The sequence below is a fragment of the Dama dama genome, chromosome 4, assembly GCF_033118175.1.
Source record: "Dama dama isolate Ldn47 chromosome 4, ASM3311817v1, whole genome shotgun sequence".
NCBI classification, from domain to species: domain Eukaryota; kingdom Metazoa; phylum Chordata; class Mammalia; order Artiodactyla; family Cervidae; genus Dama; species Dama dama.
Window position 1 is genome coordinate 37,868,579 of NC_083684.1, and position 288,358 is coordinate 38,156,936.

The following is a 288,358-nucleotide window of genomic DNA, read 5'->3' on the forward strand; positions in this document are numbered from 1 at the left end:
AAGTGACATGGAATTGTACAACTTTAAGCCTCAGGGGGGCAAAACAGAAAGAAAAAAGAGAGAGGGGTGGGAGTATAAACTGAATGTGTTTATAATATATTTAATCAGCCAATTACACTGTTAGCCCACAATAGCAAATTTCTCTCCAAGTACTGCTTAGCTGTTTCTCCATTCGTGGCATTAATTTTCTTCCAATTTGCTACTGTTTCATAAAGTTTTGTCAATCATAGGCATTTTTTTAGAAGATTGAAATGGCAAGTTAATGGTTTACTCTAAAAGAGACAAACACCGGGGAAAAAAACAGCTGCAGTATTTAAACATCGATAGAGAACAGCGAAGTAATGAAGGAGCAAGCTCACAATTAAAGGGAAGGAAGTGCTCTCTCAGAATGAAATCCTGAAGTGGGGAGTTCTCTAATTTGTAAATCTATTGAGGATTGTTTAAACATGTTCCCTTTGATCAGTGAAAATCCTGGTAGCCATTTGCATTCCCTATGAATGTCCCCAAACTGGTATCTGCAAGCTTAGCAGAGTTGAACACAAATGAAATCAAGGCAAACCCAAAACTCTCATGTGTGCATCGTTTCTGCAAAACTTTGAACTTGAGCAAACATGGTGTGAATCTTAAAAACAGTGAATTGAAAAAAATCAAAGAATGTTACAAGTGTCTTAGAGGGAAAAGAAAAAAAAAAATATATATATATATATATATATATATGTCTTAGAAGAATTCAAGTCCAGAATTCCCATATTGTCTTTTCTTTTCTTTCTTTCTTTGAAACCTGTAGAAGGATGAAGTGGGATATGAAAGCAGAACATCAGTGTTTAAGTCTCTGCATTAGGAAGCTGGGCATATCCTAAATAGATCTGGGGAGAAGGGTGTGTCTGCCACAGAGAGTTTGCCACAAAAGGCTTTCCTTGCACTTAACTCTTTATGTTTATTCTGTTTGCTTAAATTTGCCAAATCTGTTACTGACATCATCAGATAGAAACACTCTTCTGGTATGTGCTGCATATTTTTGTTTTAAGTGATTTCTCTTGGCTTAACCCACACAACATTTTCAAACCTTTCTCATACTTCCCCTCATTTGGTGGTGTGTGTGTGTTCTTTAATTTCCTCTCTTCTGCTATGGTCTCTTGCTGCACTTCCAGTCTATAAATTCCTGGGTTCCACTGTCATGAGCTGCCTTGGGTAAAAAACCTCGACCTTCTTTTGCTCCTGAAACCCAATGACTGGGGACATCCAGGGACCCCCTTATCACAAGTAGGAAGCAAAGGGAGAATGTGGTACCATTTGCCCCCAGAAACCTGGGACCTTCAGCTCTGTTCTCTGCTCATAGCAAGAGCAAATCTTACTCTCTGTGATGAGGGGTAGATGGGAAATCAGGACTATGGGTAATTTCTGTTTATTTGTTTTAAGAAGAAATTTTAAAAGTAAAGGATTATCAGATGAGCAAAATTTTCCATCAAAACTACAGATGAGTGAACGAAAAACTCTTACTTGTTGTTTCACAGCTGGGAAAACTGAGGAGAGATGCTCTAAATGACTAGGCTTCGACTACACTGTACATTATATACACACTCATCTATTATTAATGGACAGACAAAACCTTTTCCTTTTGAAGAAATACCCTATGCCAGTCCTTCTGCTAAGTGCCAGGATAGAGTGGTGGCCATGGCCCTCCAAGAGTTTACAGGTTAGTAGAGGAAGCACTCAGAAACTCACATAACAGGGGATTTGGTTTTGTTTTGGCCAGTGTGAGGAAAGCAGTTAATTGTGATGTTCAAATTTAAATAGTTAAATTATTTTTCTGATTGTGGAAAAATGCGTGCTCATTCATAAACGTGGCATCACACCATGTGTGCTGCTCCCTAAGCTGCTTGTAACACTGAGCAACTGAAAATGTTTTCTAACATCAAGATAGGCTTCCTCTATTTTTTGACGGGCTGCTCGGTAGTTCATTGCACAAGTGAACCATTTCCCCTAGTTTTCAATTCCTTCTCCCTAAATCATAATACTCCTGTTTGCATCAGACTGTAAATATAGTTCTGTGTGATTTTCCTGTGTGTTTTGGAAGCACATTAGACAAAATGTTTGAGAACATTTTATAAGCAATGAACACAATGCAAACTGTTATTTTTCTGTTTCTTTACTATTTCAAGAATAGACTAGTATTTTGCTTCACAGAAACGGTGACCGAATCCTGGTTCTACCAACCAAATGGGGATTTTTGTCTTGTTTTATTTTTCTCTCTCTCCAATATATGCTGCTCGTTTTTGAAATCAGTATACTCACATCTCGGGGTTCTCCCAAGGACTAGGGGTATCAGTTCAGGCTAAGTGCCTGGGATGTGAAACTCCTAATACATGTTATTGCTATCACTGCACCACTCTGGGCTCTTGTCACCTCTATACAATTTACTCCCACCTGGACTCTCTTTATCTAATCAGTCGCTCCACACTGCAGAAAGGCTTGAAATGCTCATAAATGCCTGTGTGCATGAATTCAACTAGTCTTCCAACAACCCATAGGAGGATACTATACCACAGAGGCAGAGAAATTAAGTAAATTGTCTAAGATCATTCTGTCTATAGGTAGTTCTCTACGGTGGTATACAAATTTGGAGAAGGGAAAAGTTAAAGTCGACACTAAAGAGATAGGCAGAAGCCGTAAGACAATAAGCCATTTTGTGCATTTCAATATAGAACATGAGTTCAAAGACCTCAGCTCCACTACAACTGCACATAATAGGATCCAAGTATAATAAATCATCACTGGGGGGCCAGCATGTTAAGCCTGAGGCTCACAGTCATGTCACCAAGGTTTGAACTGGCCTGACAACAGTGATAGTGTCACTTACTACTTATTAAGCATGTAATATACAAGTCACTGTCAGAACTGGAGAAGGAGTCAAGATCGAACACCAGGACTGCAGCGCTCACCACCTTTCCGAGTTATCCCTATGTGAATAGGACCACATTTATGATTCTAAAACAGAAATGTTCAGTGTGGTCTCATTGATTAGACATTCCAAGAAGAGAAGAAAACAAGCTCCTAGTCATTCCTGTTATCCACATTTTAGTTCATAGACACTTTCCAAAAAAAAAATAAAAGGGACAGAAATTATCTCCCAAAAGTATCCTTTGTCACAGAATTCTTTTAAGGACAACAGATGCTGATAGAATGCAGTCATATGTATCTGAGTAGCTTAATATGGAGTAAAGGGAAGACTATATATTATGACAGACAGCAGCATGTGGAGGAAAATTCCATTGCCACGTGATAACTTCTGCTTAGATAATACATTAAAACCCTACAAGAAGTCTCTAAGGAGTGTGGTCTGATGGGCTGGGGTAGAGGAAAGCCCAGCATAAATAGCCCTTTATGTATGAGATCATACACCAAAGAGTTGCTTTCACTAAGATTGAAGTGGCTAACCAGAACCCACCTGACAGCAGGATGGAGTAGACCCTCCATAATGCATGCGTGTGAGAAGGGCTGATATCTCAAGGGGACCCCCATAATAAAGATGCTGATGTCGTTTCCGAGAAGGGTGATACTACCTTATCCTGGAGGACGCCTGAGTTACAGAAATTCAGTGTTCCCACTTTACCCACACTCATTACCATCAAGAAATGCCCCCGTGTTTGATTGTGTTGAAAACTACTGGTTAGAGCTGGAATCAAATTTTATAAATTATTCTGATTTCTTACATGATGCATACAAGTTGGCAGAAAAGCATTCCATTAAGTCTGAAATCACTTACTTAAAAAAAGATTCTAAAACAAATCAAAAGGATAATTTTACTCTGGTGTGGAATGGAGTACCATGTAATTCTACACTCAGTTGTGTCCGACTCTTTGTGACCCCATGGACTACAGCATGCCAGGCTTCTCTGTCCACCATCTCCTGGAGCTTGCTCAAACTCATGTCCATTGAGTCGGTGATGCCATCCAACCATCTCATCCTCTCTCGTCCCCTTCTCCTCCTGCCCTCAATCTTTCCCAGCATTGCAGTCTTTTCTAATGAGTCAGCTCTTCACATCAGGTGGCCAAAGTATTGGAACTTCAGCTTCATTGTCAGTCCTTCCAATGAATATTCAGGATTGGTTTCCTTTAGGATGGACTGGTTGGATCTCCTTGCAGTCCAAGGGACTCTCAAGAGTTTGCTTCAATACCACAGTTCAAAAGCATCAATTCTTCAGCACTCAGCTTTCTTTATGATCCAAGTCTCACATCCATAATGACTACTGGTAAAACCATAGCTTTGACTAGACAGACCTTTGTTGGCAAAGTAATGTCTCTTCTTTTTAATAAGCTGTCTAGGTTGGTCATAACTTTTCTTCCAAGGAGCAAGTGTCTTCTAATTTCATGGCTGCATTCACCATCTATGGTGATTTTGGAGCCCCAAATCTGTCATTGTTTCCACTGTTTCCCCATCTATTTGCCATGAAATGATGGTACCAGATGCCATGATCTTAGTTTTCTGAATTTAGAGTCTCAAACCAACATTTTTACTCTCCTCTTTCACTTTCATCAAGAGGCTCTTTAGTTTCTTGTTGCTTTCTGCCATAAGGGTGGTGTCATCTGAATATCTGAGGTTACTAATATTTCTCCTGGCAATCTTGATTCCAGGTTGTGCTTCCTCCAGTCCAGCATTTGTCATGATGTACTCTGCGCATAAGTTAAATAAGCAGGGTGACAATATACAGCCTTGGCATACTCCTTTCCTGATTTGGAACCAGTCTGTTGTTCCATGTTCAGTTCTAACTGTTGCTTCTTGATCTGCATACAGATTTCTCAGGAGTCAGGTCAGGTGGTCTGGCGTTCCCAGCTCTAGAAGAATTCTTCACAGTCTGCTGTGATCCACACAGTCAAAGGCTTTGGCATAGTCAATAAAGCAGAAGTAGATGGTTTTCTGGAACTCTCTTGCTTTTTCGATGATCCAGTGGATGTTGGCAATTTGATCTCTGCTTCCTCTGCCTTTTCTAAATCCAGCTTGAACATCTGCAAGTTCATAGTTCATGAAAAGGAAAGACTCATGCAGTTGACAGTTATAATGCAGTGTGATTAGTTATATGATGTTTTTGTTTGTCCACACAATATGATAAGAATGATACAGTTTATCTTAAAGTGCAAAGGATAAAAGGAGATAAGATCACTCACAGGCCATGGAGCTCCTGAGACTTTGGCTAGAATGGACCAACTCCTGAAGGTCAAGATAAGGATATGCAAAGGAAGTGTTTATAGCACAGATATATCACAAAACAGCTAGCAATTTTGAGAATATTCTCTGCTCTAAAATATGTTGCTTCCTGAAAACAAAAAAAAAAACCTCACAAAAATAGCATTTACCTCTCAAGTTGTTGTAAAAATACAAGGAACATGTACAAGACCCAAGCAGTGTGCCTACTGTATAGTGTGTGACCACTATCACTTTTTCCACTGCTTGCCCAGAACCCCTCGAACCACTAGGCCATCTCTGACCATGCTGACACTAACCCTATAAATGTGGATCTTTATTCCGAGAGAGCTGAGCTCTTCAGTATCTTTCAACTCCTCTGACATTCTAAATATGTAAAAGCAAAATTCTATCAACAAGAATCCATTTTAACCTTGCAGTTTAGACCTAATTATGTCACCATGTCAACTTACCATGTCCACCACTAAGAATTACTGAGCTTCAAAAACTGGCTTTCCTAAATATGTGACTCCTTTCTACCTCTCTCTTTATGTCAGTTTCATAAGTTCAGTTTCTATGAAATAACACACCTCTCTACCCAACTCATAAAACCAGCAGACACTTCAGTTGAAAAAAAAAAAAAAAAAACTATCATTTGTGGCCTCTTGTGATAGTTACTATCTTAATAATTGATAGAAAATCAATACTTAAAGTCTGTTAATAAGTTTTAATTCTGGTTTGACCTAAGCTTTGAATCTGAATTAATGAACACTCATTAATAAAATGGAGTTAATATTAGTAATAACTATTGCTTCCAGCAGGTCAGTACTGATAGATGCCAACAGATCCTACAGTAATTTAACTAGATCCTTGAGACAGGCTCTATTGGCATTTATCTAACAGACTTCAAAGCCTGTACTCAAGCACTGTGTGGCCCTTAATCCCAAACGCTCCCCCGAGAACTTGCATGTTAATCTGGTTGTCTCCTCCCCATAGCATCCTGGACCTGTGTGAGATACTCATGACAACTGCTCTTGTATCACTTACTCAGGAGGATGATACAGTTTACCAAAGAGAGAAAGGGAAACAGACTGACAGAAACAGTGAGAAAAAGAAGTGGAGGGTAGGGGCACCCACAGATCTGAAGGTGTCCTCACTCTTTACTAGTATGCTGAGAATGCTGGCATTTCACTAGCAAAATTCCTCTCACAGTTAAGAACTCACTGATCACAAAAAGGAGGCAACTTACCTTTCTACTTAGAATAATACAGACACTGAAGTCTGCAGGAAACTTTTCCAAACCACTTGAAAAACATGAAGAATTAGGTATCCGACCCCATAGACCTACTTTTGGACTCCCTCTGAGAAATGGAAGAAAAAACAGTGTTCCACTCTATAGAAAAATCATATTCCCTAATGGTGCCCTTGGTCAAGCTTGTATGAAGATAACTACCATCATTGTAACAGATTTGAGACTAAAATATAGAATATTGATTCTAAAATATCATGGGGAGAAAGCTGGGAAATGGCAAAAGGAGAAGAAACCCCCAGCATCTTAGATTTTGAAGGGCCCTTGAAAATCACACAGCTCCCCACCATAACCTTGAATCCTCCATTGCTTTGAAGGCAATTATCCAACACTTTCTTAAAACCTCCAGATACAGGAAATTCCACTACCTGCCAAGATAGTGCATGTGGTTTGTTTCTAACATTGCTAGAAGTTCTTGCCCCTATTTAGATGAATTTTGCCTCTCCAGTTCCAACCACACCCAGAATGAGTGCTGTCCCTCTCGATCATGACACACATTAAATAAGACAAGAGGGCATCACCCCCCCTCCCCTAACCCCTTAAGTATTCTCTGAAGTGAAAAGGCTGGGTCTCAACTATTTCTGGGAGAAGAGATTCACTGCAGATTTAAGGTGGGAGAAGCTGTCAGGAAACAAACTGAAAAGGGTAGTACTTTATCACATCTTGAAGGAAGAGAAATACATCCCAGGTCTTTTGTGGTTTTTTGAATGCAAAAGCAGCTCTAGTTCCTAATATGATTTGTCAACCCAGGACTGATACTACATCAGGGTGATTTTCCTTACCGGCATGTAATAATGAGAGGAAACAGGCATTATTCATAGGAATCACTGTGCTTATATGGAATACTGTTCCTCCAACAAGCCCATGCATTTAAACTCTTTTCTTCCTGTGCCTGCCTTTCTTGTCTTCCACACATAAATGTTTAATTCTCCTTCTTGCCATCAATCAGCTCACTGCTTTGGGAAGGGTCTGTGGATAAAAGCCACTGGGTGAGGTCTGCCTGGACCTCCCAATGCATTCAAGGCACCGAGAGCTTCTAAAGAGCTGGTGTCAGGATGGGGCCCTTGATGAATGATTCCCTGGGACATTCTGACACCCCTGCAGGGATGGAGGAGATAAAAGACCAGACAAGATTGCCAGAAAGCCCTGCTTCAGAGGAGTGAGGTCAAGGTCAAAGACATCAGCAAGTCCACCACAAATCCAAGGCCAAAGTTTCCTCTGGAGCAGCAGTGTTTGCCTGCAAGGCCAGGAAGAGAGCAAAAGATCACATTATGGTACTCAGAGGCAAGCGGGAGATAAGACAGATGGAGTTAAAGGGGAGAGCAGAGACAAGAGGAAAACTCCACAAATAAGTGAGGCAGAAGGCGCCCGGGGATTTGCACTGGAATGTGTGATTCCATCTATCAGAGGAAGGACTGCTTTGTGTCACCAGCCTTTGGGTCTGTTCACTCGGGGGGAGGGGAGGTCATCTGCTCAAGGCAGGAACATCTCAAAGTATAGGACCTTATTTTAAATTGCAGCTCTAAATTTTTAAGAGCTGAGAACAATATTCTCCCTGGCATGTGTCCTTAACCAAGGAAGGTGGCTCTGGTCTCTCACTTTAAGAGAACATCTCAGGCCAGGAACAGCTGCTATCCAGACAAACTCATATGATCCACTCCCAGAAGAGGAGGAACAAAAATTTTGTCTCCTTGAGTTTATCCCCTGAATATTTAACCTCTGCTGCCCACACCCCATCCCACTCCTTCTCCCCATGTTGCTTGAACCTAGGGCTTTGTCCCTCTCAGTTTGGATTATCACAGGAGGCCTCTGGTTGGCTCCATGGCATGTGTCCTAGTATCCTCAAGTTAGTCTCTAATATCAGTGATCCACAGCAATTAGAACAGTGTGTGTGTGGTGGGAAGTGTGGTGTTTTGGGAGAAGGAGAGAAAGGTTATCATCTAGTGAGTACTCTTTAGGAGTGAACCTGTTTGAAAATATGTATGAGTGTGTATTGTTGTTGTTCAGTTGCTCAGTTGTGCCTGGCTCTTTGTGACCCCATGGACTGCAGCACACCAGGCCTCCTTGTCCTTCACCAACTCCCAGAGCTTGCTCGAACTCATGCCCATTGAGTCCGTGATGCCATCCAACCATCTCATCTTCTGATGTCACATTCTCCTCCTGCCTTCAATCTTTCCCAGCATCAGGGTCTTTTCCAATGAGTCAGTTCTTCACATCAGGTGGCCAAAGTATTGGAGCTTCAGCTTCAGCATCAGTCCTTCCAATGAATATTCAGGATCGATTTCCTTTAGGATTGACTAGTTTGATCTCCTTGCAGTCCAAGGGACCCTCAAGAGTCTTCTCCAGAACCACAGTTCAAAAGCATCTATTCTTGGGTGCTCAGTTTTCTTTATGGTCCAACTCTTACATCCATACATGACTACCAGAAAAACCATAGATTTGACTATATGGACTTTTAGCATTAGAGTAATGTCTCTTTTTTAAGATGCTGTCTAGGTCTGTTATAGCTTTTCTTCCAAGGAGTGTCTTTTAATTTCATGCCTGCAATACCATCTGCAGTGACTTTGGAGCCCAAAAACATAAATTCTGTCACTTTTTCCATTGTTTTCCCATCTATTTGCCATGAAGTGATGGGACTGGATGCCATGATCTTAGTTTTTTGCATGTTGAGTTTTAAGCCAGCTTTTTTACTCTCCTCTTTCACTTTCATCAAGAGGCTCTTTAGTTCTTCTTCACTTTCTGCCATAAGGGTGGTGTCATCTGCTTATCTGAGGTTTCTGATATTGCTTCTAGCAATCTTGATTCTAGCTTGTGCTTCATCCAGCCCAGCATTTCTCATGATATACTCTGCATATAAGTTAAATAAGCAGGGTGACAATATACAGCCTTGAAGTACTCCTTTCCCTATTTTAAACCAATCCATTGTTCTATATCTGGTTCTAACTGTTGCTTCTTGACCTGCATACAGGTTTCACAGGAGGTAGGTAAGGTGGTCTGGTATTCCCATGTCTTTAAGAATTTTCATGCATATGAACACATAGCTGACTATAAATATGTATGTATTTATTTATTTACTTATTTATTGATATAAATAAATAAATATGTGTTGATATAGACATATACCAAGGAGATCCAACCTGTCCATCCTAAAGAAATCAGTCCTAAATATTCATTGGAAGGGCTGATGCTGAAGCTGAAACTCCAATACTTTGGCCATATGTTGCAAAGAACTGACTCATTGGAAAAGACCCTGAAGCTGCAAAGATTAAAGGTGGGAGGAGAAGGGGATGAGAGAGGATGAGATGGTTGGAAGGCATCACCGACTCAATGGGCATGAGTTTGAGTAAACTTTGGGAGATAGTGATGAACAGGGAGGCCTGGTGTCCTGCAGCTCATGGGGTCGCAAAGAGTTCAACATGACTGAGTGACTGAACTGAACTGAACTGAACTGATAGACATATAGAGAATAGTATCTATCTGGCTGCCTAACTGTCACTTGAATGCACCCTGTGACTATGGCATAGACCCTTTATACTGTAATTCTTAGACATCTAGTGGAAAAATATGTCCTGATTATAGGATTTCTTAAAAGTCCCTCCTGGCTATAAATTTCTCTGGCATTTGTCTGTTTGAAATTATGTTACTTGTCAGAGGGAAAAAATGTTGACCCTGAACTTTATTGTCCGAGGACTATAACTTGAAGCCATGTCTGTCTAGTCATTCATTCATCATTCAGTAATTATTGAGGTACAGACTAGGCACTGTATGATAATCTGGAGTTAAAATGATCAGAAGAATTTAGTGTCTGCCCAAAAGGCTCAGACACTTCCTTGGACTTCCCTGGTGGCTCAGTCAGTAAAGCGTCTGTCTACAATGTGGGAGACCCGCGTTCAATCCCTGGGTCAGGAAGATCCCCTGGGGAAGGAAACAGCAACCCACTCCAGTACTCTTGCCTGGAAGATCCCATGGACAGAGGAGTCTGGTAGGCTGCAGTCCATGGGGTCGCTATGAGTTGGACACGACTGAGCTTCTTCACTTTCAAGTGGCTCAAAGTTTATAGGAAGAGATAGGCAAATAGAAGGACAGATTTCAGCACACTGATAATTTCGGTAGCAGAGGGGTGCTCAGAATATTTTTTATCCACCTCCTCAAACAGAACATATCTTCTTGTATATGCCAAATAAGATATGGAAATCAGAGACTGATATTAGGATGTGGCTTTGCTCAAACAAAAAAAAGGGGGGGCTTACAAAATTATAGCAACAGATAGTTTAAACCAAACAACTAAACATGTCTTGACCTTGCTTTTGAATAATTTTTTTTTTTTTTTTTTTGCCAAGTAGCCACTGTCTCAGCTGAGCCTCCCTCAGTGCTAGACAGTCCTGTGAAGGTAGCAAAGTCAGCTGCATTTTGAGTGTTTTGAGCTCCCTGATCAAAGACCAAGAGACAGTAAGAAGACACAAGGGGTAATGTAAAAGCTTAAGGGAACAAGTGTGTAATGTTTTACTGTCCCATGGAGCCCCACTGCATGGGAAGGTAGTGAGGGAACCTCTGATACATCCTAGGGGAGCAGCAGCACAGACCACAGCCATGTCATCCTGAGGTCCTCCTGCTTCTGGCTGAAGAAGAACCCTGGCTGCCACCTCCGTGGGGTGAAAGGGTGGCAGGCGAGGCAGGTGCTATTGCTCACATGAGAGGAAGACACCAATGAATCCCTCATGGAACTCTCAATCTGCTTGGACTGGAAAGAGAAGACGGTCAAAAGCCAAATGAAATCAGAATCATGATAAGAAGAAATAGCTGAAACTGAAGGTTTAGTTTCATCATCTGTAAATGGTGACAATAATACACACCTCTTGCCAACCAGGGGCAAAGGTGAAATGATGACTTTTATAAAGCCCAGTATCCCCTACTTCCTGCAAAGAATTAAAGTCTGATAACTGGTAGCCCAACATTCTCTCTGTGAGCATGCCCTTAGCCTGTCTGTCTTGAAGGATCTTGATGACATTCCCCCGCATTCATCTTCGGCGAGTCCTGGAGGCCCAGACTCCTTCCTTCTGACGCACGTTGTCTGACTGAAGCAGAAGATACCCCAGTTCTTTCCATCCCAGCCTCTCCTCCCCTAGATGTGGAAACCAGCCAAAAAACGGAGGAGCCCTGATCCCTGGGGAGTTCTGAGCAAAGATGAGCCAATACCCAGTCAGTTATCAGGCAGGAAGCACAGCAGACAAGCTTTCTTTTCCCAGGAGACCAAGGCTCACCAGCAAAAGGGATTCCAAGCAGGAAATGCAAAGCCTCGAATCAGACACTTGGCTGCCTCAGGCATCCTCACTGCCTTGCAGTGTACTTGGACACCTGTCACTCCTACCAAAAGTACAACTGAGAGCCTTCTGCTGTTGTTGTTATGAATAGAGAGTCTGAAGAGTCTGGGGGCAGTACAGCAATGGAAATGAGGAATTAAGACTCTGAAAAGCAACAGGGTATGGTTGGGAGAAGCACAGATACTCTGAACATGAAAGGAAAAAGCACATTGGACAATAAGCCTATAAATTAGTCTTAAGTTCAGTGTAATCAAGTGCATGAAAATTTAAAAGACATAATTTGACTATTAGTTTGACAAATTGAATGAATGAATGAATGAATAGGGACATAATACCCAGTACTGGAAAGTGTTTTGGAAACTAGAACCCTAATGCATTGTAGAGGACCAAAACCAGCACCACTTTACTTATTAATGACAGGCTTGACAAAATTTTAAACATGCTCTGTGCCCATTGGGCTTCCCAAGTGGCTCAGTGGGTAAAGAATCCATCTGCAATGCAGGAGACATAGTCAGATGTCGGTTTGATCCCTGGGTCAGGAAGATCCCCTGGAGGAGGGCATGGCAACCCACTCCAGTATTCTTGCCTGGAGTAATCACATGAACAGAGGAGCTTGGTGGACTACAGTCCATAGGATCACAAAAAAGTTGGACACAACTGAAGCTATCAAGCACTCATGTGTGCATGTGCCCATCAACCCTAGAAATTTATACTAAATGAATCATTGGATAAATATACTGAAGAAGAAATAACTATGTTTCTTCTTTACTCACATTCTACTTCCAGAATATTTCTGACACTGCTGGTCACCAAATACATAGTGGTGGATAGGGTAATTCCATACCAGATAATTCTCAGACATCAGCAGGGGCCTTACAATTTTATTCAAATCGGATACTATCTACCTGGAGATAGCCCCAGAACCCACAGGTCAAGGACTTGGTCCCACAAGATTGCCCCCACTTCCAGTCACTAGCCTAGGTTGTCAGCTATGCTTCTGACCAGCTGGCTATTATTCAGAGTTCCCCACAACCCCTTTTTTATTTTGATAATTTGCTAGTGTAACACACGACAGTCAGTAATAACAGTTTATTTACTAAATTGTGGGTTATTATAAAAGGATACAACTCAAGAACAACCAGAGGAAGAAATGCCTAGGGCAAAGTATGTAGGAAGGGATAGAGAGCGTCCATGCTTTCCCTGGATATGTCAGATTCCAAGTATCTTCACGTGTTCGTCAGCTTTCAAGCTCTCTGAACTTATAGCTAAGGGACTTATCTGAAGGTTTTATTGTGTACATATAATGTGAGTACCATTGGCTATGGGTGATTGACTGAATCAGTCTCCAGCCTCTTTCCCCTCTCAGAAGGTCTGGACTGGACTAAAACTTCCAACCCTTTAATCACCTGGTTCCTTTGGCAACAAGCCCCCATCTTATAGTTATCTAGGGGTGTTCCAAAAATCACCTCATTGACATAAATTCAGGTGTCATTGAAAGGGGATTGTTGTGAATAACAGAAAACACCCATTCCACCTTTCTAGATCTGAAGTTATTTCAGGAACCCACGAATAAAACCAAATCATAGAACAAAAGATACCCTTTCACTCTAATCACTTATTTACCTACTAACTAAATGACAGAGATTATTCTAAGGAATTTACATGCTTCATCTCATTTGAGCCTCACAACTTCTCCAAGGGCAGATATGATTAAATATTATTATTATAATTCATATACAAGTCAGTATACAAGACATATATACAAGACATATATACAAGACATATACAAGACAAGTATACAAGTCAGGCAACTTCATTATCTTTTCTCACACAATTAATTTTTTTAATTAAAAAATTTAGAGAGCAAACAATTAGAAGCATTTTAAATGATATCCTGGGATTTTTTTTATTAATATAGGAAAAATCAAAAATACAGAATTTGATAGAAAAACATACCATTAAAATTTTATACATAGTATAATCTTAACTGTAAAAAGTTCATGCAAACTCATGCATAAGGAGACTGGTGAAAAGAATGCAGCAAAAAATTTGTAGTTGTTTCTTTGAGCTATGACTTAAGATGATACTGAGTTTTATGTTCTTCCTTTAAAACTTCAACATGAACCTGAACTAATTTTATAATAACATTTTATAACCATAGGTCATATGTTCAGATAAAATACTAATTTTAAAAGAGTATAAACATAAGTATTTAAATAAATACATTAAATATGTAAGTAAATACACTAGTACACATTTTCTTTTACTCAGTTTTACTGAGGCCTGAGATAGTCTGGTCTTATTTCTATTCCTATTTAGGATAGAAAATGAAAAAGAAAACGAAAGAAGTACAAAACAATATATTCCTGGAGTGCTATAAGAGAACTGATGTTAAAATGCCTTCTTGACATCAAATCTTAATCTTGTGTCCACGTTATAATCACTTGGTGAACTTTAAAGGTTACAGAAGCCTGATCTTCAACACCAAGTAATTCTGATTTAATTGGTGGGGTATGGGACCCAGGAATCTGTGTTTTTTGTTTTCTTTTAAACCTTCCTAATTGCTACTGGAGCTTCTCTGGTAGCTCAGATAGTAAAGAATCTATCTTCAAGCAGTAGACCTGGTTCGATTCCTCAGCTAGGAAGATCCCCAGGAGAAGGGATAGGCTACCCACTCCAGTATTCTTGGGCTTCCCTAGTGTCTCAGACAGTAAAGAATCCTCCTGCAATGTTGCAGACCTGGGTTCAGTCCCTGGGTTGGAAAGATCCCTTGGAGGGACTGATTTATAGCCTTGGCTGAAAATCATTAGGTTGCATCCTTTAAATTCCAAAGGCTGTTTCCAAAGCCTGTGGCAAGCATTTCAGTGTAGGTGTTGGAAATATTGCCCCAGCCTCCCTCCATACACATACACTCAATGGCTTGACCTAAGCCTATTTCTGAACTGGACATTATTGCAAATTTTCTTCTATCTTCTCCTCCATTTTCCTTTTCAAGTTTCAGACAATGCTCCAAATGGTATCTTAAGATTTTAGATTTTTTTTAATCCTTTACAACATACTGTTTTTTTAATTTAGATATAATTGACACAGTGTCTAACTTGAAGTTGTGCAATGTTTAGGTTGGATACATTCATATATTGTAATATGATTAGCACAGTAGCCTTCAGTTCAGTTTAGTCACTCAGTCGTGTCTGGCTCTTTGTGACCCCATGGACTGCAGCACACCAGGCTTGCCTGTCCATCACCAACTACCAGAGCTTATTCAAACTCATGTTCATCAAGTCGGTGATGCCATCCAGCCATCTCATTCTTTGTCATCCCCTTCTCCTCCCACCTTCAATCTTTCCCAGCATCAGGGTCTTTTCCAATGAGTCAGTTCTTCACATCAGGTGGCCACAGTATTGGAGTTTCAGCTTTGCATCAATCCTTCCAATGAATATTCAGGACTGAATTTTGTTAGGATTGACTGGTTGGATCTCCTTGCAATCCAGAGGACTCTTAAGAGTCTTCTCCAACACCAAAGCTCAAAAGCATCAATTCTTTGGCACTCAGTTTTCTTTATAGTCCATCTCTCACATGCATCACATGCATGACTACTGGAAAAACCATAGCCTTGACTAGAATGGCCTTTGTTGGCAAAGTAATGTCTCTGCTTTTTAATACACTGTCTAGGTTGGTTATAACTTTTCTTCCAAGGAGTAAGTGTCTTTTAATTTCATGGCTGCAGTCACCATCTGCAGTGATTTTGAAGCCCAAGAAAATAAAGTCTCTCACTATTTTCATTGTTTCCCCATCTATTTGTCATGAAGTGATGGAACTGGATGCCATGATCTTAGTTTTCTGAATGTTGAGTTTTAAGTCAACTATTTCACTCTCCTCTTTCATTTTCATCAAGAGGCACTTTAGTTCTTCTTCACGTTCTGCCATAAGGGTGGTGTCATCTGCATATCTGCAGCTATTGATATTTCTCCCAGCAATCTGGATTCTAGCTTGTACTCATCCAGCCTGGCAATTCCAAGGCAAGCCATTCAATATCACAGTAATCCAAGTCAGCAATGCTGAAGGAACTGAAGTTGAACAGTTCTATGAAGACCTACAAGAACTTCTAGAACTAACAACAAAAAAAGATGTCCTTTTCAGTATGGGGACTGGAATGCAAAAGAAGGAAGTCAAGAGATAATTGGAGTAACAGGCAGATTTGGCCTTGGAGTACAAAATGAAACAGGTCAAAGGCTAACAGTTTTGCCAAGAGAACTCAGTGGTCATAGCAAACACCCTCTTCCAACAGCACAAGTGAATTCTCTACACATGGATATCACCAGATGGTCAATACTGAAATAGATTGATTATATTCTTTGCAGCCAAAGATAGAGAAGCTCTATACAGTCATCAAAAACAAGACCGGGAGCTGACTGTGGCTCAGATCATGAATTCCTTAATGACAAATTCAGACTTAAATTGAAGAAAGTAGGGAAAACCAGTAGATCATTCAGGTGTGACCTAAATCAAATCCCTTATGATTATACAGTGGAAATGAGAAATAGACTCAAGGGATTAGATCTGATAGAGTGCCTGAAAAACTATGGACTGAAGTTCGTGACATTGTTCAAGAAGCAGTGTCAAGACCATCCCCAAGAAAAATAAATGCAAAAAGGCAGAATGGTTGTCTGAGGAAGCCTTACAAATAGCTGAGAAAAGAAGAGGAGCTAAAGGCAAAGAAGAAGAGGAAAGATATAATCATTTGAATGCAGAGTTTCAAAGAATAGTAAGGAGAGATAAGAAAGCCTTCCTCAGTGATCCATGCAAAGAAATAGAGAAAAACAGTAGAATGGCAGAGACTAGAGATCTCTTCAAGAAAATTAGAGATACCAAGGGAACATTTTATGCAACAATGGGCTAAATAAAGGACAGAAACACTGTGGATCTAACAGAAGCAGAAGATATTAAGAGGTGGCAAGAATAAACAGAACTATACAAAAAAAGATCTTCATGACCCAGATAACCACAATTGTGTGATCACTCATCTATAGCCAGACATCCTGGAATGTGAAGTCAAGTGGGCCTTAGGAAGTGTCACTATGAACAAAGTTAGTGAAGGTGATGGAGTTTTAGGAATCAAATCCTAAAAGTCGATGCTGTGACAGTGCTGCACTCACTATGCCAGCAAGTTTGGAAAACTCAGCAGTGGCCACGGGACTGGAAAGGGTCAATTTTCATTCCAGTCCCAAAGAAAGGCAATGCCAAAGAATGTTCGAACTACCACACAATTGCACTCATCTCACACGTTAGTAAAGTAATACTCAAAATTCTCTGAACCAGGCTTCAAACAGTACATGAACCATGAACTTCCAGATGTTCAAGCTGGATTTAGAAAAAGCAGAGGAACCAGAGTTCAAATTTCCAACATCTGCTGGATCATCAAAAAAGCAACAGACTTCCAGAAAAACATCTACTTCTGCTTTCTTGACTATGCCAAAGCCTTTGACTGTGTGGATCACAACAAACTGTGGAAAATTCTGAAGGAGATGGGAGTACCAGACCACCTGACTTGCCTCCTGAGAAATTTGTATGCTGATCAAGAAGCAACAGTTAGAACTGGACATGGAAAAACAGACTGGTTCCAAATCAGGAAAGGAGTACCTCAAGGCTATATATTGTCACCATAGCCTTAGCTACTAGCTAACACCTCCATTATGTCACATGATTATCACTGCATTTTGTGGTGAGAACATTTAAGATCTAGTCTCTTAGCAACTTTGAAGTATATAAGACAGTACTGTTGACCATAATCACATCACAATGCTCTGCTTTAGATCTGTAGAACTTATTCATCTTCTGATTATATCTGTATACCCTTTGGTCAACATTTCCCCAGTCTTCCCACCCCGCAGCCCCTGGAAACTGCCTTTCTCTGTTTCTGCAAGTTTAGCTTCTTCAGATTCTGCTTATGTAGCATCTGATTGATTTATCTCACTTAGTATAATGTCCTCAGCATCTACCCATGTTGACATAAGTAGCAAGATTTCCATCTTTCTCATGGTTGAATAATATCCCATTCACATCTTCTTTGCTCTTTGATCCATTTAGGTAGTTTCTATATCCTGACTATTGTGAATAATTCTATAATCAAGATGGGGTGAAAATGTCTTTTTGATACTAATTTCATTACCTTTGAGATTACTGGATTACATGGTAATTCTACTTTTACTTTTTTGGGAAACCCCCATGCTATATTTCATGGTGTCTGAATTTCATAGTGCCTACATATCTCAGTTAGTAAAGAATCCACCTGCAATGTGGGAGACTTGGATCTGATCCCTGGGTTGGGAAGATTTCCTGCAGAAGGGAAAGGTTACCCGCTCCAGTATTCTGGCCTGGAGAATCCCACGAACTATACAGTCCATGGGATCTCAAAGCGTAGGACACAACTGAGAGACTTTAACTTTCACATTCCCACCAACAGGGCACAAGGATTTGTTTTTCTTCAAATCCTTGGCAACACTACTTATTAGTTCATGTCTTCTTGATAACATCCATTCTGACAGGTGTGAGGTTATAGTCATTGGGGTTTTGACGTGCGTTTTTTTATCATTAGCGATGTTGAGCATCATTTCATGTTCCAGTTGGCCGTTTATATGTCTCCTTTAGAAAAACATCCCTTCAGTTTCTGTGCTCATTTTTTAAGCAGATTGTCTTTCAATACGGAATTGTATGAGTTCTTTATATATTTTGGATATTAAACATTTATCAAGCACATTGTTTGCCATTGAATAACTTCCCTAATCCCCTGAAGGAGGAAATGGCAACCCACCCCAGTATTCTTGCCTGGAAAATCCCATGAACAGAAGAGCCTGGTGGGCTATAGTCCATGGGGTCACACAGAGTTGGACATGCCTGAGCGACCGAGCACATGCAACTTACATCATATTAATTCTTCGGTTAGCTCTTTTAACAAGCTTGAATATTTTCATGACTCTGGATATTTTGTATATTAAAGTCCAAAAAGGTTTCTGTCAATTTCCATGCCCTCCCATAGCATGAGTTTGCTAGTTCATCACAAGTAAATGCCAAATTAACCTGTTTTTCAGTTTTTTATTTTATAGCAAATGAAAACATTCATCTGTGTCCTCGTTTTTGACCATAGATTGTTCTTCCCTACTTGAGAATTTTTCTGTACCAATGTCTATTATGATCTGGGATTGATTTTATTATCAATATGTGTACATTCTATAGGTGTTTCAGATATCATCAACTTTACTGATGATTTAAAGCCTTTTTTTTTCTGAATCTGACTTAATGTTTTTGTTCCTTTTATTTTACAGTAGAGAACATTTTAATTTTATGAGAGATAGAACTGTGGATTTTTCCTTTAAGATTATATCACTTCAAAATGTATACATATTTTCTCATAAAGTGTCAATTTTATTTTCATTTTTTGTGCTCAGATTATCTATAAGTCCTTTATCCATTAAGAATTTATATTAGTATATAGATGTAAAGGATTTGTTGAAATTTTTATCCCCTCAAAAATTAACTAATTTTACAAATATCATTTATAACATGGCCCCTGCTCTCTAATTATATAATGCCATGTTGCAGTCATATGGGTACCTACACATACAGGTTTTCCCTTCTGTCTCATCAATTCATTTGTCTGATTTTGTACAAGCACCATGCTGTATTATGTTTTTGCTGCTGTATAATATAGTTTTATACTATAAAAGATCTAGTATTTGCCATTTCATTACGCCATTATTTGACATATGCCCCGATATACTTTATAATAATTTTATTTTGCTGCTGGCATTTCCTTTTCGTGTTTTATTTAGGATTAAATTAAATACATGCCTTAACTTATAAACTAAAGACATGTTAAGCAAATGGCTTTTTTGAACAGTCAGTGAAATTTTCTAATACTCACAGCCACCATCGGGAATCAAAGAAAAAGATGATTACTTTTTGTCTGCGTGCGTGCATGCTAAGTCACTTCAGTCACGTCCAACTCTTTGCAACGCTATGGACTGTAGCTGGCCAGGCACTTGGTGACTGCTGAGGACTTCATTTTGATACTGCTCCCTTGGAACTGAGTTTCTTACCTCCCAGAGGTCTGAGTGCTATGGAGAAAAATCACAAGATTTTCATTTCTACTTTCTGACAGAGACACTAAACAAACAGGGCAGTAACAAACCTATGAATGGCACTGGATTTAGATTTTGCCGGCAAACAAAGCATGCAGGGCCATGCTGAGCTTGGATGCGTAATCTTGCCTCATAAAAGAAAAGGCTCGAGGCAATTACACAGGGCAGTCACGCTAGGGTGCCAGCCTTTTTCCTTGCTCAATTCAAATATTACTGCTTTTAAATGTCAGCGTATCGCCATTGTAAGCATGTGTACTTATTAAAACTTCGTCCTGAGCCATTTCAGGTGGACACCTTGGAACATGATATGTGTTTAAAATGTTAATCACAACTCCAGGAACAGTGAAGCTTGGATTGGAGCCGAATTGTCTGGGAGATAATGAAATTTAATTAAGGTCCCGCCATAGGCATGCTCCAGCGTTAGGCTTGTTCAGTTCTCATGACGGCGGGATGTTTTTAAATTCCCATTCTACAGATGATGAAATTAAGTTTCAGACATTAGGAATTGAAGTGAGCCTCAAAGGACACCCAAGTCACTGCCCCAGCCATTCCTTGCTCATGGGCATTGTCAATATCTCACTAACATTGCAGAGAAGCCTTGTTAAATACACATTGTCTGTACACCTCTGAGGATATTAGCTCATGCCTCTTCCTCCAAAGCGAGCTCAGTCCATTCTGGTCTGACTGTTTAAAAACAAACAAACAGAACAACACTCTTGATACCAGACCGCAACTTGTTTCCTGACCCTTTCTGACCTGAGACTTTATTTGTGTCTACTATAGTCAAGGAAGAAAATTCTTCTCTCTATTCACATGTGACTCAGAGGCATCTCGGGGGCCAAGTCATTCCCACGGAGTGACAAACTCAGCGCTTGTGAGACGGAGAAACTGGCTCCTGTTCTGATGTCTGTTAGGAACTCACAGTGCCCTGTCTCGTTTTCGAAAGACCACCTCCTTCATCCTAGGGATATCAAGGACACCTGGTTCCCCCCCAGATGTCAAGACTCATCAAAAACCCCTGGACCTCACCTTGAGCCCAGGGAAGAAAAAAAAAAAAAAATGTGTCCTCAACATCCATTTCTGAGATCTCTGTGTTCTAAGAACAGGTAACCTTTCCTCTTCCTAGAAAGTGGAGGGAAACCAGAATTTTACACTATTGTTCTTTACTCCTTTGGAACCTCTCAGATGATAGCTTTTCAGTATCTTGTTTGATTCACCCTGGAGTCCCTCAGAGAATGTGTGGGTGACTTGGCCCCTGCCCGGTCTTCCTGAAATCTCATTTCTCTCTGCTCTGCTTCAGAGAGGAGATGGAGACCAGGCCATTTCAGGTTATGCCCTCTAATGAAGGCCTGGAGTAATAGCATCAGGGTAGGGGATTTGATGTCAGGAATGATCAACGTCCAATCAGTATGAAATTATTTTCTGACTCCAGCTGACCACGCACTTTTCTTTGCCGCTGCAACTTCATTAAATGGAGGAGTGAATTTCCAACAAGAAAAGGTCAACATTTCCATTCAGGCATTCAAACATCTCCAAGATGGGTTTGAGGCTTTAGTGTTCTATTGATTCAGCCATCCCCATGCTGAGCACAGAACTTTGCCTGGAATAGATGGGCTGTGTCAATCAAGGCCTACCAGTGGGGCTATTTATTTTCCCTTTAATTCACAGGGCTATCAAATATTGAAGTTGAAGGGGGCTGAGGTAATTCTGCTTTGGTATAAATGTGCAAATGGGGCTTTACTTTCACAACTGTTACATTACTGAAACTAAAATTCATGAAGAACACTATGAAATGGCAAGACTTTCTCCTGCAAGCATTTGATCTATGTTTAGCAAATATCCACTGAACATAAAAAACTCCAAAGCAGGGATCTCCAGAGGAGACAACTAAATCTGTCTAAAAGAAGCTATCATAATTAGATGACATAGAAGTATAAAGCACTTTTGATCAGGGAAGAGGCAATCGATAATTTAGAATATAACAGAGACTGGTGGCATTTGTATATATAGAGATGAAGGGTACTCTCCTGCTGGAAGAAATAGTAGTAGCTTACCTAAATGATATTAATACTCATAGCAACTTCTTTAATTTTATACTCTTTTTTGTGTACTTCTATGGTGTTTAGTTGCATCCTGTAATACTTTTATTTTAAAAAGCTATTTTTATATTACACTTGTAAGCTTCCTCTCTCAATATTGTAAGCCATATGATAGATGTTGCTTATCAATTATTTTTGTGAACCCTGTATTTGGGAGCTTTTTTTCAGGTTTTCTCCTTCTAAGCTCCATAAGATGAAATTTGCACTCTCGAGTGGGTTCATCCCCACTCCCCTGCCTCCAACACCCAACTCCCTCCCACACACACTTAAAAGATTCAGGTTTTCTGGAACCTTGGAAATTCTTTGTTTTCCAAGTTTGCTTCTGTCTTTCCATTCCCAATTAATTGGCTTTAATTTCAAGCATATTCAATTAGCAGTGAATATATCAAATCAACACTAAAGAAAATGATTCAATCACTGATGATCATACCCCTCTACCCAAAAGCTACTTATAAACCTTCAGAAAAAATGCCTGCCCCTTACTTCTTTAAGTGTGCCCACATCTCCAGCATCTTTACATCTCTAGCACTTGGCTAATTGATTTCATAGATTTTATATTTTACTCTTTTTTTTTTTTTTTTTTGGTTAAGAGAAGGATCAATTTCTCCCTCTTTATTATCTTCTCTTTTGAACTTTTCTTTAGAGATGTTCAAATTCTGACTTTCCTGAACCAGAATTTAATGCTTATGTTTAATATAAAATATATATGCCATCTCTTTAAAAAAAGTATGAATAACCGTTGACTCTAGAGGGTAGTTAGATATTACTAAGTCTCCATATGTGAAAGTCCTGTAGCAGGAGAAAAGCCCGCGCAGGGTAAGTCATATTACCCCTGTGGTGTTGCCGTGTGACATGAGTCACAAGGGCCACAGCTCCTTCTACCCTTTGTGTTTGGAAACTGGCTGTGCAGAATGCAATCATGAGCTCATCTTGACTGGTCCCCAAGGAGATGCTTCAGGTGTGCCTAGGAGCAGGTCTTCTGGCCTGCTCTGCACCTCCTCATCCAGCTGCCTTAACTCACTCTCTAGCAGTGGCCCTAAAGTCCCCATTTGTCTAGGAAACGCTGTGCGACGATGGTGACTGCACATGCCTCCACTCTGTGTTCCTCTACCTCCATGTCCTCTGGTCCTAGAAGAAACCCCTTCCCCGAGACTTACCTAAGGCTGCAGAGATATGGCCAGCAAGGCGCATGAAGGTTTTGCTGAAGATCTGCTTATAGCAGAGAGAAGGACAGACTATCCTGCTCCTCCTTGGAACACAGACCACACTGAATACCTCTACAGAAATCAGACTTTCTCATGCTGGTTCTTTTCCTAGTCAAGATATCTTCTTCCAATGGTGATTGACAGCTAGAGTCCCCATTCCCTTTAAGAAACACTCTTCCAACCCCATATGCCCAGCATTTGTTATAGGAGACCCCCTTGAGACCCCATCACAGTACACAGACACTTATTTCTGAGGATATGAGTTACTCAATCTCTCATATCGCCGTGTGTGAAATGACCTCAGTGTATGCCAGTTCTCTTTAGTCTCTCCTTCCTAAAGGCTTTAGAAAATCTTGATGCCAATAGTTTTCTCATCATGACCAAAGAAAGCACAGTCCTCGCACAATAAACCAGTTCACTCAATTCATCCTGTCTCTCCACAGTAATCTGAAGCTCATCTTTCTTCTTGATTCCATTCTTTTCATATCATCATGGACTTTGGAGATAGAGATTAAATTCAGCAAATATTGTGTGAGTACCTGTGTTGAACCTGAGCTTGAGTGAGCACTGTGGTTAGGATTAATTTTAAGAAGAGAGGTCAGAGGAAAGGTTCTGAATATTTGCGAGAAGAGTAGCCTGTTTTGACTGGAGTATGTGGGGGGATGTTGTGGAGGTAGTATCATAAGAGTTGGCTCTAGAATAAAGGTAATTATCCAAGAACAAGCACCCACTTATTATTCAGGTAGATGCCAGGAATATTCTCTATTTGTATATCATTGATATGGTGATATTTCCTTTCACTTGACACTACAAGTCTGATATCCAGCAGCTCATTCCATCAATTCTTACCTACAGATACTGGCATGCTTTCTCTGTGTCTTAATATTTATCTTTCTAAGAACTCCGATACACTGCATGGAAATGTAAATTGATGCGGAAGTCTCGCAAAGCAATTTGGCATTAATGGATCAAGAGTCTTAAAAATGTTCACAGAGGGTTATTATGAGCCAGCACTTCCAGAAACCCATCCAAATGAAATAACCTAAGACATAGGGGAAAATAAACATGTCTAAATATATTTGCAGAAATATATTTATCACACCATAGTTTCCCATCCTGTTGATATAATAAAAACCTTAAATAGATAATAAAAGAAATTATTAAATGATAACCCATCTGTATGATGGACTGTTATGCAGCCATTAAAATAGTGCTAATGAAAAATTGGTAACATAAAAAATACATGTGATATACTTTAGGAGAAAGATGTAAGGTGCAGTAATGTTCATGGAATTTGATCATGATCATGTAAAACTTGCATCTGAAACAGGCTAGCAGCAAATAAGAGTGGGGGAAAGGAAAAGCACTAAAATGTTCACAGCTGGATTCTGTATGGATTGTTCTCAACTTTTCTTTCTACCTTACTGAATATTCTCAGTACTCTTTTTTTTTTTTTTTTCCATTTATTTTTATTAGTTGGAGGCTAATTACTTTACAGTATTGTAGTGGGTTTTGTCATACATTGACATGAATCAGCCATGGATTTACATGTATCCTCCATCCTGATCCCCCCTTCCACCTCCCTCTCCATCCCATCCCTCTGGGTCTTCCCAGTGCACCAGGCCCGAGCACTTGTCTCATGCATCCAGCCTGGGCTGGAGATCTGTTTCACCCTAGATAATATAAATGTTTCGATGCTGTTCTCTCGAAACATCCCACCCTCGCCTTCTCCCACAGAGTCCAAAATTCTGTTCTGTACATCTGTGTCTCTTTTTCTGTTTTGCATATAGGGTTATCGTTACCATCTTTCTAAATTCCATATATATGCATTAGTATACTGTATTGGTCTTTATCTTTCTGCCTTACTTCACTCTGTATAATGAATGGACAGGCATCTTTTTTTTTTAAATGTATGTCTGCAGTCAATTTTTAAAAGGCACCTCTTCATCAAAAAGTTTCTCTTGTTCTTGCCAGGCTATGTTTTGTACATAGGCACACAGCCCAGATGTCTCCACTTGCCTCCCTTCATTATCAGGCTTGAGTGCTCATAAATTTCACATTTGAGGCTTCTCAGCCCACACACGCAACATCAGTCACTGGGGCCAACCCGCTCCCTCCCTGGTAGGGATCATTTCCACCCAGCCCACCCACAGAGCCCAGAGAGTCTGGCTACTTTAATATACAATAAACATACATATTTCTGTAGCTTGTCTGATGTCCCTGACCCCTGCATTGTAATAAAGAGAAAATTCTAACTTGTTTGATACAAACTTTGGTCTTGATTAAGCTCTTAGTCCTATCTGTCTCTCTACATTGTCATGAGTTTGGCATCCCACAAATGTCAATATCAGCTCTTTTGGGAAGGTCTCTGCACCCGACACTACAAGCCTTCAGTTATCTTAGCAAAGGTGCATAGGTGTTTTTTCCCATAAACACCTGAAATTCATGTTTAGCAAAGCCAGTGCATTCCTCCCACATCTGATGGACTCTTTCTCATGTTTTGTAATGACATGTTCATTGTGTCATGTCTTCCGCTGCCCATAGCTCTCATCTACCCCTGATCATCCAGCCTGAGATTTACTGCAAGTAAGGAAGTGAGACTGCTTAATAGCCTCCTCCACAGTTTGGTCTGCTGCTAAAACATACATTATCTGATGCTGGTCACTTTCTTGTCTCTTTCTCTCTACCTTTCTTTTTCTTCCTTCCTTCCAGAAGAACTACAGCATAGGCAGTTTTGCTGTGTGCAATTAATCAATAATCAATGCACTGAGGGCCTGCCATATGAAAAGTATAGTGCTGTCTCCATGGGAAAGTCAGAGAAAGAAAAATGGGTATCTGTACCTTCAGAGACTGAGCTGTCTAGTGAGGGAGAAAAGATAGGTTTGGTTAGCATGTAAACCTAAGGCATAACAGGTAAGTGATACAGAAGGAAGGAAAGAAAGAAGGAAGGAAACTAATGTTTATTAAGGCCCTTTCATATGCTAAGCCGGTAAAAATCCACTACAGAGAAATAAAGCCAAAAATTTGAAAGAACTCCATAAATATTCACAACTGTATTTATCTTCATAGAAAGAGCAGAAAGATAAATGCACACTCAATGTGTGGGGGGAGGGAAGAATTTGTAGCAGAGTTTCAAAAATCCAAGCTTAAGAGATAGAAGTTTGAATAGACAAAATTAAAGTGATAAAATAAGCAAATAGAGATGGCATGTGGACAAAACATTCACTCATTCCCTCATTTGGTATATTACACACTTGTTATGGGGGAAAAATAATTCTAGGACTTCTAAAATGGTAGAGTAAGGAGGCTGGTGGATAGTTTCCCCAGCAAAAGAATAATTTAACTCGTGGAAATTATAAAAAATAGATTGCTTAAGGTATCTGGAAATGGTCCCAAGGACATATTCAAATGAAGATATATGTATTTAAGAAAATTTACTAAGTTTCAGTATCAAAAACAAGAGTCCATAGCATCTGAGCTAGGACCTGCTCCCTTCCCTCCTAGCCCCGTGTCACAAAAACTCTACCCTGGGCACTCTACTCTGGAGTCAAGAAGAGAGAGTTTCCTTCCCTAGCTCATGATGTGGGGCTACTGGTCTACCCAGGATGGGCAGGCTACCTGTGGTTTTTATCCCACACCCCTATGTCACAGGGGCTCTATTCTCTATTTCAATTATCCCTCATTTCTCAGGGGAAAGAATACTTTTAGCCCCAGCCCTCCATCAATTCCTTCCCATCACCTCTGCCCTAGCTCATTCATAGAGAGGAGCGTCTATACTGAAGAGGCAACTGAGAAGACTGTGAACTTCTGCTTCCCCATAGTGCCCAATGATGAAGCATTGATATCACTCATGGAAGAGTGGGTTCCATCCCCAGTTCCATCCACATTTCCCCTGTGACCTGAAGAAAAACAGGTCACAGGACAAAGGCTCTACACTCTGCTTCCTTACCTATGAGTGCTGTGGTCTGAATGTGTTTCTCCCAAACTCACAGTTATAGTCCTGAACCTCAAAGATGATGATTTTACTGGGTGGGGCCTTTGGGAGGTATTTAAGTCACAAGGGTATAAAAGAGGCTCTAGAGAGACACCTTCCACCATATGAGAACACTATGAACCAGGAAGATAGTCTTCACCCAACCATGCTGGCACCCAGATCTTAGACTTTCAGCCTCCAGAACTGTAAGAAGTAAATGTTGTTGTTGATAAGACATCCAGTTGGTTTCATTATAGCTGCCCAAAAGGACTAAGACAATAGATGTTGTGGAGAACAAATGAGATCTTGGTGGAGAGTAGCTCTATTGTAGAAACAAAATGGCAGAATCTGTAGAAGTTTAATAGAGAGAACCAAGGAAACAGGGAAGAACATAAGCAAAACATTATTTGATATAATTCATAGCAACAGTTTCTTTAGTCAGCTTCCCAAAGCAAAAGAAAAGCAAAAAATAAACAAATAAACTTACAAGCTTTTGCACAGCAGAGGAAACCATAAATGAAACAAAAAGACAACCTACAGAATGAAATAAAATATTTGTGAATGATATGACCTAAAAGGGATTAATTTCCAAAATATGCAAACAGCTCAAAAAGCTCAATTTAAAAAAAAACAAAAAACAAAACTCAAGAACCCAATCAAAAAAATTGGGCAGAAGATCTAAATAGACATTTCTCCAAAGAAGACATACATATGATCAACAGGCACACGGAAAGATGCTCAACAATCCTGATTATTGGAGAAATGCAGATCAAAATTGTAATGAGGTATCACTTCACACCAGGCAGAAGGTCATCATTAAAAGCTCTACTAATAGTAAAGCTGGAGAGGATGTGGAGAAAAGGGAACCCTCCTACACTGTAAGATGGGAATGTAAATTGGTGCAGCCCCTATGGAAAACAGTATGGAAGTTACTTAAAAAACTAAAAATGGAGTCACCACGTGATCCAGAAATCCCACTCCTGGGCATATATCCAGAGAAAACCATAATTTGAAAAGATACATGCACCCCAATGTTCATAGCCACAGTGTTTACAATCCAAGATGTGGAAGCCACCTAAGACATCATCTGTTTAGCTAGAATACTCACTTGAATAATTTGTTTCATCACACAACTTTCTGAGTTCAGCTGGATCCTCTCCCCTGGAATTATTCAGTGTTGTTAAGGCTCTAAAAGTTCTGCTCTGGTCACAAAGCAAAGTCCCCAACCCTACCAGAAAAAATGTATTTTCTTAAATTTAAGTGAAGTAGCAACTAAGGTGTGAGAGCGCAGGCACTGGTTGGAAACCCTCCTTTCTGCCCACAGCAGGAACGAACAAGACTATTTGGGGCAAGTCTGCTAGCCTGGAGTGGAACTGCACAAAGAGATGATGGAAATACACTTACACAGCTGTATGAATAGACACAGGTGGCTTCCTGTACCCTCACAAATGCCAGATGGGCCTAGGAGTGACTAATAGAGATATACAAGGGAAATATCCCTTCTCATCCTCGAACTGAAGAAGATCTCTCTAACCACCAGAGGTTTGGCACCAACACCTCCAGCCATCCAATTCTCCTCTTTGAGCATTTGAGTGAATTCCTCTCCAAGAAGTGTTGGCCTATCTGTTGCTTAGACTACTAAGCAGATGGAGTGTAGTTTATAGTTCAATCAGGAATCCAAATTAAAGTCATTGGCTTGTTCTTAATGGGATTAATGGGAGTTGATGAATTCATCCTGGCAGCTTGAGAAGCTGCCTGGTTTTGGCATTAAGCCCACCCTGTGTTAAGTACACATAGGTATGCCAAGTGGCAAGATCCCCACCTTCTGGGATTTCAGATCTGGACCAAAAAGCCTGCTGGCAGGATGGCACAGGATGAAGATGCTTTTGTTTATTAAAGCCCCCAAATTTTGTATCCTAATACAATTATTTTTTCATTTATTTTACTTCGGTGTAAGTTATATGCAGTAAAATTCATACTCTAAAGAGCAGAGTTCTGCTAGTCTTGACAAATATAGACAGTCTCATAACTACCACCATAATTAAGATATAGAAGAAAATCCCTCCATTTTTCTTTACAGTTGACTTCTCTCCCACCCCCAACTCTTGGCAAACACTGGTCTACATACTGTTCCTACAGTTTTGTCTTCAAAAAAAGGTCTCAGAAATGGAAGCATGTAATATGTAACCTTTGAAGCTGGCTTCTTTCACTGAGCATAAATGCTTTTGAAATCCACCCGTGTCGTTAACCCTATCAACAGTTCATTCTTTTTATTTGATGTACCACGGTTTATCCATTCCCAGCCATTTTTATTTCACATGGTTAAATACTGAAGAGTAGGAGTGCTTCACTTTATGAAAAACTGCTGAAAGGTTTTCTAAATTGGTTGTAATATATTGCACACACCAGCAAGGTGTGAGAATTCCAGTTGGTCCATGTTCTCACCAACACTTGGTATAGTTGCTGTTCTCGTTGGTTTTATGTTAACCAATTCTGAGAGGTGTCTACTGGTAGTTTTCCTTGTGGCTTCAATTTGTATTTCTTCAGTTACTAATATATTAAGCACCTTTTCATGTGTTTATTTTCCATCCACACATTTCCCTTAGTTTAAAAGAAAAGCTAGATTTTCTTAAAATGGGCTATATCAAAATATTTATTGTAACATTCAGAATTATAGGTGTCTAGGTCTATAATACCCACACCCAACCCTAATATTCCTGGGATTTGGTAAGAGTATTTAGAAATGAAAAAAAAAAAATGAAGGACCTTTAGATTTTAGTCTAAATCCCTGAAAATCAATATATAAGCAATAACCCTAACCTGTAATTCTATAGTATCCATGTAAATACCACCAGTAATGGAAAGCTTATTTTCCAAAGACATATATTCCATAGTCCTTCTTTATGCTGAGAATAAAGTTTCTATTATTACTATTCCCACCCTGTATCCCACATGGAGGAAGCCTAGCCCCATCCCATAGGATAATCCCTGGGATTATTGTCAGTCCTAAACATCCAGACAGGTCTGTTTTGTAGACTAACAGGACTGTATCTTCGACCTTCATCCTTGTGAAGTGGTTTTAAGATCCTTTATCACTTAGATATCAATTTGTTAGTGCTTTATGGCAACTGGGATTTTCATATCTAGAAAAAATTCTGTAGTTGTGATGTGACCGGGGTAGACAGACATCTATCATTCCCCCCTTTATTCTGTTGAACAAATAAAGGACTGCACTTGGAATATAAAATGATTATTAAGGGAAGTTTTTGTTTTTTTTTTTTTTAGCTCTGCTGGTTCTTCATTGTGGTCCACAGGCTCTTTGTTACTGTGTGTGGACTTTCTCCAGTTGCAGCAAGTGGGAGCTACTCTCTGGTTGTGGTGTGTGGGCTACTCTTGGTAGTATGGTCTCTTGTTGCAGAGCATGGGCTCTAGAGTGCACGTTGAATAGTTGTGGTACACGAGCTTAGTTGTCCCGTGGCACGTGGGATCCTAGTTCTCAGACTGGGGATTGAACTGGTGTCCCCTGCATTGGCAGGCCGATTCTTATCCACTGCATAACCAGGGAGGTCCCAAGAGAAGGTAATTAATGCCATACTGAGTGGGTTGGCTAGGATAATACCTGCAGTAACTCTAGTCACACCTCTTGTCTGCTCAGCACACCTATTGTCCTCCTTCCTCTTGCATCACTTTTCTCCAAGAAATCTATTCTATATGGTACAATGGAGGCTGCCTTTTTTTCCCCATTCCCACTCTTGTTTAATATATCATAGCATTTACTGTGTCACCATGTTACCTAGACATTTTAATCACTTTTGATAGCTGTATATCAATCCATTGAGAGACTGTGTCATAATTCCTTAGCTCATATCACATGCTAGACATTTAATTTGCCTCTAATACCACTGATGACTCTTGTGAATACAGACATGCAGGCATTTTTTCTGTATTTGGGTGACATCCCTGGGTAGATTCTCAGAGGTAGAATGATTGCTCCTATGACATTTTGGGTTAGGGTCAGTTCAGTCACTCCATTGTATCTGACTCTTTATAGTTCCATGGACTGCAGCACACCAGGCTTCCCTGTCTATCACCAACTCCCAGAACTTGCACAAGCTCAAGGCCATTGAGTTGGTGATGCCATCCAACCATCTCATCCTCTGATGTCACCTTCTCCTCCTGCCTTCAATCTTTCCCAGCATCAGAGTCTTTTCCAATGAGTTAGTTATTCGCATCAGGTGGCCAAATTATCAGAGCTTCAACTTCAGCATCAGTCCTTCCAATGAGTATTCAGGACTAATTTCCTTTAGGATTGACTAGTTTGATCTCCTTGCAGTCCAAGGGACTCTCATGAGGCTTCTCCAACTCCATAGTTCAAAAGCATCAATTCTTGGTCACTGAGCTTTCTTTAAGGTCCAGCTTTCAAATCCATACATGACTACTGGAAAAACCATAGCTTTGACTATATGGACCTTTGTCAGTAAAGTAATGTCTCTGCTTTTTAATATGCTGTTTAGGTTTGTCATAGCTTTTCTTCCAAGGAGCAAGTGTCTTCTAATTTCATGGCTGCAGTCACTATCTGCAGTGATTTGGGTACCCAAGAAAATAACATCTGTTACTGTTTCCACTGTTTCCCCATCTATTTGCCATGAAACGATGGGGCCAGATGCCATGATCTTTGTTTTCTGAATGCTGAGTTTTAAGCTGGCTTTTTCATTCTCCTCTTTCACTTATATCAAGAGGCTCTTTGGTTCCTCTTTGCTTTCTGCCATAAGGGTGGTGCCATCTCCATCTCTGAGGCTATTGATATTTCTCCCACCAATCTTGATTCCAGCTTGTGATTCATCCATCCTGGCATTTTGCATGATGTACTCTGCATATAAGTTAAATAAGCAAGGTGATAGTATACAGACTTGACATACTCCATTCCTAATTTGGGTTAGGGTACAGATTGCCAAATTGATTTTCCAAAGTAGTATATTGATTTACACTTCTGTCATCAAAACACCAGTGTGTTTGTTTCTATGAATTCTTGCCAGGATAAGCACTATAATTTTAGTTGTTTTTATTTGTTTTTAATGTTGGTTTCATTGAAATAGAGTGGTTTAAATGCTACTTTAGTTAAGTATGTTTGTTTGATTACTTGTCGATGATGTTATATACATGATTTTCTTGGTTTATTGCTAGTAGGTGCAGTTTGCTCATAATCTGTACTCATTTATCTATTAGTACTTTACTGATTATTTGAGTCATCTGTATGTTAAAGATGGGATTCCTTTACCTGCTGTATTTCATGGAAATATTTTCCCTTCTCTCCCTTTGCCTTTCTAGCTCAGTTATCTTTGCTCTAGCTGTTCCCACTGCTTGAAATACTCTTACACCACATGTCTGTGTGATTAGCTATGCCTCCCCTTCACGGCTGTACTCAAATAACAGCTTCTCACTGAGAACTTCTCTGGTCAGACCATTTAAAATATGAATAACTTCTCTTCCACTTGACAATTCTTTTCCACTTTCACTGGCTTATTTTATTTCCTCCTTACCACTTTTTACTATACAGCTATATATAATTTTAATTATAGCTATATATAGATATAGATATAGTATTATGTGTTACTGATTTGTCATGCTTACTGTCTGCCCTCTCCCATTGCCAAAATGAAATAGTAGTATCTGTTCAGTTCAGTTTAGTCGCTCAGTCAAGACCGACTTTTTGTGACCCTGTGAATCATAGCACGCCAGGCCTCCCTGTCCATCACCAACTGCCGGAGTTTACCCAAACTCGTGTCCGTCGAGACGGTGATGCCATCCAGCCATCTCATCCTCTGTCGTCCCCTTCTCCTCCTGCCCCCAATCCCTCCCAGCATCAGGGTCTCTTCCAATGAGTCAGCTCTTCGCATGAGGTGGCCAAAGTATTGGAGTTTCAGCTTCAGCATCAGTCCTTCCAATGAACACCCAGGACTGATCTCCTTTAGGGTGGACTGGTTGGATCTCCTTGCAGTCCAAGGGACTCTCAAGAGTCTTCTCCAACACCACAGTTCAAAAGCATCAATTCTTTGGCACTCAGCATTCTTCACCATCCAACTCTCACATCCATACATGACTACTGGAAAAACCATAGCCTTGACCAGATGGACCTTTATTGGCAAAGTAATGTCTCTGCTTTTTAATATGTTATCTAGGTTGGTCATAACTTCCCTTCCAAGGAGTAAGCTTCTTTCAATTTCATGGCTGCAATCACAATCTGCAGTGATTTTGGAGCCCAGAAAAATAAAGTCTGACATGGTTTCCATTGTTTCCCCATCTATTTGCCATGAAGTGATGGGATCAGATGCCATGATCTTAGTTTTCTGAATGTTGAGCTTTTTTTCCCACTCTCCTCTTTCACTTTCATCAAGAGGCTTTTTAGTTCCTCTTCACTTTCTTCCATAAGGGTGGTGTCATCTGCTTATCTGAGGTCATTGATATTTCTCCTGGAAATCTTGATTCCAGCTTGTGCTTCTTCCAGCCCAGTGTTTCTCATGATGTACTCTGCATAGAAGTTAAATAAGCAGGGTGACAACATACATCCTTGATGTACTCCTTTTCCTATTTGGAACCAGTCTGTTGTTCCAAGTCCAGTTCTAACTGTTGCTTCCTGACCTGCATACAGATTTCTCAAGAGGCAGGTAAGGTGGTCTGGTATTCCCATCTCTTTTAGAATTTGCCACAGTTTATTGTGATCCACACAGTCAAAGGCTTTGGCATAGTCAATAAAGCAGAAATAGATGTTTTTTCTGGAACTCCCTTGCTTTTTTGATTATCCAGCAGATGTTGGCAATAGGATCTCTGGTTCCTCTGCCTTTTCTGAAACCAGCTTGAACATCTGGAAGTTCTTGGTTCACGTATTGCTGAAGCCTGGCTTGGAGAATTTTGAGCATTACTTTACTAGTGTGTGAGATGAGTGCAAATGTGTGGTAGTTTGAGCATTCTTTGGCATTGCCTTTCTTTGGGACTGGAATGAAAATGACCTTTTCCAGTCCTGTGGCCACTGCTGAGTTTTCCAAATTTGCTGCCATATTGAGTGCAACACTTTCACAGCATCATCTTTCAGGATTTGAAATAACTCAACTGGAATTCCATCACCTCCACTAGCTTTGTTCATAGTGATGCTTTCTAAGGCCCACTTGACTTCACATTCCAGGATGTCTGGCTTTAGGTGAGTGATCACACCATCATGATTATCTGGGTCATGAAGATCTTTTTTGTACAGTTCTTCTATGTATTCTTGCCACCTCTTCTTAATATCTTCTGCTTCTGTTAGGTCCATACCATTTCTGTCCTTTATCGAGCCCATCTTTGCATAAAATGTTCCCTTGGTATCTCTAATTTTTAATCAAACCTGATTCTCCTTATATTCTCCATCTCACTCTATTAAAAAGAAGAAAAAAAAAGCTGCCAAAATGTTTTGTGCCAAGAATACTGGAGTGAGCAGCCTATCCCTTCTCCAGGGGATCTTCCCAACCCAGGAACTGAACTGAGGTCTCCTGCATTTGAGGAAGATTCTTTACCAGCTGAGCTACCAGGGAAGCCCATGAAAGAGAAAAAAAAAAAAAAAATTGCCAGATTGTTTTGTACCTCTAGCCTCAAGGATATTTACCCTGGAGAAAGCAGACATAGCCTGAAGTCAAATAGCTTTTCAAACTGTTTTATGAAAGATTAAACCCAATGAGGAAATAATAACAGTGAGAGGAGAGACATTTAAGCTTTCACCTCTGGTCTCAAGTAAGACAAAAAGGTGTGATGCTCATCTGATGGGACTGACCCACAAGACCCACAGGTATCTGCTGAGCACTACACTGATGTGGAGATTACAGACTATACCTCCGTTTTTCAGAAGGTTTCCAGATTTGAGTGCAACCCCAAACAGAAAGTTGAGGGGCAATAAAGGCTGGGGTGGAATTCATCCAGTTTGGCAGATTGGACATGCCGCCATAGATTAAATAGACTTAAAAAAAATGGACAGTAGTATTCTTTGCAGTACCAAGGTTGCAGTCTGAGATCAAAAAAACCTATACAGTTTCCCAGTCAGAGTTGGTTGCAGCTCAACCCACTTTGAGCCACAGGCTTCAAAGCAAAGCAATAGAACGTATGTACTCCAGGTAGGATGTTTTGCCCACTGACCCCTGACCTGAGAGGGACTTTTTCAAACAACTGTGGCAGGCTTGTGGGGACCTGAAGCAAACATATTAACAGGATACAGAGTAAGACAGGAATTTGATGATGATTTTCAAGAAATTGGGTTTGAGGCCTCCTTTGGGCAGGATTGCTGTCATACCCTCGTAAGTAGTAACAGCAAGAGGACTCTCAGATCTATTGCTGCTTGTTTTTCCAATCTCTGTTTACTTAATATGAAATGACTCACCTCAGATAGTTTTGTCATTTTCGGTCACATCCTACAGGCTCCATTCCAGACCTGCTGAGTCAGTTTCCAACAGGATCCCAAGTTACTTCACATGCACATTCAATTCGTAGATGTGCAGGCCTAGATGGTGCCTGGTGAAGGCTCCTCTCTGTGTATCATTAGAGTTCAGGGATGAAGAATTCCCCCTGAGGCACTGGCCTTGGGTGGAGAATGTAAGAGAGCTCTGAAAATTCAATTCTCAAGATAAACACAATTCAAGGCAAACTTTTTTTTTTTTTTTTTAGTCAAAATTAGTCCAAAAAATACAAGATGAGGAAAATATCAACTTTCTAAATAAAGGCAGAATTGGTATTACTAATTTTTCTTTTTCCTTCTGGTTCCAATATTGCTAGATAAGGCACTGCTTAAAAAAATACCGATGTGTAAATACCATCCTATTCTAAAACAATTGGTCTGGTATGAGGGCAAGATATTAGTAGAGCAGGGAGAAATTTTCCTCTAACCCTTCCAGATTCTTCTGTCTGGTCTAAGACTCAAATTAATGTAAGACATATTAACAGAAGAAAATCAAACAAATGTTAATAACATGTATATGTGGAAAAGACACAGGAAAATGGAGAAATGTGTCAAAATGGCGGAAACCCTCATCCTTAAATACTATCTTTAGCTAAAAACAAAAGAGGATATCGGGGTCCTTCAAAGGGGAAGAATGCAATTCACCTGGAGATGAAATAGCAAATGTTTGGTAAAAGAAAGGTTTGCTGGGCTCTGTGGAGGCAGTGGGACACAGAGAAAAATTTTAACAAGCAGACTCTGCCCAGATCCCTCCTGTCTACACACCTTGTTCATAGTATAGTTATCTATCTATCTTCCTTCGTAAAACTTTCCTTTAGATGGTCAGGGAGAAGGCCAAAGTTTCTTCCTGAGTGTTTGAGGCCTTAAAAATAATCAGTATAAATTGATTCTCATGCCAGAGTGACACATTTTGAGATGGCAGGTTTTGCCCCCCAACATTATCAAGAATAGCAACAAGCAACAACAGTAAAGCCAGATGAACATTTTCTTTATTTTTTATTAGGGAAAATATAAAACAAAAGTAGAAAGAAGAGTATAGTGAGCCCACATGTACCTATCAGATAACTTCAGCAACTTCCCACACATGAGCTATCTTATTTCATCCACATACCTTACCGTTTCCCACCACATCCCAGCCCCAGTTCGTATGTGGGAAATTTTAGACATCATAATATATGTATGTATATATATAGCAAAAAGAAAAAACTTCAAAAATTGAATCACACTAGCAATAACATAATGAATAATATAATGTCAAATTATTATCAAATATTAAATGATATCAAATAGCCAGTGTCCAACTGACTTTGTGTGTGTATGTGTGTGTGTGTGTTTATTGAGCATTTTGTTTGCTTAAATAAAGATCCAATTAAGATTGAATAAGGACCCAACATGTTTTATTTGGTTGCTTTATAGCCCACATCTTATTTAATTTCTGAGTTCCTCCTCCATCATTTTTTGTTACAATTTGATAGTTGGAGAAATTCAGCCATTTGTCCTAACAATTTTCCTATCAAGTTATGTACCTGTGTCAATACTTCATTACCATCTGAATATCACCAGTAGAACTTGCTCCACATGAAGGCAGGCACTTGGTCTATTTTGCTGTTGTTTTCCCTGGGCAGTGATGAGTGTCCAGCTTATAGTAAGGTGTTTAATAAATATCTGCTAATTTAAGAGCATATAAGAGAGGACCCATCCACACAATATAATATTATTTAAGAAATTTAATATAATTTAAGCAAGTGTTAAAAAGACCTTTTGATGTTGGATACAGCCCATAGGTTAAGTGAAACATCAAACTGTACAATCAATATAAACCCAATATTCCTCTTTTTTTTTCCTTCAGTATTTCTATATCCTGAGAAAGAGGGTTGTTACTTTTAAAAAATCACTTTTAAAATTTAAGCCTGCAAAGAGGGAAGAAGAAGATATATAAGAGTATTTCTTCAACATTAATGAGATTGAGTCTCAAGTTTCTTTCTTTTTCTTTTCCTCCTATAGTAGATGAATCACCTTTCCATAGTTGTGGGAGAAGCCTCTATGGGTCACTGAAAACCTGCTACACTGTCAAGGTACTGTGGGATAAAATCATTGGCAGGATGACCATATTAACTATTATCCATAAAAGGCCATTTAAAAAATCTGCTCTAGAACCACAAACAAAAACTGAGACTGTCTCAGGGAGAACTAACATGCCCATGAGAAGTACCCTGCCCCTACTTGTTTCTGATAAACAAACAGGAGGTATGGCTATGGGATATTTGGATCTTCTGGACTTCAGTTATCTTGCTGGCAAGTTAAAAAAAAAAGTCCACATAGTGAGTGGTATCTAGAATATTTCATTCCATTTGGAGTTTTATCCATAATGCTGAACAATTGAAATAGAAAATTTCTGAATTTTATATGGGTCCAATTTCTAGAACAAAGCAGGCTGCCCATAAATTGGCCATTTGATTTTTGAGGGTGGGAATTATGTGCATTTTGCATACATTACAGGTAAGAGCAGGTGTTTAACATTTAGCAGAATAACTAGCAACTACCTTTATTCCTTCTCTGCCACTCCACCTGGATTTAATAACGCATCATAGTTTAAGCGAAAAATGTATCCCATTGACTAGAAACTCACTTCATGGCAAATCTCTTCACATCCTTGTGGGTAATTAGGATGGAGTATTGAAGCTTTCTTTCACTGAAACATTGGGTACCTAAGAAAATGTGGTCAGAAGACTGTGCACTCACAGAGGGCTGTAGTCACCTCCTGTAGAGTCTGTTCTTTACCACAGGGGATGCCTAGTTTTTGGTGCTTTTTCTAGATGATGGAAAAGCTAGAGGGAAAACTTCTCATAAGGAGTTAACAATTGCTGATCAATCACTGCTCTGAGTATCTGAAATGCCTGTATTGAAGGAGTGAATGCAGGTACACTGTATCTTCTCTGATCCTCATTTTGTTGACAGCATCATTGCTAATAATATTGGAACTGAAAGAAATAGTTGAATGAAGTCTCACTGGATTAAAACTGTAGGTTAAAAACCTAGGGTTGATAATGCTTATTGTTATTGATTAGTTCAACAATTACTTATTGAGCTTTTTATATGTCAGACACTGCTCTAGATTCTGTGCATATAGAGATGAACATCACAAAATTACAGTTTTCATGGAATTTTCATCACAGTAGGGCAGGGGACACAAACAATAAACAGTACATAGGTATCCTTTATAACGTCAGTTAGTGCTAATTGCAGTGAAACAAAAAAAAAAAAAAAATGAGATAACGGGCTTGGAAAGGAATGCAGAGAGAAGGAATATTTTATATAAGGTGGTCAATGTAGACCTTTCTGAGGTGACATTTGAGTAGATCAATTGTGGATATAAGGAGAAATCAGTGTATCTGGGCAGGAAAAAAACACCTGGCAGGAAAAAACGGACTCAATGGTTGGTAAATCTGAAGTTCAGTTTTCCTAGAACTGAAAGAAAGGTCATGAACAGAAGATCTGTGTTCTCTTTCCAGATTCCTCTTCTTGATCCTCTGATTTTTTTTTTTTTTTTTTTTTTTTTGCCTGCCTGGGTCTACATCGCAGCATGTGGGCTTTCTCTTGTAGTGGCACAGAGACTCTAGAGTGCATAGGCTCAGTAGTGCATAGGCTCAGAGTGCATGGGCTTAGCTGCCCCACGGCATGTGAGATTTTAGTTCCCTTACCAGGGATCAAACCCACATCCCCTGCGTTGGAAGGTGAAACCACTGAACCGCCAGTCCTCTGACACTTGAATCAAGATAACTTATGTTCTAGGACCTCAGTTCTGTTGCTGCTGCTGCTAAGTCACTTCAGTCATGTCCAACTCTGTGCAACCCCATAGACGGCAGCCCACCAGGCTCCCCCATCCCTGGGATTCTCCAGGAAAGAACACTGGAGTGGGTTGCCATTTCCTTCTCCAATGCATGAAAGTGAAAAGTGAAAGTGAAGCCGCTTAGTCATGTCTGACTCCTAGCAACCCCATGGACTGCAGCCCACCAGGCTCCTCCGTTCATGGGGTTTTCCAAGCAAGAGTACTGGGGTGGAGTGCCACTGCCTTCTCCATGAGCCACCAGGGAATACTGGAGTGTGTTGCCATCGCCTTCTCCGAGGGCCTCAGTTCTTTCATCCATAAATAGCCAGTGCTGCCCAGACTCTCAGGAGACCACTGAAACATCCCTTCTTTCCCCACCCTCTGCCCAGTCAACATATTTGAGTAATATGTATGATTTACATAACATACATTTATCTTTAAATAACACATTGTTTATCTAAACAGATGTAGTTTTAAAGGTTTATGCATCCAGATCCAGGGGGGAGGGAGTTGGAATTTCCTCACCAGCAAGTGATTACTGGATACAAACTGGATATCCTATAGTGTTAGTGTTAGTTGCTGTCATATCTGACTCTTTTTTGACCCCATGGACATGGTCTGCCAGGCTCCTTTGGCCATGGGATTCTCTAGACAAGAATACTGGAGTATAGAGTAAGTAGCCATTTCCTTCTCCAAGGGACCTTCTCAACCCAGGGACTGAACCCAGATCATTCACATTGCAGGCAGATTCTTTACTGTCTGAGCCACCAGGAGAGCCCAGATATCCTATAAGTCAGTTCACTTTTGACACTATTATGGAGGTGGTGTTTTTACCAAACCATGGGACTGAGGGAGGAAAAGAACAGGCTGAGCTGAGTGCATCTTGAAAAAGAAGGAAACTCCACCTTGCCCTTTCAACGAGCTTTGGACCATGTGCCTAGTAGCCATGGGGATAACATACCTAAGGCCGAACTGGCCTCCCAGATAAACACCAGACTCCTTACCAAGAGTTCCCATTGCCAAAAAGAATGTGATGACCCCCTATGTAGTCAATCACCTTTGTCATCTTTATGGCTCCCATTGGTGTAGGCTACAGTGTATAACCAGCTGACCTTCTGATTATGAATCATGGCTGTAACCTGATTGCATCTCCCTTTAACACTTTCCAGGCTAGGTTTAAGGAATTTGGGGATGTGTGCTTGAGCAGTATACTTAATGTATTTAAGGTTTTCACAAAAGCTGGTTGGGGTCCTTGGCTAAGAGGAGACTCTGCCTTGTGCCCACTGGTGTATTAAACTGCACTCCACTATCTGCATTGTCCTTCTGAGTGAGTTTGTTTCCCGGAACGGGTGGCTGAGCGTTCAGGCCTGCAAGACTACCACCCCTCCCCTGCCCTATTTCAGATGCCAGTCACAAGTCCAAATTGTCACTTGTGCTTACCCCTGATTGACTATAGATTGGTGGTTCCAACCACCCCTTCCTTGGGTTTGATTAATTCACTAGGGAAGCTCATGGAGCTCAGAGAAACATTTTAGTTACTAGAGAACTGGTTTATGATAAAAGGATTTAACTCAGGAACAATCAGATGGAAGAGTAGCAGAGGCCAATGAAAAGGGAATGGGCATGGGGCTTCCATGTTCTCCAGCACCACTCTCCTGGAATCTCGCATGTCCACCAACCTGGAAGCTCACAGAACCCTCTGCTTTTGAGTTTACAGAGACTTCATCACATAAATATGACTGATTAAGTCATTGGCAATTAAATCTGTTGTGGTTGACCTCTCTCCCCTCCCTGGATGGTCAGAAATCAGCCCCTAGAACCTTCAGTCAGTTCAGTTCAGTCACTCAGTTGTGTCCGACTCTTTGCGACCCCATGAATCACAGCACGCCAGGCCTCCCTGTCCATCACCAACTCCTGGAGTTTACTCAAACTCATGCCCATCGAGTCGGTGATGCCATCCAGCCATCTCATCCTCTGTCGTCCCCTTCTTCTCCTGCCCCCAATCCCTCCCAGCATCAGGGTCTTTTCCAATGAGTCAACTCTTCGCATGAGGTGGCTAAAGTATTGGAGTTTCATTTCAGCATCAGTCCTTCCAGTGAACACCCCACTCATGCCCATCGAGTTGGTGATGCCATCCAGCCATCTCATCCTCTGTCGTCCCCTTCTCCTCCTGCCCCCAATCCCTCCCAGCATCAGGGTCTTTTCCAATGAGTCAACTCTTCGCATGAGGTGGCTAAAGTATTGGAGTTTCATTTCAGCATCAGTCCTTCCAATGAACACCCAGGACTGATCTCCTTTAGGGTGGACTGGTTGGATCTCCTTGCAGTCCAAGGGACTCTCAAGAGTCTTCTACAACACCATGGTTCAAAAGCATCAATTTTTCGGCGCTCAGCTTTCTTCACCGTCCAACTCTCACATCCATACATGACCACTGGAGAAACCATAGCCTTGACCAGACGGACCTTTGTTGGCAAAGTAATGTCTCTGCTTTTGAATATGCTATCTAGGCTGGTCATAACTTTCCTCCCAAGGAGTAAGTGTCTTTTAATTTCATGGCTGCAGTCACCATCTGCAGTGATTTTGGAGCCCCCCAAAAAAATAAAGTCTGACCCTGTTTCCACTGTCTCCCCATCTATTTCCCATGAGGTGATGGGACCAGATGCCATGATCTTAGTTTTCTGAATGTTGAGCTTTAAGCCAACTTTTTCACTCTCCTCTTTCACTTTCATCCAGAGACTCTTTAGTCCCTCTTCATTTTCTGCCATAAGGGTGGTGTCATCTGCATATCTGAGGTTATTGATATTTCTCCTGGCAATCTTGATTCCAGCTGTGCTTCTTCCAGCCCAGCGTTTCTCATGATGTACTGTGCAGATAAGTTAAATAAGCAGGATGACAATATACAGCCTTGACATACTCCTTTTCCTATTTGGAACCAGTCTGTTGTTCCATGACCAGTTCTAATTGTTGCTTCCTGACCTGCATACAGGTTTCTCAAGAGGCAGGTCAGGTGGTCTGGTATGCCCATCTCTTTCAGAATTTTCCACAGTTTATTGTGAATCCACACAGTCAAAGGCTTTGGCGTAGTCAATAAAGCAGAAATAGATGTTTTTCTGGAACTCTCTTGCTTTTTCGATGATCCAGCAGATGTTGGCAATTTGATCTCTGGTTCCTCTGCCTTTTCTAAAACCAGCTTGAACATCTGGAAGTTCTTGGTTCACATATTGCTGAAGCCTGGCTTGGAGAATTTTGAGCATTACTTTACTAGCCTGTGAAATGAGTGCAATTGTGCAGTAGCTTGAGCATTCTTTGGAATTGCCTTTCTTAGGGATTGGAATGAAAACTGACTTAGGTGTGTTCAAAAAGTCACCTAATTAACACTACAAAAGACACTTCTCTCTCTCTACACTAAGGAGGTTCTAATGGTTTTAGGCATTCTTGGTGACTCAGAGATAAAAGAATTCACCTGCAATGCGGGAGACACCAGTTTTATCCCTGGGTGGGGAAGATGTCCTGGAAAAAGCAATGGCAACCCACTCCAATATTCTTGCCTGGGCAATCCCATGGACAGAGGTGCCTGGTGGGCTACAGTCCGTGGGGTCGAAAAAGAGTCAGACACGCCTGAGCAGTTAACACTACATTAATAGAAAGGGGGAAGTGGATTCCAATCAGAGGGAGAATTGTGTGTATTTTATCAGTTTACTATTTTAAAAGAAGATGCTATTCTCTTTAGTATTTCTAATAATGTGTAAATAAACTGTTTCTTCCAACCACCAGAGAAATGTAGAAATGCACATTCAAACTTGGAAAACAATGGACAAGGATGGACTATTCCTCATAGCCTCCAGGTGAAAATGAGTCCAGTTGACACTCTGCATTAGTGGGTCCTGCATCCGCAGATTCAACCACACAGATGGGATTTTTTTTTTAATTCCAGAAAGCTCTAAAATGTAAAATTTAATTTGCTGCAGGTCAGCAACTATTCACATAGCATTTACATTGTATTTACAACTATTTACATAACATTGACATTGAATTAGGTATTATAAATGATACAGAGATGATGTAAAGTAGACAGGAGGATGTGCTTGGGTTATAAGCAAATAGTCTGCCATTTTATATAAAGGACTTGAGTATCTGCAGCAAAATTGAGAGGAAAGTCTGGGAAAACCTGTGGGACCACAGTCCTTACACAGCAAAATGCAGTATCCATTTCTTAGAGGCAGTTTAAAGCCTACCCTAAGGCTACCGGATCAAAGTCTTCAAAAGAGAAACCAAATCTCTCTTGACTTCACTTTGGATCAGAGGTTACCTCTTGCAGATGCTAGAAAGATCAATTTATGGTAGAAAACAGCCCAAATAACAGCAGAAACAACAATAAAATCTCATTTGTGCAGCAAGTCATACATTTAGTTATTTTCCTATTCTAGGTCAATCATTCCTAGAATTCTTGGAGGAATGCCAGACAGAGACTACATATCCCCACTGTATTAAAAAAAAAATGAGACCCACAGATGTTAAGCAGAGTTCCAGGGCTAGGAGTCACATAGATTATCAGATAACACTTCAGTGAGCTGCTCAGTGCATCCAGGCCCAATTTGATCTGACTGTGTGCTGGGTAAATATCCAGTCATGTCAAATCTAAATCCAAAGCATTATTAATGGTACTATCAAAATGTGGAGGCGGAGCGTGAGGCAAAGTACCCAGAGGAATCCTCACATACACATTTCCAGTAGTTTAAAATGCTATGATACCTAGATCATAAAATTAAGAACTTATTTTCCTTTGCGCATTCATCCTTATATTCCTGCCCCAAACATTTACTCAGCACCTATTCTGGGCTAGGGATTCAAAGAGAGAGAGAGAGGTAAAAAAAAAAGGTGGGTTCCCCACTGATCTAGTTTGCTTGGTCACCATCATCAAACTAACCACCTCTTTATTAATTTATCAGAGAAAGCATTTTGAAAATTATATTTCCAAACATTATTATTTCATTCACATCTCAGTTAGTGTTTGGAGGAAAAAAAGGAAGAAAATTACCATAGCATGAAATAATTTCCAATTTCCTGAGTGCTAAATGAAGTAAAAATTGTGGTTAAATTAAACTCATCAGGATTGCTATTTTTAAAAAAAAGTATTCTAATAAAATTATATGTCTTCAAATCTAAATATTTTCAGAGTTATGTCTTTTAAAAAGGCTTCCAATTGTTTTAACAAATGAGCAAAGATATATCAAATATGAAATTCACTGTATTAAAAATGTCAAAGTTTGCGCAGTTCTTGACAACCTCATCCAAATTTCATGTATCACTTGATACATAGTTTCTACCCAATTAAACACAATTCATAATCATGTAAATTTATTTATTGTCTTCTAATGAGACATTTAAAGCCTATTTTACCTGGTGCTTTGCCAATATGCTATACACTGTAGTCAAACAGGTGAATTCATCGATCAAGTAATCAGCCTTATTATATATATATGTAAATATATAACATATACATGGACTGTATATATTATAATTAGCCTGGCCTGCTGCAGTCCATGGGGTCACAAAGAGTCAGACGTGACTAAGCAACTGAACAACAACAACAACTATATATATATATATATATATATATATATTTGGTGGTAGTAAACCCTGCCTATCCTAAGCTGTGGTATGCCAAGCTATGTTCTACTGTTGGCTCAGGCTAGAATGATGAGAGAGTACATTGATTTTGAAGAGGAAAAAGGAGGTATAAAGAAAGGAAATTCTTCCCTTACATTGTTCAGCAACCTGGAACTGGGAAAAGGATAGTCACCCTAATAATATAATTGCTACCTTATTTTAAGCATTTGCCCTGTCCTAGAATCTGAGTGGCTCTAGAAACATGAGCTCATTTATTTGTTACCACCACAGGCCATATTATTTGCATTGCATATTTGTAGAAAGCGGTATTCAGAGAGGTCAGGGTACCTGGCCAAAGTCACAAAGCTAGTAAGTGTTGGAGCCAGGCTTTACACACAGTGGTGCAATGAATGCCCACCCAACAAGGGTGGGTAGTATACAACTTTTACTCTTGAGCTGAAGATTTGAGGTTTGTGAGGTTCGAGCCTTAGACTTGTGTTGCCTCTGTGAGCCTGTGAGACATGACCATGTGCCGGCCATCAGCTGATTCAAGTGGCAAATAACTGTAAAATCACATGTAAAAAATATATCATGACACCTGGAATAAAGAATGCCCTGTGATCCTAAAAATGATCAGCTGAGTTAGTCTGCAAGATGAAAATTCAACTCTTCCTCTCAGTCTCCTGGGGCCTGACAAAGGCTCTAGACATTGACCTTTTCCCGCCAGCACAGTTTTATTGCAACAAAGAAGATGAAATATCAAACTTCTCTGTGAAACATATTACAAACAGCTATTACATGCCTTATCAGTTTCTTTTATATTTGATTATCAACAGCCATCTTGTAAAAAGACTTCAAACCCCAGCAGAAAGAATTCACAATCCTGTCTCATGAATCAGTTTGGACTTGGAAGGCAGGCTAGGCGTTCAGGGCTCTGTGGTGAATGGCAGCTCAAAGGACTGTCCATCCCAAGTTCTTACTGCCAAGCCTGAGCTAAGTCACCGATGATGAGGAATAGCTATCATGGTTAGCTCTTTAAAGGGTAAGCCCTTGACACCAGGTGGGAGAAACAGGATCTATTCCTATCCAGCTTTGACAATCATTTCCTGTGTATGTGTTGAAGAGATGCTTAGCCTCTCTGGTCTAGTAAGGTGAGGATCATAGCATATCCTTTGTCTCCTCACAGGAATCAGTGTAGTGTATCTAGTACACATTCTCCCACACAGTACAGGCTCAAAAAAAAAAAAACAAAAAGCCTCATTAATTGAAGAAAAAAAATAATGCATTGATTAATATCCCCTTCTTATTTTTCAAAGCATTTGACATACATGAATAAGGTTTATGCCTACTAATTATCCTTATTAATAAAACTAAAGCCAGCATTACTCTTCAACACCAGAGGGACTTACATTACCATCAAAACACTCCTTTAGAGTTTGGAGAGAGCAGTGAAACCCAATTAGACATACAGTCACTCCTGAGACTTCACCCCCTGATAAGGCTTACTCCACATGCCCAGCCCTACTTCTCTAGTGAGCTAAATGGCAAATCCATATTTCTCATTACCTAGTTCCACTTAGCTGCCACAGAAGCACCTGTGATTTACAAGTCCAACCCAAACTTAATTCAACTTCTTTGCCCCCACACCACTTCTCCTTTTAGATTCACAGTCTCAGATACCAAGGTCACAATCCACTCAATTTCTCAAGAAAGCTTAGTATCACACAGGCATTCTCTAGTCAGTCATCAAATCCCCATCAGTCTGCCTTATTGGGTACCATCATCCATTCAAGTATTGATTGCTGTGTTTCAGGCACAATGAAAAAGATTGGGCATACAATAGGAAGACAAAACCTCTACCCCCTTGAGGCTTACATTCTGGTGGGGCATTCAGACTCACAGACAAAAGAAAAGCCAATAAGCAAAATAAGTTTACAAAGTTGTAATCGATACCAAGGAGACCAACAGAGGATGAACCTCTATAGATGGAAAGGAGGGCACATTTTGTCTGTATGAAGAACTAATAGGTGGCCAGGGTGCTTGGATCACAGTGCACTGATAGGAGAATGGAGGAAGGTGAAGTTGGTGAGATTTGCAAGGCACTAGTCATGAAAAGCAATATTTAAGACTTTGGAAAGCCAGTGAAGAGGTTTAAGGTACGAAGTCAGGTGGTCTGAGTTGGGTGTTTGTATCCCTCTGGCTTCTTTGAGGAGAAGCTGGAGCAGGAGGTCAATTTAGGAGGCTATTTCCATCTTCCAGATCAGAGATGATGATGGGCTAGGCCAAGCTGACAGCAGTGCAGAAGCAGCAAAGCCTTGCCTCCTTTCCATCACCAATTTACTGAATTACTTTAGAATACTTATGTCACACTTTGACATTCATAAAAAGCCTCCTGACATGCCTCTAGCTTTATATGATCCTAAAGTGTCCACACTGCCTGCCAGGTAGATTTCAGTACTCTTCTCAGAGATCCCGGGTCACCCCTTGCTGTCCTCCAGAGGCTCTCAAAGAGATGAAGGACGTTGCATAATCACCCAGGAGCAATTTCAAATACTGTTGACCAGGTCCCATCTGATTCACAAGGCTATCCTCTCTGGGCAACCTGAGTGTATAATTTTTAATAAGGTCTCCAAGAAATGTAGATCATCTGCTCTCTTACTTTCCCCATCATGCCAGGAACATTGGTTTATAAAATGCAACTTAGCAAACACAAGATCTATCCAGAAAGGTCCTCCATTCACAGTTAGCATCTCATCGTCTTCTGTTACGCCTTTGATTTATTTCCTTCCCTCAACCCTTAAGGATAGGAAATAGCCAGATGCATTGTCTGGAGAGATAGGTGGGTACAGAGGTACATAGGTGATTAACGGGATAAGTATTTTGGAACAAGTTTGGAAAGACTAGAAGATATCAAGGAAGCTTCTTCATTCTGTATCTGAGAAACTACTACAGGGTTTACAAAATACATTTTGATGAGTGAATGAATGATGGATGGAGCAATATCTACTACTGAAGGACAAGAAGAATAAAGCCGTGCCCTTTCTTGAGCTGAATCCATGTCATAATGCAGTGATTACTTTATATTGAAATAAGGAAGGACCACTTAAACTAAAGCTTGCTTTTAAGGGAATATGTTCCAAATGAAAAAGGACTCCACTAGTCAGGAAAGACACTTTATTTGAGAGCTTCTAAAAGGGTTCTACAAACAATAGAGGCTTAAAGTAAAAAACAAGATAAAAAGGAAAAAAATGAAAAACAAGTATTTTAACTATTGAAAAAGTAAACAGCCTTTTAAAAAAAATTTAAACACAAAAATGTGAAAATGTAGTTGTCAAATCTAATCCAAATACATTCCTAGAAAAAAGGATCATCCACGGTGACGGGGTTACTTACAGCTGTATACTTGTTTAAGTGCTATTCATTTTCTTTTTGAATTATTTCTTCACTTCAAATTCAATTGGAGATCTGTGCAAACCTAGCAAAATATTCTTTGGATTACAAAAACTATATAAAAAATGAACAAAACTTGTCATTATGGAAGTATTGAGAGTGTGCAATCCTTCACTGAAATGAAAGATTCCAATGTGACATCGTCCACAGAATTTATTCCATTGAAGTGTTCAGACAATTTGATTCAAATGCAAAGGAATGTGGAAGTGAGCACTTCATCAAAACATTTCTCTTTGTATGATTTTGACTGAGTCATAAAAATAGTCTGTAGCAGGATATCAAGAAATTGCTTGAAACAAACTCCCACAATAAAGTTTAAAAAAAGAGAAGATAATCTAAAAATTATCTGCAATCCAAGAGAAAGCATGTGCCCTGTGTCTAGGGGAAAGAGAAAAAGCACTTACAGCACAGAATGACCTGTGTGTTCTTTCCCCAAGTATTGCTATGTTTTGACCTTTGGCCCTACAGAGCAGGTGAATCATCCCCCACAGAAGTCCCAACCACTAGGCAGCAAGATGGGACTGCAGGAGACTTCAGGCATACTCACAAATGGCATTGACCTCAGAGTTCCACCACGGTCCCTGCCCTCATTCTGAGCTTATGGCTCAAAGCATATTTTAAAACAAAGGTTCAGAAATGAATTGCTCTTTCTTTGATCAAACTTTGAAATGCCACATTGTTTTAAAAGGAGTTACAATTATAAAAAGAAAAAGAAGCAGTTTCAACTGTCAGAGTCATTATGATAGCCTGGCAAGATCAAAGTAAGGAAAACTAGAATAACATTGGAGGTCTGATCTTATAACTACAAGTTGCAAATGTATATTTTTCACTCTTCATCCCCACCAACCCCCAAATGCTCGGTATGGGGCAATAACATCCACATCTTGAACTTTAGAGTTCTAATAAATTCATTCCCACATGGATTCATTTCTCATAACCATCAAATTACTGATATACAAGATAAGTGCATATTATATAACAAGTATTGCAAAATCATAGACTGACCTAGATCTTTAGCATCCTTCTTTGATAGAAGATGTGTGTGAAGAAAAGCTAAGAAGCTAACACCAAGAATGTACAAAAAAGCTTTACACAATGTTACAGAATCTTGTCTGAAGAAAAAAAAAAATTTGTAAAACATATCCAATTTTAAATAAACAATAAAATCAGACTATAACATATCATAAATAGGGTTATGAAAAGATAACAAATATCTTAAATTAGAATTATAAATGGGTAATTAGAAATACTTAATTGTTTTCAATGTTAAGAATCAAACCCAGAATTAAAAAAGAATCTTTTTTATTTCAAAGGTTGCTTCTTATATTGAAGCTCATATTAAAGCAACAGTACAATGTTCATAAAATATAAGTGTGATGCCGTAACATTTCTTACATGTCAGAATACTGATATTCGTATGTATACTAAAATAAGAACTTTAAAATTGTACAAATAGATACATTAAAAATGACATAGAAATAGGGCGCCTCTCACTGAAACAAGACAGTTATATCTGGCACATATTAGTTTAAGATGAAAGTAGAAGCAAAAAGATTTACAAGAATCAGCAGTAACAAGATTGATGCTCAAGAGACATAATTGTACATTGTATTGTACATACATTGTATGGGTTTAAGCTGGCTGAATATTATATATTTCAAGTTTAAAAATGCACTACATATAGAGTGTCCATAGTTTAAGGCGAAATTACAGCTCAGAACTGTTGTCCTTTCTAATTTTGTGGAAGCATCTTTGACAAATTAAAACAAAAAGAAGAAAAACAAAAGAGTTCAATGTTCATGACACATAAACAATTTCCCTTCATTGTGAGTTCACCGTTAAGACTTCCCCTTCTCTTAAATATTTTGTATGCCAAGTGGTTTTTCTCTAGCCAAGTTGATAAACAACTTCAATATTTGCCTTTTTGTGAGAAAAGGTACTTCACAGTATTTACCACTTTGATGTCCTTGCAGTTTTATTAAATGTATCCTCTCTGTAAAACTTTGCTTGTTTTAAATGAGCCTTTCCTTGATTTAAAAAAATACCTGTTTACATATCTTCTAGATTCCTCAGAACGCCAGACACAGTTCTTAAGGCCAAATTTGTATCGTTATTGTTAAGAGTCGTCATCAAAAGTGTCTTTGGAACCGTACAAGTCCGCTAGTTTCTTAAACCGAGGGCCCCAGTTCTGTAGGTAGTCATAGTCCAAGTCTGAATCTGTGGTAGCCGACTCTAAGGAGCTCAGGGACCCAGCCACGGAGCCCCTGCCTTCATAACCATAGATTTGGATGGAGTCATAAGGAGGGGCAGTTGGGTCATTATCCGCCTCCTGTATTCTCGTGTTGATGAAGTCATCCACATCCACACTGTTGGGTGCTGGTCGGAGCCCAGGTCTAGGCATGTACTGATACTCAGGTTTGATGTCTTTGCGAGGGATAAATCCATTGATACCATCGGGGTTCTGGAGGGTGGCGATATCAAAGGCTTCTGTGTCTTCTTCCCCACCGCCCTCGTCATCATAGGTGATGATGTTCTCACGGACATCTTCCTCCTCGAAGACGATGAGTGGTTCTTTCTTTTGCCTTCTCAGGGTCACGAACAACACTACAATGACTACAGGGAAAGACAAAGAAAGGAAGCAAGGGTTAAGTCCAGTCTTCTGGGGTTCTTTTCCCAGGGGAACTCTGCTTACCTTAAAGCATGGAGTACACATGCTTCAGAACAGGGACCAGTCTATGAAATGAGTGCCTTACCTGGAATCCTCAAAGATGTGCAAAAGCTGCCCTCCACCTGTCTCTTCCTCTGCAAAAATGCTGCCAGGAAAATATTATTATCCAAACAAACTGGCAAGTTGCAACTATTGTGAGCTTTTTGCAAATCAATCTGATACTATTTGGAAGTCATCTTCCAAAGAATTAGGAAGATTCTAAATATGTCTGTCCGTCTGCAGCCTCTTAAATGTGGGTTATGCCTGTCTCTTTTTGCAAAGGAAAGCAGCTGCCTCTCCAAAGTTTACAAATGAAGACACGAGAGACTTGAGGTCCTGTCTAAAAGAGGTTGCAAGAGCTCTGAGGTGAGGCCAGCACTGAACCCACTACACCTTTATAAGAAACTGGATCATAAGCATAGCTAGACTCTCTTCAGACCACCATATAGAAGAGAGGTAGCTTATAAAGACCCCCAACAGACAAATGAAAAATCTCTATTTGTTTGAACAGAAAACTGTGTCAGCTGAAACTCCAGATGAAACCACTGTTATTGTCTCTTCTCTGAGAGAGGGGATTCCACTGAACTCAGGCCATCTAGGATAAGTGAGCAGAGTTGCTTACAAGGAAAGCTCAGCCACTGCTTCATTCCTCTGACAATCCCCCCACTTCCCCATAAGAGGCTTCTACAGTCTTTCGTTGGAACACATGGGCTTCTCTGGTGGCTCAGTGGTACCGAATCCACCTGCCAGTACAGGAGACATGGGTCGGGAAGATCCCTTGGAAAAAGAAATGGCAACCCACTCCAGTATTCTTGCCTGGAAAACCCCATAGACAGAGGAGATGGGCATGGGGTCACATGGTGTCCATGGGGTCATAAAAGAGTCAGACACCACTTGGTAACCAAACAACAGCAACCACATGCTCAGCAAGACTGCAGAAAATGTTTGTGACTGAATTTGGCAAGTGACCTTAGAGCCCCTCTGGATCCACCACCACTGTGAGATGCAGGACGAGGGTGTGCACCTGCCTAGACTCTGAATGGCTTCCAGTGCTCACTAGGCAGTGTTTTCCCCCTGTGCCTAGCTCCTAACAACACCTTCACCAGGACCACTCCTTTTCACTTTCTTTGCTTGGATGACTCTTTATCTTTCATCACAAAAATCCTTCCTGATATCCCATTCTGATACCAGACAGGACTACTGGTATCCGTTCTCTGCATCCACCTGGCCATCACCATGACACCTGTTACACTGTTCACACATCTGCCTCCCCCACTTGATTATGAACTTCTCAGAACATTTCTGTTTTCTGCCCCCTCTGCTTGGACTATCCATCCATCCCAGCCCCTTTTCCTCAGATGGAACACTCAGCATCTGATAGGTGTGTTACATCCTCCAGAAAGATATCTCTGACCTTCCCACTCAATGTCAGACACTTTCACCTCTTGGGCCCCCACTGCCTGTTATGTTCATATCCCCATCATAGTGCTCACCATGTGCCTCTGTATTTATCTGCTCATGCCTATTTTCCTCAATAGATGATGAACTTTTTGATCACTGAGATCTTGTATAATTCTTCTCTTTATCTCCCTGGGCTGAACACAGGGCCTGGTATCCTGAAAATACTCATTAACTATTTGTTGAATTCAACTCGTTGGCTCTTCCCTATGCATTGAGGATCCATGAATTCATTCAGTAGACAACTAACCATCATGGAACAAGTATAAATTGATGTCTGACATACTTAGGTTTGAATTCTGACTTTTTCATCATGCATGATTTCTGAGACTTTGGGACTACTGATGCAAGCTTCCTGAGGCTTTCCTGCTATTACAGAGTAAAACATAGACAGGATCATGTGCAGAAGAAGGGCACCAAACTCAGCCGGCAAGTGCAGGAAAAGCTTCTCCCAGGTCCCTCCGAGCTGAGGCATATACCCAGATATAACATATGACAATTGGGCTGGGAAACCAAGATCCAGCTTCAGCCAGGCCAATCTTCATCCAGTTCCTTGAGTCCTCCATAGACCGTCTTTGACATCACAATTACTCTTTCTACCTCTACCTCTTCTCATTCTTCTTGTAAGGCAAATGGTTGTTCATATACTAGGTCTCTGCCTAAATTCCTCTCCTGCAAAATATTCTGATGTTCTACTCGGTTCCCTGTTGATGCCCCCAGATGTATTCTGCTAGCAGTCCGGTGATGCCAGCATTTTGCTCATCACGAAGTTCCCCCAACTCTGCTCTAATGCTTGTTAAGTCACTTGCTCCCCACGTCCCATACCCTGAAATACATGAGCAGGCAGACACTTCTTTTTTGTCCCAACTTGCAACCACAGTATATAGCACATGTAACTTGAGAAATATACGTGTGTCAAGGATGGGCATCTGGTTGAAAGGCCCTTCCCACGGGTGGCCGGGGAGATCCCTTACCCAGGAGAATGACGATGCAGGCGAGGATGGCGATCAGCGCCCCGGTGCTCAGCCCGGCGTTCAGGATGTAGGCTTCCGCGTTGCAGGACAGCAGCGCCCCGTTCACGTCACACCCACAGACCTTGATGGTGAGGGTGTTGGTGCTGCTCATGGGAGGGATCCCGCCGTCACTGATCACGATGGGCAGGAGGTACAAGTCCTGCTTCTGCCGACTGAACCCTCCGCGCCGGGCATACACGCCCGCGGTATTATCTGTGGGAAGAGGGGAGAGAAGGCGCACTTGGAGAGCAAGGCCGGGGCGTCACAGCCTTCAGTCTGCTCCGTTCAGCTTGGCTGATCTGAGCGTGCTCTTCTCACCACCGAGGCTAACAACCAGAATCGCCCCACTCGTTCTCTAATCTAGATATCTACAGAAGCCGCTGCCATTTGGCATGACAAAGATCCCTGAGTTTTGTCCCATCTGGAAACAAAATTCAGAAATTGGCTCTATTTTGTCAATATGAATGCTTTCAGTGGTTGGGTAAGGACACCATTTTCTGTTTGAGTGTTTGTTCTTTTCCTCAAATAGAAGGACTTACGGGCTTCAACCACACCCTCTGTTAGTGAGGGATACAATTAAATAAGATAGGTGAGTGTGCACTTTCCCGACTTCATGACAAGCCTTTGGCCAGTTTTTGTTAGTTTTTTTGAGAGATTTCTAATCCACTCTCAAATCTTGCCCAAACTACGAACCCACTCATAAGTCATAAAGGGAGATGTTGTCTTTAAAATGAAAATATTTTATAAACCTAGCAGCAGGTTTACAGTTTCTCTGAAATTCAAGCAACATCAGCCACCCAGTTGAAAATCTCATTCCTGCTTAAAACAATGATATTTTCTCTGTTGCCCATGCAACACAGCCCACGTCTACACAGTGGATCACCAGATAGTTCCCTGATCTAGACTTTACCTTGCCTTCCAGGCTCATGCCTGCTGTTTCCCACACACCCAGTTCAGCCAGCTGTGCAGAACTTAGGACTGCTACTCAGCACACCATATTCTTTGTACGCCTTGACTTTGACCCTTTGCTTTAAAATGCCCTCCCACCCACCCAAAGTTCCTTTAATCATGACCAGTGAGTTTCTCAAGCCTCAAAACTGAATCCAAAGTCACCTTCAGGAAGCCCTTTTTAGACTCTTCCCCCCATCTCCACTGGGACCCAGCACACTGTACATTCCTATACAAATCAGTCTCCCACTCTTCTGTCATTATTTGTTGGCATAAAATACTTGGTTCTCTCCTAGACTGTGGACTTCTGGAAAACAGGGGCTTTTATCTGCTTCATCTCAGTCCCTCCAGTGCTGGACACACAGCAGACATTCAATAAATATTTGTTGAACAAATGTTGTAACCATGTTCTGGGAAAGGTTTCACTCAAGTTCCAGATGTTGGTTTTCATGTATTTCTCAATCTTTTGTAACCTATTCCGAAATGCTTCCTCATCATGTTTTCTGCATATCTCTACCCGCCAAAAAGATTTTTTTTCTAGACCATATGCTCTGCCTTGGAAAACACTGCTATTATAAAACAGTGGAAGTTTTTTGAATATGCTCCATCAAATTACACAGATGCAGACACACACACACACATATACACACACACTCAATATGGCATGCCTCATTTTGTGAGTTAGAAATCAGTAATTTATAACAAGGTTAGACCAAGATGATGGCCCATTGCTTTGAATGAATTGATAATACCATGAATTAGCTCTTGTGGTAGGAAAAATTATCCTAGAATCTAAAAGCTGAATTCATATTTTTAAGTTAAAGAAAATGTAACATATACTGTGTGAGATAAAAAAAAAAAAATCTATACCAGGTTCAGTCTCATTTAGGACTGAATAGATATTCTGAGTATTGCAGAAGCTAAGGTGTGGGTGCTGGCTGGTTTTTGGCAAGACTTATTAATGACATATCTTCTGCCCTCTGCTGCCAATCTCAATCAAAACAGGGCAGAACCGTCAGCCGTCATCTCTATATTTTCTGAAGTTTGTATAATTAGCATATATTGCTCTTATCACTGGAGAAAAATTATATGTACTATGAAAAATCATGAATTTTTTTTTTCAAGGTGGTCAAATAGAATATAAACTTAACATTCCATTTGCTGAGTGTTCTTTCCTATTGTAGGCTATACCATTGTTCTATGCTTAACAAATCCCAAAAAATTGACATATCTACATAAATTACTTCAAATGTTATTTTTTCCTTCTCATAATTTTATTTGAATTGAAGGCTTTCACAAATTAAATGTTAAAATATTTATTGTATTTTAATGATCTGAAATGTCAAAATGCCATACCATCATGAATAAAAATAAATATGAAAAAATTTATGAAGAAGATAAATTAATTAAATTGCTTCGTCAAATATACCTCTCTGATATGAATGACATCCCCAAGAGATGTCACCTATTGAGTCCCACCCTGTTACCCATGGTGCAGTTTGGTGGGAACATGACCTGAGTGTTTTTATTTTTTTTAAACCTGTGGCGGCCGTGGCTTAAAAATATACTCTTGAGTGTGCAATCCATGCAAAACTGTACCTCCAGATGCCAGCAGGCTGGCTTATACAGGAAGGTAACTGAAAACCAAACACTAGTGGAAAACATGTATCTGAGCAGGACACCAGCCTGTGAATTCAAGATGCTTCATATTCTGAACAGCTGAGTCCCCTCAGTCACACTGAAACTAGGAAATGAAAGCTCATCAAAGTGCCCAGCTGACTGAACCGTTTATTGTCTCTGCGTGATTCATCAGTAGAATCTCGAGAACTTTTAAAAAATGTTTCACATATGGCTTTTAAGATTAGTTTGAGAGGTGGAAAATAAACGGTCTGAAGGTCTGTTCCTGGGCATATTCCAAACACATGCTTTAGAATGAGTCATTTGTCCTGCCAGAGCCTTACTTGTTCATTTCTAAAATGAGGACACAAGTTGATACCAAGCATGCCTCATGGGGTTGCGATTAGGACCAAATAATAAAAACCTTTGGTTGTCCTCTGGGTTGTGCTTCCAGGGAGCTCAGGAATCCTTCTAACTGGAAAACTTAGCACCAGAATCCAGGTCCTCCAGAGCTGGTGAACTGGTGAGGGGTAGGTATAGTTAGACGAGAAGCATGTCTAACCAGACTAGCTTGGCACTTAGGTGGTTACTGTTGCTTGAATGCATATAATATCCCCCCTTTAGATCTAGACCTCAGCACCAATGGAAGGATGAGTTTTTCTGCAGGGAGGGCCATATCAGAGGAGACAGAACCATGTCCTGTGATGGTCTTTCTTGTTGTCCACTCTGGTCACTGATCCTTTACTAACAAAAAGGACCGTTATAAGCAGGGACTCCATGGAAAACAACTCTAGAAAAATAAATGGAAAATGAAACAAACTGACAACAATAATAAAACCTCTGTAGGAAATCATTTTTGTATCCTAGGTTTGGCTACAAATTCTCTCATTATTTTAATTAGCCAGCTACTCTATATCCATCTTTGAGAGGGTCCCCTCAATTTGGACATACACATTTCTGAGATGTATGGGTGATGCAAGAAAAAAAATAAGAGCTTTTGTAGGACATATTTTCAGGGAAGTGTCCAATTGTTTCCATGGTTAATAAGATGAGGCAGAAAATGACAACTGTTCTATCAATTTTTAAGTTTTCATCAAGAGATTTCTCAAATCCTTCTCCTTTATTGTTTTTGTTGTTGTTCAGTCACTAAGTCATGTCCAACTCTTTGCCACCCCATGGACTGCAGGCTCCTCCATCCTGCTCTGTCTCCTGGAGTTTGTCCATATTCATGTCCATTGAGTCAGTGATGCTATCTAAACATCCCCCCCATCTGCCACCCTCTTCTTTTGCCTTCAATCTTTTCTAATGAGTCAGCTCTTCACATCAGGTGGCCAAAGTATTCTTTATAAAGCTTCCAAAGAGCAAATCTCAGTGTTTGGGGTCAAACAGATCTGGGTTTGAATCATGACTATTCTACATGTTAATTGCATGACATCTAGACATATTAGGTAAGTGTCTTGAGTTGCTATATTCTCATCCAGGAAATTAATAGTTTTGAGGGTTAAATTTGATTCCATTCATACAGGCACTTTGCACAGTACCAGGCTGTTGCAGATGACCAGTAAATATCAATTATTTTCTGGAAGCTCTCCTCTTTGTGCAGTAGACTAATGAGGAAGAGAAACATATTGGCAAAGAGAGGAAAGTGAATTCTTAGAAATGTCATTGCAGCCTTAAATGCAATTGCCTACAGGGAAGGGTGCACCCTTCAGACGTAGGAAGGGTGCATCCTTCAGTTCTGGGTAAGGTATTTCCCATGGTAAGAAAATGTTTTTCAATCACCTTGGTCTTTCATCCTGACACCTTATATTCTTCTCCCTGTCCACAAACATGGATGCCTTTCCTTTTTCCCCCCACTTAGGTAAAAACTTGCAGACGAGGTCATTAATTACTAGTATATGTCTTGTACAAACTGTAGTATTTCTATTAATGGTAAATAAATTCAGGTTTCAAATTTTTATGTCTACAACCTAGACTCCTAACTGGATGCTATTTTTATCTGCATACTTTGTCATTACATTAACAAAATGTAAAAGTTCTTCATAATGATGGTCTCCATGGTACCAGTTTGGAGATGCAAATGTAAGGGCCATGATGATGATATCACCCAAGGGAGGGATATATACAAAGGATATTAAAATGGAAAATTATGACAGGGAAGCAGCCTTTTATACGTCAACTGTACTGGGTGCCAATCTTGTATTAGCCAAAAGAAAAACAACCAGGGCAAAATGGGCAATATATGGGCAAACTCAGTTGTGTCTGACTCTGCGACCCTATGGACTACAGCCTTTCAGACTCCTCTGTCCATGGGATTTTCCAGGCAAGAATAGTGAGTGGGTTGCCATTTCCTTCTCCAGGGGATCTTCCCGACCCAGGGATCGAACCTGGGTCTCCCACACTGCAGGCAGACTCTTTACCATCTGAGCCACCAGGGAAGCCATATATGGGTATAGCAATCTGAAAAGAGGAATCACTGCAGCAAAGGATTAGTACTTTCTGCTCTCATCATGATGTCAGCAGAGAGGCTTGGCTTAAAGTGAGAGAATAGTGCCCTAAAAAGCATCTTAAGACACTCTTCCTTACCACTTCTTTTCCTCTGTCCCTCTCTGCTCCAAAGCTAAAGATTCCCCTACTGATCAACTTGATCAGAGATATTAATACTTTAGCCTGTGAAGACAGACACTGTCTGCATCCTACTGGAGCCCATCTCTTGAGACTGTAAAAGATCTAGGCCAAGCCTTGCTCTTATTTAATTCACTTCTGACCTAAAGCTACCTAATTTATCCTTTCTGCTCAAACCTTAACAACAAACTAAATCCATCCACCCCATTAAAAGCTTCCACACACTTGAAGACAGTGATGCAGTCCCTAGCAGAATAAACATTATGTGATTATGTTCCTCTGGGTTTTCTCTACTTTCCTTAGATATGTGGCAATAGCTCTACCAGAATAATGAAAAAATATATATATATAAAGTGCATCCCAAAAGTATTAGTGAAGTTTCAAACTTTGAAAATTTCAGAAACACACATGCTACAGAATTATTGTACAAAAGACATCATTGAAAAGTCTAGTTATTTAGATTTTTTGGTGCTCATTTACATTTGTGATTTTTGAAAAAATAATTTTAATTTTTGATGGCACTATTTGTGACACCTTGAATCTGAGGGAGGGACTGAAATAACAGAAATTTCAAATAATGCTTTTGAAGTTTGTAGCATTAACTTTCTGAGATGACTAAAGCTTAAAGGTAAACTTGATATCTGCATCTTTTATTGTCTTTCTAAACACTGTACGAGCCACCTATCTACCTGTAGTCATTGCTCATATTGACTATTTCACAATCTATGGCAACTGTTTGAATGTGTGTTTTCTCCAATGGACAGTAACATCCCTGAAGGCAAGAACCTTGCTTACTCATCTTTGGTCAGCAGTGTTTTGTGAGCTAGAAAAGTAAACAGTTGAAGGAGGTTTCTTTCATTACATTCAGCATCCATCTGGCTTTTCCACACAGTCAGATTTTACTGACTTAATAGCTTGCCATCAATTTCCAGACTGCCTATCTTCTCCCACTTTGTACTTTTGAACCCCACTTGATCATCACTGCCTCTATCGATATTATAGATTTTGTTCCTGGAAAATATCGTCTCTATCTCATCATTTTTTTTTTGTTATTTTGGGTGAGTCAGATTTAATTAAGTAACATTTATTGAGCTGCTAATATGTGCAAACCTTATTCTTTGTCACTTCCACCTACTTAACCCCAAAGAATTTTTAAACTATGTTCAGAAAGTATAATTACCTTTATTTTATATGAAAAGAAATTCAGAAACAAAGAAGGAAGCAACTGATCACAGTAACAAAACTGGGATTCAAACTCCTCTAGGTTTCACTGTATTTTTACCAGTGCACAGCAGACCCTAGAATTCTGATATTATTGCATGCCACATTTGTTCCTTTTTTTTTTAAATACCAGATTTCTCCAGCATGGTTAGTTAATTATATGGACCCCCACCACAGCCTATAACTAAATCCTTACAGACTCAAGTCCCAGATGAAAGAACTGCTCTTAGAACGCTAAGAATTTTATGTCAGAGAGACCTACAAAGGATTTAGGGCACTTATTCAGCACTTCTCTTCCCATAGCATTTCCAGAAACACACACACCTTCAAAAACAAACCAGTATGCAAGACGTAAAAAGAAATCTATTATTTTCTTAATATTTTGGAATGATGGAAATGCTACAGTGAGGTAAATTCTGAGACTAGCCTTAAAATATTAATGCAGAAAATTGTTTGATCCAAGACTCAGATGGCTATCATGTTTCCCCTGTAAATGAAGGCCTGCATCCTACAGAGGAAGGGGGATTATGATCTTTTAATTATATCTCTGATACTGAGATTCAAAATTCAAAACACAACAAATAACACGGGAACAATTGCCCATGTGCATGTGTATATGCACATAGAATTGATGCTTTTGAACTGTGGTGTTGGAGAAGACTTTTGAGAGTCCCTTGGACAGCAAGGAGATCAAACCAGTCAATCCTAAAGGAAATCAGTCCTGAATATTCATTGGAAGGACTGATGCTGAAGCGCCAATTTTTTGGTCACCTGATGCAAAGAGCTGATTCATTTCAGAAGACCCTGATGCTGGGAAAGATTAAAGACAGGAGGAGAAGGGGATGACAGAGGATGAGATGGTTGGATGGCATCACTGACTCGATGGACACGAGTTTGAGCAAGGAGTTGGTGATGGACAGGGAAGCTTGGCATGCTGCAGTCCATGGGGTCACAAAGAGGTGGATACGACTGAACTGAACTGGACTGAACTGATGTGTATACAAGGCATCTAAGTGTGCACTCTTTGTTGGTATCAAAGACTTTTCAGGTTGTAGTTTATCACATTCCTTAGAGTCAACCCTCCTTCCACTTTCGTTAGAGGATAATTTTCTCTTGGTGATAGAGAGGGAGAAAGGAATGTATTTCCTGGTTTTAGAAAAGGAAAACTACCAGGGAATTCAGTGGGAGATAAACATTTAGGGTCTTTTAGTGAGTTGAGAAATCCCAACGGTTAAGTCAGTGACCAGAGCGAACCTTGAAAGAATAATCTGTCTAATTCACCAAAAAGACCTATTCCTCCTTCTGTTAGGTTGAGGAGGAGGTGGGTTTCCAGATAAACTGTGTTCTGTGTTGGAAAAACTGCAGCAGTGAATCTCAGGCAGAAAAGGAACATAATTATTTATACAGTGAAAATGGCAGGGCATTAAAAGCCATCTGCCATTTTGATCTGCCAACAGAGAATCTTCCATATTGAAGCAATTAAGGGGGGAAAAGTCCCACAGAAATCTGTTTGATTATCTTTAAATTATAAAAATGAAAAGCTGGAAGCATATTTGGATGCTTTTTGGTGCTGCTCGTCAGAAAAAGAATTGTCATTAGTTTAGACCAAAAAAAAAAAAAGAAGAAGAAGAAGAAAGAAAGAAAGATGTTTGCCAATTGGTCTAATCAGGATGAATCTGTCTTGGCTATCTTTCCTTACCCAGCCAAACCTGCTTTCCATACAAACTTTTTTTGTTCTATTTTTAAAAATATTTTTAATTAATTTATTTTTTATTGAAGGATAATTGCTTTACAGAATTTTGCTGTTTTTTGTCAAACCTCAACATGAATCACCCATAGGTATACACATATCCCCTCCCTTTTGAACCTCCCTCCCATCTCCCTCCCCATCCCACCCCTCTAGGCTGATGCAGAGCCCCTGTTTGAGTTGCCTGAGCCATGCAGCAAATTCTCGTTGGCTGTCTATTTTACATATGGTAATATAACTTTCCATGTTACTCTTTCCATATGTCTCACCCTCTCCTCCCTTCTTCCCATGTCCGTAAGTCTGTTCTCTATGTCTGTTTCTCCACTGTTGCCCTGTAAGTAAATTCTTCAGTACCATTTTTCTAGATTCCATATATATGTGTTAGAATATGGTATTTATCTTTCTCTTTCTGGCTCACTTCACTCTGTATAATAGGTTCTAGGTTCATCCACCTCATTGGAACTGACTCAAATGCATTCCTTTTTATGGCTGAGTAATATTCCATTGTGTATATATACCACAAATTCTTTATCCATTCATCTGTCGATGGACATCTAGGTTGCTTCCATGTTCTAGCTATTGTAAATAGTGCTGCAGTGAACAATGGGATACATGTGTCTCTTTCAATTTTGGTTTCCTCCGGGTACATGCCTAGGAGTGCGATTGCTGGGTCATATGGTGGTTTTATTCTTAGTTGTTCTATTTTTTTTTTAATTTGATTTAATTTGACGTTTTTTTTAGCAGTTCAAACTTAACTCTGAATATATCATGCATCAGAACTCATTTGATCTGCAACATGATGCATATTAGATAATATACTTACAAATTTAATACATTTGAAAGTCATCTCTTCCTGCATCCAGACCTTAGATGTCCAATATAACTTTGTGCAATAATATATGATGAAAGGATAAATGGATGGAAGGAGTGGGTGATCTGGTACTGACTCCTTCAGAAGATTCCAACATAGAAAGAAGGGTTGTCTTTTTAGCCTGAAGCTTATCTCATAACATAATCATCTTTCCACAATAATAACTAAGCCCCCAAATGACTGAAGCACATTACATGTCTTTCTATCTACTTTTTCCATTTTAATCCATGCATTTGGTCAACCCACTTTTTTTAAATTTTGGGATTCCAGAGCTCGTATTCTAATGGGAGACAGACAGAGAAATGTATGCTTGGAACGCAGAGTGATTAAAAAACACTAGAGGTTAGTGCAGTGTTCCTGGAGCACAGAAGAGGTAGCATCCAGGGATGGGCTGGGATGCCCAGCAAAGCTTCACCTAAGAGACTTCATTTACAATGCCACTTGAAAGAGGAGGTATAATAGTCAGGGATGGGGGTACATTTTCCACAGAACAAATGCCAAAAAGATAAAGACCAATACAGCATACTAACGCATATATATGGAATTTAAAAAGATGGTAACAATAACCCTATATGCAAAACAGAAAAGGAGACACAGATGTACAGAACAGACTTTTAGACTCTGTGGGAGAAGGTGAGGGTGGGATGTTCTGAGAGAACAGCATTGAAACAAGTATACTATCAAGGGTGAAACAGATCGCCAGCCCAGGTTGGATGCATGAGACAAGTGCTCAGGGCTGGTGCACTGGGAAGACCCAGAGGGATGGGATGGGGAGGGAGGCAGGAGGGGGGATCGGGATGGGGAGCACATGTAAATCCATGGCTGATTCATGTCAATGTATGGCAAAAACCACTACAATATTGTAAAGTAATTAGCCTCCAACTAATAAAAATAAATGGGAAAAAAAAGCATGGGCATGTGAGAACACAGCATATTTGGGAAAATAAAGATGGTTTGAAGCTTTTGGAGCACGGTTTACGGTAACAAGAGAAAGGAGATGATAGACGCAAAGTTTATGGGAAGGAGGTCATATCATTTCTTGCTCACTAGGCTATAAAGTTTCAGTTAAAGCCATAGGAAATGGAGAGTCATAGGAGAATTCTAAAAAGAAAGACATTATCAGTGGGGGCAAGTTAAGTTAAGTGGGGGCAAGACTAGGGTCAGACAGCCTGTTTGGAGGCCACCGTGATAGTTACAGCTCCTCTGCAGGTAGGTCAGGAACAGTCACTATCGAAATCACCTGTGCTTTCACAAAAGAGCTAATTTTGCTGCATGTGCTTTCAGGAATTTCCTGATACATGGGACTATGTCTCACTCACTGCTACAGCCAACATTTAATCTTTAACCCTTGCTCTTTGCATTTCATCATTATTTGGAATAGAGGTTTGGAAATTAGAAATGTGAAGTTCAAAATCAGGATATTTCAATTTAAAGTATCAATTAGGTCAGTGGTCAAAACCATACTGTCTTATTATTAGTATCCAAAAATTGTGCTAAAAACTGAACATCTGTTTTTTAAAATAAAATTAAAATGGAGAGGAAACTTCCTAAAATACACACACACAACACAAATCTTAATTTTAATATAACAATCAATATTATGCTTAACAATAAAACTCTAGAAATAATATCCCCATTAAATTAGTAAGTAAAGCCATTATTATTGCTATTGTTTAGCACATAAAGCACAAATCTATGCAGTTTGTCAAAAAACCCCAATTTTTTTTAAAAAAGATGAAGCAAATTGTCATTATTTAATTTTTATGTAGTTGTCTCCCTAGAAAACCTAGGAAAATAGCTGAGAAGTTATATTAATAACTTCTCAGTGTCCAATAATAAATGAACTAAGTAAAATAGCTATAGTTTATACTAAAAATTGTCACTTAGAAAATAATACATAATTTAAAAAATCTATCCTAGGACAGCATCCAAAATATAAAGTAGCTATTCATTATCTTAATAAGAAATATGAAGAACAAAAATGAAGAAAACTATAAAATATCCCTGATGGTAATTAAAAAGAGAACAGATTCAATGGGAACTCAGATCATGCTTCTGGATAGGAAGAATATTTTAAAATTGTTAGTTTTTAAATTAATCTGTAAATTTAAGGCAACCGAATAAAATTCATGAAGATACTTATCGAGTACCTAAAAAAATTCTAAATTATATCTGGAGGAACAAAGAAACCAAAATCTAAGAAAGAGTAATAAAAGGAAAACAATGTGGACAAAATACTTGTCAGATTTTAACATAATATGTGTGAAATCACTCATGAAAAATATGATGCTCTCATGAGAGTAAATAGAATAGGAAATGTTGATAGTCCATAAAATCTAGGAGTATGTAATGCAGGTGAAAATAAGGATGGTGTTATAAAGAAACTAGAAATGACTATTTCTTAAATGATAATTAAAAAATGGCCAACAAAGGGAGCTTGTGTATTTATCTCATAGGGATAAAAGGTTGGAATGGGAAATGTGATATATAAGAAAGCAGATAAGCTAAGTGAATATTGATGTCAATTTTTCATGAGGAAAATCTTGCTAAGAATAATATTACACAAAAAATGAAAGGTCATGTACACACTGCTATATTTAAAATGGATAGCCAACAAAAACCTATTGTGTAGCACATGGAACTCTGCTCAATATTATGTGCCAGCCTGGATGGAAGCGGGGTTTGGGGGAGAATGGATGCATGTATATGTATGGCTGAATCTTCATCGTTCACCTGTAGCTGTCACAACATTGTCAATTGGCTATACCCCAATACAAAATGTTTTTGGTCTTAAAGAAAAAATTAAAATGAAAAAAAAAAATTCTTTACTTTAAAACACAGCATAAACAGGACTGAAAGGACATTGAAACAGTGGGGAAATTATGCAGTAGGTATGATAAGACATGCTATCAAGGATAGCTCAAAATTCTTTATGCAGAGCTTCAGCAGTACGTGAACCAAGAACTTCCAGATGTACAAGCTGGGTTTAGAAAAGGCAAAGGAACCAGACACCAAATTGCCAATATTCCCTGAATCATGGAGAAAGCAAGGGAATTCCAGAAAAACATCTACTTCTGTTTCATTGACTATGTGAAAGTCTTTGACTGTGTGGATCACAACAAACTGTGGAAAATTATTAAAGAGATGGGAATATCAGACCACCTTGCTTGCCTCCTCTGAAACCTGTATGCAGGTCAAGAAGCAACGGTTAGAACTGGACATGGAACAACAGATTGGTTCAAAACTGGGAGAGGAGTGAGATAAGGCTGTATATTGTCACGCTGCTCACTTAATTTATATGAAGAGTACCTCATGTGAAATGCCAGGCTGGGTCAAGCACAAGCTGGAGTCAAGATTGCTGGGAGAAATATCAACAACCTCAGATGATGCCACTCTAATGTCAGAAAGTGAAGAGGAACTAAAGAGCCTCTTGATGAGGGTGAAAGAGGACAGTGAAAAAGCTGGCACAGCATCTGATCCCAACACTTCATGGCAAACAGAAGTGGAAAAAGTGGAAACAGTGACAGATTTTCTTTTCTTGGGCTCCAAAATCACTGTGGAGGATAACTGCAGTCATGAAATTAAAAGACACTTGCTCCTTGGAAGGAAAGCTATGACAAATGACAAACTTAGACAGCATATTATAAAGCAAAGACATCACTTTGACAGAGGGTGAGATGGTTGGATGACATCTCAATGGACATGAGTCTGAGCTAACTCCAGGAGATGGTGAAAGACAGGGAGGCCTGGCATGCTGCAGTCCATGGGGTCACAAAGAGTCGGACAGGACTGAGTGACTGAACAACAAAAGTGTGTGAAAAGAATGTGCTTAACCAACAATAGTCAACTGATACCATATACCCTTATAATGAAGTCAGGGGGTTATTTTGGAAAAAAATGTTGACATAAGTATAATGATGCTAAAAAATGCACATCATGTATTATTATGTAGGGAAAAAAGAGAACATTATTTTATGGTTGCCTTTTTTTAAAGATCAAAATATATGCCAAGAAAACAGCTAGAAGGCTATAAAAATTAGCAGTGATTATTTTTAGATTGTATATTACCAAGTTATTTTATTATTTCTAAGTTTATTTCTGCTTATTTGTATTTTCTAATTTTCCTACAAGGAATATGTATTAATTATGCAGTAGAATAAAATTATAAAATTTGTCCTTCACAAATATATTTTACTATAATTTCCATGGCTGATTAAAATTACAGTTTGTCCTTTTCTCTTCATACTTTCCTGGAATCCTAGATTGATGAATTGAATTTTAGATCTTTTTCTCTTCTAAATACTATTGTTATTTGATTATGGGGTTAACAAAGAGTTTTTAAGTAATAATTCCAAAATCAGAAATTAGAAAAGACACAAGCTCTATATTAATAATATACAGTATTCCTACACCTGACAGAACCCAGGAAACACACAAGCGTTCTAGGTCAATTTATTTATTGGCAGGGTGACCTTAGGTAAGTCTCTGAATCTTCTGACTTTTCATATTCCTTCCTCATCTAGGAAATGGGGACAAAAATATCCAAAATGCCTACTTTCTGGGGCTGCTTAGGAATTAAGTGCAACAAGGGCGATTAGAAAGCTTTAAAACCAATGCAGAGCTACATATACGAGAGGTGCGATTCTCAGTATTTTTTTTTCTTTGTGCTTTTCTTATTCATTACATGTTCCTCATGATTTTAAAAGATGCCATAAGTCTAGTATTTTCAAACTAAATGCATCTCAAAGCCTGGGTGGATCGGCTCTTCATCTCCCCAAACGGCACCACTCTTGATATTAATAGCCAAAGATGAACTCAGATGTCGAAGAGTTACCAGTGTTCTACTTCCCAGCTGCCTGCTGAGTTGTCTTTGAAGCTCCCGTGCTGTAGAATGGAGTAAGATAAAATATGAAATAAAACGTTTGTGTATATTAAGATGGCTTCCCCTCTTATATTTTTAAAGAGGCCGAATGCTTCCACAGAGTTTAGGCAAACACAATCCTGATTATTTACATGGCATAATGGAAGTAAACACTCAAGGAGAGAGAAAGCTGATGCTTTTACTCAGCATGCTATAAACCATTATCTCATGTTTTCTATGGAAAACAGTCTCAGCCGGGAAATTTGGTAACTCAGTAGGCTATTAATAGGATGTGGAATGTGATTACTCTTTTTGGATTACTTCAATATGTAATTACTTTTAGGAGCTGGTAGAAAGAAACTCTATTAAATGATAATTATAGGACTGTATTTGCTTTAAGGTTTTGTAATAGCTCTAAACATGGGAGTTTTCATTAACTGTTTGCCATAGTTAATAAAGGCATTTTTCTTTAAAAGTAGCAATTCCGTGCAAAAGTGGTGGCTCCACATAGAATTAGTTTCTTATAGGAAAGGGCAGGGGAAACTGATCATGCAGTAGGTTGGCTTCTCCATGGTAATATAATCTCCTTGAAAATATAGGTGGCATCCCCGAAGTATTGTGACAAAGTGAACTATTTATAACTCCCGAGAGAACAATAGGTCTTAGTATAATGCTTTCAGAGGGTTAATAGCAACTAAATATTAAAGAACACATAAAATGAAGACAAGGCAGGTGATGGCGGTGAAGTTGGCACAATAAGAAAAGCCTAGAAACACCAGCTGTTTCAGGAGGTGTCCAGTGATAAATAGGGATGTTGCCAGGAACACATCCAGGAGTGAGCCCTCAGATGTAAACTGGGAATTATATGAATACAGAGATATGAGGATCATCATGAAATGCTCAAATCAGCCCAAGAAGTAATAATGAAGTATGTTAGACCATATCCCTTCAAATCCAAGCAGCATGGGAAATACTTCTCTCCTTTAATAATTCACCCGGGAGGGCACAGTGGTTCAGGCTGTCACCTCTAGCCTTCTGAAAGTCCAGGTTTAAAATCTAGGCCTCGCTCTCATGTGGCTGACTTACCTAATGGCCTGTCCCTCATTTTCCTCATCTTCAAAATGGGAATGATAATAATTCTTACTGTTGAGAAAATTTAATAGAGTACAGGAAGGATCCTGCCATGGTGTTCAGAACATAGTTTGTTGTGGTGGTTGTTTAGTCACTAAGTCACGTTCGATTCGTCGCGACCCCATGGACTGTAGCCCACCAGGCCCCTTTGTCCATGGGACTTCCCAGGCAAGAATACTGGAGTGGGTTGCCCATCTCCCCATTCAGAGGATCTTCTCGACCCAGGGAACAAGCCTACATTTCCTGCATTACAGACAGATTCTTTACCACTGAGTCACTGGGGAAGCCTCTAGAATATACCAACTGGTATTTATAATATTGATAACACTGATAATGGTGATGGGGAAAGTAATAGTAATTAGTTTAATTTAAGAAGCTATAAGCCTGATCTCAGTCACCAAGAAATCAATACATAACCTCCCACATAGCTAGCATGTATCTAATGAAAACGTGTGAAGAAGGACCACCTTTTTCTCCTATATTGAATCATGGCATTTGTCTTCCTGTTTTTACAGACTTGCATTGTCACAGGCTTATAGGAGCAGGTGCAGACCAAAATAGTCTGGCCAGGGGTCAAGAAACTTATTTTTTGATCTTGGCTGTGCTGCCAGCTTTGTCTAGGGACTGAACTGTTTGGGCCTACACAACAACAACGAAAAACAACTACTGCAAATGATTTGCAAGTCTAGAATCTCCTTGACTAATGAAATAAGAAGTAGAAATCCCATCAAATTTTGCCATGTTGACAGCAGAGAGACTAATGCCCTTCAGGTAATAATTCTACAACCACCTTTAGGTATCAAGCTCTGTACCCAACCACACTACAATAAAACTGTGCTGGAAAGGGAGAGACAGCTGAAAGATTACATTGCCTTACAAAGCTGAACTAATCCCTTTTAATGCTTTTCTTGATATCAATATTCATAAAGCCATACTGTCCCCTAAGGGTTTATCAACCTCTTAAAAAAAATAAATGAAGTTGTTTGCATATTGACCCTGTAAGGGTCCCTATTTGGTTTCCCCAGCACTTCATGAATATCAAAGCCAACAACAACAACAACAAAACCAGGGAAATAAAAATAGACTCACTTATTCCTATGCACCAAATGAGCCCACGTCTCAAAATAAAGGTGGCATTATTATTTCTTGTTTGTTCTTCAACAGAAAGGCATTATTAAGATTAGGGGGGAAATACTTGTGCTCTGCAATACAAAAGCCATTTGTTTTCCATTTCTACTTCTCTGAACGCACAGGAACCTTGGTACGAACCTCTGTTGTCTCTGACTGTGAAATTTGGATTGTGAATGATTTCAGGGGGTAGACTGAAGATAAATCTTGGTCCATTGGCTGTGTCATCCTTGTCATCTGCACTAATTGTAACAATTGGCTGAAAGAGAAAGGTGGCCCATAAATAAATCATGCTAACATTGACACATCATTTATTCAAAAATTCCTGGCTGGCTAAGAAGCCTGATTTTAATTAGAGAACTTAGCTCCTGAACTAAACCAGGGCTCTGAAGCCTTCTTGGGCAGTTGGGAAGTTTCTCCAAGGGATGCTCTCAAAAGCAAACTCTGGTTCTAAATGATTGCTCCTAGCCAGGGCAGGGCAGCATTACCTGGTTGGAATGTGGCTTGGTCTGGTCACTCTCACAGATGAAGCCTTCATAAGGGGCAGCAAACTTGGGAGCATTGTCATTAATGTCAAGGACCCTAATGGCCACAGGGACTTTGGCTTCCTGATGCCGGTTGTCTGAAAGGAGAGAATTCAGATGGTAAACGTGTACAAGGGAAGGATCTATGTTGGTCCAAGGTTCCTCCCGGCAAAGAGTGAGCTCCAGCTTCACTCAGGCCCTGCAGGCAAATGCACTGTTAGCACAAAAGTCACCTAAAACCCGAAGCATGCCAAGTCCAGTGTGAGGGTGATGTCCTAGAATAAAGGCCAACATTAGACTGGTAAGAAATAAACCACTTTTCCCTTTCTGCTGAGGTTTAATCCCAAATGCTTGTAGTGTAGTGTGGCTCCCGAGACTGTAGTCTACAACAGCAGTTCTCAAAGGAGGGTTCCCAGGACAGCATCAAACAATTTGGGAATTTGTTAGAAATGAAAATTCTCAAACCCAACCCAAGACCTGAGTTAGAGGCTCTGAGGGTGTGGTCCAGATTTGTTACAACAAGCCTGTCGTGATAATCCACTGCATGATCAAGTGTGAGAATCTCTGGTCCTTGACTCTTTGCAACCCCATGAACTGTAGCCGCCAGGCTCCTTGTTCATGGAATTCTCAGGAAAGAATACTGGAGTGGGTTGCCATTCCCTTTTCCAGGGAATCTACCCGACCCAGGGACCGAACCTGGGTCTCCTGCACGGAAGACAGATTCTTTACAATCTGAGCCACCAGGGAAGCCCCTTATAGGTAAACAAAAACCCATAAATAAATCTTGGCTCTAAGGATTCTGCTGCTCTGGGTTTAAACAAAACTGAGGATAAAGTGGGGAATCTTTCAGTGGTGGTGAAGTGTTTCAAGCTGCAACAGGCTATCAGCTCATGTGCCAAGCCTGTATCCAGTTCTGCCAAAGAAAATGAAAACAACTCCATTTGCTTATATGTCTTTCTAGATAGATGACCAAAAATAAATTTTAAAGATTGAAAAATATGTTTAAGACTAAAAAAAAAAAATTGTTCTATCTCAGCTATCTGTTTTTTTCCAGAATATAGACAGTCTGAAGGAATAATATTTGGCAAAGTAGAATCAAAACCCTTAGGATAATACTTACGGATTTCTGCTGCAAAAACTGAGATGTTGAGCCAGGCAGTTTCTTCTCTATCCAAAGGTTTTGTAGTTTTAATAAAACCATCCTCTGGATTAATAGTGAAAAACCTGTCCAGGTCAGTGTGACGATCGATTGAATACCTAAGCAGAAAGCAAATGAAGCAATTAGACTGAGACATTCCAAGCAGCTTAATATTGGAATATTTTCTCCATGCTATATTTAAAGCAACTTTTTCAATGACTTGCTTGAGCTAGATTTTCTTTTTAATCAAATTTACTTTTCAAACTCCGTACATGAATCTTTTATAGAAATCATTTTGCCACATTGAAATTCTTTATTCAGGACAATGAATGAAAGAGCTGTTTAGCATATTTGATTGAGAAACAGAATAACATGCTGCATATTTGATTGAGAAATGGAATAACAGGCTGCATATTTCTTCATATTTACTACAATCATCCACCATCTGAATATTTATGAACTTGCATTTGGGAAGCGGGTTTACCTTGCTCCCAAACTACTCAGATAGTCACAAGTGTATGGAACTTTTGCCAGATTTCTGCATATGAAATATTAAATACTCTTAAGTTTACCTAAAGTTATCATCAAAGATCATTCACAGTCCAGAAAAAAATCAGTTTTCTTCATACTTAAAAGAAAGTGATAACTACAGTTTGAGTAAATTTATTCAATGTAATTGGTTTTAGCGGTTCTCAGGTAGCCTGGTTCTGAATTCCATTGTGAAATATGTAAAGCAGCCTTGGCCATTCATTTGTAGAGCATTCTCCCCACACTTTAATGACCCCCTGCTAAGCCTAACACCGTAGTTGGAAGGTTTCAGCTACTCCTGTCCACTAGAAAATTTGCTTTTTTCTAAAAAAAGACTGAGTAATTTCTAGAATATTACAGGACAAGGTGAGGAAGAATATGGGTCAAGAGAAATGGTCTTTACTGAGGTGTAGTAAGGTCAAATAACTTGCCCAGGATAATGTACTAGAGACATGGCTCTAATAAGTGTTGACAGTTGTCCATTGGTTTCCATGAGGGACTGGATCCAGGATCCCTGAGGATACTAAAACCCATGGATGCTCAAGTCTCTTATATAAAATGGTGTAGTATTTTCATATAACTTACACATATCCTCCTGTACACTTTCAATTATCTCTAGATTATTAAAATACTTAATGTAATGTAAATGTTATGTAAATAGTTGGTGGTGTTCCACAAATTCAAGTTATGCTTTTTGGAACTTTCTGGACTTTTTTCCCCCAAAATATTTTGGACCTGCAGTTGGTTGACTCCATCAATATGGAACCCATCAATGCAGAATCCATGGCTAGAGATGGCCAGCTGCACATATGTCTAAAGGCATTCACTGAGAGCCATAAACCAAAGAATATTAGAGATGGCAAAGACCCTGGGTGTCACAGAGTTTAATCTCTTTAATTTACAAATGATGGGGTTTGCAAATGATCTATCTCCTGGTTTCTGGGGAGCCAGTATTAGAACCCGGATCTTCCAGTTAGAGATCATGTTCTTTCCAACAAAGAGGAAATAAGTATGGTGCAGCACTTCATAAAGTATAAAACATGAGCTCATCCATGACACCATTGACTTCACAGCTCCCTATGGGAATGGAATGATGAGTCCCCTTCCCCAGTGATAAAACGGAAGATAAACTATCACACACCTCATAAATGTCAGTAGAGGCTCAGTGATTGAGCTGACTGAACCCTAAGCAGAGCTCTAGGTGAAAAAAAGAGAAAAAAATAATAGAATATATTTTCCCTGACACCAGGGAGTTTACTATCTACTTGACATGATAAGACAGGCTCATGAGAAGAAAGATAATTAACAAAAGTGTTATTCCATACAGTGGAGCATGTGGATTTTGGTTTTATAAAGTCCTAGGTACAAGTTCATGTCCCACTGTATATATATCAAGTGATACTGGAGAAGCCACTTAAGTTCTTTAAATCTCAGCTTACTTATCACTTAAACTAGATATTAATAGTACCCAGCTTTAAGGTATTCAGTGAGAATGACATGAAATAATAGATGTTGAAGATGTACAACCTACTGCCTCACATATAGCAAACAGAACAGCAAATATAGCTGCTATGATTTTTGCTGTTGTCACTGCTATCACACACTGGATAGATCATGGAAGTTCTCAAATGTCAGTCTACAGAGTATGATTTTCATCCTATAGCCAGTGAAAAAATCATGAAGGGCTTTCGATCAGAGGACAAACAGACTGAATCAGACCATCAGGATGATGAATACGATAGGGTGGGCAAGGTAGTCTGAGCTAGTGAGAGTGGGGGAAGGAGCAGAGGAAACTTAAGGAGTTGATGTAGTTTTTAAGGAATATGAGGTGATAAGAGAGTTAGATGTAGGAGTGACAGAGGGAATGAAAGACCATGTGATAAAGACAGAACCAGCAGGATTCAGTTGATATTTGGAGGTCTGTGGGAAGCTGGAAGAGTCCTAGAGAATTTTTAGCATGGGTGTCAGAGAGGGAGGCATTGGGAAATACAAAAACAAAGTCAACTTAGCAGGAAGGAGAGACTGAAATTCTACTAGGGCTATGCTGCTATGCCAGGAGAGAAAAGATTCAAGTCTATCATAGGTTTCACAAAGTCAGGAGTAGAGCTCATCATCTTCTTCTTCTTTTTAAAGTATGTCACAAGAAGTATAGGCTCAAATATATCTTTCTAATGAATGAGTGAGGAAAGGAAAAAGGAAGTGGGTAAAAATGCACAGCAGATAGCAGAAAAAGTACAGAATTAGAGTCAGGGAGAAAGATCAGTCTAGAGGCAGAAAATCTGGAGCATTAACTCAATTTAAACAGCAGAATGGAATGAAACTGTAAATAAGTGGACACAGGGAGAAAGAAAATCTGAGGCCAAAGGTTGAGTCTCAGGGAGTCCCCAGTGCCTGGGCTGGGATGGAAAACTAGCAAAGACACCATGTATGTCTGAGGCATGAAGAGGTTACTGGCAATGAAGCTAAGAGGAAACAATATTTCAGGAAGGCAATGGTGAAGAAAGGGTCTCTAATGCTACAGAGTCTGAGAAGAAAGATTTGCAAAAACTTCCAAACAGCTAAGAGTTTGGGTGACACTATAAGGCCCTACCTGTATGTCCAAGGATACAAATTCCCTTAAAGGTGAAGATAAGCACTCAGGAAAGTAGGTAGTCTGGCTAGAAAGCTTACTGAATAAAAAACTTTAAATGTTTTTCTATGAATTGTTTGGTAGTTCTAAGAACTAGGACCTGAGTGGGTGAGGGAAGTTGGTTCAAGGGCAGTAATGAGCATCTTTGGATAATTATAGACATGAAAAATGCCTTCACACACAAAATTGCTTCCATTGAAAATATGACCCAAATAACCAATCACAGATGTGGATCCCTGGAAATAATGAGGTGCCAAGGAAATGAGTGGTTGTTCCATGTGTTTTTACGTCACCACTTTTAAAACGCTGCTAATGTACCTCAAAATTCTAGGGCAAAGCTAATTCATTTAAAATTAACACCATGAAAATTTTTGAGTAGTTTAAAGGTGCTATCAAGCTCCTCAGTCGTAATGTATCTTCTTGCATACAGAGCACAGTACTCAAACTTTCCTGGGAAATCTTTCCATTAGTGCCTGCTCAGCCAGAGTAAACCACCCAAGGCAGATCCGGCTTAAAATCCAGTCTCCAATACTGACTGGTCATGTAACTTTGAGTAATTCACGCCAGCACTTTGAGCTCCAGTATTTCCATTTAATGGATCCTAAAGTGATCACTGTCTCAAGGTTGTCTGAGGATTAACTTATATAATTTAGTGCAGGGTTATCTGGAGCCAAGAAGATTGTCTTCCTTTCTCCCCAGAGGGGCAATGGTCAAAGACCTAAAGGCAACTGAACAACACTTACATTTGGGACTTCCTTCTGCCCCGTCAGCAATGTTTTTGGTATAAACACAAAAACTCCACTATCCATGATATTTTTTTTTCATATTCAGATATACTTACTTTTCTTCCCAGCTTTATTGAGGTATGATTAATAATAAAAAAAATCATCTGTATTTAATGTCTAACAACATGATGTTTCAAAATAAGTATACCTTGTGTAATGATTACCATGGTCAAACTAATTAACATATTCATTGCCTCCTCTCATAGTTACCATTCGTGTGTGTGTCTGTGTGTGTGTTTGTGTGTGGGGGTGGGGGCAAGAACACTTAAGATCTACTCTCTTTGTAAATGTCAAGTCCACAATACATTATTATTAACTAGAGTTACCATGCTGGTCAATATCCCCCCCATTTCCCCTACTCTCTAGATCCTGGCAACCACTGTTCTCCTCTCTATCAGTTAGACTTTTTTAGATTGCACATAGGAGTAACATGCTCTATATGTCTTTCTGAGTCCAGCTTATTTCATTTAGCAGTTGTTGTTGTTTAGTTGATAAATTGTGTTCAGTTCTTTGCTAACCCATGGACTGAAGCAGGCCAGGATTCCCTATCCTTCACTAACTCCTGGAGTTTGCTCACACGCATGTCCATTGAGTTAGTGATGCTATCTAACCATCTCATCCTCTGCCGCCTTCTCCTTTTGCCTTCCATCTTTCCCAGAATCAGGGTCTTTTCCAGTGAGTCATTTATTCACATCAGATGGCCAAATTATTGGAGCTTCAGCTTCAGCATCAGTCCTTCCAATGAATATTCAGGGTTGATTTCCTTTAGGATTGACTGGTTTGATCTTGCTGTCCAAGGGATTCTCAAGACTTCTCTGGCACCACAAGTAGAAAGCATCAATTCTTCAGCATTCAGCCTTCTTTACGGTCCTGCTCTCACATCCATACATGACTACTGGAAAAATCATAGCTTTGACTATATAGACCTTTATCACTTAGCATAGTATTCATCATTTAGCATTGTATCCTCCAAATACACATATGTTATCACCATTGGCAGAATTTTCTTTCTTCAGGCTAAATAATATTCTATTACATAGATATATCATGATTTCTTTGTCCATTCATCTGTCAATGGAAATTTAGACTACTTCCATAGCTTGTCTATCGTGAATAACACTGCAGTGAACATGGGAGTTCAGATACCTGTTCAAGATACAGCTGTTATGGAAAGCAGTATAGAGGTTTCTCAAAATGCAGATGGTGGCTTGTTCTGCAGACTGTAACTTATCAACCTGTGACCTAGACAGACATATCCCTGGCCCTCTTTGAGTATGCCAACGGCAACACCATGTAAGCTGTCACTGTGATGCAGCATGGTAACAGCTGTGAGGTAGAAGCTGCATCCAGTCTATCTCAGGGTCCCTGGGAGAACTCCTAGAGGACATGGCACCTAAATGCAGGTGGGAAAAATGAGTACCATGTTGCAGGCTGGAAAGGACAAGGGAGAGAGCTCCCACCAGAAGGAAGAATATACAAAGGCCAGGAACTAGAAAAGGACAGGAAATGGCCTAGTCTAGCTGCAACTGAGAGTCTGGTGAGAAGGGAGAGGAAGAAAGCAGAGAGACCAGCAGTGGCTGAGGGGTGGGGGTGGGGAGGGGCCTGAAGAAAAACTTAAGCCGAGTGAGAGACTTGAGATTATTTTGGACTATGAGACAATGAGAAACAATTTGATCGTTGACTTTTTTGTTGTTGTTGTTTAACTGAAGCATGATATGATGTTTGGATCAGTCTTGCTACAGGATGATGGAAAGGTAGGTGGTAGTCTGGGGGTAGGAAGACCATGAGGAGGCAGAGGAAGGAATCTAAGCAAGAACATAATTCGGGGAGTGGCCACGGACAGATAAACACCTGCTAGAATCCAGGGCAGGTTTCAGACAACTTTCCATTCCTGCCCTATATAGACATGCCTTGACTGTTTGACTCAAGCTTCCTTCTGGTCAGCTTCTTTCTCATCACCGTCTCATCTTCATCATCAGCCTCACTGGTTATTAGCTCAGGTTAGGGAGACAGGGAAGGCAGGGTTCCATTTTCTAGTTTTCTTTTCTAAGTCACAAAAATTTATTCATGATAAGAAAAGCACTCTAAATTTGAGGGTCACTTTATTTTCTCTTCAAAGTATTCAGCAGTTAGATAGACAGGGCTTGCTTTCTGAGCCCCCTGATCACTCTCTGGGTTCTTTGGTTAAGTCACTTTGTCCTGCAGAACCCCGTTTTTGTCTCAGCTTAAGGGATAATAATTCCTATAAAATAATATTGAGAGAATAAATTAGTTGATGTATCTGATTCCCCTTAGTGAAGTAACTGGAGCATAGAAAGGTATCCAATAAATTAGAATTACAGTTATTATTTCACAACCATCATTTATACTTCACCACAGTTCTCTGAGACAGCTGGGTGAAGATAAAGGTTATATCACCTAGTATAACCAGGAAATCTGCTCCAGAAATTATGGAGCTTGAATGAGCCTATCCAAATAACTGGAGTAGAATTTTCATGTCTCCTAAGTCTTCATCTTGTTTACATTGAATGATATCTTGGACCCTTCTTGAAACTGAAGGATGTGGTTCCTGTAGGGCTTTCCTAAAACCTTTTACCTCTAGAATTCCCCATCCAGACTTTAAAAATAAGTTTCTCTGTACCTTATCGGGCTGTTGGCAGCATCAGGGTCTTTGGCATGCACTCTCCCCACCACAGTGCCAGGGGCTGCATTTTCTTGCACTTCATGGATGTAACTTGGGGCCAAGAACATAGGGGGCTCGTCGGCATCTTCGACTGCAATCTTGACTGTCACGGTGTCCTTGAAAGGCCCGTTGCTGATGAACTTCGGGTCAATGTGCACATTGGCTGCCTCTACCTTCAAGTTGTATGCTCTTTTGATTTCAAAGTCTACAGGCTGGCAAAAAAGAAGAGAAGATTGACAACCAATTCCTTGAAAGAATAATGGAAAAGAAAGACCTGATTGTTTTTATAGGGCAGCGTGAATAGTTGTTCAAAGAGAGAAAATCAGTGTCTATTCAATATCCAATTACCTGAGCCATTTGGTCAGAAAATCAGACAAATCAATTGTTAAAACTTGGAATGTGTTTAATGGGTAATTCAAGGAGCATGGCAGACTCAGAAGGACCCCGTCATCTAAAATGAGCCACATTCTCTGAACACACTAAGGCTTCCCGATTCTGTCACTAAAATCACTTAAGGAAAGGAATTAAAACATTGCAAAAATAAATGTTATAGCCCATTCTGAAAAGTACTAAGAATCTTGGTAATAAAAATACTCAATGAATTTTAGTCAGAGAAAAAAGTGATGTCTTGTTAGATGACTCTCCCCTCTACCCATACACACTCTGGCTTAATCATATTAACAGTCTCATTTTTAAACTTTCTGACCACAGAGCATTTCTCAAAGTCAAGAAATCTTACCAGCAGTGGTCCATAATCTGACTTAATGTGGTTTATGGGTATTTGAGTGGGTGGGTTTTTTGAATGACATTATCCTAATTATTGATACTGTTATCCCTTTTCCAATTCTTCCATTCCCAAACATAGCAAGGACATCTCAGTACTAATTCTTACCTGTTATGCTTCCTAATCTCCCTTTTGAAAGACTATGATAGAACTCACTAGCTAGAATGGAATGACATTACTTTGTTTGGACTGAATTCATTTTTAGGTTACTTCCTATTTATGGCAAGTGATATAGAACAGTGTGAGTACTTCCTAGTTAAAAGAATGTATATTTGTACAAAATTCAATTGAAAGAAAAACAATTATAAATAATATAGATTTTACACAGATGTGAAAAAAATGAAGTAACATTTGAATGGCTGTCATTATTAAGAAACTGATGGTAAGCACTCCCACATTCTGAAGGAGGGGCGGTTCTGTGAATCAGTCGGCAACGGGTGAAAAGTAAAATCACAGAGGAGAAACAAGCCTTCCTGCCCGGAAACAGAACTTTCTAATTAGCACTCTGGATGATTCTGAACTCCCAAATGTTTGCAAAGAGTTGGGTCTTTTAAGGCTAGCATCTGCCTGCCATGTTGCTGTCATCTGCCTGGTATTATTTTGAATGGGCATATAATCATAGGGCTTAGTCCTAACCTAATTCTACAGAATTCTAACTGAGGATGGTTCCAGTTTCAGGAAGGTTAAAAGCATTCAACACCCTTGACACTTTTCTCCCCAGATTCAGAGAACACTCCCTTTTCTTGAAGCAAAATCTGTCCCCAGCTGTTCCATGTTCTCCAGCAGTCTCTTTGTCCTTCACTGGGTTACTGAACAGCAGAAAGGAATGGTATTTATAGGCTGAAGGTGTGAGACTGCTGCAATTCCTCAAAAATCTCTGTGATTATCAGACAAAATGAAAAACATGAATACAATAGTTCTGAGACCAGGCAAGAAGAAATTTTCTTCTCCCAGATAATCTGTTGATTCACCTGGTAACAGAATGTTTTGAACTTGACTTAGGTACATGCCTAAGGACCCAGAGCACTGTTTCCACTGGAAAGCCTTGTTAATGTTAAGGTTGGTAGAGTATAGTTTGACTGGTACTCGCTGAATCTAGAGCAGAGCTCCCCGGGTCTTTGCAAATGCTTGTCTGGAACACCCTCTCTAGTTTGGTGAGACTTTACTGTCTTCTGGTGGTCATCCCAGGCTTATTAAATCCTCTCTGTCTCCCCCAGACAGATTAGTCTGGCACCTTAATTGCACATCTGCAGTCCCTTGTCCCCCACCCCTCCTGAGTGAGGAGCATCCCAAAGAACTCTACAGAGTTGTACTCATCTTTGCTACCCTCTGCCTCCCCAGCACCCAGGAATGACTATACCAAATGATAGCGCGCACCAATCACTGTGATCGAAAGGAAAGCAGACTTGATGGACGGACAACATTTAAGCATCTGCCTCTAATTTATTCCCTGCCTCCTTCCAAAAGAGATTTAAGGTAGTTTCCCTATCTATGTTATGAGTAGTTGAAATAAAGCTATATGAAGCTACATACTACATAAACCATAAAAATCTCAATATTCCCGGGTTTACTAATCCCACCTCTAAAAATCCTGCCTGAGGGATTAATTCAACGGAAAACCAAAACAAACAGTATTCAAAAATGCATGATGCTGTTTAGACATAACTGATTAGACATTAGATATCTAATCCTGGGAAACATACACACAAAACACCAAACCCAACTGTGAGATTTTATTAAGGAAATAATGGTCCATCAATAGGATGGGATGTTATGTAGTCATTAAAAATGATTATGTATATTATATAACAGCATGTAAAACGTTTATGATGTGCTATTAAGTTAACACATCTGATCACTCTATGACTGCAACTGTGTTAAATGTTACACGTCCACATCTATATATATGTGGACAGAGAACTTAAAGAAATAATCAGGCATGCATGCATGCGTGCTAAGTCACTTCAGTTGTGTCTGACTCTGTGACCCCACAGACTGTAGCCTACCAGGCTCCTCTGGCCAGGGGATTCTCCAGGCAAGAATACTGGAGTGGGTTTCCATTCCTCCTCCAGGGGATCTTCCCAACCCAGGATCGAACTCACGTCTCCTGCAGCTCCTGCATTGTACGCAGTCTGGTTCTTTTTAACCACTGAGCCACTAGGGAAGCCATAATCAGGCATAAAAGTGGCTTTATTAAAATTGCTATTTTAAAAACACTTAAAATGCCTTCTAATGCTGCTCTGTCACTGCTTTACAAGGAGTTTATTTGTTTGAAAGTGAATACCTCAGAGACCATGAAGAGATCTCTCAGTAATAACTGGGAATCTCACTCAGTCAAAGCTGTTGCAGCATCGGATTTTCCTAAGTCCACCAAGCCACCTACAGATCTCATTTTTACTTTGCACTGGTTCTTCTTCAGGTAGTCACACAGAGATCATCTCAACATCCCGAAGGCAGCTCCTCCATCTCCCTCTCTCTCTCTCACGCGCTTATAAGCCTGACACTCACTGTGTCTGACACAGGGTATTCAAGAAATATTTATTACTTTCTAAGCTATTCAGTACAAGAAAGTGAAAGTGTTAGTCACTCAGTCATGTCCAGCTCTTTGCGATCCTGTAGGCTGCAGCCCTTCAGGATTCTTTTGTGTCCATGAAATTCTCCAGGCAAGAATACTGGAGTGGGTAGCCTTTCCCTTCTCTAGTGGACCTTCCCAACATAGCCATTGAACCCGGGTCTCCTGCATTGCAGGCAGATTCTTTACTATCTAAACCGCCAGGGAAGCCCATTCAATACATGAATAACTCCTAAGTAACTCTTTTTTTTTTTTTTTGGTAACGTCTTTTTTTTTTTTCCATTTATTTTTATTAGTTGGAGGCTAATTACTTTACAATATTGTAGTGGTTTTTGTCATACATTGACATGAATCAGCCATGGATTTACATGTATTCCCCATCCCGATCCCCCCTTCCACCTCCCTCTCCATCCCATCCCTCTGGGTCTTCCCAGTGCACCAGGCCGGAGCACTTGTCTCATGCATCCAACCTGGGCTGGTGATCTGTCTCACCCTAGATAATATACATGTCTCGATGTTAACTCTTGAATTCTTTACATTTATTTCTTCTGCTTTCTTCCAGTCTTTGTAATTTCTCTCTTGAATTCCAGCAAGAATTTTTCAACTGGTCCAACTGTATCCATCTCAAAATCCTCAAGACTGAACTCACTCAAGTTTCTTAAATGTGTCCTGTTTTCATCAAGACCAGCCCTTCATGCACTTGTTTTCTCTGACCCTCCTCTCCTTATCCATTTGATAAATTCCTACTCACCTATGAAGACTTAGCTCTAGAACTGCTCCCTGTAAGCAGTCATCCATGACCCATATTCATAGAGACTATCATGCACTATCACAGTTGCTTCTCAACCAGGAAGTGATTTTGCTGTACCTCACCCCAGGGAGTACTGGGCTTTGTCTGGAGCTCTATTTTATCATCACAGCTGGTGGGGCTGGGTGTGCGCTTTCTGACATCAAGTAAGGGGAGATCAGGAATGTTGCTGAACACCATACAATGCACAGAACTGCCCCCTACAACAGAGAAGTCTCTGTCCTGAAATGTTAACAATCTCAAGGGTCAGAAACAACCCCTCTGTTTTAATTGTCTTTTTTGCTTAACTGTCCTGTTAAATTCTGATCTCCCTGTGACCAGAACTCTGTTTCTTCCATTTTAGATGTCCAGCCTCTCACAAAGGGCCTGCCTGACAAATAATAAAAACTCAATCACACTTGGTAGAAAAATAAGTTGAATGAATTAAGAAAAAAGTGGGAAAAAAAAAACTATATTAGAGAATATTTTTAAAAGGCACAAATAATTTCATGGGTCTCTCTATATCTTTTTATATTATTAAATAATATATAATGCTTCCTATAAGGATCCATCATTTTACTCTATTAAATTCACCTCTCAATATTTTTTTTCCTCCTGGACAGTTAGAACTTCATGCTATAAGTTTAAGCAAATGTTCTTTTACAAATGAAAGAATATCCTACTCTGTTTTCAACCTAAACATCAGTGCTTTATGGAAGATTATTCTCTTGCCTGAAATAAACACATTGAATTGGGGGGAAATGTGCAAATTAATCATATGCAGAGAGCTCATTTGCGATGTGTTAGTCCCATGGGGTGATTTAAATGTTTCAGATTTTAGAGACACAGTGTGTGTTTATACCCTGAATACACTGAAAACAGGTGACAACCTTAGCATAACCAACTACCCAATTACTTGAACAGCCAAGGATGTGGGCAGGAATCATTGATGTCACTGCTCGTATGTCAGTGTCAGACAGAAGGGATAGTCATATTAATTAACAAAGCAAGTTGACAGCTCTATGCTACAGGCCAATTCACACAGCTACTTTCCCAGAGGAGAAACCAGAGGGAGTGATTATCCCAGCCCCTTGTGGCTGGTGATTAGGCTTTGGTGACTATACCATTCATCATCACTAATGTTGATTTTTCCATATATCCAAAGTTTACCACAATTTCCATACTCTTTTATGACAGAGTCACTCCTACTTTCTTTTTCTTTGTGTCCCCTCATACTTCTCCCAAACCCAACAACACTGCTTTTGTATGTTGTGAAAACTGGGCTTCTGAGAACCATCTCTTCCTGCTCCCTTTACTAAAAGATTCCTCCCAGGAATCTCCCTCCCATCTCACCCTTGCCTCCTCTCCAGCAGCTGAACTCTTTATTGATTCTTGAAATTAATTTTTTCATCAGTGTTCCAGTCCAATCTTTCCCATCATACCAAGGAGCTTAATATTCAGGCTACAAAACCAAGTTGAAAATGAATGTTTGATTAAAACCAAGGTAATTCCATCATCCAATTCAGATTTGATACTCCATATACTTTAATGATGTAGAGGTATTGATTTCTCAAGTGGTACATTGGGGGCCGGGTAATCATTTTATTAGAATATCCACTGAAAGCCAATCAAATCTGGCTCTCTTTCATAAAACCTTTTTGGTCCAGCTATTTCCAAAATGCCTTAAGTGGGAAGATGTTCCAGGATACACTAATTTTGAATTTCATGTCTTTAAATTGCTAGCTGTGATTACAACAGGATTAAATTATTTAACCTGTCTGAGCCCCAGCCTCCTCCTAACTAAACTAAGGTATCATTGCCCACTGGGATACTACCATCTACTTTATATGATTTTCATCATATAAAACAAACAAAGGTTACTATGAGTCACAGGCTGTCTCTGGCCAATAGTTAGAATTGAGTAAATGTTAGATAAAAAAAAAACAAATCAAGAATAAATAATAAGCTCGTCTTTGTAGTGAATTAATCCCAGGAACACATTTTTAGCAACAATTTAGCTGACTATGAGGGAAGATCCATTATTTTTGTTTCTCAGGCTCAGTTCTGAGAGAAAATTGAGCAGAGGATTTGGTTCACATTTCATAGAAGGCCCAACAATGTAACAGACCTTGGATGTTTGAGATGGGAAAAGTTCTGGAGAACCTATATTAATAGACTCAGCTTGGCAGATCCAACAAGGAAACGCCATGCATGCTGAGGGCTGCTTCTCCAAAATATAGGTTTATCTAAACATCTTTCTTTCCTTCAGGAAACTGTGCCAAGTCATACAAGAACTAATCAGTAATCTCAGGGCAAGTATTATCACCCCCTCTCTTTCTTCCAGTTTTACTGATATATAATTGACATATAGCACTGTATGAGCTGAAGATATACAGTATAAAATCTGACTTTCACACATCATGAAATCATTACCACAGTAAGATTAGCGAACATTCATCATCTCATATAGATACAGAAGAAAAAGCAAAAATTTCTTTTTGATGAAAACTCTTAAGGATTTACTCACTGAACAACTTTCATATATAACATACAGCAGTATAAATTATATCCCTAATACTTATTCATCTTATATACAGGAGTTTTTCCCTTTTGACTGTGTTCATCCAACTTCACCTTTCCCCATCCTCCACCTCTGATAACCACACATCTGATCTCTTTGTCCATGAGTCTGTTTTTTGGTTTGTTTTTGAAGAATAATTGACTTACAGTACCATGCTAGTTCTTGGTGCACAACATAGTAAGTTGATATTTCTATACATTTCGAAATGGTAAATTGATTTTCATCTGTAACAATAGCAAGATATTACATTATTGTTGACTATAGTCCCTAAGTTGTATAAAAACTAACTATAAATCTCAGGTAGGCATCATCAGTGCCTTCTGCCAGCTCCCTCTGGAATATAGTTCTGTTATCTCCCAAAAACTCAAAGCTCAACTGCAAAGTCTGAGGTCCAGCCCTCAGTTGTCCATATTCTCAGTTTTTAGCCTTCAACTCTTTGTCTCCTGCAGTCTTGTCCTGGCAAAGCAGGCCACATTGCTGCCACATCGGATTCCTCACCCTAACTCACCTTTTTCAGTTTCACCACGCCCTCCTGTGTTTCATAGTCCGTTGTGATTTCAAACAATTCCATCCCATCTCCATCAACAATATTGTACGTAACTAAGCCATTTTCTCCAATGTCTGGATCTTTAGCCTTCACTCTTCCCACTTCCTCCCCTGGGACAGCTGCTTCTGACACAGACATCTGGTATACGCCTAGAAGAAGAAGATATCTATTTTTATTTTCCCTTTTATTTGGCAGCTGTAAGACTTTAGATTTCATTGAATCCCAATAAATTTCTCAAAGGGTTTGACACTGAGCTTCCTATTGATTGAAAACATGAAAAGAAGTGAATGGATGCGAGGAAGATCCCACACAGCTTGCTTGTCAAAGAAATGTTTTCTGTAAAGAATGATGAAATAATATCAGGGTCCAGGGTGGTAGGGTGGGGGTACCTGCCACATGTGAGAAAGGAAAACAATGCCCAGTTACATTTCCCATCAGGAACTGATGGAGGGCCATGTATATCTTCACACATTCAAAAAAAAAAAAATCAAAACCTCTTTTCACATCTTTGGAATGGCCCAGAGTTAATTCTAAGGCTCACATATGGCACTCGCAGGTGCCCAGAAAGAGAATGTCTTCTCTGTTTAAAAGCCTTCTCTAGCTCCATATTTATTTTAAAGTCAAATGCAAATCTTGTCCTTCAAGGTCATGACCCTTCCAGCTCTATATTTGACTCTCTTCTTATTTTACCTCCTTCACCATTTGATGAATGGATATCTTATATGGAAGCTTTCTCACAGTGTGACATTTCCACATAGATTTTTTAAATATGTATTGGGAACCTACGATATGCTGAGCACTGTCCTAGCCTTTGGAAACTCAGTAGTAAATTAGAGTCAGGATTCTCCCCTCATTCTACAGAGAAAAAATAATCAGATGTATACATACTCTGATATCACTGCTAAGAAGGAGAAAAATACAGTAAGGGACAAAGGATAATGAAAGAGTATAAGTGTGACTGTGTGTAAGTGTATGATGTGTGTGAGTGTGTTCGTGTGAGTGTATGTGAATATCTCCTGAAAGGACTGGGCCAGATAAATCATGTGAATATCTGGGGATAAAAGTACAAACAAAGCAAACAGCAAACTGCAAAAACCCTAAAGTGAAAACAGTGAATATATACAGAACAGTAAGACCACAGGTGTGACTGCAGCCTTCTGGTAGGAAATAAGTATAAACAGGCTGGGGCCTAACTGCACAAAGGGCATTGCAGGAGATGGAAAGGATGTCAGATTTTCTTTAAAAATGTGTAGGAAGTCACTGAAAGGTTTCATTAAAGAAATAAGATGAGATCATCTTAATTGTATCATCAGAATTAAAAAAATATTCTCTGTGAAACACTGTGGAGAAGCAAGGGTCAGAAAACCTGGCCTCTATCACTGCCAAACCTAGTGGTTTGGGACAAGCTACTTAAGCAATTTAAGCTTTAGTTTCTCCTTATGTGGATTTTATCAATTTTAATACTCTGTGTACATTTATCTATATTGTTTGGCTGTGACTGCTTTCAGCTCAGACCCATATTGAACTTAAACACACCGTGTCCTTCATGATAAAGGACAAATCAGAGAAGGGAGTCTCTGTATATAATTACCAATTTACATGAAGGTTTAGCAAAACTTGCTCTCAGGTAATTTTCTCTAAATCTCATTCAAGTCCACAGCTATAAAACTGGTTATCTTCACAGTAGTGATGTAACTTCACTCTATGCTTGTAGGTGAGCAAGGACATTAATCACCGCCTGCTAATAGCCCTGCATGGTCCTTTCCATCCAGCATACCAGGCGGTTTTAGAGTGTGGATAATGGAGCATGCAGTTTCTTAGAGTGCTCTATGAGGCTTAAGCTTATTGGGGATACTGAACCTTGTGCTTGACCAAGCAAAGTAATCTTCATCTCTCTGGGGACTTTATGAGAACTGGCTGTCACCCTGTAATCCTCTACCTTAATGTCTCCCTTCCAGAGACTGTTGTCTTTGAATTCCTTTGAGTGACCATGGTGCCTATCTGGGGCCATACTTGGTGGCCTTCCCTATTTTCTCACTTGTAAAAAGTGCCATTTCTCTGGCAATAAACTCATAGGCTCTACCAGCTAATCTAATAAAGAAGCTTTCATGGTGAACTCCCCATGATCTATCAGCACCAGCATCATTATGATTATATTGTACCTCTGTCTGTACCTACACTGTATACATAATCAGATTTGTGTTCAAAATCTAGCTTTGCTGTAATCTTTTAGGCAACTTACAGCACCTTCCATGGAACCTGGTTTTATCTGTGAAAGAGAGGCTCTCATAGAGATTTGCAATAGTAGTAACTGTTCATTGAAGGGGTTATAGTTGTTGTAATTATGATTATTAATAATGACCTTTCAAATATTTTTTTCTTTTATTTCCTGCTGCAATCCTATTAATTTTGCAGGACCATAATCACCTAGATAATAATAATGGCTAACCTTTGTTGACAGCCTATGCCAGATATCATTGTAAGATTCTACAGTAGCTCATTTAGTTCTAACAATATCCTACTAATTAAAATTTTTTTAAAAAAATATTTATCTGTCTATTTCCCTGTGTTGGGTCTTAGCTGTGGCATGCAGGATCTCGGCACATGGACTCTCTAGCTGTGGTTCGGGCTCAGTAGTTGCAGCACGTGGGCCCAGTTCCCCCAGAGCATGTAGGATCCTAGTGCCCCGACTAGGGATTGAACCTATGTCTCCTGCATTGCAAGATGAATTCTTAATCACTGGACCACCAGGAGAGTCCCAACATCCTATTAACTGAGTCTTATGGAAGACTGTATTTTGCAAAAGTAGTCCAAACAGTATCTCCCAGCCCACATGCTTCTCTTTCAGAGACTTTAACAGTCCTTCCCTTGAAAGGTGGGGTCTATAAGAACTCCACTTAAATTTGGGCAGTCTTATGACTACAGTGGAAATGATGCTATGTGATTTGTGAAGCTTGGTTACAACAGGCTATATGGTTTCTAGTTGGTGTTCTTGGGGCTCTCCTCACTTTCAGAACCCATCCAAGCCACTCCTTGTAGAGGCTGACATGGACGGGAAGCAACAGCTGACATTAACTTGCCAGCCACGTGACTGAACCAGCTTGGAAGTGGATCTTCCAGCCTCAGTCAAACTCTGCCAATGGATGCTGTGAAACAGAAAAAAGCTGCCTCTTTCAGGTTTTGCCCAAATTTCAGACTCATGACAAAAATAAACAATTATTATTGCTTTAAAGCACAAGATTTGAAGTAGTTTGCTAGGTAGCAATAGATAACTGATCCAGCCACTATTACATATTCAGGTTAGAAATGAGAACACTGAAACAGAAAGGTTAATTAATTACTACATCGCATCATGAGTGCCTAGCAAAATGGATTTTTCTCTTCCCAGGGTTGTGAAATATTCTATGTCTCCACTTTCTCCCACTACCTCTCCTCCACTTAAGATTTCTGTTGTCATTACTGTTGTCTTGTGTATGTGTATGTGTGTGTGTGTGTGTGTGTTTCAAGAGTGTTATAAAGAGCCTCCATTACTCTAGATTCCTTCTGGAAAGTTGAGTATAGCAGGGATGGGTCATAGAAGAGAGTTGGCTGTGGCACCATTGGAAAGTGAAAACCAAGCCCACCGACTTACTCTGCGGAAACTTTGGTGGGTTGTCGTTGACATCGGTCAGTGTGATCGTCACTTTGGTTGTCCCTGAGAGTCCACCCATGTGTCCACCCATGTCCTTGGCCTGGATCACCACATGGTACTCCTCCTTGGCTTCCCTATCCATGTTGGGAAGGGCCGTTCTGATGATACCTGGACAGGTGAGCAGGGAACACCACAGATATTCATTAATTACATTGTAACAAAAAAGATCTAGGCACGGGGAAGCAAAGATGAATAAAACAGCACCTGTCTGCACAGAAGAGTCACTCCAACATATTTATCATCAAAAGTAGCCATACTTGGAGCATCATATAGATATATTTTCCAGTAAATTACCATCATTATTAATGTAGCATTAAAATTTTACGTTTTATATGTTGTACTGTAAATACAAGTAATAATCTCATCTGTCTCAGGTGTAACACTTAATTAAAGATGCTAAAGATTGATACATTTGAGGACCAACTACATGAGCATCCATAACATAAACCCATGCTTTTGGACTGTCAGCAGAATCCTCTGACTATCAATGCCTGCATCCAATTCTTAGAAACATTACTCTGGTCTGTTTTAAGTTAAAAGTAGATGGCAATATATTAAAATGTTAATATTAGCTTTTTAAGTGTATAACAAATGGGTTAGAAATATACACAAAGATTATGTCAACTCTAGTTGTTTACTATCACCTATCACTGACAAGGATACATTAATAATTGAATTCTACATGATCTCTGGATATTAATGCATTACTGGTGTGGAAACCATGTTCACTTAAAATCTTTTGGGAATGCATGCAAGCTTTTTTCTGTCTGTAGATTTAGCAACACTTACACTAGAAATCTAAGAGAGTGCCATGGAAGCTTTAAGTCCTTATCCTTTTCTGACCCTGATGTTTGTATGTTTCTCAGCAACATTCTTCAACTTGCTGAGCCTCGTTTTTCTTGTCTGTTAAATAATTTGGTAGGTTCAAATTGCTGCTTCCTAACATGTGTCCCTGAGATAACGAATATTGCAACTAGAGTCCCTCCAGCAATTTTAGTATCTCAAAAACTTACATGCAATTCCACATTTATCCTTGGCAAAATTAATTGGTAAATGCCTTTGATGAAATCATAGCAAGTAGCCCCTTAAATTGTGATCCAAAGAATAGTGTCTACAAATAAATGATCACTTAGGTAAGTGGAAATTATATTCAGTAAGTGGGCAAAATATCTGATTGGCAGGCTATGCAATATAATATTATACACACACACATACACATATACATGTATTTGATAAATTTCAACTGTATTAATATAAGTGCATTTTTTTGTAAATATCTTGCAAACATATGGGGGTATATTGTGGAAAAAAGAAGGGAGTTTGAGATATAATACTGTGGACTGACAGTTTCACAGGATTTTAGTGTTTATTCTAATAAAAGGATCCTAGAATCAAATTTGGGACACATGGAGTGAAACATCTTGGTGTGGGTTTTGACTGGTATATCTGTTCACTCTTTTGGTTTGCTATTTGTTTTCTGTAAGGATTTGCAGAACCTCCTTTTTGGATGTTAATGCCTGTTGGGAACCTAGAAGCTCAGCGGAGGAGATGGGGATGTGCCATCTCCCAGATATACCTGAGCCTCAACAGCTTCCACCCCCACAACCCCCAACCTTGCACAGCGGTCTTCAAGCTTTGAGAGCTGCCAGTCTTTACCAGTCCACGAGTCCTATGGTCTCTTAATTTGGATCCACAGTTGAATTGTATGATAAAACATATTTGAAGATAAGAACTGATATCACGAGGAAAGTTGCAGTCTAGGGTTATATTTATTGCTGTGACATGGTGCAGTACAAAGGAAAGCAGTCACAAGTATAATCCGTTGGGTGCTAACTACAGGCCAGGCAATGTGCAGTATTGTGACATGGTGCAATACAAATATAAGCAGTCATAAGTATAGTTCATTGAATGCTAACTATAGGCCAAGCAATGTGCAGTGTCTACACTGCACAATAGTCTTGTTAGGTGGCCCATTTTGTATTTTAGAAAACTGAGACTCAAAAAGGTTTCAGCCAGCAGACCTGGACTCCTTATTCACAATGTGTCACAAATCACAACGCCATTCCACGGTACCTGTTTGTGCTTCTACTGAAAAGTAGGGTTGTCCTTCCAGGATGCTGTACACTAACTTGGCACTGTTTCCATAGGTGGGGTCATCTGCATCTGAAGCTGTCACCTGGATCACTGACGTTCCTTAAAAGTGAAACATTCATTAGAGACAGTCCCTCCACTTTTCAAATTATATTATACTTTGCAAATTTTGTCTTAAGATTAAAAACTAACAAGAACCCCCAAATTATTAAATATGCTTTGATTTTCCAGGCTGAGATGCAAAAATAATTTCCCTCCCTCCTCCCACCCTTTTTAATCCCCATAGCTTAAAAATGAACTTTCTATATTCATAGTGCATCCTGCTATGCTTAGTAGTTAAAATAATAATGTGAACATTATTGCAAAAACATTCTAAGGCCCATACAACTGCAATGTTCAGTATATCAAATAATTAAATAAAGATCTTCCCAAAGAGTATAATAAAGGATAATTAATGATGAATTGCTTTTCATGAAAGGACAGAGTGCGGTCTTCCATCTGTAGCAGAGCAATAAATATATCATTTTATTGTTGCTTTGCATGTAATAAAATGGCTGCTAATACTACATTTTAATTAATTTATGGCCATAAATATTGTACAGAATGTTGTTCCCTACTGGCATGAAAATTGCATCTTCCCACCTCCAATGGGTCTGGTCGTCACACAACAGAAATCACCAGTAGACATCTGGTGAGATCTAAGGCCAGCAATTGCGAGCCACAGTGAAAGGAAACCAGGGAATTGAAAGAAGAGGGGATTCTGGTTTTTGTAGGAAAAACCTTTGTTCCTTGATGGTTCCCAATGGGGCAGGGGAGATGGTCGAGGGAGAGAGCTGGTAATTACAGAATTCCTCTGTGCCAAGCACTGATTGGGGGGCAAGTTCTAAGCATTCTGCCCCTCTGCTAGGTACTTTTCACGTTAATTGTGCCTATGAGTTACTGAGCATGACAGGCAGGAAGTTCTGCATTCTGTTTTGCAAAGTGGCTCACTGTCAGAGTCAGGATTCTAACCTCTACCCAGCAAACAACCAAGCCAAGGTTCTTTCCGTGACAGTTTCAACAGAGGAGCCAGGTTCTACATGAGAGGCAAGGCAGCCCATTTATACAGCCTCTGTCAGCCCTCTGATCTACAAATTTGCTGGTGATTTTCACACAGCGTAAGAACAAATTTGACTCTTTTTTAAAAAAAAATTCTGTAATTCCTTTTTTCGTACAAACAACATTTGGGGGAGGATTCTTCCCACAAAACTAGGCACTATTCTAAATCATGGAGATCTGTAATGGCATTAATAAGCTTTATTTTCTATTTTCATGGTAGAGCTTGGGAAAGTATTTTTTATGCTTAATTTTCTTCAAGAAATCCACTAAGTTCTTTATAACTCTTTGTATTTCACATCTATGTTTATTTAACCTTCATCAGAGTTTACGTTATCCTCATGGTATAGATGACAAAATGAAAGCTGAGAAAGATGTAAGATGCTTTCTGGGTTGACCTGGCAGCCATGATTCCAATACAGCACTGTCTGGCAGCAGACAACTCTCATAGGCCACGATGCAAAATCTGATATTAATCCTTAAGCACCAAGCTGCCCCAAGACATGGGGTCAATGAAAATTCCCCTGGAGCATCCTTTTTGATGACTGGCCTTTTTCCCCTGGCTCAGCTGCTGACACTGTTGTCCTCTATTTAATGATTTCTTTGATGTCTGCTGTTTCTCATTAAAAGTCCCCAGGTGACTACTGAGAAACTGAAGAATTGGGCAAGGCAAAGAGAAGGCAGAATAGGCCCAGTTGGGTTTTTATAAAGTATGAGAAGGGTTTCACGTTAGTTGGAGGAGAAGAAGAGGGCTATTTTATTTATTTTTTTCCCACCACAAGCTCTATATGCAAAGTGGAAGGAGTAGAGTTTTTTAAATCTTTATTTATTTCGCTGCCCCTGGTCTTAGGTACTTCATGCAGGATCTATCGTTGCAGTGTGCATACTCTCTGGTTGTGGCTCATAGGTTTAGTTGCTCCAAGGCATGTGGGATATGAGTTCCCTGACCAGGGATTAACCCCAAATCCCCTGCATTGAAAGACAGATTCTTAACCACTGGACCACCAGGGAAGTCCCAAGGAGTAGGGTTTTAGAGTCACTTCCGTATCTAACTTTCTTGGGCAAATTGATTCTCAGTCTCTGTGCTTGGTTTTCTCATCTGTAAAATGGGCAGTTTGGCCCTGATGATCCTTAAGCTCATTAGAACTTTAAATCTATGATTTCATAACCATACTTACTCCTTGATCAGAACAGCCCTGGTCACTGTCTGAAAAGCAAACCCTTCTTAATATGAGGCATGCTTCTCAAAAGCAAGCACAACTACCTGCATTCTATAAAGTCAAACAAGAAGTATTGCCAGGAGAATTGTCCACTAACAATGTTAGGTGTCTGTATGCATGATGAAAAACATAGCTGCTTCTGAATTATTCTAACAGATGGTGACATAGTGTCATGGTGAGGTGTATATCCTGGTTCCACTTAATAGCTCAGATGACCTTGAATAAATTATAATTAACTTGTTTCTACCTTTGGTTTCCCATTTGCAAAATATGTCAAATAGGACCTACCTCATTGCAAAAATGAGTCACTGCAAAGATTAAATGCAACAGGGCATGTAAATCATTAATGAGCACTGTGCCTACATGCTACAAACTCTGCTGCTATTACTTATTGAACACCAACATGCACTAGTGACCAGATATATATTATTTATAATCCTACATGACTAGAAACTTTTAGTCCCATTTTACAGAGGAGAAACTCAGGCTAAGAGAACAGATGGAACTGATTCCAAGTCACAAAGTTAACAAGCACCAGGGCCAGGATGGCCTGGGTTTGATTACATTTTTCCTATTCTTCTATGCCTCCTCGTATTTTGTAAGGTTACAGTTTAAAACCTCAGGGCAATTTAAAATATTTGAAACTTCAGCTATATACAAGAAAATTTTTTTTGTTATTTTGCCATAGAAGCTACAGCATAAAACCTACATCTCGGCTTGGGAGAATGGGCACCAGCCCACCCACCTGCAGAGAAACCACGCCTGCAGGTGGAGTAGGTCCGTCCTCCCCCTCCCTTACGTACCCACGTTGGACCTCTCGGGCACGTTGGCATGATAGGTCTCATGTAAGAACTCAGGAGGGTTGTCATTAATGTCCTGGACCTTGACAATGAATTCCGACGGTGGCTCCAGGGGCCGGTTGGTGTCCCTGTCCACCGCCTGAGCCATCAGCGTGTACTGGGCTCTCTCCTCTCGGTCCAATGTCTTGGTGGCGTGAATGTTCCCTGATTTGTCATCAATCACAAAAATGGTTCCGGCTCCTTCACCTGAGAGAATGTATTTAATGTTCCCATCACCAGAGTCAATATCGGAATGAAGCTAGGAAAAGAGAAATGGAGACTTGTAATTCCATGGCAGATGCTCTGGGGAGGTAGAGACACACTCACATGCTGCTTGCTACAATACACTGTTTACACGCAGACATACACACACTGAGAGGGAGACACTCTCACCCCATTTACAAATGAAGAAATGTAATCTTAGAGAAGATAATTGTCTTGGCTAAGGGTACATAGCTGGGGAGCAGTGAGGCCAGAGTCCAAACATATTACATATGCACACATATTACATACTACATGTGCACACATATGAAACATATATAATACACATTAGTAGAGTCATCTTGAAAGAAATATATGCATATTATAGAAAGTAAAAGACACACATTTGAGCAAGAAGTAAATCTTCTAAGTTCTGATTGCCATACCTTCATTTTCCCTGTGCAAAGACAGCTCTTGTTACCAGTGTCTTGTGAGTCCTCTAAGACATATTCTATGCACATGCCAGACTATCTATACAAATACATGTGCTCTGGTTTATTTTTACACAATAAAGTGCACAGCGCACACACCACTCCTCAACTCCGTTTTCCTACCACAGTAAATTCAGACGACCCTTCCAAACCGGTACAAATATATTGATCTCATCCACTGTATAGAGGTTATTATTTCAGTCTTCTTCCAAAGGACACTAAGGTTCCAAAGGACACCAGGCTTTTGTTACCACAAACAACTCACTGATCAGGATTTCTGGATGACCTGCTGAGTGGCACAGCAAGTATGAGGCTCTGGGGATGGACCCTGCCTGGAGGACCCGCCCCCGCTTCTCCTCATAAGCATGGAGTGCGTGGAGAGGGTGGATAGACATGCAGCTTCTTAGACTAAAGAAAGACCATCTCCTTGAGATTTTCCCCTCCTTTGACAAAGCCAGGCAAAATGATGGAACTCGCCTAAATCCACACTTGGCAGGGCCAAGAAATCATCGAGGTCACCTGACTACCCACTTGTGCCGTCTGCCTTCCTCTTTGTAACATGGAACTCCCCTAAAGACCACATCCAATTTTCCCATAGCAATAAAGTCGTTATTGTACTTTGTTGTCCAACCTAAATTTCTGCCGCTATCATCTTAATCTGAGTTCCTTTGCCCTCATTTTACCCTTTATGGGAAAAGGTAAGCATTACTTTCACTGTTCTCAGGGGCTTCAAGAATAGGCAGGTGGATAAAAAGCCCTTGGTTCTACCTACTACCTAAGAAAACCTAGTGTAAACTACACAGCTTTATTCTCAGGGAAGTAATAATGATAATAATACATATTACTTAAAATTATTATCTTAATGTTTATTATAGTGCCATTTTAATATTATTATTAATGTGATTTTAATTATTATTATTATTATCATGAAACCAAGACTTAGAAAGCTTGCCCAGAATCACAAAGCACGATAGAATATATTGCTTTTTAAAATTTTTTGTATTGTTTCAATTTTCCCCAAAATATCTAATGGGTTTGCATTGCCTCAGTGAAACACCAATTATTTCAGCTCAGAGGGATACCTGTAGGTACAAATTACATTTTTAGTCTATAGTGCTTCTTAGGGGGAAAAAAGCATACTTTCCTTCAGAACTTGTTATTCATAACAAGCTATGTGTTGTCATGAAATTATGGCTACACATTTCTTATGAATAACACAGTTTGTAATATACAAAGCTATCTGAATATATGGAAGCTCCAAAGGATGACTCAAATTGCCCCATTCTTCATACACGTTTCCACAGTGGGGGCAGACATTCCTCTGGCTGTCCTTCTAACCCCCAATAATTGTTTATATTTGTTTGTTTTCTCTGCCTCAGACTTGTCAAAAGTCAGGGGCTCAGCCATGACTGCGGAATGTGGAACAACAAAGTCAATGCAACACTTCCTTTAATGGGAGTCTAGACAAGGAATGTTTCTAGGAACCTTTATATATTACATGCGAATTTGGCAAGACTTGGGAATTAAATTTCATGATCAACCAAGTAACTGAAAAAATTTAAATATAGTGCTCATTATTTTTTATCTTGCTTTCAGAGTTCAAAGTTGGATATAAATTCCCTTTTGCCCCCTCTCCAACAACAATGAACCACACAACTAACAATGACATTTATTAGCTCCGACACAAAAAGCAGTTTGGAAATCCATTCAATCCTATCAAGGGATCAATTGCTGAGGCAGACACGGCCAATTCCTAACTCCCAAGACTGAGGCTATCCCCTAGGCAGAGCACAGCATGATGCAGACTCTGCTCCCTGCAGGTCTAAAAGTCCAAGGCTTGCCAAATTCCACATTTTCAGAACATCCTAAATCACTCAATCTCGAACGACACCAAATCAAGGTTTTTAGGGAACAAGTCGTCTCGTCTAATCCTCCTATTCATGGAGAACTAGAGATCAGCATTATCTCAAAAGGAAGTTCCATAGGATCTAACCACTTTCTTTTTCTTTCTCTCCCCATCCAATCTGACATCTGGCTCGTTCTCACATGCCTAGATTTTTCCCTCCTCTTGTGTCTGCTGCTGCGTTTTAGTAGACACAACAGCTGCTTGCTCCACAGAGATGCCTTCTAGGGCCTGTGTCTTTTGCCCTCCCCACCCTAACACACCCTGCTCCCCATGGAGAAAGTCCCTGTGGCACAAGTTCTATTTTCTCAGAACAATTCACACACACTCTCCACGTTGTTCAAGCCACACAGCTCCTGCCGTGGCTCAAGTCTCTTCTTCCTCTCTGTGCACAGAGCCTGTCTCGTTGATGGAAGGAATTCTATGTGCCGATTATTTCCCTGTGCTCCATTTCTCAAGGATACTTCTACTTTGGGTGTGATCTTTCCATTTTGGGTATAAATGATGAAACTGCTCTGGTACATCTCTTCAGAAAGACCCTTTTCCAACCCTGAACAATATTATCAGGACACTAATATGAACCTCCTCCAAAGATGTCAATTTCATAAGTATGGAATGGTAGTCTCATGTTAAGCAGCAACTAAGATAACTTCGTTGGAATCTAAGAGGCTCAGAAACGAGAACCCCACAGATCTGCTCTTGTCCCTCTCCCGCTTCAGTAGATAACTCCTGCTGATCTTTCAGGTCACAAGTTATTACCATCGTCTCCATGAAGCTTCCCTTCATGCCTCCTAAATTTTGCCACGTAAATTCATCATCACTTCTAGTGAATTTCTTTATTATCCTATTCCTTTAGTTTTTTTTTTTTTTTAATTGCTTAGGTAAGTGTCTCTTTTTCCACTAGTCCCTGAACTCTTTGAGGCTGGGGACTATTCTACTGCAGTTTACCATTTGCCTCCCTCTGGACCGTCACATAGCAAGCTTTCTGCTCTTATGTGTATGAACATCTATCTCCTTGCCATTAATGTCACTTGCATCTGAAAGATGGCTGTATGTTTTACCACAAGTGATAGGTGGCAGTCAGTTTTTCAAACATATTTTGTTTGTTTTTATTTTGGGGTTTGAAATTTGGCTGCATGGCTTGCAGGATCTCAGGTGGGGATTGAGCTAAATCCCCCATCAGGGGCTCCTCAGTGAAGGTGCCAAATCCTGACCACTAGATCACCAGGGAACATGCCCTCAAACATATTTTGGACTCTTTCTACTCTTGCACTTTTGGAGGGGGTACTCAGAGAATGCAGGATTTCTCAGTAGTACTAGGACTCTCAAGTCTTCTGAAATGGGTTTTGCCATCCCTGAGCCAAACTGGATAGAATCCCACCCATTCCCATGATGCATCCATTCATCTTGTCAAATATGCACAGAGGTGTCCCCAAAACTGGGCTTTGGTGTCAGAACCTGGGGATACAAAACTGAATCTGTTTCTCATGAAAGTAGCTCAGGGTCCAGTGAAGGAGACAGAGGGATACACAGACATGTGTACTACAGGAAAAAAGCTATGATGAAACTAGTACAGAGCATTGTAAGAACACAAAGGAAGGCATCCTAGCTGGGGTTTGGACGTGGTGGGGGAAATGCCCCCAATTGGAGAATGGTTAAATACATAATCATCATTTCTATTCAAAAGACTACTGGGCAGCCATTAAAAACAGAGTTTTTAGAGTATAATGTCAAGTGCAAACAGAAGTGTTCTTAACATGGATGTCTAGGAATTAGAAAAAATAAAATAAAGCTGGAAGGATGAATGAATAGGATTTGGCAGATTTTAGTGATGATCAGACCACTGCTACCTTCCCTCCTAGATTTTCGTTTGCCAGGACCCCAGTCCAGGGAGGGTGGGGAGTGAGAAGTGAGCATGCAGTTAGAGCAGCCTTACCCTGCCCACGAGCACGGGGTCGGGCCCCGTGTACTCCTCGATCACGAAGAACTGGTTCCAGACCCAGCCCCTCTTGGAGCGCTGCAACACCTGGCCCTCCTTGCCCTTCTCGTGGTGCCCGTGGAACGAGGGTCGCAGGTGGCTCCTCCGGTCCGTGGCGAAGGCCTGGCTGTGGCACAGCATGCCCAGGCACACCAGGGCGGCTTGTAAACAGTAGTTCTCCTTCATTTTTGGTTACGTGGTAGGCACAGGAGAATGTGGCTGTCACCCCGTCCGCCGACCGTGCGGCTGCCTGGCGGATGGCGGCCTCCCCAGACGCGTCACGCAGACCCCGCTCCGGCTGGAAGGTCTCTCCCCGCCGAGCACATCACGTCAGGGCTGCCCACGTCCCCGGTCGGCCTCTGCAGGGAGCAGGAAAGGGCAGATTAGTCACAGGTTCCATCCCCACTTCCATTCTATTCTGTACACTGACCCACGCTGGACCCCTGAGGGCTTTGCTCTGGTACTGAGGAGGCAGATGCCAGTGAGAAATAGTCTCCACGGTCCGGCCAGTTCGCCTCGCCGGATAAGATAAACATACGGGAAGAAACCCCTCAAAGTCTGTATGAGGATAAAACGTGTGTGCTGTGGAGTCCAGCTGCCCAAGTCTGAGAATCAGTTTTACCATTTACTTAGCTCTGAGTTTACATAGCTGAGGGGGATTGAGGATGAAGACGGCAGAGAGTGGGGACTGTTAAGGAAGACGTCCAGAAGGGTGGGATGGCAGGGCTCGACTGTCAGATGAGTTACTGTGATAAGAGTGGTATGGATAGGATGTCCAGGTAGAAGGAACACCATGCCCCAAAGCCCAGAGCTGTTCGCAAGCACAGTACTTCCCAAGACTGTTCAGCTTACTGGACGGCATTATGGAAAGAGGAAGCCAGCAATGACTCTTAAGATATGTGAGGTCAGGGCAGACCCTGAGATGGTCAGTGATGGCCACTAAAACATTTGTCATTGAAATAATGGGTCAAATTTGCATTGTTGGGTCAATATAGTGTCAATTCAATAAGCACGATTTACTTTTGTCCGGTCAAATGTCCAGCCAAGCAGATGAAAATCCTACCTTAACCTGACAGTTTTTCTAAGCACACTCTATAGGCTCCCTTCAACAAGGAAAAATAAAGTAAAACAGCATTCCCCACCAACTGGTCCAAAGGTCATGTTCCTGGCACTCAGCCATGACTCCGCTACTCATCAACAGTAAGGGTGAGCCACTAACACATTTCCAAGCCTCTGTGGTTTCTCCCCTACAGTCACTCTAGTCTTCTCTCCAGCACTCTGGTTCTTCTCTCTGATCTTTAACTCCTGCCTCAGGTTTCTCGGCTTCTTTATGGGGATGTCTTTCTGGTGCCGGAAACTTATTCTTTCCCAAGGAACTTCCAGTGCTCATTCTCCTGTCTTCGGATCCCACACTTTCTTCTGAACAATCATCATCTCCTCTTGGAACACCTCTCTGACACAAGTTGGAGCCCGAGTTCCCAGAACCAGATGGTCCTCACTACCACCCTTACTTGTAACATTAGGAGCTCTCAGAAAGTTGCTGGGCAGGGAGGCTGAAACTACATTTCAACACCTGTGGGTCTAAATGAAATTGGTGAGCTGCTGCTTCTTTTTTTTTTTTTTTTTTTAATTGAGAGGTATAGTTGATTTACAATTGTGTCAGTTTCAGGTGCATAGCAAAGCAATTCAGTTATATGTACCTGTGTGTGTATACATATTAATGTTCTTTTTCATATTATTTTCCCTCATAAGCTATTAAAAAAACACTGAATATAGTCCCCTGTGCTATACAGTAGGCCCTTGTTAGCTATCTGTTTTACATATAGTAGTGTGCATATGTTAATCCCAAACTCCTGATTTATCTCCCTCACTCCATTCCTTTTTAAGGGAACTCCATTTCCCCTAAAAGGGGAAGAAACGATAAATTTGTTTTCTGTGTCTGTGGTTGTATTTCTGTTTGGTAAATAAGTTCATTTGTATCATTTATTTTAGATTCCACATATAAGCAGTATCATGATATTTGTCTTTCTCTGTCTGGTTTATTTCACTTTGTATGAAAATCTCTAGGCCCAACCATGTTGCGGCAGAGGGTTTTATTTTATTCTTTTTAATGACCAAGTAGTATTCCATTTATACGCCACATCTTCTTTATTTCTCTGTCTCTGGATGTTTATTTAGGTTGCTTTCATGTCTTGGGTATTGTAAATAGTGCTACAATGAACATTGGGGTTCAGGTATCTTTTCGATGGTAGTTTTCTCCAGATATATGCCCAGGAATAGGATTGCAGGTAGTCTTATTTTTTGTTTTTTAAGGAACTTCCATACTCTTCTCCATAGTAGCTGTACCAGTGAAATTGGTAAGATTCTTGAACATTGTACAAATAAAAACCATCACCTAATTCTTTCCTATCTGATTTGGGTTGGATGGGGAGAGAGGTGAACAGAAAGGAGATAGTATGCATCTTGGCAGAATGGAGTATATCTAGATTTGGAGGTTGGGTTGACCTGAACTGAAATATCATTGTATATTTCAATCTGGGTGGCCTTGGGCACATCGGCCAGGCACTCTGAGGCTCCAAGGTCTAATCTGAACAATGGGGATGAAAAGAACTGGTGTACACATGCGGGGCTCAAGACAGCACTCACTCAGCAGAAGGAAGTGCTCTGATCTGCAGGTGGAGATGCCCTGAAGACAGGGGTGAAGTGCTTTCTCTAAGAGAGGAATTGAGGAATAAGAGTTACATGGAGATACCAGAGCCATCTGTCCTTAGAAGTCTCAGAAATAAGGGAACTGGTGGAATTCTACTTTGCTGGTGAACAACCCCTTTTCTTCTGAGGCTCTTTGATTTCACCAACCCAAGCTGTTCTGAGGCTTTGTAATATGGCAAAATGGTATCTGGGGAGGTCACACAAGTACAGTCACTCCAAGTATCCATCACTGCCCTCAATACTATTTTGTGATGTATTATGTAAGTCCCTTTTCAAGGAATAAGGACTTCAGTATTTGTTGTAGACAGACTCCAGGATATGTTAAAGGCTGTGTAGAAAAGAGAGAAAGATTCAGGAAGCAGTGTGGTCACTTAACGTCTTCACCCGAGACTTGGGCATATCAATACTACATCAAATGCTGCTTCTTGTAAGGCAAACCGACTGCATGGAAGGGACCAGGAGGAATTAAATCCTACAGTGAGGTAATGCGAAGTCATAGGAAGATGCCTGCATTTAAGTTAGAAAGCCAAAGTTACGGTTAAGAATCCGCCACTGAGCTTGTGGTGGGGCATGCCTCAGCTCCGAGAGTGGTAGCTGTGCCTCATTCTCTGTAAAGAGAAGCCAATGGGTGACGTTTTCTGCAGGTGGTTTCCAGGTTCACATTCTCGTTTGGATGAAAGAGTTTGGAGGTATTTCTGATTCATAACACCATCTCCTTACTAGACTGGTTGCTTCTTAATGGTTGGGATGATATCTTACTCACAACTGGGTGGCCAGTGCCTGAGCAGGACACCAGTAAAAGCTAAATATATGATTTGAACCCCATACTGCAAGTGCAAACTTGATAATGCCTCCATAGACTCTCGAGAGGAAGAAATAGAAAAGTAAAAGCATATGGTGCAGCAAGATCTCTGCCCATTTCACACCACACCAAGTATTAAGTGTTCATTCACACAGTGATAAATTATTCTTGCATATACTGTGAAGAGTATTTAAAAGAAAGGGTTTAATTAAAGTTGATATTTCTGCACCTCTTTCTTCTGGCTGCCATTTTGCTGTAAAGTGCAATTATTTCTGACACTAAATGTGTTGAAACTAGATGACAACTTTTTTTTTCTTTATAAAAAATTTTTAGATTGATACTAACGAATTTAAGTTTCCACATGACCAATAAACAATAAATTTTGCCCTTTGTTAAAAAGGTGATACATTTCACCCTTTGTTAAAAAGGTGAAATTATCTATTTTCTTCTGTTGGAAAGAATAACAAAATCAACTTGCTTTTAAAAGTAGTTCCTTGAAACCATTATTTATAAGTGCTTATATGACTGTGTGTATTATATAAACTTATTTTAATGATAAATCTCAGGTATGTTAAGATGAATTTTTAAGACATTGTTTTTTAATTCAATTTTGGAATGAAAATATACTGAGCAAAATCTCTTTCTAGCCATTGCTCTAAAATCTTTATAAATAGTAACTCATCTATTAATTTCTATAACAAACTTATGAATGGGAACTGTGAATATTCTTATTTTAAAGGATAGAAACTGAGATCTGGATAGATTAAGCAATTTATGCAAAGTTATGCTTCTGATAAATCACAGCACTGAGTCTGAGCCCATGACAGTTGGCTCTGGAGTCTGTCTTTAACCAGTGAGCAACACCAGCTGTCACTACTTGTTGGCTTCTGGGGTTCATAAGGGAATGGTATGGACACTGTGATAGAAATAGTAACCTAGATGCAGTGAACCAATAGGAGAACTAGGCTTATGCTCATAATATGATTATGATGAAAATGGTAATAACAGTTAACATTTGCCCAGGCTTATTGTTTGCCTGGGCTTCCCTGGTGGCACAGATGGTAAAGAATCTGCCTGCAAGGCAGGAGACCTGGATTCGATCCCTGGGTTGGGAAGATCCCCTGGAGAAGGGAATGGCAACCCACTCCAGTATTCCTGCCTGGAGAATCCCATGGACACAGGAGCTTGGAGGGCTACAGTCCATGGGGTCACAAAGAGTTGGCCATGACTGAGTGACTAACACTTTCACCTCTTTCATTGTTTGGCTATCATTCTTCCAAGTGCTTTCAATGAGTTGAGTCATAAATTTTCATAATAACTCTACACTGCAGTATTATTGTAATCCCCATTTTACAGATAGGTAGTCTGAGGCATACCAACGTGAAGTAAGTTGCTCATAGTTACAGAGACAGCAAGTGGAGGAGCTGAGATATGAATACTGGATAGTTAGTTCCAAGACCTGCATTGTTATCCCCCACAATGCACGTGATATTGCCTCTCTTAAGAGAAGACAGGAGGCCACATATGGATACATATTATAAAGACAACAGTCTCATGATGAAAATAATTTAAGTTTTGGTGGTAGGGGGTAATATGGTAACTAAAATGTTAAAACCAAACCAGAAAGAGGAAGATAAAACATTTTATAGCAGTGATCAAAGTGAAGATGAATAGGAGGTAATTATATCTGTTATCTGATTCTGTGTAGCAGTATATACCAATATAACCAGGTTATATAAACAGTTGGTCAGTTGACAGTTATAACCAGTTAACCAGTATACAGGTTATAACAAGTCCTTGAATAGTATAACCAGATTCTTGGACAGCACCAGTACCCAAAAGTAAACCTTTGACTTCTTAAACACAGTTTCAGAATTTTCCAATGTATAAGTTAAAAAGATCTGTTCAGAAAGATTATTATTAATATTATTTAGAAATGCTTCTAAAATCTAGAGATCTGGTTGATATATGCAGTGGTACAGAGTTTGCAGGATTCATGCATGAAAACAGGAGACTGCCCTCCTAAAAAGACCTTGACATTGGCAACAACTAGGGAAATATATCAATGTTCTAATTGGTTTTAATAAAGACCCACCCCCCCCTCCCGCCCCAAGGCAGTTCTTGAACAGTCCTTCCATTAAAGCACTTTCTAGAAGTATGCCAGAAATGTCTAAGCATTGAGGTTCTACGAAAACATATAGGAGGACTTTATGATGGAAGCATATTGCTTGGAAGGAAAAATAAATGTTGTTGAAAGTCACAGAAGTAATAACACGACAGGAAAATGAATTTGCAAAACCACCAGCTCTAAGTGGAAGGCTCGCCCCTCTATCTTGAGAGCAGATAGCCCATCACGAGCTACCGCGCCTTGAGCATAAGACTCTCTTGCTGTGCTCGCTTTTGTCTCCGTAAAAGAAAATGACATAGACGGGTGTTTAAGTATATTTGGACTCCTGCTGGAAATTGTTATCGGGTAGAGAAAGAAAGACAAAAGCGCTTAGCACAAAGCAAGCGGCTTTGGTTTTTTAGCGTTCTCCTCCCCCACAGAGCTGGAAGGATCAGACAGGCTGACCTGTTCTTTTCATTTCCAGGGAGTTAATTTACAGTTAAAGGCAGGTTATCACTACATTAAGAATATTACTGAGCCCACTAGAGCTCAAAACCTTATTCTGCAAGTGCTCTGTCCTCCTGTCAGGAGCTCAGAGGCTCTGGTCCCCACTGCAACAAACACAGCTTTGTAACCAATCGGATTCCATTATGCAAATTAATTCAAGCATATTTTATTCCCAGTTCAGATCTCATCAGTCAGCACTGAGCTGGTCTCTACTTTCAAATCAAATCACAGGAATTATGCCTTGTCTGTAGAAATCACAGAGAATGGGGACAGGAAGTAGTACAGGAACTATTGAATCACATTTCTTCCCCCATTTCTACACTTGGAGCAAAGCATAAGCTTGTAGTAGTAATCACTTCTGCTCAGGTGCAAAATACACAGCAGAGATGCAAAACAGGCATTGTGTATGTTACTCGACTCCCCAATACCAAATTCAAATGTTAAAGTAGGAAGCAAACGGGGCCCCTTATCAATGACCATGAAGGTCTATAAGGGCAAGTGGAATGTTTAAAACTGCTCCAATGTAAATGTTCTTTGCTTCTAGAGATAGAGAACCACAGGAGTGTCAGCTTTGAAAGTGAAAAGATCACTCCCTGCCTGGTGTTGGGAAGGCCTGGGTCCAAATCGCTCATCACTTGTGGACAATATAAAATTAGATAATGAGAGCTAGAATTATCCTTGATGAGGTACTGGATTTGTCTGTACTGCTGGGCAGTATACTCAGGGCTTGGTATACAGCATTTAATTGTATTTCCACTACAACTATATGTAAATATCACCCATGATATTATCTAAAAGGAAACCAAGGCTCTGGGCAATTAAGTAAATTACTCAAGGGTACACCCTGAAACACTGGCAAGGCTGCACTTCAAATTCAAATTTATATGACTGCAAAACCCATGCTTTGGTTTTACCTGGCTCCCAAACACTAAGATATTCAACACGTGGAGGGGCAGGATCCATCTCCAAGGATGGTCTAAACTCCATATAGTATTTGACATTGAAAAGAATTTTTGTTAGAGGTGAATTTCATTTATTTTAAGCATGTACAATCAGCTTTTATATTCTTAGGCCACAGAGTATCACAGAAATCCAGCTTAAGTCCCCAGACCTCAAACACACAGAATCACTTGCTGATTATTTATTTATCTTTTCAAGTAATTAAATCATCTTCAAATGATAGGATGACTAAACGCAATGTGTGCTGTGAAGAACTTATTATTTTTGCTCTACTCAATCCTTAAGATAGTCTTTTTCTCACTGTAATATTTTTAAATGTTAATCATTAAGATGAATGAAATACATCAACCCATACAGGAAATAACATTGTCACCAGTGTCATCTTGGGCTATGAATAAACACCCCATATGAATGTGTGGAAAGAGAGAGATCTTATTTTCCATTTTTCTTTTGCATGAGTGAAAGTAACCAGAGGGAAGATCGGGGCAAAAGTGGTAATGATAAACAGATGCTCAACATAATGTAATGTCATTGGTGGTATCAAAGGCCTATGTGTAAATCCCTCTTTGTCTCAGAGCTCTGAAAATCTATAAAGTTTTCTTTATTTGCTGGTTCCTTCATTCAGCAGTAACTTTTCTCAGCATCACACCTGAGTTGGTCTCTGGAGAAACATAGCGGCAATGCGTCTCTGATCTGTAGACTCAAATGATGGTGAGACAGTTGTCTGAGCAGATAGATGATGGTATGACATGATCCGTGCAGACAGGACTGGGTACCAGAACACAGAGGCATCAGTGGCCACATCTCTGCAGATGAATCTGTAACATATCCCTCCTGCCTTTTGGAACTTGCCTACTCCAGCCTCTTCCAAGTGTTAATAAATACATATATTAACAATCTCCCACATCTGGAACTTTCCCTCTCACCCTGAGCCACAGCTGATTGAACCACACGTAGTCCAGTGACACAACCAGACCATAAACCAACCACAGATTGTTTCAAACTGTGTAACCTGGTCAAAATGATAATCTGGGTGAGTTAGATTCACTGGGATACTTGAATGAAAGGAAACAGAACCATCTGCCAGTTAGTAAGGGAGCTGAAATCCCATGGACAGAGGAGCCTGGCGGGCTACAGTCCATGGGGTCGCAAAGAGTCAGACACGACTTAGTGTCTAAACAACGAAGGGAGCTGAAACAGAAAGGTCATGAGGCATATAAGGGATAGAATAGCAACAAAGTGACATCTGATGGCCAATGTTTTGGTAAAATCAAGGTAAGAACAAGGTATGAAAAACCAAACAGAAACAAGCATGGCCTCTATCCTTCAGCCATGTAAATGGCAGAATGCATGGACCTTCCTGGTCTCTGGTCAGGAGATTGATGGAGCCCGAGCTGTCAGAGGTACGCAGGATAAAGAGTCTGAGAAATGGCATTTCTGACAAAATGGTTGACAGCATGGGCTCAGGAGTCTGATGGGTTAGAGGATTACAGCTCAAGAGTGTCTGCTCACTGGGTGTGTGACTCAGCCTCTGTGAGTCTCCACGCTGCCTTACTGAAAATGGGAAAAACACGAGGACAGTTCTTAACGGGGGAGATCTAAAATGAAATGAGATGGTTCACAGAGAGAGTTCCTTGTAGTGCTTGACACTGGCTGGCACACAGAAAGCAATAAATAGGATAAGTTAGGAGTTTTGTCCCTTGAACGAGAATACATAAATATGTACTGTAAGCCCCGGATGCATGAATGTGACACGTAATATACATACCATACATGCCATACATGCCATAAGGTGCAAGCCTTACAAAGGGCTCCAGGAGGCTGTCCATAAAAGGATGTAAACACAATGATACAATAGGATTGCTGAGTACACTGATGCTACTATATGAGTCCAGGGAGACTCCTGGAGTCATTGCAATAGTCCAGGTGAGAGGAAATATGGTTCTGAACTAGAAAATAAGGCTCATGTGGAGGCAAAGCGGACTTTCTAGAAACCATGCAGGTGTGAAGGGCTCTGGGACCTGGACAGGTTGAGGATTAAGGATGAGATTTTAGTCTGAGCAGAGAGAGAAACAGCGGTGCTGTTTCTGGCCTCAACAGAAGAGACTGGTTTGGGGATAAAGAGCATGAGTTTGGTTTTAAACATATTAAGCTTGTAAAGCCAGTGGATTGATGCTCAAGTGGCGAGCTCAGTCTAAGTTCGGTTTCCAAGTTCTTCTAAAAGTAGGTACTGTCAATGTCAGCATTTCTGTTTCAAGTTTGGACACCTTGTTGCCTTAATCAATCCTAGAATCTCAGAACTGGGGAAAACCCTAGGTAGACTTTCCACTATTAGTCCTTATTCCACAGACAAATGGGAAAACTGAGATACAGAAATGAGAAGTAACTTGCAAAATAGGAGCCAACATGAACAAAACCTAAAAGCCCTCATTGTACAGAGGGAAAATACAGGGGGAGGAACAAGTATGAACAGTGAAAGGAAATTTTTATAGCATCTACCGTGCCCTTTCCTCACAAAACCCAGCTTAAAAGCAGCCCTCCTTTTCAAAAGATTTCTATGGAAACAGCCAGTCCAGGTTCCATAAGGGAACAGACAGTCAGAAATGAGGACCTGGGAGCTCTTTAAAGATGATCAGTGGAGAACTGGAAGAGGAAAAACAATCTACATATTCTCACTAGACTGTGACATCCTGCAGAGAACCACTGTCCACAAAGTCTGTTTCTTAAAGCACAAACAATAAGAGGAGGAATTATCCCAAGGTGGCCTTAATAACTGACAGGGGCCTGATGTGGTTTTTCTGAAATAATTACTAAGGCGAGGAGAGAGAGTGCCTCCAATCAGCACCTCCAAGAGCCTTTATAATTCTGAGAAGGCCAGCCTGTGACCCCAATCCACCTCGGTCCGTGTGCATCCGTCCAGCTTAATCAGCCACCAAACCAGAGTGAGGAAAGCACAGACTCAAGCTGCTTCCAATTATCAGAGGCATGATTTTTTTTTTTTTTTAAATCCCAGTGTGGGTGGGCTGTTCTGGAGGTCTCTTTCCAATAGACCTCCTCAAACTATGCTATCATGCTAAGAGTAGACTAAACTCTGCATGTTTTTAAATGGATTTTTTTAAATATCTTTACACACCTCATGGAGAATCCCCCTCCTTGTTCTCAGAAAGCAGACACCAACAATAGCCTCATAATGATCCCATTGTGGTTTCAACTAATCCAATCTCTGAAGCCCACTTCTTTCTTTTCAAGTGCATTAATGTCATTTATCAAAAGGAAGGGGATTTTTTTGAAAAAAAGTTAAGCATGAAAGAAAAGTAATGGGATACAGCAAACTAGTCAAGTGCCTTGTATAGATGTGCACGGAGCATTTTCTGAAGCATATACCCAACACTCAGACAGGCAGGACTTTCAAAGGCAAGTGTCTTTTGTGGGTCTCAGATAATGTGGTTCACTTAATTAGATTTTCTATAATCCCAGGTTAATCCTATTGTGAATTACAGACGTGAGTTCACTTGCCTGGCAGAAACATCTACTGCTACAAATGCATTTCTGGAAAAAATATATACCTTACTTACAAGTCATTACCAGAGTGATTTTTGCAGAGACCTACTTCATTTTCTCCCTCCACCAGGTAGAAGAAACCCTTTCCCATTCCTTTGGATCACAATGTCCTTTAAAGCAATTTAATTATTTATTCCTTTTTCCTTAGGATTAAGTTCCCTAAGAGTTGGGAACACAGCAGTTAACTTCTCATTGAATACCTTGCCCCTGACTACAGTAATGTATATGCTGACATGAGGGCCCAGGAATCCTTCTGTCCCTCATGGAACTTAAAATTTAGACTAGTGTCTCTATATCTTGACTGTATATTAGAATTAACCAAGAATGGGGAAGAAGTGAAAGTGAAAGTCACTCAGTCATGTCCGACTCTTTGTGACCCCATGGACTATAGTCCATGGAATCCTCCAGGCCAGAATACTGGAGTGGGTAGCCTTTCCCTTCTCCAGGGGATCTTCCCAACCCAGGGATTGAACCCAGGTCTCCTGAATTGCAGGTGGATTTGTTACCATCTGAGCCACCAGGGAAGCTTGGGACGGGGGAGGGGGATGTCTTAAAAATCCCATTGCCAAGGCCTTACTCTAAACCAATTAAAAGCAAAGAAACTGGCAATCAATATTTTTTGAAGTTCCCTGGGTGGTTCCAGTGTACATTCAAGATAAGAACCACTGATCAAGAGTTACACTATCTAATATGGTAGCAGTCTAGACACATATAGCTTTTTAAATTTAAATTCATGTAAATTAAGTGAAGGGCTTCCCCAGGGGCTCAACAGCGAAGAATCTGCCTGCAATGCAGGACTCCTAGGAGACACAGGCTCCATCCCTGGGTCAGGAAGATCCCCTGGAGGAGGGCATGCAACCCACTCCAGTATTCTCACCTGGAGAATCTCTTGGACAGAGGAATCTGGTGGGCTATAGTCCATGGGGTCACAAAGCCGTGACTGAAGTGTCTTAGCACACAAATTATATAAACATTAAAATTTACTTCCTCCATGCCCTAGTCCCATTTCAAGTGTTCAATGGTGATTTCAGTCATCCAAAAAAAAAAAAAAAGTTCTGTTATTCATCAGTGTTGGTCTTGGGCACTAAAACATCCTCATCTGAAGCAGAAATGTCTATTCCCTGAATGAAGGTGGACAAAGAACACTGCATTTAAAGACCTGCCATGAAGTTACTGCCTAATTCCTATCATCTAGACATCAGTTTTCCTCTCTGTGAAATGAAGGGCTGGGTAAGGTGGTGAATCTCTACGTGACATTAGCAGAATGCCTGAAAAAAATCAAGGGACAGAGCTACCCCAGGTGGGGCCACTGAACCAACTGGCCCCTTGTGCGTGTACACGCTTTACTCTTGACCGACTCCTCGACCCCATGGACCATAGGCACCAGACTCCTCTGTCCATGGGACTGCCCAGGCAAGAACACTGGAATGGGATGCCATTCCCTCCTCCAGGGGATCTTCCCGACCCTGGGATCAAACCTTCGACTCCTGAGACTCCGGCATTGCAGGTAGATTTTATACTGCGGAGCCACCTGAGCTGGCCCCATGCTCCACAGGAAACAGAACATCCAGCTAAACTGGCCAGAATGTTTCCTTGAAAAGCAGTTCAGCTGCATTACAAAAAAAAAAAAAAAAAAGGAAAAAAAGAGAAACCACTTCTGAGATCTTGATACTTCACAGAACTTGCTGTCTCAGTCCAGGGATGGTTAGTAAATTCCTGCTTCAGTGCCCATAATCTCCTGTTTCAGGAAGGAGGTCCGGGCTCAGGAAACTGTGGGACCACTGACAGCCGACAGCTCCCTTCACCTCTCTGAATCTGTTTTCTCTTATGAAAAGTAGGGCGAATGATGCATGACCTCCCTGGCCCCCAAGTTAATCTGAGGGTCGAATAAGATAATGGTTTGGGAAGCTCTTTGTAAGAGCCTAACGTGGGCTACACAGGTGAAGACAAGCCTGATGAAATGCTGACAGCCGTGGCAACATCTATTTATCTGAGTAATTTTTTAAAGTTTTGGCTTTTAACCTTTAGGGGCGTGGATTGTAGGTGAATGTAAATGACCTGTTTTTGTTACCACCAGTAGGGTGTGACTTCACTCCTTTTCTCTGACAGGGATACAGAATCTCTCAGATGCTGCAATGGACATGGGCATCCTTTCTGTTTGCCCCCAGGCCCAGTGGGACTGTGTAGTGGTGACTTGTGAGAACACTGTTCTCCTTGTCGAGGGGATGGTGTGTGTGTTGGGGAAAGTGGGATGGCTGATTCCAACAAGTCAAGCTGTGACAGTGCATTAGGCCCCCCGACTCAATAGGGATACAGACCTTCAGAAGTCCCTCTGCAGAATGTAAGGGTCTTTCAGTTATCCTTGATATGGGATGAGTATGGAGTGATCATGGGGAATGTGGACAAAGATGCCCAATGCTCATCACAGGAGCAGGCTGGCTCTCTTGACTGGATGAGTTCTGAGAGGCCACCTTAGAGATCCCTTATTCACCATTTAGCCTCCGTTTGAAACAGCCCCATCCCTGGGGAAGAGGCGTATTGGCATCACTGTTACTAAGTCATCATCTACAAACTAGCTGCTATGTTTCTGAGAACCTACTATGGGGTAGGTGCTTTGCTAGGTGCTATACGTAGATTCTTTACAGCCTCTCTCTCCCCAGCACCTTTGAGAGTTTTGCATTACTGCCTCCTTTGCCTATACATGGAAGCAAGGGCTAGGGACACTTCGTTTTCAGAGCATTCTGAAACCTGAAGTGGAATTTGAAGCTGTATATGGCCCATTTGGAAGCTCTTATCTTTCAGCCTTTGATGATGAACTTCTCTATAATTCTCCCCTGAAAGTCTTAATTTTTCCTTCCAGGGATGTTCAGAGTTCAGTGAGATCTCATTCCACATGGCAACCATTTGATAAATATTTGTAGGATTTCCACAGTAGTTAAATGCTACAAACTTAGGTGAAACATATTTGCTCTCAAGTAACTCAGGTTACTATCTTTTCAGAGTGTGCATTCCCTCTAAGAGTCTTGCAATTAATTCTCCGCTTTGAACAGTACCAGTCTGTTAACATTTCCTTAGAGCAGCTGCCCCAGCCCTTCCCTAGATGTTCTCCAGCCTGCCCCCCTCTTCCGAACAGTCCTCAAAGGAATGAATCATGACTTCCAAACTCCCCTCTCTCTCACACACACATTTTCCACTTTAGAACAAAATTTTGCTCTACACCCTTGACTGCCTCAGCCTCAAAGAAGGTGCTAATGAGTAATAAGATGCAAGCGGCACCGGGAACTGTAGGAGGACAGCCAGACAATAAATACCTTCCAACAAAAGGAACCAGCCCAACAACGTGAGACAGCTCCGAGAGATCTCACGTGCTAATGTCGTTGAAAAGATGAGGTATGTCGCTCTTGGAAGGAGGGATTATGCTTTGATGGAGGCAAGTCCCACACATCAATGGTTCACCCAAGGACATTCAAGGTGAGACCCAGAAGTATGCCTTCCTCTCAGACAGGAAGACCACCACAGTACCCACACTGCAAAGAAGATTCAATCCTGTTTTTAACAGCAAATGGAAAGGGGGGAGGGGGTGACAATAACTTAAAAAAAATAAAATAAAATTACATAAACAAATAAAAGCATAAAAACTTTAATCAGTGTATAGAGCACCATGGTGATATTTTCCCAGACATGCATGACACCTTCCCAGGGGAAACATGTGCAGCAGGGGATGGGCACTGCCCTTGCTCTCAAGAATCTTACATCCTTTAAGCAAGTACCTCTTTCCAAAACGATGTTATTGGGAGGGCAAACTTGCAATCCATGATAACGTAGAAAGGGCGCTTCAGCGTCACCCAGCAAGGGGAAGTGCCTTTGGACCAGAGCTGCCCCAATCTCACAAGGGGTAGATGAAGACAGAACAACAAAGTAGTTATTGCATAAGTCATGAACTTTACCATCAAGGACTTATTTAGCCTTCCCAGAAAGACATCCATAACAGAGATGCCCACTCTTGCCTCTCAAGAATGGCTGCCCACGGGGTCATAGAAACATGGCTTCATCTCCTCATTCAGTGTGCTCCTATGACTGTGAATCCAACCATGACACCGGGTATCCCAGACTGGGGCCCTCTGCATCCCCAGTGTCTAAGTCCCCATCCTCCATCTCTTCTATGCATAGATATTTTAAGATCTAAATTCCAGCAACCTAATAAAGCTCACCCAGAACTTACAGGGTGTGTGTGGGGGGGTGGAGAGGGTGGGGAATGGAGATTCAGAATTTGAAAGCTAGCTGATTTGACAAATAGACTTATTCAGAAAATACCAACAACGCAGATCAAGTCAGCTCATTAAAATGAACAGTAGAGACAAACATTCAGAGAGGTCAAAATACACCCAGGATGGCACAGCCACTTCACCAAGAAAGGAGATAGGACCTAGATCTGGAAACAAACAGGTAGAATTTTGAAAGGCAGAAATGGAAGGACGGTAATGTAGCCTATTTCTTATTCCTCCTCCAAAGACATGCTCTCCACATCAGGAGTTGATGGGAAACCCACTACCTAGTCCTCACCATGATTGCTGCTCTGCTGATATGCCCAGCTGGACTGCCTAGAGCTTTGAGGTTCCACCTAGGCGATGCTAGGTTTTTCTCTCTGGGGTCTGCCCCCTGCCTCTGACATTTTACTTCTTGGCGTCTTCCTTCTATTTGTGCAGAGGAGACAATAAATGATGCTGCCTCCTGCCTGCATCTGCTGTGTATCTCTGCCAGTGACTATGCTTCTTTCCCAGATACATACCCTTTAGACCAACCCATGGCAAGGACTCTGGGATCCTGGGGTCTTATTACTTTCTATTGCATTAGAGTTGTTCTGGCTAATGGCTCCCACCAAACACACACACACACACACACACACACACACACACACACACACACACACACACGCCTGTGTCTCACTTTCCCACCCTTCCCCACCCTGCTGCTGAGATGACCCAACAGGCCCTGTGACAGTTTTTGCACCTTGCTGCTGTTTCACCCTGCAGGAAGTGAACTGAACCTTTAGCTGCTACAAAATTTAAATCTTTGTCTCTGTCAGTATTTCACCAGCTTGCACATCCGCTTCAACAGATGGTCAATCTTCAGTGCTTGGGTAATATCTTCCCACTGAAGAGGAAAAGTTTAAGTGTTACATAGGATAGATCCTGGCAACTATGTTTCCACAGACAGAGGGAATCTGCTTTTCAGATTGTATCCAGATTGAAAAGTGACTCTTACCATAAAGTGAGCAGAAGAGTATAGGTTTCTTGAGGGTGAGGAGGGGATAGAAGTTTCACTATGAGAAAAACCCAGAGTGAAATATCAGTGATATCTAAACCAAAAGCCAGAAAAGAAAATTTTCCCGGGTCATAAGAAAAAGCAGGCAGACATTTTGTTGAACATACTTAAAAGAATCAGTCTCATTCAAATTGTTACCAGTCACAAACTTGGCCTGAGTTTGCACTTTGAGCAGATACATTTCTCCCCCTGCAAAGAGTAAGGAAGACCTTAATACAAAGATGTGATTTTTTCCCCAGTGAAGCCATCTTGGAACAAGTAAGCATGACAAAGAGGAGAAATTCAGATTACAGCAGAAGAGTGACAGTTATTTCACTTATGACTGGCTAAAGAATTTTAAATCAGTTCCTTAGTAAGCATGGAGAATTGGAGTTTAGTTTGGAGACAACGAGGCATCATGTATACTGGATAAATGGATGGCTTCAGAGGAAATTGTTTGCTAATATGCTATTGTATGACTCTGGTTATCCTCAGTATAGTTACTTTCTCAACATCTTGCATAACAGAAAACAGCATTTTTTTAAAAAGAGAGAACCTAGCCTCAATGGGCACACACCTGTTACGTGCAGTCAGGCTTGTGTGCTGAAATGACAAAACTATGTTGCAATTACCCTGGAGGAAACCGTTTTAATGTTGCTCACTTCTACTGAGTTGGATTGTGTTGAAACAACTATTTGCTAAAATGGGGCAAATTTCTAGGAATAATCATCACAAACTTGCAAAAAGCAATGTGTGTCAGAGTAGAAAAATTTCCAGTTCCAATCATATGATTTAGGAATGAATACTGGTTTAGGACTCAGAAAACCTGCATGTTTCCAACTTGGTCATGCTGATGTGAGGCCTATCAAATCATAATGGGCAGGTGATTAAATTTAATGAAAAGTAGAGGAGCTTGGGGCTTCCCAGGTGGTGCTACTGGTAAAACAAACAAACAAACAAAAACCCACTTGCCAATGCAGGAGATATAAGGGATTCAGGTTGGATCCTTGGGTCAGAAAGGTCCCCTGGAGGAGGACATGGCAACCCACTCTAGTATTCTTGCCTGGAGAATCCCATGGACAGAGGAGCCTGGTGGGCTACCATCCATGGGTGGCAAAGAGTCAGACCCAACTGAAGCAACTTAACACACACACACACATAAACACAGAGAAGCTGGACTTAGCAAATGCAAATATAGGACATCCAAATAAATCTGAGTTTCAAAGAAACACCAATTATTTTTAGTGTAAGTATGTCTTACACAATGTTGGGGGATATAGTTATACTAAAACATATCTTTGTTGTTTATCTGAAATTCAAGTTTAACTGGAAGTCCAGTATTTTGTCTGACAAAGCTGAAACATTTGTATAAATAAAAAGCCAGACTAGGTAAGCCAATCTTCAAGCTTCAAATTATTTTTATCTTAAATCCCAAAATCATATTATCTTCATATACCTTTCCTGTGAACTCAGAATGCCCCTGCCCACAGAAGCAACATCACTGGGCAGAAGAGATTGCATTTGGGGAAATGTTGACAGTTTGGGAACTTTTAACAACAGCGTAACTGAGGTCAGAAAAATCCAAAGCAGGAATTTAGATTTCCCCAGGGAAGGTAGAATAGGCCGTCAGATATTGACAGGTGACCTACAATGTAGAAAGCCTAAGGATGAAAGGCTTATCTATAGCACTAATTGATTGAGGAATTAGGAATAATGTTCTCTTTCATCCTCTGACTTGACACTGGCTCTGAGGAAACAGCCAATACCTAGGTCTGAGAGTCAGGATCATTTATAGTAGGAACATGTACCATGCCAGGTTAGCAGGCAACTTCCAAGGTCATTTTCAGAAGGCTGCATGCACGGATCTCTATTCTTTCACACACACACACACACACACACACACACACACACACACACACACACTAATAAAAATGAATTAGCCAACAATGCCCTCAGCATGAACTGGGAACCCAGTGTTAAGTCAAGCAGAGGGAATAACAAGAGGACGTTGTCATGGTCCTCAAGTCACCGAGTGTCTCATGGTGCTGGAGGCAGACTGGGAAGCAGCCTAGAAAATGGGGAAATGAGATGTGGAAGGTGCTCTTCTGGGGAAATGAGAGAGAGGAGAGAGTTCATAGGAGACTCACATAAATGAGGGAATGAGGATGAGGCTGGGCGGGGAACACTTACTTGATAAAGCAGAATTAAGTCTTGAACTGTATGAATGAATCAGATGTTCAGGGTTGGACCAGCAGGAGTAAACATCTATGGCATGAAATTAGATGCTGTGTTTGGGTAACAGTAGGAACAGTGAAAGCACAGGGTCTGCTCAAGAGGAGGAAGTGGGTGAGGCAGGAGAGGTGGGCACAAGGCAGGCCACAAGCAAAAAGAATCAATCATTACTATAATACCCATAGCATTTACCCTTTGGCCAGTGCAAGTGAAGGAAATGCTTGGCTTCATACCTATACTGCAGCAGTGCAAAGAGGGAAAGTCAGCAGCGAGTCAGTTGACTATGCAAAAATAGCCAAATGTCCACTACTGTGGTTCTTCTCTGTCAACATAAATGGGTGTCTGCTTCAATTATTCATTTTCCATCTGGATGCATTAAGACCTGAGAACTCGGAAGCAACAGAGTGCCTAACACTCAGATTTAAGGTGGGTGTGTTATAGCCATGGGGAGAAAAGAAAACCAAAACAGCAACCAGCTCTGCTTCACCCTTCAAGGATTGGTGGGTGGGGAAAGGGAAGAAGAACAAAGGAAAAGGTGAATAATATTGTATCCCTTGCCTACGAGGATATTAGACTTCGAGCTAGAAGCATGAATGATGCTTGAATTCCTTACAGTCTTCTGATGTAGGGATAACTATTCCTACTTGACAGATGAAATGAAGAATCACAGAACTTCAGTTTCCCAAGTTCTGTCGCCAGATAAAACAGCATAACCTCCATTTCACCCCAACTACAAGAAATAAGCTCAAATACATGTGTCGAGCATTCTACCAATCCCCAACAAAATCAGCCAAAGAAAAGTGGCTCATGATATAACAGAGGTGGTGCCTGTGCAAAGAAGGAGATTCATTTCATTCTGATTTTCCCTGATCTGCACTGTATGTACCAAATCAGAGCCCTCTTTGCAAAATTAAGGGCCTTAGTTATCTTTCCATTCAGTCAGAGTGGCATTATACTCGCACACAGACATTCCTAGCTAAGAGGAGGAATATCAAGTTTTTACAAAATCATTCATCAAGAGGTGAGACCTAACCCTGATTAGCGTTTCAATAAGAAACCTAAGACTAAATAGAGACTAAGCAGACGATCACAACGGCAATTAGGCATCTTCTAGACAGCCAAGCTTTTCCTCAGACCAAACGACCTGGAGCAAATGAGAATTTTTTTTTTCCTATCTCTCTCTCTTTTTTTCTTCCCCCTCCTGTGAAATGAACTCCTTAAATAACTGATGAGGTGACAGCAAATTCGTTAAAGAAAACGTTTGCCCATTAAGTGAGGCTTAATTAAACAGAGCACAGGCTAATCGTTCTTCCATCTAATAAGTGGTACACTATGGCTAAAATCATCCTATTTGCAGCGCTTTTTCTGGGATGCCTGTGATGACACCCCACCAGTAAACTAGGGGAAAAACACACACAGAGACTTTTAAGAAATCACATGCCACGCTGCAAAGCAATGGATGAACTAGAGATGTGCATGTGCAAATGAAGTTAATCAAATATTAATATTTTTCTCTGGTTATTCTCTCTCTAGATTTACTCAGATAATGAAGCTTATCCCCAGGGCAAGGGGGCTGCAGTGAGGGAGGTGTCTTGTTGTTGTTGTTTAGTCAGTAAGTCGTGTCCAACTCTTTTCGACCCCATGGACTGCAGCCCACCAGGTTCGTTTGTCCATGGGATTTCCCAGGCAAGAGTACTGGAGTGGGTTGTCATTTCTTTTTCCAGGGGATCCTCCCGACCCAGTGATGGAACCTGCATTTCCTGTGTTGCAGGCAGATTCTTTACCACTAACACTCACTTATCCGCTAAGATGAGCCATTTGGAATTACTGATAAAAGGGCTTAGCTGTAGGACTGTTGTCTAGGACTGAAATTCTCTAAGAGTGCATCATCAATGCTCCATGACAATGGGGGTCATATGTGTTTTATTTATCATCCTATCTCCAGTGGGTAGCTTGATATTGGGCACATGGGAAGCAGTCAATGAAAACTTGTTGACTGAGTTTGTGAGGAAAAGACTTAGAGTGGACACATTTGTGTCTTAAGTGGTAATCCTAGAAATAAGCTTGCAGGTGTTATAGCCCTAACTGTGTTTCCCTAACAAAGGCTTGACTCCTGACTCCCAGGACCTGTGAAGGGAAGGTAATCTTATTTGCAAACAGGGTCTTTGCAGATGATCAAGTTAAGATGATGATGAAGTCATCAGGATAGTCTCTCATAAGGACCATCTTCCTTATTAGAAGAGGACATTCGGACTCTGGGAAACACCATCAATAAGCCAAAAACTGCCCACCAGTAGCTAGGAGAAAGGTGAGCACAGAGTCTCCCTGCCAGGCCTCAAGAAGAAGCTCACTCTGCCAGCACGTTGATTTTGGACTATGGGGCTCCCAAACTGTGAGGCAATAAAATTTCTGTTGTTTAAGCCACCCAGCTTGTGCTGCAAGCCGCTAAGCTAGTAGGGAAGTCATGAGGGAGTGTATAAGTCCTCCAGATTACCGCACTAGGTAATGTCCAGAGCTTTATGATCATTATCTTATTTACTCCTCACAGCCACTCATGAGGTAAGAATACTATCCATATTTTACAAATGAGGGAAGTGAGGTTCAGGAGTCCCTTGGAGATTCTGGGCAAAGTCACAGCAGCGGCTGGTGTTCAAACCTGGTGGAATCACAGAGCTGCCCAGCTAACCATTGGCTCCACCGCCTGCTGGCATCTGAAGTGTCACCCCCTGCTAGGATGTGGCTGGCACTGAGCAGTTCCTGACAGTTCAGCGGTACTGAAGACTGCAGTGTCAAATCCATCTGCCCATAGTTTATAGCCACACACTTAAAGAGGCATAAATGCTTTCTGAATAGCAGTGGTTCTCCTCCTTAATTTTCTGCATTGTTTATGAGATGCCTGGAGTAGAGCAATCACAATAATAATTCATACTTTAGAGCACTTTGTAACTTACAAAGGGCTTTCACACACATTAGCTCGTGTTACACATCATCCAACAAAAGTAAGGGTTATTATTATCCTCGTTTTATTGATGGAGAATGAAAGGATAAGTCAGACTCTTTAATGTGCAGAGATACCAGTGAAGGTGAAGGCTGCTATCTGCGAGTAAGGCTTAGGCTGAAAATCCTGCTTGAAGAAACGAAAGAATTTCCCTGAGGGTGAACAGAGTTTCCAAAATCAGCTCCCATTTGGCCTTCTTCTCACCCAGGACAGAGCTGATTAACAGTAGCCGGTGACGAGGGGGCTCACAATCCCAGGGTGCTTACTCCATGCTGAATATCGAGCCCAGCACTCTGCGTGCATGCTTTATTCTGATAATCTGCACACAACCCTGTGAGTTTATACTACTGTTCTTTCTCCCCATTTTATAGGGCTTCCCTGGTGGCTCAGATGGTAAAGAATCCACCTGCAGTGCAGTAGACCCGGGTTTGATCCCTGGGTTGGGAATACCCCTTGGAGAAGGGAATGGCTACCCATTCCAGTATTCTTGCCTGGAGTATTCCATGGACAGAGGAACCTGGAGAAGACCCTTAGAGTCCTTGGACTCCCAGAAGATCAAATCAGTCAATCCTGAAGGAAATCAACTCTGAATATTCATTGGAAAGATTGATGCTGAAGCTGAAGCCCCAATACTTTGCCTACCTGATGTGAAGAGCCAACTCACTGGAAAAGACTCTGATGCTGGGAAAGATTGAGGACAGAAGGAGAAGGGGGTGGCAGAGGATGAGATTGTTGGATGGCATCACCAACTCAACAGACATGAGTTTGAGCAAACTTTGAGAGATAGTGAAGGGCAGGGAAGCCTGGCATGCTGCAGTCCATGGGGTCACACAGAGTCAGACACAAGTTAGTGAAACAACTCCATTTTATCGGTGAAAACATGGAAAGTCTGAGAGGTAAAATGACTCATTGAAGGTCACATAACTAATACCACCCTGACCATCTGATCTTAGAGGCCCTGCTTTTAACAATTCAACTTTAAGGATTGCTCAATTAGTACAGCCTTTCTTATAGAGAGAAAAAATTAAAAAAAACATAAAATTTGGTTTTTTTTTTCCCCACCCCCAGAGCCTTCTGACTTTCACTGCACTTTGCACCAGGTCAGATTCAAGGCTAGATCTGTGTTTGATTCAAGTGTTGGCTTCATTCTGCTCAGGACTCTTAGAGGCACTGGATCCAATACTGCACCCACTTGGAAGGTGTCTGCTGTGTTCCTCCTCTGTACGGACTGTGATTTTCAATTAAAGAGTTTAATTCTGTGTAAACACCAGAATGAAAGTGAAAGTCACTCAGTCGTGTCCAACTCTGTGTGACCCCATGGACTATACAGTCCATGGCATTTTCCAGGCCAGAATACTGGAGTGGGTAGCCTTTCCTGTCTCCAGGGGATCTTCCCAACCCAGGGATCAAACCCAGGTCATCCACATTGCTGGTGGATTCTTTACCAGCTGAGACACAAGGGAAGCCTTTCCAAGAATACTGGAGTGGGTAATCTTTTCTTTCTCCAGGGGCTCTTCCTGACCCAGGAATCAAACTGGGGTCTCCTGCATTGCTGGCAGATTCTTTACCAATTGTGCCATCAGGGAAGCCCAAACACCTGAATGCATGCACATCCAAATGTCCTTATGGAGATGGTTTCTGAGTCACAGAAGACACGCAGACCCACCTCATCAAAGTCACAAGTCACAGCTCACCACAACCCCCATTAAGTGGCAGGACCTCCTCACTTCCTGCACCCCTCTTATCTCTGGATGACTTTGACAAACTTCCAGTATTCTCCCAAGACAACTTCCAATGTGTGTGGGGAAGTGAGCTCCGAAGGCTACACAGGTCACTCGGATGTGGAGTCTCAACTTGTTTGCAAACTCCCATCAGTCAACTTCGCCTAAAATAACTCAGAAAAAAGGGGATCTGAGGTAGGAAGGCAGAAGGCTGAAAAGGAGACAGCAGGGCAGATGGAGATGTTTGTCTCAAGGAGTGTGGGTAAAAGGAAATGATGAAGTGAAATATACCACGGCCTTGGCTTTCTGACCACTCGGGAGGGAGAGTGGAGACCAGCGGGGGTGACCGGGTCACCTCATAGAGTGCAATGTGCATCCGGGAGTGGCCCACCCGGGCTGAGGCAGGCTCCCTGCTGCAGCGGAGAAGCCCCGCTTTTGGAATTTGAAATATTAATTCAGTTTCCTTCTTCTCGAGTCACTTGCCAGCTGTGAGGCCTCAGGCATATTAGTCACCCTTTCTCAGGCTGTTTTCTCATTTGAAAAATGAAGATAAAATGCTTCCCCTACCCAGGACCAAGGGATGGGAATTCAGTGATACAAAGAGAGCACGCTTACGTGTCTGACACCTAGTAGGCATCTTCGTCTTTCTGCTTTTTCCCTCCTCAACACTGTATCCATGACTGATGTATCTTCTAAATAGAAGAATTTACCACCACCACCCCCACCTTAAGCGTGGAAGCCTGAGCTCAGATCCTCACTTGTCTGGGATCCACTCATTACAGAAAGCACCCAGTGCCAGCCTCCTGTCTACCCCATCACGTGGCCCAACCTGAGCCAGGAGCACCCACAGTTAGAAACCCTTCTGAAGGTTCATGAAAGGCAGGAGAAGATGAGAGCTGTTTTTATTGCTGTTGTTTTGCAATGCACCATTTTCCCTGAAAAGCCAGCAAACATCCTTTAACATCAACCTGCTCTTTTGGGGGTTCACGTGTGACCATTTCTTAGAGTCTATAGACTTTCAGCAGAAGAACCGCTGAACCCCAGAGCTCCTGAGCCAAGCCCCTCCTCCTAACCTCAGTTTGCAGATAAGAAAGAGGACACTTAGAAGAGGTGAGACTTGGCCAGGCTAACACTGTTGGAGGGAGCATTGTTCAGATGGAACTGTCTCTGTAGACTGGCTTCCTTCCAGGGCTGAGAGGAGTGGAAGCCTCCAGTCACTGCCAAACAAGGCCACTGTCCCTGCCAGCAGGCAGAGCAGGGCAGTTACAACTGTGGCAGTCCCTAGCTGTCTCTGGGAGGTATGCAAGCAAATGTCATTATCAGTGATTTTGAGCAGGAGAAGACGCATTTAGTGAGTTATCACTATGAGCTGGGAATGGTGCTCAGTGTTTTACACGCATTATCTCATTCAATCCTTGCAGTAGCCTTCTGAGTGCAAACAATGCTCTGGTTTCACAAAAATGTCCACGTGCTAATTCTCAGAACCTATGAATGCATTGAGTTGTATAGAAAAGAGGACTCTGCAGAAGTGGTTAAAGTAAAGGTCTTGAGATGTGCATAGCATCCTGGATTATTCATGTGGACTCGATGTAATCAAAAGAGTCTTTTTAAAAGAGAGGCAGGAAGGACAGAGCGAGAATGGGTTGGAGGAGCAGAGGACGAGATGATGAACTCTGAAGACATAAGAAGAGGCCATGAGCCGAGGCATGCAAGAGGCCTCCCCAAATCTGATAAGGACAAGAAACGAGATTCTCCCCTCGGATCTCCAGAAGGAACACAGTCCTATCAATAATTCAATTCTAGCCTGTGGACCCATGCTGGGCTGCTGGTCTCCAAAACTGGAAGATAATAAAGTTGGGTTGTTTTAAGCCACTAGGTTTGTGGCAGTTTGTTACAGCAGCAACAGGAATCTATACACCCTTTTAACAGATGAGAAAGTGGATGCTTTGTAGGGTTAAAATTCTTGGCAGAAGTCACAGTAGTCAGTTCACAAGGGAGCTGAGATGATGCATGGGTGGGGGGAAGGGGGAGGCCATCACTCCTGCTCCTCTTACTGAGCTGCATCATGCTGGGGAAGGAGGAGGAATGTACAGTCTCACAATTTAATCATGCAAGTCCTTCTTCACCCTGGAAGACAGTCTGTTTCCATTAAAAACAGAAACAAAGAATCATAACCACAGGAGAGACTCACTGTTCTGTTCAAAGTCACAGTTAGAGGAATACCCGAAATTCCAACCCAGGTCACTTCAGTGAAACCACCCCCATCCCCGCCCCCCCTCCCGCCCCTGACCCATGCACTGCTATCCTGTATTTTCTGGGACACTTTAATTGGCACTACCCTTCTGTAAAGAGGAGCACCCCATCCATGGGAACTAATATTGCCACCTTCACATGCTAACACTCAGGCCAGTTTGCGAGTGCGCCAGCCCTCCAGGGTAAGCCTGCGTGCACGTGTTATACAAACCTGGCTATGATCTGGATTCCATCAATTACTGCAGATTTCTGTCTACATGGACCCGAATATGGAAATACCTGGATATTTGGAACTGTATAGACTCAGACACTACCATCACCTCCACCCTGAGTCCTGTTGAAGAAGCCCTCTTCATGTGACAGGCTTTAGAGGTAATACCTCCATCCACTGTCACAAAATCCCTACAGAGTAGATGCTGATCATCGGGCGATTACAATAATCACCCCACTGTTGACTACATTTGACAAATTAGTAAAGAGGCGCCCAGAGCAGTCACTTTCCAGCATGAAACAAGATTAGAACCTGGGCTTTCCCAGCCCTGAGTCAGGATACCAGTCCAGACCCTTCGATGAGGGGAAAAAGGCAAACCCTCTGAAACAGACAGGGGTATATTTCAGGAAGTATTAATCTTTTTTATTTAAAAAAAAAATTCTTTTAACTCCTTTAAAAGCTAAGAAAACTGTAATGAAATTGGGAAAGAGGATTCTGCTGCTTGACAAAGACACCCGTTTCCTAAAGCTCAGCTCCTTTTCACTCTGCAAAGATCTTATTTTATTAACGCATCCTGAACACAGCCGAACAGTGGGGACTGCCGGGATGTGGGCTCTGGCGGGAGATCGCAAACAGAGCTTTTGTTTTGATCTCACTGCTTAGGTTAATGCGTCGTGATTCCCCCACCGGCTGTTTCCCAGGATGCTGTTTATTCCAGTGTCTGCTGGGGGAGAAAATGTCCCCGGGAAAGTAAATGCAGTGCAGCAGTATTTACAAATCCCGAGTCAGGTTTCCATCCTGTCCAACAGGATGAGAATTCGAGCCATTATTTACACTAGTAAGCTGAGAATGACATCAAAAGCTCTCTTATGAACTGCGGGGGAGATAATGATGTAAGTGACTTTAATCTAGACATGTGCTTTACAATACAAACGTGTATCCGCTCTTTCCACAAGACAGCACTGACTTCTATGTTACACTCACAGGACACCCAATTCCAGGCCTTGTTTCTAAATATCCGTGGATTCCCACATCTCTGTGGTTTCACTTAGAAATTCTGCTTGCACTGGAGAAACGGGCTGCATATACAGGTCCAGGGAGAGACAGAGCCCTAAGTGGAGGTGGAAGCACCCTGAATGCCTAGAGAACAGAATCCAGTGTTCTTTATGCAGACTGGAATGCAGACGTGATCTCCTTTTCCTTAGACACAGCCCACCTCCACAGATGCAGGCACACCGTTCCAATCACTCTCAGAGGGATGCAGTAAGAACAGATGAGAGACAAGAGAGGTGAGGGAGCTCTGCAGAGGGAAGTCACTGTTACTGTTGTCATTTGTATTATTGTTACATTCCAGGAGCTCTTTTTTTCTGGGCACCAGCAGTGTGGTGGGGGAAGCATCGAAACACTGGAGCCAAGAAGGGCTAGAAGTGAAGTCGTGGCCTGACTATTCACTGTGGCTTCATGGGCAAGGGACAAACTGATCTGACTCTTCATTTGCTCATCTGAAAAATGGGTATGTGCTGCCTTCCTATCCATGCTAGTCTGTCTCATCCCTTCTTTCTTTCGGAACTATGCCCAACTCTTTCTGAATGTATACAAGACTTACTGAAATTTAACACTTAAAAAATAATAGATTTCCCAAGATATAATTCACATAACGTCTACCCTTTTAAAGAATACATAGTTCAGTGTTTTTAGTAAATCTTCCAAGTTGTACATCAATCCACACATATCTATTTCTAGAACATTTCATCAATTCCCCAAAACAAAATTATAGCCACTAGCAGCTATTATATTTAGAATAAAGTTTCCTATTTAACATCCTGTTCTTCCTCAAGGTATAAAAAAATCTTCACCAAAGTCCACAATGAATTACTACTCCTCAACTTACAGTCAGCACCAAAGCGTTAGGCATTTGATGTACACCCCTGTGGCGCTTGCAGGTTGACAGCTGAAATCTGCCCAGCCTACCCAAATTGATGGTATGTTCTTGGAGTGCAAAGGCCGGGTTGCCGGCATTCTCTTTCCCCCAGCACCTCAAGCTCATGGATGAACACACACGTAGGTGCTCGGTAAATGCCTGGCTCCCGACCGACTGACCAATCACTGCTTCTTCGGAAGACCAGCACGTTTGTCATCTGTCTGCTTCTCTGAATGCCAATGCCTCCACAAGCTGCCATGTTCCATGATTATTCTCCCCGAAGCATGTGCTGTTAATTTTTCATCTTAATGAACTGTCCAGTTGAGTTTAGCAATGGGAATAGTGATAGAAGCACAATAAAAATGGCTTATGTCTTTGCTATTGTCAGAAACCTTCTCTCCACAACACTGGCACATAATTGAAATAAAAATATCTCAACAGCTACAAACATCATTTGTCAAGAATAAAGTGGGGTTTAAGTGCTATTTCAAAAATTCATACTACGGGCTTCATAAACACGGATTATTGGAACGTTCCTCCAATTGATATCCGCTCAAGCATTTAAGTGCATGGCTATTATTCTATGTTTGCTTGAGTGAAACCACTTTGGGTACCAAGCTACATGTCAGCCCCGATTTTCCAGAGTATTACAGATGCACATTCTTTCCTGGCGGGAGAAGGGTCAGGCAAGCCAGCGCAGGCCCAAAAGGCCTGTGTTAATGCACAGATGCACATGCGGGAAAGCCATTATGCAGCTGTTGGCATCCTCAGCGTCGACTGCTCTGGGAACCAGTGTCACTCAAATCCGAATGATGGCCCAGGAGGAGCCCAGAGCGGGAGAGAGAGGATATGAGGAATAGAGGAGAGAGGCTTGAAGATTCTGAACAAGCCAGCGATATGGAGAGGCCCACACTCCAGCCCTCGGCCCCACACGATTTTCTAAGGCCAGCAACCAACCATCATATTCCTGCCGACCCATAAGAGAAAGGTTCAAGAATTAGGTATTGGCTGAAGTCATTCCATCAGGAACTATATACTGAGCTACAATTAGCCTGGACCACACTGCTCTTGATGTTGAGCATATAGGGGTGGGCAAGGCAGACCATATCTCTGAACCTCAGGGGGCTTAGACTCTCATGGGGGAAACAGACAATAAACAAATAAACCATGAAGGGAAATAGACATGATATTCACACATTATGATGACTCCTGTGAGGGATAAGACAGCAGGATGAAATAATGAATAACAAAGCAGTGGGTGTGGCTTTACAGGTGGTGATGTCAGGAAAGGCCCTAAATAATGAAGAATCAGGCATGTGAAGGGACTGAGACTAAGGGAAGAGAAAGGGCCAAGCCCCCAAGGCTCCTCCATTAGACAGAGTGCCCGGAGTCCACAATATTTCTAGGGGCTCACAGGAATGTTTCAGTTTCTTTTCAAGTCGGAAGAAAATTTGATCTTTGAGGGTAAAGATTATATGCATCTTCATGCTGAAGCAGTCATAAATACAGTATTTAAGTTTCTTTTTTTTCTATATATAGAAAAAAAATAGAGCTCATAAAGGCAAAGATGCCCTGGGCCCATGAAGACCCCTAAGGAACCAAGGACTCTGGTCCAGAACCCCACCTGGAAGATAGGGGCCTTCTCAACCTCTTCAGACAAATGGAGCCTGAGAAGGAGAACCAGCCCAAGAGCATGGAGTGTTAAGCATCACGTATGCGGAATTCCCAGTAACACAGTATGGATGGAGAGTTAACTGGGAGGGGGGAATGAGGCTTCAGGAGATGGGAGGGGGTGGGGGCTGGAGCAAGTCAGTCTTAGGAGCCAGGCAGAGGACCCTGTGATTTATCCTGCTAAGGGTCACAAACTTCTGAAGCTTGGGGCTTTTCACTGAAAGGAACTCAGTACAATTTAGACTGAAGCTCGGCAGAAAAGGACTGGGGACGAGATCAGGGAGCCGGGTGTGCTCCCGTGAACCCAGTCACAGGTACCCTGGCCCTTCTTGTGTGAGCACAGGCTGCTCCCTGCCCCGGTGGGGTCCAGCACAAGCCCTGGACAGGAGTGCAGCCATGCAAGCGTCCAAGGCCTTTTCTTTGCCCAAAGCATGACGTAAATGGTTGAGGGGCAATGAATAACAATTCTCCTGAATCCATTTCTCAAGTGGAAATTCTGAAGAGAGATTGGGAGTGTTGAGAGGTCCAAAACAGCATCTGGTATGGACAGAAATGTGATCCTTAAGGAAACTTGCTAGACATTCCTTTAGAGAGGTTCCTTCTCATGAGTCCTTGCAAGTGTGTGGCCAAACTTTTAAACATCCGTTTTCTTTCAACACAAATGGTTGTTATGGCAACCTAACATCATTTCCAACGGTGCTTAGAGTCTAAAATTCAGAGCCTCCTGAGAAGATGAGCTCACTGGCCCCTCCACGGTTTTTCTGAAGCTCCCACATGGAGGTGTCTGCCGGGTGTCCGGTTGCAGCCTTCTAGATCCTCAGCAGACACAATTAGTTGGTGGCAGATTTTGTCCTGTTACCCTTCCTTCTCTGCTCTCTCAAACTGCCTTGAGCTCTGAGTCCCCCACAGGGCACAGGGTAATTTGGGTTAGTAGCCTCCAGAGGAAACGACGAGTCTCTGGCTTAGAAAGTCCGTGATGCTGGGAGGGCTGTCGGGCAGTGTCCTGATTTTTGTCCTGAAACATTCTGGGAGCAGCTGAACCTTCCTAATGGACCCAACTGAAGGAAACAGGTAGACTTAGAAGGGGGTCAGGGGAGCCCCATCACTGGCACATGATTCCATGAGAACAGGAAGTGCAGTGAGTCACAGATGCATATAGGGATTTAGCACAGGGCTTTCCAGATGGCTCAGTGGTAAAGACTCCACCTGCCAATGCAGGAGATGCAGGTTCAATCCCTGGGTCAGGAAGATCTCCTGGAGGAGGAAATGGCTACCCACTGCAGTATTCTTGCCTGGAAAATCCCATGGACAGAGGAGCCTGGCGGACTATAGTCCATGGGGTCACAAAAGAGCCGGACATGGCTGAGCGACTGAGCAACAACAAACAGCCAGTAAATGTGCCTCATGTATGAATGAATCAGTTACCGAATGGCCAGGAAGTCATTCCCTGGAGGGTTCACCCCACCCCTCTCAGGCTCACCTGTTTTCTTCAGGCCAGATTCATCTATCACCCCATAGACACTGAGCGCCCAGCCTGCACAGAGCATGCCTAGGTCTTGGCACAAAGCATGAAAGAATGTCACAGTGTCTTTCAAGAATTATTTGATGAGTGAATGAATGAATACCTGAAAACAATCCCCCTGGGCCCAGAGCACTTGACTGCTAAACCATATATCACTCTGTCTTCTTGGATTGCTTACCGTCTGTCACAGTATTCAAAGTCCCTCTCACATGGAGTACAAACTGTCTCTTGCCATGTAATGCACAGAGGAAATGCGCAGAGAAACCTGGGCAGCTCAAGCGCTTTGATCTTTGAAAGGAGGGAATCCTACACCAGCCTTTCAGATGCCATGTTGACTCCAACAAGCAAAAAAGAAAAGTCACACTATCTAAATGACTGATTGTCGGAAATGAAGTGATTAGATTTCAACGGGACTGTCTGCTCCCCCCACCCTGGACCCCTGGGTCCAGAAGGCAAGTGTGTAAAGAGTGCGATCACCTGGCCGAGACTCCAGTGCTTGATGAGATGGGAACGGATCCTTTCCCAAAGATGAGCATCAGATGGGCAGTCTATGGCCAAAAGAAGGGCCCTTCCTGCTGTCTCCATCCTGAGGGTGCATTTGCTATTTCTGGAATCTCAAGGAAAATGACACAGACAGGAACGTGTTCTTGGTTTCAAGTACATCTTGGTCATCTTACTAAATAAGGGCTGGGGGTAGAATGGAAGCTCACCTAGGTGTCTGGGTAACTGATGTCCAAGCTGTATCTCGGTCAGGCATTAAATGCATACAGTTGTTGCATGGAATGTGAGTAATGTGATTTTTTTTAAAAATCAATGACTCTAGATGAAAGGTTTATAGGAAGTAATTGTACTATCAATATTTTCGCAGCTTTTCTGTAGGTTTGAAATGTTTTAAAACTTAAAGAAAGTTTAAAATCAGAGAACAAGCAGCAAAAACAAGGGGGAATATTTAAAGTCCTCTCTTTTTTTAATTAAAATATAAAGTGCAGAACAGTGTATATACTAGTGTTTACAGCTGGGTGCTGCCAGTGTATACAAATGCGCAGGAAACAAGTACATGGGTGTGTGTGGTTTTAGCTTCATGACTACTTGGAAACTCTCTGAATGGCCACATAGAAAACTGAAACTAGTAGTCGCCTCCACAAAAGGAGGAAGGGACTAGAAGATAGGATTGAAGGATACTTAATTTTCTGTAGACCTTGTAACTGTCTTGTCTATTATATATATATATATACACATATATATATATATATTTGTATATATGTATCTTTGAGTGTGTGTATATATATATACATATATATAGGCATGTATATATACACACAATTGGGTTTCCCTGATGGCTCAGTTGGTAAAGAATCCACCTGCAATGCAGGAGACCGCTGGGTTTGATTCCTGGGTCGGGACATCTGCTGGAGAAGGGATAGGCTACCCACTCCAGTATTTTGGCCTGGAGAATTCCATGGACTGTATAGCTCATGGGGTTGCAAAAATTGGACATGACTGAGCGACTTCCACTTTCACTATATATACAAATAAACCACCTAGGCATGAAAATTTTGGCTCAAGAACTTCTGCACTGCTCTTTGTTTAAAAAATCCTTCATGATTGTCTCCTGGTAAATTCTGACTTATGCTTCATATCTCAACCCACAAGTCACCTCTTCCCTGAAGCCATTCCTGATTTCCTCTATCAGAGTCAGTCCCTCTGTGCTCCTACGAACCCATGGAGCTACCTCCAAAAAACTCTACACCATGGCTATCGTCTACTGGCCTGGCTCCATCAGAAGGAGGGGTGCTCTTTAAAGACATGATTTTGAGACAACTGTTGCATAGATACATATGCATCAGGTTCATTGGTTGTAGCTGCACCTAGTCCACAGCCTAAAATGTGAATGCTTTCCAAGAGATGATTTATGAATGAACACATTCGGGATTCTTTTTTCCTCTCCCCACGGGTTATCTCTCACTCAGCACACTGTTGCATTAGCCACAAGCACTTGGCCCCCATGGAGATTTAGGACATGACCACCAAAAGAATTGTAATATAACCCCACCCTCCAACTTGGTTAAGATGGGAAAGCACGATACCAGAGAATCAGAAGAGACATGCTGGGGGCACTATGGTACTGCACTGGGGCGTGGAGGCCCTGACTCTACACAGAGTTCACTGTATGGCCCTCAACAAGTTCATTAACCTCTCTGAACCTCAGCATCCTCATCATAAACGAAGCAGGACGACGGCACATACCAAAGCATTGGTGATGTCACATAAGACAATGAAGGTAAATCAGGTAGCCCAGTGTCTGCACATGGGCATCTCATTAAATCAGCTCTCACTGTTCTGATCAGGAGGGTCTCTGCATTGTGTTCACCAGTCCTCAAATAAAGCAAGATCAGAGAACCACAACTTCCGTTGAAGTTTGTCCTTTCAGTACTGATTCTGGCAAATGTAGGACATTTCCACTGCCTGGCACACGGGAGCTTCCTAACTCTTCGTTGATCACGTTAGTGACAGTCACGCGGTACACAATGAAGATCTGCAAAGGAGTCAGCAAGTGAACCGACTGTCTGTTTATGATTCTCATGGCACCAACTACAGACAGAAACTTGGCCTCTTTCTCCACAGTGGCCTACATCCCAAAATAGGAAATGCCTTCACAGACAGACCCAGCAGGCAGAGGGGGTTAGGAGGCAGGCTGCCAACACTTCAAACTGTCAGGGACAGTGCAGAGCCTGGGGGATGTTCCAGCACAGGTGAGTTGCCTGCCCCCACCCCACCCCCGCAAGCAGCTTTTTAGGATTGATTTTTATGCAAATGAAAGGTAATCAGTGACCTGTGAGGAGCAGCCCCTGCTGAGTAATCAGTCAGGAGGGTCTCAATGTGTGTACACTTTTCCTGAGTCTAAGAGCAAATATTTTTCACTTTAAGACATTCGATCTGTGCCCCACTGCCCTACTAAAAGCTCAGTGAGGTAGCACGGCCGGGAAGCTCTGTCCTGTAGCTTCTTAGGTCACCCCTCCCCTGCTCTGGGAAGATGCCTAAGTGAGGCAGAGGTACCAAGAACAGAAGTTCAAGTGCATTTCCCTAGAAGTCAGCTGGAGAGCCGATCCTGTAAGTCCAAACCACTTCACCACCATTTGTAAAACGTGTTTCTCTCTCTCTACACAACCCCCATATCCCTCTTTTCCCTTCCTATTAGGATTCTGGGTACTTTATATAGAGCTCCTTGACTGTAAGCTCCTTGAAGAAAGTGAAAGCTACTTTATCCCTGTCTGCATCCCAGCAGATCATAGGCACCTGTTTAAGAAATGCTGGCATCATGAACGGATTGAGGATCAAGAATCTGAGTCTTGAGCCAAAGTTGTATGTTAGTTTCATTTTGTTCTTCCAAAACCTTGTACTATGATCATGAATAAATCCTTTCCTCTCTCTAGGCAAAAAAAAAAAAAAAATCCTCTGTCTAAAACAAGAAGATTATTCTGAAAGATCAAAGGACTATTAAGGACTGCTCCATCTGTACCATGCTGTGTTTTTTTAAGGGTGCTGCAAACATCAGAATAGTTTACCTTCCTCTCCTTGGAATAAAAGTGATGCAGAACTCTTCAAAACAGGCTGTTGTTAATTTCAAAGTGGAAGAAAAAAAAAAACCTAAACAATTCCCTAGAAGAGAAATTAAATTGAAGTACTTTCTATTTAACTTCTGACTCTATTTCACTGATACCTCATTCTATTTGTCAGTATTAGAAAAATAGGAAATGTCAGCTGCATGGCCTATTGAAAAATTCGAAGGACCACTGAAATGAAGAGACCTATTTGGCTTGGCAGAAATGAGATGATCGTCATTCACAGGCATTTCCACAGGAGGGATGCGTTTCCTCTGCTGAGCCAGGCTTCAGAGCAAAATATGCTAATGTGAGAGGAGCCAGCCACATAATTTCCAAATCATATTGGTACATTTGCAGGGAAGTATGGCCCTGCTTCCACTAAGAGTGTTTTCATTCAGTGGTTTGTCCCCATGACAAATGTCGACCAGAACATGAGAGAAGAAGATGGGGGAGGGCTCCCCAAGTTGAAATTTTGTCCTCAAACAAACCCACATTAAAACATGAGTGAAAAACATCTGGAAAATCACCAAAGATATACATGTCCCAGTTACAGGGGCTGACATCTAAGTAAAAATAGCTTGTGTAGGCTGCAGAAAAAGTCTTCAGCCTGCCATAGAGGACATGTCTTTTGTCCATAATGGACCAGATTCACTCATGGAGAAAACAAAAGAGAGGAGTGCTCAAAGATAAAAGCTTTGGCTAAAGTCAAACTTCCAAAGATAAAAGTATGGCAATATGGCCATAGGCAAGTTACTTATCTTTTCTAAAACTCAGTTGTCTCATTTATAAAATGTTAGATATTAATAGTGCCTATCACAGTAGGTTTTTGCAAAGATTAAGGGAAGTGATACCTTTCAAGACCATATGTTCCTGACATAGCATAAGCACTCAATACCTGTTAGCTGCCAGTGTTGTGACTTTTCTCTCTGTGGTAATATCAGGCCCCCTTTCTTATCTTAAAGTCTCTACTCATATGTTTAGTAAATATTTATTGAGAACCTACTTGGGGCCAGAGTAGTGCTTACAACCAACCCGGTGGTCCCAAGATAAAGCCAATCCTCAAGAACCTCCAGGTCTAGTTAGCAAGATAGACACCTAGACAGACAATTACAACCCATGTGGGAATCACAGTAGATGGTATAATCTTGATGACTAAAGCCCAGGGGACATCCATAGCTCAGTCTTCAGCAATCAGAAAGAAATCCTTAGAGGTAATGAGGTCCAAGCACAGGTATAAAATGAGTAAAAGGTAGTTTGTGAGGAAATAGAGATCACTGGGCTCTGTGAAATAAAGGTTGTGCCTTATAGTAGATCTAGAGTGGATGAGTACAGTGAAGGCTGTGTGTGCAGAGACAACAGCTGAGTGGGGGGTCTAAACAGCAGAAGAGTGGGCCCATTACTAGAGGGTCCTGAAAGCTTGAGAAGAAATTCAGATGCCTCAGAGTGAAAGGATTAGTAGCAAAGTAACATAATATCTGGATTTAGGGACACTGTTCAGGATATGTATGAGAGATGGATCATGCTGGAGTTGACAGAGGGAAAAGTAACCCTGGAGGCATAAAGATCTGTTAGGTGGCAACTGCAGCAAAATCTTGGAGAAAGGGATTCTGGCTTGCATCTGATGGTGGCAGTGTGGCTAGAGAGAATAAAGTGTTTCAGAGATAATCAGAGAGTAAACCAACGGGAATCAATTACTCTTGGAGACAAGAGGCTACGAGGTATACAGTGTGCACTCACGCTTCAGATTCAGTGAATTTTGATGCTGACACTGAGATGTGGCACACAGGACAAGGTAAAGGTTTAGGGGGAAAGATCATGACTTGCATTTGGCCTCTGAATCTAAGTCACTTGGTGGACACTCACGGCGAGATGAGCCACTGACACACGCAAGGGTGAGTCTAAGACGGTACCGTGTGGGAAGTCATGCTGCTAGAATTAATTCTTAACGTTTTATCTGAATATTTCAACATCCTCTAAAAATAGCTTCAGTTACTAGTGAGCTGATAAAGGAGGTAAATGCGTCCATAGAATCCTAAAACTTATGGACCATTAGTTACTCTGGACCCAACCACCTTTGCGGCCCAGAGAAGAGTTTGTTAACCTAGGGGCACACAGACAGTGAACGACAGAGCCAGGTTTGGAGCTGAGGTCAGTCTCCCAGCTTAGGATCTAGTGCTCTGTCTTTTGAGATCTAAAAGATTCAGCCTCCTAGCAACCTCTTTACCTTGTGGGATGTAAGCCACCTTGCACACATTTAAAGAATTCTTTTCAAAAGAAGAAAAGGGGATAAAGAACAACATGGGAGTCGTGTTAGTCTCTCCAGCCAAGTTTCTGCCATGGAATTATATAACCCTTTTAGTTCCTTCTATCTCCTATGAACCTTCTATGGTCCAAAAAGTAAAAAAAAAACCAAAAACCCAAAACAAAAAACTATCATCTTTGTACAGGCACATAATAGGTGCTCCATAAAGGTAACCCAATAATAACAGGAATAATCACATTCCTCAAAGCCCAGGATTACTGCCCTGTCAAATTCTACTTGGGATCTGTGAGGGTAGGCATATTTGTGGGATGGGCCTGGAAACCATCATTTCCATCCCCACAAATATAGTAACATTTGATACACACAGTAATGCTGGTCCATCTTACCTTCTTCACCCATTGGATACTTGCTGCCAGTTTCTGTAACACAAAACTCCACCCATCTGATTGGTCATTCAACAAATGGCAACCAGAAGGATCCTCAGGAGACCTCTGAGCCGAATATACAGTAATTTCTGCAAAAAGTGAAAGGATCATTAGTAACCTGGAGGTGACATGAATCAATAGAATGATACACTCCTAGACACTGGGGGTACACAGTTGCATAGGACACACTTTTCTCTTTGACAATAAGGGCCCATGTATAACGTGAGAGATGTAAATAAATGATCACAATGGTGTGCAAAGAGGGAAAAAGTTGTCATGAATTTAGAGGTACCACAGGATGGTTCGGTGAACGTTATGCATTCAGTTCTTTGATAACAAAGATAAAAGCAGTCATATATCCAACGTCTTGTACCATGCTACATACTTTACATGTATTTGCTCTAGTACTAACAACAAACCTGTGGGGGAGATAGGAAATCGTAGAGTCAGTTGCTGAGAGAATCCACATTTTACTGGCCTCCAAAGCCAGTTTCCTCCCTTCTAAAGAGAGAAGCACCATCCTGGTGCTGTCAAATCCTGGTGGAGTGACAGACTCAAGGGCAAAGAGGGAGAGCGGTGGCGGTCGTGATAGGAGATGTCATCCCCACGCGGGCAGAGCAGGGCACTGGGCTGACAGAGCTGCAATTCTTTCTCAGGACTACATTCCTCTGTGTTCCCCCTCCTGCTCCACATCACATTCTGGAGCTTCTGTGTGTGGGGGCTGTGTTCTGCCTGGATGCTGGGCTGATTCATCTTCATATCTCCCGAAGTGTCTGCCACTTTTCCTAGCCCAGAGCAGCTGTTCAATGTATATTTGCTGAATGAATGAAGAGAGGAATATGGAGTGTCTGAACAGCTGCCGTCTTCAAAAAACCAAGGCACTGAACCAAGGAAGGTGCCGCTGGCATAACTTCCCGAACACGACAGCAGAAAGGAGTTCTTGAATGTCCTTCCTCTCTAGAACATCTACTTTCGAGGATCAACTTGGGCTGCACTAAGGGCTTAAACAGCTTCTTACTTTGACTGTAGGTTCATCCCACAGTTGTGTCTGACTTTTTTGCAACCCCATAAAATGCAGACCGCCAGGCTCCTCTTTCCATGGGGATTCTCCAGGCAAGAATACTGGAGTGGGTTTCCATGCCCTCCTCCAGGGGATCTTCCCAACCCAGGGATCGAATCTGGGGTCTCCTTCATTGCAGATGGTTTCTTTACCATCTGAGCCATCAGGGACACCCACTTTGACTTTACTATCCTTCATTTTCCCAGACCCAATTTTCCTTGTTTCATCTTGGCTCCACCTATCAACTCTTCACATACAATGCCTTCTCCAAAACAACAGGGACAACAGCAACATGGGAAAACCCATCTGCACAGGGCTGAGGATGGGCTGTACATCTACTGAAATCTGTTCACGGCACCTTAATTTGGTGACTGTAACAAGAACAGTAAAACTGTTCTGTGCATGCGTGCTCAGTCCATCAGACTCTGCAACCCCATGGACTGTAGCCCGCCAGGTTCTTCTGTTCATGGGCTTATCCAGGCAAGAATACTAGAGTGGGTTGCCATGCCTTCCTCCAGGGGATGTTTGCAACCCAGGGATAGAACCAGCATCTCCTTTGGCTCCTGCCATGTGTGCTATCTCCAGGATGTCAAGGATGGAGCAGGGCTGGGGTTATTCCCAGATGTATATGGAGTCATGGAGAAAAAGCCACAGGGGAAGGACCTGTTCATAACCCCAGAGGAAGGACCCAACTCACAAGCATGTCATAGCCACTCTCCAACAGCCCTCCCTAGATCAATCACTTGCCCAGAGAACCATACCCTTCTGTGGTCCCCTTCCATGTGACTCTGAATTGCCCTGGGGTAACCAATGAAATATCAATAACCTCAGATATGTAGATGACACCACCCTTAAGGCAGAAAGCGAAGAAGAACTAAAGAGTCTCTTGATGAAAGTGAAAGAGGAGAGTGAAAAAGTTGGCTTAAAACTCAACATTCAGAAAACTAAGATCATGGCATCTGGTCTCATCACTTCATGGCAAATAGATGGGGAAACAGTGACAGACTTTTTTTTTTTTTTTTTGGTCTCCAAAATCACTGCAGATGGTGACTGCAGCCATGAAATTAAGACACTTGCTCCTTGGAAGAAAAGTTATGACCAACCTAGATAGCATATTAAAAAGCAGAGATATTACTTTGCCAACAAAGGTCCATCTAGCCAAAGCTATGGTTTTTCCAGTAGTCATGAATGGATGTGAGAGTTGGACTATAAAGAAAGCTGAGTACCATAGAATTGATGCTTTTGAACTGTGGTGTTGGAGAAGATTCTTGAGAGTCCCTTGGACTGCAAGGAGATCCAACTAGTCCATCCTAAAGGATATCAGTCCTGAACATTCACTGGAGGGATGCTGCTGAAGCTGATGGGAAGAACTGACTCATTTGAAAAGACCTTGATGCTGGGAAAGATTTGAAGGCAGGAGAAGGGGTTGGACAGAGGATGAGATGGTTGGATGGCATCGCTGACTCAGTGGACATGAGTTTGAGTAAGCTCCGGGAGTTGGTGATGGCCAGAGAGGCCTGGTGTGCTACAGTCCATGAGGTTGCAAAGAGTCGGACGTGACTGAACTGAACTGAGCCAAAGAAACACAGCAAAAGAGATATTATTAATATATGATTTCAGAAGCTGAGTCCTAAAAACCTGGTAACCGGTCTTGTGTTCTTAGAAAGGTTGCTCTGGGAGGAGTCAGCTGCCATGTCTGGAGTCTGAATGCTCTAGATCCCCATGCTGAGAGGAAGCTCCAACTAGCCATGTGGAGAAGCTGCATGGATAGCGAGAGAGATGGCCAGCCATCCCCCGCTGCTGTGGGCATCCAAGCTGAAGAGTCAGGTGGTGAGTGAAAATGCCGTCTTAGACATCCAACCGACCTGGACCTTCATGTGACTCCAGCCATCTGACTTTACACCAAGAGACCCCAAGCAACAACTGCCCAGATGAGTTCACTCAGTTGCAAGAGGTAAGGATAGACAGTTGTTAAAAGACACTAAATTTGGGGATGGTATGTTACCCAGAAATGGCTAAATAGAACACCATGAAGAGGGATGGAACAGGCCTTTGGTGTGGTCCTTACCAGTGTAGTCTCTTTAAATGTGTATATCCACTCTGGGTAGCATGAACCCATCGGGTATCTCTCCCCAGCCCCTAAAAAGATCAAACTTTTGCCCGGGGCATCCAGCCCATAACACCCACGGTGGGATCAAAATCCAGCAGCACTGACTTCAGAGCCTGTGTTTCCTCTGTTTTTCTTCTGCTGTCTCCAATCAGTTCATGACACGTCTATGTCTGTGGCCAGTGGGTTTTTAAAACTTTAGTTGTCAAATCTATAAAAACAGATTGAACTCCCACTTTGCCTTGCATTCTTTAGTTAGTGTTAGTTGCTCAGTTGTGTCTGACTCTGACCTCATGGACTGTAGCCCACCAGGTTCCTCTGTCCATGAGATTTTCCAGGCAAGGATACTGGAGTGGGTTGCCATTTCCTTCTCCAGGGGCTCTTCCCTGTAAAATATCTCTTATAAAAGCCCTCTCACCAAAAGCCTGCACTGATTATTAAGAGCTTTGGAAGGAAAGCAAAAATAAATGTGTAAGTTTTCTATGAATTCTGCTTACTGCAAACTTTTGAGAAAGAGGGGCTTTAGGTTCTATGGACAGCGTTGGTATATAATTACACCATGTTTCCTAGAAAAAAAAATGAACAGAAAAAAATCTAAGTTGTCTTTGTCCTTTTTCACGGAGTTGATGGGGGGAAAAAAAAAGAGTTCAGTGGGTCTGAGAGAGCTGGGCAGTGTACCACAGATGCTCTCTTTCTGCAGTATTGGTGTTCGGGTTGGAATGTTCATTTCCCTGCCTGCCCCCCACACCTAATGACCGCCCAATACCTGGGATCATGTGTTCCCTCTTGTGACAGGGACATACAACCCAGCGCTGCAGCACCCACTCCTACCTACTCTCAGGGCACCGTCCTTTAGTCTCCCCAAGCCCTGCGTACCATCACGGGCCCTCTTCACCTACTGCCCTGCTGTCTACCAGCCCCTCCCCATTGCTGTGCTTGGCCACCCACACTACTGAGACTCTTAGAATCAGACTCTCCACGCCGTGCACTAGTTCAGAGAGATGGAGAAACAGGAAAAAGAAATCCACAAAGCCAAGGGTGCAAAGTGGGATGGAGAACATACTTGGCAAGGGTAGCAAAATCAAGGAGGAAACTCAGCGATGGTGGCAGATTTCTTTCACTGCACTCTGACTGAATGGAAGTCTTGGTACACACAGGGCCACATCCTCCCCTCTGACCCCCGAGTCAAACCGCCATCCCTCTCTTAGGGTTTCTGCTCCAGATCAAATGCCCCGGCTCCTAGCTCTCCACGTGTGGGTCTTCTTCTAGAATGTGGGCTCAGCCAGGCCAGGTGTATGCCTGGATCATTGTCAACAGCACATCGCCAACACCAGCAACAACATTTAGTGCTGTGGGAGGGGGGTAAGGGCTGAAAGTCTACGTGAGTTAGATGAAAACAGTCTCCACCCCATGCACTCCATCAGCGCCTGCTTCAGGATCCTCAAGTCACTCACTGTGTGTGTAGGTATGCCACAGCAGGGATGGGTATAAAAGGGAAAGAACTGCCACTGAATGGGGGGGGTTGCCCAAGGAGAGAGTGACAGATCCATTTTACAGGTGAAAAAACTGAGGCTGAGTGGTAAACACCCAAATATATAGGGCAATGAAGCAGCAGATCAAATCGCTAAAAAAAAAAAAATCCACTCCTTTCCCGCCAACTTTAAGAGTCCATGACAAGACCTACTTGCCAGGGTAAATCATGGCTGTTCCTCTGAAAGGTGATCGTTCATTTCTACTTTTTGTTATAACAACACAGCAGGGAATCTGAGATATTTTTGTATGGAACTGAGTAATATGAACTATGATTAAATATATTATCATTGAACAAATAAAATATCAGCTTTTTGAAACTTTTATAGGGCAAAGAATTCAAGCAAAGGCCATATCCTTTCCTGCTGGTCTAGGAATACCAAGCTGTGCCGCTGATGCTGCTGCGTGTTTTTGCTCTTTAGGCAAGAGAAGGGGCAGAGGAAGCTGAGACTAGGTGTCTGCAGATGGGGGCTACTTCCTTGTACGGGGGTCACATGTTCCTGACCTGGTGGAAGGGATGAATCAACCAAAACAATACTCAGCACTGGGTGTTTTTCTTTCCTGTTATCACCCAAGTTCCAAAGCCACATGTGAAGCATATTTTCTAAGACAAACAGGTTTGCAGACTATTATTTAAAAAAAAAAAAAAATGAGAAAAGAAGCAAGTTATTAAATGTGAGGGGACAGGACTTAAAATCCAGGCTTTGCCTCTTCCAAGCTAATTTGACTTTGGCAAGAACTCTTTGAGCTTCAGTTTCTTCATTATAAAATGGGGATATCAATAACTTTTGTGGGATTATTGATTATTGTAAAGAATAGTGAGAATAAATACCTCACTTAGAATAGACACTCAATAATTAGTAGCTGCAATTACAAAAACATGTAGGTTATGCTTTGTCAATTGCGTATGATTAAATTGCTTTACCTTTCATTGTATATTTGCTATTTACAGAGCTCTATGGTAGGTGGAAGTTTCCATATATTTGTTGTTGTTGTTCAGTTGCTAAATCATGTCTGATTCTTTGCAACCCCATGGACTGTAGCACACCAGGCTTCCCTGTCCTTCACTATCTCTTGGAGTATGCCCAAACTTATGTCTATTGAGTTGGTGATGACACTCAACCATCTCATTCTCTGTTGCCCCCTTCTCCTCCTGCCCTCAAACTTTGCCAGCATCAGGGTTTTCCCCCACTGTGTCTGTTCTTCGAATCAGGTGGCCAGTGTCTTGGAGCTTTGGCTTAAGCATCAGTCCTTCCAGTGAACATTCAGGGTTGATTTCCTTTAGGATTGACTGGTTTGATCTCCTTGCTGTCCAAGGAGTCTTCTAAAGAGTTTTCTCCAGCACCATAATTCAAACACATCAATTCTTCGGCACTCAGCCTTCTTTATGTTCCAACTCTCACATCTGTATGGGACTATATTTGCATATATTAATACATACTCATGGAATACATAATTAATATTCATCCATAAGCATTTTCCACCCCATTCCTTTTCAGATGAGGAAACTGAGTTCTCAGAGAAGTTCAGGGATCCCTCAGAGTTCAAAGGCTCAGCTTAGACCTCTGCTCCCATACGATGTTGAGGGCTGCCAGCTGCCCACAGCTCAGGGCTCCCTGCAAACTCTCCATGGCCAGCTACTTGCTGCTTGAGCAGGATGGTGCCCACCGTCTGGCTGTAATTACAAGGAAACATCCATAAAGAGTTCCTGGGCTCCAAATGGATTTGACACAGTGGCCCTTTAAATCAAACTCTTAACACGATTATCTTGATTTTTCTTTGGTAGTTTTTCTAAGTAAGCCATGCCTTTAGAGGCACCTAATACAAAGTGACAACCTTCGCCGTTTTCCGAAGCACGGATGGACTGGCGTAGAGAGGGCCCATTGTCAACATGGTAATTACCGCACAATACCTGACGGCCAATGGACAGTCAGGAGGCACAGGCAGCGGCTGAATCCGGCATTGTCCGGGCCCGATAAAAAGATTAGAAGCCCTGAAAAGCCGGAGAGCGGGATCTCACAGCTCTTTCGCTGGGCCCTGAAAGGCCCATTGTGCTGTCACCATAAATTCTGGGTTCCCCGGGCACTTGACAACTGAAGCCAGCGACAATAGAATTCTTGTGTCCAACAAAACACTCCTTGTCCAGTGTCAGTCTTATCAGCCGCATTTACAAATGTCTTTCGTTGTACCCAAATAATTCCCTATTAGAAGGGCTATTGGGAGCAGAACTAAATAAATATTCACAGTCTTTGTAATATCTTTGGGAAATGAATAAACAAACAGTCTCCTAGCATATGAGCAAACCTCCTGCTACTCTACATTTTATCCCTATTTCTTGCCCAAATGATGGAGTTTCTCTTTCTACCCTTTCCCATATTAACAATTGCAATACAGGATGCTCCAGTTTTACGTGTACCCACTACATAGCCCCAATATATATAGCCTTGGTGCCTCTACATGCATTTTTATTTTAATTAATCTTCCCAACAGCACTGGGCAGGGTTTGTTTTATTCTGCTCCTACCTCCTAAAAGGGAAAGGAATCAAACCTCAGAGAAGTTAAATAACTTGCCCAAGATAACAAAGCTAGTTAGCAGTAGAATAAGAATTCAAATCTAGGTTTCCCGTGCTCACAAGGATCTGCCTTCCCATTTTGCCATGATGATTTCTTAATGAATAAAAAAGGAATGCAATGTCAGAAAAAGAGGAAAAGCTAAACACATCCACTATAAAACTCATATACACACATGAGTCTATTGTTATAGAACCTGGGAACACTTAGAAAGAAAATGAAAAGCTTTTCTCCAAGAGAGTATATATGTATTTTTTGCCCTAAAATAGCAGCAATTTTACTTTTTAAGTTTTGAGGGGCCATGGTAAAGAGGAGATGGAAAGCAAATAAAAATAAATATAATCCAGCTTCAGGAGAATTTTGGGGATGTCCATCAGATCAACTGGAAAAGTTGTAGAAAGAATTGCTGGGGTAAACAAAACAAGCAGGGCACACGTGATCACACCTGTTTCAGAACAATATTCACTCCTTCTGAAGTTTATTTAGCTTGTCTACTTGTCGTGAATGAACAAATATCTCAACATTTGACAGTAATTCACATGACAAAATAGAAACTTCCTTGGACAGCAATCTTAATATTTTTATTTTTGGTTGCACTGGGTCTTCCTGGCGGCTTGAAGGGCTTTCTCTAGTTGTGACAAGTGGGGGCTGCTCTCTAGCTGTGGTTCACAGGCTTCTCATTATGGTAGCTTTTCTCGCTGTGCAGTGCAGGCTCTAGGGTGGGTGGGCTTCATTCACTGTGGTTCCCAGGCTCTCAGCATGGCCTCAGTAGTTGTGGTGCACAAGTTTACTTGCCTTAAGGCATGGGGATCTTCCTGGACCGGGGATCGAACCTGTGGCCCCTGCATTGGCAGGTGGATTCTTAATCACTGAACCACTAGGGAAGCCTGAACAGCAGTCTTTACATAATGATTTTGAGAATATTTAAACTGTAAATGGTTCCCTACCAGGTGAAGACACATCCACACTGCTCAACACAGCTGAACGCGATTCCGCCTGGCCTATCCCAGCTTCACCTCCTGCCCAGGTAAGGCCTGCTGTTCCCGGCAGGCTATGCACCTCCATTCCTCCGGGCACATACTGTTCCTCAGCTGAATTCCCCTCCCATTCATTGCTGGTATAACTGTGGTGGAACTTTCCCTGCTCCCTGTTGTGGACTTGGGCATCCAGATTCCCTCAGTATACCCTATTACGTCTTGATTTCTCCCATGGGTAGAGTTCTTTGTTACTATGACTGTCTGCCCCTTCCAACATTGCATCCCAGAAAGCTTTGAGATCCTAGAAGACAGAAATCAAGTCTTACACTCACTTTCTGTCTGGCCTGGGTCAGCCTGCTAACCCTCTAAAGGGCTTGGCCTACGGGAGAAATGCAGAAATGGCAGAGGTGAAATAGAGACCCACCATAAAAATGTATTTTTTAAATTTTAGACCACTGAAAACCTGTTGCTTTTTTATCTACTTGATGTCAAATGACAGGTAAAATTCACAATTTTTTAAGGACTATAATAATATACTCCCTTGGCCCAAATTACTCAGGCTTGATAAAAGCTATGTGGAGCTGTTCAGTTTGGTTTCTAAAATAGTTAAGATTAGTAAAATGGACTATCATTTTGTGAGCAATTGGCTATTAACAAGACTGGTTAGCCAATAGGTATTTCCTTAGTGAGTGACAGTAAATCCATGTGTTTGTACAAGTACTGAGTTTGAAAAAGTGTGATCAATACTTCCCAAATACTTCTGATGCCAAGTGAAGCATTTAATCATCTCCGAGGACTCAAGGGTCTGGTTACAGTCACGTACATATGATGCTAACTCTTTCAGCTCTCCTGCACCCCCTGGAGCTGGGTGGCACACAGACACACCTTCATCCAAACAGCTAAGATGATTTCTAACATTTACTGAGAGTTCACAACGTGCCAGGTCCTAGGCTAAGTACTTTCCTATCATGTAGAATTTAATCCCATAACCATCCTACACATCAGGTGCTATTTAATTTCATAACCAGGAAATGAGGCACAGAAAGGCTGAATAAAGTTGCACCTCATTCAAGAAGTGGCTAAACAACAAAGCCACAATTTGGACACAAGCAGTTTGAACCTATGGCAATTCATCCAACCACGACATTCAACTATTTTCTTCAGACATAAATTAGGGCACTAATTTAGGGAAATAATGTGGTGATTGAAAAAAAAAGATCAAGGACTACTACATCACCTTACTAGGCTACTGACGTATCCAGAGAGAGAGAGAGAGGGAACATACATTGATGAAACACCATCCCCCAAATGAAACGATGAACAGCAAAGATCTCTGACCATGACCCAAGGCCTGAAACAGTAGTTACATCACGTTTCATCAAATCTGAGCAGCCTCCATACAGCCAAGAAAGCCACTTATTTGCAAATGCCAACAAAGGTCCGTCTAGTCAAGGCTATGGTTTTTCCAGTGTTCATGTATGGATGTGAGAGTTGGACGGTGAAGAAAGCTGAGCGCCGAAGAATTGATGCTTTTGAACTGTGGTGTTGGAGAAGACTCTTGAGAGTCCCTTGGACTGCAAGGAGATCCAAACAGTCCATCCTCAAGGAAATGAGTCCTGGGTGTTCATTGGAAGGACTGATGTTGAAGCTGAAACCACAATACTTTGGCCACCTGATGCGAAGAGTTGACTCACTGGAAAACACTCTAATGCTGGGAGGGATTGGGGGCAGGAAGAGAAGAGGACGACAGAGGATGAGATGGTTGGATGGCATCACAGACTCGATGGACATGGGACGGACATAGACTCCGGGAGTTGGTGACAGGACAGGGAGGCCTGGCATGCTGTGATTCATGGGGTTGCAAAGAGTCGGACATGACTGAGTGACTGAACTGAACTGAACTGAACTGAACTGAGAAACAGTCACAGTCTCAGACTTCCCACAGGAAGAAGAGCAAACTGCACTGGCCATAGCAATATGACTGCTATATGATGTAGTAGGAGAGGGTTCTCTCTTGAGGTCATTTGTTTCTTTCCTCAGAAAGAAACAAAACAAGGCTTCTCAAAAGTAAATAGGACTGTCCTTCTGCAGTGTAAAATTAAGTTAAGAGAAAGAAAATGCCATTTTGTTATTTTATCTCTTCTTAAGACACTTACTCTGAAGATACAAGCTGTACAAATTCAAAGTGTCCACAAGCTCCACAAGGGCAGGAAGCATGAATGTTTTCTTTACGGTAAATCAGGTGGACCAAGGCACAAACTAACGCTCCCAAATAACTTCTGAACAAATGATCAAAAGTAAATAAAGAAGTGAGTCCCTAACACCAAAGTCCCACCTGTGCCCAGGTGCAATGAAGGCCCACTGTGGGTAGTGACTTGTAGTTTTTCTTCAGGAATAAATATGAATTTGGCCACAAATTCACAGAGAGGTTATACGAGCCAGCAAACTAGTCTAGTGGGCACTCTGCATCCTTATCACACCTCACTAAGTATGCTGGATTCATTCAGGGTCAGCAGGGGAAGTGGGCCATTAAAAGGTTTCAGCTATACTTTGCTGCACTTTATTGGTAGAATAATATTCTCCACTGTGTGCACCAATTTTGAGATTCTTAAAGAATGGCATGCCAATATCAAGAATCTAATATCCTCATAAGAAGCATTTTCTAGGCTGATCCCCCTGGACTCCCCTCCCAGGCAGAAGTACACACACACACACACCATCATACATTTCTTTCCTTTCATCTTTTAAAAAAAATTCTTCAAATGACAAGTGAAGTCCACTTTTACCAATTTCAATGATAAAAACTGAAACTGAAGATAAAATGGCATTGACCACAGTTGCAGAGAGTTGGGTCATCTTATTAGGCTGAGCTTAGATCATTAATGTGGAAGTGACAGGCAAATGGCCTTTCTGTACTCAGATCAGAGGCTCTGTGAGGTCTCCCACTGTGCTGGGTGCATGCTAAGTCACTTCTGTTGTGTCTGAGTCTTTGTGATCCCATGGAACATAATCTGTCAGGCTCCTCTGTCCACGGGATTTTGCAAGCAAGAATACTGGAGTAGATGGCCATGCCCTCCTCCAGGGGATCTTCCCAACCCAGGGATCAACCCTATATCTCTTGTGTCTCCAGCATTGGCAGGCTAGTTCTTTATCACTATCACCACCTGGGAAGCCCCTTCCACTATAATGTTCAATTGTTAAATCACTATCTTAAGGCTTCAGCCGAGAAAATCAGGCTGAATTTTGAAACAGGGTTTCTTTATGCTTTCTGGGCTTTGATATCTTCAGTTATCTGATACTGTAAGTGTGTAAGTTACACACACACACACACACACACACACACACACACACACATACTATGAACATGCTAATTTCTTAAAATATTTAAACCGCATTCCATATCCAGCAACTTACACAATAAATTTTGACCTGGGCTGGACTTGATGGTCAACAAGGTTCTTTCTTATGCTGAGTCTACAAAATTCTGTAATTGAAGCAATCAGTTCCCCAGCTAAAAGCAGCCCAGCTCCTTCCTGCAGAGTTCTGACCATAGTGGGGAAAATACTGAGCTAGAAGATCTCTAGGCTCCTTCCCTCCCTGACAGTCACTGTGAGTCTGTGATTTCAAGGGGCAAACCTGATACCAGGATGAAGCCGTCTTTAAGAGGACACTGCATATGCAGGAGACCATGAGGGCAAAGTCTTCCTTTAGCTCTAGGGGAGACATGTAAACACAGCCAGATTTCACAGCCCCTGACAAGATGGTCTGGTCACCTCAGGGAGAGCCAGGATGAAACCAGACCAAGTGGGCATGTCACCCAGCAAGCAGCAAGAGAGCAGGGGGGCCATGCTGTGGATTAGGGGGACCCTGGCAGGAAGCGCAGCCCCTGCTGGGGTAGGAACTTGCCATCCTGCCTGTTCCCATTTGGGACTTAACTCCTCAACAGCTCCATGACTCAGGACTGTTTCCTTATCTGTAAAATGGGCATCACAACATCCTTTGGAGCCTCTGGTGATGAGGACAAATGAGTTAATACATTCAAAGTACACTATTATTTTCTGGCACAAATTAATTGTTCACTAAGTGTTAGTCCACATCATCATGATCAAAAATCTATCACATTTCTGTTACACTGACTCTATGTAAAGATGAACAATAAATGCAATGCCTGACACAATAGGGGCCCAACAAATTACTGTTATTATTATTGCCATTAAATGACAATGAATCAGGAAGTGGAGAAGTACCTTTTCAATTATCTTTCAGTCCTGATCTCAGCAAAAGCAATGTCTCCATTTGCTGTGATCCCTGAAAATTCTCTCTTTTAACTGAGAAGGTAGTCTCAGGTTCAGAGTAGACTTGACTATATTGTTTCCTTTTTATTTTATCTATTTGGGGGCTACCTTCTATTTAGGAGGGCTTCCCAGGTGGTACTCACGGTAAGGAACCTGCCTGCCAATGCAGAAGACATAAGAGACACAGGTTCGATCCCTGGGTTGGGAAGATCCCCTGGAGCATGGCAACCCACTCCAGTATTCTTGCCTGGAGAATCCCGTGGACAGAGGAGCCTGGCGGGCTACAGTCCATGGGGTCGCAAAGAAATGGACATGAATGAAGCAACCGAGCTCTCTGCAGCATTCAGCACTTCTGTTTAGAAAGGAGGCTTCCCTGGTGGCTCGGACAGTAAAGAATCTGCATTTCAGGGGACCCAGGTTCAATCACTGGGTTGGAAAGATCCCCTGGAGAAGGGCATAGCAATCCACTGCAGTACTCTTGTCTGGAGAATCCTATGGACAGAGGAGCCTGGTGGGCTATAGTCCACGGGATCCCGAAGAGTGGGACAGGACTGAGCAACTAACACTTTCTATTCATGATGAGGTACTAGTTTGCCATTGATGATACATGATATAATTTTCTTTAAAAATATTGAAGAAAAGCAGAATGAGCCAAAAGAAAATATGAAGTAAATAACAATGAGGGTGGTACTCAGATATTGTGAAGACCAGCATGAATGACTGACTGAAAGTGGTGGTGGGGGGCCCTAGAGGAGAGACCGAGGCCCCGAGTGGGAGGTGGTTAAGACGCAGGGCCCACAGAGACCCTGCCCCTGGCAGCCCACAGTTTCTCTGCAGGAGCCTCAGGGTGACCAGGTGTCAGATCCTGTGCGTGAGGGGACTGCAAGGAATGACTATGGCTGGCTTTCAAGGGTGGAGACAGAATGACAAGGAAGAGACAAACCTTGCCCCCTACCTGGTGGTGGAGGTGAGAGCCAGAGTCCAGAAATCTCCAGGAATCTAGGTCTTCCTGGAGAAGAAACTAGGTTGTAAACTCATTGGACACAGAATCTACCCTGCCTCTCTCTAGAATTCATGTCACACATCTTATGCACACCTTATTTTATCCCAGAGGGGATCTAAGGCTGCCTGTAAGGAAGCCTACAGCATGGAAAACATATAGTATTGCTTTACATGGTAAAAGCAAGAAGAGGAGAAATGGCATCATAGAATAATTTGAACGAAGGTTCACAGGCAGAGCTCTGGCTAAGAAGTCAGGCGGTCGCCCAGGCAGCACCACACCTGGGGACGGAAAACACGCTCAGGTGCAGGGCCACGCGCCCACGAAAGGAGAGCCAGTCCTCAGATCACCGTCATTCCAGATGCTGAGGCCAGACAGTTATCTATCCCATTGGTCCTCACAGGGATGACCCTGCCTCAGGCAACGAGCAATATCCTGCAAGTAAACATAATGGAACTGGAATTATTTGGCAGCTTAGAGCATCGCGGGTGTGTGGAGGACAAGCGGAGTCTCTAGCAGGTGAGGGAAGGAAGGGGTTGTGGGAGGATGCCGGCAGCATCTCTCTCCCTGGAGGACGTGAGGGCTGGTCCATCCTCCACAGACTGATACATGTCCACTCCGCACCGTGAGCCAGCTTGTGCCGCTCCGGGTTTCAAAGAATGGAAGTCCTCCTTGGGTTGGCCTCTTCAGGTTTTAGTAAGCAAAATGGCTTTGTTCTAGGGCCTGTGCTTACGTGGATCACCACATGAATTAGCAAATGGAGAAATGTACAACAGAGAGGCTGAGTTAATGCACCCCAGCCCTCTAACTTATAGGGTTTCAAACCCTGGCAATCTGACTTTCATTCTCACGCCACCCTGACCCCCCCATGGAATGCCCTTCATGAGCGAGCTCAGCCAACTTTCAGCCTCACAAGGGGCAGCTCTTTCCAGGAACTGATTGTTTTTGGCTCCACCTACCATATGATCTCACTCTTCTCTACCTTCGATCCCACTTTTGTCGTGCACAGAATGCATTAAACTCTTTTCATCTTTTTAAACTTCCCCTTGTCGTCCAAGGCCCTAACAAAATGATGACCTCATGATAATTCACCTTCCTTTCCCAACTTTACACATATACATACACACCAGCTCCTTAGGGCATCATCACTATCAACCATTCAACCCGACCCCCAGTGCTTCTTGAGCATCTACTATGTGTCAGATCCTGCTCAGGACAATTGAGTCCAAACATCAGGGCTGCTATCTCTGCAGAGCTTCCATCCAGTGGCAGAATTAGGAAGCGAGCAGAAAAAATAAACAGCAAACAATTAGTGATGAGTAACACAGAAAATTTTAAATGGTTAATGAAACAGAATTGATCACGTCTTTTTCTTGGGACCCCTTTAAGTCAACTGTGATGCTCAACCAGTATTTGATGGAATGAAGGGCTTCTCAGGTAGCACTAGTGATAAAGGACCCGCCTGCCAGCGCAGGAGACAAAAGAGATGCGGGTTCAATCCCTGGGTTGGGAAGATACCCTGCAGGAGGGCATGACAACCCACTCCAGTATTCTTGCCTGGAGAATCCCACGGACAGAAAATCCTGGTGGGCTACAGTCCATTAGGTCGCAAAGATTTGGACACAACTGAAATGACTTAGCAAGCACGCACAAGGCAATATCTACTGCTCACAATCTTTATCAGCCATTCTGACCTTATGTCCTAGGGTACCTCATTGTTTTAGGGAACCATTACATTTTCCTGCCACCCCCTATCTCTGTGAACTTACAGAGAGCAGAAGCTCTGCATCACTTATATCTCCTGTAGCACCCACTATATCTGCATTTGTTACAAACTTTAAGCACAGAGACGCAGACTTGAAGGTTGAAGGTCATCACAAATCTCAGGATGTAAGAGCCAACTGGAAACTCAGTGGTGATTTAATCCAGTGATTCTACTGACTGTGTTTAGCAGAGACTAGGAAATTCCCAGATTCCCCAGAGGCTAATGCAGGGGCTGTAGTGGATGAGGGCAGCGTGGGTGGGTGGGGTTCTGGGATCCTCCCATCTTCTTCTTCTCTGTTTAATCCACAAGAGCTCTGTTTTGTCCATTTTATACATAGCAGGGGTGAGAGTAAGGTTTCTTTTTAATTAACTTATTTATTTTAATTGGAGGCTAATTACTTTACAATATTGTGGTGGTTTTTGCCATACCTTGACATGAACTAGCTATGGGTGTACAAGAGAGTAAGGTTTTTTATTCACAAAAATCTGCATGAAATTCACAGAATCACAAAGGGAAAAACAGAAAATTATTTTTATTTGTATGCTCATTAGAGTATACAACAGACAGATGACTAGGCAGCCAGAGAGAACATATATGTGAACAGGTTAAATGTTACATCGGGCGCAGGGGGTGCATGGAGGAAGCGGAAAGAGGAGGGTATCACAACAGTAATGGGTATGCATTCAAGGGAGGAAGACGTCTTCCTAGCCCCATGGTTCCCTCACTACAAGGCTCTCTTCTCTACAGCTCTCACCATTCATTCTTTCTTTCACTTACTCAATAATAACGTGTTGAGTAGTTCTATGTGCCAGTCTTTCTGCAGAGATAAACACATAGAATTGAGGACCAAGTTAAGGTGGGACAGAAAGGAACGGGGAGGGAGGGAGGGTGGAAGGAAGGAAGGGAGAAAGGAAAGGTGGATGGATATGATAACTGCAAGGTGAGTGGGGGTCCTGACATTCCCTGCCCTCCCTCTCATCCCCAGCACACAGACACCCATGGCTTATCCAAAGCAAACGCCGAGTGACAGAGGAGGCGGGCGGGCGAGAAGAAGGAAGAGAGCTCCCAAAATAAGAAAGGATGAAAAGAAAGGCGAAATGGCAGCTAACTTGGATCTGCTAGACTGTCTATTTTCAGGGGCCTAAAGAGGATCCCCTCCACAACCCCGCTGGATTACAGTGCAAAGAGAATTAGCCAAAGCTCTCCCGACCTTCTCTTCCAGACCAGCTCATCACCAGGTCACTTCTGCAGCCACATCCCCTCAAACCCCTTAACCTCCTACAAGGACGAATTCTAACACATTTGACCTGAACATGAGTGGATGGATTTATTTCAGCCATTTTCTGCCTTTCTAACTGTTTCTCCTGAAGGAGTTTGAAGACCAGGTTGGCTTTCCTAAGTACTCAGCTTTCATTGTTTATTGCTTTGGTTGTTTTGCCTGCCAGTTAAATGCTACCCATTTTCAGAAGTGAGGAAAATGCTTCTGGCAATTAGGAAGGATGCTTGCTTCTAATGGCATCTTAACATTCTAAATTATTAAAAATAGAGAAAAGGACCACAAAATTCTGATATTGGCCAGTTCTCAGCTTCTCTGTGCATGTTTCAAGTGTTCCTTTTTCCATTAAGGAAACAGAGCACTTGAGCTTTAACAAGCTGACTGATATGGAATAACTGACTTGAAGTACAGGACCTTCTAGGTATGGCAAATCTTTTCTAATCCTATTCTATTTCACCCAGATTCTCAATAATAACTATATCTTTCTGTTCACCTAAAGCCAAAATTGCCTTGTTGTAATAGGACGATTTTAACGTAAGACATAGTACACACCCTGCTTGAAATTGCAATCCTTCCCCAAACTGAAATTATGTGAATTGTAAAGCAATGTGGAAGAACATGTTGGAATATTTCAGCGTGGTTCATTATGAAACAAAATCTTCACTCCAATTACGATGATGTAAAAATATTCTTAAGTTGAGTACTGGAAAGGAGGAGAAAAATAAGGATAATTTATGAGTCAGAGTGGAGGAACTGTGGGTGGTTTTTCCCCTCTCTTCTTCCTCACTTCTTATATAATGTAAAAAAAAGATATTATCTATCTGAGACATAAATTTGTAATGGTATAAAGTCTCATTAGGCAACTGGCAGCATCTCTCTTGCACGGAAGATACAAGAGGTGGCCACACCCAAAGGGAACCAGGAGTCTGATACTGAGATCCAATCCCTCCATCAATTTCCCGTAGAGCCAAAAAAAATTCTGCCGAGAGATACCAAAAGAACCAGCCACTTTATTCCAAAATAGAAACAGGAAAATAGTTTATGATGCTAAATGATGGAATCATCAAAGTGTCCAATTAAATATTGATACCATCAATTTGATTCTAAAGTACCCCTTGGTGTGGGAAGATCCAAGAAGGGAGTTCTGCAAGTACCAAAAAGGTAGCACGACTGGATTAGAGGATTATCCCTGGAGGCCCCCCTTCATTTCATCCAGTTCCTTCATCCAACACACACCTACTGACCACCTAGTGGACGTGTGGGCCTGTGTTGGAGCTGGGGACAGAGGGGTGGGCAAACTTGGACCCCACCCTTAACGAGCAATGTCCTCCTCTAATGCTGGCTGCTGTTACCTCCAGCCTAGAGAGAATTACCCAGAAGACCTCTTGAGAGAACAGATGAGCCAGTAACAAGGAAATATGCTGTGATCAACACATCAGGGGTGCTGAGTACATGTCCAAACTCCGAGGCTGTGTGACCATGGGCAAACCCCTTTGCTACTGTTTCCTCATCTAAACAGGAGGTGAGTAAGCTGAATGTCTTAGGAAGCCTGAAGCTCCATTTATTCTATGAGGCAACAGACTCATTTGTACTTAGGGTTTTCAGAGACCTCAAACTTAACTACAGAGACTTCAAACAATCATGTATTATATATTTGAAAGTTGCCAAGAGAGTAGATCTTAAAAGTTCTCATCACAAGAACAAAATATGTAACTATGTGAAGTGATCCATATTAACTGAGTGTGGTGATCATTTTGTGCTGTATCCATATACCAAATCATTATATGGTGCACCTTGGGCTAGGACAGCGTTATATTTCAATTATATCTCAGAAAAAGGGGGAGGGAGAACCCTAAACCAGAAACACTGGAACACGGAGAAAACATAGGGCACTCTCGTGCCCATGAAAGCAAACACCTACCCAGTAGGGAAGAGAAGGAAGGAATTCAGGGAGTTAGTGATTGTAACATCCATGGAAAAGTTTTAGAGTATTGCAATCCTGAGTTCAAATCCTCTGCTTTGTAATTAAATGTGACTTGGAGTGAATGACTCAACTTTGTAACTCTGTCAGTTCCCTGATGTGAAAAGTGGTGTGTCTAATGCCTACCTCACCGGACTGCTCTGAGCAGAAAACGGGGTGAGATACTTGAGGAACCTGGTACCACTCTGGACACAGAGAGGGCGGTCAATCAGCTCTACCCCAAATTAAAATGATGAGTTAACAAGAAGAGAATAAACTGGAAACTCCCACTAAGACTGATTCTTGTTCCCTTTTCTATCCCCAGCACCTGGCATAGGTCAGCCACAGAGAAGGTGCTGGGTGAATAAACAAATGTTAAGGCTGATTAACTCATACTGATTGGAAACGCTGATTGGCAATTATGTATATATGATTAATTAAAAATGAGAACACAGATCTGTTATTACTTTATAACTGCAGTTTGTTGTGGGGGGAGTATCTTTCAAAATGTGAGATAAAACGGTACTGAAAAGGTCACAGACCCCAGGATGCATCAACAAAACCAACCTCCCACATGGCTTCTGAGATCAGCAGAGGCGGATGCCAAAGGCATGAGTCACGGCCCAGCGATGAGGCGACCGGGACCCGCTGGAAGCGTGTGCTGTCCCAGTAACCGTCCCGAATGAGCTCTTCATTCATTGAACACACAGTTCAAAAGGTCCTTTGAGTAACGCCATGGTGCCCTTTGGCAGAAGAGAGGCAAACAGAGCCAACACCAAGAGCAGAAAATGTGAGCACCCTTGCTCACGAGAAAGTGCTCTAAGTAGGAAATGAAAGGAGATGGATGCGGGGAAAACAGCAAGCCTGTTAACAACCCCCTGATAAAAGCACGGGATAGATGTCCATTAGCAAAGTACCAGCATAGCAACGAGGAACATGCCAGCCTTCAATCAGGCAGCTACAATACACATACGCACACACACAGACGTCCATGAATCCACACACATGCATCATACATGCATCCACATGCACAAACACACACCCCAGGAAGTAGAGAGGATTCTAAAATGAGTCCACTTTGAATCACAGTGAACCAGCCCTTATGATCCATTTATTATGATGAGCGGGGGTGAATGTAGTGGCTCCCTGTAAGTAGGTCAGACACCAATTGGTAGTCAACTCCACAGACCCAGGAAGATTTAATGAGCAGGAGTCCAGACAAAGACAAAGATGGAAAGAGTGCCCCAAGTGCGTGTCCCCAGGCACCACAATCTGGCAGCCGGGCCCAGCTCACGCTAGTTCTCTCACCGATGGGCCAGAACAAACTTTCGTAAGCTCCTAAAATAGGATCAGCAGTTCAGGCTGAGCCTCCAGCCCTGGTTCTGGCAGCAGCAGCGCCCAAGCCGGAATGAAAAACCAACCTCAAATCAGCTGGAGGTCGGGACTCGTGTAGCAGATAACAGAAAACAGAGCACATCGTACAGGGCGGTCCGGAGGGGACAGCTGCGAGAGCCCGGGCGGGGCGTCAATAAAACCCGCGCTAAGCCTGTGTCCGCCAGAGCCTGTTCCCTTTGCCGGGATCCCTGGGCCACCATTCCCATCCCTCGTCCGGGCCGGCCGGTGCGGCCGGCACCTGCACGTGGGCTGGCTGATGGAGAGGCCAGGCGCGTTAAATTCAGTGCCTACTCACTGCACCATCACAGAGGTCACCGCGCGGGCGCTGGCCGCCTAGAGTCTTCCTGGAGAGGCAGGAGCCGGCCGCGACAGTGCCATCTCCAAGGTGCCGTCCCTCCTCGATCCCAGGGCACCTCCCACGGGGACTCCAGAGGCTGCAGGGCCGTGAGAGGGCGCGGCCCAGCTCTGTACTGGACAGTGGGGAGCGGCGGCCGGCCGGGGCAGCCAGAGAGGCGGCCACGATCCCTGGCACCGCCGGCAGCCTTGTGAATGAACCACTGTAGTGAAACACACACCCACTGCTAATGAGTCCCACACAGACGCCAGCCAGGGAGGCAGGAGCAGGCAAAGACCGGGGCGGGGCAGGGCCACCGCGGGCCCACCTGGGCTCCCGGGTGCTGCCAGCAGGGCAGGGGAGACTGAACCACCCCACGTCCTCCCCTCCAAGGAAAAGCATCTTCGCCCCACCCCACTCCTGGCCTAATTAAAAAGAAAATGACAGCCAAAATTTTAGGGACATTTTTGAAAAGGCAACTACTATCGTCTATTGCTCTCGTTTCATTGTTTTAAAGAGCGTTTTAACATAAAAAATGTAAAAAGGGACAGATTTTTTCAGGATAAAAAGACACTTGGCAATCTAATACTTGAACACTGAAGGAAAAGAAGCCTGCATAAATTTGCTTTAGAACTTTGAATACCATGTAAATTCATTTCCCCCTCCCTCCCCCACTATTTTCTTTGTAGATTTGTTAAGTAGTAAGGAGAGCAAGCTCTGGAGCAAGCTGTCTGGATCTGAATTCAACCCCTGCTAGTTACTACTAACTGGACAACCTCAGACAAGCTGCCTTAACCTTGGTACTCCTCCATCTCTTTAGCTCTAAAGTGGAAATAAAAATGGAACTTCTCTCATAGGGTTCCTTTATAGATGAAATAAGTTCATTCATGAATGCTTTTAGCATACTGCAAGCCCTAGATGAACGTTACCTACTTACTTTGATCGTTGTCAGCATCATTAGTATGATCTATGTTCAGGAGTCAAACTGAACTTGGAGTTTAAATGTTTCGGTTATAACAGTCCATTCTTTGTGTGTAATCACAGCTATGGAAAATCCAATAATATAGAGGCATGCAGACCAAAATAGAAACAACTCAATGCAATTTCACAAGAAATCAAAACTCCCAGGCCTTCTCTAGCCTTTTCTCTCACCCTCTCTCCCAAGGATCCAGAAAGGAGAAAACTGAGGATGTCCAGGTACCTTTAATTTAAATATATATATATATACTTAAAATATTGTATTAAATATTGCTTACATTGATCACTGCATTTGGAGCAAACTTTAGACCCTGCTCAGTGACTCACTCACTTTATCCTGGCCCTGGTCTTGACTGGGAGATACTGGGCAAGTCACATTAATTATGGGAACAAGGGACATCATCAAACTGCAGATTTTGCTCCAGCAGGTGTGGGGAGAAAGCTGAGGCCTCCTGAGGCTGCTGAGCTTGGGACATGGGGAAGATGAAGTAAACACCCGAGCTTCATTTTGGTGTGTCTCTTTGATGTCATGGTTGTTTTCAGACAACTTGGAAATTCTTTCATTATTCATAGGAACCACTGTTGTAAAATCTGAAGCTAAGTCCTCGGACCCAGAGGCAGGGAACACTCATCGTTTTGTTCTAAATCAAACAAACAGAATAAAACAAATACGCACTGACTCCCCATGACTGCCCTTTGGGGCGTTCATTTAACTTTCTCTTCCCCTCGCTCCTCTGCCTGGATGTGGAAGCAGGGACAGGAATGTCATAGAGGACAGGACAGGGCTGTGCATCAGTTAGACCTGCAAAAACACCAAGGCTCCAAAGGGATTAAGTTGTGATGAGCGTAATAAAACAGCGCTTGTTCAACGTACCCACATTAACTGTCTTTCAATGCCCTTCAGTAAAACTCCAGGGAGGGACAAGAATACAGCTGCTTTGGACTTAGTTAACCTGGGGTTCAGGGAAGCCTGGCGTGCTGCAGTCCATGGGGTCGCAAAGAGTCGGACACGACTGAGCTACTGAACGAACAACCTGGGGTTCAGATGACGGTCGGGTTAGCTGTGTGACCTCAGGCATGTGACTTAACCTCTCTGAACCTTCTTTTTTATTTGGAATGTGATCCTAACGGTGTCTACCTTAGAGGATTGTTGCAGTGAGATAATTCATATAGATTTATGCATGATACATGAAAAATAACATTACTTTTCCTGAAGTCCAAAAAAAGCACCCAAGCACTTGAACATTAGTAAGACGCTCCCGTGGACGTACCCTTGTAATTTTCACCTCTGTTTCCAAGTCCAAGCCTTCCTCAGAGTGTGTGTGTTCCAAATAATATTCTTCCTAACTGTTATACAAAATAATGCAGAACTTGGTGTGGTGATATTAAAGTGTCTTCCATCCTGGGGTGGAAGAAATGGCTAATATTCTTTATTAAAATGCTTGTGCCTGGGACTATCCTTTCAGAAGGAAGAAAGCACCCCTAAACACACACACACATGTTTACCATTCTCCTCCCTCACATCCCACCCCCTCTAGCACAGAGCACTGTGTCCTACACATGGTGGATCCTGGCAACACGAGCAGACTGATTCCACAGAAGGATAAGCTTGCCTGCCTGGTGATCTGCTCCTCTCTCCACCATTTAGGGGTGTGTACTGCCAGCCTGGTCTGCCAGCCTGACTTGACTAAAGGGATGGAGGAGAGAAGACTGGAAGAAATGGCTGTCAGCCATGCCTTCAGTTTTCACCGAGGTCTGGAACAGAATATCAGACAAGCTTGCTTGTCTGAATGAGACGTAGCAACTCGGGCCGGGGATTATAAGAATCCACATGTGACAGTGGCCACTCAGACAACACTGTCCAAAAGCCCTCACCCACTCTCCGTGTGGGGGGAGGGGCACTCTTCATCACATCCTACTTATGGGACCATCTGTGCCCCTGCCCATGTAAACAAGCCCCTCAGCTCTCATTCAAGTGTGGTGGCAAATTTCCCTCTTCTGGACACTATTGCTCCAGGCTGTGGGCCACTGCAAAGAACCTTTCTTCCTTCAGGGATTTCTGTGTCTAAACAGGATTTATGATGATCCTTTGGCGAGGATCTTTGAATCACTGGCTTACACAGTATAGCCAAAAGGGTATTTTAGGAGAATCTACTTCTAACAAGAAATATAGCCCTACAGATTTATCTCTTTTGATGGAACGGGCACAGCCCTATCCTTCCATGATACTGTCCCTGGACAAGGTGCTACTGAAAAGCCAGTGAAACCACATGGCATCGAATGGAACAGCTCTGTCCCAAACAACTGTGTGACCCTGAGGCAGCCATTGAGCCTCTCTGAACAAGCAGTCTTGTCTAGAAAATGGAAATGATTGGGTCTTCTTCACAGAGCTGTCACCAAGGGTAAATTGTGGCAGTGAGATAATTCATAAACACATACTTTAATATGACACATGAACAATAACATTATCTTTCCCAAAGTCCAAAAAGAAGTACCCAAGTAGTTGAACATGAATAAGAAACTCCCTGGATATACACCCATTTGTCATTTTCTCCTGGTGTAATTGAGCACTTGGTTTACCCCACACCTGGTTCCTGGTGGGGGGCGGGGAGGGAGCTATTATGTGTATGTGTGTGTGTGCTCAGTTCTGACTTGTTGAGACCCTACGGACTGTAGCCCGCAAGGCGCCTCTGTCCACAGGATTTTCAGGCAAGAATATTGGAGCGGGTTGCCATTTCCTCCTCCCTGGGACCTTTCCGACCCAGGGATTGAACCCTGCATCTTCTGCATTGGCAGGTGGATTCTTTACCACTGAGTCACCAAGGGAGCCTGGTGGGGCTCAATACTCAGTACCTAATATTTTCGGCAAAGGAGGTGTGCCAAGAAAGAAGGGGCATTGACTGACTGCCTAGAGCTCTGCCTTTGAGAAACACTGTGAGTCTCAGGTCCCCAGCAGGATGAGATTAGTGCTCCTGTGCCTCCAAGCATTTGCCAACAAGATGCCTTCCCCTGGAGCTGTGGTAAATTGTCTTTCAGAGAGAGGAGTACAAATCCTGCCTCACCACCCCAGCACTTATTAAGCTCAAATTTCGTTTGTACCAATTGTAGACAATTTTCTTTGATTTATCTCCTACAAACCCCTCTTCCAACTCCTGCATCCCAGCTTGAAAGGCATGGCTGTCTTCACTTGTTCTTTTCTCTTTTTACAGGGTGATGCAAACAGACTGAAAAAGAAAACTGTCCTTCTCTGGGGCTCACTGAGCTGTTTTCCCACCTGCAGAAGCCATCAATAACCTCCATTAGTGGCTCACAGCCTGGAAAAATGAAGGATGGGTGGAGAAATAAAAAAGAAGATAAGACTAGCTCCCTGTGATCCAGCCCATCCTGGGACAGCGTGGTATTTCTAATCCTGCAGACACCTGGGAAGAGGTCTGGTCAACCCTATTTCTTAAGGGGCAACTGAGCCTCAAGAGAGTCTAATCAATCTCCAACAGGCATTTAAGGGGTATCAGGAGCATAAATGTGACGCAGACCTGCCTGACTGCACATTCCATACACTTTCCATAATCCCACGTTATTTCTAAGTGAAAAAAATATCCCCAAAGTTCTTACTCTTCAGTAAACACCCTATGCAAAGGTCATGATGAAGCCAAGACACTGGTAGGTGTAACTTCTGACTCTACATATGAAAACCTGAAAATCGCTTAATCTCTTTAAATGTCAGTTTAAGAAAAAATGGGTATAAGTATCTTTATTGATGGTTACACAGGGGTAAAATGAGGTGATGAGGCAAAGAGCCTGGCACAATATAGAAGCTCATTACATGTGTGTACTTTCTTCCTTGGCTCCAGAAGAAAATATCTGTTACCATAAGGTGCCTGTGGCAGAAACGTGAAAATTTAATGTAAAAAGGATAATTAATAACAATGAAACTGAAGCTATTGCATAGGCTAATTATACACGTGGTACTTGAATGCAGAAACACAATGCCAACAGAGAAAAGAAAGGAAAAATAAAATTAGCAGATGCTCCATCTCACACCCAACATATCCTTACAAGTTTCTCACAGTCGAGACAATGAAAAAGTGAATTATGAGGTACCATAAAAGGAACTGTACAGGTTTTTGCAATCAACACAATATGCTTAAAGGGGGAAATCCTTTTAAATTAAATATTAAGTCATTGCACAGCTATAAAACTCAGCAATATCAAGTTTCCCAAGTATTTGATGGGATTGATTGATAAAACAGCTCTAACGTTATATCGTTCACTATTCTGTTCATCTTCAAGACTTTGCAGCATCTTACCTCTTCATATCAAGGATAAAGCTGACTCTTTTAAAATATTTTTGCTTCAATTCATGTTAGTCAGAAATGTACGTTCTCTGTGTGCTTAACACCCGCATTCACACCATTTACAGACATGGAAACACAGAGACATTTAGTTCAAGTGCTTCTGAAGCAGAAGGTGGCAAGTATGTTGATCCTCTGACTCTCGGACTATGATCACTGGCTTGAGAAAACCCCACCCCTCCCTCAGGAGATACATCATCACCGAAGGCAAAATTATGGCATCGTCTGTTCATTCTTCTGGAAATCTCATCCATATCTATATCTAGATATAAATACAGATATATATTCTGACAATATATAAAAGTCAAAGAAATGTCCGCAACACTGAGAGTGAGATCAAGAGAGCTAAATTGTGTGATGGTGTTTGTCTACAAGACTTTACAGTTTCTTGCCCTCACTCTGCTGTTGCCATGTGTAGAAAAACAATTCACAGATCCCTACTAGGGTGTAAATATGCATGTATTTATTAAGCTCAAAACCTCTGCCTTCTGCTTGAGACATGTGATACATTAGCATTCCTGATGGGAGCAGGAGCATTTACTATAGCAGTGGGACAGAATGTGAGAGAAAGTGAAAGTGAAGTCGCTCAGTTGTGTCTGATTCTTTGTGACCCCATGGACTGTAGCCTACCAGGCTCCTCCGTCCATGGAATTTTCCAGGTAAGAGTACTGGAGTGTTGCCATTTCCTTCTCCAGGGGATCTTCCTAACCCAGGGATCAAACCCAGGTCTCCTGCATTGCAGGCAGATGCTTTACCATCTGAGGCACCAGGGACAGAATATCTTTAGTATTAGCATCAGTGACAACACTGTCCTTTAGTCTCCAAGGGGGATTGGTTCCCCCGGCCTATAGATACCAAAATCCATGGATACTCCAGTTCCTTATGTAACATGGTGCAATCTTGACATATAATCTACATACATCCTTCTATATACTTCAAATCATCTCTAGATTACTTATAATACATAATATAATGTAAATGCTATGTAAATAGTGGCTGGCATGCAGCAAATTCAAGTTTTGCTTTTTGGAAGTTTCTGGAATTTTTCTCCAAGTATTTCTGATCTGCAGTTGTTTGAATCCATGGATGAAGAACCTGTGGATACAGAAGGCTAACTGTATTTCATATTACACTATGACTGTAATAAAGGCATTGAGAGTCCCCAAAGGGAACCATGGACTCTCCAATTAAAATACAGTTGTAAAAAATCCCCTGTCACACTGGGAGAAATGGATATTTTCTTCCAGAACTCCCCAGAAACTTTATAGGATGGTGTTATCAATCTGAAAATGTACAGAATTCTAGTCTAATAGTCATTTTGATGAACAACCCATCAGGCATTTATCAGGTGCTGCTTCCTCCAGGACTTTGCACTGGCGATCATGAGGCAGGTAACAGTGGATGCTTCCGTGATGGGATCCAGAAATCAGTCACTCAGAAGGAGTTCAGAGCCTCTTAGCACAGGGTAGAAAACTGAAGCAATAAAGCCAAACTAACATTTGGGAAATCTGTGGCAGCTGACTGCCTGACCTCAAACAATGTGTTATTCAGCCATTTTTTCATCTCCATGCTGAACAGTTTCAAAACGAACACCCACATGTGTGTTGAGAGTGACATTACTCCAACCCAATATGCCCAGATTATTCCTAAACTAGGAGTAGTCTGAGTCATGTGAAGTTACGAAAGTAGGCCACTGCATGAATTCTGACAGAGCCTTTCACTTGCAGAGGGATGGTGACTTCATTCAGGTAGACACTACGGCTGAGCATGATTTATTAACTAGGTGCTGGGGGTACCGAGGCATATACAATAGGTCTCTTCACTGTCTGCACAAAGTCTACAATCTATTAATAATTAGTGATCGTTAATAGATAACCAGGAGGAAGGAACTGCTGCTATAGGAACAGTTGCTCAGGAATAGCCTCCCTAACACATTTATTAAAGATGAGGAAACCTTGAAGGATGGGAAGAGTTAACCATGGGGGAAATAGTATTTTTAAGTATGGTAATTTTTTGAACTACCATTGTTTTTTTGAATTTTATCATAGAGAAAACACTGAATTTTTTTTTTTTTTTAGTCCTCCCCAAGATGTTTTCTGAAAAGTATTTGTCCATGCTTTTACTTTGTGCTATGAAACTTATCTTACTCTCTGTACGCATGCCTGTCTTCCCTGATCAGCATTCACCTCCAAGTCTCCCAGACTCGGTGACGATGTTCCGATGCTTAAACTCCTTCACACGGTCTGAAAGCGGACAGCCTTTCACAGCCTGGCATCTCTCACCTTTCTTGATTCAGCTGAGTCCCGTGCCCCGCAGAGAGTGTGGTCCAGTCACACCAGATCAACTCCATCCCTTCAACCTGCCAGGTGTGTTTACGCTTCTGTCATTTGCACAACACGCACTCCTAAAGGTCCTGAAATGACCTTTCCCTTTTCCGCAGGGCAAATTATGTCTCAGTCTTTAAAATCTACCTCTTTTCTCCAGCTTTCTCTGCCCGACTCATCAAGTGGAATTAATTTATCAGTCTCCTGTAAACCTTTCTTTCCTTTGTATGATTCTCGACTCACATTGCATTATGTATGATTATCAATTCATTTCTTAGGTTTTCTGTATTGATATTTTTGTAATTACCAAATAATGCGTGCCTGTAAAGTCACTTCAGTCATGTCCAACTCTTGGCGACGATCTGGACTGTAGCCCACCAGGCTCCTCTGTCCATTGGATTCTCTAGGCAAGAATACTGGAGTGAGTTGCCATGCCCTCTTCCAGGGGATCTTCCCAACCTAGGGATCGAACCCGCGTCTCTTATGTCTCCTACATTGGCAAGGTTCATTACCACTAGCACCACCTGGGAAACCCACCAGATAATGCATATTTAGTGTCAAAATTTTGAGAAATAAAATGTATAAATGAGAAAATAAACATTTCCTTCCACTATTCCCCCCTTATTAAACACAAGTGAGAGCTTTCTTTTACTGCACCTGACCTCAGCACTTCTAAAGATTCTTCAGGAACTCTACTATTAAAGGTAGTATCATTGCCAGTTAGGATGTACAACAAACTATATAACCATTCAACATCCTACTCATGGACTGTTCAGTAGTTTTAATTTTTTCTTGTTATAAATAACAATGCAGCAAACAATTGTGCATTAATCTCTGTCTATATACCTGTGTATTCTATTAGAAGAAATGCTTACAAGTAAAATTGCTGGTACAATAGAGGTGATATTTTAAAGCTGTATGTACATACTATGGATTATTCTCCAGAAAAGATGTTTCAATTAACACACCACAAGTAGGGTGGAAATGCCCATTACACTCCCCTGTCCCTTCATGGTAGCAACTGCTCCACCCATATATTTTTTTAAAAGGTGCAAATGCATTGTTGCTTGAGTTTCTCTTTCTTTAAATAGCAAACACAAGTTGAATTTTTCATGAGTGTTTGTGTGTATGTGCATGTGTACCATCACACGTACAATTCTGGGAGTTGTATGATTAGGGGTGATGGTATTTTTTTCTCATCCTTTTGCAAGAGTTCTTCATTCGAATATTAAAATACTTCTTTAGATCATATCAATTTTGACTATTTCCAAAGATTTGCTCTTGGATTATAATTTTGCTTGTGATATCTTTGATGTACAAAAGTTGGCAGTTTAATCTGTCCATTCTCTACCCTGTGATTTTTTCCTTTATGATTGTTTCTTCACATGCCTTGTCCCCTGATGTACCATGACCTCCATTAGGACAGGTGTCCTACTTTATTCATCTTTTTGTCTCCAGCATTTTATGGAATGGCAGAGCCCAGGACATAATCAACCCATAAATCGTTGCCAGATAGAATTGTATTTTCTTACTAAAACGCATCCCTCAAATGATTCGCTATTATATATGAAAGTGCACATGTTTACAATTTATATATACTGAATATATTTCATATTGGATATACATTTATAATTTATATATACTAAATATATATCACATTGGATAATACTGCATATAGATGTGCCTCTCTATATTCGCTATTCTATTATTTCTCTTAAATACTTAAACTGATACTAAAACTGGTATGAAAATTTAATGGCATTGCAAGGATGAGCACTCAGTGTAACGGTGGTGCCAGGATGGTTCACACAAGATAGGGAGGGTGACTGCAATATCACAAAGGCGATCTCAATTGTGGATGACTTTGTCTATCAGAGTAGACTGGGGTTTGCCAGATAAAACCCCAGAATGTCCCCAAAGGGAGCCTGGGCATGTATTTCGGATTCTCCAAATCATACAATCTTATCACTAAAAAATCTTCACCCTGAATATATTCATAAATAAAACCTAAAATCAATTCATTTTGAAAACGTAGATGTGACCTGTAGCATGAACACAAAATGAGTTCAGAGAAATGCTGCACCAAGCCCACGGAGCATCCCCGAGAGCGAGGGCAGCAAAGGCGAGCGCGGTGCAGGCGACCCGCCCTGGTCCACGCGCCACACCGGCTGCCTCCGCGCGGCTGCTGCTCCCTTCAGCCCCAGTTCAGCTCCCAGACGCTCCCCTTCCCACCGGGGTGGCATTCTACTCAGAGGCTGTGGACGGGAGGTCCCTGCCCCCCGCAGGAAACCACAGGGCTGCTTGTCCACCCACATCCTTTTCAAGAAGGTTCAGCTTCCTGGGCTGTGCCAGCTTCCATTCCTCCCAGCGGCATCCCCACGTCTGGCCAGGGTCCCAGCCCCACGGAGCTCCGGGTGACAGCTGGGAAACTCAGCCTTGAACAGGTGATATCTGTGCAGACAGGAAGAGGCAGGGACACAGGCCTCTCCCAGGGTGCTCTGCTGCCGGTAGGACGGTGCAGACCCGTGAGCCCCTCATCAGAAAAGGGGGAGCAGCTAGAAACAAGTGCCAGGCAGGGTCTGAGCAGAGGTGGGGCGCATGCAGACTGCAGCGCTGGACAGTCACAGAGGCATACTGGCTTCCCTCTCCCCAACATCCACATCCAAACCCCGCTGTTTTTCCTCGTGTGGGTGCATGCCAGTTCTCAGTCATGTCCGGCTCTTTCAGACCCCATGGACTGCAACCTGCTAGGCTCCTCTGTCCATGGAATTCTCCAGGCAAGAATACTGGAGTGGATAGCCATCGTCTTTTCCAGGGGATCTTCCAGACCCAGGGGTCGAACCTAGATCTTCTGTATTGAGCCACCAGAGAAGCCCCCTGCGTTTTCTTGCCTCAATCCAAATGTGAAATAAAAAGTCCAGATTCAACTAAATTCCAGGAAAAAAACAGGCCCTCTGGGAGAAAAGAACCATTTGATAATAAACTGCTAGCATCATCTTCTTATAACCATTCATTTAGTCAATCATTTGCCCATCCATTCATTCAAAACTTAAGCACCCAATTAAAAGCAGGCTGTACAGGGGATATTAGAATGGATGTTCGCATCAGGCAGGTCTGAATTTAGTCGAGAGTCAACCCATGTCGGCTTGAAGGTTCGGACAGGCCACTTAACTGCTATAAACCTCATTTTCTTCCCTGCCACACAGAAGCACTGCAGGGAAGTCAAATGAGAGGGCACACAAGGGCACGTGTAGCAAGCATGGCCCAGAACGACTGCTCCCTAAACAGAAGATACTTAAAAAAAAATTTTTTTTTTACATTTTTTTGGCCACACCATGAGGCATGCGGGATCTTAGTTCCCCAACCAGGGATCACATCTGTGCCCCCTGCCTTGGAAGTCTTAACCACTGGAGTGCTAGAGAAGTCCCTAGAAGATCCTCTTTTAACAGGAAAGAACACCATATGTGTGTATTGAACAGGTCTCTCATGAGCATTGTTCCAAATGACTTGATCCTTAAAAACAGGTCCCTGAGAGCTTACTGTTTCTATTTTGACAAGTAAGACACCAAAGCCTCTGAACTTTGAGGATCTCACTTGAATCACCCAGCAGCAACTTTTCGTAATTGGAGTTTGGGTCCAGGTTTTTCTCACTGCCAAGCGTTTCCAAGGTACCAGACTTCATGGTTCAAATCTCGGCAGTGAGATACAGAAAGAGTGAAAGACAGTCTTTCCTCACTTCCTACTGAGAGAGGACATAAGGACCAATCGTGACCAATGATCATGCCCAACATGGTATGTTTGACATTGATCCCGAGCATCACAGTGGCATCAGCTGATCGTACAGGTGAGGCCAGGGGTCACTCTAGGTCCTGACTCATTTGATAAATTGGGCCTTAAAAGCTGAGTTGGTGGCATCAACAACTTGATGAACATGAGTTTGAGCAAGCTCCAGGAGTTGGAGATGGACAGGGAAGCCTGGCGTACTGCAGTCCATGGGGTCACAAAGAGTCGGACACAACTGAGCGACTGAACTGAATGGAACTGAAAAGCTGAGAAGAGTATGTCTAAATGGTAAGAATGGTAAAGGCTGGCTAATGGTGAAAGACATTTCAGGACAATGGAAAAACCGTATCACACCTTTCCCATGCAAGCCATAATGGCAACTGAATTGGTAGCTGAGGCAGGCTTCTCTTCATACAAAGATTCCCATAAATCAATGGCAAGGTGATGACAGAACTGGAATATCAACACCCTCAGTCCCTTATAAAGGATCTAGGCACTGCGTGCTAGAGATCACTAGCACCATGAAAAGAAATTACAGACCCTGTCTGCCTCCGGGGAGAAGTTACACACCTAGAGAGTAGTCTTAGCAATGAATAAAATAAACACAAAACTTGAATCTGGGTACAATTAAGACTCTTATCCAGGATCCAGTTTTCAGAAGATTAAAAGGACAGAGCCAAACTCCAGAGCAACAGTGCTCAGTTGGTGTCAGTTTTAGCCCCAAAGGACACTGAGTAGGTTCTAGAGACATTGTTGGTTGTCATAGCTGGCCAGGGGGCTGCTGTGGGCATCTAATGAGCAGAGGGAAGCTGCTAAACATCCTAGAACGCAAAGGACAGCACCCCCAAGAAAAAAATTATCCTTCTCAACAAATCAGTAATGCTGAGGCTAAGAAACCCTGTATTATAGGATAAATGATTCCATTTCTTCAGTGACAGGGAATGATGGAAGCACTTACAGGCTGAAATAAATGGAGAAGGACCATCTAAAGATAAAACAAGAAAAACAGGCAAAACTAAACTGCAGTGTCTGGGGATGAGACAGCGATCACCATACAAGTCAGAAAAGTGGTTACACTTCTGCAGAGGGATTGCCAGGTAAGTTTCTCCCTCCCGCCGGGAGTGGTGGTTTAGAGGTCCTCTCCTTGGAACAGTACACTCTGCTGCACAACTGTCCTTGTGTTTTCTCTATTATAGGTGACAGGAACAGAGTTTAAAATTATATTAACAACAAAATTAAAAAGCTTTTCTTTTCTCACTTTGGCTAGGAGTTAATTGGCTTATAGCTACAGAATTTTTTATTAAAAGCATCACGTATTCATCCAAGTGCATAATTTCTTTCTCCATGTTTCCCACAGGTACTGAAAACATTATTTCTAACCTTGCCCACCCCTGTTGCTTATTTCTAGAGAACACCAAAGCTGCAGAGTGCTGAAGCAGCAAGTAGAATAATTAAGCATCGGTGCCCTGAGGTCAGATAACCCAAACTATCACTCAGTTCCACCATAGTTTACCCAAGCTCTCTGACTTGGGTTCCTTCTCTGTAAAACGAGGTAAGTAACTCAACCTTCCTCATGGGGTTGTTGGGAGCCTCAGAGGAAGGATTTTGTTCATGAGAATAAGTATAACTACCATAAACAATATTATCATAAACATTATTATAGACAAAATAAGATGTCTAGATTATCTTAAGAATATAGTATATAACTAGATTCTGAAAATATTTAGCTCCTCTTTAAAAACTGACCCCTTGATTAATCACACACATGTCTGTTCAGTGAGTGCTGAACATGTGCTGAAACCCTCTGAGGCTGGGGACACAGACAGCTCCAGTCTCTACCCTTCATCTTTCATAGGAAGACCTGAGATTCCATTGCTGCAAAGATTCACTCAGTTATATTTTATTACTGAAACTCACCACTTTTAGGCCCTCCAATTACTTCCAATTTAAAATGAGGGAAGAAAAGATCAGAAAACTGCAATGCATATCCAGGGTTACAGGTCTTCTAACATTCTTTGGGCACTTGCTGATTACCGGGCTCTCAGCAAAGCCCTTTTCACTCGCTGCCTGAGTTAATGCTCAGAATCGCCATGTGAAAGAAAGGAACTCTCATTATATCTTTTTCAGATATGAAAAAGTAAGGCTGCCAGATAATCTTGAGTGTTCCCAAAAGCTGCACAGCTGGTACATGTCAATACCAAGATTCAGCTGAACCAGCTTCAACTTAGGAGCCCATCTTTTAATTTCAAACCCAGTGGGTCTTGTTAGACTAGCTAGAGGCTACTTTTTTTTTTTTTTTTTTCTTTTTTTTTTTATTTTCATTTCTTTGAAGGCTGTTGATATTGAGAATCTTTTCATGTGCTTGTTGGCTCCTTGTGTATCTTCTTTGGGCAAAAGTCTATTATACTCTGTACCTTTTAAAAATTGAAGTGACACTGGTTTATAGCTATTTGTTTCATGTGTACAACATTATAATTTGACTTCTGTATATACTATAATGTGATTACCACCAAAAATCTTGTTTCCATTCATCACCATACAGTTGATCCATCTTACCCATTTTGCCCTCCTGCAACCCTTCTTCCCTTCCTCTAACCACCAATCTGTTGTCTGTATCTATGTTTTTATTTTGTTTTCATTTTTAATTTTTTTGGCTGCACAGCATATGGGATCTCAGTTCCCCAACCAGGGGAACTGAGATCCTTGCAGTGGAAGCATGGAGTCTAACCACTGGGCAGCCAGGGAATTCCTTCTATGGGTTTGTTTTGGTTTTCTTCTATTTATTCATTTATTTTTGTACTTTTTATATTCCACGTATGAGTGAAATCATACATTATCTTTTCCATCTGACATTTCAAGTAACATAATACCTTCAAGGTCCGTTTATATTGTAAATGGCAAGATTTCATATTTTTATGGCTGTGTAGTATTCCACTGTGCATGTGTATGTGCATGTGTATCACATCTTCTTATCCATTAATCTGTTGATGGGCACTTAGATCATTTCCTTATCTTGGCTATTGTAAATAAATTTGCAGTGAATGTAACAGTGTATATATCTCTTTGAATTAACATTTTCATATCCTTTGGATAAATACCCAAAAGCAGAATAGTTGGACCATATGGTGGTACTGTTCTTAATTTTTTGCAAGATCTCCATGATGTTTATTTACATTCCCACCAACAGTGTATGAGGGCTCCTTTTCTCTGCACCTTTGCAAATACTCATTCCTGCCTATGTTTTTTTTTTTTTTTTTAAATAATAGCCACCCTATTGGGCATGAGGTAATATCTTATTGTGATTTTGCTTTGCATTTTCCTAATAATTAGTAATGTTGAACATTTTTTCAGGTGCCTGTTGGCCACCTGCATGTAATTTTTGGAATGTCTACTTAGAGTTCTGTCCATTTAAAAAATTTGTTCTTTTGTTGTTGAGTTGCATGAGTTCTTTATATATGTCTTGATTACTATAGCTTTGTAGTATAATTTGAAATTAGAGAGTGTGACACCGTCAGCTTTGTCCTTTTTAACTCAGAATTGCTTTGGGTATTCAAGGCTGTCTGTGGTTCCATACAAATCATATGAGTATCTCAACAGATGCAGGAAAAGCATCTGACAAGATTCAACATCCATTTATGATTTTTAAAACTCTCAATAAAACGAATAAAGGTCATAAATAACATATGTCAAATCCAGCTAACATCTTACTGAACAGTGAAAAACAAAGCTTTTTCTCTTAGATAAGAAACAAGTATACCCACTCTCACCACTCTTATTTACTATAGTATTGGAAGAATTAACATTGTTAAAATTTCCATATTACCAAAAAAATCTACAGCTTCAATGCAATTCCTATCAAAGTTTGAAGAATATTTTCCACAGAAACAGAATGTAAAAGTTCTAGAGGCTACTTTTAAAAGACCAACCTATTCCCTTCTTGGTAGGACCGTTCTCTGTTTTAAAGGCATCATTTGCCTAGGACAATAATTCTAAAATCTCTTCTGGATCTTTAAGTCTGTGAGCTTCTCTAAAAGGAATTGTGTTCTGAAGGAAAGCCCTGTCTTATGCTTTGCAAAAATCACAAAGGTGAACACTTTTCATAAATGAAAGCATGCTGGTAGTGCAAGGAGGCTGGGAATCCATGCTCTAGACCAGTGGTTCTCAAACTTCATGAATCTTCAGAATCAACTCCCATCCCACATGTGTTCCTGATTCAGAAAGTCCCCGGGTGGACCATCCTAAATGCATCTCTAATACAACCCCAGGTGGTATGGATGCTGCACATTTTCTTTAATTTTTTTTTTTTAATTTTTCAGCTGCACTGTGCAGTATATGTGATCTTAGTTCCCCAAGCAGGGATCGAGCCCATGCCTCCTGTGGTGGAGGAGTAGTCTTAACCGCAGGATGACCAAGGAAGCCCCCTGGGAGCACATTTTGAAAGTCAAGTCTTAGACTCATTCCTGCCGGTTTAGGAATATTAGAATGCGCTTTCTCCCTTTCTGCGTATCCATGTGCCTCTGTCAAGATAGCCTTTAGAAGTAAAGAATGAGATAGTGGGGGTGGGTGCTTTCTGAAAATGGACAAGCACTAATGCAGGTCTTCTCAAACTTTCTAGAGCTTCACCATCATCTGGAGACTTATTAAAAAATAGAGCTTCTCAGAGCCTACACCCCATCCAGCCACACAAGGCCTGACTTAGGGCCCTAGAAGCTTCTTTTGAAACAAGGTCCCCAGGAACGTAGAAGGAAAGGGTGTGCAAACCCTTGTAAAGCAGGTAAGTCCCAGGGCTTTTAAGGAAATAGGTCCTAAGACCCTTCACTCTGAAGGCCAGGGTTTGGCCTCGATATTGGGCATCCCACAGAACTATATGCTCTTAGATATTCCACAACAGAAAGAAAGAGAAAGTCCATTTAGTGTGTGTGTGTGTGTGTGTGTGTGTGTGTGTGTGTGTGTGTGTACTTCTAAGTCAAATATTTGACTTTAGGACCTTCAGAGTGAATTTTGAATGAGAAAAAAATGGTATCATTTGAGATGAAAGGAAGCTCTAGACCAGCACCCTTTGGAATCTTTTGATTGAGAGCAGGCTTCAGAGTTAGATGTGAATTAGAAATGTCCCAGAAGATAGGTATGGGGTAATCAGAGCTATTACATTCTGCACCTGACACCGGACGCTTCCTCCAACAATGACAGCAGCACAACCCAAGCAATTTCAACATCTAATCACTTTCCCTTTCTCTCAGAGTCCAGGGAATTTACTGTAATTCTTCATGCCTTCCCTTAGGAATTATGAAGTATCAGCTACCATAGAGACTCTGCAAGTGGATTTGTATAAGAAATGTTTGCAGCAATTCAGAGGACTGTGTAATTGAGTTAACAAGTTGCAAGAAACATGTTTACATCCTGGACTGGAACCGATGGCCTGACCAGGAGAAGGTATCAAGCAGCAAGGGCTGGCTTATTAATGCCAATCATCCACCACACGCTGTTGTAGTGAGCAAATTCTGAATTCCAGGCTCTTAACACTTTTGATTACAATTGATACAAAAGATGGAAATTAAAAACCCCACTGTTGGCTAAAGGTAAAAGGGAGGATTTATGTAAACTGATTGCATTCAGTGAATTGATTGTGATATAACATGTCCCAAGTGATATCTCAGGGATGATATTACAATGACTGAGAAAGTGAAATGATAATGGATTTTGCCCATCCTGTTTAATTGGGTCCTCCTCACAGGTAAGGACTATCTTTGGACCACAGCTGAATCTACTCTCAAGTATGCCACACATGTATCCTTTGATAGCACCAAGATGCCTCTGTGTGAGGCCAACTCACTTTGATCTTTTCAAACCATCCTTTTCCTAATTTTTAACAGTAATGCGTTTTCATGGAAGGACATTTTTAAAATGCAGAGGTTTAAAATAAATTCAAGTTGACTGAATAAACAAACAAATGACTGAAAAATGAACTACTGATAATTTTATCACCAATGATAATCATTATTACTTTCATCCAGTTTATTATTGATACCTCTTAATTATTTTAGCCATGCTTTTTAAAACTTAGTTTTCAAAGTAGAGATTGCAGTTTGCATGCAATTTTTATTACTCATCTTCTGATAAAACTATATCACATTTCCATAGTATTTTCCATATTATTAAAAATATCTTCATATATGTAACAAATGACTTCTCAAATCTAAATTGTATGAACTGTTACTATTTCAAGATTTCCTCCTAGGGCTAGTCATTTAGCATGTTTTCACTTTTGACTCCAATAAAAAAAAATGTAGTGAGCAATTTTTAACAGCTTTATTGAGGTATGATTTACAGACCTTAAGAAATCATCTGGAAGAACCTTTCTGTGTGACTCAATCTTTGTGTTTCAGAGTGTTCCATAAGGCTAGATATCCAGAAGTAAAACAATTGGGACAAAGGGTCAGTATATGTTTAAGCTCAAGAAACACTGTGCCAAATGCCCTCCAGTATTGATTGATGCTCCCATCAGCAAATTATTAGAGAGCTCATCTTGTTCTACCCTGGTCAGCATGAGCAGCAGTAGTATTATTTAAGGTCCTGTCACTTTTAATGAAAAAGTCCAGATGTCATCACATAGTTCAAAAATGGAAACTGCATTTAGGAATTTTCATTTTCACTTTCGATATACTTTGCTTTTATCCTAGTCTGTTTGGTTGCTTTTTTAATTAATTTTCTTGGGAAGAATAGTTGCTTTACAATGTCATGTTGGTTTCTGCTGCAGTGAAGTGAATCAGTTATACGCATGCGTGTGTGTGAGCTCAGTCACTTCAGCTGAGTCCAGCTCTTTGTGACCGGATGGACTGTAGCCCATCTGTCCATGGGATCGTCCAGGCAAGAATACTGGAGTGGCTTGCCATGCCCTCCTCCAGGGGATCTTTCCGACCTAGGATTAAAGCCACATCTCCTGTATTTCCTGCATTGTAGGCAGATTCTTTACCCACTGAGCCACCTGGGAAGTATATATCCCCCCTTTTATAGATTTTCTTCCCATTTAGTTCCCCACGGAACACTAAGTAGTTCCCCGTCCTATACAGTAGGTTCTCTTTAGCTATCCTGTAGTTAGTTTTATGTGACATGGTATTCACATGGGCTTCCCTTATTGAACTTCTTGGTGATAATTAAGGCTCAGTGACAATAAGAGTAAGTTGCATGCAACCCAGGTAACAACCTTACCTAAGCAAAGAGACATCAACTCCATCTCTGGATTCCCAATCATGAGCTGTATCACCCTCACTCAGGGTTTAACCTCTAAGCATCATTTTCCTTACCACTAGAAAAAGAGTTTAAACAGAAGATGATCAAACGAAGCTTGCAGACACTTAACCAGACAACTAAAACATCTCCAGGCCATTGCCTGAGACAAGGAGCCTCATTTTTAAGAAGATACATTACATTTATTTAATATATACCTAGAATCAAATTCTTTATAAAAGTCATAGTTTGCTGTCAAAAACTGTCCGCCTGGGCACGACAAACAATTTAATAATACTCTGTATTTTCTGAAGAATACAAAATGATTTCTAAATGTTCTAGCCCTGCTAAAATTTTGCTCTTAAAACTATCAAAGAATGGCAAAATAACTAATTATTCCTGAATTACTCTCATGACTTATTCCATTCTCTTGAGGCATGCTGTGATTAAAAAAAATGAAGAATTTGTAACTGTTAGTTATCAGCACTTCATGTAACTTTTGATTCAAGTAACAAATAGCATTTCAGCTCTATGTATTCATTATGCCACTAAATTGCAAAGGAAAGAAGCCAATTCTAATGAATTGTAACCATAGTTCCTTTGCGTATTACATATTAGAAGTGGGTAGCACTTTAAATTATGGTACACAAAACAGCATATAATTAATTCTGAATAAAAGATAATGTATTCTTGCTAAATACGAGTTATTTTAAAATCTCTTAATGAAGAACTAAGCATATGCTGTGCTGCACTGTGAAAATGTTTAGCATATGTCCTTAGAGCCAACATTTTGCATTTATTATTATATTTATTTTCAATAATAATATATTATTTTAAGTGAACACACACAAAAAAAACGTAATCACCAACATTCCAAATGTGGTAAATATATGCAAATTACAGGAAACTTCTTGGCTCCCCAGAAGTTGTCACTAAATAACTTTTTGATGGCATGGTGCGATTGCAATTTGCAATAGAATAAGAAAAATGGAAGAGACTGTTACTTTTAAATCACAGAACATATGCACAATGAATTTTAAAATTCAGATATGGAGATAAACATTTCTATTCTGAAAACTGACATGTTCTGAGTTTTCATGGAACAGCAATGCTTAAATCTAGACCTTAAGTTCCATCTGATTTAGCATTGAGTTTATAAATCCCTTTGTGACATTGTGCTTCTGGTTTTAAAAGGAAATATCCTGAAGTTACTCTCTTATGTACACTGAGCTTCTAATTGAGCATCATTATCACTACAAACACCACTACCATCACAAAACAACACTGAATCCTGGGCCAGGTCCTTTCTGCCTTACTCTCCCCACGTGTACCATGATGATGTCTAATGACCCTATAAACTAGCCACATGACCACAGACAAACCACCCCTCCTAACTAAGCCTTAGCGCTCTCAGCTCTAAAATGGCTATGCTGAGGTCCTTTTTATTTCCAATAGATCTGCCCTTTTCCTCAGCTCTTCCTGAGTGCCAACAGAAATACATAATAAAACCAGATTTTCTAAACTCATATGCTTTCTTACTCTCGCTTCATTTAAATTTTGAGGGGGGGAGGAATGTGGACAGTAGAAATGAACTGTGATACGGCAAAAGCTTAGAATTTAAAAAAAAGTGTAAAGTTTATTTTTAAATTCAAGGTTCAGCTTCTGTTCCAGAGGAATAATGACTAATTCATCAGAAACAGACTGAACTTGAAGGAACCACTCTTCCAACCTTCTCCAAACACCGCAGGTTTGGAGTGACTTTCAATGTGTTTCTTTCTCAGGTACTAATGTACAGTAATGAAAAATTGAAAAATGGTAAAACTTTAAAAGAAGATAAAATAATTCATCATACACTCCCTATATAATTGCCACTGGTATTTCAGGATGATACCTTTCCATCCTTCAGTGTGTGCATGTAGAAAGTTGAAATCACACTGAGCCGATAATTCAATGGCATACTTTGCTCCTCTTAACATTTGATTCGAGCATATGTCCATGTAGTTACATCTTCTTTGTGAACACTTCCAGTGACAATTACAGCCCACCCTAAAAATACACCATAATTTTACAGATTGCCTCTTCCATAGATATTTAAGCATTGTTTTCCTTTTTTTTCTGTTGTTGCTATGATGAATATTTTGTGCATCTAACTGTTAGCACTTAAAGCTACTTTAGTATTAATTCCCCAAAATGTGAAATGAATATTGCAAAAATCTCAGCAGAAATAATATCATTACTCCAAAATAACTTTAGCAGCTTTTTTTTTTTTTTCACTTAAACACTCCTCCTTAGCATTTTCTGTGATCTGTTTTGATCCTATCTCAGCTAACCAGCACTGTTACCAATGTCCTAAGTGTCCTATATCCCTTCCCTCTACCAATGTTACAGTGGAAGAGAGATCTTTATTTCTATATACCTCCTCCCCTAGGCTAAGCCCTTCTGCAGGAAGATTCTAGTTGATTAGGCACCCTAGCCCCAGTCCCTTGCTTAAAGTCAGGTGCATAATAGTTGTCCAATAAACATTCACTAAATTAATGCACCTTGAAAATTACTTATGGAGTCCCATCCTTGTCCCACAGCTATAAAAGCATCTCTTGCCCAAGACGTAAAGATCTTTTTCTACTTATTTTTTCCTTTATTTATATCCTGGCACATTCCACAGAGAATTTAGGGCAGGAGACCTCTCTCTAAATCAGTTCTGTCATCTTATGCTACTGCTGAGATGAATTTGCAAAGGACAATGCTATTCTTTCAAATGTCACTTTAACGGTTCAGTTTGCAAGGAGGAAGAGGAACATCAGAACATGTCACTTCCTCAGAGATGTCTTCCTCACTGTATATGTGTGTGTGTGTGTGTGTGTGTGTGTGTACAGCTACACATCTATATGTAAATACATATGTGCCCTGCATGCAGTTTTCTGTTTGTGCTTGGGCTTACTGTTGGACTGTTAAAGGCACTGGTCTCTTCATAGGGCTCTTTGAAATTCCACTGGCATCAGTGCCAAGGAAAATTTTGTCTCACCTGGAAACAAATGCATTTTTCCTTTGTGGTGGTTGTCTAACTCTTGGTGTTCCTCCAGCTGCTTTGGTTACCAGGAAACAATGCCATACATCATAAATTACAGTGTGTTTCTCAGTGACGTTCCTTGCTCCACCTTATAACCTTACTTTTGCTTTCCCCTCATCCTAATTTCTTTTAAACTTTTTTTTTGTAATTTTATTGCAGAGTTGGTATTTATGAAGGCCATTTCAACTTGTCTTAAGAACAGGAACAGCCATAAATAAATGGAAAAAGTAAATAAACCATACTATCTGAGCTCTTCACCTGACCAACCTCCGGGAATCCGATCACCTTTCTCCTGGCTGCCTGCCCAGAGCTTTAAACCCTAACACACAGTAATTTCTTATGAAAGCAGAGTTGGTCCTCACGGTCATCCAAGGAGCATATACTCAAAGAACAGACTTCTAGCTAATTAATATCGCTTTCAGTTACTCAACATTTAGGAGACCTTCTTATGGTTCTAAAGGTGTTGCATTATAGCATGTATAGAACACACTGAAATTACCAATTTTATGACAGCTTCCTCCTCCAGACTGCCAGCACTTTGATAGGAGACTATGATAGCTTTACCTCGGTGTGCCTCGTACTGAGCACTGTGGCTATTAACCTTTTTGTGTCTGCATGGATGCTTGTTAAAATAGCTAATGTGTGCACGTGTGTGTTTGTATACACACATGCACCTGTCTCTGCATGTATGTATCTGCATTGCCTCCCACTGCACAAGCCTCTCTCAAGCTCACCCCACCAGAACCTACAAGGCTCTGTGTTATCACCTCTCATGCAGTTAAGCCACAGAGGCACTCACAGGCTCTTAGCACACTCAGGCTTTGAGTCCAGGCTGGCCTCACTCCTCGCTCTGACAGTCTGCTGCATTGCTTCTCTCTGTGACATCATAGTGAGCTTCAAGACGGAATCACAACAAGTGTGTGGTATACAAAGATATCTCCAAACACAGAAGACTGATGAGTTCTAGAGAGCTGGGCATGGCCAAGCATACGCTCATGCTGTTAGAAAAAATACTGTATTTTACATTCCTTCACACTCATTATGCATTTTTATAACTAGACTGCACCAGCTAAAATATAGGTTTTAGAAAAAAGAATATGTAATTACTACATGTGATGGTCAGTTTTATGTATCAGCTTGGCTAGGTGATAGTCTCCAGCTATGTGTCAAACAATAATGGAGGTATTGCTATAAAGATATTTTGTTTTTGTTTTATCCCCCAAACTTTAAGCTTTTTATTTTGTATTGGGGTATAGCCAATTGATAATCTGGTGATTTCAGGGAAGAGCAAAGGGACTCGCCATACATATAAGACGGATCCATTCTCCCTCGAACACCCCTCCCCTCCAGGCTGGCACATAACATTGAGTAGAGTCCCATGCGCTATACAGGAGGTCCCTGCTGGTTATCCATTTTGAACATAGCAGTGTGGACATGGCCTTCCCAGACTCCCTGACTATCCCTTCCCTCTGGGAACCATAAGTTCATTTTCTAAGTCTGTGAGTCTCTATTTTGTAAGTAAGTTCATTTGCATCATTTATTTTCAGATTTCACACATAACGGATGTTATACGATATTTTTCCTTCTCAGTCTGACTTACTCAGTATGACATTCTCTATGTCCATCTATGCTGCTACAGATGGCATTATTTCATTCTTTTTAACGGCTGAGCAATATTCCATTGTATATATAGGTACCACATCTTCTTTATCCATTCCTCTGTCCCTGGGCATTTAGGTTGCTTCCATATCTTCACTATCATAAGCAGAGCCGTAGTGAACACTGGGGTGCATGCATACTTTTGGATCATGTTTTTCTCCAGATAGAAGCCCAGGAGTGGGATTGCAGGGTCATATGGTAGCTCTATTTTTAGTTTTTTAAGGAACCTCCATACTCTTCTCCACAGTGGCTATAAGGCATTTAGTTGATGTAATTAAAGTCTATAATTAATTTTCTATAAGTAAGGAAGATTATCCTAGATAATCTGGATGGGCTTGATTCAACCAGTGGAAAGGCCTTAAGAGGAGAATGGAAGCTTCCTAATGAAGAGAAATGCAGTGTCTGCTCACTCCCTACAGCATCTGTCTGCCCTTCCTGCCCACCTGCCCTGTGGGTTTCAGACACACTTCGCCAACCCTCACAATAGCTTAAGTCAATTTCTCTCAAGAAATCTCTTAATATATGTATATCCTATTGATTCTGTTCCCCTCATAGAATCCTGGCTGAGGCTTTATGTGTACATCAATATTTACAGATGGGAAACTACAGAAGATTTCAGATTTGAAGAAATGGAGAGGGTTATGCAATCTCCCAACAACAGCCAAGGACACATTTTAACTCTCCTGAAAGACAGCTGTTGCCTTACCTGTATTCAAAGGCCAAATTTCAGATTCCTTAAGAAAACCTGAGACAGTGAATTTAAGGAAGCTGGATTAAAGGAGCAACCAGGGTGTCTCCACCAGAATGGCATTTATTGGTGATAGCCAAGATGGGCAGACAAGTGCTGTGTTTAATGCCCTTTGAGTGAACAATCCCCTGTACTTCCACTAAGAGTTAACCCCTCTTATGAAGGCAGAGTTCAAATTTAATGTAAATGCATTTTGGTGACATGGATATTTAGTTGCTTTTTTTGTATTGTCAGCAGTGAAAATCTAATAACTTTCTCCCTCAAAGCAATCCTGCAAATGTGCGTGGGCTATATTCTTCCAGGCATTATCTCAAAGCTTATTTCCATTACTCAGAGGAACTATATTCTAATAAATGTATCCGTTTCAACCATTTAGTTGAGCAAACTTGTTGTACCCATTCATCCACCTCTCAGAACCCCAACGAGAGGTGTACCACCCTCCCAACACATCACTGCTAAGACAGACCATCGCGGGCATGAAAGCCCGGGAGAAGATGCAGAGATGAGGAGAGGCAGGCATGAATTCATGTGCTGTGACAAAGAGGCCCAGAGTCCACTCCTGGCCAAGCCCTGACCTCACCTGTGTTGCTGATCAAGTTCCTTTCCCTCTCTGGGGCTGTCCTTCAACATGAAGGGGACCCAACTCTCAGGACAAATGTTGGGATTCCGGTAATTTTTCATGAAAAATTTCAGCCATGACACTGATGTCTTGTCCTCCTCTTCTCCCTCCCCTCCTTTTCACTTTTATTCTTCTTTTATCTGTTTTCCTTCTTCCCTTCTGCTCACTGCTTTGCAGGCCTCCAATAATGGTAACTAACCTCACAATCATCTTCCTCATTTGCATCAGCTGCAGTCCTCAGCCAGGATGGGCAGAGAGAGTGGCTGTCATTCTCAAACGTCAGTCACTTCTTAACCCATCCCACAGACATGTTTACTGATGGCACTCATCACTACTGAAAATACTTTGTTTACTTGTTTATATGTTATTGTCTTTTCCCTCAAACTAAAATATAAGGTCCATTAGAGTAGAAACTATGTTTTGTCCATCCTTTCTTTTATCTCCAGCCTGACTGATTATCAATGTATCATGAATACTTGCTAAATGTATGGAGTTGATGGGTGATACATCTTTAATCTAATGTATTTTGCTCTTACACACAGGTAGCCCACAATGCAAGGTCTGAAGCGTGCATCAACGTTAGCTCGCTTGTACTTCAGGAAGCCACGATTACCTCTGGCTGGAGGTAAGAATGGCTCTGCCTTGGCCAGCCTCTTTCTATGGATACGTCTGTTAGGCCCAGCTCTGGGATGGAGACTTGGGAGAGCTACAGTGGAGGCAGGAATTGTTAAAGAAGGGGTCTCAGGAAGCTGTGGTTCAAAAGGTGCCAAGACAGACACGTGGCCATGAGCCCATCTCCTGGGCCTCTCTTGTCTCCCTCTGCCTGGGTCTTGCATAAGCATGTTCACATATGTGTGTACCCACGTGGCTCAAGCACCACACTGCATCTCCCTTGAGTTCATACTTTACGTGAAACCCTCTCTAACCCTCACACGAATGTGATTTCCTGGATAAACTTGGCATTGGAAGCAACTGGGTTCACTGAGTTATCACATCTTCTGGGTTAGCTTTGGACCTTTCTATCTGCAACCTGCTCAGAGCTTATTTAGGATGTAAATACTTATTTTAAAGGACTGTGTATCAAAGTGAATTAAACACAACCTTAAGTGAAAGTTATACATTCACCAGTACCAGGGGTTAACAGGATCATTATGCTGATATTATTAACGTTTCACCATTGTATCATCACCATCACCATCACGAGGTTACAGGATTATAGGAAGAGCCCTGGAGAAGGAGACAAAATCCGTGAAGTCTAAATCCAAGTTCTACATCTTCCAGCTGTGCAGTGATCAGCATGTTATGTAATCTCAGCCTTTAGTTTCTTTGTCTGAAAATAAGGGTGAAAGCACAAGGTTGTTTTCAGAATAAAATTAGATAACATAATAACATATCTTACAGAGTGCCTCCCTCACCCACAGGTGTTTAAAATTTTTTGTTCTATACATTATCCTTTGAGAAATTAGGACCTGTTCTATCTACACAGTCTCCACTAGCTACAAGTGGCTACTGAGCTCTTAAAATGTGTCTAGTTCCAACTGAGATGTGTTATATATATATATAATACTCAGGAGGTTTCAAAGATTCAGTATGAAAGAAAGAATGAGAAATGTCACATCAGTCATTTTATATTAATTACACTTCATAATATTTTGGCTACATTGGCTTAAATAAAATGCATTATTAAAATTGACACATATTTCCTTTTTACTGTTTTAATTGGACTTCTAGAAATTTTTTAATTTCATCTCTGGCTTACATTGGTGGCCTGTGTTACTTGTCTATTGAACAGCATGGGCATGGATAGAGCTATCATTCCTGAAATTTCAATGATAAACATTCAAAAGCTCAAAAACAAAGGATTTCCGGGAGAAAATTGAGTTCTTAACATCCTCAGAGCTATGCAAATATGATTCATACTGAGAAAGAGAGCACTATGTCAATTTGTTTTAAGAAAGTACAGCATGAAACCTTCATAGACAATGGAAAACTAGTTCCCATCAAATTCAGATTAGAGTTTGATGTGGAAGAGAGAAACAATAACAGCTTAGCGAACTTTAGTAGAGGGAATGGAAAGGAACAAATGGATTTTAAGCACTTGAACTTGGATACAAATTCCACATTGTCACTCACTTGCCATATAACCCAAGGCAAGAGTGTATAAACTCACAGTGCCTACGCTGCCTCTCCGCAGAACGGAAATGATAATACACTTCTCATTCACAGGCTTATTAGCTACCATGGACTAAGTACTCATTTGGATCTTTGCAAATACTCTGGTCAATGCAATGGTGCAGATGAGGAAATTGACAAACATACAAATTCTTAAGTTATATACTCAGACAGCTAAAAAAAATATAGTAGCAATGAAGTCTCAACCTTCTCAGTCTGAACCCCCTTCACAAGTGAGCTTTTAATCACCCCTCTAAACCCAGATCAGACTTTCACTGTTGTCATGAGAACTGATGCAGACAGTGGATTTTCACTATCAAGACCATCAAGGAAGGGTGCATATTTTCATTGCTGTGAAGGCAGGACAGAGCACTGAGAGGATATCGAATGTAAATCACTCTGTGCCCATTAGCTCAAAGATACATACTGGTGTGGGCTGCCATTTCATTCTCCAGGGGCTCTTCCTGACCCAGGGATCAAACCCAAAAGAGAGACCCCCAAAAGAGGAGGAACCTACATTGACTGTAGAAACTCAGAAGTATTAGCAGTGTCCTGGATGCTGCAAAAATTATTGAGTGCTTCAGAGAAACAACATTCAAAAGTTAACCTATGAAATATGAAGCCAGAAGATTTGTGGCCCCACAGATAAAAGATTTAAAACCTGTCTCTACATGTGCAATGCAATGAGTGACAGGAGTCTTTCCAGTTCTTTCCCAAACTGCACGGCACCCCCAGGCTCACCTTTGTCAGCACAGCATCCCATCATAGTGTCTTTATTCAAGGTGAAGCATCAGGGATTCAAGAGTTGAACATGACTTAGCAACTAAACCAACACCATGAACGTCACAGAGATTGAACTATTTACATCAAGGGTTTCTTTGTCTTGTCTTTTGTAAGAGACGCACCAGGGCACTGGGAATAAGGCTGAGGGGGAGCCAAGTATAGTGGGAGATGAGGGAATACTCCTAGCTGGAGTAGCCACTGCCAGGAATGGTCCCGAGGAGGTCCCCCGAGACTGTAGCTGGGTCCAGCATGCTGGATGACCTCCATCTACACGCCCGCCTGACACACACGTCAGAGGAATGGTCACACCTCAGTAACTAGCCAACCTGGCACCGCTGCAAGAGTCATGATTATTTCCGACAAACTCATTTCTTGTTCAATTTGATATGAAAATTAAAGTCGTATTAGCACCATTTCTCGCATTCGAGAGCATGCGAACAGCATTCTCAACGCTCCCCTGTAGCAAGCCCACCAGAGCCCTGAAAGGAGGCGCAACAAAGCAGGTAGAGTTACTGTTTCCAAAACAGCTCTCTTTTCCATCCAAATAGGCCCCTCCCGGGGAGGCGTGATCAGTGGACCAAGCCAATATGATCAATGTAACTTCCTCAGAGAAGAGAAACCATCTTCAGAAGAAATATTCATTGAATCATTTCCCGTGCAAATGTAAAAACAGGGGAAACAATACCAGAGGTAGTATCAACATTTTCAACATTAAGCAAAGACAGGCAATCTTTGAAAAGGGATGCTATTTCCATGAAATTAATTCATATTCTTGCCCGTAAAGTTTTTCTTACTTCTTCTTTTTTTTTTTTTTTAGAAGCATTGCTTTAAATGAGTCAGCAGACAGGTTTTGGAGGCTCTTTGCCAAAGCTGAGAACTATGTTCTGAGTCCCCAAGAGCCCACCACCCATTTGACATTAATTGTCCCAATGAAAATCTGAAGTCCAGGAGCTGGGTTCAGAGAAAAATACAAGTATTCTCTGGGTCGAGTAGAGTGACTGACTTTTTTTTTTTTTTTTTTACCTTTTTAAACAGATCTAAGCTGGTCTCCCAGATCCCTCCTGTGTGGGAGGCAATTTTCCATCGGAACCTTCTTACTCTACATAAGAGGAAACAAATCCAGACAAAGGAAGCGCGTTCCCTCTTGTCCAAAGGTGAGGTGATGAACAAATTAGGGATGAGAAAAAAAGATGGGTCAAGGGGAATACAGATGAGAATGCTCCAAGGATATGAGAGCAGATAAAGAAATACAAAACACAGAGACCCTGTGGACTTCATCTCTTCGAACAAGATTTTGCCAGGTTGGTGTTTGTGATTGCATTTGTTTTCCCATCCTAGTTGGGAGTGTCAAATCTGATGCCTCTTCGAGTCCTCTTCAAATCCTGTGTAGACGCTTCTTTTATCTCTCAGAAACCTGGGTCCTTAATATGCATGATGGCAGCTGCAATTTGACTTTGCTATCTTCTCCCACCTTTGCTATCAGAAAGTGGAGCAGGCCCATTGATGGGCTTACATGTCTTCTCTCAACACCTCCTAGAAACACATTGTGAACCCTGAGTATCAAATAAATGTTCTGATGTGACACTCTTGGTGGCATCTTCCCTTCAGCTATGCCAGGGCTGGATGGGAACCAAAATGTCAAGAGAGAACATGGATCAAGGAATCACAGCTTCCTTCCTGCCTAACACATCTTTTAAAATATTTAAGTCATGAGCACATGACAGAAAACATATTTGGTGTCATCTTTAAATCAGCCTGGGTGGAGAGAAAGCCAAGAACCCAGCAATTTGGGATACAGTAGAAAAGTCTCAGGAAAAGCTTTCTGGTTCCTTCATGTCCTGAGTTCAAATGCTTTGCAACTGCCTATCAGTGTGAGGTTGGGGCTTCTATTCATGGAGTTATTGGGAAGATGAAATGAGATAATCTCTAGAAGGCTCAGTCCCAGGCACTCAGTAAGCACTTCACAGAGCATCCACCCCCATTCCTCACTGACAGCCAGGAGCAAGTTTCATGACCCTATCCTGGAAGCCTCTTACATCTGTCCTGTGATAACAGAGCAGTGAAGAATACAAAATCTTCCTGTTCGAATCCCCAGTTGTCCCCTTACCAGCTGTATAACGCTGGGGTAAGTTGTTTAACTACCCTGAGTCTTGGTGTCCATGTTTTATAAATGGGGATAATTATAGCTTCCAACTCATTAAGGTTGTAGGAAGGATGGATTGAGATAATTTATAGGACAGACTGAGCACTGTGTGTGCACACAGTAAAGGCTCAGTACATATCCGCGATTATATTAATAAAAATGCTGACCCCTAGTCCTGGCTTCCTGCCAATTTCCCTGTTTAGAGCCTCTGCCCCTTGCTACTATCAGTTCTTCTCAATGCTGGTCCAGAAATCATTTAATAAAGTGTCGAACACAGCCTCCCCACCACCGCCGCTCTAAACTGGCAAAGGCTCCTTAGGACCTGGGGAATAAAGTCCAAAGTCCTAAATTTGGCATGCAACATACTTCACAGAGTCTCTAACTCACCACCCTGCGTGTGCGCTCTGCTCATACAAATCATCCTGTGCGTGTCCATCCTGGCGTTTTTGTCCACAGGGTGGGCACCTTCTCCAGAATGCTGAGATGCAATGGTCAGAAGGCACCACGCCAGGTGATTTGTGGAAGAAGATTTGAGAGCCAGACCATTTTAGAGCTGGAAAGGACCCAATAGGCCACTTTACAGATGAGGAAACTGAGGTTAAGTGGCTGCCCAAGGCCACACAGCTATTTATCAGAATGCCAGGGTTTCGCTAGGCTGGTCTGCCTGGAAGGAGGGAAACACAGGGCAGTCTATTAGGGAAAAATCTGTCAGCAGTCGGCCGCAGGCCTGCTGACAGGTGATCTTTCTCCATTCCTGAGAAATGAGACAGAAGTTAAGCGCCCAATAAGAAGAGCACACAAGGCATGCCTCTCTCTAAGGGGAAACCAGGTCCCTCCCTGGCCTGCGATGCGGGCACGGCAGGAGGTGGTTGATGGGATGAGGGCAGCTGAAATGATTCGGCAGGCTCCATCCCTCACTTCAAAGACATGTTCTCTCAGGCTGTATTAGTCTCCTGACTAATGCTCCCTAACGCACCGTGGAGATTTGCTGAAGCTGAAGATTCTCTGAGGTTTGCAAGGAGGAACAGTGATGAATAAAACACAAGAATTGCCAATGCATTACTTCGAAGGTGAGTGTTCCCAGGTCTAACTGCTAAATTGCAATTTTCACTCTAGGATAATACTACTAATAGTGACACTTCATTTATATGGTGCTTCTTAAGTTCTTGAGAATAATAATGAAAATGAAAACTACATCTTATACTACAGCTGTGTCTACATACGAAACATATACCGGAGTGAGACAGTTCAAGAGCCAACTCCCTTCCCTATTGGGATTTTTTAGGACAAAGTGTTGTGGACTGGAATTGTTTGCATAAGGTACTCCTAATTTTCAATTTGGATTTGGAATGTGAATACAGTTTTGCTGCTATTGTCAAAGAAACATTGTTTTAAAAACCTTTAAATACATTGTTAAATACTTAAAAGCTTTAAACACTCATGCTTCCGTAAGTTACACTGGAAAGATGCTAACTATTGATATAGCTGCCCAACCAGCCTCTACCTGGGTTTGGTTAGTCCTTCTCGGTTTGTGGTCTGGATTTATGTCCATGCTGACCAGTCGGGGCACACCACATAGAAGTTGAAAGGCATGGCTCCAAGAGTTCTGTGTGGCACAGTGATGCCCGGGTCAGGTCTGGGCAAGGGGCACCATCAACACAAAACCAAGCCATTCAGTGGTTTAACTGCCTGGCCCAGGGGACAGGCCAGCAAGTCTCAGATGCTTAGAAACCCTGACCTTGCTCTGAAGCCTCCACTCCCTAGAAGTGTGATTCGGATTCCTTTCAACAGGGGCTGGACTGTCCTCGGCCTCGGATGACAAGGGACCAACAGCAGAGGAAGCTTTTCTCTTTCTTTGTTCCCCAACTCTCCCTGCGTTAAGCACTGCCAACTTCCACCTGATCATCCAACCCTGGGGCCAACACAGGGGCCAGGGAGCTGGGAGGATGTGGGAGCCGCCCCCCGCCCCCAGAAACTGGGATGTGATGAGGTCATTTGTGGTGAGGAGGGGCATCCTTTGTGCTCCCATCAATGCCTGGAGAGCTCGCATGTATTCGATCCTGGCTTCTCCAAGATGTTTGGCTCGGAATTCAGACTAGTCTTTTCTATCTGGCTGCCCTTGGATGAGGAATACAATTTGGACTCTTGTCCCTGAATCTGGCCTTAGTTTCCTCTGCATAATACTTTTTGGGGGAATTTTGCATTGGCTCCAGAGCCAGCATCCATGGGCCACTTTCCCACACAACCTGCCCCGTTCTTTCCAAGAGACCATTTTCCATCCACATGTCTAACAGTTATGTCATTTGCCATAGCTGCCTGTGTAAATTCCACTTCATCTACTGAGCTGTGTCACTTAGCTTTCGCCCAGGTTCTGATGTCCTGCCCAATTCTTGCTCAACCCCAATCAGACCATCCAATGTTTCATAAAGGCTTCCTCTGCTCTCTCCTCACACCTGAACATCTAACCATCTACCCACATTCGATTCAGCATTTGAGAGGAGCTCAAAAGCCACTCCCCTCACCATTGCAGTGGATAAGTTTTCTTGCAGCAGTCTTGCAAGGATATCCAAGGCTTGTTGGGTTTATTAGTTCAAAGCAACTCTGAGTAGCACACGGCTTGCAGGAAGACTAGAGAAGCAGTCAGGAACGTCAGGAGCCTCGGCAGTTTTTCAGAACTACGGACCAGATCCTGCCACAAATCTGGAGGAGGGCATGGCAACCCATTCCAGTATTCTTGCCTGGAGAATTCCAGGGACAGAGGAGCCTGGCAGGTGCATGGTGGGTCCATGGGGTTGCAAAGAGTCAGACACAGCTGAGCGACTAAGCAGAGCACGCAGCACAGAGGCCGCCGCCACGCTCCCCACTGGACACGGGTAGTGGCAGCTCGCTCTTCCCCTCCGGTTACTCCTGGCCGCCGATGATGCAGCAACCACTCCTCAATGACCACAGTGGGTTCTTCACGGTCAGCATCCAGGGGCTCCTTCATGGCCGGGGCTTGTGTGTGTGCTCGTGTGGGTGTGCACGCACACAGGCATCTAAGTGTAAGATACTGATTCCAAGTGTAAAACACACTGAGTCACCACTCTACCTTCCAGGAGAGAGAGGACAGAGACGCTGGCCCTTGAAGCCTGTGGAGTAGAAAGAGGCAGTCTTTCTACAGAGAGTCTTATTGTGGGTTCTCTCCAAACATAGGAAGGCGATTTGGGCACTATGAAGCCACACAAAAAAGCAAACAAAATGGCAACTATGCATTACAAGGAATGAGTAACATGAAGAATATTGTATTTCAGGGCATGCGTGCGTGCTAAGTCACTTCAGTTGTGTCTGACTCTTCACGATCCTATGGACTATAGACCACCAGGCTCTTCTGTCCTTGGGATTCCTCAGACAAGACTACTGGAGTGGGTTGTCATGCCCTCCTCCCAGGGATTTCCCAACCCAAGGATCGAACCCACATCTCATATGTCTCCTGCATTGGCGGGCGGGTTCTTTACCCACTAGCACCACCTGGGTAGAATCACTCAAAAGGAGTGTCCTCTGTGGTTAACAAAGGGCCGTCCCTGCTTCTATCGGTTTTGTTGTTCTTGCTGTTTTTCATAAGAAAGGTAGGTATCTAAGTGAGCCAAACTATTGCATGGTTAGAGGGATGACAGATAATTCTGCACAAGAGACTAAAGGTTTAAATTTAAAAACATTTTGGGAGTCTGGATCAATGGGTCCAGAATATTGATATGTAATGTAACAGAGATAATAAAAACAGCAACCTCATGCCATGCACTCTTTAAACACTTTTATACATTAATATCATTTAATATCAGAACCGCACCTGCAAGGCTGGTATTATTAACCCAGTGTTACAGATGAGGACATTGAGAGACAGATACATGGCTTGCCCAGCTGGGAAGCAGGAGGGCCAAACTCTGAAGCCAGGCAGCCTGACTCCCTCATCCTGCTGAAGGCGCCGTATTCTGTGTTCTGTGTGCAGAGACAGGTGGGAAAATGGGGCTCAACAGCAGCACACCAGGAAAAACAAATAAACAAACTGCAGAGCATAAGTCCTCTGGGTGATGTGGCTGGCAATAAAAGCTAATGTAATGTAGCCTCGGGCTGCAATAAAAGACGTGTAGAGGGAGTTGATAGCCTAAGCTGCCTCTAGATTTCTGCGCTCAGTCCCGCTGTCCGAGGAGGGCAAAAAGGAGACAGGTGTCCATTCTGGAGATGGGAGACAGAGGCGGTATCCTGGAAGACCACTCAGATACTGAACAGCTGCAACAGGGAGGGAGAATTCTATCTAGCCCTCATTGACATCAAAGGCTCAAACCCAAGAGTACAACCTCTGGGGACACCGAGCTTGGATCAACCCAAAGGGAGTGTTTCTAAGCGTGGAAGTCCCTAAAGCCTTGGTGGTTTGTGCCCAGGGGTAAGGAGCTCCCTGTGGCTAGTGGCGCTCTGGCTATCACTGGCACGTGGAGCCAGGACTGGAGGACCTGGTGGCACAGTGTGTTAGTCTAGTCGGTCTCTTGGGTCCCTTCCCTCCATGCAGGAATGCAATGATTTTCTCCCTTCCCCAAACCATCCTTGATCACTGAACTGCATGTGGCTTGTCTTTATCGTGATCCTCCTTGCTTATACTTCCTTTGAGCACCGACTGTATGCAGCCTTTAGATTTTAGTATGTTCTTCAGCAGTGATATTGTCAGCTCTCTGGGGAAAGGCCCTGTGATTTGACCATTTCAGTGTTCCCAGCCCAGGCCTTTCATTAAGAGTAGGGGACAGTGAAATGAGTTTCAGATGGAGTGCAAACCAAACCCTGCCAGAGGGCCCTGTGAAAGCTTAGGGGTGGCAAAGTGGTGACACCACTCTTACTGCTACTTATGGAAACTCGGAATAGAGATATTAGCGGTAGATATCTATAAAGTAGGACAGAGCTGAAGGGTGAAATAAAATGGTATATACTGCAAAATATTATCAAATGACACTGGGTTGGCTAACCATGACTTCAAAATATTAAAGATTCATACAAAGTTCCGTATTTAGATGTTATAACTTAACTGCCAAGTAATATTATAGGGTGAATCTTTTTTATATACATACTTGAACTAGTGATATGTTTAAATCATAATCAGTCCACAGGTATATCAATTCTAAAAATATAAATAAAAAGGCTTTTGCTTTTAGATAGTGGTAAGAGATAGGATTAAGAGCCAAGACCACCCACTTCTTATTTCACCTGTTCCTAGATTACCATGTGATATTAGGCGAGTCGTGGTTCTTCTATGGGCCCCTGGACCCTCATTTCTGAAAGATGGTTGATGAGGATAGCCAACAGCTCAGTTAAGTGACTTCAGACACCTGATTCCTGAGAATTCTGCCTGGTAAAGTGAGATGTCCAATTTTCATTACAAGAAATAGGAGGTCCAATCACTCTACAGTATAGGCCACGATAGAGACTCTGATTTAAGCTGCCACATGTTTAGGGGGGACAGTGACAAAACGGAATGGAAGCAGATGTGAGAGATGAAGATGGTGAGAGGTCTGTAATCTCACCAGGCTAGCTGAACCACCGAATGGCAGAGCACCCTGATGCAGGTTAAGTTGGCTGTTGGATGCCTGGCTTTTAATCTCAGCTTTGCCAATTAACAGTGATGCAACCCTGGAAATTTCCGGGTTTTTTTCCTCTGTAAGATGCTAGTAATTGTCTTAACCAGCTCATAGGTTGCTGCAGATAAGTCTCACATTATAGAATGTCCTTAGCATAGAGCCTGAATCTAGCTTAATACTCAATACATGATGGATTTTAACTGTTATCAGATGCCATTTTCCAGCATTTGTAGGGCTTTCAGGAGAAGGAAAAAGTGCCAGGGAGCAGGGCAAAGAGACTACTGGGAGAAAGTTACAGCAGAGGATATCTTAGCTCCTTATATGACGGGATATTTTAATGAACAGAGTTAATGAATTGCCTCTGGTGTCAGAGGTTTCCTGAGACGTCGTTAGCGGGCTGTCATCAGGACATTTAGGAAGCTGCAGGATCAATGACAAGCAGAAACCCTGCAGAGAGGAGAGTTCAACCATAAGATCTCAGAGGCTCCTTTAATGGACAACATCTGGGAGCTTGTAGGGGCACAGGGTCGAGCCGTCAGCTCAGCTCTCTGTCCCGCTGCTCTTCTCCAGGAAGCCGAGAAGGACCGGGATTGCAACACCCACCACACACAACAGGCAACTGCTGGCCTGTGGGGTCAGAACGGGCTTGGACACCTGGCTTTCCTTCCTCCGGCCTGGTGAGCTAGGACGAGTGTCTTGAATCCTCCTGGGGCTCATTTTCGCGACTTGTAAAGTGGAGACGCCAGTACCCTCCTCACAGGGTGACTGCACAGAATACAGGAGGGACCTGACGCATGGTCCTAGCTCATCAAGGCGGCCCTCTCCCCGGGCCTTTTCCAGGCAAACACAGGCAGTGCCTTGCTCTCCTGGTGCCGCATACTCAGGAGGGAACGCAGGAGGGCCTGGGGTAGGGACAGATGACACAGGAAAGCTGCAGATGGAACACAGCACGCCAACCTGGAAGGACTAGGAGCTTTGGAAGTTGCAGCCTGATGGTGACACGGGCTGTGAGAACACTCGGAATGCCATGGAGGGCTGCATGGGGGCGGGGATTCCTGTTATTTTTAATCCAATGCCAAATCACTGTGCTTCTGCCTGGGCCCAAGGAAGACCACAGACAGGGCAAGCGCTTCTTCAAGCCGCAGTCTTTCCAGGAGTCAGACTGTCACAGCTCATCCTCCTGACAAACCCCAAACTACATTTACCTGAAAAACAAACAGGAATATTCTGGAAAAAGGCGACAATTTATCAAGAGACTAATTATCATTTCAGCTAGTCTGGAATAGTAATGAGTCCCTTTTAAAGAGAGGCAGACCTTGTGATGAATATCTCAACATCACAGGCTTAGCCAACTTTCCCAGTAAGATATAACTTAAGGGTAACTTTCCACAGCAGCCCATATGTAAAAATGAGCAGGGGAAAATGCAAAGGTATCCAAGAGGCAGGCACTTTTCAAAAGCCATAATTATCTCTAAAATCTTGACTGCCTCTTGAATATTTTACATGGGAGAGGGATGGATCACTTAAACTTCTGAAATATATTTTTTTAAAAAGGGCAGGTTTTAATAAACAATTCATCACTAATTGGGAGGGCCCTCAAGCCAAAGGGAAAGTTTAGTGCAGGATTTTGGCCAAATAGTCATGGGGAAGAACTTCTACCCGCGATGGTTAGTCTATAAAAGTGAAGCCCAGGTCTCTTTCTGAGAGGACAAAAAGTCCCAAGCAGTTACTGAGCACTCATGAACCAGACATTGTACCCAATTCTTCTGTTATCTTATAGCAATCCCAGGACATGGATATTATGACTAGGTCCATTTTTACAGATGAGGTAGCTGAGTCTGAAAGAAGTTACTTAGCTCAGTCTTGGGTTCCTACTTTGCAAGCGGTGGAGCTGGAACTGAGAAGAATCAGACTGCTGGGCAGGGCTGGAACCAGGGTGAGTCAGGTGGGGCTCCGTCCGTGGGAACAAAATATAAGGGGATGCCAATAAACTCAGTTGCAGTTACTGCTAAGTCACTTCATTGTGTTTGACTCTTTTGGACCCCATGGACTATAGCCCACCAGGCTCTTCTGTCCATGGGATTCTCCAGGCAAGAATACCGGAGTGGGTTACCATGCCGTCCTCCAGGGGATCTTCCAGACTCAGGGATCAAACCTGCTTCTCTGATGTCTCCTGCTTTGTCAGGCAGGTTATTTACCACTAGTGCCACCTGGGAAACCCCCCAAACTAAGCAAATCAAGATAAATAATATTTTAAGGAAATATTTCAAAAATCAAGATCACTAGGGAAAAAAAAAACTCCATGATGAGCAAAACATCAACATTTTAAATACAGTCAGGATCGAAGTCTGCACTGGCCTGTCCTCACCTCACTCTCCTCACCCTGATCTTGGCCTGATTGCTCGGCAATACCAACTCCGAGTCTGAATAGGTGGTCCAGGCCTCGGGAATGATGGAAATAGGGCTGACTGCTGGGTATGTGACCACCGGTAGCACATACTCAGAGATCACGGTGGGGGTGAATGCACTGTAATTTGATACGCTCTGTCTGTCCCGGTCTTCATCCGTGCTTGTTCTTCCTGAGAATGAAACAGCATCCATGGCCAGGATGTTGCCCTTAATTCCCACTCCTCTCACCGGTGGAGCCTAATGACGGCTGAGAAGAGATCTCTGTGTGTCTTAAATTAAACCCAGGGCGGGGCTTCCACTGCTCCAGTTGCCATGGCAGGTGGTCATCATGGTGGGGAAGATGCTGCATCTGAAGACATTTTCTTCAGGGAAAAGTGAACATGGAGAAGTAATCTTAATTTGTGAAATCATGCCAGCACAGAGGACCGTGTCAGGAGGATTTCTGGCAAGTAAAGAAGTTCATGGAGGAAGTGAAGGTTTTTCTTCAACTGGAACCACCAGGGGAAAGGCAGAAAAAGGCAGTGCTTATTCACAGTATCCTTTGACAAGTATTCAGTGCCAGAAGGCGAGAGAATAAGGCTCCGGCCACTGTTTACCATGGCCTGTGGAGCTGTTTATGCCAGCTTTCTGGATTCAGCACCTCGCATGGTCTAAATGAGTAGAAAAAGAGAGGAAAGGAGAGAGAGACACCAGTGCCTGACCTGCCATGAGAAAGGGCATCCGTAGTCTCTCCCACACTCTTTTCTCCCCCCTCCTCTTTCTTCCTTTCTTCTCTCTTAAACTCCCATCTCATTTAACATCCTGTGTACTAGGTTCTCTGCCTGAGCAAAAACCTTGACCATAGAAACTCTGAGAACAATGCTTTATCTCAATAAGCATCTCAGAACTCTGCAACTGTCAGACGACTAATTAAACCAAATAACAGTGAAATTTTGCCTCCAGTTCTAACAAACGTGCATTATTCACAAGCACTTAGAAATTAAAAGTGCCTTCGTTTTTAAAGTTAAATAAACTGTCCAGGCGGTAAGTGAGCTTTGGTTTACAAAACACTTTGTCTTACTTTCAACTGAGTTACTTAATACTCCCTCTCATAATCCATTTGCATTGATTCCTCCTTCATCAACTGCCCATGCATTCCAACATACTCAGAGCTGCAAAGAAGTCCACTGCTGATTCACCAGGGAGGAAACTATATTCAGTTAAAAAAAAAAAAAAAAAGATACAAATAAGAATCCACTTAAGCCAGTAATTTTTTTAAAATAGAGCTTTCCTCTTAATTATAATATAGCATTAGGTGTTTTTTTTGTTTCATTCTTCTTCTAAATTCATCATGATACTATCAAACAGTAACAAATATAAATTTGTGCAGCCTGGAATATGCAATTTAATCATAAGCAGTAATTTCCATATCACGGAGCAGGGGAAAAAAAAAGTCAGATGATTAAACTCCAGTGCATGAGGACCAATCTTGAATTAAATTTTACTCTGCTAAAGTTAGCTTTTGTACAGCAATATGAAGAATGGTTTAAAGGTAATAGTAAAACATTTACTGTTATATTAAAACTCCATGCCCCAAAGTGTTTACCAAAGATCAAACTGCTGTTCTTTTTTGCAAATTAAAAATGCCTTGCAGACATCTTCAAAACCTCTTGAAAGAATAGGCAATGTTATCACAGCAATCTCACTAATATTTCCCTTTTTTACTCCTTGCCTTCCCCCTCGGAGTCTGAAATGATGCTTTTTTTTGCAGGGGAAAAAAAAGAACTAGAAAACCCTCCAGATCACCGCCTCAGTGAGAACTGACCTTGTTTATTATACAGTCCAGCCCCCCTCATCTCCTGCTCAGAGGATTTCAAGATTCAGATTTTGCAACTTTCTAGTAAACTCCAAGGTGGGAAGAAGAGACTGAAGGTAACGGGACCCACGGACTAGAAAGATGTTAATCCTGACAAACTGCTGAAGCAGTAGCCTGAACCACAGCTAGATTGAATTCAGTCTCTCCTGAGAGGTCCAGACAAGGCCGGTGGTAACAAAACTGCTTTTCACGGTGCCCTCAAAAGCAGATGGGCCCCAGGCACAAAGTTGGAGCAGGGTGCCATTGCCCTCTAGCGGCCAGAAGTGCAATCTTCCGCGAAGGAACCCATTTCCAGAGATGCACAAGGCTCTCAATGTCAGGGTAAAATTATAGCAGAAGATGTCTAATTATCCTCCTCGAGTGTTTTCTTTAGTTCTTCTTTGCCCATAGAGGAGGCTGTGGATGGCTATCATAGTAACACTGATGGAAACCTCACTCTTACTCATACTGGTACAACAGAATTTGTTCACCTTTCTCCAGCTTTAAAAAAGAATTTTTTTTACCAGACCTGTTGATGTTTTTCCCCAGTCCCTTAAATGACACTCACACACACACACAGAGAGAGAGAGAGAGAGAGAGAGAGAGAGAGAGAGAGAGAGAGCAGACCAAAGACATTTACATATTTCAGGGGCAATAACTTTGAACCAAAAAGACTGACAACTACAGTGGCTGGTAAATCTAGGACAGGGATTCTTGACAAATCAGGTAACTTTTTATGAAATAATGACCAATTGCATAAAGGGGGAAAATATCCCAAGCACATTTCAATCCCTTAAATCACTGGCTGGTGAATTTACGCAATAGTGAGATTTTCTAGTAAGGAAAAAAAAAATGTACAAATTGATAGTAGTTATTCTGCAAACTTGACAGTTTAAAAAAAAAAGGTTGGCTACTGACTTTCAAACTCTTTAGACTACTGTCTTATCATTATTATTTAAGGATAAGGTATTCCTATGATCAAAGTGAAAGAAATCAATATTGAAAATAAACTTAAACAAAATGATCATGTTTCTGGAACATCTGCCTACATAAATGTGTAGAAAATGAAGGCAGACTAAAATCAGATTTGCAGATCTCCTTTAGATGGTTCCGAAAATAGCTTTGAATATCACAGATCAAAGTTTACGCTAACTGTCAACTTCATAAGTCACAGACATTCACAGGCAAGGTTCTGAGACACACTATGCTCAAGGGAGTGTAGCTCTGGCATTGTAAATCAAGCTTTGAGGTCAAAGTCATGGCATTTCCCATATGAAGATCCCCAGACCAGAATCTTTACAAAGCAGCCATGTAATTCTATTCAAACTGGAAGAAAAACCATGAATTATGAAGACAAGTGCATTAAAGGAGCATGAAATCGATCCGTATTCCCCCAAATCATGGCATGGCTCTCCAACCCTGCCCCCCACCCCTTTTCAGGAACAAACAAACATACACACACATCCACAGCCACCACCGCAAAGAGGAGCTGCGAGTTCTGGGTCAAAAAAAAAAAACAAAAAAAAAAAACAGTTGTAACTTTTAAAAAAATTCTCAAATTAACAAAAGATTGCATCTTAATTGAAAACAGAATTTGCGTTTCTAGTAATTTTACTGTCTAGCATTCAGATAAGAATGCAGAACATAATGAAAGTTCTGAAGTGCTATCAAGATGGTCCACTGCTTCAATTAGAGCTACTTCCAAAGCCTATTTTTCTAGTAAGCAGTAAGCTCAGTTTGAATAAATCGACATGCCTGGGCCTCAACAGATTATCCTATCTCAATCCTTCCAATGCAGCTCCCTTCCCCAACGGTGGGGAGGGGTTTTTTGTTTGTTTGTTTTTTCCCCTAACAATATAGTAAAATGACCAACTCCAAAACAACATGGAAAAAAAGGATCATAATAATATATGAATAATAAAATGTGACTGCAAGACATTTTAATTGTATTAATTTTCATTGTTTCAAAAACAGCATGTAGAGCTAATTCTCACTCAAGGAAACTTTCCTGTCCTCTCAGATGCTTTTCCTTGGTCTGTAGTTGAAAACTTCTCACATTCCATTGTACTAGGCAGGATTTCAGTCTTGCAGAGAGGTTTGAATTCTAGGGCCCACTGGCCAACTCTAAAACTTTGAGTCAGAGCTCATGACTAAGGAACTTCAGTGAGCAGAAGCTTCAGGGTCCCACTGGCCTTGGCCCCAACCCTCAGTCTCTTTGTTTTGCAACTTTTATTCCTTTGTTCTACTGGACTAGGACCAGGCTCTCCTGCAGCTGGGGTTTGGGCAGTGATTACTTCTGGATTCTGCTGTCTGCATCTCTGTATTTGTAGGAAAAATAATTCCAGGATTAATGAAATGAAGGTCAGCCTCGTCTCTTCCCTTTCATCGTATTAGGCTCCAGCTCTCGCAGCCCCGCGTGGCAAACGTGCTGATGCGATGCTGGCGGATCCTCGCTCCTGAGAACACTTCTGCGTCCCCTTCCCCGGGAAATCCAGACACTCCGCAAAACCAGCGATGCCTGCCGCAAGCCCAAGTGATAAAGACATCGACCCATGTCCTCTCACCAGATTAATCATTGTGGCTTCCCTGTGATTAAACCGAAAACTTACTCTGCCTCATATAAAACCGATAGGAATGATCGGAAGAGGAAAACAAGGCACGATTTCAGAGCCACCCGACAAAGATTTGTTTAGGGAGGGAAGACTTTACAGGCATGCCTATACCTTCATGCAGTAGGGTTTTAGAAGCAACCTTCCACCCCACCCCTTAGGAACTACCCGTCGCCATGCAGAGGTGGCGTTATTAAATGATGAGAAGATGCAATTTCTTAATAGCAGTGCGATGGCCCGTGAAATCCCTGCTGCATTATCAGCAAAGCAACAGGGCTTTCTTTTTCAAGCATTTAGAAAACCTTTCACGCGGGAGAAGGCGGCGTGCGGACACTACCCCTCCCTACCCCACCCCGTCCCCACTTCCACCCTCACCCCAGAAAACGAGGAACAAGGCCTTGGCAAGAAATGGATGAAGAAGCGCGACCAGGGGGAGTCGGGAGGTGACGCTCGCTGACCCCACTTTCTCTGGGGACTCTTCTTCATAGCACCAGCCGAGCCTCCTATAGCTACACCCGGGTGTAGGGAGAAAAGGGTGCTCTCCTTGCCGTCCCCACATTCTGCGGGTTTCTGCAGGCTCCTCACTCGCCGCTCCGGTTCGGGGCAAAGATGTGGGAGGGAGGTCTTGCGCGCGGAGCTGGAAAGGCTCGGCGCACTCCGGGAGGAGGCGCAGGCTGCGGGGAAGGCTCGCTTCGCAAAGTTAACGTTGACCCGGGCAGGCTGCACCAAGCCTCAGCCCGAGCGAGCCCGAGTCTGGGCCGCTCACATATCGCCCCTAGAGCTGGCGGGAGCTGACACACTTCCCCCGGAGCCCTCTGAAGACACTCCGGCTCGAAGGCTGGAGCGCTCGCCGCAGTCAGCAGCCCCCCATTTCTAGCCGCAGTCAGCGGACCCAAACCCACGCTCTAAAAGTGCGGGGAAATCGCCGACCCGAGCTGGGTTCCTGCCGTTTTTCGGGGCTTCCCCGGCTATCTCGATGGAGGAACTGAGTTCCCGGGAGCGCTTGGTCGGGATAGGGGAGGAAGGGGTAGGGACCCTGCAGAGCGCGGTCGTGTCATCGCTTTCGGAAAGAGGCGCAGCGCGGGCGGGAGGGCGGGCGAGAACCGCGCTGGGGGCGACTTTTCCCGGGAGACCTGACCGGGGGCGGTCGGCGCGTCCGGGGCGCAGCTCTGCAGCCTCCAGCTCCAGCCGGGTGCAAAGCCCCTCTCTCGAGGCCTCGGCGCAGACCCGCTAAGAGACCGGAGCTGCAGGGAGAGACTGGAGCGCACATCTGGCGCCTCTGTCCCCTGAGCTGCCCGCGCCCACAACTGGCTCCCTTCTTCCTTTTCGATTTTTAAACAAATCTTCTCTTACCTCCGCCCTCCCCAGTCCGCTTAGCATTTCTGAAACCTTGTCGAGTCAGTCCTTCTCCCCCCCATCCCGCTCGCCAGACATTCTCATCCAAAGACCAGCCCCCCCGCACCCACCCCCAAAGAAGCCCCATCCAGGCGAGAGGAGGGCACTGGCGGCGCGCCTCACCTGGGGCCCCGGAGGGTGGGCGCGGGATGCGGGCCGTCGGTCCCTGGCGCAGGGCGAGCGCAGCGGTGTCAGCCCCGGCCCCTGTCCGGGTCCCATTCACAAGTCGGCGGCGGCTGCGAGCGGCCCCCGCGGCATCCGCTCGCGACGCTCCCCTCGGCTGGCGGCGGCCGCGGAATGAGCCGCCGAGCGCGCTAGTGGCAGGAATGAGAAACCAGGGGGGAGGTGGCGGGCGGGGGTGGGGGGAGGCGGAGAAGGAGGGAGGCCGCCGCTGGGAGGGAAGGAAAGGGCGGGGGGGGGGGGGGGGGGCGGAGAGGAGCCGAGGCCGCAAGACGCGGCTAGCCGGGCCTCGCGGAGGCTGCGGGGGCCGGCCCGTCCGCGCCCCTCCCCCCAGGGACCCCCGGGATGTCAGCCCCGGGATTCGTGGCCACCCCGCTCCCCCGCTCTGGGTCGCCGCACTCCGGATCCCCTGAGTCTCAGATGGAGTCTGGAGCGACTGAAGTTGGGCTCCAGGGACGCACAGCCAATCAGGGAGGGCGGCAGAGGAAAGCTGGGGAGGGCTCCAGGGCCCCTCTTTCCTCCTTCTCCCAAATCCACTCCAGCTGGTCAGGCTGGGCCGTGGCCCAGGAGGCTTGAGAGGTGGGTAGGGGGGAAAGCATCGCCCAAGTGGGGTAGGCAATCGGGAACTGTTCCCCCTCACTCCACCACCCCACGTTCCAAAGATCCCTCCACGTCGGCGGCTTCTGCCCTGCCCCCTCTCTCCATCCCTAGCAAACTCTGCTAAGGGTGCGGATGGTGAAACCTGGAGGAGGGAGACTCTGGACTTGGGAAGAGCCACGTCTCCTTCTCTCCCAGGTCTCCCTCCCGCCACCCATCTCTAAAGCCTGAGTGCGTTAGGGGAACGGGGCCGGGGAGGGGGGCCAGGATCGCTTAGCCAGGGTCGGCCCGGCCCCCGCCCGCACGAAGGGTCACTTGTTGCCTCAGGCCCCTTCGCTGCGCCCCCCCCACCCCAGGCTCCGTGGAGAGTGCGGTTCTGCGGGAGACCCGGCCTAAGGACTCAGGGCCCGCATCCTTCCTGAGTCCCGCACTGTGCCCCTATAAGACGGCTCCTTGGAAGAAGGGGCCCCGGGCCTGCTTCCTGCTCTTGCGGAGTCGCCAGGAGAAAACGCTGGCCGGGCCCGGGCTTCGGAATCACGCCAGGGACTGGGCGGGGCGCTCTTGCTTCGGGGAACAATGCTGGGGCCCGCACACGCTGCCGTCCCTAGGGAGAAGGGGGGGACAACTGTGACCGGAGGGGGACCCCTGGCCGGAACAAGTTTCTCGGGTGGGAGGTGGCGGAAAAAGCAGAGGCGGAGGGAAGATGAAGCAGCAAAAGGATAACTGGAATCCCAGGAGGGACCGCGAAGAGGGCCGAAAAGGAGGGACGGGCTCGCCAGGAAGGGGGAGGGGGCGAGAGGGATGCAGTCGGGCCGAGGAATTAACATTAAAAGAGGTAGAAAAAGGAAGGGAGCGCCTCGGACAGCGCGCGAACGGGGAACTGAATTGGAGAGGTGGCGGGACCGAGGGAGGCGACCAAAGCCCGCCCCCGCGCCCCTCGCCCCGGGCTCCCGAGTCGGCGAAGCACACGGAGCCCCGGCGTTCGCACGCGGCGCCCGGGACGCGCGCGCGGCGGGGCGGGGCCATCCGGGTACCACGCCCCCGCCCCCCGGGCGCCCGCGGGCTTCTCGGCGATTCTGGGATCCCGGAGGCGCGGCAGGCCGCCGCCGCCCGCGTCCTGGGCAGAGCCGCCGAGTCCTTCGCCCTCCGTGTCCCGGTGGCCCTTAAACTGCTGGTTCCTGGGCTGGGGGTGAGGCCGCTGAGTTTGCCGTTTCTCATTTCTTTTGCTCTTAAGTGCACCCCCCCACACCCTTTACTTCCCGAAGGTCGCGAGGAGACAGGGCTCTGGGCGTCGGGTACCCACTCTCGCCGCACACGTGCCCGCGCGAGGCCGAGGAGGCGGAACGCTTTCCCGGGAGCGCGGTGAGCGGGCCGCGGTGCCCCACGGAGCCCCTTCCACACCATGCCTGCGTCCTCTCTCAGCCTCTCTGGTCCTGTCTGTTCACCTTCCACTTCTGTGTTCTAAGCCCTAAAACCTGAAGTGTCTCTCCGGCCTCGGCCCAGGTCCCCGCCCTCTAACGGGGCAGAGCGCGGTGATGGGGGCTCTGAGTGCCACGGGAGGAGGGAAGGGGGCCCCTCTCTCCCTCAGAGATACTCGCGTTTGGCTCTTTGTCTCCTGACGGTGGTCTGAATTTTCTCATGCTTTCCACGTAAGTCTAAGTGGGAACAGGAAGGGAACGTGAAGGACTCTTCGGTCTAATTGCAGGTATACAAAAATGTCGCGGATCATTCATGATGGTTAGGACATGACTTGATCCGTGAGAAAAGTCAGTATTTCCATTTTGGAGGCACAGCCAAGGATGGGCCTCGTCGCATGTGACCTGACGTTATCCGGAGTATATCCTTTGCCTTTGTTTCAGAATTCGTCAGGTGACAGCAGTTTGGTGGTGGTAGTGAGATTTTTCTTTTTAGACCAGGGGTCCCAGACCCCCTGACCCGTAATGGTCCATGGCCTGTTAGGAACCAGGCAGCAGAGCAGGAGGTGAGCAGCGGACTGGGACTGGCGAGAGAACCAAGCTTCATCTGCGGCTTCACGGTCTCTCCAGCCAGTCCCTGCTCTCGCTGACCACCCCCTTCCCGCCCCCCGCCGTGGAAATATGTTCCACAAAACCGTCTCTGGTGCCACAGAGGTTTCGGACTCTTCTGTGAATGATAACATCATTAGATTTTAAAAAGTATGTTAAAAGTATGTTTAAGTATGTTAATCTATCGTTTGGTAGATTTCTACTCACATTGCACACCCGAATCAGATGGAACTCCGTGTATAAGGTCTGTCAGTATTCCTTTGCACAAACCAGCAGTTTTATGCCTGGGTGTCTACTTAAGACAACTAGAAACTGTTGTTAGCCCACACACATGTACCTGAAAAGCAGAATTAGCCATTATAGCCAAAAGTTGGAAACTGTCCAAGCGTCCATCTACTAGTGAGTGAATAAATAAAATGTGGTATATTAATATAAGGGAATAGTATTTGGCATTAAAAAGAAAATAAATACAGGTGTATGTTACAACATGAATGAACCTAAAAAACATGTTAAGAGCCAGAGGCAGAAGCCATATATTTTCTGATTCCATTTATATGAAATGTTCCAAAAAGGAAAATTTATAATAGAGACAGAAAGCAGATCAGTTGTTGTCCCAAGGGTGTGAATAAAAATTGATTAAAATTGGCTTGAGGGAACTGTGTTGGATGATGAAAATGTTCTAAAATTGGATGATGATGATGGTTGCACAAATCTATACATTTACTAAAATTCATTGAGTCACAATCAAAAAGAAAGGCAAAAATTTTATTTTACACCTTTATTCCCAGAGTATCTATGACCTGCAGCTGAGCCCCAGGGGGAAACTTTTTGCAAGGCAGTTTTATAGAGAAATGTAAAAAAAAAAAACAAAAAAAAAAACTAGTTCTTGTGGAAAGATAACCATGCTTCTATTCAGCAAGTTCTATTTTGGCAAATGCTTTGGAGAATCTTATAAGTGCTAAAGCAAGTTAATTCCCCCCTTTCACTCTTAAGTGATTAATTCCTGAGAACCAGAGTTAGGCATTCCAGTTCGTGACATTTTAAACACACCTACACATAGGCACAGTACAAAGTGCACATTTCCGAGGGGATTTTTTTTATGACTATGTTAGGTTCTGTCTTAGAAATCCATATCGAGCTCTTGGGTGGAGTACTGTGTGATTACAGTTTGGATTAAAAAAGGAAAAGAGGAAAAAAAAAACAACCTCTTTTTTGACAGTTTAAATTAAAAGGTTCGGTTCATCCAGGCAGCCGAAAGTTTGGGTGTTTATCTTAACTTGCCTCACCTTTTCTTCACCTTGTTCTTCACGGGAGGAAGCCAGGGTTCATAGTTGCTCTGGAGGCAGGATTAAACAGTCCCCTCTGCTTCCTGACTCTTCCCATCCAGACAGAGATGAGGCTCAAATGGGCCTTTTCTTGTCTTTGTCCTTGTCAGCAAGAAGCTGATAATTTCCTGTTGGTTCCTTCATCAAAGGTACCAGGCTGCCGTCCCTTTGATGTGTCGGTCCTCAGACTCTGAAGATAGCCAGACCCCGCTGAGTCAGTTCCTTGTTTTCACTTAGAAGCCCTAGGCTACCCAGGCCTTCTCAAAGCTTCCAGCTCTAGAGACAGCCTTTGGTAAATGGTATAAAAAGAGAGGCAAGATCCAAATAGGGAGATGGCGTTATCACGTGGTGGTAGGCTCCCATTATGCCTTCCCCAGGCAGAGAAGAGTATGCTGAGGAAGATTGAACAGGTATGGCTTTTCTGAACCAGACGTTTCAGATGGAGATTCTCACAGCTGAGGCCACAGAGATAGGTGGGGAGACTGCAGGCCTTGGATCTGAGTCTGATTCTTGGTTTTGTTCCTTGCTAGTGAGTTTCTGTGAGATTCAGTTTACAGTTCCATAAAATAGGGTTTTGTATCTGTGCCTGGATTGTTGCAGGGATTAAACGTGCCCATATACCTACAGCAGTGAGCACTGTGCTTCAAGCAGAGGCTCAATAGATGAAAATTAGTAATTATTATTATTAATTATGAGGTCTGATTATTATCATACCTTAAATCACCTGGGCAAGAAAGAAGTCATGTTATAGTTATGAATTATAACAATGTGGAGTTTCATCTTATCATAAATGGTAATAGTAATAAAACTTTTGGTCAAGAATACTTATCAGTTCAGAATTTACTGACACTATGAGGCCTGTCATGGGTCATATAGAATTAGATGTGCCAACCTTGGGGGCAGAGGCCCTGGATTCATGTTCTAGATCTGCAAATTCACTGAATCACCTTGGGTAAATCATTCTCTTTCTCTGAGCCTTAAGTTCCATAGATGTAAATGAGAACTTATCCAATGTAAGTTCTGAGGAGGATCCCTCCAAAGCTGAAAGTCAGACTGCTGAGAATCCCCATGGACAGAGGAGCCTAGCAGGCTTCAGCTCATGGGGTCGCAAAGACTTAGACAAGATTAAGCGGCTTAGCACAGCACAGCACATGAAAATTAAAAGGGGCTTCCCTGGTGCCACGGCCAGGGAAGCCGCAGATGGTAAAGAACCTGCCTACGATACAGGACATCTCTTAGATGCAATTCCTCTTTCCGCCACTAGGAGCAGTCAGACAGTCATCTCGGGCTAAGCCCTGACTCCAGGCATTCCCTGTCTCGCAAACAAACCCTCTTTAACTCTGCCAGTAGTGCTTCGTTTTCTTTCCCTCTCACCTAGACTGTAAGTTCCCTCAGGGCAGGTATGATAGTTTTCGGTTTTGTTTATATCCCCAGCATCTAATGCATTAAAAATCCAATCAATTATTTGATTAATTGATAATGTTAAGCAGTATTTTTTACTAAGGCCGGTCTATCAGTCAAATATTAGGATATGAATGACCCCAGCATTCAGTGGCTTAAAATAACAATTACATATTTTCATACATCTGTGGGTTGGCTGGGGTTGCCTGGTCTAGATTGGGCTGAGCTGTGGCAACTCTGCTCAGCTTCCTGTATTTCTCATCCTCCTCCTTGGGGCTATCTTGGGCGTACTCTCCTGTTGATGGCAACTGCACAAGACATCAAGCAGAATTATGCATAATGTCTTGAGGTATAGGCTTATAACTGGAAACTATCTTTCCTATCTCATTTTGTTGGCCAAAGCACACCATTTGGCTCGACTGAAAGCTAAGGGGTGGAGAAATATAATCTGATCTTTTAAAGGAAGAAACTTGAGAAGTTGCATAACAAAGAGTCTCAATTCAGAGAAGGGTAAAGAGTTGGGGCATTAATGCCTTCTCCTGTAAGTAAACCCAGATTTTCATCAAGCCACCATCCTGAGTCATCTTGGGTTGTTAGGGCCCATGGGTTATAGCCTATAATCATGAATACAGTAGTCTAGAGGAGACAGAATATCTCCTCTACAGAATACAACATTAGAGGAGACAAAATCCGAAGTAGATTGCAGTATCCTACCAAACTGTTGTAACTATGTCCCCTTTATTCTGAGGTTCAAGTTGGAAAGGAAGAAAGCAGAGATAATAATAATATTAATCACCCACTTATGTATAAAACTAGAAATTCTCAAAGTTCAGTTCCGTTGCTCAGTTTCGTCTGACTCTTTGCAACCCCATGAATCGTAGCACGCCAGGCCTCCCTGTCCATCACCAACTCCCGGAGTTTACTCAAACTCATATCCATCTAGTCGGTGATGCCATCCAGCCATCTCATTCTCTGTCGTCCCCTTCTCCTCCTGCCCCCAATTCCTCCCAGCATCAGGGTCTTTTCCAATGAGTCAACTCTTCGCATGAGGTGGCCAAAGTATTGGAGTTTCAGCTTCAACATCAGTCCTTCCAATGAACACCCAGGACTGATCTCCTTTAGGATGGACTGGTTGGATCTCCCTGCAGTCCCAAGGGACTCTCAAGAGTCTTCTCCAACACCACAGTTCAAATTCTCAAAACATTCCTTCAAATTATGTATTATTATCCTTATTTTACAGATGAGAGAATTGAGGCAAGAAAATTACATACATTGCTCAATTTATAAATGCAACCGGTAAATAATGGGGCTGGAATTCCAACCTATGTATGTTTGACTTGCAAGCTTGCCCTTTCAGTGGAGGAGCTCAGGCAGCAGATTCTAATCTTGATATCTATGCGGGGTTGGGGGGAAGAGAGAGAAGTTCTTGCCTCTACACCCAAGACAGAGGACGTCAGTTGGATCCCTAGGCACAGTGCCTGGAAAACAATAGGTGCACGAAGTATTTTTATGAAAGGGTAAACGATGAAAAGAGTGACAGGAAGTAAGAGAAAGAGGAAGGGAAGATCAATAAAAGTGAAGAAAAGACAAGAGGAAGAAGGAGGATATAAGAGATGATGTAAGTATGTTGATCCAGTTGGGAAAACCACAGTTTTCCATCATGGGCAGAAATCTGCTGATTCTGAGGGCCTTTTGTCCCCTGCCCCTACTCGCGCTGAGAACAATGGCCCCGTCCCTGCCTCTATGCTGCAGCCTAGAGGCTGCAGCCTGAGCCAGCCCTCAAGTATTTTGCTGATCTACCAGTCTGCCTTGATCAGTCAAGACACACTCATTTTCTTGTTCATAGGCAGTTGTACTTCGGATTCAAGACACTTATATTTCCTCTGCCTGAAGCACCCTTGCCCCTTTTCATGGTTTGCGTCCTCATTTTGCCTGTTTACTCAGGATTTACCTGGCTGTCTTATCAGCAGAAGCACCCATTCTATCATCTAATCTATTGTAGGCTACCCACTTTTTATCCCTTTAGACTGCTTTATTCCTGTTTATAACATTTATTTACTTGACATCATATTACGTATTTTAATTTACCTGTTTTTATTGGCTATCTTGCTCCACCAGGAGACAAACTTCGGGAGGGCAAAGTACTTGTTCACTCCTCTCTCGTTCTGTCTTGTTCAGTCTTGTGTCTGGAGCATCTAATACTGTGCCAGACATATGGTAAGCACTCAGTAAATATTTGCAGAATGAATACATGAATAATGTATGGATGAAAAATGCTAACGGAATGGATGAATCCCCAAACCAAGAGCAAATGAATCATCTGCTTGAATTTAAACGTGGTGCAAGTGTCCCTTGTTTACAAAACGAATTTAATGATGCCAATTATTCACACTACAAAATGATTCTTCAGTTTACCAAAGGTTTCATTTGAAAGCTAGTTAAAATAGCTTACTCATTTAGTGATTTTAAAAATATAATCCAATGTACAAAATAGTGGTGTACAGACACCTTTTCTAGAACATATAAATTTCTTAAAATGAATTGCAGGTATGTACAATGACGGTTCTGATTCTGATTTCTAATTCTGGTTTGTTTGTTGTGTGGACAAAGATTGGTTTATTAAAACTCCTCACAGAGGGCTATTTCAATGTTCATATGTGCATACATTTACATTACTTTTTAAGCTTGTGAATAGGTGCATTTAAATATGTTTGTGCTCCTGAAGAACCATTGGAAGTGTTCTCAAGATTGGTACTTTGCAAATCAGCTAGCTTTGTAAACAGTCTAAGGTTGGTTTAGGCTACAGGATTTGAGAGTTCTGGGGTCCAATTTGTATGAACGTTGAAACGTTGGCTATCAGGGCTGGAAAGGGGAAGGCAGAAATGATCCTTAAATGGAGAAGGCTTAAAAAAACTTTCTCGAGTGTCCTCGGCTTAAGATAGATGAACGTACGCAGCACAGACTGTGAGTATTTCAGTGCTTTAGCTCCTTTTTGTGTGTGTTTCCCCTTCCCTATTCAATTGCCCCTCTGGTGGCTAAGAGATAATAGTGCTGTTTCTGTCGAGCACAGGTGGGTCACAGTAGAATGCAGTATTTTACACAGGTGGCTCCAGAGCCTTCTTCTTGGAAACACTATTTCAGAGAAGTCTCTCTGTTCTGATTGCAGTCACTTTACTCCTGGGTCCTAAGCCATGATGGAGTCCCCACTGCAAAGAGGATTGTTCTGGGCAGGGGTAGAATTGAAGAATAAACTTTTAATAGCTATTCATTCAATGCCTATTAAGTACTTTAATTTCAGTCTTTACAACTGTTCTTCAGAGTAAGTATTCTTATGCCCATTTTATAGGTAAGAACAGGGAAGCTAGGAAAATTGAACTACTTACTCAAAGTCAAATAGTTTGCTAATAAATGAATAATTAAATGTGATTTAATTGCTCAGAGTCTACAAGAAAATATAACTGGGAACTAATTTATATGGGAGAGGTGGGAAAGAGAGGTGAGTGGAGGCCTCCTTAATGGTATTCTTTTCAAGCTGAGAATTAAAATATGCAGATGGGCTAGTTAGGATTAGTGTAGGGAGAGACTGTTCCTGGAAGGCATAGACTACAGAAGGCATTGAGGGAGGATGGAATTTGGAGGTTTTGAGGACCTAAAAAATATCTGTAAAACTAATGTTTAATGAGCTTTGAGGAAATATAGAGATAGATTACCCAGGGTGTCGCAGGACAGGGAGAGAATCCTGAATCGTATCTCAAATGCACTGGGCAATTTTGATTTGTTTTTACTTAAGTAGATGTGATCTGATTGTATTAGTTAATGAAGAGCATTTTGGCTGCTAGTGGATGAGACAGAGGGGATGCATGGGTCTTTTCAAATTAATGTTTTCATTTGCTTTGGATATATACCCAGGAGTGGAATTCCTGGATCCTGTGGTCATATCATAGTTCCATTGTTAACATTTTGAGCAACCGCCATACTGTTTTCCATAGTGGCTGCTCCAGTTCACATTCCCACCAACAGTGCACAAGGGGTCCCTTTTCTCCACATGTTTTTTTTTTACCACTTTTCATGTCTTGTCTTTTTGTTGAAAGTCATTCTGACAGATATGAGGTGATATTTCATTTGCATTTCCCTGATGATTAGTAATGTTGAGGTTCTTTTCATGTGAACCCCAATGTTCATACCATTATATACAATAACCAGGGTATGGAAGCAACTTGTGTCCATTGATAGGTTAATGAATAAAGAAGATGTGAGGCGTACACACACATACACACACACATGAAATATTACTCAGCCATAAAAAATAATTAAATTTTGCCACTTGCAAATGGATGGGCCAGAGATTATTATGCTTAGTGAAATAAGTTAGAGAAAGGCAAGTACTGTATGTTTTCACTTATATGTGGAATCTAAACAAAAGAAAACAAATGAACATAACAAAACAGAAACAGACTCGCAGATGCAGAGAGCAAACTAGTGGTTATCAGTGGAGAAAGGAGTAGGGGAAGGGGCAAGATAGAGGAAGGAGATTTAGAAGTACAAACTACTAGGTTTAAATTAAGTAAGATACCAGAATATACTGTGCCACACAGCAAATATAGCCAGTAACTTTATATGAAATATAATCCATAAAAATGTTGAATTGTTATATTATTACACCTGAAGCTAGTATAATATTGTAAGTCAACTATGTTTCAGTAAAGAAAAGTAAAGAATGGATGCATTCAGATTGTTGCAGTTTACCTGTAGACAGGGGTTGCTGGCTTGGACGAAGGCCATGGTGCAAGTTCTAGGTGTGTTTTGGATTGGAAGCAGGGCTTTGTGTTCAATTGGCTGTGGCAGGTGAGAGAACGCCCATGAATCATTCTCATGAGACTAACTCAAGCAGTTGGATAAAGGTGCTTATTATTGACCAGGAAGAATCTGGAGAATGACCAGGTGTATGAGTTTGGCAACAGGTGTAAGAGGTAAGGTGCCCCAAGCTGCAGTTTTATGAGACCATTTTGGGCCCTAGGCTGCTCACTTTCCAGTACCCACAAATACCCTCCTGGGTCAGGAAGACAATGTCACCTGATGGTTAATGAGTTAAAAAGAAAAACCCCTTAGCTCTGAGCACACTCTGACTTTGGACAAATGCTTGCTCTGCTCTGAGCCACTTCGTGTCTCGGAGGAGTTTGGCCAAAAGACCTCTACATTTCCGTTTCCCTGTAAAAGCCCATGATTTCTGAATGTGTTCACTCCAGGCACGGTTTTTCAAAAGTATGTCCAAAGAATATTTTTATAGTGATTCTGTGTCAGTCAAGAGTCCTGTCCTGAGACACAGGTGAAATAGGACACAGCAGTGGGTAATGGCCAGAGGACACTCAGGGGCATTCAGTCCACTCCAGAGCTCAGGGCAAAGGTTGGCCGGCTCCCCTGATGTTGCCACTCAGGGCCATTTGTCAACAATCCCTTGCTGTTCATGGCCTCCAGAGATTTTTACCTGTTCACTTTCTCACCTGAAGTGTCCATGCCATTACTCATCTCCTTCTCTGTTACTGGCAGGGGGGGAGCAGAATTCCATGACGCAGACAATGTACTTAGACATGGAGCTGCCTTAGTCTGAATCCTAGTTGTAACCCTTACTCGCTGTTGGAAGATATTTTCCTGCGTGACCCTCATTTTCCACATCTGTAAAATGGTAATAACATCCGTACCTCCTGCAGAGAATTGTTGAGTTAGAAAAGTGATAAATCAGAGTGCCTGGAATACAGTCAATACACAGTGAATGTTTCTTTCTTCCCCTCTCTTCCCCCCCTCATCTCACTCCTACTTCTCATTATCTTTTGTTTCTCAGAATTGAACTAAGACATCAAACATTTCAGGAAGATATTTCCTGACCTTTCCTTTCCCACAGAGTCTTGTCTTTAATTTGATCTTGCCACAGTGAATCATATCCCCTATGCTCGTCTGTCCCACTGACATCCCTTTGTAGGAGACATCTAGAGACCAACAATCACTGATACTTCATCACTGTCTCTCAAGCACACAGGCATACAGTAGGTGTTCAATAATTGTTTGCTAACATTTAGTGCCAAAGAGGCTGTTTAAGGAAGGCATCCTCAAAGAGAGATGATGACCAAAGAGGAGGGAGAAAAAAATCACCTACGCCTGCTCCTTTAAAGAGATTTTGGCATAGAATATGAAGGGAAAAGAGCGTAAAAGCGGAATCCATTAACTGGCCCCAATTGCATTAGTAGTTCTCTGCTCTGTGGCGTACAATCATCATTTAGTCTTCAGTACAAGCAGTTCTTGATTGACTAAGAAATGTTTATCAGAAGAAGCAAAATTTATGGTGTGTATTTGCAGTCTGATTTGCTCTCCTTCTATAGCTTTGCTTATATCTATGGAAAAATAGCAAAATGCACCCAGACAGTCTTAATTTCTTTAAGTCAGTTGAGTCACAGCAGCAGACGTTGGAAGATGTGCTGTAAAATACTCAGTCATCAGATAAAACAGTTTGGGATGTGGCAGATGTATAAAATGAAGTAGGATTATTTTTTCTAGCTAAAAGTTTGCATATTTACAAAAAATTCTGGTGGAACAAATAGAGATTTAGCCAGACCAGCACTTTTAAGTAGGTATGATTTCAAAGCAGAAAGGCAACTGAAAATAGCAGCCGTCCTTTCCAGCCCCTTCCTAATAACCCTGTTTCTTACCCACATGCCCAGCACCTAATAATTGCTTTTCCACAATAAACGTCTTTTCCTTTCCTTTTGTTAACAGCGTGGCTTCTGAAATACTTAATACATTTCATTTGGCCCGTGTCTGTCTTAAATATCAAGTCATAAGTGAGCAGGAGTAGCAGGAGCATCCTAAGTGGTTACTAGAAGGGAGGTGCCTTCCCTATATTATTGCTGAGCATAATTACACTCATTTTACACATGAGGAAGGTGTATGCCAGGAGGTAAGCTGTATGTCCAAGTTGGTACAGCTTAGACATTGTGGAGCTTGGGTGTCTCCCTAGAGCTTTCTCGTTCCAGTACACCCTGGTATTTCTCAGATGTAAGCTGACAAGCTTTCTGTCTGCTGAGGTGATAACTTCCTGTAACTGGACATTGAACATCTTCTAATGTATCTGTATCCTGAAGCCAAATGCACGGAAACCTGTTCAACTCTGCCCATGTCCACATGCGCATAGCATCGTCTGCTTTGCATATATTCCTCCTGCCGCTTAGAACATGTGCGCCCTTTCATACTCTTAATTCCAGTTTATTCTTTGAAAATTTCATGCTCAAGTGTCCTACCCCCCAGAAATATTTTCCTGAAACCCCTTGCCCCTCTTTCTCCCCTGCTGCCGGTATAAACTCAGCATTCTTCCTCTGTGTCCTGTGTACCCCCATGTGCCTAATTCCCAAGATCTTCCTCCACATACAATGAGGTTATGTCCCCCACAGCCTGTTCCAACTTCAAAGTAGTGTTAAGTCAAAAATGCTTGTAATAAATAACCTTCCCCGGTGGCTCAGATGGTAAAGAATCTGCCTGCAATGCAGGGGACCTGGGTTTAATCTCTGGGTTGGGAAGATCCCCTCGAGAAGGGAATGGGCAACCCACTCCAGTATCCTTGCTTGGGAAATCCCATGGACAGAGGAGCTTGGTGGGCTACAGTCCATGGGGGTCGCAAAAGTCAGATACAACTGAGCGACTAACACTTTCACTTCAACCTAACCTACAGAACATCATAACTGAGCCTAGCCTATGTTACACATTTAGCCTGCGGCTGGGTAAAATCATTTAACGCAAAGCTTATTTTATAATAAAATGTTGACTCTCTCTGATTTATTGAATGCTGTGCTGAAAGTGAAGCACAGAATGGGTTGGTGCAGAATGACAGTGGTGTGTTGGTCATTGAGGCTGCTTTCCGGTGGCTGACTGCGAGCTGAGACTCGCTGCCCTGCCCACTGTCACAGGGGACTGTCAGACCATATATCAGTAACCCTAGAAAATGTCAAAAATTAAGAATTCCAGGTACAGTTTCTACTGAATGTGTATTATTTTTGCCCCATTGTAAAGTCAAAAAACTGTAAGTTGGGGACAATATTCAGTAGTTGACCCATCATTAAAAATAATTTCTCCCAGGATCTTATTTCTTTAAGGGCAGAGGCCATATTTTATATGTAGTTTAAGGATACATATTCCCAGGTACATGCATATCTCTGGAACTTGTCACAGACTTTGACATATAGTCTGTGTCTATACATGTAAAGATATAATAAGGATAGGTGTCATTCACCTATGTAACCCATGTAAGCAGTTTACGTGGAAACTCATTTAAATGTCATAATATGCATGTGAGATTAAAATTGTTTAACAAGGATTATTCTTAGCAGGACAGGGAAAGAGAGCAAGAAATATGTACACAAATTTATATGTAAATTATATATGTATATGTAAATACACATACACATATAAACTTATCAGTACAAACACACACATATCACAGGTCTGGATGTTTTACTTAATCACACACTCAGTAAGATTCAACATACAGAGACTGTCAGTTTATTTAGCCATATTGTTACACACACAGTGCAGATCACAGGTGGTTCTCTGCTCTCTATGTTCTGCTGTAGACTGTGTCAGATTGGGCATCACACTGCCAGTCAGGACACTGAAGGGCCTGGGATGCAAACTGCATGGAGAGATGATCTGAGCACGGATTGTTTGGAGAAGAGAATGTTCTGGGGGAACACGATCACTTTGTTCAGATATCTAAAGCGCTGTCAGGAACAAGAGTGATTGGATTCATCTTGGTTGGCCCCAGGGGGTACAAAACTGGAACTAATGGACAGAAACCTCAGGGAGGGAGAGAGAGTGCAGCTCCGTCTAAGGAAAGATGTGTGGCCCAAAGAGTCTCTGTCGTGGATCTCATGCTCAGAACAGAGAGCTTCAGCCCACGTCAGATGCAGGAGCTCAGACTGTATGTCTCTCTGACAGGAGCTGTCATTATTGCACAGGGGGCTTCTGCTGTGGGTAGGAGAGGATGTTACAGGAACCCCATGATCTCATCTAAATACCAGTTTTATTAGAAATTATACAGAGTCTCCATATGGAGTCCCATATGCCTCAGACAGAGTTTTATTTTCTACTTCTACTGCTCCCGCCACTATTATGATTAGTATTAGTTGTCATAGGATAGGTGCTGTTTGCGGGGCAGCTACTGTGTAAAAGGCACGTATTCCTTCGCTGAATACTTCCAACATCGCATGCACCGTGTCCTTTTATCTGCGCAGCAGTCCTGAATGGTCAGCACTCTCAACTCAGTTTTGCAGTCGTGAGGAACTGAAGCCCTGGGAGGGTGGAACAGTCTGCTCCTGCTTAGCTAGATACTAATTCTCCAGCCCATGTATGTCTCACCGCGAAATTAGTTACCTCTCTTCTTTACAGAGAGGGCGGGGAGAAGGAAAGAAGAGGTGAGAAGAGGAAATCAATGGAGAGGAATAACATGATCATCCTGTACTTCACTCAGATGTATTTTGGGAAAAGGTGATACTCTGTTCCGAAAATGTTCTAATTTCTTGAGTGTCTGAGTGCATATTGCTGGTTGTGTACATCGCCATGATCAAAGACAGGTTTGTCTGATTCCTGCTGTGATGAATCTACTTAGTTCTGTGGCCACTGCCTCCTTCATAGGAAGCACTGGCTCCCAGTTGTATGAGAAAGGTCAGTTTACGTGTGTGACATGTCCACACCTTCTCCTAAGGAGGCATCGGAAGGACCTAAGTAGGGCAGGTAGAAGAACTTGAATAGGAATTGGAAAGTCTAAGATGGTGCAAAGATTTGGGAATAGTATCAGTGCCTTAAGAATAGGAAAATTAAACAGATATCTGAAAACATAATTCTAAGCAATTTTAATAGTCTCTTATCCCAGGGACCTTAGAAGCTCAAGTTGGTTGAGCCAGCCTTAGTGGAATAATATATGGAAACGTATCACTGACTCAACGGACATGAGTTTGAGCAAGCTCCAGGAGTTGGTGATGGACAGGGAAGCCTGGCGTTGCTGCAGTCCATGGGGTCGCAAAGAGTTGGACACAACTGAGCAACTGAACTGAAGAAGTTCTCATGCCTTTTTTTCTCGTATGATGTTCTCTTTACATGTCGTATACTCTCCAGACATCTTTCAAAACCTGCTACCCCTACCAAGTCATGTTTGATAATGAGTTTATGACACTGAGTTGTTTTGGAAAGTGGGATATTAAAAAGGGTTGAGGATCTGAGTTGATGTTGGTAGAGAAGCCTGATAAGTTCCCATTACAGAGAAAGATGACTTTCCATGTGGCTTATGAACTAAAGGTGGAGGAAACATTTGGATTACAGATAACAGTGGAATACTGACATCAAACTGTTAGGGCTGTTTAGAGGATTAAACAAAAGCAAATGTGAACTGTATGGAAATAGTAAATACTCAACATGTGTTTATTATCTTCTTATAGTGAAAGTGGAAGTCGCTTAGTCGTGTCCGACTCTTTGTGACCTGTTTAGTCCATGGAATCCTCCAGGCCAGAATACTGGAGTGGATAGCCTTTCCCTTCTCCAGGGGATCCTCCCAACCCAGGGGTCAAACTGGGGTCTCCTGCATTGCAGGAGGATTCTTTACCAACTGAGCTACCAGGGAAACCCACTGTCTTCTTATGGGAAAGCCAATTCATAGCCACTCTTCATAAGAAACTAAACATGTTATTGAAGTTGATAACAATGAGAAGTCTAAGAAGTTGTGTGTGTGTGTGTGTGTGTGTGTGTGTGTGTGTGTGTGTATGTGTGTGTATGTTTATGTGTGTTCAGGGAGGGTGGAATTGCATGAAAAGATCTGTTACAATTGTCACTTCCTAGCTGACTCAATGGTAAAAAATCCACCTACTAGTACAGGAAACAGGGGTTCGATCCCTGGGTAGGAAAGATCCCCTGGAGGAGGGAATGGCAACCCACGCCAGTATACTTGCCTGGAAAATTTCAAGGAGCCTGATGGGTTACCATCCATGGGGTCGCAAAGAGTTTGACCCAGCTGAGCATGCACACACACACACACACACACACACGGAGAAGGAGAGCACAGGAAGATCAAGGCTGTCAGTGCTTCAGACTCAAAGCCTCTGCACCTTCCCTGCAATACAGCCAGTCCTGTCCAAGGGAAGGGAGGTTCATGGGGGCAGGTCTGGCCTCTGTTTCACCTTCCAGGCCTTGCTGAGACACATGGTAAATCTGTCTGTCATTTCCTGCCCCTCTCTCTTTTGATAGCCACACTTGTCTTCAAATACATTAGTATAAGCAGTTCTGCTACAGCCAGACCTTTCTGTTGCCCAAGAATCATTTATCCCTTTGTGATGACCGTCTATCATTTATTTTAAGGTTTTTAATCTTGTTGCTTCTGCTTTGAGTTCTGAGGATAGTGGGAACTTATCAAAATCCCAACGATGGGTGAATTTCCCAATGTGAAGTTCAAGTTCTTAGGCAAGGAAGCTTGCCTCCCTCATTGTCTTTATCCCTGGAGTTTCTGGTGCAGAACAAGGCACAGAAGAGAAGCTCAGTAAACACTCCAATATCTCCTGGGGTCTGCTTGAAGGAAGAGTCTGTATTCCATTTCACGCATTTCTTATTACAAAAACGTTTGCCTTATTCTTAAAGTCTGTTATTGTTAGGTGCATTTTCATATGTTCCAGTAAATTAAAATTGGTAGCAACTTAATCTTTCTCTCTCCAAACACATTTGTAATGCTTGGTGTTTTTTATCCTGTTGTTCTCCGGGTGTCATATATCATTATACTATGTAGCATTTCTTAAAGGAAAAGCCTACAGAAAGTGTATTTTTTCATTTTAAAATCCTTTATTAGTGTGGCCTATAGCAATTAAAGCTTGAAATTAGAATTACGGATTGTGCGTTTTGATGCAAGCGACCATATAGATGTATTAACATTGTGGCAAGGTTTTGCTTTGCGGACACAAAGTTGTCATTAGGAAATATAATACTCATTTTTTGCCTGATTAATAATAGCAAAGGCATAACAAAATATATATTGTGTGATGGAACATTGTACCATTTGCAGAATTAGAAGTCATGGTTAAGCTGAGGTATGAATCCAAAACATTCTGTGAGAAACTCACAGAACAAGTGTGAAATTTGCTTTTGAAATATTTTTGGTAAAGAGAATTCATGCACTTAAAATGTGAAGAAATACATGTAAGAACACAGTTCACAATCTAAAATATTCTTTGAGTTCTCCTCTCAGCTGCTCAGATCTACCGTGGTTTTTGATATGTGTAACTTCAGAGGATATTCTGATAATGGTTCATAATAAATAATATGTAACACATAATATAAACATAACAGTAGCTACTCTTTTCCTTTTTTAAATTTTTAAAAACTTATTTATTTATTTGGCTGCATCGGGGATGGAGACATAGATTTTGGGAGGAGAGTGAATGTCTTTGCCAGTGGTCAGATTTTGAGACTCATTTACCTCTAAGTTTCTTTCTCTGGAAGTGTGTGGCTATGATGTAATATAGATAGATGTAATCTCCTGTTTTCCTGGGAAGTCATACCCTTACTGTGACAACTACCGTGGCATGGGGTGCTTGCTCTTGCTTTCTCTTTGACTGTTGTACTCATGGAAAATGCGAAGCTCTTGTATTAGTGCTGCCAGTCCTGCCGCCAGCTCCCTTCGTTGCTCTTTAATTCCTTCAAGATAGCATTATTTATGTTGTTCCTAGCCAGAGCGGTTTGTATTCCCAGCTAGGGGCCAACTTAATGCCTGCTGATACTTAGAAGACAAAGGTTTTAAGGTTCTAGCCTCTAGAGGTTGTGAGGTAAATTGAGTCAGACTGCCTCGCTTCTGCTCCGAGTTTCATCCTGTACTATGTCAGTTAGGTAAGTGACTTAACCTCTTTGAACCTAATTTCCATCTTGAGCAAAATGAGGGTAAGTGTAGTATCTACCTCTTGGGACCATCATATGTATTAAAAATGTAATCCACATTCAGTACTTAGCACAGGAGCTGGCATATGGAGAACAACCAATAAGCTTTGTCTACTGTTTGTAATGGGGTGTCTTTAAGACCGCTGATTTGCCAGTATCTAATAAAGAGAACTCTTCTGCATTGCCTCACCTAGCGAAATGGATTTTACCATTATTATGCTGAGAGAGAAGCCTTTTTTCATACCTTCAGATTAATCAATTTCAGTTCATTTCCCCACCTTCTTGTAAAGCTAGCTTTGACCCTGTCTTTCAACTCAAAATGATGATTTTATGAAAGTTAAAATGAAATTAGCAAGATGGTGCTTTTCAGTCAATGAAAAGTCTGTCTGCTGAAAAAGCATGAACAATAACTCACATTTCTTCTACTGCATCCTACATGAAGTTGTGTGTTATCTAACAACAGGAGGATGTTAAACCATACAACATAAACTTCCTTCCCCCAGAGTAGCAAGTGAGCTATTTTCATCTTTCTGTTGTGATACCATTTTTTAGATTGTGTCAGCATGCTTATTATCAATTTATCTTTTCACAATCTGTGTTCCTTTTCTTCCAGTTTATTGAGATCTCTCCCCCAAGATTGTCTAGGCATTTCTCTGGATGTCCAGGTTGGATTTCTGCTTGAAAATGTGCTTTGTTGCTCAAATACTTGCTCAAAAGCAAGCTCTACCTACCCAAAAGGCTCATGATATATATTGGCAAAGAAGCATATAGTATTACACTCAGCATGTATTCCTAGACATTCTCAAGTAATATCTGTTTAGCTGTGTTTAACTGATCACTTACAAAACTAATTTGGCCATGAAAAATTTATTTTCACAAGAAGGGGTGTTTCAAAGAATGATATATTTGGCAGGATTATGGGTAAGATTGATAACTTAAGCTATGGTAGTTGGCCTATTTCTCAGGTTTAGAAAGATAATAATAAAGAAGTTATTGCTTGGTCTGATCTGATTTTCCAAAGCCAGTGGGGGCCATAAACACATAACTCTAATCTGGTTGACGGGGCTGGGACTAGGGTGAGGAAACGGAAGCCCTTGTCATAGGTAGATATCCCACCACTTAAGGAGGTACCACAAAACTCAGTAATCCAGGTAATATTTCAATGCACTGTGTTTTTAAAAAATACAAAAATTCTGTGATGGACTGAGTGGCAAATTTCAAATAAAGGCAGGATCAATATTATGATTATTTTTCTTTTGCTTCTGGCGTTAGTGTGGCTCTGTATGCAGCACTACTGTTACTTTTGGCGTTTTGTCTGTCATGGTTTTTGCACTGAAATACTGTGGGCCTTGATTGCTGAGCTTTGGGAGCCCTTTGACAAGTGCCTTGTCACCATGCTCCACTGCCAGCTCCGCGGTTTGATCCCTGCCCAGTGTACCTGCGGATGGAAGAGCAAAAGCATTTTATCTCGTGCCGAGGTTCTTAAGGTCAGCATTAAGAAGGGGTGGCGCGTGCATGTACACAGCAGCACTGATTACAACAGGCAGAAGGTGCAAGCAACCCACGAGTCCATTAACTGATGAGTGGATAAGTGAAATGTCATACATACACACAAAGGAACATTGCGTGCATGCATGCTAAGTTGCTTCCGTCGTGTCTGACTCTTTGCAACTCCGTTTACTGTAGCCCACATTACTCAGGTTTAAAAAGGAAGGGAATTCTGTCACATGCTATACCATTGAGGACAGTTGAGCTAAGTAAAATAACTATACTTAGTAAAATGATCAGTCCCAGAGAAGACAAATACTATGTGATTTCGTTTCCATGTGGTGTCAAGAGTGGTCAAACTCATGGAAACAGAAGCTAAGCATGGTCATGGCCTGGACTGGTGAAAGACAAATTGGGAGTTGTTATCTAATGGCTATAGAATTTCAGTTTTTCACAATGAAAAAGTTCTGGAGATGGATTGGATAGCAATATTAATAACTTTACTGATCTTACACCTAAAAATGGTGAAGATGGTAAATTTCATATTATGTGTATTTTCTCACAGTTGAACATTTAAACAAAAGAAGAAGAAATGGCAGAGGTCAGGGGCGAAGAAGCACATCATCAAAAGCTGAACTTGAGAGTGGGGACAAGGAACCATAATGCCAGGAAAGGGAAGAAAGAAAACAGAGGTTGGGCGAGTGGCCTGAATAAATACCAGACAAGGGCTTCTGTCTGTCACTGGAAACAAGTGCATCAAACAGATGCATAAAAAAATGGGACCAAGGCACATTCATTCAACTTCAGGTGTTTTTTCTGGCTCTTCTTCTTTGGCGACTTTCTTGGGGCAAGAAGACTTTAAATATAAGATCTAAATAGAGGTCCTCTCTGTTAATGTACACCTTCACAGTGCTGATGGACTGGCCAGGATGTGCAGCACATTTTGGATGCTTTTATAGAAAAGCTAAGACTTATTTTTCTAATAACTCTTTCATCTGCAGCATCTAGTTGTTCCATTAGGAAAACTAAAATAGCTCGTGGAATTGCTTTTTGTCCTTCTGCAATAACAGACACTGCAGTGAGTTCGTCGCTTTGGGATATATGTAGAATATGACGTGGATACAATGAGAAAAGAAAAATGTCTTTTCACTCCACACCCTTTTGGCAGAAGGACATTTTTTGACGTCTCCTTCATGTTTCCAGGTCAGAGAACATCTTCCCTTGTGTGAACAGAAGAGAGATAATTTATAACAACATATGCTGAAATAATGTACTGTGATCTCTTTTGAGGGCAAATATCATCTATAAATAATTTTAACAGCTCACAGAGTCTTGGCCATACTTAGCATGGCATTTTTTGGTTGTTCTTTTGTTTTGTTTTTTTTCTTGATTGCTTTGCTTTTTCTTCACTTGGATTCACTAGATGCTGCTGCTTTTGTTGTTGAGGTGGAGAGACACTCTAGATGTTTCTTTTATTGTTGAGATGTGTTGTCAGAGTAGGCTATGTTAAACTGTGATAATAAATGTCCCCAGTGCTAGTGACTCAGAAAACGGAGGTTCTGCTTTCTCATCTGCTGCATGTGCACTGAGGGTCAGCGATGGCTCTGCTGTCTGTCATCTTTTCTCTGGGACCCAGGCTCATAGAGCAGTCTCCCTTTGGTTGTCATGACTTTTAGGACAACATGGTGTGACTGACCAAGCTTTCACTCAGACGTGACACGTTGCTTTTTCCACAGTTCATTGGCAGAAACAATCCACATAGCCCTTAGAGTTTGACAGAGTAGGCCTGTGTAATCTACCTTTAGGGAGAGTCCCTGCAGCAGCAACACCATACTGGCATAAATGGCAGAAAAGAGTAATATACAGGTGATTGAACAAAGGAAAAGAGAGCTAATAGCTCTATAGCTTCCCAGGAACTCTATCTGCTGTTCTCATTCAGGCTTGACCACAACCATAGGAGTTCCTTCTGTTGTTCCTATAGGTGAAGAAACTGAGTTCAGGTTAACTCGGTAACCTGCTTCAGGTCACATTAGAGCTAGAGTGAGTTAGAGCTGGTGTTTGAATCCAAGGCCAACCAACTCAAAGGCCACGCTCTTCCCAAAGACAACATAGTGAAGCCCACACTTGTGTGTGGACAAAGTGAGGTCTGAAACTCTACTGTGAAAACCACTTTTTAATAAAGCAATCCAATATGAATACTCAAATTGATAGGCAGATGGAAAGCATATCCTGTAAAAACTGGTGGAAAAGATTAAATTCTGGAAGCAGAGTGGTATTAAAAAGAGCAGTTACTCCATGTCATGCATTTTCCATATGAAAAAACATCTGGGCCTCACTGACCATCAAATCAAGGGTGATCCAACTCTTTTAAGGGAAGTAATTTTTTTTTAAATCACTGTATTTGTAGAGTATTTCACATAGGATTAAAACATGTATTTCTAGAAATGACTGGTAACAGAATTAATAAGAATAAATTTATTAATAGTGCAAGAAAATAGTTTACAAAGACAATACATTCACGTAAATATTAAAGTCAAGGCTGGCTAAGGCGATGTAGTATTGGAGTACACCTAGGTTTAACCCCTCTGTAAGACGGTATAAACAGTCTTTAAAATCTTACCACCCTCCCACCTATTCTGTTTTCAGTCAGCCCTCTTCTCTCCTCACATTCCCACTCACAAGCAAACACTGTCAGATTCATCTCTGAAATACTGTAAATGCAAACATGCTCCATGCTCCCACAGCTATCTTTGAGTCCAGGCTACTGATTTCTTACCTGACTCTGTTCTGCCTGCCTGCTCCCAGCTCTTCCCCCATCACAGCAGCCAGAGTGACCCTTTAAAGATCTGTCATGCCACACCTAAGCTCAGAATCCTCCAAACGTCCATTAGCTCTTGCAGTAAAAAAGCCAGAGTCCTGAAAATCGTCTTCCAGGTTCCCAAGACCCCCCACCACTAACCACCACACCTCTGACCTCCTCTCCTGCCTTTTCCTCCTCCCTCACTTATTTCAAGTCTCACGTGTTTCCTTTTCTCCTTAAAGACTCCAGGTACGCCGAAGGCCTTTGCATCTAGGGTTCTCTGCCTGAATGCTTGTCTCTAGTCATCTACCTGGAGCCCCACTTCCTACATCCCTCTACTCAAACATTATCTTTTCTAACAGGCCTTTCATGACCAACACATATAAAATAACTCCATTCAGCAGCACTCTACTCCCTTACCTATTTCTGGTATCCCAGAAGCCAAGTTATGTATTTATTAAAAAAAATACTTTAAAAAATTGAAGAATAATTGAAATATTGAACTAATTTTAGGTGTTATGTATATATATGTATGGAATCTGAAAAAATACTTACATATGTATTCTTTTTCAGATTCTTTGTAGGTTATTACAAAATAATGAGTATGGTTTCCTGTGCTATACAGTAGGTCTTGTTGGTTATCTGTTTTATATAGAGTAGTGTATATATGTTCATTCCAAATGCCTAATTTATCCCTCCCCTCCTGGAAAGTTAACCTTGGTAACCCAAAGTTTGTTTTCAGTGTGTATGTGTATTTCTATTGTATATATAATTCATTTGTATTATTTTTTTAGATTCCACATACAAGCAATATCATAGGATATTTGTCTTTGTCTGACTTACTTCACTTAGTATGATAATTTGTAGGTCTATCCATGTTGCTGTAAATGGCATTGTTTTGTTCTTTTTTATGGCAGAGTAATCTTCCATAGTATATATGTACCATATTTTCTTTGTCCATTCTTCTGTTGATGACACTTAGGTTGCTTCCATGTCTTGGATTAAATAGTGCTGCAGTGAACACTGGGATGCATGTATCTTTTCAAATTAGGGTTTTCTCCAAAACTAAGTTATATATTTAAAGATGAAGGGAGTTTATGTCACTTGCCACTGATGTGATTAAGTGCAGTGAGGACTAATAAATGACCATTGTATTTGGTGACAGAAGTAATTGACAGGAGTTGTTCCAGGAGAGTAGTCACATTAAAAAAACTGGAATGGGTGCAAAGAAGAGGGCCAGGAAGGAGAGAAATCAAGACAGTGAATGTACATCTAGTTCTAGTTCTCCTGCAACGGGGAACAGAGGTATTGGGCAATAGTTTAAGGAGGTTTTGGGATAAAAGAAGTGCTTTTGGTGAAGTGGGAAATGTTACAGTGATCTAGTCTGACGACGATGCAATAAATAGGGGAAAGTTGATAACACAAAAAAAGAGAGAAGATAACAGCAAAAGAGAGATCCTTAGTTAGGTGAGAGAGGGCCCAGGTCATATTGGAAAAACTGGTCTGCAAAGCTTGTAATTTCACTCGCCATAACAGAAGCAAAGACACACCTTTGCTGATAATGATAGAGACTTTGGAATATTTGGTGATGGGCGCAGGTGGAACTTCTTTTCTGAATATAGCTTCTATTTTTTTTTCAGTGAATCAAGCGAAATCATGTTTTTTCCCCAAGTCAGATAGCAATAAATCATAGAGCTGTCTGGATGCCAGGTTCTAAACTGTGTTCTTTCCATGACACCACAATGGTATTACCTAGCCTTTTTCAGGGTAAGGAACAAAAACTTACCTGTGTTTTAGACCTCCTCATTTAGTGTTAATATTCTGAAGAATGGTCATCATTCAATTACCAAAGCTCATATTGGAACCATTTTTATGGGCTAGAGGCATGCATTGAACTTTTCTAATTATGCAACAGTTATGTCTTAACTGATTTCCTACAGTTTCCAAAGCTTAATAATAATAATAACCTATTTTTCATAGCAAGATTATGGAGCTCAGTATTAAGGTCAGCATTAGTAGCACCACTCAGCCAGATTAAGAAATTTCATCATCACTTTACCTTTTGCTCCTAGCATGGTTCACAGGGCTCACTAAATATTTGGTAGATGAAAGGAGATCACTTGTCTTATGAATTTCATTACTTCGCTGATTTTCGGTTGAGTTGCAGCAAACAGAAAACCCGTCTGAAAGTGGCCTAAATGATACTGCTGTTTCAAGTCCAAGACAGTTTAATTTATTGACTCAGCATCATCCCAGTGGGTCAGATTTCCAGCAGCTCCCCCATGTTCTACCCTTAATTTCGCTTGTCCGAATAACGCACATTGGCTCATGCAGCTGGCATGCTAGAGCCTCAACTAGGGGAACGTTTCTGTCTAGTGTCTCTTTAAGATCAAACAGAGCTTTTCCAGAAGTTCTTCCAGGGCCTGACTGTAGTTTGACCTAGCGTTTGTACCTATATACACTAGATCTTTCAGTTAGCAAGATAAATAAGGCTACCATAATATGACCTTAGACCAAGAAAGATTCAGATCACGAGGTTGAGGTAGGCTGTCACTCTGGTGGCATGGCCATGTAGGGGATACTGAAGACAAGATCAAGGTGATCAAGGAAGAAGGGAGATGGGAATGTCTGCAGGTGGGCAGTCAGTCATCTCTCATGCCCAAGTGGAAGAGCTGGGATTTGAACCTAGATTTGACTGATTTAAGAGTCCACAGTTTTCTGTCCTTGAGAAAATTACTTATCATTTTCCTTTTTTTTCCCTTGTCCTTCTTTTCCTCTTTCACCACCTCTTTTTGTCTTCTCCTCCTCCTCTGTCTCCTCCTCCTTTTTCTCTCACTCCCATCCTTCTCCCTCCACCCCATCCACTTTTGCTCTGAGTGTTCCAGGAGCCAATGCCAACTAGGTAACAATTCCTCACATAGTACCTTAAATTATCCCGTAGATGGCCAGATTTTTGAAAAAAACATAGTCCTGAGCACAGTGTAGTTCATCTAGAATTAGTCTAGGATCATCTCTATGTTTTTTGATCTTGGACTTTATTGATCTTGGTTGCAAATTAATTATTTTATCAAGTCATTAAATAGACCTTATACTTATGGGAATTTACATGTGAAACTTAAAATCATATTTGCAGAGGTCAAGGATTCAATTTTTAGCCCTGTTATTTGTCTGATGATGATTCTGTATCAGTGATACCCTGACTGACCTGAGCAAGGTCAAGGTCAGGTCAAATCAAGTTTATTTTTTAATTGAAATTGATTGAATGGGAATCCTTCTATATATGCAGAGAATTTAAATGGTCTCAGGTTCTATCTGATGGGTCCCTCCCTCATCTTATGAATTCTCTGACCTCACCTCCTACCACCTGTTCTGGTTGATATTTCTATTACACAGTTCATGTAGTCATGCTCTGTGGCGTTTGTAGTAACCAACCTTTTGCCTGGAATCAATACCACCTTAGTTTGAAGCCTTCCTTGACTTCCATTTACAAATTTGCTCTCCTGCCTCCTAAACACTTACACAACCTTTTCCACTTTCTGGATTAGCACCCCGCAGCCCCTCTCCCCCTACCCCACTCTAAGGACCACTTTATAGCACCGGGCACAGTATTTATAAAGTTATATTCTTCTTTCTTCCACCTCCAGAAACTAAGCTCCAATAGGCTGCTTTTATTTTTTTCTTCTAATTTAGTCCTTGTTATATCCCAGTTACCCAGAACAGTATCTAGTCTGTGGTAGAAAATCAGTGCTTCAGGAATAAATAAGTAAATTGTAATCCTTATTTTCAAGAAGCTTCCTGTTTATTGGAAAAGGCATGCAAACCAGCAAAACAGATGGCTAATTGAGTAACTGATGAACACAGCCGCCATCCAGCCATCCACCAAGTGGGTCCCACCGCTGGAGACTTAAGAACATCCTGCAAAGGTTGGCTCCCTGAGACCCCTTCCAGCTCACCAGTTTAGCCTGATGTTTTGGTATGGATTATTAAACTCTTTCATCCTCAGTTTTCCTATATGTGAATGGATTTTTTTTTTTGAGAAATTAGATAATCTCTGTAAAATCCTTAACATAGTGCTTGACATAGAATAAGTGCTCAACACATGTGCAGTTTTATAAACAGAAAAAAAGAGATTCTGTGGGGGCACAGATGAGCTCTGTGTGGACAGTTCAGGAAAACAGGAGGATATGAACCTAAACCTCAGGAGCTTTGTAGTCATGTATACCTCATTTTAAAAAGTGTGAGTATGTTTAGTTTTTAGTCCCTTAAAACATTTTAGTATAGGGAGACACACCATTATTCCTCTTTATCTCTGATCATCAATCCATGTTAAACTTAAGTGATTGGTATAGGAACAAAATCACTTCTCAGGTGCTAAAGAACTAGCACGTGGGATACGCTTAAAGAAGCACATTTAGATTTACTTTCTACTATAATTTTTTCAGGGGCTTCCCTGGTATCTCAAACAGTAAAGAATCTGTCTGCAATGCAGGAGACCCAGGTTTAATCTCTGGGTCAGGAAGATCCCCTGGAGAAGGAAATGGCTATCCATTCCAATATTCTTGCCTGGAGAATTCCATGGACAGAAGAGCCTGGTGGGCTACAGTCCATGGGGTCGCAAAGAGTTGGACATGACTGAGCAACTAACACTTCACTGTAATTTTCCTCTTGTTTCACATGCATAGAAGGCAAAAACAGGGAAGTTCAGAATTATAATTCAACATAATATTAGGTAATCAAATGTAACAAAGTTACCTTTATCATCACGTGGTGTATAGGTGATTTCTATAATACCAGAATTTCTACATCATTTTAATGTTTTTTTTGGTTTGTTTTTTTTTTTTTTGCTTTCAAAGTAGAGGATTTGATACTTTCTTCTGCTTAGTTGTACATGCATACTATCAAGACTGAGTCCGTGATTTGCACAGAGTGGGTACACAAAGAGCATCAGAGTTCAAAACTACACCCACGGTGATTTGTTTTTGCCAATAATACACAACTTGTGTCAAGGGAAGGAAAAAACGCACACATTATTTCACTTAATAACAATTATCTGGGAAATGTTGAGTTGTTATTATTCTGTATTAGTTCTACTTGCCTTCATGTTAAATGGATGAAAGCAGAATTAAAAGGTGACATTTGGGCCATTTCCTAAAAAAATGTGATTTCTACGTCTTTAAATACATTTCCTGAGCTTGTGTTTTCATCTAGGCAACTTTGCTACTTTAATGTTATTTAAAATTAAATTTGTTCTTTGGTTCGTTACAATGCTTAGCAGCTTAATAAGTTTATAAATCATAATTAACTACTACTCTCTGTTGTAGTACCCTTTTGAATTGCCTTCTTTTTTACTTTTTTTTCCTTTTCCCATGTAATTTGCCACATGTGTACTTTATTTCAGAGATGAGTAGACCTCACTTTCAAGGGGTGGTGGGTTGGCTTCACAGGAAATGTGTGACTGTATCATGGGTGATACACATGTGAGGGTGTGAATCCACATGCATGTGTGTGTGAACCCAGATGTGTACATTAATACTTAATTGACTTTCAGGGAGTACTTTTTTTTTTTTTTTTTTTTTTAAGATTTCCCTCTACTTTGCTGGGTGCAGTATCTGAAACGTTGATTCCAGAACTCCATCAGGGGCTTTTTATTTCTGTATGATAAAAGGAAGTCAAATAAAGTATAATGAGTTTTCAAACACTTCAGCAAAGCTTTAAAATGTTCAAAGAAAGAGTCAAAAGGCCTGAGTCATTAGGAGTCTACTTAGGGGATGTGGGTGAGCGTCATTACAAGGCACACCACAGAGGGCAGAAAGGATCCCTGCCAGTGCCTCCTCATTGTATCACCACACGCAGGTCTTCCCTACAGGCTTATCTGTTAATAGAAAGAGTCCGACTTTGGCAAGACAGGTGCAGGGGCAAGTGGTTATGATGAAAGGTCATAGGCTTAAGTGCACTAACACATTTGCAGGGCCTTCCTCATCCCCTGGCAAACCCCACCCTCACAAGCATTCTTGCTCGTCTGTTGCTGACTTAGTCACACGCTTGTCCACATTGTTCTTTTTTAAATAATTTTAAGGTATTTATTGTTTATTTATGTTGGGCTAAACTGGGTCCTCACTGCTGCCTGCGGGCTTTCTCTCGTCGCAGAGAGCAGGGCTGAGTCTAGCTGTGGTGCTCAGGCTTCTCACCGTGGTGGTTTCTCCTGTCCCTGAGCACAGGCTCTAGGGGCACCGGCTTCAGTAGTTGTGGCGCGTGAACAGTTTAGTCGCTCTGCTGCATGTGGAATCTTCCCAGACCAGGGACTGAACCAGTGTCCTCTGCGCTGACAGGTGAATTCTTAACCACTGGACTACCAGAGAAGTCCCTCCATGTTGTTCCTAAGCCTAAGACATTGATATTTTTCCCCCTAAACCTCTACTCTTCTGTCTCCTGGCCATTACAGATTTTTTTTTTCCTTTTTCATTCTTTTTAAGATCATTTAAGTCTTATACTGATGCCAAAACAATTTGACAGTGATTTATGTTGACAATATATGTAGTTGATCTCAAGAACTTTTTACAGTTATCTCCTGTTTTCCACAAGTATTGTTTTTACCTCTGTAAGACATGAGGACATATACTACTTATTTCTTCTGGCCTCTTCTCCACTCTCAAATGTATGGTGGTAAATGTTGATACATATTACATTCATGTCTTGGTTTATTTTGCAAGCTTCTATGAGGCATGTCCATTGCATAAGATCATCTTCTATAGTGACTTTTTAACTGATGCCTCTAAGAATCCACAGGATCTAGCACTTTCCTTGCCGCTGAATTGCTGACAGGCACATCCTCCACCTCTGGATGGTCAGGCCAAGTCAACCCCTAGGAACAGCTCCATCCATGGCCACATTCAAAGATTAAGACTTTTCAAAACAGTATACTATGATGATCCTCTTGACCCTTAGGGAACTCCACCAGATTTTACCTTCTACCCTTGTTCTCTGGTCTAGTATATTTGGTTTCTATCGTGATAGTCAGTCCCACATGTAGATAATGATCTCCATAGATACGCTTACAGCTAAGAATTTACTTGAATGCCTGTAGGCCCTTTTTGTCTATATATTATATGGTAGGTCTATGAATTTCAGTTCAGTTTAGTTCAGTCGCTCAGTCCTGTCTGACTCTTTGTGACCCCATGAACTGTAGCACACCAGGCCTCCTTGTCTATCACCAACTCCTGGAGTCCACCCAAACCCATGTCCATTTAGTTGGTGATGCCATCCAACCATCTCATCCTCTGTCGTCCCCTTCTCCTCCTGCCCTCAATCTTTCCCAGCATCAGGGTCTTTTCAAATGAGTCAGCTCTCCGCATCAGGTGGCCAAAGTACTGGAGTTTCAGCTTCAACATCAGTCCTTACAATGAACACCCAAAACTGATCTCCTTTAGGATGGACTGGTTGGATCTCCTTGCAGTCCAAGGGACTCTCAAGAGTCTTTTCCAACACCACAGTTCAAAAGCATCAATTCTTTGGTGCTCAGCTTTCTTCACAGTCCAACTCTCACATCCATACATGACTACTAGAAAAACCATAGCCTTGACTAGATGGACCTTTGTTGGCAAAGTAATGTCTCTGCTTTTTAATATGCTATCTAGATTGGTCATAACTTTCCTTCCAAGGAGTAGGCATCTTTCAATTTCATGGCTGCAGTCACCATCTGCAGTGATTTTGGAGCCCAGAAAAATAAAGTCTAACACTGTTTCCCCATCTATTTCCCATGAAGTGATGGGACCGGATGCCATGATCTTAGTTTTCTGAATGTTGAGCTTGAAGCTAACTTTTTCACTCTCCTCTTTCACTTTCATGAAGAGGTTTTTTAGTTCCTCTTCACTTCCTGCCATAAGGATGGTGTCATCTGCATATCCGAGGTTACTGATACTTCTCCCGGCAGCCTTGATTCCAGCTTGTGCTTCCTCCAGCCCAGTGTTTCTCATGATGTACTCTGCATGTAAGTTAAATAATCAGGGTGACAATATACAGCCTTGACATATTCCGTTTCCTATTTGGAGCCAGTCTGTTGTTCCATGTCCAGTTCTAACTGTTGCTTTCTGACCTGCATACAGGTTTCTGAAGAGGTGGGTCAGGTGGTCTGGTATTCCCATCTCTTGAAGAATTTTCCACAGTATTGTGATCCACACAGTCAAAGGCTTTGGCATAGTCAATAAAGCAGAAATAGATGCTTTTCTTGAACTCTCTTGCTTTTTTGATGATCCAACAGATGTTGGCAATTTGATCTCTGGTTCCTCTGCCTTTTCTAAAACCAGCTTGGACATCTGGAAGTTCACGGTTCATGTATTGCTGAAGCCTGGCTTGGAGAATTTTGAACATTACTTTACTAGTGTGTGAGATGAGTGCAATTGTGCGGTAGTTTGAACATTCTCTGGCATTGCCTTTCTTTGGGATTGGAATGAAAACTAACCTTTTCCAGTCCTGTGGCCACTGGTGAGTTTTCCAAATTTGCTGGCATATTGAGTGCAGCACTTTCACAGCATCATCTTTCAGGATGTGAAATAGCTCAATAGCTGGAATTCCATCACCTCCACTAGCTTTGTTCGTAGTGACGCTTTTTAAGGCCCACTTGACTTCACATTCCAGGATGTCTGACTCTAGGTGAGTGATCACACCATCGTGATTATCTGGGTCATGGAAATCTTTTATGTACAGTTCTTCTGTGTATTCTTGCCACCTCTTCTTAATATCTTCTGCTTCTGTTAGGTCCATACCATTTCTGTCCTTTATTGAACCCATCTTTGCATGAAATGTTCCCTTGGTATCTCTAATTTTCTTGAAGAGATGTCTAGTCTTTCCCATTCTGTTGTTTTCCTCTATTTCTTTGCATTGATCACTGAGGAAGACTTTCTTATCTCTCCTTGCTATTCTTTGGAACTCTGCATTCAAATGGGAATATCTTTCCTTTTCTCCTTTGCTTTTCATTTCCCTTCTTTTCACAGCTATTTGTAAGGCCTCCTCAGACAGCCATTTTGCTTTTTTCATTTCTTTTTCTTGGGGATGGTCTTGATTCCTGTCTCCTGTACAATGTCAGGAACCTCCGAACCTCCGTCCATAGTTCATCAGGCACTCTATCAGATCTAGTCCCTTAAATCTATTTCTCACTTCCACTGTATAGTCATAAGGGATTTGATTTAGGTCATACCTGAATGGTCTAGTGGTTTTCCCCACTTTCTTCAATTTCAGTCTGAATTTGGAAATAAGGAGTTCATGATCTGAGCCACAGTCAGCTCCCGGTCTTGTTTTTGCTGACTGTATAGAGCTTCTCCATCTTCGGCTGCAAAGAATATAATCAATCTGATTTCCGTGTCAACCATCTGGTGATGTCCATGTGTAGAGTCTTCTCTTGTGTTGCTGGAAGTTGGTGTTTGCTATGACCAGTGCGTTCTCTTGGCAGAACTGTTAGCCTTTGCCCTACTTCATTCTGTACTCCAAAGCCAAATTTGCCCGTTAAGTCCAGGTGTTTCTTGACTTCCTACTTTTGCATTCTAGTTCCCTATAATGAAAAGGACATCTTTTTTGGGTGTTAGTTCTAGAAAGTTCTATGAATTTAAGCCCTGCTGATACCAGTCATGAAAATGATTCCAAATTGAAAGTTTATGCCAAGCAGGAGCAATTCAACCTTCTAGACTGGGAGGAGCTCTAGATAAATATTGTTATATATTAAAGGGAAATAACAGAAACCCAACACTTCTCTGGAAAATCCTTTCTTTTGTGGTAGTCAGTTATGCTAACAAGGATTTAGAGAGTAGTAGCTCATAGTACTGCCTCTCACAAACTTTGAGAAGTATTAAATATATCTCTTCCTTTCTTTGAGATTTAATTTGCATGTTCTTTAAAAAAAATTTTAAAAAGGGAAATGTGGTGTGGCTATTGTTGTTTTATTATTTCCTAGATCTCATATTACATTCCAGACCTGCTATGTTACATTACTAAGTTGTGGTACAGGAAGGAATTTTGTCAAAATTTCTATAATCTACCATATTGCAACTCAGGTTTGATGTGAGAGAGTTAGAGATAATAAGGTATAGAAGCCTTAAAAACATAGTAGATAGTAAGCTTTAGGTCTTATTATACACAAATATCTAATTTATCTGTATTAATGTATCAAATTAAAATGTGAATAATACATTTACTATCTATCTTTACTGTATTGGTGTTTGAAAAACAGTAAAACCTTTTCTTCCCTCCAGAGGCAGGTTAGAGAAGATAACTTCTATGAATTCTGTATTGGTCAGGTAGCTTACATGATGTGATGCTGAGGAAGTGCTCTCAAACCTCGGTAGTTTACAACCAAGGATTGTTATCATTCATTTTACATGGCTGTCATATGTTCAGTGTGGCCTGCACTGTGCTACTTTTATGCCAGAACTCAAGCTGAAAGAAGTTTCTGTTGGGAATATTGGTAGTCTTATGCCAGAGGGACTGTGCATCTTGGGACCACATGATGAAGTATAGATTTCTCCTTAATTTTAAACATGTCATTTCCACTCACATTGCTTTCACTGTGCAAGTCACGTGGCTAACCAAAAGGCAGTGAAGCTAGAGTATTTAATGCTTGCCAAGATAGATGTAGTAGATACTTGATAGCCCCAAATCAAAGGACGTAAAACACAGGCAGTCATCCAATAGATGAAAAGCATTTTGTGCAAAGTACCAATGCACTGGTCCCTACCCTATCATTAATTTACTCTGTGGTCCTAAACAGTCCACATACTCTTTCTAAAAATGGGGACATTTTAGAGATTAAAGTAGAATATTAGGGTTTTTTTTTTTTTTTTTTTTGCTTACTTTCTGAAATTGATAGTAGGAAGAGATAGGGTAATAAAAGTGTGAAAGTGTTGTGCAAATCAGGTGAAACCTAAATAAAATTTCAGTGGGATCTGGGTATCAGATGCCACTGTGTTTATTCACTGCCACAGATCAGGAATTATCTTAGACAGGGAGACCCACTGTGCTATACCCTGGCAATATCTGTAGCACGGAGTGAGAAAATAAGTGAAGATTTGCCTCATCTGGGAAGAATTCTGATTTACAGAATTGATTTCAAAGAGATGTCCAAGACCACTTTAAATGTAGAGGAATTCTGCCCTTCTTTGATCAGTCTTCAGACACAGGGACAAACTGGGCCTATTGTTGAAGAGAAATCTCACCTCTAGGTGAAATCAAAGTGTCCCCAGAGCCATGCCGTGCACCTCTGAAGGTGCAGGAGAAAGATCCGCTGCAGGTCCTTCTCCTAGATTCAGGGAGCTCCCTGATTGTGGCAGCATAAGTCCAGTCTTTACGTGGTGTTTTCCCTGTGTGCATTTCTATCTACGCTCAAAATTTCTCCTTTTTTTTATAAGGACACCAGTCATACTGTAGGGCCTTCCCAAGTGTCTCAGTGGTAAAGAATCTGTCTGCCAGTGCAGGAGCCTCAGGAGACACTGCTGCAATCCCTAGGTTAGGAAGATCCCCTGGAGGAGGAAATGGCAACCCCCTCCAGTATTCTTGCTGGTGTAATCCCACGGACAGAGGAGCTGGTGGGCTACAGGGTATGGGGTCACAAAGAGTCAGACAAAACTGAGCGACTGAGCACAAATGCAGTCACATTGTGTTAGTGCCCACCCTAATGAGCTCATCATAACTAATTATATCTACAGTGACCTTGTTTCCAAATAAGGTGACATCCTGAGGTACTGACGCTTAGGACATCAATATATGAATTTCTGGGGACACAATTCAAGCTATAACAAGACCTAACTTAATTTGCTGTATGATTTTAATTGAAGCGTTTTTCTCTTCTGTCCTTCAACACTGGTTTCTTTAACTTGACATCTCTTTGCAGGAAAATGTCAAGAAGCAGCCTCCGTTTCAACTCTCTACGATTGTGAGATACCAGACTCTGAATTAATCTCGTGGAGGAGAAAACCAAGTGATGTGGCCTGAGAGTGTTTGCCCTGCTGAGGTAAGAATCCACAGAGCTGCTGTTTTCTCTCACAAGACTTTGACCTAGAGAGAGAATCATAAAATAACCCAGTCAAAAGACACTTTCACAGTCATCTAGAGGAAGCCACCTTTCTTGCCAAGTGGTTTTCTGGTGTGCACAGACACTTTCAGTAGCCAGAAATGCAGGCTTTGCAGGTGGTGCTAGTGGTAAAGAATCTGTCTCCCAGTGCAGGAGACCTAAGAGACATGGGTTCGATCCCTGGGTTGGGAAGGCTCCCTGGAGGAGGAAATGGTAACCTGCTCCAGTATTCTTCCTAGGAGAATCCCATGGACAGAGGAGCCTGATGGGCTGCAGTCCATGGGGTCACAGAGAGTCGGACACGACTGAGTGTCTGAGTGCAGCACAGCCGGAGACGCGCTAGCGCTAAGGCGGTCTTCTTTATGGTGTGATGCTTTGGGATGATCAGACCTTCTTTCTAAAGTTGGACCAACTATGCTCAGGCATAGTTTCCAATTTAATTCTTGGTGATGAGAGTGAGGTAATAATGTCATCCCCTTAAAGCCAATGTCAGCCCCCTTTCCTGTCGACGATCCTTATTTTTGACAGCATCAGGAGAAATATTTGAAGCGATAGTCGCCAGGGAGAGGAGACAGTTTGGATGTTCCTGGCTCTTTTTCCTTCAGTCTACATTCCAAGTTCCTCAGCTCTCAGTCTAAACCACACAAAAGTCAAAAGAGTGACCCAGCCTAATCAGTATCTGAATTCATTGAACTAAGAGGAAAGCCACAGTTAAGGTATTCTATGTGGTAAACGTAAGCCATGGCATTTTTACTGTTTCAGTTAAAGTGATTTAAAGAAAAAAATTACCTTTATACTACATTTAGGAGGACAAATTAGTTATAACATGCTTAGAAACCATTAATATGTGTGGATTTCTATCAAGTAATTATTCAAACCCACACATTCACAAAAAAAGAGAAAGAAATAGATTCTTGCTAGAAATTTACATATACAAATTTGAAAAGTTCATTTCTAAACTGCTATGATTTATTACACCCACATCTTGATCATTTGAATTATGTATTAAACACATACTTTAAAAATACTTGTCATTATAATATGCTTTACACAACAATGTGTTATATTTCTTGCTGGGAATTCATTATTAATATATATTTATAGGACACATTCAAATGTATCAAGAAATGTAGATGCATTTATTGGTAACAAGTGAAATTAATGAAGCATCTGTGAATGAGATTTTAATTTACTGTTACCTGAAACTTAATAAAACTTTAAAGCCTGATTTTTAAATTCATCAAGCTGCCAAAAAATGAGTTTTTTTTCCTAAGGATAGAAGAGAAGGAAAATTAGCATGTTTCTACTTTCCTCCTAGCACAGAGCGCAGTTTACTAAAGACTTCAATAAGAATATGACATTGTAGTGACCTGCAAAATAAAAGCAATCAGAATCTAGCCTAGGCAACCTACCAGCAAAATTATATATATATATATATACACACATATATACACACACACATATGAAATTATATATATATATATATATATATATATATATATATAGCTACACACACGCATATGAAATTGAGTATAATAGCTTTAAGTCAGCACACAGAGGTGAGACAAAAGAGAGATTACCAGAGAATAAAAACACAGAGCACAAAGAATGTTAATTACAGTATTATTTAAAATAGCATATTATAAAATCTCAATGAATCCTAATGAATCAGAGGATTTATTTGAGCCTAACAACGGCTAAATACTTCTTAAAATGAAATCAAGAGAGATTAGAAAAAGAAAAAAAAAAAGGACTTAAAGGGTCCACCTTGAGCTTAAAATAGGAACAAAGAAACATTGCACATAAGGTCAATGGAGAACTTGAAAATTCATTCTGATTTCACCAACGTATTTAACTCACTGATTCTTCTTTGCTTCATAGTCAAGTATTTAGACTCCACCCTTGGCAATATTTTCTCAGCCACTAGCTCTGCCTTCTGTTATTTATTTCCTTTTCCACCATGTAGAAATGGAGACTTAATAAAAGCATATTTTATTTCTTATCTGCTATTTTGTGGGTCTTGCCCTGATAATCATTACCTGTCTTTTTTACAGAAAAAAATTCTTTTTTAAAAGGCATGCATGTTGAATGACCATATTTATGTGCTGGCTGTTCCATAAATGATAACAAACTTCCCTTTAGCTACTCCAGCTCTTCTCAGTGGGCTGGGGACAAGGATGGATTGAATGATTGATAGCCTCTATTGGTAAGTGAGGCTCCTGGTTTGAGTCCTTAGGCCAGAGTTAAACAGCCTAAGCAAATCACGGGATTGATAAATTATTTAAATATTTTTGCCCAAATTACCCTGGAAGCCCCACAATCCTAAATAGATCTGAGAAGAGAGGAAAAATACTGATATGATTCTGAGGAACTCAACGCAAGTTCATAGTCTTGCTACCCTCTCTAACAGAATAGTGTTCTCCTTTACTATCTCCTATAGAAAATATTCATGATAGTGATCAGGAGACAGGATGAAGCCTGACCTCCATTATGAGCCTCCTCTAACCTTAGTTTCCTCACCTGTAAAATGTGAATTATTCTTATAATTCTTACGTATTCTTATAATCACTGCCAAATACATGATTTGGCAGTTTTCCCCCAGGTCATATACAGAGCGACTGAGTCAGAGTTCCAACCCTTTTTTTTTTTTTTTGGAGGTTCTTATACATAGGACAGAGCTTCCTTAGGGGCTCAGATGGTAAAGAATCTGCCTGCAGTGCAGGAGACTGGGCTCAGTTCCTGGGCTGGGAAGAAGATCCCTCTGGAGAAGGGAATGGCTACCCACTCTAGGATTCTTGCCTGGAGAATTCCATGGACAGAGGAGCCTGGCGGGTTACCATCCACGGGGTCACAAAGAGTCAGACACAACTGAGTGACTAACACTATTACATAAGACTGCTTGCTTCTGTGGGGATTTGGTCTAAGGGATGTTGCATCAAAAGTTTGGATGTGAAAAGAAAGATCTCTGCCTGTTCAGGACTCTATATTCCCTTCTCTGAATGTTTGCTTTTTCATAATTTGTGAAACAATCCCTATTTCACACGGTCTATACACATAGAACGTGTTTGCAGTGTGTTTGTCCTGGGCTCCCCCTTAGCTGCCCATGCAGTGATATCTTCGCTCTGTCATCACTGCTGTTTCCTTGAACTCTCCTGCCAAGGAATTTGATTCAGATGGAACAAAAAGGGACAAATTAGGAGCAGAACCTCATCTCATGGATTACGCACAGGAAAGAGCTGGAAGTCACTTCAGGTTGCCCTGAAGTTAGATTTTATTCTCCTATATTTTTTATTCTTATGTAACTAAACATACAGATATAGGCTTGAGAGAAGCTATGGATTTCTATATTTTTCGTCACCTCTAGCCACACCTTCGCCTAATATCCTAACCTTGTGAATCAAGTAGGAGGCTCTCTCCTGTTTTTACAAGCAGGCGATGAATCTCAAACCAAGAACCTCCAACACAAAAATGACCATGCATGGTGTTTCCACTTAGACTTCATTGGCAAGGCTAAAGCTTAAAGCATTCCACATTGCTCAGCATTATGATAGCTAGAGGGTTGCAAGAACTTGGATCCTTACTTGTAAAACCAAGACTTAACTATGTCAAATACTTTATCATATCTAGTTAAGAATATGTCTCTAATGAATGAAAAACATCTCTAGTTCAGATCTCTGTGAACGTTTCTTTTTTTAAATCTATCCAGTCCATCAAACTTTATTTCTCTGAGTTGCCTACCTCCCTGAGTGACCTCACTCTTTACCTTGCATCCTAGTACCCCAAGTTAGAAACCTGAGGATCACCTTAACCTTTACTGCATCCCATAGCCATTTTGGATTCCAGCATTGCCCTCCCCCTCTTTATCCATATTGTTTCTCAGAGGGCCTCAAGGCCAGTTTTAGCCATCTTCAGGCCTCCATGTTGACACCAGAATAATCTCCTTAAAGTGGGACTGTCATCATTTTCCTTACTTGTTTGTGAACCTCCAGTGAACAGGTCACCTTCCTGACCTCATCCTTGCCGTTCACCCAGTAGTACCTTCCACTCCACAGTCAAGCTTCTGGAAGGGGCCTTGAAGCACCGTGCTGCCTTTGCTGGGGCTAGTTCAGCTATTGGGCACTTCTTCCTTACCTTGTCCACCCACGAAGCCCTTCCTCATCTCTGCAACTTTAGCTCATGTCCTATTGTGTATGAGGTGGTTTGTGTTTGTTTATCTAGCACATCAGATAAAACTGCACATTTGAGAGTCCTCTCTAAACTCTATCATGACACTTCTAGTACCTCATTGAATTTATTTGTGTAAGATTTGGTTTCTTCCATTATATCGTTATCTTCTTGGGGCAGAAATCATGTCTCGTCCTACTTTGGACCTCCTGGGGCCAACACAGGATTTGGTATTTAGAAAGAACCAAATAAATATTTTTTTGCATAAACAAGCACAATTCATTTTCCCAATTTCCTGTCATCTACCTCAGAACAATCCTTTCAGATACCTTAGAAAATTTTCATTGTCTCAGATTTTGCAGTAACTCAGACATCCTGTCCATAACAGTTATTAATCATAATAACTTTGAAATAATTCCTCTGTGCAAATATTCAGGGTTTCATCCATAACTAAGTGAAATATAGTCTAAAATAATCAATCATTATTTTCTAAACCAAAGACCCTGTAATTAAGGAGTCTATCAATGTGCCAACAACTTGTGGGTCTGAAAATTAATTTTTGTTTGTTAAAGGACCTTAAAGATAATGTAATAGGAGCCTATGGTGAAATGGATTAATAAATTGCTTGTCTCGTTTCACTTGTTCTTTTCTATTTAAATTCCATTTTATGGAATGGTGCAGTTATTTTTTTTTTAATTTGACATAATGTATACTTTCCTTCAAATCCAGAGGAATCATTACTCCTGCCAGCTTCCTGTTTACTTGCATTTGACTGTAAAGTGTGTGGAAGGAGTAAATGAACGCCTGAATGCTTATGTCAGGTGATACAGACAGGTTATTTCATTTAGTTTCCTGTTGAGTTCATTCACTCAACGGATTTGTATTAAGTGCCTTCTGCATGTCACACACATTGCCATTTCTCTTTTGAGGATGGTAAAAGCCAAGACCCACAGAAGGGGTTTGAATCGACCCTGGGATTCACAATTAATGACTGGCAGCACCAGGATCTGAATGCAGGTGTGTCTCTTTCCAGGGTCTAAGTCCATTATGTCATACCTTTGGTCCCTAAGCATTTGATTCCAAGCCTCTTGGTTTACCGTTTGATATCTTTTTCTTTAGGCAGTTGAAAGAAAGCCCAGAGAAGCCACATTCTTATGAAAAGATCCATTGGACATATTAACTAAAGCATTTCCGAGCTGAAACAGGACTTGGTGAACATCTCATCCAGTCTTTTAATTTGAAAGATAAATGGACATTGACTATCCCCTACAGTCCATTCACTTATTTATTTACTCATGAAACACCTGCTATGTGAGAAACAGTGCTAAACACTTTTGTTAAAACATGAGCAGGACAGATTTGCTCCTAAGCTTTATGGAACTCAGAATTTTGCTTAAGAGTGGTAGGATGAGAAAAAGTTGAGCAGGCGTTCTCTGACACTCTCTGACACTGATGTGTCATTTTTCAGACTAACTGGAGATCCATTTGTAGTATTAGGAAACTATACCTGCCCCAGAAATAACTGAAGGATGTAATGGAGCACCAGTTGGGAAGAATGAAAAACTTTGCGTAGAGAAGTGGAACAGAGGTAATGAACAGTTTCCCTGCTCCAAGAGATCCAGCCTGACTCACCTTCTCTGAATCAGGTACTTCCTTATACATGCCTTTTAGCACCCTGTGTTTACCTCTACTGAGGTATGCATGCCCTCCCTTGTGGATATAAAGTGAAATGTTTGTTGCCTCCACTAGACTTCCAATTTTCAAGCTCTGGAACTATATCTTGCTCATCACACATCAGGAACATAGTACCATCTCAATACTCATTTGTTGACGGAACAAATGAGTGAGTGAGCAAATGAATGAATGAAAGCATGTGGCATAAATTTTGGAGGGAAGCAAGTTTGCTTTGCCATGTTAAGTTACATAAAGTGAACATCAATGAGAATATCAACAAAAGCTGGGGATTTTATGCAAGAACTTTGATAAAAAGTGGAAGGCGGTAAATGTGAAAAGGGACAGAGAGGACTAAGTAAAAGCAAATCAACAGAATGTGGGCAGCACTGGAAAAAAAGTACAGAGGAAACTTCACTGATATGCTGGCCTCCATGGCAGTGATTGTTAACAGGGTTGAATAGTTTCCTGATGGACAGGGAATTAAAAGTTTTTATCAGGAATACAGTCAGCAACCCTTGTAGGTTATTTTACAATATTACAGTTGAGGTAATGACACAGTAAGCTGTATATAGTTCTTATCCCAATAGATTTTATCTGTTCAATCAATAAATATTTTAAATTGTTTACTGCCAGTTAAACACTGATGTATAGCAGTTCTTAACTCTAATAGTTTATTATTTTTGATTAAACATTTATCACTGTTGCACATGCATGTGTTTAAAAGAACTTCTGCAGATACTGGTGGAGATGGGTATGTGTGTTGCCAGGACCCCAGGTCACAACTGGAGCCCAGATGGGACAAAACTAGTGAAATCACCTCCTTTTGGAATATTACCTTTGGACAAAGCTAATACCTTGCCTGACTGCGCCAGATGTTACCATTTCTCATTTAATCTTCACATCATTTCTCCCTGAGACAGCCAGATTTATCTTCCAAAGCTCATTTGCATTTTAAAATCAAGTTTTTCTTTCTGATTATAAAAGTGAGATATGTTTACTGTACAAAAATTTGAAAATGCAGAAAAGTTCATGACTAAGAGGAAATCACTCTTCATATGTTGCTTATATTTCTAGGATTTTCCTATGTTTAAAAAATATACCAAACCTCTCAATGTAGATATTACTATCTTTTTATTATTTCCTATATATTTTACATATATATATATAGAATATGAACATCATTCTTCAATCACTTTGTATAATGATGATAATCAGCTGTGTATAACAATGACAATATATGTTTTTAGCATTTCCTACTTAGCTGAAAACTAACTCACCAAAATTTACTATTTCTCTAACCCCCACGGCAAGCTGTGAAATAGGTCCTTCATGTTTATTATGAAATTGTCTTCAATTTACAGATAGAAGAATTGAGGCAATGAGAGCATAAATAAGTTTCCCAAGGCCACACAGCTTGTAAGGCCATGGAGCCAGAGGAAAACTAGACCACTTAGCTCAGAGCTTACATCTCAACCTCTGGGACCCACTGCCTCCCACATGCAGCAGCCTGCGTTACCCCAGGGCTAAGTTAGCTAGCTTTTGTAAAGGTAAATTAGTTTTTTGTAGAGGTGAAATATGAGCATAGTTTTGGTTTTTTTTTTTTTTTTTTTTTGTAATAACATTCTTCTGTTACATAGGTAACAAAAATAAGCTGTTTCCTCCCCTCCCCCAAACTTTCCTTAGCCTTATATCTTCTACCCCAAAACAACTGCTCTCAAACCCTTTGGTCGTAATCATCAAGTATTTACATTCATGTTTCTCAGTAATATGCCCAAGGTCATATTTTTTTTTCATTTTTAGATACCATCTATTACTTCCTAGCATGAAGATGAGATTCAGTTCTTTTATATCCACTTCCTCTTGTTAAACATTTCATCTTCTTTTCCCTCTCTTTTTATTTCAAAAAAACTTTATATAATATCTCTCTCTATCCATCCATCCCTTAGTCTAATTTTTTTTTTTTTCAATTTTTGTTGAGTTGGTCAGTTTTCCCAGTAATGAATCCTCACATTTCCTAGAATTCCTAAGTCTGCTCACCAGAATTCCAGGAGCCAAAAAAAGGAAAGGAGACTTCAGGTGGAGTCTCATCTTTCAGTCTGTAGACATATTTCAGTCTTCATTTTAGTTCAGCCGCTCAGTCGTGTCTGACTCTTTACAACCCCATGAATTGCAGCATGCCAGGCCTCCCTGTTCATCACCAACTCCCAGAGTCCACCCAAACGCATGTCTATCGAGTCGGTGATGCCATCCAGCCATCTCATCCTCTGTCGTCCCCTTCTCCTCCTGCCCCCAATCCCTCCCAGCATCAGGGTCTTTTCCAATGAGTCAACTCTTCGCATGAGGTGGCCAAAGTACTGGAGTTTTACCTTCAATATCAGTCCTTCCAGTGAACACCCAGGACTGATCTTCTATAGGATGGACTGGTTGGATCTCCTTGCAGTCCAAGGGACTCTCAAGAGTCTTTTCCAACACCACAGTTCAAAAGCATCAATTCTTCAGCACTCAGCATTCTTCACCGTCCAACTCTCACATCCATACATGATCACTGGAAAAACCATAGCCTTGACTAGACAGACCTCTGTTGACAAAGTAATGGTTCTGCTTTTAAATATGCTGTCTAGGTTGGTCATAACTTTCCTTCCAAGGAGTAAGTGTCTTTCAGTTTCATGGCTGTAATCACCATCTGCAGTGATTTTGGAGCCCAGAAAAATAAAGTCTGACACTGTTTCCACTGTCTCCCCATCTATTTGCCAGGAAGTGATGGGACCAGATGCCATGATCTTACTTTTCTGAATGTTGAGCTTGAAGCCAACTTTTTCACTCTCCTCCTTCACTTTCATGAAGAGGTTTTTTTAGTTCCTCTTCACTTTCTGCCATAAGGGTGGTGTCATCTGCATATCTGAGGTTATTGATATTTCTCCCAGCAATCTTGATTCCAGCTTGTGCTTCTTCCAGCCCAGCGTTTCTCATGATGTACTCTGCATATAAGTTAAATAAGCAGGGTGACAATATATAGCCTTGCCGTACTCCTTTTCCTATTTGGAACCAGTCTGTTGTTCCATGTCCAGTTCTAACTGTTGCTTCCTGACCTGCATACAGATTTCTCAAGAGACAGTTAGGTGGTCTGGTATTCCCAACTCTTTATTTGATTTGTTGTCTCATTTAAACCTTCATCCATACCTCATGACCTGGGGCTAGAGTTTCTGGTTCTCTTTCTCTAAGTATTACATTCACAATCTTCTACTGAAGTTGGGAAATGGTGGTGACCTTGATCCCATAGCATGGAGGAGCTGACCTCAGCATCTGAGCAACCTTATATAGTCATTTAAGAAGCCCTCTTTGAGTTCAGTCTTCTGGCTCATTCTTCCTTCAGAGATAGCTGGAGTGTCTGATTTCAGATCCTTTCTCAAAACAGACAGAGAGTGGCCTGCCTTGGTTATTGGCCTCAGCTGTGTCCCTTCAACAAAGTCAGTTTTTACTTACTTATCTGCTTTCTGTGTTTCATTCATTTTCTTCTTGTATTTCCTCCTTTGTTCTCCTTGTGCTTTGACTTTTGCTCTCATTTTAGTGAACTCTTTAGGGATCAAAGACAAACCAGTGTGTTCAGTCTGCCATGTAGAGTAGGATGTCCAGATAGAGACTCTTGCTGTATTTCACAGTTGAGGCAATTAAGGTATGGAGAGGTTGGAGTATATTGACAGTCATAAAGTAGGCGAACTCACTTGTGAATTAGGTGCTCATCCCAAGGAACCAGCTAACCTGGGTCCCCATTACTGCAATGTTTTCTCCAACTTCCTTAAATCTAATCATCCAACCCCAGCCTTTATTTATTAGTCTACTCTAAACTCTAAAGTCTAAAGAAAGATATATGTGATTTCCAAAGCGTCATTCTCACCCCTCAAATGTGTCCTTAATTTATTTCCTTGAAATCCAAGTAAATAAAATATTGTATGTGAATGATGTAATAGCTTCAGGCCAGAGCTCCTGTGATCCTGCTACAAATCTTGTGTTGGCTGTTTCCATAAAATGTCCCTGCCCATACCTCAAAAACACACATATACCATCATTAATCTTGAAACCTATGAGTTGTATTTTCATCTCAGACTGATGGATAAATTTGGGGGTAAGTATACATAAAAGGAGGGACCCCATGGGTGACCTTTAGCAGTTTCTTCCTCCCATGGAAATATTTTGCAAAGGTTCCTTCCTGCCTATTTTAAAGCATTGTTATTTGAAAATAGTGGGTGCTTAAAAAATAAGTTGATAAAAAAAAATTAAGATAATGCTGATTATCAGAGTCAAGAGGGATCATGCTGATTACTTTAGTTGCATTTATATACTCCTTGGTTAGTCTTTTCTTTCATCTTTTATCCTCAGACTTTTATTATACAATTTTTCAAATATAGAGCAAAGTCGAAAGAATTTTACAGTCAGCATCCACATGTGTGAAAGCAGCTCAGTCGTGTCCAACTCTTTGCAACCCCATGGACTATACTATCCATGGAATTCTCCAGGCAAGAATACTGGAGTGGGTAGCTTTTTCTTTCTCCAAGGGATCTTCCCAACCTAGGGATTGAACCCAGGTCTCACACATTCCAGGTGGATTCTTTAACAGCTGAGCCACCAGGGAAGCCCCAACACATACCTACCACCTAAATTCTGCCATGTAGATTTTACTTGCTCTGTGAAGCACACGTCTATCCATCTGTCTGCCCCTCTATTCATCACTGATCCATCTATTTTTCACACATTTCCAAGTAGATGGTAGACACCTGTACACTTCTCCTGATTGTTTCAGTATGCACATTACTAACTAGAGTTAATATTTATTTACCATTTTTTTCTTTAAAGGTAATAGTTTATATGCAATGAAATGCAAAAATCTGGAGTATGTATTCACTGAGATTTTGCAAATGTGTTTCCTTTTTGGTCTTTTATTTTCTCTTGTGGTCCTTGCCTTTATCTAATTCAATAGATGTTTATCAAACATGTCTTTTTTGTGCCAAACATCAACAATGACACATATTAATATGATGTATGCAAGACAGAGAAGACAGTGGCTAATTCTAACAGTGGGAATCTGGGAGAGAAGAGTTTCAGACAACATTTATCGGTGAAGAAACCCATAACAAAAACACATGAAATTAAAAAAAATATTTGGAGGGCATGTGGAAATTAGTTGCTTCTTAGAGCTTGAGCCTAGTCAGTATATGCATATGTGGTAGGTGGGTGGATAAGAGGCCTAATTTTTTTGAGTCAAAAATTCAAAAATACATGTATGAAACAAATCAGAAAAAAAATAGGGTGCTTTGTACTGGGCACTGAGCTCAAGAGAAAGCCTGCACTTCCTCACTTGGTCACTCCCGAAGCCAAGACGACAACTCGACAACTCAGATTTTAGTCTGGTTTATTTCATTGGTAAGCTGCTAAAATTCAGCTTTAATATATGTTTGATGGCCTGCAGACTACAAATTTGCTTCCAAAATGCCTTAATATAAATATGTTTGGGGAAAACAACTGAGTGATTATTCTAAATGTGAAAAGATCACTATGTAAAATGCTTCATTACTTAAATTGAACTATAAATGAATTTACTGCAAGCTGGTGAAAAAGGAGAAATGGGACTTTTCAAGAAAAAACTTAAAATAGTAAGAAAAAGAAAATAAGCTCTCTTTAGTGAATTTATGACTTTGGATGTGACAGGGTACCAGCCTCATTATCACTTATTCATTGACCCAACATGCTTTGTTGACAGATCCCTAAGAGAGGCTGTGTGTATGTCCCTAAGCAAGGCAACATTTTCTCGACTATCCAGTTAATTTTCTGACGTCTCTGCCACTGTCCTCATTCAGCATCTCATTTCAGGCAGCACCCTATACCTTGCCTTCCTGCATCATAACTATCGATCCAATCTGAATGCTTTGCCAAAATGCAAACCTATTCATTCATTCATTCCTTTAAAAAAAAAATCAGGGAGCATTTACCATACATCTTCTGTTCTTAAGACATCTTACATCTTCTGTGGTAATGACTACTATTGTGCTGCTACAAAATGTGTATAAAAGGAAAACAAACTTTTTGAAAGAAGAACTGAGTTTTTCCCATTTTGCTCTAATCTTGAAGTCATAAGAACGTCGCCACACAGAATAGGTGATCAATGAATGTTTCTTACCTTAAGTTCTGTTATTCAATCTAATTTGATTCATAGAACGAGGTAGCTTGTTGAAGAAAGAGTTGATGGGAGGAATGCTTTTGGATCATGAAGGGTGGATGAAACCAGAGTTGAGTCCAGGAAGTCACAGATGGAGAGAATTGCGCATAGGCAAAGAAACAGAGACAGACATGAGCCTGGTGCCTCTGAGATCTGTAAGACGGATGTCCTTTGGGCACTGCTGCAATTTATTCTACATTCTTCCTTTCTTTCCAACTGAAGTTCCAGGTTTGGGTTGTTTGTTTTTAGTTTTTATTTACTTCTGGTTGTCCTGGGTCTCCCTTGCTGCACGCAAGCTTTCTCTCGTTTCAGTGTGTGGGCTTCTCATCATGATGGCTCCTCTTGTTGCAGAGCATGGACTTAGGGTGAGAGCTTCAGCAGTTGCAGCTCATGGGCTCTAGAGCAGAGGCTCAGCAGCTGTGGCACACAGGCTAGTTGCCTTGCAGCATGTTGGGGGGATCTTCACAGACCAGGGATCAAACTCGTGTCCCCTGCATTGACAGGTGGATTCTTAACTACTGGATCACCAGGGAAGTCCCCAGAGTTCCAGGTTTAACTTCATTCTTTTCTCTTCTGATACTGCAACAAGGAAAAGAGGAAGGAATTTAAGATAAACTGGCTGGTGGGAACCTATTTCCATCAAATATACCCATCCACTCATCAATTAATCCATACATTTTCCTCAAACTTCCATCAGATTACTTACCCATCTAGTCAGCCTTTTGTGAAGCAACCTATTCCAAGCAACCCATCCAAAAGAACAATGGAGACCTATCAGAAAGGACTGAAAATGACATCTGGCAAGAAGGTGAATTGAGAAAGGGAGAGTGAAATTAATCAGACAATAAATGTTTGGGAGAAAGAGATCAGGCCAGGCAGTAAATTAATCTACCAATATCAGTGGAAGTGTGCCTGTTGAGGAATCTGTAGGTAGCTATAACACATTCCAGATTGTCCTCCATACAGTGAGAAAGACACAAGAATTCCAGCTCTGTAAGACACCTCTGCCAACACACGGTCTTCCTACTTCTTGTCCAGGTAATACTGATTTCCAGAGACCATACTTACCTAGGAACAGAACACATCATTAAAATGGACCACCCAGACCCATCATAGGAATAATGAATCTGTTGTTCAGCTGGAAGATAGCGCTCAGGCAGTCAATCCCCTTCTAGACATTCCTTGCCTAAAGAGACCTACTTTGCTCAACTGAGGCATCCTGTTTCCAAAGTCTAGTTGACACAGAGATGTAAAGGCCCATCTCTCCATCACACCTGGGGACAACTCTGAAAGGCATCCAGGTTTTTCAGAGTTCCTTACGAAGCCGACTGAATCCTTTTTGAGACCACACTGCACCTGACTTCTCTGTCTAGCCAATTCTACTCCCTTCTCTATCCTTCCACAGTTGTTAATCCCAAGAATATTCCATAATAAATTCTTGCAACATTAATCTTCATCTCAGGCAACTAAGCCTAGAGTGAAAATGAAGTCAGACAGGCGAGTTATCCAAGGGAAGCTGAGGCAGAGGCGGGTGATCTACTGAGACCCCATAGTCCCATCCTGCCCATGCAGGAAGTGATTCTTGGTTCTCTGAGGCCCCCATAGTGGAAGCCATACTAGGGAAGAGCTTCACTTATGACTGATTTGCAGGAATGACCAAGGCTAGGCTGATCCTCCCACACTACTTTACCTAGTGTCTTCAGTTTACTGATGAGGAAACTCAAGACCATAGGAAATCCACTCATCAGGCAGGACAATGTATCCTGCCTTTGGTTTTATGGTCTGTCAATGCATCTTTTCATTTCTTGTGGAGTAAGTAGGTAGGAGTGACTACCGGGATTGCAGGAATATGGGGGAGTCTGAGAACTGAGTGGCACTGAGGTCTCCCTGCTTTTATCAACAGGAGATTAGCAAAGCCAGTTCTCCCTGATGTTATCTTAAGCTGAGTGATGTAGGAAGTTAGCTGTTTTTTCCACGTATTTAAGTCATGCTCTAATATACACTGTGATCTGCTACCTGTTCATCCAAGTAGCTTTGCATCTGTGTATCCATCCTTCCGCTTATCGTTTTGCAAGTCATCAAGATATGAAGGTGGCCAGTGGCTTGAATCAACATCTATTCTTTTTATCACATTTCCCATATGCTTTTCTCCTCACGTGTTATTAAAAGTTCGTTAGGTTATTTTATATAAGTTACTGACAGAGACTAACAATATAGAGACTGGACCCAGGGCTTCCAATCCAGAGGTTCTGATACCAGTAAATAAATGTATTAAACCAAAGACAGAAATAGAAATAAGTAGTTTAAAATAGGAGGGTTTGATTTTTTAAAAGTAGTGCAATTTTTTATATACAGATGGAGGTAGAAGGTGGGACATATTGCAAGTCACTATTACTTTTGGGATTAAAAATTGTAAACTTCATTCAGCATCCAGTGTAAGCCAACAATTATTACTGAAGGTTCTGAAAATGTAATGGTGCTGTGAAATATTAAATAGAGAAAGGAAAGATTGGGGGTGAAAAGTCAGCTAAGGAGACTGTCAGAATGTTTAGAACAGAAGCCATGGCAAACTGCAGAGAAAATGGAAAGGGGAGAATGAATATTAAAGGCTGTTGAAATACTGAATTTAAAGGAGGTGGAGTGGTTAAGTGAGAAGACTCTGGATTTTGATGTCTGGCAGGTAGGGGGTTTATGACATAGGTCTATTACTTTTGTTTTGGTATAAATTTAACATCTAAATCACATTTTCCTTAAGGGAATGGGCACATATGACCTAATTCATATGTGGGTTCTGGTACTCTGCAAGTTCTAATTCTGAAACTATGGTTTGGAAGGGGAAGTGGTGGAACCACTTCCAGCTAGCTGCCTTAGTTGATTGGGTTTGTGAAGGTGGCTTTTCCTGAAATGAGGGGACTAAGAAGACCAGTGTGTTAGCTCAGGCTGCCCTAATAAAATACCAACACAGTCTTCAACAGCAGATTTTGATTTCTCATGATTCTGGAGGCAAGGCAGTTCTAGATCGAGGTGCTTCCAGATGCAGTTCTTGGTGAGTTCACTCTTCCTGGTTTGAAGGTGCTGCTTCCTTAATGTGTCCTTCCTCCCATGGCAGAGAGAATGAGAGCTCGGGTCTCTCTTCCTCTTTGTAAATGACACTCATCAATCACATCATGGGGACCCCACCACCCTCATGACCTCATCTAAACCTGATCACTTCCCGGAGGCCCCACCTCTAAATACCACCACATCGAGGGTTAGGGCTTCAACTGATGAATTACAGGGGGCACAGACATTCAGTTCATAACAGTCAGGACTGAGAAATTGCAATTCAGCTTCAGATAGATTGGTTTAGAGTTGCTCTCACACTACCCGGATGGAGATTGGGTATGTGTGTCTGGATTAGAGAGGCAACATCTGACTAATGAGACAGATTAAGAAGATGCTCCAAAGAGATAAATGGAACCATGAGAATTGACACCAAGTGTAGAGAGGCAGAATAAAAAGATATGTGTCCCAAATACTGAATGTTGTGAGACAATAAATATAGTTTGGGAAGCTGGATGGGAAGGTGCAAGAAAGGAATATAATGCGTCTTCAGGGATACATTAATAGAACTGACAACATGAATCATGAAGAAACACACAGGTCAGAGAAAGGATGTATAAAAAGAATGATGTGTAAATGTGTGTGGGAGTATAGAGGTGTGGGGCTACATACTGCATTTCCAAGAACGATCTCACATGGAACACCAGTCCCATGAATTCACTCCCTGAAAGTAAGGTTATGTGGAAAGATACTTAGGAGATTGTTTCAAGCTCTGACAGATTCTTAGAGGTTCATAAAGTAAATCACTTCATTAAAGACTCTCAGAAATTGAGCAGTAAAGCAAGTCATTTTGCTCAGCATTTCAGAAATGTTTTTAAATAATAGTCTCAGTTGACATTTTCCTACTCAAATATCTTTAATCAAATTAGTGTTCTTCAGGACAGAGTTTGGTGAATATTCACCACATGATCAAACCTCTCTAAGAGACTGAGAAGAGACCAAAGCATTGGCAGGGACATCAAGGAAAACAATTAGAATGAATTGGTAGGAAGTTCAAGGAGATCGTGAGTGATAGAATTAATGAAAGAGAAGCATGAGAGGCAAATATAGGCTTTTTTTATTAGAGGAAAAAAAGGGGGATCATTTGTAGACATACTGTGCTAAAGTAAACTTTTTTGTTTTTACTTTTTACTTTGAAGTAATCATTGACTAACAGGAAGATTGTTTGGGACGTTCCCATGTTTTCCCCAGTGATGACATCTTCTGTAACTATATAAAATAGTGATATTAGGAAATTGTCATTGGTACAAGCCACAGGGCTTATTCAGGTTGTGCTAATTATATGCACTCATTTGTATTAATATCTGTTGTTGTTATTTAGTCTTTAAGTTGTGTCCAACTCTTTGGGACCCCATAGACTATAGAGCAGCAGGCTGCTCTGTCCAAGGGATTCTCCAGGCAAGAATACTGGAGTAGGTTGCCATTTCCTTCTCTAGGGGGTTCCCGAGATCAAACCCCTGTCTCCTGCATGGCAGGTGGTTGCTTTACCACTGAGCCACCGGGGAATCTGCCATGTGTTTATAGTTCTATACAGTTTTGTCACATGTTAATTTTATTACCACCACCACAATTAAATCAAGATGCAGAATTGTCCCATCATCACAAGGCTTCTTTTCATTATTCCATTATGACCACACCCACCAATTCTCCACCACAGTAAGGTCTGGCAACTACTGTCTGCTCTCTCTCTCTCCAATTTGATTATTTCAAGAACAATATATAAATGGAATTGTACAGTATTTGATGTTTTGAGATTGTCTTATTTTCATTCAGCATAATTACCTTGAGATCCATTCAGTTGGGTGTGCATCAATAGTTCATGTCTTTTTCATTGCTGCATAGTATGTAATGGTATAGATGTACCACAGGTAGCTTACTAGCTCACCTGTTGAAGAATATTTGAGTTGTTTAGAAGTTTTGCCTATAGTGAATAAAGCTTCTGTGAACACTTACATACAGGTTTATGTGTGAACATCAGTTTTCTTTTCCTTAAGATAAATACCAGAGTGCAATTGCTGGGTTACATGATAGTTGCATATTCAGTTTTATAGGAAACTGCCAAGCTCTTGTCCAGAGTGGTGATACTATTTTGCATTCCCATCAGAAATGTATGAGTGGTTCAGTTGCTCTTCATTGTTGCCAGTATTTGGTGTCGTCTCTACTTTTTATTTGTTTTTTTGATAGACATGTAATGATATTATGGTTTTAATTTGCATTTCCATAATAGCTAATGATGTTGAGCATCTTTTTATGTATTTATTTGCCATGAATATATCCTCTTTGGTGAAATATCTTTCCATGTCTTTTGTACATTTTCTAACTGAATACTTTGTTGTTGTTGTTTTCTCATGAGTATCACGCCTTCTTTTTATATTCTACTAATAGAAATTAATCCTTTGCCAGATATGTGGTTTGCAAATATTTTCTCCCGGTCTGTAGCTCCTCTTTTCTTCCTTCTATCAGGGTTTTCATTGGGCAAATTTAGAAAATCTTGATGAAGTCCAATTTATTTTATTTTCCTTTTGTGGTTCATGCTTTTAATGTCAAGTCTAAAGTTGTTTTGCCTAGCCCTTGATCCTGATGATTTTATCCTGTCTTTATTTTTTTCTACAAATTTTATAGTTTTAAATATTTAAATTTGCAAGTTATTTTGAGTTAATTTTTGTGTAACTTTTGAGTTCAGTTTTAGGTCAAGTTTCCTTTTATTTTGGCTATGGATGTCCAGTTGCTCCAGAACCATTTTTTTGAAAAGGCTCTCCTTTTGTGTCTTTGTCAAAAATCAGTTGGGTGTATTTACATGGGTCTATATCTAGGTTCTCTATTCTGTCCATTGCTCTGTGTCTTTCCCTCTGCCAATACCACACTGTCTCAGTTACTGAATCTGTATAGTAACCCTTAACATCAGATAGAGTGACTCCTTTGTTCTTTTTCAAAACATTTTACTTGTTCTCATCCTTTGCTTTTTTCATATAAACATTAGAATAAGAGTGTCTCTGTCTACAAAGAAATCGTGCTGGGATTTTGATAGGAATTTTGTAAGCAGGACTTAGGGATAAATTTGGAGAGGATTGACCTCGTTGCTGTGTTGACTCTTCAAGGGAATACTTTTCAATATTGTGTTTTGAATAGGGAATTTTCAGCAGTTTCAGCGTAAGGAATTAAGGGGTAATGCATCATGTTGAAGTGAAGTCATTGAGGAAAAAGAGTTGAGGATCAGGGCTCAGATAATAGGGCTTGACTACAAACCACAGATCTCCAAACCAACATAAACTGGAGGAAAGAGAACCCCAGAGAGTTCTTCAGTGATGAGTAGTGAGAAAGAGGAAGCCACACCCCTAACCTTAAATCTAGTTCTCTAGATCAAAGGGTGATATAAATCCATCTGGAAGACTGCATTCAGTTTTCACCTCCAGCCCAGCAAGAAGAGGAGATGAGGATTACTCTGGGGACCCAGTGAGCCAGGCTCTGCAATACAGAAGCAGCATCTCTGAGAGAGAGAATGTTGCAGAGGAAGAGAGGAAGCCACAGGGAGGCCTCCTAATGGAGGAATGAAAGTTTTGGGTGTAGTCTCAGGACCTGCTCTGTATCCCTTCTCTTCTGGGATTCTGTCTGAAGCCCTTCCTCTCTGATGCAGGTTAGCACCATCTGTCCAGCTGGGTCTGGATCGCTCCAGCCGCCTGTCTTTCCTCCCCAAGTTGATCTACACCCAGTGCTGAGTGATCAAGTGTCTAGCATGACCTCTCCTCACTCTTGTACACGTTTTTCCTATGTAACAGTTTCCATCTATACTAACCCAGTCCTGCCCTACATAAGCTGCTTGGCTTGTTGTCTAAATTACTGATAGCTGGATAAGAATACATTCGTTCATTAGAGTAATGTGCTGAAGAGTTGTGCCCATCATGGCTGAAATAGGGAGATACTGACGCAACATACAACGGGCCCTCTGTAGCCACAGGTTCTGCATTAGCAGATTCAACCAACTGAAGATCAAAACTTCCAAAAAGTAGAACTTGAATTTTCCATACACAGGCAACTATTACCATAGCATTTACATTGTATTTATGACTATTTACATGGTACTTCCATTGTATAGGTATCATGAGTAACCTAGAGATGATTTAAAGGATACATGACTGTGTGTCTAGGTTATTTGATATTTTATATAAGGGATTTAAGCATCTGCAGATTCGTGGTGCAGGGGGTGGGGGGCAGTCCTGGAAACAATCCCCTGCAGATACCCAGGGACAACTTTTTGGTGAAAATACATACTTTTATTGTTTTGTTGTTTGTTTTTTCATTTATACCCTCTGCTCTATTTATATGTGAGTCAAAACCCTCATGAAATTAAAAGATGCTTGCTCTTTGGGAGGAAAGCTGTGACAAACCTAGACAGTATATTAAAAAGCAGAGATACCACTTTGCCAACAAAGGTTCATCTAGTCAAAGCTATGGTTTTTCCAGTAGTCATGTATGGATGTGAGAGGTGAACCATAAAAAAGACTTGCGTGCCAAAGAATTGATGCTTTCAAACTGGTGTTAGAGAAGACTCTTGAGAGTCCCTTGGACAGCAAGGAGATCAAACCAGTCAATCCTAAAGGAAATCAGTACTGAATATTCATTGGAAGGGCTGATGCTGAAGCTAAAGCTCTATTACTTTGGCCAACTGATGCAAAGCGCTGACTCATTGGAAAAGACCCTGATGCTGGGAAAGATTGAGCAAGAGGAAAAGGGGGAGACAGGGGATGAGATGGTTGGGTAGCATCACTGACTCAATGGACATGAATTTGAGCAATCTCCAGGAGATAGTGAAAAACAAGGAAGTCTGGCAGTCCATGGGGTCCATGGGGTTGCAAAGAGTCGGTCCCAACTAAGTGACTGAACAAGAAAAAAATGCAACATCACATAGTTGGAATGTATCCAATAGATCACCTTTTGATTTGGTGAAAAGTTGCAGCTCCTGACAGTAAGCATGGGGCCTTTTGCTTTACACCAAATAAAAATTACTTAGAAGCAAGTCCTGAAATCCTCAAAAAGGACCAGTGGGGAAAGAAATAGGAGCAGCGCTGGAAGGATTTTCCACTTCTGCCAGTCATCCCAAAAGCCCACCCCCCTCAGCCACTGAGGGACAAAGGCATCCTTGACTTGGGTCTCCCCTGTCCTCTGCTCCCTCCCAGCCTTACCCCTGTCCCAGTGTTCTTCCCTCAGAGCACCTCTCACAGGGCAGGGTCACAGACTGTGGCTTTCAGACCTTAGTCTCCAAAGAGCTTCCAAAGCAGCTGGAAGATCTCATGTGGATGGTGAATGTTCACACTGAAACCCACGAGGGAAAAAAAATAAATAAAATGAAAACATGGGAGAAAAAGGGTCAGTAAAAATAAACATCTTGCCTGGAGGACATCCCACAGCTGTGTGCTGGTGCAGCACAGTGCCGAGAGTTGGGAGCTTCCAAAATGTGTAGTTCTGGGTAGGAAGGAGAAAAGTCAACCTCTACCCATGTGTCCCCACCCCTGCACAGTGGCCACAACCCAGAAGTCAGAGAGGACTTCCCTTAGCATTGAGATTTGTCGAAGGAACTCCTTCCAAAGATGGGACGTCACTAAAGCAAGTCTGTGGTTTGGCCATGGGAAGCCGGAATTGGACAACATGATGGGCTTTTAGGTCAGGAAGGTGTGTATCCGAATCATGGTTCTACTACAACTTACTGATGACTGTGATCAAATCACATGACCTCTTAAATCCTCAATATCCTAGTCTCTGAAATGGGGTGTCATAAAGCCTACCATGATGTTATCTTGACAAGATAAGAGACTCTGAATATGAAGAACATGGTCGAATCTGTCCCATAACAGACCCAGATGATGATCTTGTCGTAGTTCAGTCCCCAAGGTTTAGTCGTCTCCTGCCACTTTATATCACGTAAATGTTCACAGAAGAGGAGGCTTATTTCCAATGGATGTTTATAGGCATTATTAACCAAGACAGAGGGAGGGACACCTGGTATCTGGCAGGAAACCAGATAAAAATACTTGCCATTTAAAGTTTGCAAATAAATCTCTGTAGGATAATAACAATGATAATAATAATTATGTTGTTGTCAGTAGCAAGGTGCTACACTTCACAATACTTGTCATACTGCCCAGAGCTTTCATTTTCAAAGAGAGATTATCATAATAGATTTGCCAATAGTGATTATAATGTACTTAGAAACAAGCCAGCTTCTGCCTCAGTGATTCCATCGATGGCTCCCTAGAATGTATGTTTGTACTTCACCTTGAAAAGATGGATGGCATCCAAGGATGACAAACACAGCCAGGGCACACCTTCAGCCCTACCCATCCTAATGTGGGGACAATTTGCAGGCTTGGCATTATTCTGGAAATAAAGATTCCCCCACCATAAAAGGGGGAATAAGTTGAGCTCTGACATTCAGGAATCGTTAATAAGAATCTTAAATCTTAGAAGAGGTGAAATTTAAGAGAACTAGGAAAGTTAGGTACAAGAACTGCCAGACTAAGGGTTTCCCACATGACGGTAGTGGTAAAGAACCTGTTTGCCAATGCAGGAGACATAAGAGACTCAGGTTGGACCCCAGGGAAGATCCCTGGAGGAGGGCATGGCAACCCATTTCAGTATTCTTGCCTGGAAAATCCCATGGACAGAGGAGCTTGGCAGTCTACAGTCCACGGGGTCGCAAAGAACCGGACACGATGGAGCGACTGAGCACTGCCAGACTGAACGGCCTCAGAGGTGTGAAGCGGTGGGGAATTATGACTGGCAGCTAGTGACCCCAAGTGAGATTCATAGGGACATGGTTCTAATAAACCAGTCCTGTAGGGGCGAGTCATTTTGGAAGGTCTTTACCCCAGATGTTGGGGCTCAGAGGGTAACACTGGGAGCCTGGTATTGGACCCAGAGCATAAACTGAAATGTCTCCTCTCACGTCTCTATTTTCTAACTAGAGTTTAAAGGTGTCAGCCTTTTAGGCAATGAGAACAAACACGATGAGCTCAGGTAGGGATGCAGAGACATCCCTTGTGGATCTGCTACTTCCTTCAAAGGTTAAATGAAATTGACAATTTAACACACATTCTTCAAGACCTACAATACAGTCTAAAACTTAAGAACTATCTAAGGCATTAAAATTCCTGGGGTTATCTTGATTCTACACTACCTGGGTGATGTTGGGCAAATAACCTCGTCTTCCTATATCAAGTTCCTCAGCAGTAATATAGGCTAATACTGCAACCCCTAAATGATTTTGTGAAGATTCAATGAATGAATTAATCCAGACAAGGACCAAGGAGGCATTCAATAAATTACATAGACAAAAGGGCTCTCTTCCCATGTAAGTATGTAGATGACTCCATTTTTAAAACCACTTCAGGGACTTCCCTTGTTGTCCAGTGTCTAAGACTTTGTGCTCCAAGTCAGGGGAGCTCCAGATCCCTGGTCTGGGAACTAGATCCCACATGCCACAACTAAAGATTCCTTATGACACAGTGAAGATCAAAGATCCCGTGTGCTGCAACTAAGACCCGGTGCAGCCAACTAAATAAATATTAAGAAAATAAATTCTCAGGCCTCAAAATTTAAAAAAATAAAATCACTTCATAATGTTATATTTTATGGAGGGAGCATGGTTATTGATTCAGTCTTATAATAATGGATATTACTATAGCTTCCGTTTTTGTCTTTCCAAACAGTGCTAAAATAAATCACTCATGTACTCATATCCTTATACCTTTAAGAAAATAATTCTGATTAATTCCTCAAAGTGTAGCACACTTATTATTTATTATCCATTTGTCCTCTAATGGCTTTTGAGTCTTAGTAGTTGAGTGAAAGTTGTCTAAGTGAAGAAAGATGTGTTTGTGAGAGGAAGGACTGCCTTGAAGAAAATTTTCTAGATCCTAGAAGCAGTGCATGTAAAATTTACATGAAGAACTGCATGAGTTAAGGAAGGCTTCAGTCTCTGTCTGAACCCTAGAATGGGGAATATGAGGGTTGATGACCAGGAAGTAGATGAAGAGCAAATCTACACTTCATTCACTCTCAGGCGCTAATGACTCGTAAGCTCTTAAAGAGTCATGTACTACCAAGTGACAGAGCTTCTAAATAGAGCAGCAGCTGTCCACTAGAGAAGGGTTTCCCCAAGGCGTGAAATGCAAACCACCGGTGACTGTCCATGGTAGTATGAACACACAACGATAAATATTGTTCTTGTTTAGTCATTAAGTCGTGTCTGATTCTTTTGCAACTCCATGGTCTTTAGCCTTACAGGCTCCTCTGTCCATGGGATTTTCTAGGCAAAAGTACTGGAGTGGGTTGCCATTTCCTTCTCCAGGGGATCTTCCCAACCCAGGGATAGAACCTGGGTCTCCTGCATCTCCATCATTGGCGGACATATTCTTCACCTCTGAGCCATCAGGGAAGCCCAGTAGTAAATACTGCAAAGTGTAAATGTATCTTTTTTAGTAGTCAGTCAGTCCACGCAGTGACTTTATTGGTAATTTATCTTTGCGTATGTGCTCAGTTGTATCGGACTCTTTGCAACCCTAAAGGGCCTGTAGCCCACCAGGCTCCTCTGTCCATGGAATTCTCCAGGCAAGAATACTGGAGTGGGTTGCTGCGCCTTCCTCCAGGGGACCTTCCTGATCCAGGGATCGAACCCATATCTCTTATGTCTCCTACATTGGCAGGCAGGTTCTTTACCACTAATGCCACTTGGGAAGCCCAATTTATCTTTAACATCTATTAAAACTTGCTAATCTCCTGTTTCACAACTGTCACCACCAAAGAGTAGGCATTGGGCTGAGAGTCTACAGGGAGAACCGTTTCCAGCACTATTTTATTTTCATTGTATTTATTTGTACATAACCTCTACTTATGACAGTTGATATTGTTTTTCCATATATGAGAAAGGCATACATGTTCTTTTCAAGTAGATTAAATATGTAAGTTCATTTAAAACATGGAATTTGGAGAAACATCCAGCTAGACCGAGAGGAATGTGGGAAATAGGTTTTGCTTAATTTCTCCTGCATCAACCAACCCTGATGATTGCTGTTACAGTAGCCAACTCTTTGCCTTGGTCTTCTTCAAATGATTTCAATAATTAAATCAACTTAAAGCACGTATGATTCTTGAGTTGGGGCGTGGAGCTCATCACATGAAAGTGGTTTTCCTCTAACCATCTCTCACCAACATTCTCACGACAGTGACCACAGTCTCCAAAGAATTTAGCCTGAGTTCTGGCCATTTATTTTAAAAGTCATTGCTGGACTAGGGAGAAAAAAAAAAAACAAACTAGAAATGTTTTAATCATTAGTATCTTATAAATCCAATTTGGGGATTAGTTTACCATATTCAGAGTGTTTCACTCAGCCTCAATAAAAAGGTTTAAAAATTCAAGTTTGTACCTGCCCTTTGAAGCATAAACCCAAGAATAGTTTTATTGCAACTACAGCACACTCCCAGAACAAACATGTGGCAGATGCTTGGAATTTGGAGATCAAATCCAAAATTTCAGAAGCACATCTTTTTCTGTATTTCAGGAAGGAGGGAGTAATCCCAGAATTGGCCTGATTTGACTGGTTAGTTTTTTTTTTCCCTGAATCCCATAAATGTAACTGCATATTTGGGAATTTTATGCCCCACATAATATTTATAGGTTATCTATGATTCCTTGAGATTTTGGATAGTTATAGCTCTACACTAGGCTTTCCAAGATTTTTTTTTTTCTTTTAAGTGCCAAAGAGGCTGACATCTATCCTGGGAAACTGGTGGGGATTGGATATTTTTCAGGTCACAAGTTAAAAGATTCCTAATACTCACAGACATTCTATGTCTAGGAATGTTTGTTAATTTGAGCCCCTTTCTCTCTCCATGTTTATCTTTAATCTCCCAACCAGCTGTCTCCCATAAAAAGATATTTCTGTTTTTAGTTACAAATCTGTTTAGAGATAAAACTCACTCATAAATACACAACCACATGCAAAGATTTTTTTTTTCTGCTGACAGTACAGGACTAACTCCAGATGAAAAATATTAAGTTTGTTTAGAAATAGAAAATACATTCTCCTTCCCTTGATGGGGGCCCATGTTTTATGGATGTTCAAAATCTCTTCATGTCTCTGTGTGAATCTCTCTTACAGGCTGGGCTTCTCTGGTGGCTCCGAAACCAATGCAAGAGAGGCAGCTTCAGTCCATGGGTCAGGAAAGATTCTTTGGAGAAGGAAATGGCAACCAACTCCAGTATTCTTGCCTGGGAAATCCCATGGACAGAGGAACCTGGCCGGCTACTGTCCATGGGGCCATAACAGAGTCAGGATGTGAGTTTTGTGACTAAAAAACAACAAAGATCTCTTAGTGTCTGTGTGTGAGCCTCTCTTGGAGAGTACAATCTTCTGTTACCTTAGTGATGAGGACTTTCAAATAGTCAGAATTGTCGGGTGCCTTCCTAATCAAAGAATTAACTCCTTGCAAAGGAAAATTTTGGTTGCCTACAGAAAAGAAAACAAACTAAGTCTGTGAATTGCTGCAAATATGATCACTATTACCTGAAAGACTGACTCCATGCCCTATTGTTATTTGCTTGTGGCTCACTCTCTCTGGGAAACTGAGATCTTGTATTTTCTTTCTTCTTTTGCCGTTACTTTCAAAACCAAGTACTGTGTCTGCCACATAGTATTTGATCAGTGCTCAAGTGTATTGTTTGCTGCTAATTGAATTGTTATCTTGTTATATAATAAATTGTGCAAAAAGAACAACATTTAGACATGGCTTCTTTCTCAGTGACTTACTTAGCGCTTAGGATTCCATCTTTCCCACATGCATGTGTGTTAGTCACTCAGTTGTGTACAGCTGTTTGTGACCCCATGGACTGTAGTGCGCCAGGCTCCTTTGTCCGTGGGATTCTCCAGGCAAGAATACTGGAGTGAGTTGCTATTTCCTACTCCAGCGGATCTTCCCAACCCAGGGATTGAAACCAACATCTCCTGTGTCTCCTGCACTGGCAGACGGATTCTTTACCTCTGAGCCACCTACGAAGCCCATCTGTCCCACCTGCTCACCGCCCTTAAACATAGTTTAAAAGGGAGCACATTCCAATTCTGTTTCCGGATTGGTTGTCATTGTCTCAGCAGACCTGTCATAACCACACCCTGCTTCCTGTTGAGGCTCATTCAGTAACAGCTGATACAGTTTATTACTACCACACACTGAACAGTGTTAGATGAAACACATCATTGGCTATATTTCATCAACCATGTAAAGTAGCCGCTCCCACCTCCGTTTTACAGACAAGAGAGTTGAGATTCAGGGAACTCAGATTACTCATGTTCGTAAGACAGACTCTGAGTTTATTTGCTTACAGATCATCAGATACTCCATTGCATGAGGCTGCATCCTCTAAACAGAAGCATGGAATGAATAGCTTCAGGTGAGCCCTTCTGAATATCAAATGGTGTGGTTGTCGTTCTGCCCACTTTCTCTCATTCTGGCTCTGATGAGGTCAGTACTAATTATCCTGGTTAGAGTTAAGATAATGAAGGCTGAGCCCGGAGGAGGGCATGGCAACCCACTCCAGTATTCTTGCCTGGAGCATCCCCATGGACAGAGGAGCCTGGCGGGCTATAGTCCATGGGGTCACAAAGAGTCAGACATGACTGAGAGACTAGGCAAAGCACAGCATAGTGAATGCTGAAACGACTTACATAAATTATCTAAAAATAGAGAGCCTACCCATGGATGCCTGTTGCAGAGAACTCAGCATTTTGAGAAATGTTGTCTTGGGTTGAATTTTCAATGAACTATCCCAGGCCCACTTTGATCTGCCTCCTGTTTACGGAATTATTTCATCAAGTACAAGTTCTCATCCTAGAATTCAAAGGTGCAGTATGTCTTGAACCATTAACCCTGTTAAGTATTTGCATGTGGATCTTCATGCTGCAGATTCAGATCACCAGCTTCCTTCCAAAAATAGAGCCGCTGCTTGCTGACCAGAAGGCCACCTTGGACAGGATTGTGGTTCCAACAGAGATCGCTCATTTCCCCTGTGTTTCAATAAGGTTCTGTCTTCCAGTCTGCTAATCTTACAAATGGCAAAACCAGAACCTGGAGGGGAAGGCATTTGTTTAGAGCTTCCCCCATGATAACCTCTTTATCCACTCAGACAGGTTAATTAAGGCAGCAAACTGAAAACTTGCTCTTTTTCCCATTTCTTCCTACATCCAGTTGATTTTTCCTTAGAATCACCTCCTCAGTTTAATGATTATTATCTGTCTTCACTGTACTTTCTCTTTGTGAATGTGTGTGTGTTCATGCATGGTTAGGAGGTGGTTAAGCTATTCATATAGGGTTTGTGTGTGTGTGAAAATTAGAAGTATGGATCATTTCAACAACTCCGTAGCTGGTGTTTTGTTTTCTTATATATACATTATCTTCTTTCGATCCTTCACAAAGCCAGCCAGAATGAGAGTGACATTTCATAATCTGATTGCACCCACAGCTCCGTGTCTAACCTCCGTGTGTTGATTTTTTTGTGGCTTATGAAAGTAAGAAAAACTCTGGAACAAGAGGGACCTTTTAATGACTCTTCCAAACATCCCTGTCTGCCCTTACTCTCCATCACCAGCCCATGAACCTGAACTGTCCAGCTACACTGGGTTTCCAAAGGCTCTCTACCAACTCCAGGTCATTTGGTTGTCTCTGCAATTTTACTATTCCCTCTCCTTGGATACCCTTTTATGGGCAGAGTCAGGTCCGAACTATGTCTCCTGATGCCAAGTGAGTGCTGCTTGACTATGGTGTTCCAGGCAGTATTAAAAATGAAAGATTCTGTTAAGAAATGTTCTGTGTGCTAATCAGAGTTTGGGGGCAGCCCAAGCCCATTTGCCATTTCCAGAGTTAGATGCTGCAAGTGAAAAATGAGCTGACAAACTTAAAACTCTTTGCAGAAACCTCCGGGGAGAGGATCTGGCAGCTGAGCATGCCAGGTTAATACCTGAGTTACAAGGTGCTCAGGAGCACCCTTGGCTGCAGGACTCAGATGTGGACAAAGGGCTCTGAGGGTGGTTCTGGGGCCCCTTGTCCTGCCGCCACCTGGTTGAGAGCAGTAGGCAGACTGATTCTTTCAGGCTGTGTCATCCACTGGGCCCTGGGGAGTCACTTTTTTCTATTTTAGTGTTTTAAAAAAAGCATCCACTCAGTCTTTCTCAAGGCCTTAGAGGGAACGAGAATAAAGGCTGATGGCCCAGCTTAGCCTGACCTCAAATCTGCTTTGCTTTACAAATGAAAATTCCTGTGACATCACTTTGTGGTGATGGGTTTCTTAAAATAATAGCTGATTAAAATCATGAGTCATAGAAGACCAAAAAAGAAAAAGCCCTAGCATTTATTTATACTTCATTAGAAGACACACACAAAAAAAGTAGCATTTATTATACCTCGTAAGCTGGGTACTTTACATACGTTATCTTATTTATCCCTAATCTTTTAAAAATACATTTAACATTTTCAGTAGAGGAAGCCGGTGGTTAGGGAAGGTTTACATAATTGACTCTGGGATATATAGCTGGCCATCGTCACAGGCAGAGTTTGAACCAGGGTTGCTCCAAGTTGCTCCAAGTTCAGCTCGCATGGTTCCCACTGCACAGATCTTTGTGCTCCACTGAAGTTTCCTGTAGCAAACTTGGAGCCTGAAAGCTTTAGGCTTGCAGATCAGAGGCCAGAATATGAGTATTTAAATAACCATAGATATGACCCTGGCTATCCCAAGAAGCCCGGCAGCTTGTCCAGGGCTAGGCGCCTCATCTAGGTAGGCTTGTAAGGCATCAGGTTTCACTGTTTAATGAAACCCACCCAAATTATCCTTGCCAGGGATTGAAACCTTAAGCACACTGGTGATATCCAAGTTTTCAAAGGTTTTTCTGAGAGAAACAATATTCTTCTCGGGCTTTAGCCTGGAGTATGTCGAGTCCATCTATGACTCTGTGGACTCTGGATTAAACCAGAGCTTCAGGTGCCAGTAGTGTACCTGCAGAATTCCTGCCCACCCACCAGCACCATGGCATGTTCTGGAAGTCATCCCCAGACCCACGCCGGGCACTCAGTGAGAGGCACGAGCCAAGACCCTGGTTAGCAGTTTGCAGTTGGGATGACATCAACGCATGTTTTACTTTGGACTGACCAGCAGGCTTGGATTACGTGCAACCCCCACACCAGTGTAAGAATCAGAGATGATATTTATAATAATTCTGAACAGTTAATTTCCTTACAGCTTATGGGTAATATGGAATGTGAATTAAGTAATTAATTTTTTTTAAAATATCGTGGCTAGAAAGAGCTAAATATGAGATCAATTTTAGTGAGTGTATGCAGTCTTATTCCACTGAAAATAAATGGCTTTCCTCTGTCCCAAAGAGTGTGCTGATGAAATGGTGGGCTATCATTAATTAAATCCATTTTGATTTTAACCTGCTTTTACTAATCAAGGTCATTTTAAAACGTTGCTGTAAAAAATTTGCATGTCCTCCAAGCAGTAGGTAGCCTAAATGATAAGATGATTGTCCAAGTTTTCCAGGAACTTGGGAGTCGGCTGTGTTTAGTTAAAGCTGAATTGGTAAAGATCGGTTAAGACCACCAAGCTCCTTCTGAGCTTGCCAGGGTCTACTGTATGACCTTATGATGTCAGAGGCTAAAAACACCACCCTCAGATCGTGCTAAGCACCTCGGGTTTTGAATGTGCAGGGGCCCATAGCTTAGTGATACCAGTGCAGAATGAGACTTACCACACCTTTTTCCAGCCATCTTTCCCCAGACTCCTCATACCCCAGGCCGCCCGCCTTCTTTATTCTTTATCCCAGAAATATCCTGAGCCCCTTGCCTTCCGGGAGGCAGAGCTGAGACTTGTTCCCCATCTCCTCTTTTGGTGGCCTTGTGAATTGGCCCTCTCTTTGCCGCAGACTTTGGCATCTCAGTGTTTTTTGTTGCACGTGGTGCTTGCTCCTTGGAAGGAAAGCTATGATAGGCTAAGACAGCATATTAGAAAGTAGAGGCAATACTTTGCCGACAAAGGTCTATCTAGTCAAAGCTATGGTTTTTCCATTAGTCGTGTATGGGTATGATAGCTGTACCACAAAGAAGACTGGACACAGAAGAATTGATGCTTTTGAACTGTGGTGTTGGAGAAGACGCTTGAGTCCCTTGGACAGCAAGAAGATCAAACTAATCAATCCTAAAGGAAATCAACCTGAATATTCATTACAAGGACAGATGTTGAAGCTCCAATACTTTGGCCACCTGATGCAAAGAACCAACTCATTAGAAAAGACCCTGATGCTGAGAAGGATTAAAGGCAGGAGGAGAAGGGGACAAGAGAGGATGAGACGGTTGGATGGCATCACCAACCCAATGGACATGAATTTGAGCAGGCTCTGGGAGATGGTGAAGGACAGGATGGATGAAAGACTCATGCTGCAGTCTATGGGTTGTAAAGAGTCAGACATGACTGAGCGACCAAACAACAACAAAAACATGGGGCTAAATGAACCTAGCTCAGTAGCACTAGGAGCTCAGGATAAATTCATGAAGGAAACTGTGCATGAAACCAAACAGGGCTCCCAATCTCAGGGGGCTTTGAGTCTAGAGGATGAGGAAGACATTAATCCACTTATCACACTCATGGATGAATAGTTACCAATTGAGATAAATATTGTAGAGGGAAGGAATAGGCTTGTGTGTGAGTAGAGAACAATAAAAGCTGATTTAAATGACAGGATTTCCTGTGGAAATGACATGTGAAATAACTAGACAAAGAGGACTTTGGAGATGGAGGTGGGAAATGAAGGTGAGAAGGTACTGCATGTATGGGTGTCTGTGGCAGCAGGAAGAATGGGTCCCTTAAAGAAACTGGGTGAAGGGCCTCGTAGTAGGAGCTTAGAGGCTCACGAGAGAGCATTATTAAACAGACCTAGAAAAGAAGGGTGAGGCCAGAACTGCATGGCCTTGTAAGTCAGGGGTAATACTTTGTCTTTATCCAAAGAGTGTGTGTTAGTTGGACACCATAAGAGCAGTGGATCTTAAAAGGGTGGTCCCAGACCTGCAGCTTCCACATTACCTGGAAACTCATGGGAAAGGCAACTTCTCAGGCTCCACTCCAGACCTGCTGAATGAAAAACTAGGGAAGAAGCACCCAGCAATCTTGAACAAGCTCTCTGGGAGATTTCTGTGCATGCCAAAGCTGGAGAAAGACTGCCAGGGCAGAAATGCTAGACAGGACACTGCATTCGTAGAGTCAGTGGGGAGGGGTGGTGTCGGCATGATGAAGTCAGCATCAGGAGAAGAGAACGAGGCCGGTAGTGCTGGGGAGGCTGAGGAGGCCCTGGGAGCCTCAGGGAGATCTGGGGAGAGAGGATCTTGACCTGGGCTCACACTTGGCTTCATTTTATGCTTCCCTTTGTTTCATTGTCTTCACCTACTTCCAGTGTATGTTCCTCTCATAGGTAGAATTACATTTAAGAACTTTTCTTCATCTGTTGTGAAGCATAGACAATATATAAAGCACACAGCTTTTTGTTTTTTGTTTATTTTTAATTCACAAAGGGAATATATATTTGGAGATGAGCCTCTCTCACCTGAGGATAGAGCTCAGCCAACAGGGTCATCTCAAGGGCAAGCTACCAAGACAGTGGTCACTTACTGGATTTGCAAAACCTTTTCCCTCTTCCAAGCTCAAGATACACAATGATGAAACATACCATGGCTTTCCCAAACTAAATTATTAAATAAAAGTAAGTGACATGAAACTACAGTTTCAAAAGCAGATTCTTTCCCGGTTTAATTCTATTCTGGTTCATTTTACTGCAGTGGACTTTTCCCTTGATTTTAACCAGAATTCAGGGCATAAAATGTTTTGAGTCCAGCATATTTCAGAAAATAAAGCAGGCAGTGGTGAGGAGGGAGGTGAGAGGGCTTCTGTGAAGTTTTATTGAAAGTGGTACAGGTGCAGATGAGGCCAAGCCTTCAAGCTGGCTATATTGAGGACACCTGTCCCACCTACTGATTCCTGAGCCTTGTCTTCAGATCTGTGAATTTGCTGGCTTACGATATGCCTCAGGCATCCGTCTTCTTTAGAATCTCTCCATTCGGTGCTCCTGATGTTCATCAGCCAGTATCTTGGAAAAAAAGATGTTTGCGAAATTATATGTTCAGCCAGTGGCCTGACAAATTTAGCGTTACAGACGCCAAGTCTTGAACGGGAAATCAAAGCTCTGGTTTCACTGCTGTGCCATTAAACTGTTCACACAGGATGTCATACGGCGTGTCTAGTGCCTCTTTAGACACCTGGAAATAACTTTTTAAAGAATTGGTTGGGGTTTCTCAGTGAGGTTCACCTGTGTCTGAGTCATCTAGGGATGGTTATTGAAGAAGCAAATATCCTGGACTCACCTCATACATATAGAATCAGAATCTTTAGAAATGGAGGTGTCGTGTGTACCCCACAAGTGATTCTCACCCACTTTAAAAGTCTTAGCACAATTGCCTCAATCACCTGCTCATCCCCTCATTTAACAATATTTACTCAGCGCCCATCGTGTGTTAGGAATTGGACTTGGTGCTGGTATGTCTTGGTATAGACATAAATAAGATAGGCTTGGTTCCTGCTCTCACAGATTTTGTTCATCTAGTCTTTTGCTGTTTTTCTCTTTCCTTTCCCATTTTCACATTCCACATGGAAGTACATTTGATTTGCCTACTTTTTGTTAGCTTTAGAGTTCTTCACATACTTTTTAGAAGCCTGATGTTTAATGGGACCTGCTGGCATGTTAAAAATGTAATTACATTATTCACCAAATTCAGAGTGATTGGGTCTGTCAAACCCTTATTCACTCACTTTTTCACTTATAGTTCACTTATTTTTTCACTTATTTATTAATCATCCATCTGTCCACCCATCCACCCATTCATCCATCCACCCATCCATCCATCAGTGCAGACAAAGCCTTCATAATAAGATAATGAGATAGAGTCTTATTAATTTATTTGATTAATTTCCAGTCAATTAAATATATGAAATCAAGTAAGTTTCCTCATTGTGATATTATTACCCTGGATCTGTCTGTCTTGAATTTCTGTCCCTTGGATCTCATGTTACTTGACAACTCAATGATCACATCCCAGGGACCAGAATGCAACCCCCCACATGCCTGTTTATTTTGGTGAGAGTGTCGCCGTGGGCCCCCGATGGGAACATGCTGCTGAGAGCATCCGTTTCTGGGAAAACATGAGGTTCGCCTGCCGTCTGCAAGTGTGATTGACTTGCTCTTGCTTAATAATGATTCCACCATTCCTAACAACCCATACCCTGCCCAGCTCTGCTAAGAATGTCAATTTCCTTGAAAACAAGGCTCAGGTTTTATTGCCCCTTACGTCTCCTAACTCCTTCCGTTAATGATATCGGTCCTAATGAGGATTAAACGGTCTGACTCCTGGCAACGAGGACTGTAGGAACCTTAATGGTGCTGCAGTCATTTCATGCATGTCTTAGTCGCTAATGTTGCCATTTTTGTGATTGAGACACTTTGACAAAAGTACAGTGTGGGGGCTTTGTACAGTGAGCTTCCCATTGAGAGAGAGAGAGAGAGAGAGAGAGAGAGAGCTCTTCCTTACCCTAGGTGTCTCATAGTTCATGGGGAGCTGTTACATCCATGATCTGATTCATAGCAGCAAATGGAGAAAAGCAGAATTAGGCTGGGGGGTGGGGTGTGTGTTTTTCAGATAGTAGGTGATTCTTGAAGATCACAGGAGAGAGAGAAATGCTGAAGCAGAAAATGCAGGTGACCTGGATCCAGGCATAGTGCTCTTCACAGCCTGGCCATTCCGAGTGTGTGGTCCATGGCTCAGAAGCACTACCATCACCTGGAGGCTTGTTGGAGATGGAGAATCTCAAGCCACACTCCAGATCCACTGAATCAAAATCTGTGGTTTTACTAACAGCATCTGCAGGCCAGTCTTAAATATGTGAGAATGTGAGGAGTATCGTGTTTAGCATTTAGCTCTGTTTCCTACTCTGTGCCCGTGGAATGATCACAACACTGATACTCATCTTTGAAAACCAGGGGGAAAAAGCCCGTCTGTGTGTGTGTGTGTGTGTGTGTGTATGTGTTCCTCAGTAGTGTCCACCTCTTCGTGACCCCATGGACTGTAGCCCGCCAGGCTCCTCTCTCCATGGGATTTTCCAGGCAAGAATACTGGAATGGGCTGCCATTCCTATATCTAGTCCTTCAAAATACTCTACTATGTGGGACATATATTTTTAAACAGAGACTTTCAACACAAAATGTTCAGTAATAGAGTTGGAATAAATTATCGTACGTCCATACATAATTTTGCTGCAATTGAAATGTTTTAAATAAAAGTTTTTTAATAATAAGAGTAAGTGCATATGTTTAAAATAATTGAAAAAATCCAGATTATATAAGTGTATATAAAATAAATTTAAATGTATATAAAATAAATAGGAAAACACTCTTGAGGAAAATATAAAATGATTCTAACCATTGCTCTTTTTATAAATGAAGTTTTCACTTTAGAACAGTTTCAGATTGACCCAAATTTTGTTCTGATGGTATTGAGTTCTACTACCCTATTGAGTATATTGAGTTCTATACCCCCTACCCAGTTTTCCTAAATGTGAAAATTTTGCATTGCTGTGGTACATGTGTGAGAATTAATGAAGCAATATTGACATGTTATTATTAACTGATGTCCATGTTTTTTTTCAGATTTCCTTAATTTTTTTAACATAATATCTTTCATGTGTCCCAGGGTCACTTAGGATACCACATTATATTTAGTTATTGTTTCTCCTTGGCTCCTCCTGGCAGTGACAGTTTTTCAGAATTTTCTTGTTTTTGATGATCCTTGTATCTTTGAGAAGTCCCATTTAGATGCTTTCAAAAATGTTCCTCAGTTGAGAATTATCTGATATTTTTTCTCATGATTACATTGGCATTATGTGTTTGGGGAAGGAAGACTCAGAGGCAAGTTACCATTTTTCTCACATCATGTCGAGACCACATATTCTCAAGATGACTTATCACTGTTGATATTACCTCTGGTCACCTGGCTGAGATAGTGCTCATTAGGTTTCTCTACTATGAAGTCATTCTTTGTGCCCTTCTTTCCAAATTGCAGCCTTCTGATGGAAGTCACTGTGGACAGACCACACTTAGGGAGTCAGGAGTGCTATGTAAAAAGTCTGGAATTCTTATACACGGAGAGATGTGTCTGTTTTCTCACCCTGATGTATATATCCATTGACTTATTGGTGTCAGTATGGACTCATCAATGCTTACTTCATACTCAGAATTTTAATCCAAGATTGTTTTGTTGCTCAGACTATTTCAGCTTTGGTTACTGGGAGCTCTTTCAGTTGGTCCCTGTGTCCCTTTGACCTACCCCCATTATAGATATTTATTTTTAGCACTCTTACTTTGTGAAGCTCCCAGTGCATCCTGAATATTTTCTTTTGCTGCCCTAGAATCACTCGTTTTACCAAGAAGCCCTGTTTCTTCTCACTGGAAAATGGTGTCAGAAATCAGGATCTAGGGGTTTGGTATGTGCTCACTGTCACTGGGGTGTCATCGCTTCCAGGCTCTCAGCCAGCAGAGCAGGGGGAAATATGCGTGTATCCTAAAACTGTGTGTATGCGTGCATCCATACATATTTCTCTGTATAACTACCTGTATGTAAAGCTAAGTGTGAACGCTCGCTGACATCTCTGGCTGTAATCCATCGCCCCATAGATCTTTCTGGCCTCTTCCCTTTGCTTCCGTGTAACCCCCCACTCAACACTGAGAAGCCTGTCTGCTGTTTGCCGTCTTAACTGTTGGCGTCGTCTGACAACTTAACCGTTCAGTTCACATGTGTCGTGCTACGCGATCAGTCAGCCTCTCCCCCGTGAAAAATGGCTTTATTGATGAGCGAGCACAGTGCTGCGTACAGCTCTTTTTATCTCTGCCTTACAGACTCCACTCCTTTTCAGTTACTTCGGTCACCCACTTTTTCTCTACCCCTGTCAAATGAGGTTAGTTTGTATATTTACAAAGTGATTAGATTCTTTTTATCACATTATGTATTTCATTCTAGGATCCCCTGAACTCCTAAGTGGTATTTTAAAAATTTACATATGCTAAAGTTCATTTCTGTGCTGTAAAGTTCTCTTGGTTTTGACAAAGGCATCATATCTTGTATCTACCATTACAGGATCACACAGAAGAATTTTACCACTTTAGGAAGTCTTGCTCTTTACCTACTCAACAGTATCCCTTCCACCCACACCTCTGGCAGCCACAGATGATGTCCTTTTTCAATGGTGTTGCCTTTTACAGAATATTGTATACTTGGGCTCATATAGCATGTAGCCCTTTTAGACCAGCTTCTTTTACCAAGCAATATGTATTTAGATTCACTTCTATTTTTGTAACTTTTTAATTCATTTCCTTTTAATGCAGAATAATATTACATTGTATGGATTTACCACAATTAATGTTTTTGTCCATTTATCTACTAAGGGGCATACTGGTTTTGGGGAAATGGCACACACTCTAGTCCCTACTAATTTCTTTTTTTTTTTTTTATACCACGTTACCTGTGTCCTGAGAAGGCTGTATGCAGGTGAATAACAGAACATGAAACAATGGACTGGTTCCAAATAGGGAAAGGGGTATGACAAGACTGTATGTTGTCACCTTGCTTATTCATTTTCTATGACGAGTACATCATGCAAAATGCTGGTCTGGATGAATCACAAGCTAGAATCAAGATAGCTGGGAGAAATATTAATAACCTCAGATGTGCAAATAATACCACTCTAATGGCAGGAAGCAAAGAGGAACTAAAGAGCCTCTCGATGAAGGTAAAAGAAGAGAGTGAAAAAGCTGGCTTAAAATTCAGCAATAAAATAACAAAGATCATGGTATCCAGTTCCATTACTTTACGGCAAATAGAAGGGGGAAAGAGGGAAACAGTGATAGATTTTCTTTCCTAGGGCTCCAAAATCACTGAGGAAGGTGAATGCAGCCAGGAAATTAAAAGATGCTTGCTATTCAGAAGAAGAACTATGACAAACCTAGACAGCATGTTAAAAAGAAGAGACATCACTTTGCCAACAAAGGTCCATATAGCCAAGCTATGGTTTTTCCAGTAGTCATGTGTGAGTATGAGAATTGGACCATAAAGAACGCTGAGTGCCAAAGAATTGATGCTTTCCAACTGTGTTGCTGGAGAAGACTCCTGAGAGCTCCTTGGACTGCAAGATCAAACCAGTGAATCCTAAAGGAAATCAGTCCTGAATATTCACTAGGAGGACTGATGCTGAACTGAAACTCCAACACTTTAGCTACCTGATGCGAAGAACTGACTCATTTGAAAAGACCCTGATGCTGGGGAAGTCTGAGGGCAGGAGGAGAAGGAGTTGGCAGGGGATGAGATGGTTAGATAGCATCACCAACTCAATGGGCATGAATTTGAGCAAACTCTGGGAGATAGTGAGAGACAGGGAAGCCTGGCGTGCTGCAGTCCATGGAGTTGTGAGGAATCAGACGTGACTTTATGGCTGAGCAACAACAGGGTACAGTGGGGTACAAGAGTACAATAGTCTCTTGTACCTTTACATTCCTCATATATATATATATATATATATATATTTTTGTTGTTGTTGTTGTTAAAACTGGCTGGACATTTTGAATAATATAATATGGGAGTTCTAGAATTCAGACACTTCCCCTCCAACGGTGGTTTGTTATAGGTACCTTGTTGTGGATGGTGGTTGTTTTGTGATTTTCTAGACTATTTTTGTAAATTCTATATTGTTTCTCACATGTGCACAGTGAAGTCTTGGTTCCATTTGCTTACTGGTCATCTAGTGTTTTGACAGAGTTTCTTTAAACACCTGGCACTACAGAAAAGGGAAAAAAAGAAAAGGCTGCATTTGCAGTCCTCTCCAACAGACTCCATGCTGGAGCTCCCCTTCAGGGCTCAGACAGTCTATCACAGCCCTACCTCAGTCCTCACTGCCCATGGTGCAGAGTCTGGAGGTCGGCTAGAGGAGAAAGTTTAGGTCTTCTTGGGCTTTCCCTGAACATGTTTTCAGTCCTGGACATGAACTTGATCTTCTCTATTACCTCACATATAAAAGCAAAAGTGTTAGTTGCTCAGTCGTGTCTGACTCTGTGACACCAGGCTCCTGTGTCCGTGGGATTCTCCGGAGAATACTGGAGTGGTTTGCCATGCCCTCCTCCAGGGGATCTTCCTGACCCAGGGATTGAGCCTGGGTCTCCTGCATTGCAAGAGGATTCTTTACCGTCTGAGCTACTAGGCAAGCCCCTGACACATGAAGAATTTTCTCCAAGCCCTTCCTCTCCCATGCATCTCTTTCCCCAGCCTTTGGTTTCTGCTGTCCTCCAGCAGCAGACCTCACATTCTCACTTGCTTTTCAGTCAGAACAAGCCCAGTTCCTCCTCTGTATCCCTGTGTCCCATTTAAGGCCATGATTCCTCCTGTGGTCAGAACTATTCACAGTGCCTTAGTGTACCCTTTCCTGTTTTCTAGAAGTTCTAGAAGTTGACAGTTGCCACATTTATTACTGTGCAGACCTTACTATGCATCTGTTTTAGTGCACCATAAATTGTAATGGAAAAATAAACCCTGGGGAGATCGTGGAGCAAGTGTCTTTTTTGTTGGTTTAACACTTAGGTAAGCTGTAAACCCATTTAGGGGCTTCCCAGGCAGTGCTAGTGGTAAAGAATCCTTATGCCAATGCAGGAAACATGAGACTCAGGTTCGATCCCTGGGTCAGGAAGATCCCTTGGAGGAAGGCATGGCAACCCACTCCAGTATTCTTGCCTGGAAAATCCCATGACAGAAAATCCCATGACATGTCATGGAAAATTCCATGACAGAGGAGCTTGACAGGTCATAGCCCATAGAGTTTCAAAGAGTTGGACACAACTGAATAGTCTTGCACGCATGCAAACCCATTTAGATGTCTCCCACTTGAAGCCAGAAGGAAGTGACACATGCAGATGTGTGATATGGTCACTGAGAGGGGCTGGAGTCAGCTGCCATCAGAGTTTCCTGCTATGTTCTAAATTCCACTGCCATTACCTCCCGTCAGTATCTGGTCAGCTTGTCTCCCTGCCTGCTGCCTGTGTATCGGTCCGTCTCGTCACCTCCACGATGGTTTCTGCCTTCTACACTGCCTGGCAGTGATACCTGAAGGGAGTGGCCTCAGGGCCCCCACTCAGGGTCTTGCTGACTTGTCTCTTTCTTGACTGTACTTGTGTTCCCTTGAGTCACTGTTTTGGTACTGAGGTGCTTTTACCATGTGTCCACTGTATCACAGTTTCTCCTAGCCTGTGCCCAAGGCCACTGCGTTCAGAAACATTGGCATCTGGACTGGCCCAGTCACCTCTGCCAGTGTCACCATCAATGCCTTTCTCTCCCAAAGGTGGTAGTGATGCTTCCATTTCAATCTTTGGAGAAAGATAAAAGTGAAGCGGCAAGTGGGACACTCCAGAAACTCTTGTCATTCCTTTCCTATTGCTCCTTCTCAGTGTCTTGCCTACTAAAGGCATCTTGGGAATCTCCATTTTTTTATTTCTACTTGAGGGCATTCATAGGCTTCTCTAACTAGAGTAGGATCAGAAATCGGGTAAGAAACAAGTCACTTGAGTTTCCTTGTGTGTATTAGACAGAATCTTTACTCTTTTATTTCTGCCTTGCTTATGAGTGGGAATTTATTCAGCCTCAAGTCAATTCCAAGCAAACACTCTATGGTGCTCTTTCCATAGATCATGTTCTAATATTTTTTTTCAGCCTCTTAAAGTCCAGTCCCTCACAGAAAGGATGTATTCCCTGGCCCATGGGTGTGGCCTCTGAAGACAGGTATAGATTTCTGTACGTGGACTAATTATCCCTGAATTGCTGAGTCAGTGCTTATAAAATTGGCTGCAGTTTTCCTATGATATCTTTATGTTCACCCTTGCTTTCCAACAACATGTTTTTTGCACAGCAATTAGAGTAATCTTTGCAAAATGTCAGATTGCATCACTCCTCTCCTTAAACCCCTCCACCAGCTTCTCCTTTCACTTCAAGGAAAAGCTAAAGTCTCCCTCACCACCTACAAAGTCCTACATAATGTTGTTCCCATTAACTCTTTGAAATTACCTCCTGCTGTTGTTCCTTTTTTCTTTGAGGATGGTAGAGGGCTTTACTGTTTTTTTCTTTTTAAATTAATTTTTACTGGAGTGTAGCTGATTTACAGAGTTTTTGCCAAACAGCAAAGTGAGTCAATTGTGCGTATACATGTATCTTCTCTTTTGAATTCTCCTCTCATGTAGGCCATTGCAGAGTATTGCGTTCCCCGTGCTATACAGTAGGTTATTAGTTATCCATTTTATATATAGTCCTGTGCATATGTTAGTCCCAGTGTCTCAGCCCATCCCTCCCTTCCGTCTTGGTAACCATACCTGCTGTCGTTTCCTATGTCTTCACTCCATGTTGCTCCTTGACCATGCTGAGTGTGCCCTTACATTCAGGGTTTCTTTCATCCAGGAATGCCTTTCCCCATTTATATACCTACCTCATTCCTTCACTTCCTTTAGGTCTTTTCTCAAACGCTTCCTAAATATAGAAGCCTTCCATTACCACTCTTATATAAAATAGTGACCACTTCTCTCCCTGCCCCCAGCCTAGCACTCTCTTTCCAAGTTATCCTGATGTAACATTTTCCGCAGTAGTGATCATCTTCTGAAATGCTACAGATTTCTTTCTTTATTGAATGATGAGGTCAAGGAATTTGTTTTAATCACTGCTGCTTCCTTAGAGCCTGGCATATACTAGGCACTCAGTGTTTATGAATGAATGAATGACTACAAGTATAAGTGAATTCATGTATGAATACGTGAATGGTTTCCTCAACCTGACTTAGTGTTGGATAGGCAGTGCCTCAATCTCACTCATATTTGTACCTGCTAACATAGTGAAGTCAGTAATGAGTAAATGGGTGTTTGCTGATGTCACATGGTCACCCAAACGCTGTTGGAAAAAAAAAAGAAGCTACAAATATTGTCTTCCAGCTTGAGACCTAGTTGAACAACTTTCTACATTAAAAATAATAATAATTCTGAATTATTCAGTACACATGATGTGCTGAAATGAGAGTGAAGGTGTTGAAGGTGAATGAAGGTGATGATCAGATGTCCACACAGGGTGTCTCTGGGCTGTAAGCCTGGGTTTGACCATCCAGAGTCAGTGTGTTGCCTCAGCATCACAGGCTCAAAAATGATGTCAGGGCATTCAAAGGTAAGTGGCTACTTGGGACTGAGTCACATTGGCCAGCATCATAAGAGACCAAAGAAGAAATTCACAGGCCAACGTATTAATTCACAACTATGTATTTGTGGTTTACACCTTGCAAATAATCAAAATATATACATCTGTGATTCCAAGTAATTCATGTCACATTTTTCAGTTGTTCCAATTTGAACAGCAGTTAGACAAAAAGCAATGAATAATAGTGACAAATGCATTCTCAATTTATATTATTATTCTCAATATATTAGGTATGGAGATAGCTCTTGTACTGTCCCTTAGTGTCCAGGATATGGGTCTGTGCTCTATTTGGTATCTCTTTCCCTGGACAGTTAGTTCTAAGTCAACTCTGATGAAGTGTTATTCTACCATTTTTCTTCTTGGATACAGAAATACCCTACTCCTTTTTTTTTTTTTTTTTTTTAAATATGCTCTCCCACCAGATTTAATACTACCAAATGACTAGACTACAGAATTCTTTTACATCCTTCCAAACCTTGACTGAATTTCTAAGCACATCTGTTCTTGCTTTCAAATTGGGATAAATCTGGTCTGTAAAGAAAATTCCTTTGGTGACTAATCTTGTGAATTTTGTAAGTTGACCTCTCATAGGACAGCTAAAGCTCCACTTCTGGGGACTCTGATCCTTGATCATACATTGCTTAGTTACCTTGAATCGCTCTCCAAATCCACATTTCCTTATAATGTCTACCAACTGACCCAATTACATTATAGTTCATGGATAGTTCTAGATGATATAAGCATTTTAACATGCTCATTAACCACCATAATGATTTTAAGATCATGTCTTGGCTTTCTACTCAAAGTCAAGGTGTATACTCATGCCCTTAGAAGTCCACTGCCTGTGATCACAGTAGATTATGTCCTATCCAGAGATCAGGCCAAAATCAACAGATAAAGATAACTTAAATGCTAGACCTGAACAGACCTCACTCTCTTTGGGAAATTACTCTGCCTGGGTAAATCCAGTTTCTTTTGGGCCTTTGGCAATAATTATGCTTGGATGACACTGAATCAATCTATTGAATTGTTTCCACCTTCCTGATCTTACTTTTATTCACCCCAAGGAAAACTGTGATCTATAAATTGAGTACTGAGAAGCATCATAGTATGGTAGGAAAGAGGACTTGAATCAATAAAACCCAGGGATGCACATATTGCATTGTCTCATATGGATTGTACGATCTTGCTCGAGTGAGTTAAAACCTCTGAAATTTAGTTTCCTCACCTTTAGAAGGAGTGCAAACACCTATCTTTCACAGAATGGCTGGGAAGATCCAGAGACTTGATGTTTGATGTACCTGGTCCACTGCCTGGGCCCCAGTGGGTTCCCTGCAGATGCTATTCTGCTTGCCCTCCCCTCCCACCGCCTGTTTAGTGTGGCACTCAGAGGCAGCTGTGCCTGTCGCCCCAACGTAGGCATCCGTGGTTGCAGAATGACAAAAACCTGTGTTCCCAACGCAGCCAGTGCTCTAGAGGTCTGGTTGCCCGTGTGGAAGACATTCTTCCCAGGTCTCATACCTGACTGCATCCCCACAGGGCCCCTCACAGCCCTTCACTTGTGTCTGTCCCGTAGCGCTTACTGAATTCTCCCAGACTCACATGCCTGGTGAAACTGATGAAACTGCCTCTTCCCTACCCCCCAGATAGGGAAACTGTGCTTTTCAGTTCTCCACAGCCTGCAGTGTGATACCTGGAATATAGCAGATGTTAAGAAAGGGTAATGAAGCAGGACTCAGGCCAGAATTGACCAGCTGTTTAACTTGGCTTTCAGATCTGGTTAGTTTTTCGGTTCTGTCTTGCCATTGTCAACTTGTCAATATCTCAGTCTGAGGGGTTCTTGAGTCACAAGACCTCTCCTGAATGCCAAGACTGAGTTATCTCATGTCATCCTTACCCCAACCCTTGGAAGTAGGTGTTACTGCTTTCAGTTTCCAAACTCCAAGAGGTAACTTACCTTACCCCCAGCCAGGTCATTCTTTTGTGGTCAGCCTGACACTGCCCCCGCGCCCCCCCCCCCCCCAAACCCATAGAGGAAGAAAAGTAATTGGCATCCTAGCACCTAAATATTGTCAGACACAGTGTAGCTGCCAATAAATACATGTAGAATGAAAGAAACATTATGCAGCAACTGAAACAGATGCTTTTTATTATCTGTTTTGCATCTATTCAATGAAAAACTGGAAATCGAGGGAGGTTAGTAACTTATAGTTAGTAAGTAGCAGGCCTCATGTTTTAAATGAATTCCACTTGACCAAGTACTTAACCTTTGTTATTCTGCCTAAAGAAGGACAGGTAAATATTTATGAGCAAAGGAAAAAAAAAAAAAAGCCCTTAGCATTATCATTCTCCATCAGCTCTGAGTATGGTTACAAATTCTTTAGCTGGCAAAAGAAATAATGGGCCATAAAACACTTATCCACCCTGGACCCTCACCTTTCATTGTTTGTATATTGCTACTTTCAAAATCATTAAGCCTATGACTGTTCATAGGGTAATTCTGAGCGTATTACAATTGCCTCTGAGTCAGAAGACTTATATCCCAACAGCTTAAATATAACAATGGTAGGTTCTTTTCAAAGGGTGCATTTTCCCTCACAGCTGCCAGCTCTGCTTTCTATACAAACCTAAAAATAATGATCTTTCCATTATGGGAGCACTAGTATTGTTGCTCTCCCTCTTAGCTTGTATTAGTGCTTAAATTATACACCCCTAATCTCCAGGGGTTTAAACTTGGATGGGAAACTTTTCCTGAGGCCAAAAACGTGGAGTTCGCTCTGAGCAAGAGGCTTCTACTGGAGCCTCCTGCAGAGCCTGGGGCAGAACTACAGTCCCTAAATTGTCTCTGATATCGTTGTTTGTCAGCTGCAAATGGTTACTGATAAAGCCTTTGTGGTCAGCCCTTGGTGATGGCAAACCCTCTCCTCCCTCTGGATGTCCTACTCATTAAAACAAGGCAAAAAGTGACCTCTCCTCAATTTGGCGAGGCTGCAGTGGCAATCTTTATTTAAATGCTTAAATGTTGGATTTATCTTTCAAGGTGATTGTTTCTCTGGTGCTTCTTTTTGCAAAAGCTTGGGAGCAACCTTGCTCTAGTGCATTTTCATTCTTGGTGGAGGCATGGACCATGGTGAGCAAACCAAGCTATAAGACAGTGGGTTATAGAATGGGTGGAAAGTGAAGATTGGAAAGAGAAGAAGTGGAAAGGAGTGTGGGATAGTGGAGCAGTGGAGAGGAGAGGGAGGTAGCTATCACCTGAAGGGTTGGAGAAAGCTGTCTCCAAATGATCAGATCATGTAATGCACAGGTCTTGGCATCTGAGAGCTAATATAGAGTAAAAGTGTGTTGTTTTTTTTTTCCCCTGCAAACTTATCAGGAAAAATAATTGATTTATTTTCCTTGTCCTACTTCCTTTTTTTCCTCTTGAATGTTTGAACCTGCCATTGCTTATCTATTGACAGTAGTGTATTATTGTATTATTACACATTTAGGAAGGAGATGCCAAACATTCTGTCAGTGTGGGCTCACCAGTCTGCACACAGTAATCTTAACTTTGATGGTCAGTGAAGGTTCCCCACTCCTAACTCCCTGTCTGTGATCATCTCTGGAGGAATTCTTTAATTCAGGACTTATAAAGATGGCACTATTAGCTGAGAGAAGATTGAAACACACTGGAATGAGAACCAAACATTATATAGTACACTGTTAACTGAAGCGCAATTACATATCACACGCTGTAGACCGCATTCTGGGTTTTAAAAATACTGAATTCAAATCCCTCTGGAATTACTTAAAACAGAAGTCTGGAGATTGTTGCCCATCTTCGGAGAATTCCTCCCTGTGTATTCCAGGCCAGTCCTCCCAGTTTGTTGGAGTTGCAGTGGTTGACTTCTTCAACATATATATATGTTTTAAAGCCCCGTTTAAGGACTCATTTTAAAACACCTTTTTTGTCGGTTACACTGCTGAAGTGTCTTTGTCTTACATGCTCTGCAGAGGAGACTGCCGCCTTCCAGTCTTCTTAGAAAAAGTCTGTTCTCTCCTTTCAGTATTGAGGGTTCCTTCTTGCATCAGAGAACTCTGAATTCTCTGGCCTCTGGGTTCTTCTTCAGGCGGCAGCTTCAAAACTTTGACACAAAGAGTAATTTTAAGATTGGATTCAAGCTGAAAATATATCTTCCAGTGGACACATGACTTTTGACTCAAATAATCCTTCCAACTGCGGCCTCTCAAGATAGTCTTAGATTGTCCCATGAGCTCTTTAAAAAATATCCAAATAAAGGCACATTAATGAAACAAATATTAAGTTCCCCTGGAGGAGGGCATGGCAACCTGCTCTAATATTCTTGCCTGGAGAATCCCATGGACAGAGGAGCTCAGCGGGCTACAGTCCGTAGGGTCCGAAGTGACAGCACAGCACGGAAACTTAATTAGGCTTACTTTAGCAGCTTTTTCTTTCCTTTCGTGAATGCATTGTAGGCTAAGAGCACAGCTGTGGTTTATTTGGTTTTCTTTTGCTTCCCTCGTGACTCAGTGGTAAAGAATCTACCTGCCAGTGCCGGAGCCACACGAGTCACAGGTTCGGTCCCTGGGTTGGGAAGATGCCCTAGAATAGGAAATGGCAGCCCACTCCAGTATTCTTGCCTGGAAAAGCTCACGGACAGAGAAGCCTGGAGGGTTACAGTCCATGGGGTCGCGAAGAGTCAGATGCGACTGAGCAAATAGACAGCAGCAACATCCCTAGTTTATGGGTGGGCATAACTATGATAGTGCATCTCCAGGCTCTACCAAGACTACCGGGAGTCCCGGATCGCTGCCTCTTGAACAGCTTCAAAAATCATAGATTTATATATTTATGTTCTATTGTGTAAGACTGAGAATTTCAAAATTTGAGTTCTGTTCCTGGGTGTCCTGTTTACTTATTATAAGACCTCATATAAATCGTTTGTTCTCTCCTAACGCTTTAGTTTCTTAATCTATACAATAGGAGGGCGAAACTGGAAGGTCCCTCCCAATCTTCCCAGCCTTGGTTCAGCATCTCCTGTTACCACCTACTGCTCCATCTAGCTCCATCTAGGTGCTCCATCTCCCGCTACCATCACTCCTGTTGTTACTGTTACTAATCTGACCGCCACTACTGCCCTCAGCACTGTTACTACGGCTGCTCTTTCTACCACTATAAACACCACTTCATATTTGCATACAGGTTTCACTTACAAAGAGTGTTTCTATATATTCTCTGGTTTAAAACTGCAGATCAGAGGCAGCCTGTGCCCTGGGGAAGGAGGTGAGCTATTTCCTAAATACAAGAAAAACCCTACATCTTCTTATCAGTCATGTTTTTATTCCATAATCAGTTATCACTTCCCAAAACTCTCCTTTTTTGCATCAACCCTACAGCTTGATTTACCTTGATTAAAAATAAAGCTAATTTGATTCTCTTGGATCTCTGTGTCCAACAGTGATAGGACTGGCTCAGAATTCTTGGCCGCTGGCGCTCTGGCAAAGTATCGTGTTAAAATGCCATTGTTTTACCAAGCCCAAATGTTTCTACCTGGAAATTGTTATATTTAAATATTTCCTCTGAGGGACAGATATGATTGATGTTATTTGCCCTCCTGAGTATTAATGGAAATTTTCCCATGAGCTCTCGATTCGTCAGAGACAGATGACAGGCTTTGTAATAAGCAAGTTATGATGTTGCTCTGCTTCCCCAAAGTAGCCTGTGCCTCAGTGTCTTTAAGACAAAAATGACTCTCATTTCTGTTGAGATTCAGATTTATTGTGAGCTAAAGTCTGTTGTGTATTAGGTGTGTTATTTAAGATCACATAATCATTTATTGGAGGAGGGCATGGCAACCCACTCCAGTATTCTTGCCTGGAGAATCCCTATGGTCAGAGAAACCTGGTGGGCTACAGTCCACGGAGTCCCAAAGAGTTGGACACAACTGAGCGACTAAGCCCAGCCCAGATTTATCACTAACAGACTAATTTCCTTTATTTCAACCATAGTATTGAACACTTCTGGATATCATTAAAAAACATCAATAGCAGTGATTAAACACATTTTTGGTTTTGAAACAGAGATGTATTTGACTCATAGAATCTCAGACACATTTGCCTCATGGGTGTCACTGATGGTATGGAAGCAGACCATGCAATGCCCTAACATGGACTCAGAGGAGTACACTTTTCAATATCCTTTGTCCCAAAGCAAGATTTGCAGAAGATTTCTCTGATTCTGGTTCTTGTCCAATACATAATAATCTCAATTTTGAGCCAAGGAATCAGACAACCCCTGAGACAAGTAGGAGAGGTACCCAGTGCAGCCTTCATCCACAGTTTGGAGGTCTCAGTCTTCAGTGATTTAATCTTCTTGCTGTGGTATGATTAATTCATGAATCCCGTGATTGGTACAGCACTGAGCCAGTTGAGTTCAGTCTCTCAATCGTGTCCAACTCTCTGCAACCCCATGGACTGCAGCACGCCAGGCTTCTTTGTCCATCACCAACTCCTGGAGTTTTTTTCAAACTCACAAGCATCAAGTTGGTGATGCCATCCAACCATCTCATCCTCTGTCACCCCCTTCTCCTCCTGCCTTCAATCTTTCCCAACATCAGGGTCTTTTCAAATGAGTCAGTAATTCGTATCAGGTGGCCAAAGTATTGGAGCTTCAGCTGTAGCATCAGTTCTTTCAGTGAATATTCAGGACTGATTTCCTTTAGGATGGACTGGCTTGATCTCCTTGCTGTCCAAGGGATTCTCAAGAGTCTTCTCCAACACCACAGTTCAAAAGCATCAATTCTTTGGCGCTCAGCTTTCTTTATGGTCCACCTCTCACATCCATACATGACTACTGGAAAAACCATAGATTTGACTAGATGGACCTTTGTCAGCAAAGTAATGTCTCTGCTTTTTAACATGCTGTCTAGGTTTGTCATAGCTTTTCTTCCAAGGAGCAAGTGTCGTTTAATTTCATGGCTGCAGTCACTGACCCAGAAGCACTGGAATCCTTTCAGGTGAATGCAGGCTATCCTGAAACCTTGACTCCAAGGAAGATGTGCTTGAATCCCTGTTGTATGGACTTCCCACTGGCCAGCATCAGTTGAACAAAATATCTGTTCTGGTTATATAATTTCTACATATAATGGAGGAAGGGGAAAGGCAAACTATTGTAAGACAAAGGAGAATGGCATTTATCATGAGTGGTCTTTTCACCAATCAGGAAATGGAAGGAGTGCAAGTTGCACAAGATCCTCTCTTGAAGGTCAATAGGACAAAGAAATACTTGCCTGGATATGCTAGCTATGACCTTGCTTCAGAAAAGTAAGAACACAATGTAGTTCTTACCATTTTCACTAAATGTCTCCTTTGTAAGCCTCCATGAAAACCCACTGTATCAGAATTCTTGTGAGAGAAGAGAATTGCCAACCACAGTAGATGTCACACAGAAAATGCTGGAAAAGGGACTGCTCCCTTGCACCATTACCATCCTTGGGTCTGGCTGAACACTGTTAGCACTGCAGATGGAAGCATCACTCCTTTCCCTTTTTTTGAGAAAGGGTAACACAGTCCCCCAAGTGTCATTTGGCCTGTGGAGTTTTTAAATCTGTGCATGAGGGAAGTTATGGCGCAGAATGGGCTGGGGAAGGAGAGCAGAGAGTGAGAGACAGTGAAATGAAACCATCTCACAGCTGTGAGCACGCTCTGACTCTGGCAGGCTGTGGAGAGTTTGACAGAGCTTTTCAGAAATGAAACATTTGAACTTTATGTGAACACCTGGAGTTGTCTTTGTTTAATGTGTCCCAGGGAGAAATCACATGCACACCGTGTCTTCACATGTTAGCTGAACACTGTAATCACGTAGGTTGACACAGCTCTACAGTCTACGCTGGGACTCCACCTGTGAAAATGGGGAGGATAAGGACTGTGATAGGATTATAGGTAGATGTCCCCAGACCATGCAGAATGCTGACAGCAGGTTTCATTTTGGATGGGGAAATGGTGACTCCTCATTTGGTACTCCTGGTCCAGAACCCTTCTGCTTCTTCCCTATGAAAGAGTCGTGTTCTTCCTGAATATGCCCTTCCTCTTTCCCTGCCTGCTGAGCACTGTGTTCCTGGTCCCCTGTGGCACTTACTTACTGGTCACAGGCATCGTTCTCTCTGACATACTTCTCTCTCTTAAAAAAAGGCAGAGAAGGGGGGAAGGGATAGTTAGGGAGTTTGCACTGCTCTACTTAATGTGGATAACCAACAAGGACCTACTGTATAGCATAGGGAACACTGATCAACTTTACGTGGCAGCCTGGATGGGAGGGGAGTTTGAGGGAGAATGGGTACATGTGTATGTGTGGCTTAGTCCTTTCGCTGCTCGCCTGAAACTGTCACACATTGTTAATCACCTATACTCCAATATAAAATAAAAAGTTAAGAAAATGAAAGATAAGAATATTGAGGTTCTGGAGTCCCTAATATCTTTAGAGTTAGATTTGGAGTGAAAAGCATACAATAGTACAAAAGTGAACATACAGATAATGATACGGGAATAAAAAGCTGCGAAAGAATTTTGTAGGTAGGAACTCTGTGTGGAGGGGTGTGTGTGTGTAAAACTCACCTGATTGGTGTCAAGTCAAGGTGTGAACAGCAAAGTGATTACATCTAAAACATGATTCTTGGGCCTCCCTTCCCAACTTCCTCAGCTCAATGAATGACCCTGCAGTCCACCACCTTGGTCTGTGCAGATATCTGTGAGTTTTCCTCACCCTTGCATTCCATTTGTCAACAAGCCCCTGTGAGCTGCCTCCCAAAATGATCCCATTCTTGGCCACCTCTCATCACCTCCCTTCTACCACTTTGTTTGAACCCACCAGTATCTCTTATGGATTGCTACAAAAAACAAACAAACTAACTAGACTCCCCTGGAGTCTTCCCTCCCTGCAGTTGACTCTGTATTGAGCAACTAGCTTCCTCCCAGAGGCCTTCCTTAACTCCCGTTTATAAAATACCACTTCAGGTTCAGTAGTTAAAACTTCTCCTTCCAGAGCAGGGGGTGCAGGTTTCGATCCCTCGTCAGTGAGGTAAGAATTTCACATGGCTAGAATGATCTCTGTTCGTTTCCAAGGCAAACCATTCAATATCACAGTAATCCAAGCCTATGCCCCAACCAGTAATGCTGAAGAAGCCGAAGTTGAATGGTTCTATGAAGACCTACCTGACCTTTTAGAACTAACACCCAAAAAAGATGTTATTTTCATTATAGGAGACTGGAATGCAAAAGTAGGAAGTCAAGAAACACCTGGAGTAACAGGCAAATTTGGCACTGGAGTACAGAATGAAGCAGGGCAAAGGCTAATAGAGTTCTGCCAAGAGAACGCACTAGTCATAGCAAATACACTCCTCCAACAGCACAAGAGAAGACTCTACACATGGACATCATCAGATGGTCAACACCGAAATCAGACTGATTATATTCTTTGGAGCCAAAGATGGAGACGCTCTATAAAGTCAGCGAAAACAAGACCGGGAGCTGACTATGGCTCAGACCGTGAACTCCTTATTGACAAATTCAAACTTAAATTGAAGAAAGTAGGGAAAACCAATAGACCATTCAGGTATGACCTAAATCAAATCCCTTATGACTATACAGTAGAAGTGAGAAATAGATTTAAGGGACTAGATCTGACAGACAGAGTGCCTGATGAACTATGGACGGAGGTTCATGACATTGTACAGGAGACAGGGATTAAGACCATCCCCATGGAAAAGAAATGCAAAAGGACAAAATGGTTGTCTGAGGAAGCCTTACGAATAGCTGTGAAAAGAAGAGAAGTGAAAAGCAAAGGAGAAAAGGAAAGATATTCCCATTTGAATGCAGACTTCTAAAGAATAGCAAGGAGAGATAAGAAAGCTTTCCTCGTGATCAATGCGAGGAAATAGAGGAAAACAACAGAATGGGAAAGACTAGACATCTATTCAAGAATATTAGAGACCAAGGGAACATTCCATGCAAAGATAGGTTCAATAAAGGACAGAAATGGTATGGACCTAACAGAAGCAGAAGATATTAAGAAGAGGTGATAAGAACACACAGAAGAACTGTAAAGAAAAGATCTTCATGACCCAGATAATCACGATGGTGTGATTACTCACCTAGAGCCAGACATCCTGGAAAGTGAAGTCAAGTGGGCCTTAGGAAGCATCACTATGAACAAAGCTAGTGGAGGTGATGGAATTCTAGTGGAGCTATTTCACATCCTGAAAGATGATGCTGTGAAAGTGCTGCACTCAATATGCCAGCAAATTTGGAAAACTCACCAATGGCCACAGGACTGGAAAAGGTCAGTTTTCATTCCAATCCCAGAGAAAGGCAATGCCAATGAATGCTCAAACTACTGCACAACTGCACTCATCTCACACGCTAGTAAAGTAATGCTCAAAATTCTCCAAGCCAGGCTTCACCAATACGTGAACCGTGAACTTCCAGATGTTCAAGCTGGTTTTAGAAAAGGCAGAGGAACCATTGATCAAATTGCCAACATCTGCTGGATCATCGAAAAAGCAAGAGAGTTCCAGAAAAACATCTATTTCTGCTTTATTGACTATGCCAAAGCCTTTGATTGTGTGGATCACAATAAACTGTGGAAAATTCTGAAAGAGATGAGAATACCAGACCACCTGACCCACCTCTTGAGAAACCTGTATGCAGGTCAGGAAGCAACAGTTAGAACTGGACATGGAACAACAGACTGGTTCCAAATTGGGAAGGGAGTACGTCAAGACTGTATATTGTCACCTTGCTTATTTAACTTATATGCAGAGTACATCATGAGAAACGCTGGACTGGAAGAAGCACAAGCTGGAATCAAGATTGCCAGGAGAAATATCAGTAACCTCATATATGCAGATGACACCACCCTTATGGCAGAAAGTGAAGAGGAACTAAAAAACCTCTTAATGAAAGTGAAAGAGGAGAGTGAAAAAGTTGGCTTCACACTCAACATTCAGAAAAGTAAGATCATGGCATCTGGTCCCATCACTTCATGGGAAATAGATGGGGAAACAGTGGAAACAGTGTCAGACTTTATTTTTCTGGGCTCCAAAATCACTGCAGATGGTGATTGCAGCCATGAAATTGAAAGACACTTACTCCTTGGAAGGAAAGTTATGACCAACCTCAATAACATATTAAAAAGCAGAGACATTACTTTGCCAACAAAGGTCTGTCTAGTCAAGGCTATGGTTTTTCCAGTGGTCATGTATGGATGTGAGAGTTGGACTGTGAAGAAAGCTGAGCACCGAAAAATAGATGCTTTTGAACTGTGGCGTTGGAGAAGACTCTTGAGAGTCCCTTGGACTGCAAGGAGATCCAACCAGTCCGTCCTAAAGGAGATCAGTTTTGGGTGTTCATTGGAAGGACTGATGCTGAAGCTGAAACTCCAATACTTTGGCCACCTCATGCGAAGAGTTGACTCATTGGAAAAGACCCTGATGCTGGGAGGGATTGGGGGCAGGAGGAGAAGGTGATGACAGAGGATAAGATGGCTGAATGCCATCACCGACTCGATGGACATGAGTTTGAGTCAACTCCGGGAGTTGGTGATGGATAGGGAGGCCTGGCGTGCTGTGATTCATGGGGTCCCAAAGAGTCAGACATGACTGAGCGACTGAACTGAACTGAACTGAACTGAGAGGCAAAAAAGACAAAAAACAAAATAGAAAGCAGAAACAGTATTGTAACAAATTCAATAAGGACTTTAAAAAAGTAGCATTTCATCACTTTTTAGCGCCTTCACTTGTTTTATGTGTTTTCTTAGTACTTACCATCATCTGGCATTATTTATTTTTCTACTTGAAAAATAGAAAAAATTTTCTACTTGAAAAATAGAATAAAAAAAATTCTACTTGAAAAATATTTTTCTACTTGCAAAATCCCTATCCTCCACTAGAATGAAGGTCCTTTGAAGCCAGACTTGATTTTTCTTGTTCAAGATTATATCCCTGGAGTTTATAATAATTCTGGCACTCAGTACTCTTTATTATGTATTCCATAAGCATTTAACAAATAAATAAGTAGGTTGATTTGAATATTTTGTGTAGTGTGTTCACAGAGAATTTTAAAATTACTGTGCCCTGGTCCAGGACTGCTGGTCCAGAACCCTTCTGCTTGGTTCTCTAGGAAAGAGTCATGTTCTTCCTTAATACGCCCTTACCTGGAGAGCGCTGTGCTCCTGCTCCCAGGAACAGTGAGAGGACTAAATT

The 288,358-nt window shown here is 41.8% G+C and overlaps 2 protein-coding genes across 3 annotated transcripts; one reads left to right on the forward strand and one right to left on the reverse strand.

Annotated features, from left to right (window-relative positions):
- Positions 1–49,876: 49,876 nt before the first annotated feature.
- Positions 49,877–199,975, reverse strand: CDH11 (cadherin 11). Of its 2 annotated transcripts, XM_061138650.1 has the most exons (13): positions 199,853–199,975; positions 135,719–135,846; positions 98,944–99,344; positions 94,377–94,671; positions 91,241–91,360; positions 89,108–89,275; positions 85,438–85,625; positions 78,164–78,417; positions 71,563–71,699; positions 70,407–70,540; positions 70,060–70,177; positions 53,731–53,982; positions 49,877–51,204 (listed from the first exon to the last, which is right to left on the reverse strand). In XM_061138650.1, exons 3-13 carry the CDS (start codon positions 99,169–99,171, stop codon positions 50,708–50,710), a joined length of 2,391 nt encoding a protein of 796 aa, XP_060994633.1. In that variant the 5' UTR covers positions 99,172–99,344; positions 135,719–135,846; positions 199,853–199,975; the 3' UTR covers positions 49,877–50,707. The 2 variants fall into 2 exon arrangements, with proteins under 2 accessions (XP_060994633.1, XP_060994634.1); XM_061138651.1 differs by lacking the exons at positions 49,877–51,204; positions 53,731–53,982 and adding an exon at positions 56,492–67,682.
- LOC133055039 (uncharacterized) lies at positions 199,879–200,322 on the forward strand. The gene has a single exon (XM_061140521.1). The coding sequence runs from the start codon at positions 199,879–199,881 to the stop codon at positions 200,320–200,322; it is 444 nt and encodes a 147-aa protein (XP_060996504.1).
- Positions 200,323–288,358: the final 88,036 nt, after the last annotated feature.

Excerpts from the sequence above, each read along its gene's own strand:
- CDH11 (XM_061138650.1), bottom strand. The coding sequence starts at position 99,171 with ATGAAGGAGAACTACTGTTTACAAGCCGCCCTGGTGTGCCTGGGCATG. Across the intron at positions 91,361-94,376 it reads GCCCGAGAGGTCCAACGTGG|GAACGTCAGTGATCCAGGTG; the intron begins GTACGTAAGGGA and ends TTCACTTTTAAG. Across the intron at positions 70,541-71,562 it reads AGTTTTTGCAGCAGAAATCC|ACAACCGGCATCAGGAAGCC; the intron begins GTAAGTATTATC and ends CTCTCCTTTCAG.
- LOC133055039 (XM_061140521.1), top strand. The coding sequence starts at position 199,879 with ATGCGGGCCGTCGGTCCCTGGCGCAGGGCGAGCGCAGCGGTGTCAGCC.